This window comes from Epinephelus lanceolatus, chromosome 2 (genome assembly GCF_041903045.1).
Source record: "Epinephelus lanceolatus isolate andai-2023 chromosome 2, ASM4190304v1, whole genome shotgun sequence".
Taxonomy (NCBI): Eukaryota; Metazoa; Chordata; class Actinopteri; order Perciformes; family Serranidae; genus Epinephelus; species Epinephelus lanceolatus.
The window spans coordinates 51,514,984-51,758,776 of NC_135735.1; the positions used below are offsets into that span (position 1 = coordinate 51,514,984).

The 243,793-nt window shown below is 42.3% G+C and overlaps 3 protein-coding genes and 1 long non-coding RNA gene across 5 annotated transcripts; 3 read left to right on the plus strand and 1 right to left on the minus strand.

The window, feature by feature from the left end:
* Positions 1-26,300: 26,300 nt before the first annotated feature.
* Positions 26,301-28,980, plus strand: LOC117263461 (uncharacterized). Its single transcript, XM_078163095.1, has 5 exons — positions 26,301-26,470; positions 27,130-27,339; positions 27,599-27,805; positions 27,921-27,986; positions 28,118-28,980. The coding sequence occupies exons 1-5, from the start codon at positions 26,306-26,308 to the stop codon at positions 28,544-28,546; spliced, it is 1,077 nt and encodes a 358-aa protein (XP_078019221.1). The 5' UTR covers positions 26,301-26,305; the 3' UTR covers positions 28,547-28,980.
* Positions 28,981-29,066: 86 nt separating this feature from the next.
* LOC144465065 (uncharacterized) lies at positions 29,067-31,372 on the plus strand. The gene is made up of 6 exons (XM_078172900.1): positions 29,067-29,192; positions 29,306-29,492; positions 29,596-29,717; positions 29,967-30,192; positions 30,499-30,645; positions 31,101-31,372. The coding sequence occupies exons 1-6, from the start codon at positions 29,160-29,162 to the stop codon at positions 31,370-31,372; spliced, it is 987 nt and encodes a 328-aa protein (XP_078029026.1). The 5' UTR covers positions 29,067-29,159.
* A 28,428-nt stretch (positions 31,373-59,800) lies between these two features.
* On the minus strand, positions 59,801-238,623 carry tmc3 (transmembrane channel like 3). Of its 2 annotated transcripts, none has more exons than XM_078162494.1 (22): positions 238,374-238,623; positions 234,738-234,884; positions 201,231-201,306; positions 180,380-180,461; positions 178,941-179,047; positions 159,366-159,464; positions 157,838-157,980; positions 156,697-156,844; positions 156,446-156,489; positions 154,207-154,354; positions 150,077-150,186; positions 149,902-149,980; positions 134,911-135,174; positions 131,966-132,094; positions 123,838-123,905; positions 123,333-123,461; positions 116,350-116,460; positions 112,777-112,902; positions 112,600-112,678; positions 105,144-105,186; positions 104,773-105,046; positions 59,801-60,923 (listed from the first exon to the last, which is right to left on the minus strand). In XM_078162494.1, exons 1-22 carry the CDS (start codon positions 238,493-238,495, stop codon positions 60,047-60,049), a joined length of 3,405 nt encoding a protein of 1,134 aa, XP_078018620.1. In that variant the 5' UTR covers positions 238,496-238,623; the 3' UTR covers positions 59,801-60,046. The 2 variants fall into 2 exon arrangements, with proteins under 2 accessions (XP_078018620.1, XP_078018610.1); XM_078162484.1 differs by having other exon boundaries at positions 59,801-61,040.
* LOC144458846 (uncharacterized) lies at positions 89,407-97,169 on the plus strand. The gene is made up of 3 exons (XR_013488219.1): positions 89,407-89,526; positions 91,174-91,240; positions 97,043-97,169. It is a non-coding gene; the product is annotated as an uncharacterized LOC144458846 (long non-coding RNA).
* Positions 238,624-243,793: the final 5,170 nt, after the last annotated feature.

Genomic DNA, 243,793 nt, shown 5'->3' on the forward strand with positions numbered 1-243,793 from the left:
ATTCAAAATTGAAGGCACACTGAACCAGCATGGCTACCACAGCATCCTGCAGCGACATGCCATCCCATCCGGTTTGCGTTTAGTTGGACGATCATTTATTTTTCAACAGGACAATGACCCCAAACACACCTCCAGGCTGTGTAAGGGCTATTTGACCAAGAAGGAGAGTGATGGAGTGCTGCGGCAGATGACCTGGCCTCCACAGTCACCGGACCTGAACCCAATCGAGATGGTTTGGGGTGAGCTGGACCGCAGAGTGAAGGCAAAGCGGCCAACAAGTGCTAAACACCTCTGGGAACTCCTTCAAGACTGTTGGAAAACCATTTCAGGTGACTACCTCTTGAAGCTCATGGAGAGAATGCCAAGAGTGTGCAAAGCAGTAATCAGAGCAAAGGGTGGCTATTTTGAAGAAACTAGAATATAAAACATGTTTTCAGTTATTTCACCTTTTTTTGTTAAGTACATAACTCCACATGTGTTCATTCATAGTTTTGATGCCCTCAGTGAGAATCTACAATGTAAATAGTCATGAAAATAAAGAAAACGCATTGAATGAGAAGGTGTGTCCAAACTTTTGGCCTGTACTGTATATATATATATATATGTGTCTAACAACACATACATACATATATACATATATATATACATACATATATATATATATATATATGTATATATATATATATATATATATGAGAATGAGAGGGGAAGCTTTGAAAATCAATAACGACACAGAAATGCATCACACAGTCATGCTTACTTCAGGAAAAAGAACACCACATAAGAAGTACTACTTCACAGGTAAAGCTCAGTGTCATTGGTGTTTTCTCCAACATGCCCTTAAGACGGCAAACAGGGTGTCCTGCTGCTCTTCACTGTCGAGGTACACAGGCACCTTGTATGAGGGTTTCTGAGAAAACCACTTAGATGGCTTTCCATTAAACACATCCTGTAAATAAACCAAAGGACAGAAATAATTATGTTATTATGTTATGTATAATATCCTAATAATGGCAGAGGGTGAATCAATTGAGTTATTCAGTATGTAAAATGTAATAGTTGTCAAAAGTACCACCAAATGCTGCGTTGCTCCCTGTGACTGTATGATGAAGTCCACAAGTGTTTTTTTTCATTTTGGGTATGGTCACTGACTGCCTGCATGTGAGCGGGAACATCCTCAGTTGGGGCTATCCGTTTTAGCACTCTGTACACAGCCATAGTTTTCATAGTTTTATACAAACGGTGTCTGTCCCCCGACCACCTAAATTATTTAAATCTAAAATTAAACAAAGAGGAGTTGTGCATAACAACCTCATAAAAATTAAAACCTCTTCTGTGACAGAAAGACAAAACAGGAGAATTAAATGCGGACTGTTAAATATCAGGTCTCTATCGTCTAAAGCAGTGTTAGTAAACGAATTAATATCAGATAATCATATTGATTTACTCAGTCTCACTGAAACCTGGCTATGTCAAGATGAATATGTTAGTCTTAATGAGTCCACTCCTCCCAGTCATAATAATACCCACATTCCTCGAGGCAGCGGCCGAGGAGGGGGAGTTGCAGCCATTTTTAACTCTAGTCTGTTAATCAGCCCTAAACCTAAACTAGATTATAATTCATTTGAAAGCCTCGTTCTTAGTCTTTTACATCCGACTTGGAAAACCTCGCAGCCACTTTTATTTGGTATAGTGTACCGTGCTCCTGGCCCGTATTCTGAATTTGTATCTTAATTCTCAGAGTTTTTATCCAGTTTAGTTCTTAAATCAGATAAAGTTATTATTGTAGGCGATTTTAACATTCATGTCGATGTTGATAATGACTCCCTGGCTACCGCATTTATCTCATTATTAGACTCCATTGGCTTCAGTCAGGGTGTACATGAACCCACTCATTGTTTTAACCATACCCTCGATCTAGTTCTGACGTATGGAATTGAAATTGATAACCTAAAAGTCTTTCCACAGAATCCCTCGCTATCGGATCATTATCTGATTACTTTTGATTTCTTTTTACTCGATTACACACCACTCAGCAACAGTTACTATACTAGATGTTTATCAGATAGTGCTGTCGCAAAATTTAAGGAAAAGATTACTCCGTCGTTAAATTCAATACCAAGTCCCTCAGTAACAGAGGCTTCCTGTACCGACTTTGATCATTTTGTCGATAGCGCCATAGGCTCGCTGCGAACAACACTTGACTCTGTAGCTCCTCTTAAAAAGAAGTTAAAAAAGCAAAGAAATTTCGCTCCTTGGTATAACTCTCAAACCCGTAAGTTAAAACAAATATCGCGAAAATTTGAAAGGAATTGGCGATTGACCAAACTGGAAGAATCTCGTTTAATCTGGACAGACAGTCTCAAAACTTATAAGAGGGGCCTCCGCAATGCCAGAGCAAACTATTACTCAGCATTAATAGAAGACAATAAGAACAACCCCAAGTTTCTTTTCAGCACTGTAGCCAGGCTGACTGAGAGTCAAAGCTCTATTGAGCCTTGTATTCCTTTAGCCCTTAGCAGTAATGATTTTATGAGCTTTTTTAATGACAAAATTCTAACTATTAGAGGCAAAATTCATGACCTCCTGTCCTCAGATAGTACCTATCTAACCTCAAACACAGCTGTAAAACCTAATATATATTTAGATTGCTTCTCCCCAATTTCTCTTCAAGAATTGACCACAGTGATTTCTTCATCTAAATTATCAACGTGTCTCTTAGACCCCATCCCAACTAGGCTACTTAAAGAGGTCTTTCCTTTAGTTAACACTCATATATTAGATATGATCAATATATCCTTATTAACAGGCTATGTACCACAGTCTTTTAAGGTAGCTGTAATTAAACCTCTCCTAAAAAAGCCCACCCTGGATCCAGAGGTGTCAGGCAACTATAGACCAATATCTAATCTTCCCTTTATGTCAAAGATCCTTGAGAAAGTAGTCGCAGACCAGCTGTGTGATTTTCTCCATGATAATAATTTATTTGAGGGATTTCAGTCAGGATTTAGAGTGCATCATAGCACTGAGACAGCACTAGTTAAAATTACAAATGACCTTCTGATTGCTTCAGATAAAGGACTTGTCTCTGTACTTGTTTTATTAGATCTTAGTGCGGCGTTTGACACAATTGACCATCAAATTCTACTGCAGAGACTGGATCACTTAATTGGCCTAAAAGGTTCTGCACTAAGCTGGTTTAAATCTTATTTATCTGATCATTTTCAGTTTGTTGACGTTCATAATGAATCATCCTTACGTACCAAAGTTTGTTTTGGAGTTCCGCAAGGTTCTGTGCTCGGACCAATCCTATTTACTCTATATATGCTTCCTTTAGGTAACATCATTAGAAATCACTCTATAAATTTCCATTGTTATGCAGATGATACTCAGTTGTATTTATCGATGAAGCCAGAAGAAAGTAATCAATCAACTAAACTCCATAACTGCCTTAAAGACATAAAAACTTGGATGAGCACCAATTTCCTGATGTTAAATTCAGACAAAACTGAAGTTATTGTTCTTGGCCCCAAACAACTCAGAGACTCTTTATCTGATGACATAGTTTCTCTAGATGGCATTGCTCTGGCCTCTAGCACTACCGTAAGAAACCTCGGAGTAATATTTGATCAAGATTTGTCTTTTAATTCTCATTTAAAACAAACCTCACGGACTGCATTTTTTCATCTGCGTAATATTGCGAAAATTAGGCCTATCCTGACCCGAAAAGATGCAGAAAAAGTGGTCCACGCTTTTGTTACCTCTAGGCTGGATTACTGTAACTCTCTATTATCAGGTAGCTCTAGTAAGTCCTTAAAAACTCTCCAGCTAATTCAGAATGCAGCAGCACGTGTACTAACAGGAACTAAGAAACAACATCATATTTCTCCTGTTTTAGCTTCGCTGCACTGGCTCCCTGTAAAATCCAGAATTGAATTTAGATCCTACTGTTAACTTATAAAGCTCTAAATGGTCAAGCTCCATCATATCTTAGAGAGCTCATAGTGCCATATTATCCCACCAGAACACTGCGCTCTGAGAACGCAGGGTTACTCGTGGTCCCTAAAGTCTCCAAAAGTAGATCAGGAGCAAGAGCCTTCAGCTATCAGGCTCCTCTCCTGTGGAATCATCTTCCTGTTACGGTCCGGGAGGCAGACACCGTCTCCACATTTAAGACTAGACTTAAGACTTTCCTCTTTGATAAAGCTTATAGTTAGGGCTGGCTCAGGCTTGCCCTGTACCAGCCCCTAGTTAGGCTGACTTAGGCCTAGTCTGCCGGAGGACCCCCCTATAATACACCGGGCACCTTCTCTCCTTGTCTCTCTCTCTCTCATATTCTATTACTGCATCTTGCTAACTTGGCCATTCTGGATGTCACTAACTCGGCTTCTTCTCCGGAGCCTTTGTGCTCCACTGTCTCTCAGATTAACTCATATCGCAGCGGTGCCTGGACAGCGTGACGTGTGTGGTTGTGCTGCTGCCGTGGTCCTGCCAAATGCCTCCTGCTGCTGCTGCCATCATTAGTCATTAGTCATACTTCTACTGTTATTATACACATATGACTATTGTCACACATGTATACTGCCAGATATTAATACATACTTTCAACATATTGTACCACAGTAGCCAGAACTATAACTATAATATTATTACTTTCAATAATGTTGTTGTAAGCTACTGTCATTACCTCTCTCTCTCTCTCTCTCTCTCTCTCTCTCTCTCTGTCTCATTGTGTCATGTGGATTACTGTTAATTTATTATGCTGATCTGTTCTGTACGACATCTATTGCACGTCTGTCCGTCCTGGAAGAGGGATCCCTCCTCAGTTGCTCTTCCTGAGGTTTCCACCGTTTTTTTTCCCCGTTAAAGGGTTTTTTTGGGGGAGTTTTTCCTTATCCGCTGCGAGGGTCATAAGGACAGAGGGATGTCGTATGCTGTAAAGCCCTGTGAGGCAAATTGTGATTTGTGATATTGGGCTTTATAAATAAAATTGAATTGAATTGAATTGAATCTGGGCTAGGAACGAGTTGACGTCTGAGCGGCGGCTGCTGGTGTTCCCACGTGCAAGTGACTCTGGGGCAAAGGGTTATTGCATGGACTTTAATGGACTTGTTTTAGGCATCATCTATTTTAATTTGCTTTTATTGTAATAAACTCGCCAATTTACCCTTGGCTTGTTTTTTTAACTCTGCTCACCCCTGGTTACAAAGAACCTGTAAGCCTTTTAAGAGCTCCAGAGCTCTATAAATCTCTGGTGGCGTTGTCGGTTTTTATACTATTTCTTTAAATACTTAAATTATTTTTAAAATTAATTTAAGTCATTTTTGAAATTGTTCTTAATTGGCAGTTGTTTTAATAGTCTTTTTTTAAAAAAAAGTCTAAATTAACTTTAGGCCACGCAACAAATCTTTTTGGTGTTGTCGGCAGGATCAGGTGCCTGAGCAGAGTTAATACAAGGGTTTTCTTTTTATTGTGTAAACATGATGATGCCTGTATTTCCTGGTGCACTGTGGGTGCCAAAGTTTGGGGGTTCTGAGTCTGAACTGAAATATGGGGAATGGAAAGAACAGTTACAGGGAATTGTGCAATATGTTGGGCTTACAGAACCAACCAAAGTGGGTATTTTAATGGGGGCTTTAACGGGAGCAGCCAAGAGACAAATTAATGTTTTGTCTGAGGAAGAACGTAATACTGCAGCCAAAATCTTTGCTGAGCTTGATAAGCTGTACAAGGAGCGGGCACCAGTGTCAGTGATTAGAACACAGTTTTATCGGTGCCGACAGAAACCTGATGAATCTGTACAGTCGTTTGTCCTCAGATTAAGAGAGCTACATAGCAGGCTGCAGCAGCATGGCCCAGAGGAAGCCCCCACCAATACCCACCTGAAAGAGCAGTTCCTCCTCGGCCTGGAGGAGGGACCCCTAACCCAAGCACTGAGGAGACACGCCCGCCAACACCCAGAAGGAACTTTTGACGACCTGTGGCAAGAGGCGCTACTCCTAGAGGAGGACCGATGTGGACACCGATGGTCCAAGGTAACATGCACAGCTGTAGGGGGGTCAACTAATTTGCGCTCTCACCCACAGAAGGCTGATTGGAAAGCTGAGTTGAAACAGGAAATCATGTCTGAATTGAAAGACCAGCTAAAGGATTGGACGAAGGGACTCCTCCAGGAGCTCAAGCCAGGGGGTCCACACCACCAGGGAAACAGGGTACAGACGAGAATTGCCAGCCACTTCCAACATGCGGTCAGCGGACGGTAAGCCGATTTTCAGACGCTGCCAACAAGTAGGACACATTGCTCGATTCTGTAGAGAACGTAATCAGACTGCACAGCCTTTAAACTAGTGTCCCCTGCTGCTGTGGCCCAGGCGGCGGGGTCAAACCAAGGAGATGTGTCACAAGGGCCAACTTCCGCTTTGATTGGACAATGCCCACATGTTGAAGTAAAAATGGATGGTATTGAAATGACAGGGCTGTTAGACACCGGCTCACAAACCACCTTAATCCAACATAGTGTGTTTGCTGAACATTTCCCTGAGTATACTGTTAAAGAGATCCCCTCAGTGAATAAGCTCAAAGCTGCCAATGGTCTCTGTATCCCCTGCCTGGGCTATGTTACAATGGACTTTGAGATTGAGGGACACAAAATTGATCAACAAGGGGCGTTCATTGTGGAGGATGAGTTCTCGTCTACCCCCCTCATTATCGGCATGAATGTCATAAAAGCTTGTTGGGATGCTGTTTTTCAAAACACAGATGGACCAGTACCTTTCTCCTGCTGCAACCCTAAGTTTCAGAATGCCTGGAGGGAAGCTTTTGCAGTGTGCCGCAGGACCGTGGTGACCACTGAAGGTGGGTTCCTGGGTTACGTCTGGCCTGCCCGCCGCCAGGGCATCACCATACCAGCCCGAAGTGAAGTGGTCATCTGGGGACGTGCCAAGGCTGGAGTAAGGGGGCGTGACTATTGTGGACTAGTTGAGGCCCTCAAAGAGCCTGGTGCTGTCTCAGCAGCACGAACCGTCTCGGTAAGACGAGGACGAGTCCCCATCTGTATCCGTAACCTGCATTATTTCCCTGTCTCCATAGGCCTGCATTCTGCTCCCCGCCCCCCTCATCAAGACAACTCCACTCACCTGTGCATACAGCTGCTTCTCATCAGCATGCCCTGCATATAAGCAGCTGCTGCCTTTCCCTCAGTGCCAGATTGTTTTTCAACCTCATGCAAGACTTTCCAGCACTCCTTACCTGCCTGATCTCCTGTTATCGACCCTGCCTGCCTCTGACCTGTCTACGTCATCTGCTTCCTGGTAAATTCACAAGCCTTCTGTCCTTGATGAGTTCTGCCTCAGCATCTCTGGTTTGTGTCTGCCTGTGGCTTTGTGGTGTTTTCCTGCCACAACATTTCAGCGCGAGTGTTCCCACCTGCTTGTGAGATGCCTGCTGCAGCTCAGAGATGATATGTGAGACACCACACACTGCCTTGTGCGTGTGTCCTCCTTTCACCTACCTGTCGGCACCTGTACCCAGAAACAGTGTGTGGGCTCTGAGCCCAAAGAATGAACTATTATCTGAATATCTTTGTCAGCTTAAGTTTCTGTTTATTCTGTGTTTAAATAAAGGTCATTACCAACTGTCACTGAGAGCTGCATTTGGGTTCAGTCACACCCGTTACAGTATTGTATTGAGAAATTGTCCCCTCTTACTCTTTTAGTCTAATATTATATATTATTAGTTTATTTTACTGTTCTCATATGTATGAAACAGCTAGCTTAACTCATTCCTCCAAAAAGTTCCTCCAATGAACAGGCCATGTGTTGTACTTGGCAGGAATTTTAAAAAAGGTAAAACTGAAATACAAAATTACACAGGCAAATATTACAAACAAGTAATAACTTATTCCAACTAAATATCACAAGCATTTTGCTAAAAAGCATCAAAATATCACTGTTTCCCTAACAGGTAAATTAAGCTAGCCATAGGTAAGTATCTACATGAATGAATCAAATAAATATAAAATTAAATGATGTAATCTTGTCTAATAATAACATATATTCACTTCTCAGGTTCTTAAATTACAATGTACTTACTGGCAATGCCGTCAGAAAGGAACAGAAGAAGGATGGATAGCGATTTCACCAGCATGTGCCACCATGTGCCTCCAGCAACAAAATGGCTGTCCTACAGGAAGTCCCCATTTTACAGGAATATACAAAATAAAACTCTCAACTTCAAAATAGAACTTTCTTACTTTTGTCACTTTCTATTCCATTACGCCACACTCCCTGCCTGGCATCCGTAGGACGCCACATACCCCTTTACCTAAATGACCTCTGAATTCAAGAGTAGAACCAATTCAGAGATGGGTCTCAGATAGGTTTTGGAGGGCAGGTGGGGTGTCACCTTTACATCCACTTTCCTGACTAGTCCATCATTGCTTTGGTAGACCTTTACTATTCTTCCCATTGACCACTCATTTGTTCTGGCTTGTTTGTCTTTTAACAGCACCACATCTCCTTCTTTGAGATTTGATTTCTTTGTGTGCGACTTCTGCTTTGAAGCATGCTCAAATATTCCCGTCTCCATCTTGCCCAGAACATCTCAGCCAAAGCCTGAACTCTCTTTCACTGATTCTGCAAAGGGTTTGCATCTGAGAAGTTTCCTGGAGGAGTGGGTGAAGTTCCAATCTTCTGCATAAGCAGCATTGATGGGGTGAGTATCAGTGGTGCTTCTGGGTCAGAGGAGACTGGTATCAGCAGCCTGGAGTTAATTATTGCCGTAACCTCAGCCATTAACATGCACAGGACCTTGTGAGTAACCTTTGTCCTTACCAAGGACAAAGCTGATGTCAAGGAGACCATCCTCAGATTTCATCTTAAGGTAGGCAACAGCCGCGATTTCCTTTACTGAGGCGTTAGGAAAGACGCATAGCTCTGTGCTCTTGGCCCTCGTCAGTGAAAAGGAAGCATAGGCATGTGGGATGTTCAGCTCATTAAGCTCTCGTAGTGAGTCTTGCCACCTTTGACACTTAACAAACTTCTTATCAGGCAGGGGTGTGTCCCAGTCTGTACCTTGAGAGACTAGTTCTCGTAGCAGGAGCCTGCCTTGGACTGTCACTGGTGCCAGAAAGCCCAATGGATCCAACAAACTGTTGATGGTGGAAAGCACCCCTTTCCGTGTGAAGGGTTTCTGGGACTCAGGAATGCTGAAGGTGAGTGTATCTCTTGTCATATTCCAGGCTACCCCCAGACTGCACTGAATAGGTAAGTTATCACAGCCGGGTCCAGACGCTCCATGCCCTTGGCTCGATCCTCTTTGGGGGAGGCCCTCCTGACCTCGGCCTTGTTCGAGGTGATCTTGTGGAGCTTGATGTTGTAACATTCCAGCAGGTTCTGGGCTCTCTTTAAAACATCAACTGCTTTAGCCTCTGTTGGGAAGAGCATCATCCACATAAAAACCTGTCTTGATGAAATGACAAACATCACTACCGAAGTCCTTTTCTCCCTCTTGTGCTGCTCTCCTTAACCCATAGGTGGCCACCGCTGGTGATGGGCTGTTCCCAAACACATGGACCCTCATGCAGTACTCCACCACTTCACCTTCAGGGTTGTTGTCTCTGAACCACAAAAAGCGCAAGACATCTCTGTCTTCTTCCTGGACAAGAAAGCAGTAGAACATTTGCTTAATGTCAGCAATTATGGCAACAGGTTCCTTCTGGAACCTCAGAAGGACCCCGATCAGGCTATTGGTGAGGTTGGGCCCTGGCAGCAAGACCTCATTCAGCGACACCCCTCGAAGCGAGCACTAGAGTCAAACACAACCCGGATTTTGCCGGGCTTCTGCGGGTGGTACACCCCGAAAATGGGAAGGTACCATCTTTCCTTTCCCTCTTTTAGCGGTGATGCCAGTTCAGCATGATGATTGTCCAGGATCCCTTGCATGAACTCCATGAAATCCTCTTTCATGCTGGGTTTCCTCTGGAAGTTAGATAGTAGTGACATAAGACGTTGGTATGCATAGTGTCTGTTGTTAGGGAGCTGCTTCCTTGGGTTCCGAAATGGCAAGGGTGCCACCCAGCTGCCGCTTTCATCCCTAACAAACAGTCTTTCCATCAGCTGCAAGAAGGACAGATCGTCAATGGAATGTGCAAGCTGATTGTCCCTTTCAGACCTTTGGAAAACTGTTCCAAAAAGGTGGTCGTCTTGCTGCACTGGAGTACATGACTTCTTCTTGAAACTCTGTCCTCCTTAACCTTGACAAGGTTGTCACAAGGATGCAGATAGCTGGGACGGCCATTTTCCATAAAGCATGTTTTAAAGGTGTTCACTTCCTTTGGGGCATGTGCTCCACTCAGGCAGATGTCGCCAACAATGTCACCCAAGGTCATGCTTCTGGGCGAAAGGAGCATAAGATAAGATAAAATAAGATACCCCTTTATTGATCCCATGCAAAATAAGTACAAAAATACAAGAAACGGCAATAAATAACAACTATAATAATAATAATAATAATATTAATAATAATAATAATAATGAGCAGCAGTGAATGAAAATGAGCAGTGGATAAAGGGAACACATCTAGTGCATGTGATTGTATGTGCAAGCAGACAGCTGTGTCCATAAAGTGTCCATAGTGTCAGTAAAGTGTCCATGGTGCAGTTTACTGTGAGCAGTGCTGGTTATGTAGTCTGACAGCAGCAGGCAGGAAGGACCTGCGATAGCGTTCCTTCAGTTTATTGTTAAGATGAACACCCAGGTACTTATGAGATGTCACCATCTCAATGTCCTTTCCCTGGATGTTCATCAGTGTTGGGGGGAGGAGTCTGCGCCTGCGGAAATCCACTATCAGCTCTTTGGTTTTACCTGCGTTGAGCTGAAGGTGGTTCCTCAGACACCAGTCCGCAAAGTCCTGGTTCAGTTCTCTGTACTCCCTGTCATCCCCATCTGTGATGAGGCCGACGATGGCAGAGTCATCAGAGAACTTCTGCAGATGACAGATGGGGGTGTTGTATGAAAAGTCTGCAGTGTAGAGGGTGAAGAGGAACGGTACCAGCACCGTCCCCTGAGGGGCCCCCGTAGTGCAGACAACCAAGTCCGGTACACAATCCTGGGTCCTCACATACTGCGGCCAGGATCCAGGATGTGAGGTGATTAGCCACCCCTACGTGCTCCAGTTTGTCCCTCAGAAGTGCAGGCTGTATGGTGTTGAAAGCACTGGAGAAATCAAAGAACATGATTCTCACAGTGCTTCCGGGCTTCTCCAGGTGAGAAAGAGCTCTATGCAGGAGGAAGATGACGGCGGCGTCCACCCCAATGCCAGGCTGGTAGGCAAACTGCAGCGGGTCCATTGAAGGGCCTACTGCAGGGCAGAGACGAGACAGGACCAGGTGCTCCAGAGTCTTCATGAGGTGTGATGTTATTGCCACCGGTCTGAAGCTGCTGAAGTCCTTGGGGTGCGGAGTCTTGGGCACCGGTACCACGCAGGATGTCTTCCACAGCTGTGGTACTCTCCCCAGCCTCAGGCTCAGGTTGAAGATGGTTTCAACTTTCAACACAGTTGGTCTGCGCAGAACTTCAGGAGCCTGGAGCTGATGCCGTCTGGACCCGCAGCCTTCCTCATCTTTATCTTCCTCAGCTGATCTCTCACCTGAAAGGTAGTGAAGGACAAGCTGGAGCAGGGGGGCTGTGTGCTGGGGGGTGGAGGTGATGAGGTGGGTGGAGGGGTGGGGGGTGGTGAGATGTCCGGGGGAGCAGGGGAGGTGTCGAAGCAGTGTGCCAGGAGTGTAGGTGAGGGGGAAGGTGAAGGTGAGGATGAGGGGGGTTGCAGCCGTGATGTCTGGGTCAGGGGAGGGGCAGACTGATCAAATTTATTGAAGAACAGATTCAGATCATTCACCCACTTCTGGTCGCCTCTGGCCTGGGAGTCTGGTTGTTTGTGTCCTGAGATGGTTTTCAGACCTCTCCGGACTCCGCTGACGTCGCTCTGCTGCAGCTGTTCCTCCATCTTCTTTTTATATCCTTCCTTGCCCCGCCTGATGTTTCTCCGTAGCTCCTTCTGCACGGCCTTCAGCTCCTCCTTATTTCCAGAGATAAAAGCTCTCCGCTTCTCCTTCAGGAGAACTTTTATATCTGGAGTAATCCAGGGTTTGGTGTTGGGGAAGCAGCGTACAGTCCTGGTGGGTACGGTGCTTTCCACACAGAAGTTTATGTAGTCCATAATACATGATGTCAGACTGTCAATGTCCTCCCCATGGGAACAACTGAGTACCTCCCACACAGTGGCCTTGAAGCAGTCTTTCAGGGCCTCCTCGGCCTCATCAGACCACCTCTTCACAGTGCGGGTGGTCGCTGGTTCCCTCTGCACCAGAGGTCTGTAGACAGGCAGAAGATGAACCAGGTTGTGATCAGCTCTTCCCAGGGGGGACAGGGGGGATGAGTGGAATGCCTCCTTGGTGTTGGCATAAAATAAATCCAGTGTTTTATTGTCTCTGGTGTGGCAGGAAACATACTGGGTGAAGGTGGGCAGCGTGGTGGATGGACAGGCGTGGTTGAAGTCCCCAGAGATCAGAAGGAGGGCCTGAGGGTGTTGTGTTTGCAGCCTACTTGTAACAGAGTGGAGAATGTCACAAGCAGACTCAGCCTTCGCAGACAGGGGGACGTACAGTGCTGCCATAATGACATGAGAAAACTCCCTGGGTAGATAGTATGGTCTCATTCCAACAGCCAGCAGCTCAATGTCCCTGCAGCAATGCTGTTCCTTGATAGTGATGTGCCCAGAGTTACACCATCTATCATTCACAAACACAGCCAGCCTTCCTCCTTTCCTCTTACTGCTGTCCGCTGTCCTGTCGTATCTGATGAGCTGGAATCCATCCAGCACGGCGATCGTGTCCGGTACGTCCGCGTTCAGCCATGTCTCTGTAAACACCAGCACGCTGCTCTGCTGGTACTCCCTCTGATGGCGAGTCAGCGCCGTCAGCTTGTCCATGTTGTTGGGGAGCGATCTTACGTTCCCCATAATGACGGACGGGAGGATGGGTTTGTACCATCTCCTCTGTTGTCGGCGCTGCACTCCGGCGCGACATCTCCGTCTCCTTCTCTGCAGCTCGCTGGGAATATCGTGCCTCTCCTCAGGCCACACCGCAGTGTGTTGTAGCGCTAACAGCTGGTCCCGGGTGTAAACAATGGAGCCACGGCTGGGCGCCGGGTCCTCGCACACGATCATGTCTGTGGAAAAATAGGAGAAAGACCGCTATAAAGAGAGCAGTCTTCGTCTCCATAACAAAACAGAACATAAGTGCTAGCTAGCTAACTGAAAAAAAAACTCCAAATACTAAAGTTAAATGAAAAAGAAATTGAAAGAAGCTCAGCGGTGAGCAGGAGCTGCTGTAACAGGCGTCCGCACTGGGGGCACCATCTTGTTGAATACATTACTTGGGCCATTACGCTGCTGACGCACCTTGTGGACCTGGAGAATGTCCTTTCCTAATAGGAGTAAAATGTCTGCAGAAACATCCAGGGGAGGCATTTGGTCAGCTATAGCTCGCATATGGCTGTGGTGGTATGCTGCCTCTGGAGTTGGAATTTCCTCTCGGCAGTTAGGCACATTATTGCACTCTATCAGAGTTGGAAGAGGAATGCTTATTTCTCCTGTGAGAGGCTCAATAATGTAACCATAAGCTCTTCTTCCAGTCACATTGACAACTCCTGCACATGTGGTAAGAATGTATGGTACTGATGGTCCTTGTATGTTGAAAGCCTTAAAGAACTCTGTCTTGCATAATGAGACATTGCTTCGATCATCTAAGATCACGTACATTCTTTTGCTCTCTTCACGACAACCTCGCGGATATACATTAACCAAGCATATCTTTGAACATGACTTACCACTGAAGCACCTGCCACAGACCTGTGTACACATTGTAGTTCCAGCTGAGATTGATTCATCTTCAGGCACACTCTCTAGCTCCCCGCCATGGTCTTTAGGAGGGCTCGGTACCTTTGACTCCTTTGAAGCAGGACCCGGATGAAGTGCAGTTATATGTCTCTCACTGTCGCACTCTGTACATTTGATCAAAATGTCCCAATTTTTTTGCCTGATGGGAGACTGAAGCACATCAATGGAAACATATGCCCTTGGCCTTAAGGAATTTCTTCCTGTCATCAAGCAGCATTGCTCGGAAGCTCTTGCATTTCTTAAGTGCGTGAGGTTTCTTGTGTATCGGACAGAGCGTGTTCAGGTCTTCCGTTTGTTTGCTCACATTACTTGTAGTCTCCTTATGCACATAGTTTTATGTACTGAAACTGACTTCTGTAGCTCACGTTTCCCATCCTTTCCCTTTTCAGAGCGGGCACTGTGGACCTGGACACATTGAAACTCGGATCATTCCTCGCCTTGGCCTCCCTGCTTATAAACTGAGAGAAGACTGAGAATGGTGGGAAAGGTACATTGTGGTCTTCCTTATATGTTGACCCAAATGTCATCCATCTCTCCTGCAAGTGGAAAGGCAACTTTTCCACAATGGGACTGATTCCTCTTGCCGTATCCAAGTATGATAATCCCTGCAGATAACCATCTTCCTTTGCAGCTTCATGTTCAAACACCAAATCAGCCAGCTCTCGAAGCCTGTGGTTATCTCGTTTGACAACTTTAGGAAAGTTGTCTATTTTTGCGAAAAGAGCTCTTTCTATGGCTTCTGGAGCACCGAAGCATTCCTCCAGTCTGGTCCAAATCAGATTGAGGCCCAACGATGGGTGCTTGATATTAGCAGATTTCATCCTGCGAGCTAGCTGACTTGAATCTGGACCTAACCACTTTATGAGCAGGTCAGTCTCTTCATGAGCAGAGAGATCTAAACCCTTCACAGCACTTGTAAATGTTGATTTCCAGCTGAGGTAATTTTCTGGCTGATCATCAAATCTGGTCAATCCACCTGATACCAACTGACTTCTAATCAGAAACTTAGCCAGATCGGATGTGTTGTCATTAGCACCTTGGGTTGGAGAATCTGGCGCATAATGGCTGGTCACGTGTTGTCTTTATTGGTGTGACGTGTCAACTTGTTGTGTATCTCCACATTTGTTTTTGTGATGTCGCTCTAGATAGTGCTGGCTGCGGCCCTCCTGGTCGCTTGACTGTGAGGCATGTTGCTGGCTGTCTAGCCGATATGACTCAGAGTGGCGAGAATGTGCCTGACATGGGCTGAAGTGTTGCTGGGCATCATGGTCTGGGTAGGACTGCTGTTGTCCTAAATTGAGTGAGTCAAACTCTTGGTCCAATGTAAGCAGGTTAGATGGCCGTTGTTGGCTCCTGTCAAGCTGCTCATCTGGGTGTCTATCCTACCCCTGTGTGCTTTGCCAAATATTCACTTACTTTCTCATGTGAACCTTCTAATTTAGGCAAAGACTCAAAGTCTGCTAAGCTTCCTCGAGAGCTTAGCTCAACCACAGCAGCTTCCATAACAACGACCTTGGCAATAGCTGCCTCTGCTTCTCGCTCCTGCTTAAGAACATCTAATTCTGCTTCCAGACGAGCTTTTTCTACTTTAATTTCCAATTCCTTTCTGCTGAATGTTACTCTAGCTTTTGCTGCCTCCGCCTCTGCGCGTGCTTTAGCGGCTGCCATACTGACAGTTGATCGTTGAGAGCGTGTAGAATGGCAAGAACTGGACGTATGTGACTTAACATCAAGAGTGTCCGTATAATTAATCACCTTTGATGCTCCCTCCATTGTATCGTCTGACTGGGGATCTTTCTCTTGCTCCATCTTCTGACGAGGGTCGCCATTTTACTATACTGTTCTCATATGTATGAGAAGCTAGCACAGCTAGCTTAACTCATTCCTCCAAAAAGTTCCTCCAATGAACAGGCCATGTGTTGTACTTGGCAGGATTTTTAATGAAGAAAAGGTAAAACTGAAATACAAAATTACACAGGCAAATATTACAAACAAGTACTAACTTACTCCAGCTAAATATCACAAGCATTTGGCTACAAACCATCAAAATATCACTGTTTCCCTAACTGGTAAATTAAGCTAGCCACAGATAAGTATCTACATGAATGAATCAAATAAATATAAAATTAAATGATGTAATCTTGTTTCATAATAACATATATTCACTTCTCAGGTTCTTAAATTACAATGTACTTACTGACAATGCCGTCAGAAAGGAACAGAAGAAGGATGGATAGCGATTTCACCGGCATGTGTATGGAGTTAGATTTGTCTCATTAATACCTGTAAATGCACAGAGGATGATCTACAAATATTTCTTGATTCATAATTCTTGTTTCATAATTATGTGTGTTAACAGATGGACAATCTGTCTGTAAATGTGTAATATAAATATAAAACACATTCCACAAATACAAAAAATATCTGTGAATACATTAAATTAATTTGCAAATAAATGAAAAGCATTTGTGAATATTTTCCTAACATTTACAACTTTCGAACAGGCATTTGTGAACTCAGTTTTTATTTGTGAATCAAAAAACATTTGTGGATCTCAGTTCTACGCGCGTAGATTTGCTTTTTACACACATGGATTTTTGAGACAAACTTTCCGCCGGTCCGAATGAAAATGCACTCGTCGTGTTTTATATTTACAGATTACACATTTACACACAGATTGTCGATCTGTTCACACACATAATTATGAAATGTGTGCAGATCAAGAAATATTTGTAGATCATCCTCTGTGCATTTACAGGTATTAATGAGACAAATCTAACTCCATACATGTGCCACCATGTGCCTCCAGCAACAAAATGGCTGTCCTACAGGAAGTCCCCATTTTACAGGAATATACAAAATAAAACTCTCAACGTCAAAATAAAACTTTCCTACTTTTTTCACTTTCTATTCCGTTACGCCACAGTTATTATTACTCATGCACTGATGTAAAAGCAGGATTTACTGTTGAAGTTGGTTTAGGTGGAGCTCATTTTGAACCATTAACTAATGATTCATGAAGGATTAATCTACTGATTATTTTCTCCATTAGTTAACTGATTGTTACGTTTGTCAAAAAAACAAAAGTGAAAATAGTGACAAATGGTGACACATCTAGAATGCCAAAGTGTTTGTTTTTGTCCAACCAACAGTCCAAACCTCAACAGTATTAAAAAATACAGTAAAATTGTTAACATTATTAAGTGCAACAGCAGCAGCAAAACACTTGTGAAGCTGGAACCATGAAATGTTTTTGCTTCAAAAATGACTTAAATGTTGCCAAAGACTCAGATTTGTACTTTTGCTTGAGTTTTTGTTTACCCTACCCACCACTGCATATTATACACATAAAATAAATGACCCATATCAGTTTCTCCTAATCATCATTGTCATATTCAGTTGCCTCCTCACAGTGGACACACAGCCTTTCCATGCTCCTTACTTAGCTTAGCTTTACAATAGTGTGCACTTTGTGGGAAAAAAGTGCAAAAAAGTTTTTGAATATGATTACCTTACACATGTTTTTGTTGTTGCAATCTGGAGTGAGTTAAAATTGCTCCTTCTGACTTGAGACACCCTTTTTTCTCCTCCTTGTGTAAGTAGGGGAATCATACATCAGGGTTCCCGCAGATCTTAAATGGCACTGAATTAAATGATCTAGAAATAAGGCCATAATTGGTATTTAAATGTCTTAAATTGCTCTTTGAAAAATATTAAAAATGCTAAGAAATGGGACGTAGGATTTTTATTAATTGTTTTTTGTTTTGACATTGTATTCAGGGCTGAAACTGAAAATTACGGATACCAAGTAACTGTGTTTCGCAGGATTGATTATTACTGTGGCATGACATGCTTACGCTGTAAACAGGTGATGTCAAGACGAATCCTCATACATGAATGCTCAAAAATGAGGATGTGATTTGATAGCCCAGATTGTAAAATGATGGAAGAGAGAGAACACAGTGAGGGGTGAAGAGAAGAGACAGGCCAGAGAAAATGATACAATGTCTGAAATTTGGGAGTGAAGCTGAAACAAAAAACTGTACAGTGTGTCTAATGTAAAACCCAGCTAGCTCACCACAACAGCATAGCATCAATACTTTAGCATCTCAGCAGAAAGCACCCGGACCACAGAGCAGACCCGACAGAGGGTAACAGTTACAGAGCTTTGGACAGCACACAGGGAAGCCAAACAGCAGTCATCTGCACAAACTGCCCACACTGTGGTGACACAAAGCTATTTGAAATTCGGTAATGTTTCCCATTAAAATCAATATGATGGCTGGTTAGACTTCCACAAATTTAGCGCATCATTTTATTTTCTGTTAGTTGTGTTAATTACCACAGAGAAATAAATAAAATAGCCCAAAAAGCAATACATCAGGTGGTGTAAGTAGCAGTTGGAGCCTAATTATTGTTGCAATGTAAGCAATAAGATTTTTTTTTTTAATCTTTTTTTTTTACAAAAGGAAACTTTTCACTTGTTTATTTAAGAGATCTATTTTTGCTTTCTATTTTATATAATGTAGTTTTATAACTAGGTTTGGGAACAAAGACCACGCCTCGAACACATCCCTTTTCTGCCCAAAAGTAAGCACACCTGATGCATTCTCTTGCTCTTCAATGCATTTCTCACACTGACAGACCGTGCACTTCACATGTAACCACAGGCTTACCTCTATCTAAAAGTAAGACAAACGCTAGCTTTGATTGTATCAAATAATCAACTCACCATGGATCCAGAGCTGCAGATCAATCCTTCTGATCCAGACAAAATCCACCCGACAGTGATTATCCTCGAGTCATTATATTCCCACAGCAGTCAGACTATTTACACACATACTTCCAGACAGAGCCGCAAGCATTTCGTGGCTTCCATACCTCAGCCTCGCCTGCTCTTCCATTTCATCTACCCTACAAAATCTCTGGGGATCGGTCCTCTCCTCCATCCACGAAGGCCAAGAATTGTGGTCACCATAAGTTTTGAGTTACTCATTGTCAGGTCAGCTTCCGGTATGGCGATGAATGGGTAGGACGCGTGTTAGAGGAGCTCCCGTCTTACTGCTTATCTTCACCTGTTGAGCATCGTACTTAAACTTCAAATCACGTTTTATCTGGTTGAAAAAGTCGTGAGAAGTTACTTGACCATAGGATGAGTAACTCGAAACCAAAACCACCGACTTCTCAAGCTCTGACAACACGAGTTGCTGCGAACATTGCTAGCAAGATAGCTAACTTAGCTGCTTTCACTAGCACCAGCGGTGAACCTGAACATGAGAGTGGAGCTAGCACAATCACAATGGAGCAACTGATCGCGGAACTCGCCAAACAACGTGTAAGTCTCAGAGAAGAAATGTCCACTTTGATCAAATCATCAATCCAGCTGATCCAGTCCTCCGTGGACTCGCTTCGTGAGCAAATACATGACTTCCAGAGCCGCCTAGATCATACCGAAACAGTGGTTGGTGGAAAAGTCACAGCGGCGGAGACTGCCATAAAATCGCTGCAGGCGCAGAACAGCTCTCTTCTGGACTGTTTGGGCGACCTGGAGAACAGATCCTGCAGGGCCATCCTGCAGATCGTTAACATTCCAGAAGGCAGCGAGAGTGGCCAGGACCTGGTGGAGTTTATATCCGAGCTGCTGAAGGAGAGCATGGTCGCTGAGGTTTTCCAGAAGCCTGGAGAGGCCACACCGCACACCTGGATACAGACATGGTGGATCAGCGAGACCTCGCACTTTCGTGGTGTGTTTTCATCACTTTCAGGAGAAAGAACGAGCCCTACACTGGACAAGGATAAACAAACTAAAATACAAGGGGACCGTCCTGAGAATCTACCCGGACCTGAGCACCGCGCTGACCAAGAAAAGGACGTCGTTTAACAGTATTAAACAAGCCTTGTACCAGAGAAAGATATCCTTTCACCTGCTCTACCCCACCCAATTTCAGGTTACACTAGATGAAGAAACACACGTCTTTGAGACACCTGAAGAGGCGAAACTGTGGTTTGATGCACATGCCGCACCGACTACTTTCTGAAGACTGTTTATTTACACAGCCCGACTAAGCATCAGCTGCATTCACTCCAGATGTAGCAGCATCAGGTAATCAGCCATCTACAAGAGGAGAGAAACCTGTGAGAAGCCTACTTTATGTTCAAAGGGATGAATTAGTGTACTTAAAACACTAAATCTTAAGGTATGGACTAACAATGCCCCCCCCCATCTCTCTCTCTGTCCCTCTCTCTCAGTGGGGACCTCTCCCTCTGCCCTTTTTTTTTTTCTCTCGGTTTTCTTCCCCACCTAAGTGTGGTGTGCGTGATATCTTGTTTCCACACGTTATGAACATGGGCTTTTAGTTATTAAAAGCTATCTAGAATTGATCTTACGCCTTATATTTTACATATGAAAGAGGCTAAGTACAATGTTCATACAATCAGCCCATTGATACAATGAAAACTGCATTATAGAAGGTATGGGAGAATTACGATTATGGGATAATGACTAAATGGCTGTTAAAATAATGTTAACTACTTATTTAGTTCTGGTATTGGATGCTTAGATATTAGATATGTCTGGATGGTGCCTTAAAATACGATGTGAACAGACTTGACTTGGCTGATTTGCTTTTTTGTTTACTTACTTTTATTTTGTTACAACTTTAAAGCTTAAATTAGTTTATTATTTTTTATTACTGTTAAAAATCTGGATTAAAATTTAGTTAATTATTACTCATTTTTTTCCTTTTTAAAAAGTAAATGAACACTGTTCTTACTACATTTATATATTATAAGAAGGACCTGGTAAATTCATTTTTCTTTTCTTTACTCTATTACTCGGGAATTCAGAATAAAGCTCATGACCTTGATGGATCCAGGTTTTATATATCCAGAATTTATTTATTTATTTCTAACTTATTTTATTTTTATTATATTTTTCTCTGACTTGCTTCTGAAAGAATTCATAATTGAATTATGATAATGTAAAATATAGCAGGAGTCCTCTTTGATTTGCGAGGACAGGGCGAGGACGGGCCACCGGAAGGTTATAAATAGTGGGGGTTGTTAGTTTGCCTCAGTTTGGAGGGCTAATTCTGGGATAATTTTGATTATTTTTTTTTTTTATGTTTTGGTTTGTACGATGTTTATCATTTTAGTGTAGTTAATATATCTTACCTTCCTTTTTTATTTAGGGTTATTGTACACTTTGATAGTAAGCTGAACAACATAACCATTTTACCATTGTATTTCTTACAACTATGTGACAGTACTGTATGGGCTGCTTTAAACAATGCCTACAAACAAAGAATATGGAGTTCATAAAAGTGATTTCATGGAACATTTCTGGTTGTAATCATCCCATCAAACGAAAAAAAAATCCTAAACTACCTTAAACAAAATAGATCAGACATTGCTATGCTGCAGGAGACCCACTTGAATAAGGAAGAGTCTGAAAAGCTTAAGAGAGGATGGATTGGACAGGTATATCCAAGCGTATATAATAGCAGAAGCAGAGCCCTATGGGCCTGAATGACGCATAGTGCTTCCAAATTCACACCTGTTCTCTATAGTTCTTCTCCGCAACCGTGCGTCATAGCGAGAAGCCACTTTGTTTGTTCTGAATTGTAGCTTTCCGACAAGACCAAGCACTTGTCGGTAGTTAAATGTTTTCACAGCGAAAAAAAATGATAAAGTTACACTAAAATTATGTATAACAGAGCTTTCATACAGCTCTGCACACACATTACTCTTGGATGGATTACTCGCGAATGCAGGGTCGCACAGACATGCCACGCATATCACATGAAAGCGCAGGACTAGAGCTTTCCAGTGATACCACACAGATTATTGTGCTGTCATCCCATCATGCTATAAATCCAGATTAATTGTCTACAAAATAAAAACCTGACGAATTTCTTTACAATCCATTATACAGATCTTGTTATCAGTCACTTCATATGGTGAGGAATATCTATCTTACCATGTCTTAGTCTTGCGTGTGTTTCTCCCCCTGAGGGGGACAAGTGTCTCCCCCAGTGCCCAAAATCTCCCCCAATATATAACTGAAACTGAAAAACAACAACAAACTTTGTTTACTGCAAACAAAGTGGCAAATATTATCATGGAGGACATCATTGCACTTGGTTGACTATTTTTCTATTATCTTAGATGTAAATATTGCATGTTTCTTTCAGATAAAACACATTTTTGACTTGTGAATGAGTCAATGGAATTTCTTGCAATAATGAAAAAATACTGGCAATCATGTCCGCCTGGCACAAACTACGTTTTGGACAGCTGTGAAGTGACAGAATGTCCCACCATCATGGTTCTTATATTGCCAGATTCCAGAGAGTCTCCCCTCTTCATATATGGCAGAATATGTCATTTTCCAACTTGCTATGCTGAGATACATGTAAAAATGTAAGAATTTAGTAACACAGATTTGCTTTTTTCATTGATATAAAAATTAATATAAAATACAGGCACATAGAAGGACATGAAATCTGGTTAGCCCAGATTGTCCTGAAAAAAACAAAACAAGATATAGCATGTGTATGTAGCCTTTATAATGACTGTGATATAAGCTTAAAAGTAAAGGCAGTAAAAATACCCCAAAAACGCCTAGGGCCCATAGGGTTAATAAGAAAAAATTTAAATTTAGTAGTTGTGAGTAGCCATACCAATAAAGAGGGTAGATGGGTGGCTCTTAATGCACAAATGAATAATCAGAATGTCACCATTATGAACATATGCTCCCAGTGTGTTCTCTCCTTTCTTCCATGAAATTTGCAGTTTCATAAGAACTATAAGGAACAACAATATTATATTAGGAGGAGACTTCAACCAGGTTAGAAACCCTCAATTGGACAAATCTGGGGATAGACAGAGTACATCTCGGACTCACACAGCTATAGATATAATTATGGATGAACTGAATCTAGTTGACATTTGGCGGCTACTTCACCCTTTAGATAAAGATTTCACTTTTTTTTCAAACCCTCACCAATCTCACTCTAGAACTGATTATATACTTATTTATAAGAATCTTGTTAATCAGATTCAGAATGCTTCAATTGGGAATATTGTTATCTCTGATCACGCACCAGTTGACATAATTATAAATAGCTTAGATAAAGAGAAGAAAACACTGTGGTGGTGATTTAACAATTCACTATTGCAAAATGATACATCTTATATACTTTTATAAAGTCTGTTATACAAGAGTACTGGACATTTAATGAGGGTTCTATCTCTGACCCTGGCACTACTTGGGACGTGTTTAAGGCAGTATTAAGGGGCCGATTAATTCAATACTACTCTTATCAAAAGAGAAAGGAGCGTGAAAAATTATCTAACTTGGAGCAACAACTGAAATATTTAAAACAGCAATCTGTCATAAAACAGGATAAAACAACCTGGAACAATATGAACTCACTGATATTCGAAATTAATAGCATTTTTCAAAAGAAAGCAGAATTTGCCTTATTTTGCACTAAACAATGCTACTATGAGCAAGGTGACAGAGCGCGAAAATTGCTTGCACATAGAATAAAACAACTAACGACCCAAAACATCATTCCATCAATACTTAATACACAAAATGAACTAATTACTGAGAGAAAGGAAATCAACAAATTGTTTTGTGACTTTTATCAAAAACTATATACACTGAACAAAAATATAAACGCAACACTTTTGTTTTTGCTCCCATTTTTCATGAGCTGAACTCAAAGATCTAAAATATTTTCTATACACACAAAAGACCATTTCCCTCAAATATTGTTCACAAATCTGTCTAAATCTGTGTTAGTGAGCACTTCTCCTTTGCTGAGATAATCCATCCCACCTCACAGGTGTGGCATCACACAGCACAATGCCACAGATGTCGCAAGTTTTGAGGGAGCATGCAATTGGCATGCTCATTGCAGGAATGTCCACCAGAGCTGTTGCCCGCGAATTGAATGTTCATTTCTCTACCATAAGCCGCCTCCAAAGCCGTTTCAGACAATTTGGCAGTACATCCAACCGGCCTCACAACCGCAGACCACGTGTAACCACGCCAGCCCAGGACCTCCACAACCAGTATGTTCACCTCCAAGATCGTCTGAGACCAGCCACCCGGACAGCTGCTGCAACAATTGGTTTGCATAAACAAAGAATTTCTTCACAAACTGTCAGAAACCGTTTCAGGGAAGCTCATCTGCATGCTCGTCGTCCTCATCAGGGTCTCGACCTGACTGCAGTTCGTCGTCGTAACCGACTTGAGTGGGCAAATGCTCACGTTCGATGGCATCTGGCACGTTGGAGAGGTGTTCTCTTCACGGATGAATCCCGGTTTTCACTGTTCAGGGCAGATGGCAGACAGCGTGTGTGACGTCGTGTGGGTGAGCGGTTTGCTGATGTCAGCGTCATGGATCGAGTGGCCCATGGTGGCGGTGGGGTTATGCTATGGGCAGGCCTATGTTATGGACAGTGAACACAGGTGCATTTTATTGATGGCATTTTGAATGCACAGAGATACCGTGACGAGATCCTGAGGCCCATTGTTGTGCCATTCATCCACGACCATCACCTCATGTTGCAGCATGATAATGCACGGCCCCATGTTGCAAGGATCTGTACACAATTCCTGGAAGCCGAAAACATCCCAGTTCTTGCATGGCCAGCATACTCACCGGACATGTCACCCATTGAGCATGTTTGGGATGCTCTGGATCAGCGTATACGACAGCGGGTTCCAGTTCCTGCCAATATCCAGCAACTTTACACAGCCATTGAAGAGGAGTGGACCAACATTCCACAGGCCACAATCAACAACATGATCAACTCTATGCGAAGGAGATGTGTTGCACTGCATGAGGCAAATGGTGGTCACACCAGATACTGACTGGTTTTCTGACCCCAATACAATCCCCCCCAGACCCCCCCAATAAAGCAAAACTGCACATTTCAGAGGGGCATTTTATTGTGGCCAGCCTAAGGCACACCTGTGCAATAATCATGCTGTCTAATCAGCATCTTGATATGCCACACCTGTGAGGTGGGATGGATTATCTCGGCAAAGGAGAAGTGCTCACTAACACAGATTTAGACAGATTTGTGAACACTATTTGTGAGAAATGGTCTTTTGTGTATATAGAAAATGTTTTAGATCTTTGAGTTCAGCTCATGAAAAATGGGAGCAAAAACAAAAGTGTTGCATTTATATTTTTGTTCACTGTACATCACAGGGGGATGTGTGTTCTGTCTCATGTGCCCGAGGTTGTCACTAGAAAGCGAATTGGCCAGGTTCGATGGCGAGCTACAAGACGCGCTAACCTGCCCGGAACTACAGCCAAGCTACCTCAGCCAAGCTACCTCACTGCCGGTCCTGGTAGGAGGCTCCTTGCACCCTTAATAGACACTTAAGAACATTGCCCCATACTGCCCCTACACCCACCAACGCTCATATGGACTCCGTTGATACACTCATTTTGAACTACTGATTCTCATAACCTGGAAGGGGAACATATTAATTTGGGTTGTTTTATGCTGCTTATGGTTTATGGCTTGGGGTTGAATTTGAAGTGAATTTGAATACTGTGAACATGTAGTGAATATTGAACTGAATTTCAACTGCAAGTATTCATTTCTGAACATTTTTGAATGGTCATTCAAGGAAAACATTTTTGCTAAATATTGTTTATTTATTTGTTTTTGTCTATTTATTATTTCAATACATGGTACCATGCCAAATAGCATTCCTGCCTCTGTGTGTGTGTGATTCAAGACTGTCCACTTACTCCCTGAGCCGAACCAGCCTCTTCTGTTAACTAGCCTAATTAACCAATCAAAGTTAGCATATCAATTGAGCTAGCATTCAAGCTAGCATAGTCATCAATCATTCATCATCTTTTATTCATATATGCTACACTTGCACCTTGACTATTGACTGTATTTCAGTCTGCCCTAGGAAAAGGTTTACTCCCTGCAAGTATGAGGAAAAACCTGATTACCATAATCCATAAGAAAGGGAAAGATCCCCAACAATGCGGTAGCTATCGACCTATATCATTAGGAAATGTAGATGGTAAAATACTTGCTAAGATACTAGCGAACAGACTGGACAATATACTTCACACAATTATACACCCAGATCAAGAAGGTTTTGTTAAAGGTCGATCATCAGCAGATAACCTTAGGAGACTGCTGCATATAATGTGGAAGAGTAGAGGCGCATCGGACCCTGTCGTGGCCTTCTCACTGGATGCTATATTGAGGGGGGGGGGGGGGGGGAATTACAGATTCATCGACTGCCATACAAGTATCCGGATATAATGAAGTTATGGCTAGTTGTAGCCTACTGAAAATGGATGAAAACACACCAGTTGATAGCCTGCGCCTCGCCAATCATCGTGTTTGCAGTGATCATTTCAATCAAGAGGATTACCTACCGACCAAGGAGGGACTATCTAAATTTTTCCTGAAGAGAAATGCTATTCCCAAGGGGATACCTGATGCAGACCGAGTGGAGGTAATTAGTTCAAATTTCTTTATTGATGTGACAAAAGTAGCCTAGGCTAATCAGTATTTAGCTCTACCTGTATCAACTCTATTTCAATAAATAGACGTAGCCCAAACGGATTCGCTCTTTGTTTATGTCTGGCAGGATAACTTCAAAGCAGTCACACAATGAAGTAATTTGTAGTTTAAAAAAAGTGAAGTAAAACATCCGACAAAAGTTATGCACACTGTAGGAGTTCGTCAGAGTAATTGTACTAATTTGTAATATAACAGATAGATACAACACAGATGACCAACAGGCTTGTAATGCCTGTTGAAGATGTGTGTTAGATCTAAGTCTTTCTAAATTTGTTACAACCTAAACCTAAATTTTCTAAAATTCAACTGATTTCACATTGACTCTAATATGTATTTAGATTCATTTGCCCTTTGCAGCATTTGACAATCAGGGTATTCATATCAACAAACTTACATTATATGTGTAATATTGTTGCCAAAGCTATTGGGTATGTTATAATCATTATACTTATCTGTTATATGACTTTTAAAATATGTGTGTACCTATGTTGCATGTGCTGCATTGTCAGTGACTTAAATTTCAGCTGAATAGTAATGATCACATATTTCTTTGGGGGTTGGGGAAAAAACTACTTCTGTTATATTTTTTAGGGAGCTGAAGGTGGTGACTCGCCCAAGGAATCAGACTTTGCTGCAGTCCCACATTCCACCCCTACAAAGATGGATGAAAGAGGAGATGATGAGCCCCCAACAACCGGATGTAGGCTCCTTCTTACAAGTCCACAACAGACGATGCCTCGTATGAAGCCATCTACATCTGGCCCATATCTTGCACTGCCTCCAATTCGGGCAGAACCAGTGGTAAATTTTGCAATGCTCACACCTTTCTGAAAAAATGGGTAATTATATCATAATAAACTTGTAGCACTACTAGTATGGGGGTTATCTTTACGCCACACATCCATAGTATATGCCTATTCAGACTTTGAAATGATGGAATAAGTTTCAGTCTTACCTTTATCCCACCAAAATTGAATAATTATTAAATTTCAGCTGAATAGTAATGATCACATATTTCTTTGGGGGTTGGGGAAAAAACTACTTCTGTTATATTTTTTAGGGAGCTGATGGTGGTGACACGACCAAGGAATCAGACTTTGCTACAGTCCCACATTCCACCCCTACAAAGATGGATGAAAGAGGAGATGAGCCCACAAAAACCGGACAGAGGCTTCTTCTTACAAGTCCACAACAGACGATGCCTCATAGGAAGCCATCTTCATCTGGCTCATATTTAGCACTGCCTCCAATTCGGGCACAACCAGTGGTAATTTTTGCATTGCTCACACTTTTTTATTTTTTATTCTAAATACCTGAATAGTAAGCATTGACAACATAAATTACTCAAGTCACACTGAACTTATTGTTTTTGTGTGTTGAAGGACTTGACTGCTCCAACTAAGAATACATGGACTGTCCAAACTACATCCAATGTAGATGTCCCACAGGTAAGTTGAATGGCTCTTTCACAATTAAAAAAAATTGCCCTATTATGAAACCAACAGCTCTGCATATTACATCCATTATCAAAGTATCTTTACTGTTAATTATAAATTCTACAACGGTCCTGTCTCTTCAGACTCAACATGGAGATGCAGCCGAATCAGAAGCAGAAATGAGCGAACTGAGCATGAACTTTGGGGAAATGGACATAGTGGATCCCAAGGACAGCAGTTATGTCGCTCCTAGCACCAGCTCATCCTCCACCACTGGATCAGCCACAAGAAGCTCACAGGGAGATGGGCCAACTGGATGGGCTGAGAAAAAGTGGCTTGTAAATGAATCCAAACTGATGGAACTTTTTCAAAGATGTAACCAATGTGGGTGCGTTATTTCTGAGAAAAAGGTCACATCATCATGTGGCTCAGAGGTAGAGCGGGTCGTCCACCAATTGAAAGATCAGCGGTTCGATTCCAGGCTCCTCCAGGCTGCATGTCGAAGTACCCTTGAGCAAGATACTGAACCCCAAATTGCTCCATCTGTGTGTGAGTGTGTTAAAACTGAGTAGCAGGTGGCACCTTGTATGGTAGCCTCGGCCACCAGTGTATGAATGTGTGTGTGAATGGGTGAACGTGACTCGTAGTGTAAAAAGCGCTTTGAGTGGTCACTAGATGACTAGAAAGGCGCTATACAAATGCAGGTCCATTTACCATCAAGAGGCAGCCAAATAAAAATTGAGTGGTCGTGTCTAAATGGCCACTCGGACAAGTGGGCCTCATGTCCTGATGTCAGAGGGATGGCGGAAAACAACTTGCTCTTCTGCGCAGCAACAATATTTACTGGAGCAACATACATGAGCATAGCTGAGTCGGCGGAACTAATGAACATGGAAATTCCCAAACCAACACAATTTTACTCTATTCAATCCACATACCTCATACCTATTATACAGTATGCATACAAAGATCAACAGGACAAAATCTTAGAGCGCCTCTGTGGAATTGGAAAGAGTGTGGATTTATATGGTGATGCCAGATGTGATAGTCCTGGTAGGCATTTCACTTATTACTCTAAATGTAAATGCTCGATTATTGTTGTTTCACTGTGACAAATTATACACTTTGTGTTTTTCCACAGGTTTCAGTAGCAAGTATTCCACATACTCCTTTCAAGATGACTCAATGAAAGAAATCGTTCATTTTGAATTGGTTGAGGTACTTCAGAATGTATTATTTGTCTATGATTAAAAAAAAATCACATAAACCTTATTTTACAGATAATAACATACTGTTGATAACATATCTGATATGACATTCTTCTGCTGCAGGCTTCAGAAGCATCCAGCTCAGTAGCCATGGAAGCGATGGGTTTCAAGAGGGGGCTCAACTACCTACTTCATATGGGCGTAGATGTTGGCGTTATCACTACAGATAGGTCGCCATCCATCCGTAAGATCATGAGGGAAGATTACAGTGATATCCACCATGAATTCGACCCCTGGCATGTGCACAAGAGTAAGTAATATATCTACAACAACAATTTAAATTACTACATAAACCAACGGGAGTGCACAGCCGCTTCTCAATTTTACTTTTTTTTTTTTTTTTTTCAAATTAGGTGTGATGAAGAAACTTGTGGCAGCATCAAATAAAAAGGACAACCAAGATCTGCGACCCTGGCTGAAATCTGTATCCAACCACCTCTACTGGTCATGCAGCTCAGCAAATGGGGATCCTGAGGTAGTAATTCCTTTTTACTTGTAACTGTCATTTACTTGAGACCATGAAGTCATTTATGAAAGATAAATGATTGAAATGATCATGCATATGAATGGTATTCAGATTATTATCACCCTGGTATTACACAAAAAGACTACATTTTTTTCTAATCTGTTGTCCGAGTCACATTATCTAAACCATGGGATCCTTTACATTATTGAGTTCTCCATGGATAAATGAGTCACTACAAGTCCATTGTGATCTCTTTAGAAATGTCTGCAACGATGGAGGTCACTGCTCCATCACATCTGTGGTGTGCATAGATGGGAGGAGGATGGTGTAGAGCATGTCTGTCATCACCCGGCCATGACAGAGGAGCAACAAAGAAAGAATTGGCTTCAAGTTGAATCCTCTGCTTTCAAGGCTCTCAACTCTGTAGTGATGGACAACAATCTCCTGCGAGACTTGAAACAGATGGCACATTTCAAACACACAGGTATGCATTTTTTAAAGACTCATGATTTACATTCAATAATCTGTTTTCTGTAACTCCTGTGAAGTAAAAAATAATACACTACTGTAAGGACTAAAAACCACTCCTCTACTGTACACCTTACTGAATGATACTAACACTGCACTATTGCTTTACTGTCAAATCACAGAATACTTTGCTATCACTTTTACAATTACCTACTAAATAAATGCTATCGCTATTAGTAGTTCTAATAATAATTGTATTCTCAGTAGTTACTCAGCTGTGTATCTAACTCCAATTGTTCTTTTTGAACTTACACCAACACAGGATCGCTCGAGGTGTATCACTCTTCAATGTTGAAGTACACAGAAAAGAGGCTACACTTCAAGTACGACACCATGAGGGCTCGTACCCAGCTGGCCATCTTGGATCACAATGCCAACGTCAGCAGAGCACAGGGTACTACCAAAGAAGGTAAAGATTTGACACATCACTGTTTATGTCCAATTATAGATACTTTGTAGTCTAGTAAGTTATAATGTTGTTGTCTGGCCAGATAAGTCCTCTGTGCAGAGCAGAGCAACATGTTTCATTAGATATTGAGTGCCATTTGCTTAGTTTAGACATCTTGAAATCCAAGAAAAATTATAGATGAGCAGTGTGGAGTATGTGTTCGTTAATGAACAACAAGCTCATATTCTGATTATTTTGGAAGTTGCAGACTTTCACTTGACCAATTAGGAGTAGCTGGTGTATTTTATACACTGAGATATAGAGATGTATAAAGAATGTAAGGGATGAGCAGTCACTCTGAAACTGAGTGCTTTTGATAATGTATGTTTTTTGTTTTTTTTTCTTCAATTCACCAGTATTGTGTTACACTAAACCGCAGACAGTGGATTACACCTTTTTTTTCCTTTGCCACTCAGGACAACCACGGTACAGATATTGTTATTCCAAACAAAGTGCACAATGGGTTGCGAAGCCCATATATGTACACACCCAGCAGGCATTCCGTGACAACCTTGTGGAGCGTGTCCTGAAGAGGAGGGAGGATCCAGCTGTGATTTATACAGAGCCGTTGCCCCGTCGTCAACCACGCAGAAGAAGACTTCTGCAAAACATTGCACCTGTTCCTAGGCCTCCAAAGGCATTTCTACTTTCTCGCCACAGTTCAAGGTTCAAGCCTTATTTAACATGACAAATATCCTACATAGTATTTTTTTTATTATGCAGGATTTTAAAAACAAAATATATAGACTTGTACAAAAATAATTCCTCTCAATTATCACTAATGAACCACGAGAAAACTGTGGTAGTCTGTTTATCTGCATATACCAAATTCTCTCCCTGTTATTTCTCATCTTCTCATTGTGTTGGTGTGTGGCCGGGCTCCTTTTGGGCAGGGCCGCACACCAAAACAATGACAAGATGAGAAATAACAGGCAGAAGGCTCGGTCTATGCAGATAAATAGACTTCCACAGTTTTTCAGTGGTTCATTATTGATGATTTTGATAAAATATTTCTTTAGAAGTCCATCTATTTTGGGATTAAAATCCTGCATTCTCTACCTTTTAGCATTCACTGTCTTCAATAACTGTTTGTATATATTTTTGAAAATACATTTTTTACTTCTAAAACTTTGATTTTTTTTTTGTAACTGTGAAATTTGACATAAATACAGTAAAACTCAGTTTTGCTATTATTACAACGATTGAAATATAATTAATAATACTGTTCAGCCTCAACATTGAAAAAAAAACCTATAAGAACCATGAATGAATGACCTTTATTGATCCACATGGGAAATGCACATTACAGCAACATTTGGTGAAATCAATATACAAAATAAGACAAGTGAAACACCAAATGGAGACTACAAAATTTAAAAAAAAAAATTATTACATAATATGTGAAAACTGAAATGTATCCTGAAATTTGCAAGAAAAATGGTGGTGTGTATAGTCCAGGAAAAATAAAGCACTGGGAATAATGTAATGGATTGCACAGCCGTTGAAAGACTGTAAATGGGAATTATAGGAAATACAGTCATAACTACAGTTATTGAGTCACTTTGTGGGTTAGGTGTGTAAACCTCATCATCAGATGATTGTATACATGTCCTCAGTGTCCTTGAATCCAGTATAGGTGCTGGTTGGGGAGGGGTACTTCCTTCTGATGGCAGCAATAATACAACTAGGCAATACACTCCTATTGTGACGACCAAGACGCTCTCCTTTGAACACCCACTCCAGCACCACCCGGTAGGCCACAAGTCTGCACTGGCTGGAAAAGAGGAAAGGATCAGGTTTTTGTGAAAATTATAAAGCCAAAATACACCATGCAACATTATCTCTCTCTCTCTCTCTCTCTCTCTCTCATATTCATACATATATCTGAAAGAGAGAGAAATAATAAATATCTAAATCTTGGGTAGCTTTACTTACTCTATCGATAGTTGTCCATTTTCTCCCTCTGGTCTTGGTCGCCTCTTCCAGTTTATTTTTGGAACATGGAAGAAGGTCTCCAAGACAGCCCTGTGGATCAGAGGGGGGAAGTCTTCTGACGCTGTGATGCAGTGTTGTGTATTATCAAGTGTCTCGTCCTCGGTCACATCCAGACCTTGAAAATAAGGCTGCAACCGGTCCCATTCCTTGCAATAGAGGCATTCCTCTTCTGTGGGCATTGGGCCACAGCATCCACAGGTACACCACCAATCTCCAGAGCTACGCAGCCTTGTGGCAGCAGCCATTCCTCCTCTCTCGCCTCTTTCTCTCTCCTCCTCTGTTCTTCAATTTCATGAAGCTCTTCCTCAGTGTATTCTGGCTCAAATAAATAAGGGCGGCCATCAAACTCTCCAAAATCAAATTCCTCCTCCTCAAAGTCTGGCAAAAACTCAGCCATTATTCTATAAATCTTTCAGAAAATAAATGAATGAAGTTTTCAGGCTACTGTCCGGTTCTGCCTTCCAGCTGATGCTGCTTATTCAGGCACACTGTGAGATCACTGCTTGTTCTCGCAATATTTCGGCTGTGATTTGGCAGGCAGAGCTACTAGGTAAACAAACACGGCAGCACACCAGTAAGGTAAGACCACACGTTTACATGTTGTTTTCTATATGTTCTCTGACATTTATCCTAACGATATGAGGCGGTCTTTGTGGAGAAAAAGCTTGTTTAGTGGACTAACTTTGCACTTGAAAGGATGCCCGTTCAATTACGTTTTTACAGGTCTGACACTACGGCTGTATCTAGGCTAACGGCTAACATGCTAACTATTATTTCCATGTCACTAGTCACTTGAAACAAATTTAGGACGATAGGAGACAGGTTGAAATAAACCGAAATTTCCCTTCAAATTCAGTTCTGAATTCTGGGCCTAACCCCATCACTGAAATTCAAAAACTGCTGAAACATGCCATGCAGGTAAAAATTGGTGCATCACATTTTTACAGTCTCATTAGAGATGCCAACGCACCCAAACTTGAAGGTCTTAAACTAGCCTGGGAAAAAGGTATTGGTGAATCTATTAAGCAACAACAATGGAACGAAATTATATCAAACTGGCACACCTCTGCTGGAGAAATCCAAACTCAATTTACTAACTTTAAGATTCTCAACCGAAACTACTGGACCCCAAGCAGAATGGCTAGACTGAAACTCAGAGATAATAATATATGTTGGCGCTGCCATAAAGAAGCTGGTACAATGTGGCACATGCTGTATAACTGTGAAATGGTTAAAGACTTATTGGAAAAAATTGTATTTTTGATAAATGGCTTGTTTAATATTTCTTTGATCAAGAGTCCTGCCTTGTGTATGCTGGGTATCATCCCCAAAGAACTACAGATGCACAGACTTAAAGCCGCTACAAGGAACTTTTAACTGGATACGCAAAAGTCTCTCGTTTCTGCTGATGTCTGTGCATGACCTACAACAGCAAATGAGATTATCGGTGTGAAGATAAGCTATTTCTATATAGTGTATATCCATACCTTTAGGAAAATGTGTCCGGGTCCGCCCCAGGTCGCTTCCAGGATGAAGCGATTTACGGCACTCAGACGGCACACTTCATCTTACCTAGCTGCTTACATTTAGTGACTCTTATAAATTGTCGCTATTCCTCCTTCTTGACCCGACGTCCACGGGGAGTTAAAATAGCAGCGATCATCGGGTAAAAGTTCTGTGAAAGCACTGGACTCACCAACAGTCAGCCACGTCTCAGTCACACAGAGAAAATCCAATCCTCGGGAAGTCAGGAAATCCTTCAGGATAAACGTTTTGTTCGCTAGCGATCTAGCATTTACCAGCCCAATCCTGGCAGGAGCCGGCGGGTCCACGGCGTTAGCTGTCCGAGGAGCTACACACAGAGGCCGCAGGTTGCGCAGATTCACAAGGAGAGCAGAGGCCGTGGGGCTGGAACACCTCATCCGGGCCGACGACTGGTACCAGCCAGGCGTCGACAGGGTCCAGCGAGTGCCGAGAAATAAAGAGGCGAGGCACCGCTCCATATTCAGTCCAAGAAGCCGTGGAAGTGCTCGCCAAACAGGCCTTCAGCCTTACCAGCCGACCGCTGCGTTTGCAGTGGCGCTTACGCTCTTATGCTGGAGAGGTGGAGCTGGGGTGCGGCAGAGGTGAGCTGGGATCCCCGATAGGAGCGGGGGCAAGGTTTTCCTGTCTTGTTGTTTCATTCATCCCCAAGACAAACACATGCGCGAGCCAGGTAAGCGTCTTTACGACAATACGCGCTGGAGCTCATGGGAAATGTAGGCTTCATTCCGGCAAAACACTACCGCTTTTGTCCACAGGGTTGCCAAAATCAACTCAAAATTAAAGTTCCTTGTAGGGGCTTTAACAGACAATGGTGCAGAATGGCATTGCTAACAGGATGCAGAATTATTGTAAGACAATGGAAATCAATCACACCCTCGTCCTTTGAACAGTGGATAGAATTAATGTCCATCACAGCATCCTATGAACAAATCACCTTTAAAATGTCAGGATGCCTAGATCTGTTCCAGAAAACGTGGGGCCCATTCCTGGACTACTATTTGTATTTTTTTTTTTTTGTCTTTTGTTGTTTGTTTTCTTGCTTGTTTGTTTGGTGATGATAGGGACAGAGGGATCGGGGTGGGACAAGGGCAGATTAGATATAATATAATTAGATATAATTTGCATCGCCCCTCTTTACAAAACAAAAGAAAACTCAACTAAACTAAATGTTCTCTTATGTTTTAGGTTTTAACACTCATTTGTATTTTGAACAATTAAAAAGAAGCAGACAGGCTCCAGCCAGCAGAGGGAGCCAGAGTCTCACACACTCTCCCTGCTGGCAGAGTCTCAGTTTACATTCCTGCATGTCTTGGCAGTGTCAGAGTGTGTAAGTGTGTGAATAAAGAGGCAGAGATACAGTACTGAGGTTTTTACACTGCACCAGAGACAGACAGAGAGGAAACTGTACAGTTTAAATAAACACATGGGGGTGTCTGATTTTCTGTGTTCTCTGCTCTGTCACTGTAAATCAAACGCACCTCAAAGGGCCTGAAATGTTTGAAACGTCCTCTGGAATAATGTTGGGGTCAGTGATGGTGTTTTTCAGACACAGATATGTTTCTCTCATTCAGTCTGAAGCTTTCAGGTTTCTGTGTGGATCAAAAATCAGCTGTGTACAATGTTTTCTAACGTCACTATGAGGAGGAGGGGAAATCTGTCAATGTTTTTAATGTTTGTATAAAAAACTTGCATTGTAATATCTTTATCTGAAACTCTTGTTAGCCCTGAGCTCAGGTACAAAATCTCTGTTAGCATGAGCAGCGACAAGTCACTTATTACAACTGTTCTTTGGTCCGGGGAAAAATGGATAACCTACTACACATTGTTGTCTTGTGTGTCTTGTCTTATTCATGGTCACTGTTTTTTGTTTGTTTTTTCCAAATGGACAAACAAGAATAAACGTGGAAGTTACATTAAAAAAGAGTTACTCATTGTCATATGCAAATTTTGTTGTTTGGCAATCAGTAATTCCCTCTACCAGTGCTCATTCAATACATATTAAAGGAAATCTCTCAAGTAGCCATTGCTCATTTAATTCATACAAAAGGAAACCACACAAGTTAAAACAAACTAACAAACACAGAATAACCCTATGTGTTTGTCCTTTCTCAGGTCATTTCATCATTCATGTCATCTGTGCATTCAAGGCTTCATCACATCATCACAGCTGTCTGATCAGTTCCACAGCCGGAAAACCTTCGATCAGCTTCACAGAAAGCTATCCGTAATGATCTAATCCAAAGCACACCCTCAGCCCATCTTGCTAGCCAGTATCAGCTTCCCTTTTCCTCTCTAGACGTCACATTCATTCACAGTTTCACCACCCATTGTATCCATAAAACAATAACACTAATAATAACAATAATAATGAAGAAAAAATCATTTTCTACCCATAACTACTTATTTGGAGCCAGCTTTCCATTAATTAAGCCACTGGCAGTTGTGAACTGCTACATACATTTTCACATTAACCAATATTTACTTCACTAGCAAGAACCACGCCACAACAATATGTCGTTTAAAGGTTTAATGGAATACGGGAGTTATTGAATGTTGAGAATAAATGAATGGATGTGGGTGAGGTAGAGGGAAGATGTCATCTGTTAGGCTGGTCTGGGAGGATGTATTGGAGACCGGGAGGATGGAGACTCAGTGTGGGGGTTCCGTCTCAGGCATATATATCCACCCGAGCTGATCACTGGCCCCCAGACAGTGCCTAGAATGAGACATGGGAGAGGTATGCACCGGATTGAATAGGAAGGAAGGGGTGAAGGGATGAGGGGATGAAGGAATGAGGGTAGGGATGAGGTAGGAGGATGATGGGATGAGGGGATGAAGGGATGAGGGTATGGATGATGTAGGAGGATGATGGGATGAGGGGGTGAAGGGATGAGGGAAGGGATGAGGTAGGAGGATGAAGGGATGAGGGGATGAAGGGATGAGGTTGGAAGTTGGAAGGATGAAGGGAAGGGAAAGGGAGGGTGGGTCAAGAAATCTTGAGACAAAGAGGGTAGGATGGGTTGACCCAACATAAGTAGGCTTGGCAGGTGATTAGCGGTGTGGTTGAAGCATGGTTCTGCTCCCGAACCTAAGTTAACAGGTTAACTACATTTCACTAGCAAGAACCACACCACAACAATATGTCGTTTAAAGGTTTAATGGAATACAGGAGTTATTGAATGTTAAGAATAGATGAATGGATGTGGGTGAGCTAGAGGGAAGATGTTGTCTGTTAGGCTGGTCTGGGAGGATGTATTGGAGACCGGGCGGATAGAGACTCAGTGTGGGGGTTCCGTCTCAGGCATATATATCCACCCGAGCTGATCACTGGCCCCCAAAAGAGTCAGATTTCAATTGAACTGATTCAAACATGAGCTTGACGGAGATTGTTAAGATTGTTGCGGATGTAGGAGCGATATGCTTGGGATGACCAGCGGCCTAGGACCTGAATGGTTTGGTCTGAGTTGCCTACTCTGGCTGCTGTGGATGCTGCGCCGATGCGGAAGGAGTGGCTAGAATAAAGTTCTGGAGATACGCCTGAAATGCGTAGGACTTGGTGTAAGTGTTTCTGGAACCAGAATCGATTGGCCATTTTTCCTGTTTCAGTGAGAAAGAGTGGGTGTTGAAGTGATGCCTTGGCAGCATACCTGGAGCTGTTGTATTTGGTCAGTGGCTCGTATGGGCTGAGGTAGGATTCGAGGCAGAATAAGTACTGTAGATAGGGAAAGAAACTCCCAACTGATCTGTTTTGCTCCTTCGGAGCGTGAATATGAGTGAGTCAGCAGCGTGGATGGTTATGTCAGATAGACTGGGGTGATTAGAAGGATTATAGACGGATGAAGTTGGGGCAAATTCAGAGCACCTCAGGAATCCAAAAAAAAGCCAGCAGAAACAAGGATTCTAGGGTTAGGTCAACCATAGGAGATATGTAGCCTGAACGAAGGGAGCGAATGCAGAGGCTGAGAAGGTCTGAAGTGAGTGGCAAGCGCTTAGCTGGGAGAGCCGGTTTGCGCAGGCCTTTTATTAACATAGTAACGTGAGAATGGGAGGTTGAAGGACAATGGAAGCCAGTGACTAGTTTGATGAAGAAGTTGATTCCTGCTAAGTAGGTCTGGATGGTGGAGGACCGTATTTTTTGGATGGAATGAGCATGGGTGATGAAATTGCAGATGGACATGACATCCAGAGAGGGAAAAGGCAGCTGGTAGGTGGAGTGATATGCCTTGAAGCAATTCCAGCCAATTAGGTAGGCTGAGAGTGTGTTTGGAGCGAGACTGTTAAGGATGGCTTCTTGTGAAGTGTGAGAGAGGTTTGATAGCTGTAGAGCTAGTTGAATATTGTGGCTGAAAACGGTGGGATAGGTATTGGGTGAAGATCCGATTCTGGGGCCCAGTGTCTGAATTTCTGGAACAAGAAGGGAGACAATGACTCAGCAATGCTGTTGTGATGACCAGGAACATGGGCTGCCCGGAGGATGAACTGGTGTTGAGCTGAGAATAAGGTGAGTCTGCGCGGAACTGCATGATGGCTAAAGAACGAGTTTGACCTTTGTTCAGGATCTCTACGACTGCAGTGTAATCGGAGTGGATAAGTATGGACTTCCTAGACCATTCGTGCCCCCAAAGAATGGCAGCTATTATGATGGGATACAGCTTGTGAAGCGCAGAGGAAGGAGAGCAGGACTCTGAGTTGAGGGATTCGAACTCTGGGGGCCAAGCAGAGGCAAACCATCTCCCTCCATAGTAGCCGCCAAAACCTGTGGAGGGAGCCGCGTCTGTGAAAAGTTGAATGTCCTCAGGCTGGGTGATGAAGTCGTCGTAGAAGAAGGAAATGCCACTCCAAGAAGATAGGAAATGTAGCCACATACGCATTTCCATTTTGCAGGCATCGTCTAGAATGACCCTATTGTGGAGAGAGGGAATGGCAGCAGCCTTAGACAAAAGGATGGACAAGAAGGATTTAGCTTGAGGGATTACGTGGATGGCATAATTGAGATGGCCAAGGAGGGCTAACAGCTGGCGTTAGGGGCATCTGTCTGCTAGGAGGTAGTTTGACAGAAGCAGAGAGATGCGCTGTATTTTCTCCAAGGGCAGAGATGCTTGGAAGGAAATTGAGTCCAGGATGATGCATAGGAACTCAGTGGAAGTGCCAGGTCCTGATGTTTTCTCCTCGGAAAGAGGGACGCTGAGTTCAGAGAAAGCGTTACTGAGCGTATTGAGCCCGTGGCGAGGAGGTGAGGATGGTGGAGTGACGACGAGAAAATTGTCGAGAAGATGGAGAATGTAAGGGAGCCTGTGGTTGTTAGTAAGGATCCAACATAGGTCTTAGGACTGCTTTTGTAGCCAAAGGTAAGACGCACAGAAAAATAATATGCCCCCTTCCAGCAAACGCCGAAAAAATGCCAGAAGTCAGGATGAATGGGCAAAACTTTGAATGCGCTGGTGATGTCTGCTTTAGAAAGCCAAGCTCCACGTCCTGCTAGCCGAATGAGGGTGATGGCATAGTCAATGGTTGCGTATTGCATGGAGAAATCCAGACAGGGAATGACACTGTTGATGCTTGGAATGTGTGAGCCGTGTGGGGAAGACAGGTCCATAATTAGCCTCTTTTTTCCAGAGTATTTGCGAGTGGCAACACCTATTGGGCTGAACAGTGGAATATTGAAAGGAGGAATATTGAACGGGCCTATCATGAATCCTTCTTTGACTTCTTTAGCCAACAGGGTGTCGACAGTGTGAGGTTCTGCAAGAGCAGACTGGAGGTTGTGACAGACGTGGGAAACATCAGGGAGAATTGCCATACCAGGATGAAAACCATGTGTGAATCCATCTATGAGAACATGAACAAGCTCTCTATCATGATGGTTTTGTAGAGCAGTGGCAAGGACATTTACCTGAACGGGGGTGCTGACGTGCTGTACAAGTTGGTCTGCAGCTGTGGTTGGATTGTGGGGGCAGGTGCTCCTGGCATGCGCACTGCCGCAGAAGGAACAGACATGCAGGAGGCGGCAGCTGGGAAGAGCGCAGCCCAGGTGGTTGAAATTGTTGCACACCATCCTGCCACCCTGGTCGAGGATCGGCCTTCCCTGTCTGTTGACCCCCTTTGGCATGGGGACATTGACCGAAGGACGTATGTTAGCGGGCCTAGGAATGATGGGAGGTGGGGGTGCGGCAGGTGACAGGCGGTTAAAGACTGTGGTGTTGCGTGAGGAAGATGGATGTGAGCGAGGTAGTGGAGCAGTGACAGTGCATCCTGTGGCAGGGTGAGAAGGGGGTCCACATAGCTCGCAGGAGAGGGACATGCGCTCTGGCCTTTCCTGTAGAGAGTGTCAGTGTTCTTCGCCCAGTCCAGTTTATTGTCAATGTGTACCCCCAGGTACTTATAGTCCTCTACAATGTCCACACTGACCCCCTGGAAGGAAACAGGGGTCACCGGTGTCTCGGTCCTCCACAGACCCACAACCAGTTCCTTTGTCTTTGCCACATTGAGCTGCAGTGGTTCTGCTCACACTATGTGACAAAGTTATCCACAGCAGCCGTGTACTCATCCTCATCACCCTTGCTGATACATCCAACTATAGCAGAGTCATCAGAAAGTCCTTGGTGCAGAGGGTGAAGAGGAAGGGAGAGAGGACAGTCCCCTGCAGGGCCCCCATATTGCTGACCACTCTGTCTGACACACAGTGTTGCAAGCGCACATACTGTGGTCTGCCGGTCAAGTAGTCTACAATCCAGGACACCAGGGGGCATCCACCTGCATTGCTGTCAGCTTGTCACCCAGTAGAGCTGGACGGATGGTGTTGAACGCATTGGAGAAGTCAAAAAACATGACCCTCACAGTGCTGCACCTGCTTGTCCAGGTGGGCGTAGACGCGGCTGAGCAGATGTAATAATGAATAATGATAAATAATGGCGTCCTCCACTCCAAGTCGGGGTTGATAGGCAAACTGGAGGGGGTCCAAGAGTGGCTTGACCATGGGCTGGAGCTACTCCAGGACAAGTCTCTCCAGGGTCTTCATGATGTGGAAAATCAGTGCCATGGGTCTGTAGTCCTTGGAGCCACTGGGACGCGGTGTCTTTGGCACAGGAACGAGGCCTTAGCCTCCTTGATCTTCACCTTCAGTTTCCCCTGTATTGTTCTCATCTCCTCCCTGTTACAAGCTCTGTAGGCCCTCTTCTTCGCAGAAAACAAGCAAGAGCGACTGCAACAGGCTGCACGCACGGTTGGTGCATGCGCACTTGAATACCTCCGACTCTCTCTCATTCTCGCTCCCGAGAAGTAAATCAACGCAGCCTCCACGGCGGGTCACCTCCTGCAGTGCTCTGAATTCACACCAATACACCTATGACCCTTCACTTCGTCGTAACTTCATACTTCCAACTCTCTCTTGTTCTCAGAGGTAAATCAATGCAGTCTCCACCACTGGTCACTTCCTGCAGTACTCAGGATCCACCCGTTTTTCTACCACCCTCCACTTTGTACCAGTTTTTCAAATGCAACTTCATACCTCCAACTCTCTCTAGTTTTCACTCTTGAGAAATAAGTCAATGCAGCCTCCACGGCTGGACACTTCCTGCAGCGCTCGGAATGCGCCCCAATACACCTACCACGCTTCACTTCGTCCCAGTTTTTCTACCGCAATTTCATACGTCCAACTCTCTCCTTTTCACTCTTGAGAAGTAAATCAACACAGCCTCCTTGGCTGGTCACTTACTGCATTGCTCCAAATCAGCCCCACTACACCTACGACCCGTCACTTCGTCCCAGTCTTTCTAACGCAACTTCATACTTGCGACTCTCTCTCATTCTCACTCTCAAGAAATAAATCAGTGCAGCCTCCATGACTGGTCACTTCCTGCAGTACTTATACACACTACGGTCCAAACGAGATCTGAAACACCCATGTGCTCTTGATGCTATCCAAAGCCGAGCTCATGAAGATACAACTCAGAAAAAATGGTAGAAACCTCAGGAAGAGCAACTGAGGAGGAATTCCTCTTCCAGGACAGACAGACGACCAATAGATGTTGTACAGAACAGATCAACATGATAAATTAACAGTAATCCGTATAATACAATGAGACAGAAAGAGAGACAGAGACGGAGAGATGCAGGACATACGGTAATGATAATAGCTTACAACAACATTAATTAAAGTAATAATATTATAATAATATCAATCAATTTCAATCAGTTTTATTTATAAAGCCCAATATCACAAATCACAATTTGCCACAGGGCTTTACAGCATACAATTACGGCTACTGTGGTACAATATGTTGAAAGTATATATTAATATCTGATAGTATACATATGTGACAATAATCATATGTGTATAATAACAGTAGAAGTATGACTAATGATAACAGCAGCAGGAGGCATCAGGCAGGACCACAGCAGCAGCACAACCACACACGTCACACTATCCAGGCACCGCTGCGATATAAGTTAACCTGCGAGGCAGTGGAGCACAAAGGCTCCGGAGAAGATGCCGAGTTAGTGACATTCAGTACAGCCAAGTTAGCGAGATGCAGTAACAGGACATGAGTGTTAGCAAAGGAGAGAGAGAGATAGAGAGAGAGAGAGAGAAGGAGAGAAGGTGCGCGGTGTACTATAGGAGGTCCCCCGGCAGACTAGGCCTATGTCAGCCTAACTAGGGGCTGGTACAAGGCAAGCCTGAGCCAGCCCCAACTATAAGCTTTATCAGAAAGGAAAGTCTTAAGTCTAGTCTTAAATGTGGAGACGGTGTCTGCCTCCCAGACCGCAACAGGAAGATGATTCCACAGGAGAGGAGTCTGATAGCTGAAGGCTCTGGCTCCTGATCTACTTTTGGAGACTTCAGGGACCACGAGTAACCCTGCATTCTCAGAGTGCAGTGTTATGGTGGGACAATAGGGCACTATGAGCTCTCTAAGATATGATGGAGCCTGACCATTTAAAGAGAGCAATGCCATCCAGGGAAACTATATCATCAGATAAAGAGTCTCTGAGTTGTCTGGGGCCAAGAACAATAACTTCAGTTTTGTCTGAATTTAACATAAGGAAATTGGTGCTAATCCAGGTTTTTATGTCTTTAAGGCATTTCTGAAGTTTAGTTATTTGATCAGTTTCTTTTGGCTTTATCGATAAATACAATTGTGTATCATCCGACAATGGAACAATGGAAATTTACAGAGTGATTTCGGTAACACTTTAGATTACAGCCCGCAATTTAATCTGTCGTACTAACGGTGTACCAGTGTAGTACGTACCAATACATATATGTAGGTACAGGGGAACAAGATGTTAAGTTATGGAGAAAGGGGCTAACAATTCGTGAATTTACAGAGAATTTATATTATAGGTTTTTTTAACTACTGAGTACCTATTCTATTATAACAGGGTATGTGCGACCTACTGATCAATAATGTGGATGTTTGGGGGGAATTTAGAGAGAACTTATACAGTAGGTATTTTTAACTACTGGGCACCTATTCTATTATAACAGGGTATGTGCGACCTACTGATCAATAATATGGATGTTTGGGGGGAATTTAGAGAGAACTTATACAGTAAGTATTTTTAACTACCGGGTATGTATTCTATTATAACAGGGTATGTGCGACCTACTGATCAATAATATGGATGTTTGGGGGGAGTTTAGAGAGAACTTATACAGTAGGTATTTTTAACTACTGGGTATCTATTCTATTATAACAGGGTATGTGCAACCTGCTGATCAATAATATGGACGTTTGGGGGGAATTTAGAGAGAACTTATACAGTAGGTATTTTTAACTACTGGGTACCTATTCTATTATAACAGGGTATGTGCGACCTACTGATCAATAATATGTAAGTTTGGGGGGAATTTACAGAGAATTTATACAGTAGGTATCTTTAATTACAGGGTAGGTACTTATTGTATTATTACAGGGTACAGTATGACAATAAAACTGAAAAATCAGAGGGAAGATGGAGGGAAGACTTCTGTAGCAAGTAATAAATCAGATGTGATTTTATTTCAAAATGACCTAATTACAAACAAACAGTCAATCTACATTGTTCCTTTATATTTTCAGCGGGTAGCCTATACAACTACAGGGTACATCTGTGCGTTTACTTCGGAACAAACAGTATGTTGTCATGGATGCTGTTGGCATCTGAAGACCGTCTCATCTGTCACTCACCTCACCAGCTTTACATTACTGGATGCTCGTTTACGACTTCATGAGTCCACTTGCCGTCGGCAGACAGAATTCACCCACCCTAGATGTGACTCACTTGTGTTTTGGTGTAAACATGCTGACAATTTTGAAGTCATTAAAATGTTGAAGGTCTTCTCCCTGGCAATTGTGTTCGTCCAGCATTACGGCTCCTCAACATGCAAGCTCACCTTTTTCCAGCTCTGTGCTCGCTCTCCTTTCATCCCAGGAAATAAATACAAATATAGCAAGATAAAACACAATACATATGCTTGATATGCTTTACTGACAGCTTACTGTGCAGTTAATTTACAGTTTGTTCTTCCATGTTTTGAGGCAAGTAAAATGAAAACAAACATCTCACATTGTTCTCTGTATTTACAGAACAAGTGATATATGCAGTGGTAGTTTTCCTATTGTTACATTTAGTTACAGGGTACGTACAGCTATATAAGCGCTAATTGTTCCCCCGTAGTTACATTTAGTTACAGGGTAAGTACAGGATATGCGGGCTGTATTCTAAAGCGCTAATAGTTCCACATAGTTACATTTAGTTACAGGGTAAGTACAGGGTATGCGGGCTGTATTCTAAAGCACTAAAATAGCTCCCCATAGTTACATTTAGTTACAGGGTAAGTACAGGGTATGCGGGCTGTATTCTAAAGCACTAAAATAGTTCCCCATAGTTACATTTAGTTACAGGGTAAGTACAGGGTATGTGGGCTGTATTCTAAAGCACTAAAATAGCTCCCCATAGTTACATTTAGTTACAGGGTAAGTACAGGGTATGCGGGCTGTATTCTAAAGCACTAAAATAGCTCCCCATAGTTACATTAGTTACAGGGTAAGTACAGGGTATGCAGGCTGTAATATTAAATGTAAATTGTACATTGTATATCATATAAAAAACAAAATATTACATCCTTAACTTAGAGCCTTTACTTAACATACTTCTTATTTTAAAATAAGTAAACTGTTAGTTTCAGTCTCTTAACCATAATATATAGTCTGAGATATCTGGATTTCTGACAGCCGTGATGTCTCCCAGTTGGTGAGAAGCCATCAAACTGTTGGCCACACAGCCACAAAGCCATCATCGCTGGCACTCTAGATGTGAATAAATACAATATTAATGGTCTATGTAAGACTATACAAGAAATACTGTATAGCTAACTAAAATTGGCGCCCAATTTCTAGTTTGTTAACAGACCATTACAAATATGTAGCACAATAATAATGGAAAAGTTGCAGTTAATTTCCAATTACTATGTGGAACAAGCTTGCAACAACAGCAATCATCTAGCAATAAGCCATGAAACCAGAAGCATGAGTAACTTTCCCTTTTATTTTATTTTACTGACAAAACCTAAATGCAGCATAGGACATGTTTGATATGCTGCTAATCAGCAGCAAAGCAATAATAAGTTTATATAAGTTCAAAGGAGGAAAGTTTAGCCAGCGCAGTAACAACACTAAAGTTAGCTTCTGATTTGTAGCTTCTGATTCCCAGTTAAGTGAAAGTTCTGGGAAACATTATTAATGGTTCATTCTCCTGTTTTGCACCACTTACACTTATTAAAGAGTGTTATGCATCATAGCAAAAGCCTTAAAACACAGTTTCAGAATCGTGAAACCTTTATTTTGCTTATGAAAACAGAAAAAGATTTCACTGATATTTCTCCATCAACCACATTAGACCAGGTCCAGATCAAATAACACTATGCTTATTATACTTAGACATATTTTTACCTTTTGAAATACGATCACACAATATCTCTTGAGAATATATTGTCGAATCTGTTTAATGTGGTCTGGGTGGGAAAAAAGCAGTGAAATCGCCTTTTTTCAGTTTTCCCCAAAAGATTACGGGTTTCACAAATTTTAAACTGTGTTTTAGTGAGTCTTAGTAAGTGTCCTTGGTAATTTAGTCTAGATTTGACAAGTCTAAGTATAATGTTAGTGGTTTTTGATTCATAAATATCAGTGAAATCACCCTTTTTTCATAAGCAAAATAAAGGTTTCAAAATTCTTAAAAAGTGTTTAACAGTGTTAAGACCTTTGCTACGATGTCTAACACTAACACTTTAATAAGTATAAGTGGTGCAAAAATGGAGAATCCACCGCTAAATATCATTATTTATGTTCCCCTAAACTTTTCCTTTCATCCTGAATCAGATGCAACGAGTCGCAAGCTAACTTCAGCGCTGTAGTGCACGACGGGACAGTAACATTAGCAGATTAGTTTACTGTAAAGTAGGTTAACAGCAGTGCCATCTACATGTCTGTGGTTAGCAGGAAACAGATTAGGTACGTTGCCTCATCTCACCAGCGTACGCCAAAGTGTGGGCGAGCAGAGAGCTTCTTCTATTTCCTTATACACAACATCTCGTCTTCGTCTGGCCTGGGAACGCCTTGGGGTCCCCCAGGAGGAGCTGGAAAGTGTTGCTGGGGAGAGGGCTGTCTGGGGTGCTTTGCTTGGCCTGCTGCCCCCGCGACCCAGCCTCGGATAAGCGAATGAAGATGGATGGATGGATGGATGGATGGACAACACTGTCGCCCCCTGCTGTCATTTGATATTAATGAAGCGTACCCATTCAAATCGCACTGAACTTTGATGACGCTGATGTGAACGGTTATAAGTCACAAGTTTAATTAAAAAACAACAACATAGTACTACATCCATGAGTATTGTTGCCTTATTATTATTATATATTATGCCTTATTGGCATTGCTTTTATCGTTTTTCCTAACCAAATCTGTCACTTTTTTTTTTCTTTTTTTTTTTGATTTTTTTTTGGGGCATTTTTAGCCTTTTATTTGACAGGACAGACAAGCGTGAAGGGGGGAGAGAGAGAGAGGGAGTGACATGCAGCAAAGGGCCACAGGCTGGAGTCGAACCCGGGCCGCTGCGGCAACGGCCTTGTACATGGGGCGCCTGCTCTACCACTAACCACTAACGCCCTGTCACTTATTTTTTTAATACTTTATTTTATTGTCATCATGGCATTTCATACATTTAACACATGATATATAGCCTGTGTAACAATGACAAAACATTTTTGACATACATAAATAATGTGTGTAGGTGTGTCACCCAGTGATACATTGTACAATAAATAATACAATAAATTAAAATAAATAAATAAATAATGACAATATTTGCAGTACAGATTTAAATTATACAATGTTGTAATAATTCTGAATTAATAGAAAAACGTCCTTCTTCCACCTTCTTCCTTAGAGGAGGAAGAAGGGGGTGAAAAAATCCCAAAACAAAACACTTTGGGCCGGATCTACTAAGATCCCAATTTGCATGTACTAGTTTGCCTGCGCAATCTAGAATTTTGCGTGTGGGGCTGAACCGTGGTTTGCGGGTGATTTACTAAGAGTGCTTGCGCAAATGACAACAGGTGCAAACGTGTTGGAGATACCCTATTTAAATGAGGGTTTTGCATGTTTTATGGTTTGCAGCATGGCGAGTTTGGAGAGAACATACCTTGTTATAATAGAACAGGTACCCAGTAGTTAAAAAAACCTATAATATAAATTCTCTGTAAATTCACAAATTGTTAGCCCCTTATTCCATAACTTAACATCTTGTTCCCCTGTACCTACATATATGTATTGGTACGTAATACACTGGTACACCATTAGTACAACAGATTACGCCGTAACTACCCGATAGTTACGGTGTAAATTGCGGGCTGCAATCTAAAGCGTTACCGTGATTTCTTATGATGTTGCCTAAGGGAAGCATATATAGAGTGAATAGTACTGGTCCGAGCACAGAACCTTGTGGAACTCCAAAACAAACTTAAGTGCGTAGAGATGATTCATTATTAACATGAACAAACTGAAAACTTTCACATAAATAAGATTTAAACCAGCTTAGTGCAGAACCTTTTAGGCCAATTAAATGTTCCAGTCTCTGTAACAGAATTTGATGGTCAATTGTGTCAAATGCTGCACTAAGATCTAATAAAACAAGTACAGACACGAGTCCTTTGTCTGAAGCAGTCAGAAGATCATTTGTAATTTTAACTAGTGCTGTCTCAGTGCTATGATGCACTCTAAATCCTGACTGAAATTCCTCAAATAAATTATTATCATGACGAAAATCACACAGCTGGTCTGCGACTACTTTCTCAAGGATCTTCGAAAGAAAGGGAAGATTAGATATTGGTCTATAGTTGGCTAACACCTCAGGATCCAGGGTGGGCTTTTTTAGAGAGGTTTAATTACAGCTACCTTAAAGGACTGTGGTTCATAGACTGTTAATAAAGATATATTGATCATGCCTAATATATGAGTGTTAACTAAAGGTAAGACTTCCTTAAGTAGCCTAGTTGGGATGGGGTCTAAGAGACATGATGATTTAGATGAAGAAATCATTGCGATCAGTTGCTGAAGAGAAATCGGGGAGAAGCTAGCTAGATATATATTAGGTCTTACAGCTGTGTTTGAGGGCAGATCGGTTCCGTTTGAGGGCAGGAGGTCATGCGAAGGCCCCTCTGATACATTTTGAGACTTTGTTCCCAGACTAAACGAGATTCTTCCAGTTTGGTTAATCGCCAATTCCTTTCAGATTTTTGCGATATTAGTTTTAATTTTCGGATTTGAGAGTTGTACCAAGGAGCGAACTTTCTTTGCTTTGTTAACTAATTTTTAAGAGGTGCTACAGAGTCGAGTGTTGTTCACAGTGAGCCTGCAGCGCTATCGACAAGATGATCAATTCAGGAGAGTTTAAAGTCGGTACAGGAAACCTCTGTTACAGTAGCCTGGCGTTGCCAGACCTAATTCGCAAAACGTGAATGGGTCTGGACACAGAGTGTACATTTCCTCTATTCCCAAGGGGCGGTATCAACGGCAGTCACTCAAAGTGCCCCTTCACGCAATTGGAAAGACGGAAAACCAATAAGAGTAAATGAAACGTTCTGGCAACAATTAAATCGTAGGCAACTGGACTTTGATTTTGTCTAGAAGACGTTTCGCCTCTTATCCAAGCGGCTTCATCAGTTCTCAACGCATCAGTCTGACTAGTCCTCACTAGTCTGACAAACAGTAGAGTAAGACTCAGGTTTTTAACCTCTGTGGAGGTGTACACCCACCACCCTCATTAGACAATACTTCGTTAGTGGAGTTTCACTGGACCATTGTTTGGGTCAGGTGAGTCACACTAGTGAACGACGGTCGTTAGGAGTGGGTGGGGCCACTGGTGAGCAACAGTCGTTAGGCATGATGTGTGGTTACCAGTGAACGACTGTCGTTGTGTTTCTTTGAGCCACTTGAGGTTAGTTTCGGGCAGTCTTTGTTGTTCAATCTCTTAGGTACAGCAGCAAGGGCCGCATTGTAAATGGAGGATAGGTGGTGTCTCAGGCCACCTCCCCGTTTAGAGACGGTTTCTCTATTTTAACGTAGATGGATTCTTTCACCCCTCTTTCGAACCATCTGTCCTCTCTGTCCAAAATTTTCACATTGCTGTCCTCAAAGGAGTGAGCCTTCTCCTTTAGATGTAAATAAACAGCAGAAACTGGACCTGAGGAGTTTGCCCTTCTGTGTTGAGCCATGCGCTTGTTTAATGGTTGTTTGGTTTCACCAATGTATGAGTCCTTGCATTCCTCACTGCATTGGACAGCATATACCAAGTTGCTTTTTTGAGTGTGTGGTACCCTGTCTTTGGGGTGTACCAGTTTTTGCCTGAGTGTGTTACTTGGTTTGAAACACACAGGAATTTGGTGTTGGTTGAAAATTCTCCTGAGTTTCTCAGACACCCCAGACACATAGGGTATAACAATGTTCCTGCGCTTGTTTCCTTCCTCAGCCCTCTCTGAGTTATTGTTCTTGTTGGATCGTTTTGTTCTGTTAAACGTCCAACTAGGATAGCCACAAGTTTTCAACACTCTCCTCAAATGTTTGTGCTCCCGTACCTTTGCCTGAGTGGTGGTTGGTATGTACCAACCACCACTGGGAGTTATCAGAACCTTACAGCACAGGGCTGATAATGTATCAGCCCTGTGCTGTAAGGTTCTGATAACTCCCAGTTTGTGCTCCAGAGGGTGGTGTGAGTCGAAAAGAAGATATTGGTCTGTGTGTGGGTTTCCTATATACCCCAATGTGGAGGCTCCTGTTCTCATCCAAGTGTACATCACAGTCTAAGAAAGGTAGGTGGTTATCATTAACATCTTCTCTAGTGAACTTGATGTTCTTGTCCACTGAGTTGATGTGCTCAGTAAAAGCCTCCAGTTCTTGGGATTTGATCTTCACCCATGTGTCATCCACATATCTGAACCAGTGGCTTGGTGATGTACCCTTGTAAGAGTTCAGTGCCTTTTGCTCTACCCTTTCCATATACAGGTTTGCCACAATGGGGGATACTGGTGACCCCATAGCACAGCCATGCTTCTGTCTGTAAAAAGTACCGTTAAACTGGAAGTATGTGGTGTTAAGGCACAATTCCAGTAACTGGCAAATTTGTTCTGTATTGAGATTTGTTCTGTCCGGTAACGTTCTGTCCTGTGTAAGATGATGCCTCACCGTTTCCACTGCTTCCCCGGTTGGGATGCAAGTGAATAGGGATGTTACATCATATGGAGAACTAACGAAGTATTGTCTTATGAGGGTGGTGGGTGTACACCTCCACAGAGGTTAAAAACCTGAGTCTTACTCCACTGTTTGTCAGACTAGTGAGGACCAGTCAGACTGATGTGTTGAGAACTGATGAAGCCGCTTGGATAAGAGGCGAAACGTCTTCTAGACAAAATCAAAGTCCAGTTGCCTATGATTTAATTGTTGCCAGAATGGAATTGACCTGGATAAATGAGAATATCCACAGACTAAATGAAACGTGTGACGTAGGCTAGCACAATGCCACTGTAATCAGACCAGCAAGCTGCAGCGGAGATGAGCTGTGATGATGTCTGGGAAAGAGTGTTGCCGTCTTTGCGGATTTCTTCCTCACTATGGACTCTGAGTTCTATGGCTGTGATTCCCACCTTGGTCTCTTCCCTGACCTGCTCCTCCATGAGAGCAACTAGTGGAGAAACAACAATAGCCACTGGGTTTTCACTGAGTCCATCTTTTTCCTGATCAACGGAGCCAGTCGGTAAATTAAGATTTTATCAAACCCCGTAGGAAGGACGGCAAACATACTTTTTTTCAATAAAAGCTTTCAGTGCAGCTGTTTGTTCTGCTTTTAAAGAAAATGTACATTCCAGTTTATTCAACACATTTACCATCGCAGTTTCAAAATCAGTAGCCATCACAAACAAAGAAAAACACACGCACATCCAAACCGGAAGAAGGGCAGGTGCTGAGCCAAGCTGTTTTTTCTGTTGTTAAAATCAGTAGCCATGTTGGTTATTTACGAAATGCATTCACTCCGCTCCTTGTAATAAACGGTTGTGATTGGCCCGGTAAGCTTTAACCGATGCCAGAATGCGCCTTTATGATTGCATGGCAATCTGTAGCTCCTCTTAAAAAGAAGTTAACAAAGCAAAGAAAGTTCGTTCCTTAGTATAACTCTCAAACCCGTAAGTTAAAAAAAATATCGCAAAAATTTGAAAGGAATTGGTGATTAACCAAACTGGAAGAATCTTGTTTAATCTGGGCAGACAGTCTCAAAACGTATAAGAGGGGCCTCCACAATGCCAGAGCAAACTATTACTCAGCATTAATAGAAGAAAACAAGAATAACCCCAGGTTTCTTTTCATATGATTATTATCACATATGTATACTATCAGATATTAATATATACTTTCAACATATTGTACCACAGTAACCAGAACTATAATTATTATATTATTACTTTCATTAATGTTGTTGTAAGCTACTGTCATTACCGTCTGTCCTCCATCGCTCTCTGTCTCTGTCTCTCTCTCTGTCTGTCTCATTGTGTCATACAGATTACTCTTAATTTATCATGCTGATCTGTTCCGTACGACATCTATTGCACGTCTGTCCATCCTGGAAGAGGGATCCCTCCTCAGATGCTCTTCCTGAGGTTTCTACCGTTTTTTTCCCCTGTTAAAGGGGTTTTTCCTTATCCGCTGTGAGGGTCCAAAGGACAGAGGGATGTCGTATGCTGTAAAGCCCTGTGAGGCAAATTGTGATTTGTGATGTTGGGCTTTATAAATAAAATAGATTGATTGATTGATTGATGGCCAGACTGATCTGTGGAGCGAAATAGAATATGAGCTCGCGAGATTAGGATGGTTTCACCAGGCTACTGTTACAGAAGACTGTTATCAATTTTAATTCCATATGTCAGAACTAGATCGAGGGTATGGTTAAAACAGTGAGTGGATTTATGTACACCCTGACTGAAGCCAGTGGAGTCTAATAATGAGATAAACGCAATAGCAAGGGAGTCATTATCAACGTCAACATGAATGTTAAAATCACCTAAAATAATAACCTTCTCTGATTTAAGAACTAAACTGGATAAAAACTGAGAATTCAGATACAAATTCAGAAAACGGGCCAGGAGCACAGTACACTATAACAAAAGTGGCTGCGAGGTTTTCCAGGTCGGATGTAAAAGACTAAGAACAAGGCTTTCAAAGGAATTATAATCTAGTTTAGGTTTAGGGCTGATTAATAGACTAGAGTTAAAAATGGCTGCAACTCCCCCTCCTCAGCCGCTGCCTCGAGGAATATGGGTATTATTATGACTGGGAGGAGTGGATTCATTTAGACTGACATAATCATTGTGACACAGCTAGGTTTCAGTGAGGCTGAGTAAATCAATATGATTATCTGATATTATTTTGTTTACTAACACTGCTTTAGATGATAGAGACCAGGTATTTAACAGTCCACATTTAGTTTTGTCTTTCTGTCACAGAAGAGGTTTTAATTTTTATTAGGTTGTTATGCACAACTCCTCTTTGTTCAATTTTAGATTTAGATAATTTAGGTGGTCGGGGGACAGATACCGTTTGTATAAAATTATGGGTGGGTAAGTGCACTAGAAGCTCAGAGAAGCGTGTAAGACTATTACTCTGATTCCTGGTCTCAACTCTGGGTTGTCAGGGTTTTAAATTACTAATAAACATGGCCAGGTTTCTAGATATTAGAGCAGCTCCATCCAAAGTGGGATGAACGCCATCTCTCCAAATCAGACCAGGTTTTCCCCAGAAAGTTTGACAATGATTAACAAAACCTACATCGTTTGCTGGATCCCTCTTCCAGGACGGACAGACGTGCAATAGATGTCGTACAGAACAGATCAACATGATAAATTAACATTAAGCTGTTGCCATGATGGATGTACTTGGTCTGCAGTGGTATTTGGTTTGGTGGAGTGTGTCAGGTGGCTTAACACATTGTAACGAGATGATCAGTGTTATTCACTACAACTGCCGATCGTTTTAATGTTTTGGATGATCAGTGTATATGACCTGACAACATGAAAGAAAGGGCACAGACAAGCTGGATGACGTGCTGTTCATGTTTCTGAGTTTATTAGAGATTTAGTTGATGAATACATTGCAGTTAATAAGTGCATGGTAAAAAGACAAAATATACATAAAATACACAGTTTATATAGAGGTGTAACAATATACATATTCATATTGAACTGAGTGGGGGATAAAAACACACCAAGCCAAAGAACAAGCCACTGCACAGCTTTCATTAGCAGCTCACCCAGCAGCACAGCAACATACACAACACCCAAGACAAAGAACAGGATGCTGCACAGTGACAGACTCTTGTTAGCTGCTAAGCCAGCACCACACACATGGTTACAGAACACATACACCCCAAACCAGGGAACGAGGGCCTCTGCACAAAGCACAAAACCACAACAGAGCATGGGCCTGGTAGCCGATTCATCCATAAAGACTGAAAGGTATGCAATTTAGCTTGTGTTTATATGATTGTGACATTTAACAGAGATGTATGTATGTATACTCATGTATATATTAGACTGAAAGAGCTCAGAGAGCCCTTGGGATGTAGACAACTTGCAATCAACACACAGTGGGTGAAAAAAACAACACTTGAACTATGAGCTCTGGTGAAAAATAGTTGGACAGTCTAACTTCACCATTCAGTACAGCACAGTTACACGTTTTCAACAAGTATTTTCTAACATGTATAATGTGTTTAGAAAGAAGTCACTGATTTGACTTTACCCAGACTTAAGCACATTTCAGCCAGTAATTCCTGCTTTGTACAAAAAAGCCCAAAATATATAGTTATCATACATTTAAATTTTTAAGATTCAAGGACGTTTCTGGCATTTCCTTGAATTTTGGCATTTCTAATTTTTTGCTGTATCATATTGAACCAAACCGTGAAATTTGTGAACCATTACACCAGTAGTTCATATGTGTAGAAACCGTTGCTGCTAGTCTGCTGTTTCATTGTGCTGCTGTCAGTTGACCATCTTTCAAAGTCAACTGTTGGGTTCCTTTTGTTTTATCTGAAAGTCCTAAAGATTACATTAGTCATTAAATCATTACAGTCATTACATTATCAGTAAATATCAGGATGGGATTGCTCTTGACTACCACATAAGTTAAGGACATAATTTAAAAATGAATTTAATGCAATAAACAACAGCAAGACACTCTTTAACTAAGGTAGCATTAGCCTAAAATATGTCAACCAGGCAGATAACCCTTGCTGTTCACTCTAATCCTCAAATATTAGACAATTTTACTTTTTTTAAAAAAACATATTGGTGTAACTACATAAGGTGTCCTACATAAATATAGTAAATCAATGTATTTCTAGACTATTAATTACAAAAAATCTGAGTTATATCTCTCTGTATAGATGGGTTTCTTATATGCAATAATAATTGGGTGCATACACTAGGCTTGTGCCGGTTTGAAAATTTTCCAACCGGTTTGATTTAAAGCCAAATAGCTAACTGAACCGATATATTGAATTATATACCTAATTTTACCACTGGGGGTTGCATTTGAGCTATGTTTCCCAATAAAAGCCCATTATAGGTGTAATGCGCTTCCAATCCACTAGGTGGCAGTAATGCGGTATTAACCGCCAATACACACAAGGTTACACAAGAAGAAGAAGACGCAGAAGGACACCAAGGACTCTTCCTCCGACTCCGCTCTCAGTGGAGACACGGCGGTTGAGAGGGCCGAGCGAGAGGACGTTCCTGTAGTAGATACAGCCCCCCAAATAATACCAGGAACTTCTTCAGTGGAAACGGGTTACTAGGGCAACAAACTGAATGACTGCTGACTCCTTAGCACTTTTCCCTGCCCCCAATGAAATTTGATCTCTCGCAGCAGACAGCTAAGCGGAGTGGAGTTGCGGAGTCCCTCTGAGGCCTCTGAGACAAACTAAACAAAACGTAGGCTCCTCCACTTCATTTATAAACAAACATAAACCTTATTAATTTGTCATAATGCATGTTACAATGCAAGATAAGTTGAATATAGTCCCTTGACACGCCGCCGATGTGAAAAGCTTTTTTATTTTTTTTCCTCCTCCGGTTTATCCGGTTGACGTAAATTAAACCAGGTGGAGCTCTTAAACTGGACCGAACCGGTTAAACCGGAAATCGGCACAAGCCTAGCATGCACATCTAATGGGAAAAACTGCTTTGGTTCCAGATCACATAATTATAGTCAACCATTGTATTCCGTAGATTTTACAATCTTTATAAATTCTTGTTGACTCGATAACAAAGTGCCTTTTCAGAGTTGGATCTGTTGTCTTTAATTTGCATATAAATACATCATTATGGAAATTGTTAGCTAACAATAGCTGAATATTAGTAGCCCATAGTTATCAGGTCTCTCAGTGAAATTTGATATGTTATTCAAATAAATGTTGAGCTAAAAGGAGCTAGCAGAATCACAAAAACTTAACTATGGCTGATATGTGCAGTTAATTTTGCTCAGCTTACCTGGCATTGGTTGTTGAGCCTGTCCATCCTCTCCTTATTTGACAATGGCAACATTTACATTACATGCTCACTACTATTCCACTATTGTTCCAAATATGATAATATTCTGAATCTGATGTTGGTCATGTAAATAACATATTCTGTTTGGATATTCATAATTAGGCTGATTAAGATGTGGGATATGCTGGTATTATTTAGGGCTGTTGTCTCCTGGTCGATTATTTGGTCGATATGCTCTCATCCGACCAAATTCTCATTGGTTGAATAATCGCCGTGTGACTTTCATAAGGAGAAAAGTGCTACATCAATAGCTTTCTAGGATTAATCCATTATTTCCTGCGGCGGGGTTGTTTTCAAAACATCCCTTTGTTTACACAATGATGAACTCACCCCACGCAGACCTCCTGTCTGTTTCTGTATACTGACACCATTTTCCTCAGTGGAAACAAAGCTTGTACTTGTATTTCACAGATAAGAAACAATAAATTGTGAAGACAGTAAAGCCTCCACTAAAATAGCATTTTAAGTCTTGTGTGTGACATATCCTTTAGGGAAAATACTTCATATGAACAGAGGAAATCCCCACTTGTCGCTAGGCTAATTTATACAATATAAAATGCCGTTAGCATGTTGTATTTGTTTGGAAAACGTGTTTAGTGTGACAGCTGTTGGCGTATCTTGTGAGTTGTAATGGAGCTAATTTATGTGCCGTTACCTTTGTTAAATGTTGCTGTTGTCCCTGGTTTTATATGAGAAGAGGGAAAGATCGTAGCTAGGCTAATTTACACAATGTAAAATGCCATAGACTTGTGTTAATAATATTAGCATGTTGTATTGGTGGGGGAAACATGTCCAGATAAAGCGAGTGTTTGTCTGTCAATGCTGCAATTTATAGTGAAGCCAATTTGGGTACTTGTGTTTGAAATTGTCTCTATTAAGCCATATTTAATGTGTGTTTAATGTGTGTTTTGAATCAACTACACTTTACAGCACTTAACAGAGTCCTCCACCGCTGACTAGCGTTTTGGAGGTGTAACTGCTGAGTGACACAGACACACCACTGCAGTAGTAAAAATAACGTTCAGATTTTTTTCCCCCACGACTAATCGATTAGTTGAAGATTCTGTACCACTTCAGTCGACCAAGATTTACTTTGGTTGACTACAGCCCTAGTATTATTCAGCTTTTAGAAGCATTCTTTGGACATGTAGACAGCACATTCAGAATATTTGTTTCAGTTGGGGTTCTACCATAGTGGCCTCTTGCCTGTTTACAGTTTGCTCTGTGCGTGTCATGGATATGCTGTACACAAACCAACCAACCACCACTTTGAAGGCTGTGGGATAGAGATATATGCCCAAAAGAAAAACCCACATTTCTGATCGGGAGGAGAAACACACCTACTTTTAAACATTACAACAGACTTGGATATAAACAGCTTTTTGACCATGTTCACATGTTCCAACAAGTCTGCCAGCAGTAGGAAACTTTTAAAAAAAAATCCTATTTTGATGCAAAGAAGCAAAATGACAAATGGCTCCGGCTGTTCCACTGTTCAATATTTTGACGTGATACATGTGCATGTTAGGGTGCGTTAATCAGAGTATGCATGGCTGCATGTGAAGAGGATCCTCAGTGGAATATTCATTCTTATTAGTCATGCAAACAACTTAGTAGGAATATTGTGTTTTTCAGACGGCGAGCAAAATCCAGAATAATTTATGCATGTAAACGTACTCATTATCAGGAGCATGACTGTAACATTAGTGTCACTAAGCTAACTACATCAAGTAACAATGTTAGTGACAAGGCTACTTGACTTCACTTTTATCAGCTGTTGTAAACATACTGTACAAGACATTAGACATGTGACAGCTAGCTAGCAACGTCTAGGACAATATGGAAATGTCTGGCAGTGATTACAGTGGAAGCATAGGCAGTGCGCCAAGACCATCGTAACCATCGGGACCCCAGTCCACCCTTTGAATGACCTGGATCCATAATCTCCTGCTGTTCTTAGGACAGAGGTGGGATTCCCCTTTGAATATTAAACATTTTCCATCCATTTTTTCTGCGGTCGGTGCAGTATACTGCACAACTCCTTGTCATCTCTGCTTTGGTGCTTCGCTCTGCTAAAAATGGTGTGAAAATGACCAATTTCTGCTCCCTAGTTGCGTGCACATCTCTGTGATGATGTTGCACAGAAACCTGTCTATTATGTATTAAAATGGCCCGCTATTAACTTCCTGGAACTCTCTGTCTACGTGAATTATGTGTCCATCAAGCATTTTAACTTCCCTTGATGTGATTCTTTTTAAACAGCTGTGCCATCACCCAGCTGCAGCTGGAGTCCTTTATTGTTGCAGCAAGCCAGCTGGGAATGTCGTGGTCATTTCACTCCATCTAAAATGCTAAAGTCAGTGTACAGGACAGATCAGTTTGTGATGATGAGCTATTCTATTATTGTTGTATACGAAGCAAGTGTAATTACGTAAGCTGTATTGGATTTCATACTCTGTAGTATGGTTTGTTTCACACATTGCTATAGTAACACATTTAATTAGCTGACATAGCCATTTCAAAATGATACAAGAGCACACACATAGAAGGAAATCACATAATATACTTTATGTGCTTTTAATGCAACGTATGCAACTGCTAGTAATGTAGACCTATATATGTCAATGATATTTTCAGAAACACTGAACAGAATACCTATCTCAAGGCAATTGAATCGAACGCAGCTGGACTTGGTTTTGTCTTAGAAGACGTTTCACCTCTTATCCAAGAGGCTTCATCAGTTCATGCTTGTCTGACTAGGCTGGAACTAGTCTGACAAACTGGTGTGGAAGCACCCAGGTATTTAACCTCTGGGGAGGTCTTCACAAGGCCAATGATGTCACTGGTTCGTTAGTGCTCCAATGGTGTGTCAACGACAGTCGTTGAAACTCCTGCTGCAACGGTTGTCACTGGAGTCGTTAGAGTCACATGAGGCCATTTGTGAACGGCTGTTGTTTTTAGAGGTTAAGTTGTTAAGCCTCCTGGGCAAGGATGAAAGGACAGCATTATAGGTGGGGGATAGGTGGTGTCGCAGACCTCCTCCCCTACTGAGAGATGGCTTTTCCAATTTCACATAGATGGCTTCTTTTACACCTCTTTCAAACCATCGGTCTTCCCTGTCCAATATGTGCACATTGCTGTCTTCGAAGGAGTGTACTTTCTCCTTGAGGTGTAGATAGACAGCTGAGTCTTGCCCTGATGAGTTAGCCCTTCTATGTTGGGCCATGCGTTTGTTTAGTGGTTGTTTTGTTTCACCAATGTACAAGTCTGGGCATTCCTCACTGCATTGGACAGCGTACACTAGGTTGCTCTACAAAACCAAGTCTAGTTGCGTTCAATTCAATTGCCTTGAGATGACTATGACCTGGATGAATGCGAATATCCACAGGCAACAGAATACCTAGTTTTAATTTTTCTTTAAATTTTTTAATTTCATTTTACATACTTTATTAATTCCCGAGGGGAAATTCAATTTTTCACTCTGTTGTCAATTACACACAGGTCCGAACACACACACATGCACAAACAGGACCTATACATGCACTAAGTGGAGAGATGTCAGAATGGGGCTGCCCATGACAGGTGCTCCGAGTGGTGGGGGGTTCGGTGCCTTGCTCAAGGGCACCTCGGCAGTGCCCAGTAGGTGAACTGGCACCTCTCCAGCTACCACCTACTCATTTAACAAATGAGTCAAACATTAGAGCAGACAAGGTCATTTGACTCAGTGGCATTTAGATCAATGTTGGCTTTAGACTTCTTTTTGGCCAGCTTTCCTTGTCTGGCATCAGACTTGAGATAGTGCTCCTTGTTGTGGATGACCTGAATGTACTGGTCAGTGCTGCTGTTCTGCTGGTCACTGCTGGAGGCCAGGGAGGCTGAGTCTGACTCGGTCAGGGGTGTCTCAAGCTTCTGCCTAGCCTTGGGTTTCACATAAGACTCCATGTGCCTGATTCTGACTGGGGACTGACAGTGTCTTCCTGGGGAAGGGATGTGACGCCTGGTTCGCACAAGAAGAGAGTCTGCACCTCTGACATTGGCTAAGGGCTGGGAGTGTGACTCTAAACCTCCCCAATCTGTTTCTCCTTCACCATCATCCTCTTCTTGCGCTCCATATCTTCTTCGAGCAGTGTGGCCGCCTTTAGTCATGGAAATGTGGCTCTCTACATGCTCACCGATATAGAAGTGTGCTGGTTGGTGGAGGTCAGAGAGGGAACGGGGCCGATGAGCCTTTCCCAAAAACATCCTTCCTTGACCTTTTCCATCTTCCTCCTCCTCTTCATCTTCACTCAGATGCTGCGTTGATTGGTGGGACCGGTGAGGATTTGGTTGGTGTTGAGCGTTGCGGGGTGTGTAGCGTTTAATGTTGCGTGGGTACAGCTCCAGGATCTCTGCAGGCTCCTCCATGAGATAATGGCGTGGGATCCGTGTGGCTGAGCGACGCAGCTTCTTCCTGGGCTCATGCTCATTGACAATCACATAACGTGTGGTGTGACCGCGCCGTCCTCCATAACTCTGTGCAGTGATGATCCCAGCAGCCTCCACTGGATGTATGGAACGTATGGTCTTCCTGTACAGGGGGTCAGAGTGGATGCTGTCAGAATAGAGTGCTGGGGGATTATATGGTATGTGGTGGTAGGACTTGGACCTGCAGTTACCACCGGGGCTACCAAGAAAGGATAGGGGCCTGTTATAAGAAAGGACAGTTATTACTATTATTATTTCATATTGTTGTTGGTATGTTATCATAGCATTATGCTATAAAAGGCATGAACTTGAAATACATGCAGTGCGTTGCCACATAACAGTCTCATCATTTTGACAAAACTAAAGGAGTGATGTGATGGATAATTGAGCAGGGTTTAAAGACTTAAATACGGAGAGATTTTTGTCTTTTTGTTGCAATCATATAAAACTGTTTTGAGAGCATATTTCCTGAACTGCAATCAAAAATCAAGTTTGTAAGTAAAAACGTATGATCATTTTACCTATAAATCAGTCCTCTTTGCTTGCAAGTTAAAAACATTTGCTTGCACATCAGTCCTCTTGCAAGTTTTGCTTGCAAGTTCAACTGCACTTAATGGGTGGGGCCTACGCTGATGGATGAGAGAAGAGTTTCTATTGGTGGGTTTGATGTGGCTCCATACAGAGCGGGCTACACCCACGATTCCCTCTCTCCCACTGGAAATGCTTGACAGTCGGTATTACTGCTACACCCCAGAGCACCGACGGTACTGACCATTACACCATCGAATAGTTCTGCCCTGGCTAAACAAAAGCAATCTACATGCACCAGTTCAAATAAAACATTCTTGCTATTATTAGGCCTAGTTCCCACGGACCCGTGTACTTCTGAAACCGTGTTCTATGCGATTTGGCTGTTTGGCCACATGCAACCGCACTTTTGGGCCCCCGAAACCACGTTTCTTTGAAACCGGAGTCCAGGGTGAAGTTTTTGGAAGACTCCGGTGCCAGCGGTTGCGTGTAGATAGGATAACCGCGGTATTTTATTACCCGTCTCCATTGTTTGACGTCAGAGCGACGGTAAATAGCTCTTTTCTAAAAGTTTACTAACTACTAAAGTCCCACATCCTGTGTTAAATACAGTGTATCTTAACTATATTTACAATGAAGCTTGATTCTGCACTCTGCTCGTAGCACGTATGTGAATGTTTACCGTTGCTATGGCAACAAGTGACAGCTTAGTGTTAGTTAACTTAGCTCAATCGTCCGACAAACAACAACCCATAAAATTATAATTCAACATATTTAAACAAAATCAACAACAGCTACCAACAGTTACAGTCCTTACAACCTTAGCTAATGTGTTGTCACAGGTTAAATTGTCAAAATTAAAGTAATAACAGCTTAAATCCCTGAGGAACTACACTAGCATTAGTGACGGTTGCATCCACTCGTATGCAGTTACCTTACGTTACAGTTCCCTCAAACAATATAACAAAGCACAATACAAACTATATAATGTTGGGATTCACAGGACCACAGATGATTTATCATTTGGTAAAATCATCACTGGACAATTTAAAGGCTTTTTCCTCTGCATGCTCTTTGTCTTCAAACAAAGAAAGCTAGGTGACACCCACCTCCACAGGAGGTCTCACCTCACACCTCAGTGAGACACAAGTCTCACAACTCGATTGGACAAGACTTTTACAGGGACATGTGACTCTGTGATGTCACAGGCATCTGTACAAGGTCTGCTCCTTCCAAGCCTTCTTCCTCTTCTTGCCCTGGAACTTCAGCAGCTCCCACCTTTTTCCAGCTGGGTCTGGAACAGCAGAGGCCCAAACCCCTGCTCCAGAGGCCCAAACCACAAAAGGGAGAGCAACTGATCACAGACTCTGGCAAACACAAGGTTTTGCAACTAGCTTTCCAGCAACAAGGAACTAAGTGAGTTAGCACCCAGCGTCTAACTCTGCAAGGACCCCAAGCGACCAGCTTCCTCGGATCAGAACCTTTGGAACAAAGAACTCAACCAAGACTGCACCTGGGACCATCTTCCCAGCCTTCTTCTGCCGGCTAAACAGCAGCACACTGCCAAGTGACTCTTTCTTCCATCCATTCAAGGATCGGTAATGTAACAACTGGGCATAGCTTATCACAGCTTTACAGGATAAGCAAGACTGTTTAACTTGTTGTACGTGATTTGATGCTGTTTACTGAGTTGTTGTTGTGATAGATTGCAGTTAGGTCATTGATTAGTTGGCTTAGTTGGTGTTTAGTTTGCTAATACTGTTCACAAACAGATTCTTGCATGCAACTAAACAATCTCTGCACTAATCCAGACTGTTTGCAACACACGTCACATTGACATAGACTCATTAACAAACAGGCTTTCAACAGCGCTACCCCAACCAGGCATCTCTAAGTTCCCGCTTCTTTTCCTTTGTCTTTGTCCTGACCACACGGTCAGACAAACACCTCCCCCGAAAGTGAAGCAGCCTTGATTCGGCCATTTTGGTAGTTCTCTGTTGTCAGCCATTTTGTTTTGTAGGACAAACAGCTCCTTGATCACCACACCCGCCTTTGTCTTTCTCTTCTTTCTCTCTCTCTCTCTCTCTCACACACACACACACACACACACACACACACATACACACCATGCTTGTATATAGTAAGTTAGAACTGGTGTGCTTTGGTTTGCTTTGCTAGTTTGTGAATAAATATAATTCTTTGGAATCATGCCTGCTGTCTGTTTAATGTTGCACAAGAGTGAATGAATAGTCAACCTCTGCTGCGTCAAGAACTCTGAAATCCTTCAGGCGTTACTGTTAATTTTGATTGTTGTCATTAATTTAATTATTAATCAAACTCCAAATTAATAGTTTAGCGTATTTTATGAGACTGATATCTTTAACTGGCTATCATTTTTCCCTTTGCAGGAATGGTGCCCCACGAGGTGATTTAATGTTAATTAAGTCACATAATTTAACATAATTATTAATTATTAACAATAATTATTAATTATTTCTGATAGCCAATTAAATCCCAACATATTTGGTGCCTCCGTGTGAAGCCTGTTGTGTTGACCCCAACATTTATTGTGCTGCAGAGTGAGGTAAATATATGTTGAGTCCCAACAATAAACAAATTATTTATTAAGGGTACACTACTGATAACATCTGAAGGTGCTTAAGTGACATTTACCCACCTGAAAGAATAAATGAAAACGGTGATTTTGCTGGTCTTCAGTAGCTTTACTCTAGGTGTAACTGCCAACTGCAGAACGCAGCACAAACCAACCGTTTACATACCCAGATTTGCTCTCATGCCTTTACTCAAATCAGTTATGCTTTTAATTGAATGGGGGGTATCTGTATGGTATCTGTAAAGATACAAAATCGATATCATATGCATAAAATAATGTCACAATTGAGTGGCCAGATACACGTAAATACCCTATATGTCACACTAACTTTATTTGTGACCGTGCTATCTGCTGTCTTTGGATGGCATATCCAGCTGTTTGACCTAACGACCAACGAAGGAGGCTGCTCTTGTTGTTAGCTACCCCAACTACACTACCATGAAAGCAGTGATGGGCCTGCCAACGGAGGTTCTGGATCCGGCCGGGTTGGACCTTCATTGGCAGGCCCGTCGCTGCTTTCGTGGTAGTGTAGTTGGTCGTTCAGGCACCTCTGCTGTTGAATTAGGTTGCGCTATTTTTGTGGATCGGGTTGTTTTTATTTTCCGCACTTCCGTATTCCGGTATTGACTGTGACATCTGATTGGTTAAAATGGCTTTCTGTTAGAAGTTACATCGCCACCTACTGCTTTGGCATGTGTATTACATCACTTGGTAGCGGATTTTGCGGTTTTGTGTGGATATCATATGTTTTTATCACACCACTCGTGTGGACGAATTTTTTTGGAAACCAGAGCCTGAAGAACTTCGGTTTCAGAACTGATTTTCGCCACAGCTCCCACACTGAATTCCCTGTGAACTACAAAACTCCCATCAAGCGTACTAGGCTGATGAGTAGAATTTAAGAAACAGGCTAAATGACATGATGTTGCACACGTAAGTGGGGCTGTATGAGGTACTTATCTGTAGTTAGTGTATCACCATCAGTAGATGGCTATCAGTGTGCTCCCTGTTTACAGAAACAGATGGGACTAACACCCTAAAAACTCAGCATTAAATTTATGTGAAAGGAGGTCTACACCAAAACATATTTTAGCCATGTAAATAGAGGCCCACTAAATTGATCAGTATCTATTGTGGCTGACTGACGATCACTATAAAACCGGCACGCCGCAGGAGGCTAAGCACGGGAGATAACTTTGACGTGCCCACAAACTGATTCACATTCTCTCCTTTACTCGGTTGATTTCTCTTTAATGCCATATCACAAAGCCCTGCATCTGATACATACGCTAGTGCAAGGTATCATAAGAATACAAGTAACACGATTAACAATGTGATGTTTTAAGCGTTAGCGGTCAACAGAAAGTTTCCTTCCCGACTCACCCTCCTTCATGGACGAAAACTCAGAACTGACAACAGGTGAGCATAATCATCTGCAATCACAGAGGGCCCCGCACAGTGACACGCCCATCACCCAAGCACCAATGGCATGTACTCACCCACATCACATAGACATCCAGACTTACCAACATGGCAAACACACATATGGCTCCTACAGTATCAGTCTGAGTGGACGCTATGTTGAGTATATTTTCACTGCTTTATCTTACCGTCAGACAGCCCTTTTCTTTGGCACTACATTTTCTCAAGCCTTAAACTTCTGTATTGTACGCACTGTGTTACTCTGCAGCTCAGCACTCTGGGTCAGACTGTCTGTGGTATATGGAAGACAGGACAAATACTAGAAAGTAAAACTAAGTGATTATTACTGTGATGAGGAGGATACCTTTATGAACCAGAGTATAGAGAGGAAGAATTTCTCTATACTCTATAGGGAGACTGAACAGGCTGAAAAAGACAGACAGAGGGGAAAATTCCATGGAAACTGAAGGCCTAGAGTGAGCAGAAGCTTACTGTGAGCTGTAAATGGTCATGGTCATGGTCCCAGAGAGCTATTGCTGCCAGTGGGACTTGGTTGCACATATTTAAGTACATCTGTTGGGACCTCAGCCACATGTTTTAAACAATTGAGAGGCCTTGACAAAACCAGCCGGTCTAAGAACAAAGGAAACGTGCCAAGCTTCCATTGGTCCAGTAGCTATAAAAGTGTAAATCACTTTTGAAATTCAAACTCTTGCTCCCTATTGGGCGACAGCAGCCAGGTTCAGGTGGAGTCAGAAGGAACCCCCTATGACGTCACTGAGACTTTAACCCTATGGGCCCGAACGACGCATAGTGCGTCCAAATTCACACCTGTTCTTCTCTGTGGATTTTCTCCGCGACCGTGCGTCATAGCGAGAAGCCACGCATATCAGGTGTAACAGTGGAATCATAGCAAGCACTTGTCGGTAGTCCAATGTTTTCACAGCGAAAAAAACATGATAAAGTTACACGAAAATTATATATAACAGAGCTTTCATACAGCTCTGCACACACATTACTCTTGGATGGATTACTCGCTAATGCAGGATCGCACAGAAATGCCACGCATATCACATGAAAGCGCAGGAGCAGAGCTTTCCAATGATACCACACACATCATTCTGCTGTCATGCTATCATGCTATAAATCCAGATTAATTGTCTACAAAATAAAAACCTGACGAATTTCTTTACAATCCATTATACAGATCTTGTTATCAGTCACTTCATATGGTGAGGAATATCGTATCTTACCACGTCTTAGGCTTGCGTGTGTTTCTCCCTGTCTATCCACGTTTGTAGTCCGGCTTTCAAGATGCAAATATCTCCATATTGTCCAGCTGACACTCCATCAAACTTTGTATGACAAGACCAGCCACTTCACCTTTGCGCACCCAGACAACTGTAGCCTAATTATGCATGCCTGACAGGGCCGTAGTCACCATATACATTGAGGGGGACACCATCCAATATATAACTGAAACTGAAAAACAACAACAAACTTTGTTTACTGCAAACAAAGTGGCAAATATTATCTTGGAGGACATCATTGCACTGGGTTGACTATTTTTCTATGATCTTAGATGTAAATATTGCATGTTTCTTTCAGATAAAACACATTTTTGACTTGTGAATGAGTCAATGGAATTTCTTGCAATAATGAAAAAATACTGGCAATCATGTCTGCCTGGCACAAACCACATGTTTTGGACAGCTGTGAAGTGACAGAATGTCCCACCATCATGGTTCTTATATTGCCAGATTCCAGAGAGTCTCCCCTCTTCATATATGGCAGAATATGTCTTTTTACAACTTGCTATGGTGAGATACGTGTAAAAATGTAAGAATGTAGTCACACAGATTTGTTTTTTTCATTAATATAAAAATTAATATAAAATACAGGCACATAATAGGACATGAAATGATGGCAAATCTGGTTATCCCAGATTGTCCTGAAAAAAAACAACCGAAAGCATGTGTATGTAGCCTTTATAATGACTGTGATATGAGCTTAAAAGTAAAGGCAGTAAAAATACCCCAAAAACGCCTAGGGCCCATAGGGTTAATTGCCGCTGCACGCTGACGCCCCTCTCAATCCCCGAGTGACGAGTTGCTGGAAGGAAGCCAAAGCTTTCTGTGCGCAAGTTACTGCTAGGGAGCACCTCAAACGTTTGAATTTAACTGACCTAGGCCGCCCTTTTGTTTCTTGACTCGCTGGACGTGGAAAGACACTTTTTCTTTTGTTTTTAACACTCCACGGAGCACCCGAGGAACACCGCGCAACCCCGCTGTTCCTCAGCATCTGCAGATTTTGGAGAAACCCCCTTTTTCTCCCGAGGAAGACGGAGTCACCGAGGCCCAGTTTCTTCAACCGAGTCGACTCAGCTGATCCGTCTTCTGCCACACCGAGGACAGCATCTTTCATTCCGCTGTAGGACGCTACAGTGGCCCCACACACTCCTCCCACAGCAACAGATGGGACACACGTCGTCGCGCCAGCAACTCAAGTAAGAGAGCTTCAGTCTGGGCAGAGACTTAATATATAGAGTGTGACTTAAGAGTGACTTTTAACTGTGATTTTGTGAATTTGAGGACCGCCGTGTCCCTTTCTTTGATAATCTAATCATTGATTTCTGCTTGTTGTTGTGCTTGCCAGAGCAAATTGATTGTGCCATTAGTTGTGCTGGCTGCGCGATCACAATATGCCGCATTCCTATCTGTAACAAGGAACAGTGGACGGTAGGCTGACCCAGTTAGTCTACCGGCCTCTGAGGGATAGGAAAGTGACCATTGTGTTCCTCCACGGCTGCTTTTACCTTGTGCTGATTACGAGCGCCCGCTCGACTTTCTTCTCTCTCTCTCCCCCTCTCTTGTTAACTAACCTACACGCACGCACACACACGCACACGCACACACACACAAACACACACACACACACACACACACACACACACACATACATCAATTTAGTGTAGTGTTTATTAAGTGAACAGCTTGTGATTGTTGAATCATAATTGTTTAATAAACATTTGTGACTTTACTATAGTAGTCCTTTGTGGTGATTTGTGCATTGTTTTTGTGTCAATAGCTGGTTGTGATGATCAGTGATCGGGTTCACGCCTTCTAATTATTTGATTGTTAATATTCACCTATATTAATAAATAACTGAGATGAGGATTTTTCCCTTTTTGTCTAAAAACCGGTTGGTCATTGATCCCTGTATCCAGGGTGGTGCCCCGCAATTATTAATACACATTAATAATTTAATTTCTTAATTAATTACCATTGGTAATTAATAATCAATCAATCAATCAATTTTATTTATAAAGCCCAATATCACAAATCACAATTTGCCTCACAGGGCTTTACAGCATACGACATCCCCCTGTCCTTTGGACCCTCACAGCGGATAAGGAAAAACTCCCCCAAAAAAACCCTTTAACGGAGAAAAAAAAAACGGTAGAAACCTCAGGAAGAGCAACTGAGGAGGGATCCCTCTTCCAGGACGGACAGATGTGCAATAGATGTCGTACAGAACAGATCAGCATAATAAATTAACAGTAATCCGCATGACACAATGAGACAGAGAGAGAGAGAGAGAGAGAGAGAGAGAGAGGGAGAGAGAGAGAGAGAGAGAGAGAGAGATGCAGGTAATGACAGTAGCTTACAACAACATTATTGAAAGTAATAATATTATAGTTATAGTTGTGGCTACTGTGGTACAATATGTTGAAAGTATGTATTAATATCTGGCAGTATACATGTGTGACAATAGTCATATGTGTATAATAACAGTAGAGGTATGACTAATGACTAATGATGGCAGCAGCAGCAGCAGGAGGCATCTGGCAGGACCACGGCAGCAGCACAACCACACATGTCACGCTATCCAGGCACCGATGCGATATGAGTTAATCTGAGAGACAGTGGAGCACAAAGGCTCCGGAGAAGAAGCCAAGTTAGTGACATCCAGAATGGCCGAGTTAGCAAGATGCAGTAATAGAATACGAGAGAGAGAGAGAGAGAGAGCGAGAGAGAGAGAGAGAGAGAAGGAGAGAAGGTGCCCAGTGTATTATAGGGGTCCTCCGGCAGACTAGGCCTAAGTCAGCCTAACTAGGGGCTGGTACAGGGCAAGCCTGAGCCAGCCCTAACTATAAGCTTTATCAAAGAGGAAAGTCTTAAGTCTAGTCTTAAATGTGGAGACGGTGTCTGCCTCCCGGACCGTAACAGGAAGATGATTCCACAGGAGAGGAGCTTGATAGCTGAAGGCTCTAGCTCCTGATCTACTTTTGGAGACTTTAGGGACCACGAGTAACCCTGCGTTCTCAGAGCGCAGTGTTCTGGTGGGATAATATGGCACTATGAGCTCTCTAAGATATGACGGAGCTTGACCATTTAGAGCTTTATAAGTTAACAGTAGGATTTTAAATTCAATTCTGGATTTTACAGGGAGCCAGTGAAGAGAAGCTAAAACAGGAGAAATATAATCTCGTTTGCTGCTGCATTCTGAATTAGCTGGAGAGTTTTTAAGGACTTACTAGAGCTACCTGATAATAGAGAGTAATCCAGACAGTAATCCAGCCTTGAGGTAACAAAAGCAAGGACCAATTTTTCTGCATCTTTTCGGGTCAGGATAGGCCTAATTTTCGCAATATTACGCAGATGAAAAAATGCAGTCCGTGAGGTTTGTTTTAAATGAGAATTAAAAGACAAATCTTGATCAAATGTTACTCCGAGGTTTCTTACGGTAGTGGTAGAGGCCAGAGCAATGCCATCTAGAGAAACTATGTCATCAGATAAAGAGTCTCTGAGTTGTTTGGGGCCAAGAACAATAACTTCAGTTTTGTCTGAATTTAACATCAGGAAATTGGTGCTCATCCAAGTATTTATGTCTTTAAGGCAGTTATGGAGTTTAGTTAATTGATTACTTTCTTCTGGCTTCATCGATAAATACAACTGAGTATCATCCGCATAACAATAGAAATTTATAGAGTGATTTCTAATGATGTTACCTAAAGGAAGCATATATAGAGTAAATAGGATTGGTCCGAGCACAGAACCTTGCGGAACTCCAAAACAAACTTTGGTACGTAAGGATGATTCATTATGAACGTCAACAAACTGAAAATGATCAGATAAATAAGATTTAAACCAGCTTAGTGCAGAACCTTTTAGGCCAATTAAGTGATCCAGTCTCTGCAGTAGAATTTGATGGTCAATTGTGTCAAACGCCACACTAAGATCTAATAAAACAAGTACAGAGACAAGTCCTTTGTCTGAAGCAATCAGAAGGTCATTTGTAATTTTAACTAGTGCTGTCTCAGTGCTATGATGCACTCTAACTCTGACTGAAATTCCTCAAATAAATTATTATCATGGAGAAAATCACACAGCTGGTCTGCGACTACTTTCTCAAGGATCTTTGACATAAAGGGAAGATTAGATATTGGTCTATAGTTGGCTAACACCTCTGGATCCAGGGTGGGCTTTTTTAGTAGAGGTTTAATTACAGCTACCTTAAAAGACTGTGGTACATAGCCTGTTAATAAGGATATATTGATCATATCTAATATATGAGTGTTAACTAAAGGAAAGACCTCCTTAAGTAGCCTAGTTGGGATGGGGTCTAAGAGACACGTTGATGATTTAGATGAAGAAATCACTGTGGTCAATTCTTGAAGAGAAATTGGGGAGAAGCAATCTAAATATATATTAGGTTTTACAGCTATGTTTGAGGTTAGATATGTACTATCTGAGGACAGGAGGTCATGAATTTTGCCTCTAATAGTTAGAATTTTGTCATTAAAAAAGCTCATAAAATCATTACTGCTAAGGGCTAAAGGAATACAAGGCTTAATAGAGCTTTGACTCTCAGTCAGCCTGGCTACAGTGCTGAAAAGAAACCTGGGGTTGTTCTTATTGTCTTCTATTAATGCTGAGTAGTTTGCTCTGGCATTGCGGAGGCCCCTCTTATAAGTTTTGAGACTGTCTGTCCAGATTAAACGAGATTCTTCCAGTTTGGTCAATTGCCAATTCCTTTCAAATTTTCGCGATATTTGTTTTAACTTACGGGTTTGAGAGTTATACCAAGGAGCGAACTTTCTTTGCTTTTTTAACTTCTTTTTAAGAGGAGCTACAGAGTCAAGTGTTGTTCACAGCGAGCCTATGGCGCTATCGACAAAATGATCAAAGTTGGTACAGGAAACCTCTGTTACTGAGGGACTTGGTATTGAATTTAATGACGGAGTAATCTTTTCCTTAAATTTTGCGACAGCACTATCTGATAAACATCTAGTATAGTAACTGTTGCTGAGTGGCGTGTAATCGAGTAAAAAGAAATCAAAAGTAATCAGATAATGATCCGATAGCAAGGGATTCTGTGGAAAGACTTTTAGGTTATCAATTTCAATTCCATACGTCAGAACTAGATCGAGGGTATGGTTAAAACAATGAGTGGGTTCATGTACACCCTGACTGAAGCCAATGGAATCTAATAATGAGATAAACGCGGTAGCCAGGGAGTCATTATCAACGTCGACATGAATGTTAAAATCGCCTACAATAATAACCTTATTTAATTTAAGAACTAAACTGGATAAAAACTCTGAGAATTCAGATACAAATTCAGAATACGGGCCAGGGGCACGGTACACTATACCAAATAAAAGTGGCTGCGAGATTTTCCAGGTTGGATGTAAAAGACTAAAAACGAGGCTTTCAAATGAATTATAATCTAGTTTAGGTTTAGGGCTGATTAACAGACTAGAGTTAAAAATGGCTGCAAATCCCCCTCCTCAGCCGCTGCCTCGAGGAATGTGGGTATTATTATGACTGGGAGGAGTGGACTCATTGAGACTGACATACTCATCTTGACACAGCCAGGTTTCTGTGAGACTGAGTAAATCAATATGATTATCTGATATTAATTCGTTCACTGCTTTAGACGATAGAGACCTGATATTTAACAGTCCGCATTTAATTCTCCTGTTTTGTCTTTCTGTCACAGAAGAGGTTTTAATTTTTATGAGGTTGTTATGCACAACTCCTCTTTGTTTAATTTTAGATTTAAATAATTTAGGTGGTCGGGGGACAGACACCGTTTGTATAAAACTATGAAAACTATGGCTTGGTAACTGAACTAGAAGCTCAGAGAGGCGTATAGGACTGCGTCTCCGAGTCCTGGTCTCAACTCTGGGTTGTCAGGGATTTAAATTACTAATAAAGTTTGCCAGGTTCCTAGAAATGAGAGCAGCTCCATCCAAAGTGGGATGAATGCCGTCTCTCCTAATAAGACCAGGTTTTCCCCAGAAAGTTTGCCAATTATTAACGAAACCCACATCGTTTGCTGGACACCACCTGGACAGCCAGCGATTAAGTGATGACATGCGGCTAAACATGTCATTAGTGTTCAGATTTGGGAGGGGTCCAGAGAAAACTACGGAGTCCGACATTGTTTTTGCATATTCACACACCGAGGCAATATTAATTTTAGTGACCTCCGACTGGCGTAACCGGGTGTCATTGCCGCCGACTTGAATAACAGTCTTACTGAATCTACGTTTAGCTTTAGCCAGCAGTTTTAAATTTGATTCAATGTCGCCCGCTCTGGCCCCAGGGATACATTTGACTATGGCCGCTGGTGTTGCTAACTTCACGTTTCTCAGAATAGAGCTGCCAATAGTTTTATCCTCAGCGGGTGTGTCACTGAGTGGGGAAAAGCGGTTGGAAACGTGAACAGGCTGGTGGTGAGCTGTGGGCTTCGGCTTGGAGCTGTGCTTCTGGCGAACCGTAACCCAGCCTCCCGGCTGAACAGGAGTTGCCGGAGGACAGTTAGCAGAGGCTATGGCTATGCTATGTGGCTCTGCACCGGCTACAGGGGGCTGGCTAACTACCGCAGCTACTGAATGGTTTTCCATGGTGTGGAGCCGCACTTCTAATTCACTAAGCCTCGCCTCCAAAACAGAACATAAGCTACACTTGTTACAATTACAACTGTCGCTAAAGGAGGCAGAGGCATAACTGAACATTTGGCACACCGAGCAAGAGAGAGCAGAGGGAGAAGCCATCGCTAACTGTAAAGCTAATGTAGCTACCAAGGCTAGTAACGTGCAAACAACAGCTAAGAGATTAGCGAGAAAGTCGTAGAAAGGAGGAGAGCTATAAGTGCTTAAACAGAACCAGCGTGGGTTAAGACTTGAAGCAGACGTTAAAGCAACTGAAGTGAGAAAGCAGGCTAGCAGAATTCACCAGAGCAGTACAGAGACGCTGTCACAGAAACACCGGAAATGACACAACTCGCTTACCGCAATACGTCAGCACGTCCAATCAATAACCATCTTGTCTTTAGCAAATCCCTACATTTTTGGAGCGGCTTTGATACAATAATTGTGCACAATAACCCACAATTATCAATATCACATTTTCTTTGGAAATTCAATTTTGTTTCAAAGATTGCATTTCTGTGTAGCTGTCAAGCATAGCCAGTTGTACTTTTTGAACTGCTGCAGTGTGTTTTAGTGGTTAGTGTTTACTACCGTTGTGCTTGTTTCAAGTATTTGGTTGTTTTTTTTGGCTCTGAGGTAACTAGCGCTTTAACATAGCTATTGCTCTTGAGAGGTGCTAAACCCACCTCATTAACATCTGAATAAGATCGGTTGCAGTACAGAGTAATTAGCTTAACTCCTACATCCTGTAGAAGTGTAAGTCACAGGTACAGCTCTCACCTGTGCATTGACAACAAATTTAGCATTATCCTCACAACACAGTAAGCTTATTGAACCCACGGTGTGCAAATCTACTTCATAGAAATGAGTAGCCAGAGCCCCCGTGCGACAGGAGCTGAAGCTCCTCAGGAGTCCCAGCCCTGCAGGATGCGGTCGCCGGACTTATCCATCTGTCTATAGATGACAGAAACAACCTTAATAGCTATAAAATCAAAACCTGTGAAGAGAAACTCAGGGAGCTTATAAGCTATGTGAATGATCCGACTGGAAAGCCTCAGCGCACCATTCCGGACGTTTTGGGCCAGATTTCGCTACTCTACCAGCGTAAAGCTGAGTTGCAGGCTGCAGAGGCTCAAGAACAGCTCGCTCAGCTGCGACATGATAATTCCTGCCTGCGACAGGAGGTCCAGGCCAGGGCAGACGCAGCCTCTGACTCCCAAGAGGAAGGTGCGCAACCACAACAGGATAAAGAGTCTTTGCACTCGCTTATCCAGGCAGCCCGGCAAGAGTCATCAGATGGTGCTTCTGAGTACGAGTCAGAACCTCCTGTTGATGACATGGAGACCAGCCGGCTGCGATCACAACTCGAAGCTTCTCGCAAATGAGAAGCTGAACTTCTTCGCAGACTTGAAGCTGCCCAGTCAGTTGGGCCGTCCTTACTGAGCCCCCCAGTGGCCACAGTCAGGGATCAACACCGTCTTGAAGCTGCCCAGTCAGTTGGGCATGACACAGCTGACCAACCAGCAGCCACATCTAGGAGCAGAACAACTCCTAGAAGTGCATCAGCTGATTTCACCATAGTGTCTTTTTTTTTTTTTCCTACTTGTCTGCATTGGTCTTCATAGCAAAGGGGTCAGTCACCAAGCCCCAGTCAGCGTGAGTAGACCAGGCACCTCCCCCTTCCACAGCCAAAGTTCACTTTGTCGGTTGGGGAAGAGGACCAGGGGAGGTCAAGGGAGTCTTTAAAGTGGACACTCCCTGTTTCACCGACACCCCTTTCTTGGCTTTCTTGGGCGACCTTGTCCGCAAGGGCAACGCCCAACGCATATATACCTCTGTGGTGATAGGGGGGTGCGTCAGCACCCTCGCCCTGCTTGATTCCGGATCTGAGATAAGCTTGATGAGTTCTGACATGTTTAAAGAGGTTGCTAGAGCAATTCTCTCCCTCAGCAAACCCCTCCAGATCGAGACCTGCAATGTTAGCATCACCAGCTACATGCAGGACACGTCACCCATCACAAGACTTGCCTGGGTTGACGTAACCTTCCAAGAGATGACACTCGTTCATCCCATCTATGTCTGCGTCCTAGACACCCAGCTGCCCAGCTAGACACAGTCAACCAAGTCTTGTGGTCTCTTGCAGGCACCGACAGTCAACCTCAGACAACTGACCCAGAGAACATGGCATCAGGCCAGGTAATTCCCCAGGCATGTTAGGTTGCCAGCGAAATAAGCATCACGGTTCCTGCAAGGACAGTGGGGTTCCCCATCCGCCTTACACTCCTGAAGGGACAGAAAATACCTGGCTTACAAGTATTTTTCCAACCCTTGCCTCACTTTCAAGAACTAAACCTGACAGTCTGCGGCACGCCCCTGCTGGAGTTGAACAATCGCTCAACCTACCTGCTGATTCAGAATCTGACCCACATTCCGATTCAAGTAACCGCATGGCAACCGTTAGGGATGCTGGTTGACAGCTCATTTCATGACTTTGAGTTGTCAATACCTGTCATTGGTGAGTTACCCTCATCCCTAGCTAGAGGTGATGACCTTAGCGAAGTCCTTTTCACTTTCCTGACCAAAATGATCACCATCGCCCGCCACGTGACTCTTGAGCACGAGGCGATCTGTGGCGCAACTCTGGGCGCCAAAGGTGACATGGTCGTGTACGCCCTCGTGAAGGAGACCTAGACTCCAACAGTGGTGAAACCCAGCCCTCACCACAGGAAACAAACCCTGGCTTTGAGTCCGAAATTGTCCAACAGCTTGCAAAAGCTGATGCTCTTACAACACAAGAACAGAGAGATGCACTCCGGAACTTGTTCCTTGATTTCCAATTGATCTTTTCAAGGGACTCGCATGACTGTGGGGTCACCAACCTCCACATGGTGCGTATCCCAACAGACCCAAAGGCTCCGCCAACCTTTGTACGCCAATACAAAATTCCTTTGGCTGCTTATGAGTCTATCCAGGAGATCTTGGACGAATTGCTGGAGAAGCAAATCATCCGTGAGTGCAACTCAACATACAACTCCCCAATTTGGCCAGTCATGAAGCCGACTGGTAAGTGGCGTCTCACTATTGACTACCACCCACTGAACAAACAAGTTCCACTTTCCTGTTGGCGCATGATTCACTTGGACCAAGAACTGGCTAAAGTAAAAGGGGCTCATTTCTTCTCAACTGTGGATGTAGCAAATGGTTTCTGGACCATGAAGGTGGACCCTGCTGACCAGTACAAGCTAGCATTTTCCTTTGGCAACCGCCAGTACACCTGGAACTGCTGCCCATTCGGCTACTCAAATTCCCCTGCAGAATTCAACATCTTTCTCCACAAGGCAATGAGTGACGCTGCTGCTCATGGTAACCTCATCTATGTGGACGACATCCTCATGAGGAGTCAAACCTTTGAGGATCACCTGACAGAGATCCGCCACATGCTCAACCAGCTCTCCTCAGCAGGTGCCAAACTGGCTCTCGCTAAGGGCCAGTGGTGCCACACCAAGGTTGAGTACGTCGGCCTGACAGTTGGCGCAGATGGTATTGAGCCACAGGCTGGTAGGACTAGCGCCATCCAGGACATCAAGGCCCCCACCAATGTGTCAGAGCTCAGGAGCTTTCTCAATGTTTGTAACTACTCTCGCCAGTTCATTGAGGACTATGCAGAGATAGCAAGACCTCTCACCGAACTCCTCCAGAAAGACAAGCACTACACATGAGGAGAACCCCAAGAACAGTCCTTCCGCCTCATGAAGGAGAAACTCTGTACGGCACCCTGCCTGGCCTACCCAGACAAGGACAGAGAGTTTCAACTGGAGGCCTGGACCCTCGTGCTGACGTGCTGACGTATTGCGGTAAGCGAGTTGTGTCATTTCCGGTGTTTCTGTGACAGCGTCTCTGTACTGCTCTGGTGAAATCTACTAGCCTGCTTTCTGCTTTCTCACTTCAGTTGCTTTAATGTCTACTCCAAGTCTTAACCCACACTAGTTCTGTTTAAGCACTTTTAGCTCTCCTCCTTTCTACGACTTTCTCGCTAATCTCTTAGCTGTTGTTTGCACGTTACTAGCCTTGGTAGCTACATTAGCTTTACAGCTAGCGATGGCTTCTCCCTCTGTTCTTTCTTGCTTGGTGTGCCAAATGTTCAGTTATGCCTCTGCCTCCTTTAGCGACAGTGGTAATTGTAACAAGTGTAGCTTATTTGCTGTGTTGGAGGCGAGGCTTAGTGAATTAGAAGCGCGGCTCTGCACCATGGAAAACCATTCAGTAGCTGTGGTAGTTAGCCAGCCCCCTGTAGCCGGTGCGGAGCCACATAGCATAGCCATAGCCTCTGCTAGCTGTCCTCCGGTAACTCTCGTTCAGCCGGGAGGCTGGGTTACGGTTCGCCAGAGGCACAGCTCCAAGCCGAAGCCCACGGCTCACCACCAGCCTGTTCACGTTTCCAACTGCTTTTCCCCACTCAGCGACACACCCGCTGAGGATAAAACTCTGGTTACTGGCAGCTCTATTCTGAGAAACGTGAAGTTAGCAACACCAGCGGCCATAGTCAAATGTATCCCTGGGGCCAGAGCGGGCGACATTGAATCAAATTTAAAACTGCTGGCTAAAGCTAAACGTTGATTCAGTAAGATTGTTATTCAAGTCGGCGGCAATGACACCCGGTTACGCCAATCGGAGGTCACTAAAATTAATATTGCCTCGGTTTGTGAATTTGCAAAAACAATGTCGGACTCCGTAGTTTTCTCTGGACCCCTCCCAAATCTGAACACTGATGACATGTTTAGCCGTATGTCATCACTTAATCGCTGGCTGTCCAGGTGGTGTCCAGCAAACGATGTGGGTTTCGTTAATAATTGGCAAACTTTCTGGGGAAAACCTGGTCTTATTAGGAGAGACGGCATTCATCCCACTTTGGATGGAGCTGCTCTCATTTCTAGGAACCTGGAAAATTTTATTAGTAATTTAAATCCCTGACAACCCAGAGTTGAGACCAGGACTCAGAGTCGCAGTCCTATACGCCTCTCTGAGCTTCTAGTTCAGTTACCTAGGCATAGTTTTCATAGGTTTATACAAATGGTGTCTGTCCCCCGACCACCTAAATTATTTAAATCTAAAATTAAACAAAGAGGAGTTGTGCATAACAACCTCATAAAAATTAAAACCTCTTCTGTGACAGAAAGACAAAACAGGAAAATTAAATGCGGATTGTTAAATATCAGGTCTCTATCGTCTAAAGCAGTGTTAGTAAACGAATTAATATCAGAAAATCATATTGATTTACTCAGTCTCACTGAAACCTGGCTGTGTCAAGATGAATATGTTAGCCTAAATGAGTCCACTCCTCCCAGTCATAACAATACCCACATTCCTCGAGGCAGCGGCCGAGGAGGGGGAGTTGCAGCCATTTTTAACTCTAGTCTGTTAATCAGCCCTAAACCTAAACTAGATTATAATTCATTTGAAAGCCTCGTTCTTAGTCTTTTACGACCTGGAAAACCTCGCAGCCACTTTTATTTGTTATAGTGTACCGTGCTCCTGGCCCGTATTCTGAATTTGTATCTGAATTCTCAGAGTTTTTATCCAATCTAGTTCTTAAATCAGATAAAGTTATTATTGTAGGCGATATTAACATTCATGTCGACGTTGATAATGACTCCCTGGCTATCGCGTTTATCTCAGTATTAGACTCCATTGGCTTCAGTCAGGGTGTACATGAACCCACTCATTGTTCTAACCATGACCTCGATCTAGTTCTGACATATGGAATTGAAATTGATAACCTAACAGTCTTTCCACAGAATCCCTTGCTATCAGATCATTATTTGATTACTTTTGATTTCTTTTTACTCGATTACACGCCACTCAGCAACAGTTACTATACTAGATGTTTATCAGATAGTGCTGTCGCAAAATTTATGGAAATGATTACTCCGACGTTAAATTCAATACCAAGTCCTTCAGTAACAGGGGTTTCCCATACCGACTTTAACCTCTCCTGAATTGATCATTTTGTTGATAGCGCCATAGGCTCGCTGCGAACAACACTCGACTCTGTAGCTCCTCTTAAAAAGAAGTTAACAAAGCAAAGAAAGTTCACTCCTTGGTATAACTCTCAAACCCGTAAGTTAAAACAAATATTGCGAAAGTTTGAAAGGAATTGAATGAACCAAACTGAAAGAATCTCGTTTAATCTGGGCAGACAGTCTCAAAACTTATAAGAGGGGCCTCCGCAATGCCAGAGCAAACTACTACTCAGCTTTAATAGAAGAAAACAAGAATAACCCCAGGTTTCTTTTCAGCACTGTAGCCAGGCTGACTGAGAGTCAAAGCTCTATTGAGCCTTGTATTCCTTTAGCCCTTAGCAGTAATGATTTTATGAGCTTTTTTAATGACAAAATTCTAACTATTAGAGGCAAAATTCATGACCTCCTGTCGTCAGATAGTAGGCCTACCTATCTAACCTCAAACACAGCTGTAAGACCTAATATATATTTAGATTGCTTCTCCCCAATTTCTCTTCAAGAATTGACCACAGTGATTTCTTCATCTAAATCATCAACGTGTCTCTAAGACCCCATCCCAACTAGGCTACTTAAGGAGGTCTTTCCTTTAGTTAACACTCATATATTAGATATGATCAATATATCCTTATTAACAGGCTATGTACCACAGTCTTTTAAGGTAGCTGTAATTAAACCTCTACTAAAAAAGCCCACCCTGGATCCAGAGGTGTTAGCCAACTATAGACCAATATCTAATCTTCCCTTTATGTCAAAGATCCTTGAGAAAGTAGTCGCAGACCAGCTGTGTGATTTTCTCCATGATAATAATTTATTTGAGGAATTTCAGTCAGGATTTAGAGTGCATCATAGCACTGAGACAGCACTAGTTAAAATTACAAATGACCTTCTGATTGCTTCAGACAAAGGACTCATCTCTGTACTTGTTTTATTAGATCTTAGTGTGGCGTTTGACACTACTGACCATCAAATTCTGCTACAGAGACTGGAACACTTAATTGGCCTAAAAGGTTCTGCACTAAGGTGGTTTAAATCTTATTTATCTGATCATTTTCAGTTTGTTGATGTTCATAATGAATCATCCTTACGTACCAAAGTTTGTTTTGGAGTTCCGCAAGGTTCTGTCCTCAGACCAATCCTATTTATTCTATATATGCTTCCTTTAGGCAACATCATTAGAAATCACTCTATAAATTTCCATTGTTATGCGGATGATACACAGTTGTATTTATCGATGAAGCCAGAAGAAAGTAATCAATTAACTAAACTCCATAACTGCCTCAAAGACATAAAAACCTGGATGAGCACCAATTTCCTGATGTTAAATTCAGACAAAACTGAAATTATTGTTCTTGGCCCCAAACAACTCAGAGACTCTTTATCTGATGACATAGTTTCTCTAGATGGCATTGCTCTGGCCTCTACCACTACCATAAGAAACCTCGGAGTAATATTTGATCAAGATTTGTCTTTTAATTCTCATTTAAAACAAACCTCACGGACTGCATTTTTTCATCTGCGTAATATTGCGAAAATTAGGCCTATCCTGACCTGAAAAGATGCAGAAAAATTGGTCCACGCTTTTGTTACCTCAAGGCTGGATTACTGTAACTCTGTATTATCTGGTAGCTCTATAAGTCCTTAAAAACTCTCCAGTTAATTCAGAATGCAGCAGCACGTGTACTTAAGACTTTCCTCTTTGATAAAGCTCATAGTTAGGGCCGGCTCAGGCTTGCCCTGTACCAGCCCCTAGTTAGGCTCACTTAGCCCTAGTCTGCCAGAGGACCCCCCTATAATACATTGGGCACCTTTTCTCCTTCTCTCTCTCTCTCTCTCTCTCTCGTATCCTATTACTGCATCTTGCTAACTCGGCCATTCTGGATGTCACTAACTCAGCTTCTTCTCCGGAGCCTTTGTGCTCCACTGTCTCTCAGATCAACTCATATCGCAGCGGTGCCTGGATAGCATGACGTGTGTGGTTGTGCTGCTGCCGTGGTCCTGCCAGATGCCTCCTGCTGCTGCTGCTGCCATCGTTAGTCATTAGTCATACTTCTACTGTTATTGTACACATATGATTATTATTATTATTATCACACATGTATACTGCCAGATACTAATATATACTTTCAACATATTGTACCACAGTAGCCAGAACTATAACGATAATATTATTACTTTCATTAATGTTGTTGTAAGCTACTGTCATTACCATCTGTCCTGCATCTCTCTCTCTCTCTCTCTCTCTCCCTCTCTCTCTCTCTCTTTCTCTCTCTCTCTCTCTGTCTCTCTCTGTCTCTCTTTCTGTCTCATTGTGTCATACGGATTACTGTTAATTTATTATGCTGATCTGTTCTGTACGACATCTATTGCACATCTGTCTGTCCTGGAAGAGGGATCCCTCCTCAGTTGCTCTTCCTGAGGTTTCTACCGTTTTTTTTTCCCTGTTAAAGGGGTTTTTTTGGGGAGTTTTTCCTTATCCGCTGTGAGGGTCCAAAGGACAGAGGGATATTGTATGCTGTAAAGCCCTGTGAGGCAAATTGTGATTTGTGATATTGGGCTTTATAAATAAAATTGATTGATTGAATTGAGGCAAGCTTTTCACCTCACTGTCTTAGTGCCTCCCTGGCACAGAGATATGACACTGACAAGCGAGTGGTTGCATACGCAAGCCGACCACTGAGCAGTGTGGAGGTGAAGTTCTCTGATTGTGAAAAGGTCCTTCTCGCCACAGTCTGTGGAGCACTTCTGCAGCTACATTGGTGGTCAGAAGGTGATCATTGAGACATGCCACCAACCAGTCACATTCCATGTCTCAAACAGCTGCATTGCCTCCTGGATGATGGCGCTACAAGGCTACGACATTGAGGTTAAGTATGCCCAGAACCACAAAATGGCCTTGGGCCAGGGCCTAGCTTAATGCCAGCATTGCGACTGCAAGGGCCAGCCAGGTTCCCCACTTCTCCTCGTCACCACTCCGGCCCTTCCTTCTAATCATCACTATTATGATGAGAATGTCTGCCAAGGCCTGCCAAAGGTCTATGTAGATGGCTACTCATTTCACCATGAGAGTCAACTCAGCACTCCAACATGCTGTCAAAATGACTATGACACAACTAGTGATCTGCTCTGACTCAAATTATGCTCGTCACAGCTTCATCTCCCACTTCCCTATGTGGAAGCAGAATGATATGAAGAATGCCCGAAACAAACAAGTCAAGCATTCGGAACTCTTTTTGGCATGCGATCGGCTCGTGACAGATTGGGGCATGACCGTGTACTGACAAGGATGGCAACGACGAGGCTGACCGCCTAGCTAAACTCGGGGTGGATCAAGGTACGCCCTGGGAGTTCCAGAATGATTGGCTCCCCGCTCTCCAGACGTGTCGTGAATGCCATCACCCATCGACAGACAAAGGAGGGGAGAGACGACTCTCAAACTGGCACGCAAACAGTACACTTAGGACGAAAACCAGGTGATGCAGACCTGGTCACCATGCAAGGGCAGGACCCTGCTCTTCACACCATCAGACAGCTAGTGGCAAATCCTCCAGATGTAGCCCTGCAGACTCCACCGGACGGATCCCCAGAGCTGCAAGCTCTTCACCGTGCTCTGCCACACTTCAAGCTGGAAGAAGGGTTGTTGGTTTACACCCACAATGGCCAGGGATCGACCCGCTGGGTTGTCCCAACTGACCATAGGGGGGTGGTGCTAACCCATGCTCTCGACTCTCCTGTTGGTGGCCATCGGGGTTACAGAGCCACCCTCAAAACCCTCCAGCAAGTGGTGTACTGGCCAACAATGGCCCGTGATACCAAGCTGTACATCCAAGGATGTTTGGTCTGCTGCCAGTTCCAGCCTTCCCAACTACTGAATTGTGCCCTACTTCAGGAAAGGGGGGTTGCATTCCCGTGGTCCCACCTTCAGGTCAACTGGATTGGACCTGTCCCCAAGTCCTCCCAAAGTAACAAATACCTCCTCACAGTGACCTGTTCATTCACCAAGTGGGTGGAGTGCCTCCCAGCACCCAACGACACTGCGGTCACAACGGCAGTCCTGCTTCTGAACCATGTGTTCAGGCGTTGGGGCCTCCCGCTCTCGGTCACCTCAGACCGGGGAACCCATTTCACCTCTAGCGTCATGACCGCCCTGTATGACATCTTGGGTGTGGAAGTCAAATTCCACCTGTCATAGCATCCCCAGTCATCAGGCTAAGTCGAGCGTGCCAACCGTACCATCACCCTCATGCTTAAGAAGTATGTCAGCAGCAGTGGTAAGGATTGGGACGTGAAGCTTCCCTTGGTGCTAATGACCATCAGGTCCACACCGCACCACTCCATGGGGGTCACCCTGTTTGAAATGATGACTGGGAGAGAAATGACGTTACCACTGCACCTCTTGTACCACCCTGAGGATGTCAGTGTTGCTACTGCCTATACGGCACACCAGTATGTAACTGACTTGCAGGAACACCTTCAGGCCACGTTTGCATGAGCCCAGAAGAACCTGGAAGCCAGTGTGAAAGGAGCAAAAGCCTATTATGATAGGTACGCGTCCCATCGTGAATATCAAATAGGCAACAAAGTCTTCTATTTCAGGTTTGCAAAACCAGCAGGAATTTCCAAGAAGTTCCTCCCCAGCTGGTCGGGCCCATTTGAAATCGTGGGTAAACTCTCACCAGTAGCTTACCGGATCAGAATCTCCAAGCCAAAATAGGCACCATCGTATAAATGGGTCCATGCAAACCAGATTAAACTGTACAGGCCTTTTACACTATCAGAGCGAGAGACCGGCCCTGCACCTGAAGAAGGGGGGCAGTCTCCACTCCAAGGGGAAGGAGAAGCATGCCACTAACATGGCTAGAGTAGGTGCATGCTCAACTCACCCTGCCAGCATGCACTAACCTCAACACCATCTCCCTTCCCCATTGTAACCAACTTTTGGTCTGTTCCAGGATGAATCTCCCTTGGCTTTTTGGTATCCTCTTCATCCTACTAGTCGCCTTACCAAGCGAGGTGGTTGAACCTGGTCCTCCAACTGGTATTATCCTGCAAGGGACACCAGGACTTCTTATCACCCACTGCGGCCTCTACACCCAGAGAATCTATGTACGCCTAGATCCCTGGGATGCGTACCGCAACCACATCCGCCTGACCCCAAAGCTGACAGAAGGATGGTTAAGGGGAATCCAAATGCAAGACACCATTGAACATGCCAAGCAGGCAATGGTCCACATTCTAGAACAACTGGAAAAATTGTTGGTCACAGAGAAAGACCTCAGTGACAAGAAGTGACCTAAGAGGTTCCTTGGTGTCCTGCTCGCTGCAGCCGCTGGCGTTGGTTCCTTGTTCTCCATTGGCCTCTCAGCCGCCAACTCTGTCAGCATTGGAGCACTCCAAAGGCACATGGCTGAACTCCATAAAGAGATGCCAGAAATCCAACACTCCTTTAGCAACAAGGACAATTACAGAACTTGGGTAAAACACTTCAGGGTACTGTAGTTACTGTGAACCTTCATTCGGCTTTGCTCAACAACACTGTGCATGCCCTAGAGACATTACCAGATGTTGTTAAGGAGGACATAACTTATGTCCGTGTAGTTAGAGATCTCATGCAGGATCTCATCAGAGAAATCAGCTCCTCAGTAAACAGCCTTAGCCCCGGTAGGATCCCATCCTACCTGGTACCCCTAGCCCTTGTGGAGCAGACTCTCAAATCTGCTACTACCACGGTAGTGCAGCCTTCACAGGTACATCTGGCTTACAATCTTGGCAGTGCCATTCCGATTTCTGTAAACCCACAGACTCTAGAGTTAGGATTTATCCTTAACCTGCCAATTATTGAGATGCCAAATGTCTATCGTTTGAAGTCAGTGTTGAACATTGGGTTTTGGAAGGGTAACACACATGTACACCTGAGAACACCACCAACACTCGCCTACCATGAAGACAACCCCTCACTCTACCTCATCCCCAATCTTAGCATGTGCACTAAGACAAAAGACATCCACTGGGTTTGTCCAAGCACCCCCTTTATCTGAGAGGTGACCGACTACCTTTGCGGCTTGAGGACAGAAGCTCCAGAGCAGAAGTGTCAAGGTAGTCTGTCCCTCAAGGATGAACATGCAGAGACAAGGGTAGAGTGAGGTGGTAGCTGGTGGCTCATTAGCACACCTGCTAATGAAGTCATTATGTCATACGACCGCCATGATACAGCCACTAAGCTGACCCTACCAAACTAGACAGTATTCTTAACAGTTCCGAAAGGAGCCACAGTGCATATTGATGATTTTGTCCTCCATTATCTCAATCCAGACAGGCATGATGTGGAGACTGAGATTATGGACACCTTTGTTGGTCACAATCTCACAATTGATGACACCATTCAAAACGAACTCCTAGCTGAAGGTACTAAATTGGTTAAGTTCAGTCTAAAACCAACTGGGCTTACCACCACATTTTCTGGCCATGTAGCGAAGTCATCCTACGTAGACCACCCAGTTAGCATGGCCGCCCTGGGACTCCTGCTTAGTGGTTGGATCATCACGGCAATAGTTGCACACGCCATGTACAAATACATCCAGAAACTGCAAGCCAGACTGGATTCCCTCCTCCTGGTCTCACCACGTTTACACACCAGCCTGTAGCCGTACACATGGTTAACCCTAATCCTCCAAGAGGAGAAGGGAGAGCCTACTAACCTTGTTCTAACCACCATTTCTTCTCTTCCCTCTTCCCTCTTCCCTCTTTCCTCTTCTTCTTGTGTACTTCCGATGATTATTTGAAGTATTGGTGGTTTGTAATAAGAACAGTGTACCCTTTTTTGTTGTTATCTGTGATGTAACAATGGCTTAGAAATCTATGTCCTGCCCAGACTAGCCTCTATATCCTGCCCAGACTAGCCTCTATGTCCTGCCCAGACTAGCCTCTGAAGATGAACTGTTATGAACCGTTTGGACAATTATGGATTTTCCTTTGCCAGAGACAGGTGGATTACTCGACCCGTGTTCTTGAAGGAACACTTGAACTGTTGACACCTCTCATGCATTTATGGACTCATGGACTGTTTGAGCCTTTAGTTGCTCAAAAGGTTGTGCTCAGCACCCCACCCTTCGGACCAAAGGGGGGATGTTGGGACCTCAGCCACATGTTTTAAACAATAGAGAGGCCTTGACAAAACCAGCCGGTCTAAGAACAAAGAAAACGCGCCAAACTTCCATCCGTCCGGTAGCTATAAAAGTGTAAATCACTTTTGAAATTCAAACTCTTGCTCCCTATTGGGCGACAGCAGCCAGGTTCAGGTGGAGTCAGAAGGAACCCCCTATGACGTCACTGAGACTTTAATTGCCGCTGCGCGCTGACACCCCTCGCAATCCCAGAGTGACGAGTTGCTGGAAGGAAGCCAAAGCTTTCTGTGCGCAAGTTACCGCTAGGGAGCACCTCAAACGTTTGAATTTAACAGACCTAGGCCGCCCTTTTGTTTCTTGACTCGCTGGACGAGGAAAGACACTTTTTCTTTTGTTTTTAACACTCCACGGAGCACCCGAGGAACGCCGTGCAACCCCGCCGTTCCTCAGCATCTGCAGATTTTGGAGAAACCCCCTTTTTCTCCCGAGGAAGACGGAGTCACCGAGGCCCCATTCAACCGAGTCGACTCAGCTGATCCCTCTTCTGCCACACCGAGGGCAGCATCTTTCATTCCGCTGTAGGACGCTACAGCGGCCCCGCGCACTCATCCCACAGCAACAGATGGGACACACGTCGTCACGCTGGCGACTCAAGTAAGAGAGCTTCAGTCTGGGCAGAGACTTTATATATAGCGTGTGACTTAAGAGTGACTTTTAACTGTGAGTTTGTGAATTTGAGGACCGCCGTGTCCCTTTCTTTGATAATCTAATCATTGATTGCTGCTTGTTGTTGTGCTCGCCAGAGCAAATTAATTGTGCCGTTACTTGTGCCGGCCGCGCGCTCACAATACGCCGCATTCCTATCTGTAACAAGGACCAGTGGACGGTAGGCTGACCCAGTTACTCTACCGGCCTCTGAGGGATAGGAAAGTGACCATTGTGTTCCTCCACGGCCGCTTTTACCTTGCGCTGATTACGAGCGCTCGCCTTTCTTCTCTCTCTCTCCCCCTCTCTTGTTAACAAACCTACACGCACACTCGCATGCACACACACACACACACACACACACACACCGTATACCTGTGGTAAAATCACACGTTGCCTTGTGAGCAACTCCTTAAGGGCAGTTCGCCATTATCACACTGTACACACCTACACGTGTTGGCACAGCTATTCTGTTAGAGCATACAGTGTGTTTGATCCCGCTGGACGCCATCTTGTGCCTACTTTAAAGGTGCACATGTGGCCAGTTGTTTTATGACCCATTGTCTTGCTCTAGTATCCCACCTCAGTACTTCTCCCTCAAATTTCACACCTTACTGTGCGTCCACACCAAACGCGATGGACACGATGAATGCCACAAGTTTCCATTCAAAATCAATGTAAATGATGCGATGACAAGCGATGTCGCTTTGGGCGACGTGTTTCAGGCGATAAGAGCGATGCGATGAAGCGATGACGCGTCCATCTCCTCATCGCGTGTGTCGCTTGAAGTTGAAAAATTTGAACTTTTCAAGCTACATCTCGTGACGCTGTGCCGCGACATCCAATCAGCGTTGATATCCAGGGCCAACAGGTCCTCAAACTGGGCCAGTGTCAGCCCGAAGTACCGCTGGAAATGACCGTCATCCAGACGCAGCTCTTGCAGGAGGTGATGATATTCACCCAGCTGTGTGCATTTCTGGAGGATATTGTGAACCCAGACACGGCGGCGTTTGGGTCTCCGATCCAAATCAGATGTCCACAACAGATAAAGAGCAGCTACGGTAGTTAACTCAGCCATGGTTGACGTGAAAATAGCGGGAGGTGAAGAAAATTGCGGGAGGAGGGTTGCGTCATCGCGATTGAAGCAATGATGAAAAAGTGACATTTGTGATCAAGCAACGCGATACTCGCGTTACGAGCGATGACATCTCGTCCATCGCGTTTGGTGTGAACGCACAGTTACTCTTATCAGTACCTGGCGTGACGTGGCGTGTTCCCCAGGAGGCCACGCCCGCTATTCTCTTTCTCTCTTTCTCCCTCCCTTCACACACACACACACACATACACACACACACACACACACACACACACACGCACGCAGAGACCCACTTGCATGCTTTGATTTGTTGCTTCTAGTTAGTCAATTTAGTGTAGTGTTCATTAAGTGAACAGCTTGTGATTGTTGAATCATAATTGTTTAATAAACATTTGTGACTTTACTATAGCAGTCCTTTGTGGTGATTTGTGCATTGTTTTTGTGTCAATAGCTGGTTGTGATGGTCAGTGCTCGGGTTCACGCCTTCTAATTATTTGATTGTTAATATTCACCTATATTAGCAAACTGAGATGAGGATTTTTCCCTTTTTGTCTAAAAACCGGTTGGTCACTGATCCCTGTATCCAGGGTGGTGCCCCAGAATTACTAATACACATTAATAATTTAATTTCTTAACTAATTACCATTGGTAATTAATAATCAATAACCAACTTGCCTTTAGCAAATCCCTACACATCAAACATAAAAGCAGCGGCAGACTTACCATTAGGCAAAACTAGGAGGTTGCCTGGGGCCCCAAGTTTCTGAGGGCCCCATAAAACTCCTCATACATTTATGGTTAATAGAGTTTTTTTCTTATTTGCACACATTATTTATGTTTTTGATTAAAATCCTTTCACTAAAATGCCAGCAGAATACTTATTGTATTATGTGTGTCTCAGGGCCCCCCCTTCAGTCCCCACTATATTGGACTAGTCCATCTTACTGCGCATGTGCCGAAAGGATTCAGGAAGACAGCAGCAAAACAAACGGCTTGGTGCAGAGAATAGAAGAGGAGAAAAGAAGAAGACAACGACAATGAGTAAAGTTGAGAGAAATGAAAAGAAGTTACCCCAGCGGAGCTGAGAAAAGGAGAAAGAAGGAGGAGAGCAGAATTTTTTTTTTTTTTACAAAATTGACAAAAGTCACTAGTTTTTTCACCATCACCACCAGCAACAATCAACCGGCAGCAACGACGTCGACATCCGCTCAGGAGGGTCTGTCATGTGGAGATCGAGATGAACACAGGGTTTCTGCAGGTATCAGCAAATCTAATTTAATGCTTTTTAATGCCCTTTTTAATGCCACTTTAAACAAATTTAATGCCCTTGTCCAACTGCAGATACAGTTTTTTATTTATTTATTTAATATATATATATATATATATATATACATATGTAGATGTTTAAGATTGAACTAATTTTTAAATGAATTTATATACAGTTTAAGCAGTTGTCATATATTAAGCATCACTAGTCGATGCAAAACAGTCTGTTTTCAGCTTTGTCATGATGCATTTTCCTGCTGGTCCAAGAGGGTTTTTTAAGAGTTTTGGCTTAAGTCATGATGTTTTTACATTGTATGATCCTCTCACATATAGACTACTGCTTAACGAGCTGGTCTCTGGCATGTACAACAGCACTTAAACCAATAGAATCTCTCTACAAGAAAGCCCTAAAGACTCTCGATAAAAAACCCTTCTCCTTCCATATCTGCAAGACCCTCAAAAATCAGAATTTTCTAAGTTTCCATAATTTAAAAACTTCAGATTTGCCTGCTTTGTGTATAAAAGTCTCCATGGTCTTGCTCCACTGCCGCTGAACGAATTTATTACGAAAAGGACTGTGGGAGGTATGTGCACCAGGACTTGTGTTAGAGGAGATTGTGAAATTCCCCACAGGCGCACTACGTTTGGGAGAAATGTGTTGTCTGTTATGGGGGGGAACATCTGGAACAGTCTTCCCTCCACAATAAGGGAATGCCCCACATACTCTTCTTTTAAAGGACATCTTAAACAATGGCTCAAATCAAATCAAAAGTGCGACCACTAACTGGACTTGAGTCTACTTTAACATTATTTTCTATTGTTTTGTTTTATCCTGTCTGGGTCTGGTATCCTTCTGTTTATATAATGAATTGTTTTGTGTTTGTTGTCTCCTTTTGTATTTTATATATTTATCTGCTGTCTCCTCCATTTGTATTTTATCTATTTATTTATTTATTAGGGACTACGGATGAAAATTAGCAGCTTTGCTACAATCTGGCATGTTTACAGAGATGTATGATTGATGTTCATTAATGTGAGCTGTCCCCATCCAAATAAAGAGATCTCTCAGTTTATCACAAATATTAGCATTAAATCATCATCATTAGGGGGTACCTGGTTTTCACTGGGCAGGAAGGGTTTGAAAATAAATGTAACCTGCAACGTAAATAATGCATAAAGCTGTCAGACAAATGTAGTGGAGTAGAAAGTGCAGTATTAGAGATACAGTGGAGTAGACATATGAAGTTGCATGAAATCCATGAAAGGACAAAAGAAGAAAGAAAAAAGGGAGAGGAAGACAATGAGTAAAAGGACAGAAGTATGAAAAAAGGCAGAATGACAAAAAGGGACAGGAAGAGAAAAGGGAAAAATGGAGAGGAAGACAATGAGTAAAATGACAGAAGTATGAAGAAAGGGAGAAAGACAATGACAAAAAGGGACAGGAAGAGAAAAAGAAAAAAGGGAGAGGAAGACTACGAGAAAAAGGAAGAGAAGTAAAAAGGGAGAGAAAGTCAACGAGAAAAAGGTACAGGAAAAGAAAGGGACAAAAGGTAAAAAATAATACATGTGTATTCTGTTAAAATGTATGTATCTGTACAATTGACCTGTTGTTGTTTTGTGTGTTATCTTCTCATTTCAGCACCACAATAGAGAGGACAGCATGTACTGGCTGAACCTGCTTGCTGCTGCTGCCCATATTGAGCTGTGTAAAGATAAATCCCTCCTGTCACATATACAGTCATGAAAATACAACTTATCTAGTGAAATCAATTGTTTGTATTTGACCCATCCTAAACAGAGAAAGAGCCTGCAGGTAGAAAATAAGGTAACACTTTAGATTACAGCCTGCATAGTTACGGTGTAATCTGTTGTACTAACGGTGTACCAGTGTAGTATGTACCAATACATATATGTAGGTACAGGGGAACAAGAGGTTAAGTTATGGAATAAGGGGCAAACAATTCGTGAATTTACAGAGAATTTATATTATAGGGGTTTTTTTAACTACTGGGTACCTATTCTATTATAACAGGGTATGTGCGACCTACTGATCAATAATATGGAAGTTTGGGAGGAATTTACAGAGAACTTATACAGTAGGTATTTTTAACTACTGGGTACTTATTCCATTATTACAGGGTACAGTATGACAATAAAACTGGAGGAAAGATGGAGTGATGACTTCTGCAGCAAGTAATAAATCAGATGTGATTTTATTTCAAAATGACCTAATTACAAACAAACAGGCAATCTACATCGCGCCTTTATATTTTTAGGGGGTAGCCTATACAACTACAGGGTACATCTGTGCGTTTACTCAGGAACAAAGGTCCAGGTGACAATATGTTGTCATGGATACTGTTGGCATCTGAAGACCGTCTCAGCTGTCGCTCACCTCACCAGCATTACATTACTTGATGCTCGTTTATGGCTTCATGACTTTGCTTGCCATTGCAGACAGAATTCACCCACCCTAGATGTGACTCACTTGTGTTTTGGTGTAAACACGCTGACAATTTTGAAGTCATTAAAATGCTGAAGGTCTTCTCCCTGGCAATTGTGTTCGTCCAGCATTACGGCTCCTCAAGATGCAAGCTCACCTTTTTCCAGCTCTGTGCATGCTCTCCTTTCATCCCAGGAAATAAATACAAATATAGCAAGATAAAACACAATGCATATATATGGTTAATATGCTTTACTGACAGCTAACTGTGCAGTTAATTTAGTTTGTTCTTCCATGTTTTGAGGCAAGTAAAATCAAAACAAACCACTGACATTGTTCTCTGTAGTTACAGAACAAGTTATATGCAATGGTAGTTGTCCTCATTACATTTAGTAACAGGGTAAATACAGCTATAAAAGCGCTACTAGTACCCCCGTTGTTACATTCAATTACAGGGTAAGTACAGGGTATGCAAGCTGTATTCTAAAGCACTACTAGTTCCCCTGTAGTTACATTTAGTTACAGGGTAAGTACAGGGTATGCGGGCTGTATTCTAAAGCACTACTAGTTCCCCCATTGTTACATTTAGTTACAGGGTAAGTACAGGGTATGCGGGCTGTATTCTAAAGCACTACTAGTTCCCCCATTGTTACATTTAGTTACAAGGTAAGTAGAGGGCGGGCTGTATTCTAAAGCACTACTAGTTCCCCCACTGTTACATTCAGTTACAGGGTAAGTACAGGGTATGTGGGCTGTATTCTAAAGCGCTACTAGTCCCCCCGTTGTTACATTTAGTTACAGGGTAAGTACAGGGTATGCAGGCTGTATTCTAAAGCGCTACTAGTTCCCCCACTGTTACAGTCAGTTACAGGGTAAGTACAGGGTATGAGGGCTGTAATCTAAAGCACTACTAGTTCCCTGTTGTTACATTTAGTTACAGGGTAAGTACAGGGTATGCGGGCTGTAATATTAAATGTAAATTGTACATTGTGTATCATATAAAAAACAAAATATTACATCCTTAACTTAAAACCATTATTTAAAATACTTCTTATTTCAAAATAAGTAAACTGATAGCATTTAATTCTTTATTTCTTAGTTTTTCTTGCATTGCTTTATTTTGTCCTTTGTTATCTTCCTTTCCACTCCCAATGAAGATGACAGGGTTGAGATTGAGACGAGGGGAAAGAAGGTGGTGCACCTTGGCCATATGTTGACCCTATAGAGAAAAACTTTTAGTTTCAATCTCTTGACCATTTATATTCTGAGATATCTGGATTTCTGACAGCCATGATGTCTACCAGTTGGTGAGAAGCCATCAAACTGTTGGCCACACAGCCGCAAAGCCATCGTCGCTGGCACTCTAGATGTGAATAAATACAATATTAATGGTCTATGTAAGGCTATACAAGAAATACTTTATAGCTAACTAAAATCAGCGTCTAGTTTCTAGTTTGTCAACAAACCATTACAAATATGTAGCACAATAATAATGGAAAACTTGCAGTTAATTTCCAATTATCGTGTGGAACAAGCTTGCAACAACAGTAGGCATGAAACCAGCAGCATGAGTGACTTTCCCTTTTATTTTATTTTACTGACAAAACCTAAATGAAGCATAAGACATATTTGATATGCTGCTAATCGGCAGCAAAGCAATTATAAGTTTATATAAGTTCAAAGGAGGATGCGTTGAAAGTTTAGCCAGCGCAATAACGACACTAAAGTTAGCTTCTGATTTGTAGCTTCCGATTCCCAGTTAAGTGAAAGTTATGGGAAACATTATTAATGGTTCATTCTCCATTTTTGCACCACTTACACTTATTAAAGAGTGTTACACATCATAGCAAAAAATGTGAAACCTTTATTTTGCTTATGAAAACAGAAAAAGGTTGATTTCACTGATATTTCTCCACCAACCACATTAGACCAGGTCTTTATCAAATAACACTATACTTAGACTTATTTTTACCTTTTGAAATACGATCACACAATATCTCTTTAGAATACATTTTCAAATCTGTTTAATGTGGTCTGGGTGGGAAAAAAGAAGTGAAATCACCTTTTTTCAGTTTCCCAAAAAAGAAGAAAGGTTTCACAAATGTTAAACTGTGTTTTAATGAGTTTCTGGAGTCTCCTCGTTAGTCTACACCAGATTTGACAAGTGTAAGAATAACGTTAGTGGTTTCTAATCTGGACTTGGTCTAATGTGGTTTAGAAGTAGATTGGTCAGTGAAATTGCCCTTTGTTTGGTTTTCCCAAAACAAAACACTTTGTCACTTATTTGATTTATACTTTTTGATGATTGGTATTTGTTTTCATATTAAGTGCATGTATGTATTTTATCTCCCGCTGGCATTATGTTCCCACATTATAATTTATGAGTAGGCCTACATTATTAAAGTATGGAAGACATGGAAGAACAAACTATTTACTCCTATTTATTCTATATATGCTTCCTTTAGGTAACATCATTAGAAATCACTCTGTAAATTTCCATTGTTATGCGGATGATACACAGTTGTATTTATCTATGAATCCAGAAGAAAGTAATCAGTTAACTAAACTTCATAATTGCCTTAAAGACATAAAAACCTGGATGAGCACCAATTTCCTGATGTTAAATTCAGACAAAACTGAAGTTATTGTTCTTGGCCCCAAACAACTCAGAGACTCTTTATCTGATGACATAGTTTCTCTAGATGGCATTGCTCTGGCCTCTACCACTACCGTAAGAAACCTCGGAGTAACATTTGATCAAGATTTGTCTTTTAATTTTCATTTAAAACAAAACCTCACGGACTGCATTTTTTCATCTGCGTAATATTGCGAAAATTAGGCCTATCCTGACCCGAAAAGATGCAGAAAAATTGGTCCATGCTTTTGTTACCTCAAAGCTGGATTACTGTAACTCTGTATTATCTGGTAGCTCTATAAGTCCTTAAAAACTCTCCAGCTAATTCAGAATGCAGCAGCACGTGTACTAACAGGAACTAAGAAACAAGATCATATTTCTCCTGTTTTAGCTTCTCTGCACGGCTCCCTGTAAAATCCAGAATTGAATTTAAAATCCTACTGTTAACTTATAAAGCTCTAAATGGTCAAGCTCCGTCATATCTTAGAGAGTTCATAGTGCCATATTATCCCACCAGAACACTGCGCTCTGAGAATGCAGGGTTACTTGTGGTCCCTAAAGTCTCCAAAAGGCTTGCCTTGTACCAGCCCCTAGTTAGGCTGACTTAGGCCTAGTCTGCCAGGGGACCCCCTATAATACACCGGGCACCTTCTCTCCTTCTCTCTCTCTCTCGTGTCCTATTACTGCATCCTGCTAACTCGGCCATTCTGGATGTCACTAACTCGGCTTCTTCTCCGGAGCCTTTGTGCTCCACTGTCTCTCAGGTTAACTCATATTGCAGCGGTGCCTGGATAGTGTGACGTGTGTGGTTGTGCTGCTGCCGTGGTCCTGCCAGATGCCTCCTGCTGCTGTTGTTATCATTAGTCATACTTCTACTGTTATTATACACATATGATTATTGTCACGCATGTATACTATCAGATATTAATATATTATTATTAATTATAATATTATTACTTTCATTAATGTTGTTGTAAGCTACTGCCATTACCGTCTACCCTGCATCTCTCTCTGTCTGTCTGTCTGTCTGTCTGTCTCTCTCTCTCTCTGTCTCATTGTGTCATACGGTTTACTGTTAATTTATTATGTTGATCTGTTCTGTACGACATCTATTGCTCGTCTGTCCGTCCTGGAAGAGGGATCCCTCCTCAGTTGCTCTTCCTGAGGTTTCTACCGTTTTTTTTCCCCGTTAAAGGGTTTTTTTTGGGGGGAGTTTTTCCTTATACGCTGTGAGGGTCCAAAGGACAGAGGGATGTCGTATGCTGTAAAGCCCTGTGAGGCAAATTGTGATTTGTGATATTGGGCTTTATAAATAAAATTGATTGATTGATAAATTAACTGCACAGTAAGCTGTCAGTCAAGCATATTAACCATATATATGCATTGTGTTTTATCTTGCTATATTTGTATTTATTTCCTGGGATGAAAGGAGAGCGTGCACAGAGCTGGAAAAAGGTGAGCTTGCATCTTGAGGAGCAGTAATGCCGGATGAACACAATTGCCAGGGAGAAGACCTTCAACATTTCAATGACTTCAAAATTGTCAGCGTGTTTACACCAAAACACAAGTGAGTCACATCTAGGGTGGGTGAATTCTTCCGGGAATGCGGAGTCATGAAGCCATAAATGAGCATCAAGTAATGTAATGCTGGTGAGGTGAGTGACAGCTGAGACGGTCTTCAGGCACCAACAGTATCCATGACAACATACTGTCACCTGGACCTATGTTCTGAAGTAAACGCACAGATGTACCCGGCTACCCCCTAAAAATATAAAGGCGCAATGTAGACCGTTTGTAATTAGGTCATTTTAAAATAAAATCACATCTGATTTATTACTTGCTACAGAAGTCATCACTCCATCTTCCCTCTGATTTTTCTGTTTTATTGTCATATTGTACCCTGAAATAATAGAATAAGTACCCTGTAGTAAAAAATACCTACTGTATAAGTTCTCTGTAAATTCCCCCCAAACTTCCATATTATTGATCAGTAGGTCGCACATACCCTGTTATAATAGAATAGGTACCCAGTAGTTAAAAAAAGCTATAATATAAATTCTCTGTAAATTCTTCCCAAACTTCCATATTATTGATCAGTAGGTCGCACATACCCTGTTATAATAGAATAAGTACCCAGTAGTTAAAAACACCCTATAATATAAATTCTCTGTAAATTCACAAATTGTTAGCCCCTTATTCCATAACTTAACATCTTGTTCCCCTGTACCTACATATATATATTGGTACGTACTACACTGTTACACCGTTAGTACAACAGATTACACCCTAACTACCCAATAGTTATAGGTGTAAATTGCGGGCTGTAATCTAAAGCCTTGCCAAAAAGAATATGTGTATATTCTGTTAAAATGTATGTATCTGTACAATTAACCTGTTGTTGTTGTTTTGTGTGTTATCTTTTCATTTCAGCACCACAACAATAAAAGGTTCAATAAAAGGATGTGGAGGGCCCCATTCCTGTCTTCGCCTTGGGCCCCAAAATGACTAAATCCGCCCCTGCATAAAAGAAATAAGAGCTAGAATAAAGAATCTAGAATCACATGATTTTCACACGCTTTCCCTCATGCTTTCCTTTACCGGAGCTAACGGTGCAAGCTAAATTTTTTCAATTTTCAGTTGTTTATGTTAGTCAATCAGTTAGTTAGTTAGTTAGTCTGTGTATTTTATATAGATAACTGTGCCCACGTTTCCGTTATAACGGAAATTTATTCCCTCTAAACGCGAATAAATCGCACATCAATCACCAACTATGAACCAAAAAAGCACAATCTATCCCGAGTGAGACAAGCTGCTTGATCCCTGTCTCCAGTGTACCAGCAGAGAACCTGCAGAACCGAAACAGCGAAAAAACACACCGGGCTACACAGCCTCTCTACCTGAGCAGCTGAAGCTGCGGCTTGCACCCTCGACACACAAACACACAGACTGTGCTTCTGCATGCCAGCCAAACGTGTGCGCAACTGTGAGAAATAAATATGTGAGGTGTACGTTGCTTTTCTATCTTTTTTGTCCTTTTCTTTCTGTCAGCGACATACACTCCTAACACAGGACAGGTTGTTTTAATTGACTGAGTTGATCATTAAGCCATAGTGATGCGCGGATCGGCTCTGATAGCACCCGCGACAGCATGTACGCATCAACCATCCAGCCGTTACAGCATGATTGAGCTAGCAAAGCGGTTTTGTGTTGCTGTGTGTGGTATTTATTCAGTGGGAAATCACAATGTCTAGAAAGCATCAGTGGCTGCAGCTGGCAGGGACAGCTAACACTAGCAGCAAAGCTAACATTAGGATGTCATCCGTTAAAAGCCTCCCGTTGTCGGATACGACATGAAACTACTCCAGTTAGCTCAATCATGTTGTAACTAAGACATCCGCTGGAAAAAATATTTGTTTTCACGGACCGTTTATTGAGTTATTACAGACAACGCTAACGGCTAACGGCTAACAGCTAACGATTAGCCCAGCTAATCTACGATAACCATGTTAATTACTAAACGTGCACGCAGAAATAGTAATGTTTGTTCAGTCATTGTGCTTATAGACTTTACAAACATCAGATTAGTCTAAACGGTGATACAGTGATGTGAAAAATGTGATATATACATATTTATAGCTAAACTCAGCAAGGTAAACAACAAGGCGATTCCCATTTACACAGTGGTGAGAGTGCTGGACCGGAAGTGTCACACAAAAAAACGGAAGCTGGCTGCGTTCTGTTTTCCCTCCATGTTTCCGTGAAAAATAAGGTGGATTAGGCAGGTGAATGAAATTACATTGGCTTGTTTCACCAGAACATGGTTATTTTTTTTCCAGAAATACCAAAAATAGCGATCATTGGAGATGGCTTGATTGTCATCTCTAATATCTCTGTTATGACCTTGAAGTAGCTATTCCAATATTCAGCCAGTTTTGGGCATGACCAGAACATGTGTGTGAGATTACAGGGTGATAAGAGCACCTTTCACAAGTAATACCAGGGTGTATCCTTGACAATCTGGATTTACTGTAATGCACCCTGTCCAAGATCTTGAACTGAATAAGCTGGAGCTTTGCACAGGATGGTGCAAATGGTTTATTACTTTCAGTGCCTTTTCCCACATCATTTCTGTAAGGGACACCCCTAACTCTGTTTCCCATTCTGTCTTTATTTTAGTGAGGGCTGATGGTGTGTCTGGGGCTATAAGATTGTAAATAGAGGAGATATGATACTTTGTCATACTCGTCAGTGGTGTAAGGTGATCAATTCCAGTGTCAGGCGAGGTTTTTGGGAATGACTGTTGGAGAAAACCTTAAACTTAGGGGACAGAAAGGCAAAACTGGCAAATTTGCCTTTGTGGTAGAAGTCACCTAATGTGCTCAGACCTTGTTTGTTCATTTTTGTTCTTCATTTTTACAAATTGGAGTAGCCAGGGGGAGTGTGTCCCAGTTGAGGTGGTTCTTAATTTGCTGCCAAATTCATAGTGTGGATATGACTACTAGATTGGAACTGTACTGTTTCGGTTTAAATAGTGTGCCACAACACACCAGAGCCTTCATGGAGTTGGAGTGGCAGAAATGTGATTCAAGCTGACACCAATGAGTGTCCGGATTGAAGGCCGAAAATGCAACCTTTTGCATATTGGCTGCCCAGTAATATCTCTGTAGATTTGGTAATCCCATTCCACCTTCTGATTTAGGTAATTGTAGCAGGGATTTGTTTAGTCACGGAGGTCAATCTTGTGGAGGAAGGATTTAGGAAGGAACAGAGGAAGACATTGGAAGAGGTAAAGGTACCTTGGAAAAATGTTAATTTTGATGCATTATATCCTTTCTGCTAAAGTAAGAGGTAAGCTACTCCACCCTTTAAGGTTGTCTTTTACTTTGGATGTTAACGCTGAAAAGTTTTTTTTAAATTTTTTTTTTTAATGCAGCTCACTGACAGTATGGGCAATATTGATACCCAAATATAATATCTCCTGTATGGGAGAAACTGAATGGAAAGGTATATTACAGCTTGTTCTCAGCTAAATGGTTGATGGAAAAGTATACACTTTAATTGATGTTTAGTTTATACCCAGAAAATGTTCCAAAAATGTTCAAGGTCTTAAGGATATGTGGTAGTGATCTCACCTGGTCCGAAACATAAACAAGCAGGTCATCTGTATATAGGGAGACCTTGTGTTCGACCTGTTATCACAGTACACCAGTGGCTGGAGTGGCTGGTGTTGAAGCAGATACACAGCAGAAGACCACACCGGGTGCCACTCCTGTCGGCCAAAAACAGGAAACTGAGGCTACAACTCACACAGGCTTACCAAAAATGGACAACAGAAGATTGGACAAATGTTGCCTGGTCTGATGAGTCTCAGTCCCTACTGCAACATTCACATAGTAGGGTCAGACTTTGGCATAAACAACATGAAAGCATAAATCCATCCTGCCTTGTATCTATGGTTTAGGCTGGTGGTGGTGTAGTGGTGTGGGGGATATTTTTTGGCACACTTTCGGCCCCTTAGTACCAACTGAGCATTGTTTTAACACCACAGTCTACCTGAATGTTGTTGCATCCCTTTATAACCACAGTTTACTTTTGGTGGCTACTTCCAACAGGATAGCATGCCATATCACAAAGCTCAAATCATCTCAAACTGGTTTCTTGCACATGACAATGAGTTCACTGTACTCCAATGGCCTCCATAGTCACTAGATCTCAATTCAATAGAGCACCTTTACGATGTTCTGGAACAAAGATTTGTATCATGGATGTGCAGCCAACAAATCAGGAGCAACTGTGTGACACTATCATGTCAATATGCCCAAAATCTCTGAGGACTGTTTCCACCACCTTGTTGAATCTATGCCACAAAGAATTAAAGGGATAGTGCATCCAAAAATGAAAATTCAGCCATTATCTACTCACCCATATGCCGACGGAGGCCCTGGTGAAGTTTTAGAGTCCTCACATCCCTTGCAGAGATCGGCGGGGGGAGCGGCTAGCACACCTAATGGCTGACGGTGCCCCAGACTAACGTCCAAGAACACAAAATTGAAACCACAAAATATCTCCAACATGCTCATCCGTAGTCACGTCTGCGCTCATCTAGAGCATCATACCTCGATGAAGTGAAAGGAATAAAGATTAAGATAAAATGATAACCCTTTTACTTTTATTATTATTATCTTATTATGCCAACTGAAGAATTAAATTTGTTTATTTGGGTGTTTTAGCTCTTTTCTCTGGAGCGGAAACTGACGCAAATGAGCTCATTAATCAATGAGGGGGAAAACAACATCTGTCAAATCAGATTCGACTATGAAAATTCTTAGTTGGGGACACCCCTAATATACAGTACAGGCCAAAAGTTTGGACACACCTTCTCATTCAATGCGTTTTCTTTATTTTCATGACTATTTACATTGTAGATTCTCACTGAAGGCATCAAAACTATGAATGAACACATGTGGAGTTATGTACTGGGGACAATGACCCCAAACACACCTCCAGGCTGTGTAAGGGCTATCTGACCAAGAAGGAGAGTGATGGAGTGCTGCGGCAGATGACCTGGCCTCCACAGTCACCGGACCTGAACCCAATCGAGATGGTTTGGGGTGAGCTGGACCGCAGAGTGAAGGCAAAGTGGCCAACAAGTGCTAAACACCTCTGGGAACTCCTTCAAGACTGTTGGAAAACCATTTCAGGTGACTACCTCTTGAAGCTCATCGAGAGAATGCCAAGAGTGTGCAAAGCAGTAATCAGAGCAAAGGGTGGCTATTTTGAAGAAACTAGAATATAAAACATGTTTTCAGTTATTTCACCTTTTTTTGTTAAGTACATAACTCCACATGTGTTCATTCATAGTTTTGATGCCTTCAGTGAGAATCTACAATGTAAATAGTCATGAAAATAAAGAAAACGCATTGAATGAGAAGGTGTGTCCAAACTTTTGGCCTGTACTGTATATATATATATATATATATATGTGTGTGTGTGTGTGTGTGTGTGTGTATATATATATATATATATATATATATATATATTGTCACAAACTGGCTCAGAGTATGTGACAAGGGAGTCCACACAAAAGATTTACTTAAAACAAGCCAAATTTATTAAACTAAAATTAACTTAAATAATAATCAATGGAGTGTGGAGATCAGCAAAGTCAGTCATGAAAGCCTGCATGGGTGAGTGTCAGGCGTGCTGCAGAGGTGATCAAGGTGCAAACCAAAACTAATGATGCTCAGTGGATGTCAGCTGAAAGGAAGGGAGAGCTAACCAGCAGACAAAGAACCAAAACACGATCACCAGTACTAAACTCACGAACCTCAGCCCAATGATCATACTTCTTTTTCATTTTAACTTGTGAAGCAGCTAACATTTGTTTTGCCAACTCCCCTGCAGAATACAGCCGGTGCTTAAAGCCATTTACATAATCAATAAGGTTGGTGGGTGGGTCTGACCCCTTCCACCCATCCTTAAACAGAGACAAACACTGTGGCCAAACACTAAATCATTTGGGCTAAACCCTGTACTTTCTTGCACTACCTCCCGTGCAGCCAAAAGCAACCAGGGTAGCCCCTCCTCCCAGTTCCCAACCAGCTCAACACAATATGCCCGCAAAAGAGACTTGAGAGTTTGATGGAAACGCTCCAGAGCCCCTTGACTCTGAGCGTGATAAGCTGTGGACCTGTGGATTTGCAGGCTGTGGGGGTTAAGTTGTGACAGTTAGGTTATGGTGTACTTTTTTCATTAGCTTTCTAATATGTAAACATTATTTTGTTGTTGGAACGGAGATCCTGTGGGTTTAGTTTTGTCACTCATGCCCTCACCTACACCACTGACTTTACTGATTGCAAACGCCATGTTTAGTTAGGTTCTTTTTCTTATGTTTATTCTTTAGTAAATAAAATCCTTTAATTGGCTTTCCTTGTGTATGTGTCTCCCTCTTTGTCATGGCCGTGCGGCCCGGTTCATGACAATATATATACATACATATTTATATATGGAAATACACATACACATGCTATACCTGCCTACCTCAGGCATGAGCGAATACAATCCTGGTAGAGTCATACTAGCTCGGACATCACTGGGTCAACAAGGTCTGCATCAGTTGCTAGGAAACCAGGGAAATCTGATGAGACATGGGCTACTGGAACAAGACATACATGGACAAGGGCGGAGAACACTGAAGTGATGGAATGCTACTATACAAGCAATCCCAAAGAGAGGGATATATGTAGACAATGTGGGACCTATGGATACATCAAATCCCACAATCAAAAACTGCTGACCAAAGACTGGCCATCCGGCTGAAGAGATACACCAAAGAAGTAGAAGCCAGGATAATAAACAGAATGTTCTCCACCAAGGTGTTCTCTCAGTGGCAGGGAAATAACAGCAGGTCAGACCGACCAAGACCTGAGATGGAAACATACTGAAAGGGCATACGGGAAAGAGAAGCATCACACAACACTGATGCCCAATGGCTAGTGGACTTTAAAGCTGGCCACAGCAACCTCCCTGAACAAGAACCAGTAACCATCTCAATGGCAGACATCCAGGAAACAGTGTCAAAGATGAAGAGCTGGACAACACCGGGCCCTGATATGATCCATACATACTGGCTAAAGAAGCTAACTGCACTCCATGAACGCCGAGCAGAACACATGGCCCACCCAGAATGGTTGACACAGGGCAGGACAGTCCTGATCATGAAAGACCCCCAGAAGGGAACCATCCCATCCAACTATGGACTGATAACCTGTCTCTGCACAACATGGAAGCTCCTGTCAGGCATCATAGCGGCTAAGATAACTAGGCATATGGTCCAATACATGAGCAAGGCACAGAAAGGAATTGGCTGTAACATCAGAGGATACAAGCACCAGCTACTTGTCGACAGAGCAATCACCCGAGACTGCAAGAGCAGGGAGACCAACCTGTGTACTGCCTGGATTGACAAGAAAGCCTACGACTCAATGCCACACATCTGGATACTGGAATGTCTGGAACTATACAAGATCAACAGGACTCTAACGGACTTCATAAAGAACTCCAGGGGAATGTGGAGGATGACCCTAAAGGCCAACTCAAAGCCAATTGCCCAAGTCAACTGCGGCATATACTAAGGGGATGCACTGTCATCACAGTTGTTCTGTATAGGCCTGAATCCCCTCTGTCACATCATCAAGAAGACTGGCTAAGGGTAACAACTCTGAAGTGGGGTAACAATCAGCCATCTGCTCTACATGGATGACATCAAGCTGTGTGCCAAGAATGAGCGAGAAATTGACTCACTGATACACAGCACCAGGATCTACAGTAAGAACATAAGGATGTCATTCGGAATAGACAAGTGTGGTCGGTTATGTGTCAGTAGGAGCACTCGGAGCACTGGCCCCCAAAGTGGGAGAGTGGCTTTGGCAGATTCCAGGAACAACATCTGAAGCCTCAGCCCAGAAGTGTGCAGTCCTAGGCACAGCTAAGATACTGTGCAGAACCCTCAAACTCCCTGGCCAGAGGACCCGAGCTTGAGGATGATACAGATACCACATATATATTTGTATATATACACACCTCACCCATGGGGCTAGCTGCTAGCATCATGGTTCAATTGCCAGAAAAATGTTTCTTTATCTTTTCAAATATCAAATATATATATATATATGTATATATATGTATATATGTATATACATATATGATATTAATATATATATGTATGTTAATATAATATGCTCAAAGTTTATTATCACATTTTTGCACAATGAGGCCAAAATTGAACTGTCTACCCCAGCTTTGAATTTTCTTTTAATGCAGAGCAATTCCATATAAAATGTCTTTGTGTAATTTTCAACACTATTCAGCATCATCTCCAGCATCACGGATAACCAGTATTAAGAATCTTATACAGTACGCATGTGCACCTGCTTTTTTTGTTGCATCGGAAACTTACCGTCTAAGATCAGTCATTTTCAGTAAACAGGGCTCTAGTCTAAAAGTGTAGTTTAGGACATCTTCATTGGCTTTATTTTCCACTACTGATCAATTCTACAATTATTTCCCATTAAAAAAAATGTATATGCGTCACGTAAGAGGTCACCTTTTGTCTTAAGTCAACCTGATTAGCTGAACCAATATATCAATGTGTGTCAGACCTGTTAGGTATGTGTTCCAGCCTGTGTTTGGGCAGTATGGTCACTGCTGGACTTCTGACAGATCCAGCCGCACTTCCTCTGTTCAGGTCCGCTCTAGACGCTGATTGGGTGATGGTGCGGATGCTGTTTCCACGAGGAACAGGAGAATTGAAGTTTGTGACGCTGCTGTTCCGCTGGGGAGATGGAGTGCGAGCCGAGGCATCCTGGCTTGTGATGTCACTCTCTTGCTGATCTGGTTTTTTGTCTGCTGCAGCCTCTGGAGCCTGAAGTCTCGCTAAGGTTGGGTTAAATGTTACAGGGTGATGGGTCACGAAACTACAAGAAATAATGGAACACACACAGGAGAGCTGAAAAAAAAACAGCAGGGATACCTGCAGCCATGTGGAAGACTTTCTTCTTGTCCTCGGTCCGCTCCTAAATAGATTAAAGAAAAATTCCACGTAAATTATAATCTCCATTTTTGCTGGAAAAAAAAAATGAATACATAAATGATTATTTTGTTAACAAAATTGTTGTAAATTAATGCTCTGTCAAAAATTTTTTTTTATCAATTTTGTAGCCATTAGATAGTGTGTCTATCAAAGGAGGGCACTGGATTTTTTAATATCTGCTCAGTCCAAATTTGGCATATTTTCAGGACCAAACTCAAGGTATCTATCACAAAAATATTTGTTGTAAAAAATAATTAAAAATGAAACAAACAAACAAAGAACAACAACAAAATAAGCTGTGATTCTAAAATATTAATATCTGTTAAGTCTTTCCTACAGAATAAGATTGTATGTGTTCCCTCTCTAAATTCAAAGGTTTTTGCGAGTCTGTGAACACAACACAGGCAGAGTACTCCGTGAGTTCTTTATTATTTCCTCAGCAGTAGTTTGTGACTCACAGGGTGGAAAGTTGATCTCTTGATCTGTTCACAGCTGATCAGATCGATGGATGAAAGGAGCAGCAGCTGCAACTGAATGCAAACTTTTTGACCCAGCTGAATGAATGGTTAAATTTCACTGTCAGTGCTGCTACATCTCTGCCCGAGTGCGCTCTCTGTCCCATATTGTAAATAACCAAATGGTATATATAGTATATTCCAACAACACCCCTGATGAATTGTACAGCTCCAAATATTATTGTTTGTGACGGCAGTTGTTATAATCAAGGCTGGCCACCACAAATAAATGAATGTGTGGGAAACCCTTCTGTTTTGGCATTCAAAGTACAGTATTGTTCTGCCCTAGTGTATTGTATCCACAAAGACCTTTTTATGCTCAAAATAATTTGCAAAGCTCCAGTGAATAAATATATTTAACTAGTCAAACTTTCCATACCGTATTCATCTTTATTCATCATTTTTTTTGTAGTTTACTAGAAGTTAGTGTCACCCTGGCTCAACAAACAAAAAAACAAAAAAGTCAATGGGATTTTTCCACTGGATTTTGCATTATTGCAGAAACTGTATATGATACCTGTTCTTTTTTTTTCAGATAAGTTCAGAAAGTTTATTCTAGGGTGCTGGAAAGGAGGCTCCAACTGATTGTTGAGTCTTGGATTCAGAAGGAGCAATGCATATTCCGTCCTGGTTGTGGGACAGTGGACCAGCTCTTTACCCTTGCAGGGCTGCTGGAGGGGTTGTGGGAGTTTGCACATCCAGTCTACTTATGCTTTGTGGACTTAGAGAAGGCTTACGACCACATTCTAAGGGGAGTCTTGTGGGGGGTTGTGAAGGGTGGGGGGTGTGTGGTTAGCAGTCGGCTGCAGGAGAGAGAGATGTGGGGGGATGGCTCAGGAGAGTAGTGGCAGGTGCGTTGATTGGGACTGCTGCTGATTAATCTGACTGCTCTTTCTCCCCTTTTTATGCAGTAGTGTGCTGGTCCTGGAGAGACGTCTGTTTCCACAGGAAGGAAACCTCTGTCTGTGTGTTGGTTCAGTTTAAAACGTAACCTTCTGAAGAGCATGTGCCGCAGGAGCTGGGCAGCTGCGGGCACATGTTATTTATTATTTAATTTAATGATTGTTGTTCGGAGCAGACAGCCTGAATAAAGACTGTAAAACCTATAGGGGGATCTGCGTGTCTATGCTGGGGAGCTCACAAACATAGCAAGAGGAATACACTGCCGCCCAACATGTCCCAGCACATACGATGACAGATCCACAGCAGCTTCAGCCGGTGACAACTGGCACAAATGCTGGGGGAAATTGCTGCAATGCACCAAGAACAAGCAGCAGTGAATGTACGGCATTTGGAGGCACTCCATGCCCAGACAGAGAGGCAGACACAACTGCTGGAGGGGCTGCTTTCCCGGTCAGCTGTGTCACCTTCCCCTCCTTCTCCCTCACTCTCTGGTGTCACTCTGCACAAGATGGCGATGGCGGACGACCTCCAGGACTTCTTGGACTTGTTTGAGGCGACGGCGGTGGCGTGTGGCTGGCCAGCCATGGGCCGTACGCTTGCTCCCCTTGCTGTCAGGGAAGGCACAGACTGTGGTGCTCGGCCTGCCTGCCTCCTTGCAAGGAACGTTCCAGGATGTGAAGAAAACAATCCTTGACTGGATGGGCGACACGTGCGAGGATCACCAGCGTTGCTTCAGGTCCGCTAAGCTGGGACCTGCAGGCTGCCCCTTGGTTTACGCTCAGCAGCTGAGGATGTGGCGACCAGGTGGCTGCAGTCAGGGGGGTCTCTTGCAGGGGCAGATGCTGGAGCAGGTCATGCTGGAGCAGTTCAGGGAGGGGTTTCCGATGGGGACCTCAGAGTGGGTGCGGTGTCACCCTCCCCTCCTCCTCCTCGCACTTATTCTCCCTTTGTTCTCTCCCCTCCTCAGGTTCCAGCCACTACAGCCGGTACTCTCAACTCACAGAGGGTTCCTCAGGCATCATGGTAGGTGTGTTGGCGGTGTGGGCAGCCTGGTCACTTCTGCAGTGAGTGCCCACTCATGGAGGTCAGCCAAGTGATGTGGGTTGCAGGCCCACCAACACCCTCCCCTGGTCCAGGAGGGACATGCAGCGTTCCAGTGAGGATTCAAGGGGGTGTACACCAGGCGATGGTGGATTCGGGCTGTATGCAGTCTATAATCCATCAGAACCTGGTTCGTCCAGGGACTTTGGTGGAGGCATCATGGGTGGACATTAGGTGTGTACATGGGGATATCCACAGATACCCTGTAGTGGAAATTTGACATTCGGGCAAAAAGCATAGTGTTAAGGCTGCGGTTAGCTCCTGCCTGACACACCCCTTGATGCTGGGCACTGATTGGCCTGGGTTCAATAGATTAGTGGGGCAATGTGTGGGGGTGTGTTCACGATTGATAGGGACATGGGATATGTGTGTGGTGCTCAGTGGTGATGTGAGGTTGTCTGACACTGCAGACAGGGAGGGGGAACCGGCGGTGCCTTTGCAGGAGGCTCTGCAGGTCCCTGTTCTACACTCCATGGAAGATTTTCCATTCGAACACTCTCGTGATGATACTCTGCGTTTTGCTTTGGACCAGGGCCGCCGCCAGGGATTTTGGGCCCCATGAAAAGAACTTTTACTGGGTTTTTTACACAGCTGGCCGGGAGGCCGGCGAAAATTTTTGATGCTATTTTACAATAAAACTATGCATTTTGATGGTGTTTTTGACTATCATTCCCATATTTGTGAAAAAAGAACAATCTCTTCCTCCACCTCCCTGACAAACTTGAAGAGGATCCTGGACCTGGCTCTGTAGAGTGTACGTGACATACAGTACAGGCCAAAAGTTTGGACACACCTTCTCATTCAATGCGTTTTCTTTATTTTCATGACTATTTACATTGTAGATTCTCACTGAAGGCATCAAAACTATGAATGAACACATGTGGAGTTATGTACTTAACAAAAAAAGGTGAAATAACTGAAAACATGTTTTATATTCTAGTTTCTTCAAAATAGCCACCCTTTGCTCTGATTACTGCTTTGCACACTCTTGGCATTCTCTCGATGAGCTTCAAGAGGTAGTCACCTGAAATGGTTTTCCAACAGTCTTGAAGGAGTTCCCAGAGGTGCTTAGCACTTGTTGGCCCCTTTGCCTTCACTCTGCGGTCCAGCTCACCCCAAACCATCTCGATTGGGTTCAGGTCCGGTGACTGTGGAGGCCAGGTCATCTGCCGCAGCACTCCATCACTCTCCTTCTTGATCAAATAGCCCTTACACAGCCTGGAGGTGTGTTTGGGGTCATTGTCCTGTTGAAAAATAAATGATGGTCCAACTAAACGCAAACCGGATGGGATGGCATGTCGCTGCAGGATGCTGTGGTAGCCATGCTGGTTCAGTGTGCCTTCAATTTTGAATAAATCCCCAACAGTGTCACCAGCAAAACACCCCCACACCATCACACCTCCTCCTCCATGCTTCACAGTGGGAACCAGGCATGTGGAATCCATCCGTTCACCTTTTCTGCGTCTCACAAAGACACGGCGGTTGGAACCAAAGATCTCAAATTTGGACTCATCAGACCAAAGCACAGATTTCCACTGGTCTAATGTCCATTCCTTGTGTTTCTTGGCCCAAACAAATCTCTTCTGCTTGTTGCCTCTCCTTAGCAGTGGTTTCCTAGCAGCTATTTGACCATGAAGGCCTGATTCGCACAGTCTCCTCTTAACAGTTGTTCTAGAGATGGGTCTGCTGCTAGAACTCTGTGTGGCATTCATCTGGTCTCTGATCTGAGCTGCTGTTAACTTGCCATTTCTGAGGCTGGTGACTCGGATGAACTTATCCTCAGAAGCAGAGGTGACTCTTGGTCTTCCTTTCCTGGGTCGGTCCTCATGTGTGCCAGTTTCGTTTTGGCACACATGTTTCGTTTGGTTTTTGCGACTCCACTTGGGGACACATTTAAAGTTTTTGCAATTTTCCGGACTGACTGACCTTCATTTCTTAAAGTAATGATGGCCACTCGTTTTTCTTTAGTTAGCTGATTGGTTCTTGCCATAATATGAATTTTAACAGTTGTCCAATAGGGCTGTTGGCTGTGTATTAACCTGACTTCTGCACAACACAACTGATGGTCCCAACCCCATTGATAAAGCAAGAAATTCCACTAATTAACCCTGATAAGGCACACCTGTGAAGTGGAAACCATTTCAGGTGACTACCTCTTGAAGCTCATCGAGAGAATGCCAAGAGTGTGCAAAGCAGTAATCAGAGCAAAGGGTGGCTATTTTGAAGAAACTAGAATATAAAACATGTTTTCAGTTATTTCACCTTTTTTTGTTAAGTACATAACTCCACACGTGTTCATTCATAGTTTTGATGCCTTCAGTGAGAATCTACAATGTAAATAGTCATGAAAATAAAGAAAACGCATTGAATGAGAAGGTGTGTCCAAACTTTTGGCCTGTACTGTACGTAAATTATATAGTATTTCCTATAATGTAGCCTAACTATTGTAATAGCATCATAGTCACCGTTTCAGGTGCCCTCCCACCATTTTGTTTTACTTAAAGGTGCTTTCAGTGATTTGACCAAAAATAACAAAAGAAAATGCAATTTTCACTAACAATCCCCCACTGCTTATTGTCTCCCTCTTGTAGGTCTAATTTATCTCCAAAACTCACAGGTGGTGGCATTGGATTTGGGGTGAAAAAATACATATATGAGGCTATATGGTCGTGTGGGGGGATGGCTCAGGAGACTAGTGGTAGGTGAGCTGATTGGGACAACGACCATTTCTTTCCCCGTTAAAGGTTTTTTTTGTCATACGGATTTACTGTTAATTTATCATGTTGATCTGTTCTGTACAACATCTATTGCTCATCTGTCCGTCCTGGAAGAGGGATCCCTCCTCAGTTGCTCTTCCTGGGGTTTCTACCATTTTTTTTTCCTTATCCGCTGTGAGGGTCCAAAGGACAGAGGGATGTGGTATGCTGTAAAGCCCTGTGAGGCAAATTGTTATTTGTGATATTGGGCTTTATAAATTAAATTGATTGATTGATTGGTTGATTGATTGATTGATTGATTGACAGCTGCTGCTGATTAATCTGACTGCTCTTTCTCCCCTTTTTATGCAGTAGTGTGCTGGTCCTGGAGAGACGTCTGTTTCCACAGGAAGGAAACCTCTGCCTGTGTGTTGGTTCATTTTAAAACGTAGCCTTCTGAAGAGCATGTGCCGCAGGAGCCGGGCAGCTGCAAGCAAATGCGATTTATTATTTAATTTAATGATTGTTGTTCGGAGCAGACAGCCTGAATAAAACACTGCAAACCTATCGGGGGATCTGTGTGTCTATGCTGGGGAGCTCACGATTGAGCAAGACGGCTATAGGGGTATTGTGGGAATACCAGGTACCAGGGTCACTGCTATGAGCCATCCAGTCCTTGTGCAACCAAAGTAAGAGCTACGTCCGCATACTTAGTACAAAGTCAAACATGTTCTCAGTGGGTGTTGGCCTCTGCCAAGGCTGTCCCTTGTCTCAGATTCTGTTCATAATATTCAAGGACAGGATCTCAAGGTGCTGCTGGGGGGAGGAAGGGGTCCAGTTTGGTGACCTCAGAATCTCTGCTTTTTGCAGATGATGTGGTTCTGTTGGCTTTATCACACCATGACTTACAGCATGCACTGAGGCGGTTTGCAGCCGAGTGTGAAGTAGTTGGGATGAGAGTCAGCAGCTCCAAGTCTGAGTCCATGGTTCTTTGCCGAAAAATGATGATTTGCCCCCTTCGGGTTGGGAGTGAGTTGCTGCCCCAGGCGAGGGAGTTCAAGTATCTCGGAGGCTTGTTCACAAGTGAGGGTAGAAGTATGAGATGGATTGGCAGTTTGCCCACATCACTGTAGACTGTGGCCCAGACCGTCGTGGTGAAGAGAGAGCTGAGATGAAAGGCAAAGCTTTCGATTTACTGGTCCGTCTACATCCCAGCCCTCACCTATGGTCATGAGCTATGGGCAATGAATGAAAGAATGAGATCACAGATACAAGCGGCCAAAACGAGTTTTGTCAAAAGGGTGGCTGGACTCAACCTTAGAGATTGGGTAGAGAGCGCGGACATCCAGAGGAATCTTGGGGTAGAGCCACTGCTCCTTTGCGTTGAAAGGGGTCAGTTAAGGTGACAGGGGCATCTGATCAGGATGTCTCCTGGGCGCCTCTCGTTGGAGGTGTTCCGGGCATGTCCCACTAGTAGGAGGCCCCGGGGCAGACCCAGAATACACTGGAGGGATTACATATCTTGTCTGGCCTGGGTACGCCTCGGAGTCCCCCAGGAGGAGCTGTAAAGCATTGCCGGGGAGAGGGACATCTGGAATGCTTTGCTTGGCCTGCTGCCCCTGCGACCTGGCTTCGGTTAAGCGGTTGAAAATGGATGGATGGATGGATGGAAATGTAATCACCAGAAATAAAAAGCTAATGTTTGATATAAACAAACTACACCACAGTCGCATGACGTCAATGTCACCACCAAAACACGGTTGTAGAGACATCTTTTGTTTGATGGTGCTAGTCTCATTTAGCAACTTGTTAGCAAGCACCATTTAAAGACATGTAAAAGCTTAAAAATTCAGGAGTTGGGGATTTACTGATTTCTTTTTTATTTTGAAGAACAGTACATGAAAACCTCTTAAACTTGTTTCAACCACGGACTTATTTTTTTTTAGCATTTTACCAAGGACCCATTAAAAACATAGATATATAAAACTTCAAGAAAGGGGACCGGAAGGGCAAAATTACTAATTTTGGGTTTTAGGGACTAATTTCTGCAACACTATTGGCTACTAGGCACTCTGTGTGCTGAGAGGGATGTAGACATATTTTAGTTCAGTGCTACAAAGTATACATGTTGAAAATGATCATTGCCTGATCTGCTCTGAGAACGATTCATCAGAAACTCACAGTCTGGAGCTGCATCCTCAGCTGATTGTTGGTGAATTTGAGGGATCTGGCAATGGCCTGGAGATAGTATATCAGCATGCTAAAAAACAGGGACAAAAGTCAAGATGGCTTCTTGATATGGAAGTGTATGTAAGTGTGTGTGTGTGAGAGAGAGAGAGAGAGTGTGTGCAGTCTTACAACAGAAGCAGCAATGCTGGCAGCACTACAACAGGGCTAGTGACATAACTCATCACTTTACTGAACCACAGGGGGAAGTCACTGGCCACGGTCTCGGAAATAATGTCATATATTTTCTCTTGACCACTGAAAAACACATTTTAAGCAACATTTAAACTCAATATTAACACACACAGTGAAGGGGGCTGCCAGTTATTGCTTGCCTGTGTCCAGACCTTTGAGTCCACCCACTCCACTAAGTTCAAGTTGACTGATTCTGATCTGGCATGGCAACATGAAACAGGGGTTTCTTGGTTGAAATATAAAACAACCAAAATTCAAATGCTGTCGCTGAACTTTGCGTTCTTTTATAGTTTCCTTAATAGCCACAAAGGAATCTACAAAAGAGGGAGGGGTTTATTACATCAGTGACAGCATTCCAGTTTTGCATTGGTGCAAGACTTTGGTGCCACTTCTTTTTATATTAATGGGGCAATGGGGCAGTTCCACAATAACTATGATGTAGGCACATACACATCCAGTCACCTATCTGTAGGCTTCGCTAAATTTGTGCTAAATTTATGCTATTATGTCTATTTTGCAAGTGTTGGTGGGGCTTTTTGTGGATGGCTTTAGATGGTTGTGGCATGTGGCTGTGAGTCACTCATTGGCATGAGAAAATAAACTCACCAATCTGTAAATTCTCCTCCTGCCAACTTCTAGATAGCTAGCTGCTAGCTTGCCAGGTTGAGGTTTCCAAATGTAAGCATCAGTAAACATTTAGAATAGATGTAGAGGATGGGCACCAGCTGAACTAGCATTGTGCTAGCCATTGTACAGGCTTTGGATAATAAACTGAACAACCTCCATACTGCATCAGTTTCCAAAGGGATATAAGATAAGTTATAAGTGTTATCCTATTTTTCCATATGCCGATCTGACTGTTGATCATGTCTATGGCTGCTTTGACCGCTACTGCTATGGCTGTTGACGTCCGGATAGGTGGACAGTGAATTATTTTACAACCAAAAACTATGGATTACCAGAACCATCAAAAAACATGGACAATTATAGAACAGCAGCCAAAAATGTAAGAAGGGACAAAAAAGTAGTAAATTACAGTGCACAAGTTAAAGGAGCTGTGTTGTTTCACCTTTGGCTTTTTTAAAAATCTAAATATGCATATTGGTTTTCCTTGTTACTAGTCTCCAAAAAGTTCATGGCTCTGTCTCATGCTTGTTTGGTCCAAGATAGCTAACGTTACATCATGATACATGACCAAAAAGGGCAGGTCCGACATAGGTCTGACCTGTTATCTCTGATATTATATTATAATTGTAATCACATCAGTTTATTACTGGCTCTGATTATTATTCTGGCTGGACTTAAGAGTTAGGTAAAAATCCATCAAACATGGACTTATATGCCAAAATGCCTTGCCGTTTGCCTCAGTGATTTACATTTGTACCAACATTAAATCAAATGTTAGCCTACAATATTAGTTAGCACTGCAGCATCTTGCTCCACGAAAGAATAATAAAAAAAAAAAAGAAAAGAAAAAAAGTCAGTTCTTAGCTTTTTATTACAAAAAGAACAAAAGAAAAGAAAAGAAACATCTCTTACTATACCAATATACTATTTATTTTATTACATGATGTGATAAAATATTGTTTTAATGAGAAAGTAATGTGTATTTGTATATTTAATATTATTTTATTTAATATTTAATGTTCAAACTCATAAGCTTCTACACTTATACGCTCATTCTGAATTTGATGTCTGCAATATGTTCCAAAAAATTGGGGACAGGACCTTTTCTTTTAAAAACAAGCAGTAAGCAATTTGGAACTGAGGACACTCATTGTTTAAGTTTTCAAAGGGAAATTCTTTCACATTCTTTCTTGATATATGACTTCAGTGTCTCACCAGTCAAGGGTCTCGGTTTTCCTTTTTTGCAATTCATAACGTCCCACACATTATTAATGGGAGACAGGTCTGGATTGCAGACAGGTCTGTCTAGTACCTGCAATCTTTTACTATGAAACCACGCTTTTGTAACATGTGCAGAATGTGTCTCATTGTCTTGGAATCAGCAAAGACTTCCCTGAAAAAGATGGATTCTCGATCGCAGCATATGTTGTTCAAAAAACAATGTAAAACGTGGGTTCGTCAGACTACAGCACACTTTTCCACTTTGTGTAAATCCATCTCAGATGAGCTTGGGTTCAGAGAAGTGGGCGCTGTCTCTGGGTGTTTTTGATGGCTTTCACCTTGCATGCTAGAGTCTGAACTTGCATATACAGATGCAGAGATGAACCGTGTTTACCAAAGTGTTTCTGAGCCCATGTGGTAATATCCTCTATACAGTCATGTTGGTTTTTAATGCAGTCTGAGGGATCAAGGACCACAATTTAGTGCTGTTATTCAGCCTTACCCCTTACGTGCAGAGATTTCTACGGGTTCTCTGAATCTTTTGATAATGTAATGGATTATAGATGGTAAAATCCCTAAAATTCTTCAAACTGTGCGTTGAGAAATGTTGTTCTCAAACCTTTGGCCTGTTTGCCCACAATTTTTCACAACGTAAACCTTGCTTTTGAACAACTAAGCCTTTCAAGGATGCCCCTTTCATACCTATTAATGATACTATCATTTGTTACCCATTAACCTGTTTATCTGTAGAATGTTCCAAACAGATGTTTTTGAGCATTCACCAACTTGCTGTCCCTGTCCCAACTTTTTGTATTAACATTAAGCATTTCACAAGATAAATAGTATATTGTTCTGACGAGAAAAGTTCCTTTTTTTTTTCTTTTTTTTTTCCTTACAGGAAAAGTTTCTTATAAGTTTATATGATGTAATATTTTCGAAATATCTTGTTACATCGTGAAAATATCCTGATTCTGATACTGATCTTTTTATTTATTTATTTTTTCTGGCATGGCAGCAATACAATTCTGTACTAGCTAAACGTTGGCTAATCAAAGTGCAAATGCTAACTTACTAACTTCATGAACAAAGTAACAAGTACCGGTAAGTGATGAAGGTCCAGCTGTATAATAATTTGGCGATCAGTGCCACCTCCTTAAAATAATAGTAAACATTATCTAATGTCATTCTCCTGAATATTATTAAATATCATTAACAGTATGAAGTTTGGTTAGTTATTGATAATGTTATACATTTAGCCTGCAATACTATCTGCAAATAGTGGGTAGTGTTAGCTTTCTTGGACCCAATATGGGCTTTAATTGAGTTGATCAGCCGCTGGACCGAGCCATGATTTCTTTGGAGACCAATAACAAGGAAAACCCATGTGCACATTTATATAAAAACAACAGTCAACATCATGTCATGTCATGTTTCAGTCACAGGTGAAACAACACAGATATGATGGATTATAGTGGGACTTGTCATGCCCACCCTATTCACTTTTATAGAAGTTGCAAAATTCAGATGCTGTTATTGACATAATTACTCTTTCTTTTGTAGGTTCCTTGACAACTATGAAATCAGCAAACATTTTAATAGGAAATACAAAGGGACCTATTTAGAATGTTTATGTTGTCAAATTTTGAACTGTTCTGCTTTTACCTGAATGGTCCACAGTGCTGTGATGGTCTGTATCTGACTATGGCAAAGATGGTGGGCAGCATACACAGAAACAGCATGAAAAGCAGCATTGCCAGGTAGAAATTGTTTGATCTAAAAAAAAAAGGCAAAACAAAAAGAACATGGATGTTTTAAAATTAACATTGACATGTTCACATTCATGTAGTTTCAAACATTTGCTCTACTGGTGCTTTTAGCGCAAACAGTTGATCAATTCAGCAAAACGCAGCAGATATTTAAGTGAATGTGGGTAAACTAGCCTCGGTTACTGCAATCCATTCATTGGGTCGAAACCCAATTACTCCTCTAGTGCTTCTTTTGACAGTGAGTGAGTGTGATGACAACATCTCCTGACTACACTGGGTATGTTTACATGCACACAAATATTTGCCCATGATTCTAAATAAGACAATATTCTGAATTTAATATGTGTCATGTAAACAACATATTCCATTTGGATTTTCTCATTTAGCCATTTTTCCGCATTTAGCAGTTTCCAATTAAGCCACGTGGGATATGCCGGTATAATTTGGGTTTTAATAGCATACTTTGGAAATGTATACTGCCAATTCAAAATACGCATCTTAACTGGGGTTTTTATCTTGTCTGATGGACACATTGTACACAAACCCACTTGCCAACAGTTTGCACGGCTGGTGTAGATATGCATGCCCAAAAGAAAAGCCCACATTTCTGGTCCTAAAGGGAAACAAGTCTACTATTAAACATTATGAAAGATGTGGATATCAACAGCCTTGTAGATATGTACAAATATCACAAGAAGGCTGTCCTTTTCAAGAAGGTGGTTGAAGGAATGAAAGAGGAAGGCTTTGTTCACACACACCCAATCCACCAACGGTATGAAAACTTAAAGAAAATTGGGCAAAGAAACAAAATGACAAGCTGCTCCAGCCATTCCACTCCTCTATATTTTGGCATTATAATCAACATGTTAGGGCACATCGAGGAGAGTGTAAACAAAGAAATAATCATTTTCATTAGCCAAGGAAGAAGTTCAGTAGGAATATTGTCTTCTCTGTACTAAGGGCAAAAACTGGAATATTTTGTGCATGTAAACGTAGTGACTGCCATGAGTACAGCAACTGAAGCAAGAAAGGGGACTCCACAGTGCACTGGCATTTCATCACTGAACTTAGATTGAAATACTCTTTAAAAAAAATTCTGATATCAAAATCAAGATTTTATATCATGGCATGATATCTTAGTAAAACTCAGGGACAGTCTCATGGATAAGACATAAGATTGCACTGATACATATTTGATCTAAATGAATCAAACAATGAGTCCAACAATGAATCAAATGCCTGTTTTGTGCAATGTGAAAGAGATGACTGGTGGTGGTGGTGGTGGTGAACCCACACAGAATTATCACTTATTTTTTTTAAACTTTGGTCAGGCTAGCTTTTTCCCTCTACCTCCAATCTTTATGCTAAGCTAGGGTAACTATGTTGTGATTCCAGCTCTGTGTTTAACACACACATTTTTTAGGAAACACATGTTTGCCAGGAACACTAGACTACTTCAGTGGTAAATGGACTAGACTTTTATAGCCCCTTTCTAGTATTCCGACCACTCAAAGCACCTTTTCACTGTGAGTCACATTCACTCATTCACACACACATTCACACACTGGTGGCCAAGACTACTATACATGGTGCCCCCTACTACTCAGTTAACCATTCACACTTACTCACACATCGATGGAACAGCCATCAGGAGCAATTTGGGGTTCAGTGTCTTGCCCAAGGATACTGGAGGAGGGCTGGAGGAGCCAGGGATCAAACTGCCAATCTTACGATTAGTGGACGACCTGCTCTACCTCCTGAGCCACAGGAGCCATAGCAATGCTGAATTGAAATATACATCATGCCATCACCATAGGACACTGTGTGACTTGCTGTTGCCTGATCCCTGCAGTTTTTAATGCTCCCTTTAATTGCTTTTACTTTTGAGTTTTTAATGCCCTCTTTATAAATCCGATGGTCTGAAGTCTAGTTCTAAACTTATCTTTACCTGGGGCGTTGGTGGCTTACTGGTCGAGCAGGCGCCCATGTACAAGGCTGTTGCCGCAGCAGCCCGGGTTCGAATCCAGCCTGAGGCCCTTTGCTGCATGTCATCCCCCCTCTCTCTCCCCCCCTTTCACGCTTACCTGTCCTGTCCAATAAAGGTAAAATGCCCTAAAAAATACAGTACAGGCCAAAAGTTTGGACACACCTTCTCATTCAATGCGTTTTCTTTATTTTCATGACTATTTACATTGTAGATTCTCACTGAAGGCATCACAACTATGAATGAACACATGTGGAGTTATGTACTTAACAAAAAAAGGTGAAATAACTGAAAACATGTTTTATATTCTAGTTTCTTCAAAATAGCCACCCTTTGCTCTGATTACTGCTTTGCACACTCTTGGCATTCTCTCGATGAGTTTCAAGAGGTAGTCACCTGAAATGGTTTCCACTTCACAGGTGTGCCTTATCAGGGTTAATTAGTGGAATTTCTTGCTTTATCAATGGGGTTGGGACCATCAGTTGTGTTGTGCAGAAGTCAGGTTAATACACAGCCGACAGCCCTATTGGACAACTGTTAAAATTCATATTATGGCAAGAACCAATCAGCTAACTAAAGAAAAACGAGTGGCCATCATTACTTTAAGAAATGAAGGTCAGTCAGTCCGGAAAATTGCAAAAACTTGAAATGTGTCCCCAAGTGGAGTCGCAAAAACCATCAAGCGCTACAACGAAACTGGCACACATGAGGACCGACCCAGGAAAGGAAGACCAAGAGTCACCTCTGCTTCTGAGGATAAGTTCATCCGAGTCACCAGCCTCAGAAATGGCAAGTTAACAGCAGCTCAGATCAGAGACCAGATGAATGCCACACAGAGTTCTAGCAGCAGACCCATCTCTAGAACAACTGTTAAGAGGAGACTGCGCCAATCAGGCCTTCATGGTCAAATAGCTGCTAGGAAACCACTGCTAAGGAGAGGCAACAAGCAGAAGAGATTTGTTTGGGCCAAGAAACACAAGGAATGGACTTTAGACCAGTGGAAATCTGTGCTTTGGTCTGATGAGTCCAAATTTGAGATCTTTGGTTCCAACCGCCGTGTCTTTGTGAGACGCAGAAAAGGTGAACGGATGGATTCCACATGCCTGGTTCCCACTGTGAAGCATGGAGGAGGAGGTGTGATGGTGTGGGGGTGTTTTGCTGGTGACACTGTTGGGGATTTATTCAAAATTGAAGGCACACTGAACCAGCATGGCTACCACAGCATCCTGCAGCGACATGCCATCCCATCCGGTTTGCGTTTAGTTGGACGATCATTTATTTTTCAACAGGACAATGACCCTAAACACACCTCCAGGCTGTGTAAGGGCTATTTGACCAAGAAGGAGAGTGATGGAGTGCTGCGGCAGATGACCTGGCCTCCACAGTCACCGGACCTGAACCCAATCGAGATGGTTTGGGGTGAGCTGGACCGCAGAGTGAAGGCAAAGGGGCCAACAAGTGCTAAACACCTCTGGGAACTCCTTCAAGACTGTTGGAAAACCATTTCAGGTGACTATCTCTTGAAGCTCATCGAGAGAATGCCAAGAGTGTGCAAAGCAGTAATCAGAGCAAAGGGTGGCTATTTTGAAGAAACTAGAATATAAAACATGTTTTCAGTTATTTCACCTTTTTTTGTTAAGTACATAACTCCACATGTGTTCATTCATAGTTTTGATGCCTTCAGTGAGAATCTACAATGTAAATAGTCATGAAAATAAAGAAAATGCATTGAATGAGAAGGTGTGTCCAAACTTTTGGCCTGTACTGTATCTTTAAACAAACAAAAAAACAAACAATCATTACCTGACTTTTAAATGGAGTTGACTTTTACTTCAGGAGAGATTAATGTGGCTGTGAGGTAACCAACCGGCACATAAGTACAACCTGGGATTCCTGGATCTGTGCTGCTCTATAATATTCCCAGGAGTTAACCCTGGAGGAAGCCATCTCAGGCAAGAGTCGATACATCGGCATTACCTCGCTGAATATCTACCTTTCACGATTCATTGAACGGCCTGTGGAGGATGCTTTGAGCAGTAGACGAAACTGTGTTCCTGGCTAATGTGTCTTAAACCTGCGGGCAGCCGGTGGCTCTTGGTTCTGGATGGAGTGACTTCTGCTGTAGTGGCTACCCCTGCTGATGTCCCTGTCTTTAATTTCACCCTGTCCTCCCAGTCCATCCTGGGCGTAGTCCAGGCTCTTTGCTGCTGTCTATAACCTCTTCAGTATCAATGGTAATGAAATCCCCCAATCCAAACTCCCCTCAGAGCCTGTCCTCTCCTGAATTGACCCTTCTCTAAGTCCTGCCCCCAGATGCAGGCTGGCCAATTATAATGTAGCATCAGACCAGCTCAGACCAGGGTCCGACAACAGCAAAGCTGTGCTTGACTTTGACCCTAATGCAGTCGTTTTACATTTCCTTCATTCTCAGGCTGGTTTGGTTTTGAGCTAAATGTTGTGTCTGGGGCACGTTTATTAATGATAGCTCATTACCTGGAGAGGTTGGAAAAAGACATATGTTTCTTCCCTGTTCCAAAACCAAAATCAAACCCTGAAAAGTGTAGGGTTAGCGAGCTAGCTACTTAAGATATAGTCTACCGAATGTATACACATGCTGCTTTTGCTTTTTAATAATTATAACAATAAAATACCTACCCTGCTGTACAGGAACCTGTGAAGGGTAGCAAGGAAACTTTGCTGGTATTCAACCGGCTGTATGTCATCGCATTGTGTGCAGATGAATGTTGTTTGACTTCCCCAGGAGATCCTTGCCCATCCATCTGCAGAGGTCTGGGTGCTGGCAGTGGCCACACAACTGGTTCCATATCAGAGAAGTTTCCCTTTATATTCATTGTCTTCTGTTGTGATCACCAGTGGTGTGGGGGTTTACTTTTACACTGTGATCTGTAGTCTAGTCAGGCTTAAGCTTCTAACTATCTTTGTCTATTTAAACTGCTTTTGCTGCTGAGTGAGTACAACACCATGGATATACCCTTCAAGCGCATTGTGTAGACCCCTCTCTCTGCTTCTCTCTGAATCACTATTTTGTTTTTCCAAAAATATGATAATATTTCATCAGGGAGGGCAGTTAGATATAATGTGGTCTCCATGCTTACTCTGACAGCTTGTTGGACCATCACCAAGGGGCGTAGCTTTCCGAAAATGTCAATTCTGCCTCCTGCATGTGGTCTGCGGTCATCTGCGGTCTGCCTCCAGCACCTTCACCTCATCCACTGGTTCACTATCCCCTTGGTCGGACCCTCCAAAGTGCAAACATCCCTGTTTGTCACTTCCGCAGTTGGAGTCTTAAATTTCTATTAATTTTGATTGCTTTTAGCCTTAACTGATGGTTTCCCCAGCAAGGCCCTGTCCAGCATCCTGGTTCTGTACTGCATAGCCCTGTCTTAAACAGTGCAGGTGGTGCTGGTGCTGGTGTTTGTTTTGGTTTTGTTTCCTTCCCCTGCTTATACATACCTGTACGGGTTACTGAAAAGCATGCAAGACCAAAATATTCCTACAGGCAACACAGAAACAATCTCATCACAGTAAAAAACACCTCTTCAGTCCCCACTGTCAACTTAGCTCTTACTGTTTGCCAAATGTAAAATCCCGTGAAAACAAATCTTTTTATCTGCCAGGATTTTATCATCACAGATTAATCTTTTTATAATCACAAAGTATTGGATAAATCCTGATGAACATGCCCTTCTCATTCAGTTTTCACCCCCAGAATATGCATTTCTCCAGCAGCCAAGGCTAACATTGTGAGGGGGCAGCCTTGCAGTGATACACAACAAAGCTATTGGCTGTACTCCAGCCCCCCCCCCCCGCTCAAGGCCCTACTCCTCTCTCCTGACCCTGAACCCTCCCACACTGACTCTCTCCTTGCCCCCTAAATTCACTCTCTGTTCCTCATTTCTGTCGAGGCTTTACTTCCTCACACATATTTTTTAATTCCAATAATTATCAGAGCCTCGATGCGGAGGAGCTTGTCAGTGTTTTTAATATTTCTTGAACAGTATCTCCCCTGCATCTCTCAAACATCTGATGCTCACTTGTCAGTGTTATGTTAAAGAATCAAAGTGTATATTGTGATCTTTATCTTTGAAGCTATTATAATTATGTACAACAGAGAATTACAGCTACAGTAAAAGAGTTCGAGAATAAACTGGTGATATAAAGTATTTTTAAAAAAAACCTCAAAGAACACTGCTGCCCAAGGAATGGGTTTACTTTTTGAATTAATACCATAAACTCATCAAAAAATAATGCCATTAAGGATGCAGAACACAGCCATGTTAAAGATAGCCATAATTGCAATAATAATACACCAAAGCATAAAGTGTGAAGTGTGTCCTAAAAAAAATAAAATAAAAAGATAGCCTAGTATGTAATATCACTATTCATCAGATAAAATTTGGTTGAAATTTTAGCTAATTAAATGCATGTAGCAAACTTAATAAAGCATCCAATAACAAATATCAGAGCTAGATAATTATAGGCTGTTCTCAAAAAAGGTTCATACATTTTCCTATGAAAAGCAATGCACCCAAACTCAGACATATCCCACATATTTTGAAAGGCTGCGATCACATGACTAATGCACAAATGGTAGTAAACAAGGAAGCGGTCCCAAGCAATATTGTAAGGAGGTGGGTTGAGATAGTGGATGGGTCACAAAAACCTGGACTTTTCCCTAAAGACAACCAATTTTGTAAAATAATGGTGTCTTGTAATCCCATGAGAGATGGGCTAAATGATTTGGCATGACACAAAAAGGTAATGAATGAATAAATGCATATATACAGCAGTGTATACCACTAATAAGACTATACACAAATATATTAATAACACACATTCAGCCACAAATGTGTCTGTGTCCTTGCATGTCAGACCTGGAGGCTCGGAACACCTGCTGATGGGGAACATTACAGGTGAGGACAGCCCAGCTCCTCAGATACATCAGACCAATCAGCTTCAACACATTGAAGGCAGGAAGACAGGGAGAGAAAAATGCTCCCATCCTGGAGAAAATAAAGAGAAAAGTCAGAACACATATACATACAGCCACTGGGGCCTAGCCCCATATAAAAGACATTACATCCAGTGGCTCACGGTTTCAATTCATTATGTTCATTGCTGCAAGGCGACATTTCTGAAATGAGTTGAGGAAATACAGTGGAGCCAGCCACTGATGTGTGATGGAGAGATTATAGAGGGTCACAGTACTTTAAACAGGGTCATGGAGACTGGTCAGCACTGGCCCCACTATTAACTCTGAGTTACACTTTCTATTACACACACAGTGCCAAGGCCAAGGTGATACAGTAGGAACAAAAAGATCGATACCCTTCATATTAAATCTTATGTCAAATATTTTAGACAAATTTTCTTACTTACCAGATCATTCCTTGGTTATATATCAGATGCAAAACATTCTCTGCTATTTTGAATTCTCCATATTCAGGCTGAGAAAAGACCAAAATAAAGCATGCATTAATGTGGTGTTGTGGATTTTTTTTTCCTCTTTAAGTTTTAAATCATAGGTTCTCCAAATGATGCATTCTATCAAATAATGGTTCAGCAGGCTGCTTTTTGTTTATAAGGTTTTTTGTATACTGTAACCATATTTGGTGTCAGTAATTTGTGCCACATATTATTGCATTGAAACTCCCCTTCCACTCAAAACCTTTTTTCTTCTATATGCGTTTAACACAAGAAAGCTGTTTTTACAATTATCTGCTTTGTACTCACCTGAAATCTCAGTTGAATGTACCAGCAGAATTTGATTTTGTGACATCTCAATGTATTTGGAAGCCAATTGCAATGCAATATGCAACTTGGAGATCAAAGTATCAAAGAGGAGCTACTCTGAAAAATTACTCTGCATCAGTGTGGAGGAGACTGCCGACAACACCACATAAAGGAGGTCATCGCCTCACACTGTGGAGACCCATCAACTGACTGATGACCCAAATGTGTTTTACTCGCACCCCCTCCCCGGCCCCTACTAATCTATGAAGGTATTATTGGTGAAAAAGGTTTAAGCACCTGTAACAGTAGAATTTGTAGTTGTGTACAGTGATTTGTATGTGTAATAATAATTTCCCCTCAGGGATCAATAAAGTATTTCTGATCTGTAAGTATGAGTTGTGTACTTGTACAGTGATTTGTATGTGTGTCAGTATGAGTTGTGTACTTGTAGATTTTTTTTCTCTCCACAAATACAACACAGCACTTACACATTCACAAAGTCTTAATTACAGGTGCACAAATCTTATTTTACAAGTCACAGATTAAAAAACTGACACGCTCACATTTTTGCTCCTATTGTTGCAGTATATTTGGTGCAAAACATATTTGTGCACCTGTATCAAACAATGTGAAGTTGTGGACAAAATTTGAGTATGTGCAAATGTGAATGTGAACTTGTGCAAAAAATGTTAAATGTATGTAAAATACTCTCTCAGGAAATTATTTGTATTCCTTTAAAACACAAATACAAATCAATAACTACAACTGCTCGAATCTTCCCCACGAGTCACAGATTCTGTTTCCTTCAACTACAAATCACACATCGCGCCTCCACTGAGATATTTGGTGAAAAACTGTCTGTGCATTCAGTCTATGGAGAAAAAGGTGGGTGCTGATCTGAAATCGACTGATTCCACAGCCAATCAGAGGAGAGGGGCTTTTGTCCCACAGCCAATCAAATTAGGGGGGGTTTTGTCTACATTGCGGAGTGAGAAGGAGAAGAGTTCCCGCCGGTGGTGAATTGGATTTAAACAAACAGCAGCAGAAAGAGCAATTTTCAATTCATTCATTCATTCAAGGTAGGTTGTGTTTTTAACCACATTAATAAATAAACTGACGCGAAGCTGAGAAATTTAGCGTCCTGTCACTCTTGCTCTAGCACCCCTAAAATTGATCTAAGCACCCCTAAAAATAAATGAATTATCAATGTTTCCCATTACTCATATAGACTGTGGTGGCCCACATTCTATGTAATCCTCCTGGGTCTCTGTCTCTGATGAACACGGAGACTCAGTTCCGCCCTCTGAGACAGAGGCTAACATTATATCATTATTATTAGCCTCTGTTGCAGTTTACTGTCATTTCTCTCCGGTTGCTACTTTATTTATTTATATAAAAGGTCCGGACACTGAACAGGGGACAGAGTTGCTCCGTCAGTAAGCGGCTACACAGGCAGACACAGAGCCGGTGTTTCGGTTTAAGTGGTGACCGTGTTATATGGTCACATAGGTGTTCTCATAAGCCTTTAGTAGTTTAATAATTTTTAAATACATACACGTCTGTGTTTAATATCAAAGTTACGCTGAAGTTGAATTGTGTTCAGAAGACTCATTCACCTCTTGTAACGTATCTTGTAATGTGAGAAAGTCACTAGTTAACACAGTCACCACTTACACCGAAACACCGAATCCACTGACGCTGGTAGAGAGTAGAGAGTGAATAAAGAGAGGGAGCGATGACAGTAAGAAAGCTGCTGAATCAGATCAATAACACGTTATTAGGGCCTGAGCGACGACGAAGTCATCCGAGGACCCTATTGAAATCGCGCTGTTTATTAGGGCCCGAGCGACGACGAAGTCGTCCGAGGACCCTATTGAAATCACGCTGTTTATTATTATTATTATTATTATTATTATTATTATTCTTGCGACATTTCATGCCCCAATTTCAGCCCTTTCCCAAATTTCAAAATGCTTCTAACTTTCCACATTCGTCTGGCCGCATCTGAAATTCGATATTTATGGGCGGTTGCACAGGGTCAACGCGAAATGCCGAAAAAGCGCCCCTACAAATTTTCAAAAAACCCTCCCCATTGGGGTTAGTTTGTTGTAGGCAAACGAAATTTGGTACGCACATGTATCATACCCAGACGCACAAAAAAGTCTCTTAATGTCATGGTAAAATCCCAACAGGAAGTCAGCCATTTTGTTTTGAATTTTCTCATTACGGCGATTTCCACAACTTAAATTTTAACAAACTCCTCCTAGGGATTTCGTCCAATCGACTTCAAAGTTGGTACAGATCATCCTGAGAACATGCTGATCAAAAGTTATTAAAAGCTTTTCTCTATGTGAAGGAGTGTGGCCGCTAGGGCGTGACAAATTTTGGCGACTTTTCGTTTTCTTACCATCGAATTTCAAACGGACCTCACGCCGACATACTTGATCTCAGCAGCTTCAAACTTGCTGGACATGATGATGGCTCCGCCCCGAACGCCCCCATATGTTAATATCCCATCTTACTCATTGTGCCCCCCGGTGGTAACAGGAAGTGACCAGTTTTTACTTTAACATGTGCTAATGCCACAAACTTGACCCCATCAACTTCATTCCACTTCTAATGCATGCAGAACAAGTTGGTAAAGCTACCTTATGAACGCTGTGAAGCTACGTCTAATGGTGTCAATGTGGTGGCGTGGTGACTATCGATCCCTCGCCACCAAATAAGTTTGGCTTTTTGATGGCTTCAATGACCTCATCTCCCCATGAAAATGGATACACAGGTCAAGAATGGCAAACTCTTACATCTGATAGGGGCATTGCCCATGGGGGGGACAAAATGCCTCTATAGCGCCCTCTTGAAATTTTCAAAAACCCCCCCCCTAGGGTTTCTTTTTGAGTTTGAACATGAAAATTGGTACACATGTGTATATTGTCCAGACGCACATAAAAGTCTCTGGCAGCAATGGTCTACTCCAAACAGGAAGTCAGCCATTTTGATTTTGACTTGTCATTTTGGCGTGATTTCCACATGTTGTATTTTAAAGAACTAGTCCTAGGGATTTCATCCAATCGACTTCAAATTTTTTACAGATCATCCAGAGACCATGCTGATGAAAAGTTATTAAAAGCTTTTCTCTATGTCAAAGGGCGTGGCCGCTATGGCGCCTCCCTCGCCACCAAATACGTTTGGCTTTTTGATGGCTTTAGCATCCTCATATCCTCATGAAAATTGACACACAGGTCAAGAATGGCAAGCTCTTGCATCTGATAGGGGCATCACCTGTGGGGGGGGGGGGGGGGGGGGGGGGGAATGCCTCTATAGCGCCCCCTTGAAATTTTCAACAACCCCTCCCCATAGTTTTTTTTTTGGAGTTGGAACATGTAAATTGGTACACATGTGTATGTTGTCCAGACACATATAAAAGTCTCTGGCACCAATGATCTACTCCAAACAGGAAGTCGGCCATTTTGATTTTGACTTGTCATTTTGGCATGATTTCCACGTGTTGTATTTTCACGAACTACTCCTAGGGATTTCATCCAATCGACTTCAAATTTTTTACAGATCATCCATATGCTCGTAGGCAATTTTGCTCATGGCACCCCCTTGTGGAAACAGGCAATGCCATCTTTTACACTGACAAACACCAACCTCAAGCTCCTGACCTGATCAACTACATTTTGTGGCCACATGACGATCAAGTTGATGAATGTCCACAGTGACATACGTGTCCTGTCATGTTGCAGGCTGTGGCGGCGGCAGTGGCGACTTTTCATCCATCGCCACGAAACATCAACTTGGTATAGATCCTTCATGCGTTGTCCGATTTGCTTGAAATTTCATGTGTGATGAGGGTTGACCCCTGAAAGCACCTGGCCACATCTGGTTACGCTCGTAGCGCCACCTGGTGGATGAACAAAACATTGCGTTTTTTCGCTCCTGCCAGGTTTTTTCTCCCTTCTCGCTTCGCACCACAGCCCCCGTGTGCCTCAGGCCCCCACGGTTGCATAGGGGAGCGAGGGCCCGATCACAGCTGCTTGCAGCTTTAATTAGGGCCCGAACAGGAGACCTGCGAGGACCCTATTGAAATGCAAGGATTTTTTATTCTTCTTCTTCTTCCTCCAAATGAATTGCCTTTTTGGGAGGCTTAACATACCCGAAAACTCATGAAACTTTGCACACATCTCAGAACTGGTGAAAAAATTTGATATTTTAAGGGTCTCGTGCACAGGTTCCAAAAAATGGCTCAGTAGCGCCCCCTACAAAAGTTTGAGGAAACAGCCCCTGAAGCCAGTTTAACCTACATGTATGAAACTCGGCAGGCTTATGTAACGCTCAGAGACGTACAAAAAAGCCTCTTGGAGGCATGCTCTAAACCAAACAGGAAGTCGGCCATTTTGAATTTACTGTGCAATTTTGGTGCATTTTTGGCCATTTCCAGGGGTCATAAATGAACGAACTAGTCCTAGAGATTTCATCCGATCGACTTCAAACCTTGGTCTGTCCCATCCCAAGACCTTGAAGATGAAAAGTTATCAAAAGCTTGAGTTTTCGTCAATGCGTGTGACCGTGGGATGGCATCACAGATAGGGGTCTCGCCACTAAACAGGAAGTAGTTTATAACTCCAGCATACATGGTCCAATCTTGCCCAAACTTCACAGGATTGATGACAGTCTCGCCCTGAACACGTCTACATGTCAATAATTAGAGATAAACATAGCGCCCCCTACTGGCAATGGGAAATGTCATGTTTTAGACTTTAATGTACATCTCCTACAGACTTGACCAGATCCACTTCAAACTTGGTCAAAAAAGTCATAAGACGTTGATGATGCTTTATTGTGGAAACTGTGAGTTTTCGTCGAAGGTCATGGCCACAGCCTGGCGGCGAACTTTGATGTTTCGCCATGATGATAAACGTTGCTGTAACTCCACGTGGGAATATCTTGCCAAAACTTCACACATATGATGACAGTCCAGCCCTGAACACATCTACAGAGGAATTTTGAATCACTGCCATAGCGCCACCTACTGGCAACAGAAAGCTACTTTATACATTCTTTGATGTCCCTCTTCTAGCAGGTTAATCAGACCCACTTCAAACTTGCTGGTCTAAGTCCTTAGACCTTGATGATACTTAAAAATGAAGCTTTTGAGTTTTCATCAAACGCTGTCACCGTGGCGCCGCCTTGTTCGCCATTAAACACGATGTTGTTTTGAAGGGACAAGGGATGCTTGAAAACTCACCAAACGTGGCATACACATCACAGGTTGCAAGTCCTGTTGTCTGATGTGATTTTTGTGCTTTGATGCACCAAGATGGCTCAACAGCGCCCCCTAGAATATTTCAATTAAGCAGCCCCCAAAGCTGCTTTGACCTGCATGTATGAAACTTGGTAGGCACCTGTAACACTCAATCACGTTAAAAAAAGCCTCTTGGAGCCATGCTCCAAACCCAACAGGAAGTCTGCCATTTTGAATTTACTTGTGCCTCTTTTGTGCATTTTTGCCCATTTCCAGGGCTTGTAAATTAATGAACTTGTCCTACAGATTTAATCAGATTGGCTCCAAACTTGGTGTATGTAAGCGTGACTACGTTGTGACCAAAAGTTATCACAGGATTTGCCCAATGTTGAATGGCGCACCCGCTGCCGAGCATTGAATCTTGAGGTCTCGCCATGAAAAACGAAATTGCTGTAGCTCTGGCATAAATAGTCCTGTCTCCACCAAACTTCACATGATTCATATTAGTCCCGCCCTGAACACATTTTCATTACCATATTTCCTGATACTCATAGACCCACCTAGTGGCGACAGGAAGTAGGTCTCATCAAACGCTTATTTTTCGATTTATCTGAAAGTTACATGCTGTGGTGTATATTTGATGTACAAAAACATGATGTATAATTAGTGCGCTCTCCAACTCCCTCTAGTGGAAAGAGGAAGTGATACAAAATGTGCAATATGTCATTCCAGCACTGTATCAAGGATATGCAGAGTCACTCCTGCATGCGATATCTAACTTTGACAGAAATGAACTGACGCGTCAGAAGGCGTCCTGCCAGCTGAAAACTAACCCTGCATGAGCCGATCTCACCCGGGGTCACAGCTCTCCTCTCAGTGGCACCACGACCGTGCCACACGCGCCCTGTAATCTCTTGTTACAGTTTATGGCAGATAAGACTACAACAATACACACATCGTAACATGTGTATGATAATCAACCGCTCCACGGATTGATTTCTCAACGACTTCATTGAAAACAAATGCACACGGCAGGGAGGAGGGTTAGTAAAACAGAGGAAAAGTGACAGGACGCTAAATTTCTCAGCTTCGCGTCGCAGTTTATTTATTAATGTGGTTAAAAATACAACCTACCTTGAATGTTGGCAAAATCGCTATCTCTGCTGCTGTTAGTTTGAAAACAATCCAGCACTGGCAGGCCTTCTCTCATTCTCACTCCGCCATGCAGACAAAAGTCCCTCTCCTCTGATTGGTTGTGGAATCAGTCGATCTCAGATCAGCACCCGCCTTTTTCTCCATAGACTGAATGCACAGATAGTTTTTCACCAAATATCTCAGTGGAGGCACGATTTGTGATTTGTAGTTGAGGGAAACAGAATCTGTGACTCGTGGGGAAGGAAACAGAATCTATGACTTGTGGGGAAGGAAACAGAATCTGTGACTCGTGGGGAAGGAAACAGAATCTGTGACTCGTGGGGAAGATTCGAGCAGTTGTAATTATCGATTTGTATTTGTGTTTTAAAGGAACACAAATAATTTCCTGAGAAATTATTTTACATACATTGAACATTTTTTGCACAAGTTCACATTCAGGTTTGCACATATTCAAATTGTGTGTGTTTGTGTTTGTGTTGTATTTGTGGAGAGAAAAAAAAAATCTACAAGTACACAACTCATACTGACACACATACAAATCACTGTACAAGTACACAACTCATACTTAAACACATACAAATCACTGTACACAACTACAAATTCTACTGTTACAGGTGCTCAAACCTTTTTACTATATCTTACTACTATACCTTCATACTAATCCCCCACCTGCACTCAGGATCTGTGAAGGGGATGTGTGTCAGTTCTTTTACAAAGAGAAGACAAGGAAGGAACCTGACCCTGACACTGGCCCTCATTTAATAAAACAAACTTATGACAGAAAACTGGGTGTATAGTCATTTCCAAGCACAGCTCTGTATTTATCAATGAGGACGTGAGTGGAAGCTACGATCAAATCTCATGTCAGGTCTCGACTCCTGTACGTAAGTTTGAGTCAGCGTGAACCTACAGTGCAGCATAGTAAATCTGGCTGAGGTGGAGAATTGCTATTGACCCAATTCTGACTGACATCTAAGTATTTGCAGCCATAGATTAACACTTTAAAATGTATAGAGTGCATGGAAACCCCGCCTTCTTACCCGACCAATACATTCTGATCACATCACAGATTTTTTTATTGCTCATCTTGACTCAAGGAAAGTTTTACATATATGCAACCTCAATGGATCAAAAATTCATAATGAAAAGATTTCAAATTAACCTTGGTGGCAGTTGGAGGTGTCCGGTCAACGGTTATTTTACTGGTCTGTGGGGAAAATGCTTTGTGGGCCTCTAGATCTCACTAATATATATCTTGTTAACTTAATCCATACAAAAACAATTAAAAATGGATATTCACTGTTTTACAGCAGTTATACTTTTTTTTTTTTAAGTTTTAAAACACAAAAACTCAACGCGTGTACAACTTACAAACTTGCTCTCTAAATCCCAGCAACAGCAGTCACTTAGGTAGCGAACGACCAAACCTCTGATGAAGTCAATGAGCAGGATGCTGGCCACTGTGAAGATCATGTCAATGATGGACAGCTTCAACATCTCCTGGAGACACACCATACACATTGTCGTGAGAACATCATGTAAATATACAAACATATGCAGTTTCTTTAATTATTCACCACTCAAAGCAGGCTACTCAAAACCTGCTCATTACATTAGTAGTGTCTGCAGTTGTGTGTTTCAGCACTCAACTGCTGTCTACTGTCGGTGGCCGACAAGGACAAACGCGATGCAAATAGAGAAACGCACTGCATATAAGAAAACAAATGCAAAGGGAAAATGCTGCAAATACAGAAATGTGCTGCAAATACAGAAACACACTGCAAATAGAGAAACGCGCTGCATATGAGAAAACAAATGCAACTGGAAAACGCTGCATATACAGAAAGGTGCTGCATATACTGAAACGTGCTGTAAATAAGAAAACAAATGCAAAAAGAAAATGCTACATATACACTCATACAATGAAAGTGCTTCAGACCTCTAGGGGCAGTGCTGAGCTTCCACCCGAGAGACAGACGAGTGAGCGAGAAGAAGAAAGTTATGTTTGGAGGAAAGTTGGAGCCGGGACAGGCAACACAGAAAGGTACGTATTCTTTTTTCTTTTTCTTTCTTTCTTGTTTTTCACATGTGGCCCTCATCTTTTACTGTATAATTAAAGTGAAGCTCGTGCTGGTGTTTATTTGACATTAGCGTGCTGCAGACTTTGAGTTCTACACAAGTAGTGTATCTGTAGTAGTAATGTTAGCTAACGTTACTTTCCTGGACACCGCAGGTTTCAGTTCGGAGGCCTATTTTTCTGAACATTTTTTAATGTATAATACAGAGGTCATGATTACATTATAGACTTATTCATTATAGACTTTTAACAGCTCATATCATAAATAATTTGATATTAGTTTTTGGGTTATAAAATTAAATATTATCTATTTGTGTTTAGACCTGAACCGCTGTGAAACAATCATAAAATAATGTTGTCTCTGATTTGCCTGCTGTCTATCAGCACTGAGTGCCGCCTCCTCCCATTGAGTCTGTACCGCGGACACAATGCTGCACTGCCCGAGTCCGAGGAGGAGGACAGAAAAGACTCTTTTGCTACTCATAATGAAAACTCCATGGGCTGCAATAATCCAAGATCAGCGGCTCACCGCAATTATAGGAAATATGCACGAGTGGGATAAAAACATGAAGGTGAAAGTGATTACATCCAGCAAGGACTTTCACCCAACTTTGATTATGATGATAATAATAAATAATAGCAATGATAATGATAAATAATCTAACCCAATACATTCATAAAAATGAAACAAAAGAGCCTAACATAGGAAACAGATTATCATGACATTTATATTAAAATCCTAAAAACAAGGAAAATCAAATCAAATAAATCCACCATAAAAACTTCCAAGACTTCTATTAAAGTTTTTAAAGTTTTTTAAAGGTTGCTCATATTATACATGGCCAAAGTTTCAAATAATGGGGTAGAATACGTAGAAGTAATCCCTGTGAGTAGAAAGCACAAGCCTCAGACTGCTCTGAATGCCAGCTGATGTCATCTTGCAAGTCGATATATTCCATATTTCATATGCTCACAAGCACATGGTTTCTATAGTTTGTTTCCGTTGCTCCAGAAGCAAAGGAGCAGGACAGAGTGGGCTCATTGGGATCTAAATAGCTTTTGTGGCTTAAACAGTTGTCATCTCTTCACGGCTTAACTTCTTTTTGCCCTCTGCACCTCTGCCCGTTGCATTTCTTTTTACACACCTTCTCTGCTCTCCCTTTTGCCTCTCTCCACCTTCCTCTTATTCAAAAGCCTGTCACTGATCAATAAAGTATCCAATCATATGTGGAGACAAGGTCGAAAATAAACTGCAATCATTAACTGCAATCAAATCCCTGGGGTGTCCCGGAAAGTAACGTTAGTTACAGTAACGTTAGCTAACATTACTACTATGGATACACTACTCATGTAGAACTCAAAGTCTCTAGCACAGTAACGTCAGCTGTGTAAATCAGCTTCACTTTCATTATACAGTAAAAGATGAGGGCCACGTGAAAAACAAGAAAAAAAGAAAAATAAAAAAGAATAGTACCTTTCTGTGTTGCCTGTCCCAGCTCCAACTTCCCTCCAAACATAACTTTCTTCTTCTCGCTCACTCGTCTGTCTCTCGGGTGGAAGCTCAGCACTGCCCCTAGAGGCCTGGAGCACTTCCATTGTATGAGTGTATATGCAGCATTTTCTTATTTGCAGCATGTTTCAGTATATGCAGCACGTTTCTGTATATGCAGCGTTTTCACGTTTCATTTGTTTTCTCATATGCAGCACGTTTCTCGATTTGCAGCGCATTTCTGTATTTGCAGCATGTTTCTGTATTTGCAGCATTTTCCCTTTGCATTTGTTTTCTTATATGCAGTGCGTTTCTGTATTTGCATCGCGTTTGTCCTTGTCGGCCACAGTAATGCCCCCTCTAGAGCAACGGGAAAAAACTGAAATGCCAAAGCAAGTTTCATGTCGGTGACTTAAAAAATTACGTGGCCATTTATACTAGAAATTTGCAATAGTCATATTGTACATTGCACAAAGAACAAGCCGTGATACATTACAGTATATTCGGTATATCAATCACCCCTAATTCTTAAAAATTTTATCCTAAATCTTTTATATTCAATATTTCAAAGCCACTGAAACAGCATTTTAATCATAAGGGAACGCATTCAGTAAAAGTGACCCCAGTCTGGCTTTAGACACTCATTAGAATTTGTGTGACTTTATTTTCAGTGGACCAACTTCCTGTTGAAGAAAGGCACAAAACATGCCATGTGAAGAAGTATATTATATAGCAATCAAAAGAGAGAACCTGTCCAACATAGGTCTCCCAGCATTGGTCCTGCTGAGAGCGGGTGTTCTTCTCAAACAGAGCTGTCTGGTTGGAGATGATCCCTGACCTGCTCGTGCTGGTGTTTGTAACATCGAGAACCATGGCAATGGTCGCTATGGTGCTGTTGCGTGGCTCAAAGACAGAGATCTCAGAAACCAGAGTGGATGGGCTGTCTACCTCAGGCTGAGAGATGGTGGCCAGGAAGGACCTGGGGTCAGACCAGTTACCTGGATTCAATGGGACCTGGAAGACAAATACAGTAGGGTCCATCACCAGCTACATGCTATGATACTCTTATGGGCAACTAATAATGTCACAGCTGTGAAAGGAATAGTTCAACATATTGGGAAATGGCTTGAGTTGAGAAGATACACATATCAGTATCATGTCTGTGTGTTCAGTGCAGAGCCTCAAACAGGCCGACGTTAAGCATGAAGACTGGACACGGGAAACAGCTGGCCTGGCTGGCTCACTCCAATCTCATTTAACCTCAACACAAACAGAAATGTGTAAACATTGTGTTTTTAGTAACATGCTCAAATTATGTCATGGCAAACAACATCAGGGCACAGATACAACAGATGTAGCATGCCTAATTTGCACTTTTAATGATGGCTAAGAGCAAAACCTTGCAATTTACATGTAATTTCACCGCGTTTGATAGTTGTAAAGTGTGCATATTTGTGTTATTGTCATATTTTTTATATTATTTTATATTATGTATTTAACGCTATGTTACACAGTATCCAAGTCAGACTGGGTTTGTACCCTCCTGGTAAGTGTGAGACTGGGAAATGAAAACCTGTAAATATTAACCCTCTACCTCAGGATGAGTGGAACCGCAAAAACAGGAGTCATACCGGCTTGAACGTCACCCAGTCAATAAGGTTCGCTTCAGGTGTTGGGGAACCAGGGAACCCTGATGAGAAATTGGGAACTGGAACAAAGCATAGATGGACTAGAGCAGAAGATAGAGGACTGTTGGAATGCTACTATACAAGTAACCCCAGCGAGAGTGGTTACATGCAGAAGATGTGGGACATATGAATGCTTCGAAACCCAACATCAACACTGACAAAGAAATAACTCCTGGCACAACGTCCACAAATGACAACAGCTATCACAACTAGAGATTGATGAGGTTCAACAAACATGCTACGGCAAGGAGGAGCCAGCATGACAGGTCAAAGTGGGGATCCCCACACTCCGAGATTGGGTACCAAGCCCCAAGAATAGATCCACCCAGGGTTGAAACTGAAAAAATACTGGAAGAGCATAGGAAGAAGGAGGCATCACACAACACCGATGCTAAGTGGCTAGTGGCTAAGAGCAGACCGCAGCAATCTCCCAGAACAAGAGCCAGTTACCGTTACATTGGCAGACATCCAAGACAGAGTATCAGGTATGAAGAGCTGGACAACACCGCGCCCTGACATGATCCACACCTACTGGCTTAAGAAATTAAGTGCATTCCATGAACACCTGGTAGCACAAATGAGCCAGCTGCTGATGGATGAGACCCATCCAGAGTGGATGACTGACGGACAGTCCTGATCATGAAGGATCCCCAGAAGGGCACGGTTCCATCCAACTACCAGCCAATAACCTACCTCTGTACAACAGTGAAGCTCCTGTCAGGCGTCATAGCGGCTAAGATGAATAGGCACATGGCCATGAGCAAGGCCCAGAAAGGAAGTAGTAGTAATACCAAGGGAGCCAAGCACCAGCTACTGGTCGATAGAGCAGTCCCCCAAGACTGCAAGACCAGGCAGACCAACCTATGCACCATCTGGATTGACTACAAGAAAGCCCATGACTCAGTGCCACCACATAACCACAATGCTTGGAAATGTACACCACAACAGGACACTGAGAGCCTTCATCAAGAACTCAATGGAGGTGTGGAAAATGACTCTGGAGGCCAACTCAAAGACAACTGCACAAGTTACCATCAAGTGCAGCATATACAAAGGAGATGCACTGTCAACTCATCATAAAGAGTGGCTACGGATCTGAGGTGGGGTCAAGGACTGGTGAGCATCAGAGCCACTGTCCAGAACAAAACAACCAAGATCCAGGAATACATCAGGAAGATGGCCCCCGAAGATGACCTGCTAAGTCAATACTTCGGGCAGCAGAAACCCAAGAATGCAGAAGAGGAGGATGAACCATCATGGAAGGATAAGCCCCTGCACAGCATGTACCGCCGACAGACTGAAGAAGTGGCCCACATCAGAAAATCTTACCAGTGACTAGAAAAGGCTGGACTGAAAGACAGCATGGAAGCACTAATCTTGGCAGATCAATAGATCTGATCTACAAGATCAATAGCAACAGGGGTCAACCACACCAGACAGGACCCTAGGTGCAGGCTATGCAAAGATGCTCCGAAGACAGTTCAGCATATAATAGCAGGGAGTAAGATGCAGGCAGGAAGATCCACATGGAACACCATAACCAGGTAGCTGGCATAGTGTACACGAACATCTGCACTGAGTATGGGCTGGAAGTGCCAAGGTCACAATGGAAGACATATCCTACGAGCTAAGATTGTGTGGGACTTCCAGATCCAGACTGACAAACTGGTGATGGCTAACCACGCAGACATCATGTTGATACACAAACAACAGAAGAAAGCAGTGGTGATAGATGTAGCAATTCAAGTGACAGCAACATCAGGAAGAAGGAACATGAGAAGCTTGAAAAATATCAAGGGCTGAAAGAGGAGCTAGAAAAGATGTGGGGAGTAAAGGCAACAGTGGTGCCAGTGGTAATCAGATTTAATCAATATCTGTGATTGCTGGCCAATCTATTTAAGTGGCAGGTTTGGCATAAATCTACCATAAACCAGTGACCAAATGACAATGGAAGCAAACAAATGAACCCGAAAACCCAACTGGACAGAGGAGCAATGTCTTCTGTTGGCCCAATTAGTTGACAAGCGGAAAACTATTTTAAGAGGTTCAATTTGGCCCAGGTGTCACAGCGCACGCCAAGAGGCAGGCATGGGAGGACATAGCGCAACAGATAAACACTGCATTCCCTCTAGTTGTGCGTGTGAAAAGAGGTGGTATGTGTTGCAGTCCAAAGCAAGAGTGGAGATTGCAGCACACAAACGGGAATCCTCACTCACAGGTGAGTGCTATACATCTTACAACTCCTGGCAAAGTTAAGTTACATACAGAAATATATGTGCTCATATTATGTTTTGTTTATAGGGGGCAGGCCATCCACTAAACATTTGTCTCAAGTGGCAGAGACAGTGTTTAATGTCCTTTGGCACAGACAGGAAGGCACGGACAGTTCAATGATTCAGCTGATGGAAATGCAGCAAAGGTAGAACAAGTTGTTTTTTATGTACCAATAGGCAAGTAAACAGAATGTCAAACAAATTTAATTTAAAGTATAGGTCATGACGCATATACATTTTATATTTTTTATGATATTAATAAAAAACAAAAACTAAACTGTCTTGAATTAACAGTGTTTGTGATCTGAGGAACCGGGGCCTTCAACTTCGCAGGTGTTCAGCCTGTTCAAAGCCTGTCTGATGCTGCTGCTGCTGCTGCTGCCTCAACACCACCCCTGCAGGACAGAAAATTGGAAACTGAAATGGATGTCCTCCAACAGCACACTAGAGTCCTTTGTTTACAGGAGGAGTACTACAAACTAAAAATCGAGCTTCTAGAAAATAAATTACATGACAAGTAAATAATGCATTCATTTGTGTCTTTATTACAACATGCTTTATAATGTATGCCTAGTAAAACTACGATTTCTTGGTTCAATACAGCTACAAGTTTTTATATTACATCGACTGTAACTTGCCTAAAATGCAAATGTGTAAACTGCGCTCTGTAAGTTAAGTTTAGTTTAGTTTATTGTTGTCATATACATTAAAAGGACAGTGTACAGTCAATGCAATGAAATGCATTTTGCCAGGCCCCTTCTCAACCCTCACATCACAATAAAAAAAACAATAAAAAATAAATAATAAGTCAATAAAAAGTCCATAAAATAGTATAAACAACATTCAATAAACATCCAGAGGAATAACCACGTGCACACCACACATAGCACTAAGTGCTACTGTTTAGCAGTCTGATGGCCTGTGGATAAAAACTGTCCTTGAGGTGACTGGTGCGTGCCTTAATGCTCTGCAGACGTTTGCCTGAAGAGAGGTAGGAGAACAGGCTTTGTGCTGGGTGGTAAGAGTCCTTTGTTCTTGCAGCAGGTGGTATAGATGTGGTGTAGATGTCCATTACCTCTGGCAGTGGTGATCCAATGATTTTTGAAGGGGTTTTTACTGTTTTTTTAATGAGCTTATGATCCTGAGCTGTAATACTGACAAACCAAACTAGGATGCCTCCTGTGAGAATGCTTTCAATAGTTGATCTGTAGAAATTGATGAGAGAACTTGTGGACAAACCATTTTTCTTGAGACACCTCAGAAAGAATAGTCTCTGTTATGCCTTTTTGACCAACATGCTGGTGTTCAAAGACCAGCAGAGGGAGTCAGTGATTCGAATGCCCAAAAACTTAAAGGAGTTCACAATCTCAACAACAGCATTATTAACACAAACAGGAAGGTGTGTGGAATTGGATTTCCTGAAATCAATGATTAGTTCTTTTGTTTTTGCAACATTCAGAGAAAGGTTATTGTTGTTGCACCAAACAGACAGATTTGCTACCTCGTCCCTATAAGCAGCCTCATCATTGTTACTAATAAGTCTAATAACTGTGGTATCGTCTGCGAATTTCACAGTTATGTTGTTGAGGTGTTTCTGGTGACTAAGGCAACAGCCTTGAGGCGCACTGGTGTTAAGAACAACTGTGGATGAGTAGTTGGCATTAACTCGTACTGTCTGAGGTCTGCCTGTCAGAAAGTCGTAAATCCACCTGCAGATGGAATCGATAAACAGCAATCTGACATATTAGCATTTTTGCACTCCAGATGTTCAAGCACAGTATGAATGGACAGTGATACAGCATCCTCAACAGATATGTTAGGTCGATAAGCAAACTCTAGAGGGTCGAGATTAACAGGAATATTGTTGTTTATGTATGTCTTCACCAGGGGCCCGTTGCACAAAAGTAGGATTTAGACATCCAGGATAAATGACTGAGCTGGGTTCAACAAATCCAGAACAAGAGCGTCCAGGCTTAATTGGTTGCACAAAGACCAAGCCAGGATGAGCAGACACAGATTCATCAAGCCAGGTGAAACCAATCCTGGATCAGTGCGCGCACGTGGCTTCCTCAAATAGACCCCGCCGTGCACAAATACACACCCACTGCTCCGCTGAAACCATCACAATTACAATCCAAATAGTTAATTAACATCTCCGAAAACATAGGCCTACTCTGATTAGGAATCAGTTGAAATTGTAAGTGAAATTGACTCCATATGTGAGTGAAATTGTGTAAATGTAACTCCATCAGACTGTATAACTCATTGATAAATAGAAGAGCTCACTGACTTAATTGCATTTCCCTTTGAGATAAATAAAGTTCCTCTTATCTTATCTTATGTTTGCTCTTCATGCTCCATGCTCCTCTGCTGTTTCATATGTATGCAAGTGTGTGTGTGTGTTTATGTGTGTGCGTGCGTGTGTATGCTGATTGATCATGTGAATATATATATATACACACACATATATATATATATATATATGTATATATGTATGTATGTATGTATATATATGTATATGTATATGTATATATATATATATATATATATATATATATATATATATATATATATGTTTATATATATGTATACATGACTTTTTGATATTGTCGATTAATGAACACTGTGCATTGCATGTGATGTGCACTGATTGGTTTATTAGTCTTCATCTTATAATTTCAGATGGTCTGCAATGCTGACTATCTGATCAGCAATGTTGTGGCAAAGTGGCCTGGCTCAGTCCATGACTCCCAAGTCTTTCGGACCTCTGGAATCTATCAGCACCTATCACAAGGTGAGCCGCACAACCTCTATTAATAACCACTTTTTACATCATGGCTGTGTCAAGAATGTCACTCTTATGAGGTTGTGATGATGAGATTTTGTATTGACAGGTGAATTCTCTGGGGTGTTGCTGGGGGACAGGGGGTATGCCTGCCAGCCTTTTCTCCTCACACCATACACAGACCCTCAGGAAGCACAGCAGGCCTATAATCAATAATGCCCATGCCAGGACAAGGGCCAGGAACGAAATGACCTTTGGCATCCTGAAGGCACGCTTTCACTGTCTTAACCACTTAAGGGTCAGCCCTTTGAGGGTATGTGACATCACTGTGGCCTGTGATGTCCTCCACAATGTGGCCTGCCTGAGGAAGGAGAGGCCCCCCAGAGTGCCATCACACATGGACTGGGACAATCCTGCCATCTTCCCTGATGACAACAGTGGTCAGCTGGTCAGGGACCAATATGTGTTAAATTATTTTAGTTAACACGCATGCTTTAAATTTCAGTTAAATATGGCCTGCATTAGCAGAGGAATTTGTGTTTTTTTTATTCAGTTTAAACTGATTTGGCCTCTTATGTTGTTTGTGCTATATACTGTGTGTATACAAGCTTGCAGGGAGGCTACTGCATCCATTCATTTGTCTGTTCATTTGTTGTGTATGGATTTGTCCTGCATTTATTTCAGTGTGCAGGCATGCAGGGTGTATCATATGCAGACCTTTGAATGTGTATTTATTCTTGTGTTGTATAATATGCTTTGATTCCGTGCTTTCTATCTTGTAGAGTCACTGTGTGACTTCAGTTTTGAAAGGAGCTGATGTTTACTTGCTTTGATTTGTCCTTATTCAATAAAGGAACTTCATGTTACTCTTTGATGTGTATTTATATTTATATGGGATGTGTATTTTATATATAGTCTATGTAAAACTATAAATTATCTAATGATTGCAAAATCATCTAAAATCATCATTTATCTAAAATGATTGCAATTAATGATCACAAATGTTTAAATAATGACAGTGGGTCTGGTTGAATGTGATAACAGTGTGCAGTGGGCAGTGGAATAACTATTGGTTTCCGTTTGTGGTGACTGCTGACTGAGATAAGGGATGAGATTAAATAGATCCTGGAACTTAGCCTGATCTGGAGCAGGCTCGCTCCACAGAATAAATCTCCATGGTAACTTATGTCATAACATATCCCGCTTTCCACTATTCCGCTTCTGTGCAACCAGATCACGGATAAGTTGAGCCAGGATAACCAAGGTATCCCGGCTTAATCCCTTATCCTAGTTTTGTGCAATAGGCCCCAGCTTCTCAAAACATTTCATAATCACAGGTGTTAAGGCAACAGGTCTGTAATCACCAAGACAAGATGCAGGGGTTTTCTTAGGAACAGGCACAAATAGCCGCTTTTCCACCAACATTTCCAGAAACTTTTATTACCAGGAATTTAATTAATAATTACCTGGGTAAAATAATTCCTGGTAATCTGTGTGGTTTGCGTTTCCACTGCACCTCAAAGTTGCGGTAAAGTTATTCAAATTAGCGTGATGAAGTAGATGATTCGGCGTGTGTCCTGTATTTAGTGCCGCCAGCTTGGCCGGTTACGTGCTGGTAGAGTTGGGGCTGTTTGTCTCATCCAGCAGCGAGGTTGAAAAGTATTTTAAGATAAGTGTCAAACTAAGATAGTCTACATACAGACAGCTGTCATTTCAGCTTACGTCGATGTATGTGTGAGTGGGGAGGAGTTCAGCGCCGGCACAAAAGAACCAATACCATTAGCGCTTATCAATACTACAGTCTTTGATAATTTAGCCCCAGGGCTAATTCAGTACCGGGTTTCAGTACCCATCCTTAATCAAAACAGAAACGAAGTGGAGCCTGTAGAAATTAAATAAAGTTTGCAGCGGCTGCCCATACCAGTGCGGAATGCTGCGTGTGTGCTCCACCGATAAGCGTTCTACAGCACACCGCCCCTCAGAAATTCTGGGTAATCTGAAAAGTCCTACCCCCCTACTAGGTACTTTCACTAAGATCATCTGATCAGAAACTCCTGATGGTCCCCCGCACCCATTTCAAAACATGAGGAGATTGTTCTTTCCAGGCCAGTGCTCCACGCTTTTGGAATGCACTACCTCTGACTCTGCGTAGCATAGAGTCCACTGAAGGTTTTAAGAGAGAACTAAAAACTTATCTTTTTAGACAGGCTTTTTACTGAAGTTGATGTTTTTGGGCCTCTGTGACTTTATCTGTTTTCTGTGCCGTTGTGTGTTTTCTGTGTTGTCTTTGTATTTTATTGCTTTTTATTCTTGCTGTAAAGCACTGTGATTTTATCTGTGAAAAGTGCTATAGAAATAAAATTTACTTACTTACTTACTTACTTACGTTTTCCAGGGCAAATTTGGGGTTGAGGGAAAGTTTTTTACGCAGGTGATTTTGGTGGTAACGCACAGAGGTTTTTCAAAATCCTGGGTAAATGAGAAAAGTTCCTGCAGTGGAAAAGGGGCTAATGACGATGATACGCATGTTGGTACTTAACATTGTGACAGTGACAGGTTAAAAATGTCTGTAAAAACACGATAGCTGACTAGAGCAAGACTTTAGGACTCGAGGTAAGATACCATCTGACCCAGCGGCCTTGCCTGTTTTAACAGATTTAAACACTCTACTCACGTCAGCCTCTATCACCTGATAAGAGGTCTCGCTGTGCTGATTACTTGTGAGGATGTGATCCAACTCAGGCTCCGTATTCTGCTCAAAGCGAGCATAAAACCCGCTAAGCTCTTCCAGGAAGGAAGCGGTGGAGTTTGTCAGTCTGCTCGGCTTGTTTTTGTAGCCCGTGAAGTCCTGAAAGCGCCTTGCATCTCTGTTACTGTAATGCTGCTCCAATTTATGCCGGTGTTGGTCTTTGACTGACTTGATGGCGCTTCTCAGCGCATACCTGGCCTCCTTGTAATGCTCAGTGTCCCCCGCTTTAAAAGCTGCAGATCTTTCTTTCAGCCTCTGGCGAACAGTGCCATTCATCCACGGTTTCTGATTCGGATTTGAGCAGATTGTCCAGGTGGGTATACAGGTATCCACACAGAATTTCACATAGCTAGTAACAACATCAGTATCGTCGTCCAGATTCAGGGGGTCTCTGAAAACCGCCCAGTCAGTTGCTTCAAAACAGCCCTGGAGTCTGAGTTCGTTATCCTCCGACCAGTGCTGAACCGTCCTCATGATGGGTTTTGTACGCTTAACCTCCTGCTTATAAACAGGTAGCATAAGCACAGATGAGTGGTCTGATTTCCCAAAGTGAGGCCGTGGAATAGATCTGTACACTCCCTTGATGGTGGGACAGTGGCTAGGAAGCCCACTCTGGGGCATGTTCCTTCCCTGTGGAGGGTGTAGCTTTTCATCCTCATCTTCATCACGGTCATCAACATGACAGCCCTTGTGAGGTTCTGGGATTTATCTGGTTTGCAGATATTATGAAGCACTGCACAGGCTGTTATGACCTTGCAGACTTTTTCTGGTGACAGCCGCACCTCTCCATGTAAAACATTGAAATGCCTCTCCAGTTGTTCAATACACCGTTCAACCACTGTGCTTGTTTTCTTTTGGGCCCTAACAGTTGATACAAATAAATGGTCAGAATTTAATTTAAAGCAACTTAAAATAATGCAGATAATGTTCAATACATGACAGTGTAGGCTTTTTGTAGGAAATATTTAAACTACCATGATACTCTATATGTGTTTACTCCTTACATGTTGTTTTCACATATACTCATTAAAGGCCATTGTTCAGTTACCTGTTGTAATTTAGTTGCGGTCCCGGGTCAGGACGGAGGTAGGGTGTAAGGAGCCATGGCCTGCATGGATAGCCACTGTCCCCTAACAAGTGGCAACAGGCTGGCATATAATGTCCCTCGAACAGCTGTCTCAGGCCACTCTCGGACAGTATTCTGGCATCGTGGGTGGAGCCTGGCCATTTTGCTACAATGTCCAAAATCATGTAGTCAGCACCAAAGAAAATTTGAACATTGACTCTGTGGTAGCACTTTATGTTTACAAAAACATATTCATTTTGAGCTAGTGCGTTGATGCGGATGTGCGTCCCATCAATGACACCTACACCTACACCTACTTTTGTGAGTCTGCAAGGTGTGGACATTCAGTGGAAAAGAAATGAACTGTGTCACAATATGAGGCTGCAAGTGCTGTAATTGTTTCTGTGATCACTCTGCTGATAGAAGGCTGGGACAGACCCAAGTCATCACTGCTGCACTGTTGCATTTTTCCTGTTGCTAAATATCTTAGCGTTGTGGTCACTTTCATTTCTGCCGTTATAGTGTTAGTATGCTCTGTGGGGGATGTGAGCGCATCTCTAACAAGATTGACCACAAACATTATACCTGCACGATCTAATCTGTAGCGTTTCATTAACTCACTGTCATCCAGCGTTTTGAGTGGATGTCTTCGTCTTCTTTGTATTTCCGCAATTTTCTCCTCTGCTTAAGAAACTCTTAGTGCTAGGAAGCTTTGTGAATACAGCCCCTGGTCTTCTGTCTATGGTTTATTGACTTACATAACCTTTTAGTTTTTAAGCTGTACAAATATAAAGGATATGAAATACTGAAAAATACCAATGTAGGCACTGGGGAAATATTGCTAGTGCAAAAAAAAACAAAAAACTAACACACCTTGGGACTCTGCTTATAAATATAAGTGTATCTCTTAGGTTCTGGAACACTTTTGAAACATGTTGTGGCATGTATGCTGGAATAACAAGAATTGTCTAGGGTGGATGCAATCAGCCCAAGCGGCTGTGCAACTTTCTGGCAGAGATTTCACACCATTCCAAACCACCCCCAACACCCTCTCCCGAGCCAGTTTCAATCTGTTTGTGTTCATGTGGAGGGTTCGTCACATTTAGTACCGTCCAAAACCAACTAGTGAGGAGTGTAAGTGAGTTATAATACCCTCTGAAAGCAAGCCTGCATCGATGCTGACTTGCTGACCATGTGCAATGCCATATGGTTTTTGTCATGGAAGACACTCCGTACAAATACAGTTCTGCAACTATCCTCGCAAAAATAACCTGCTAAAACTAAGATTTATAGCATTTATTGGCCTATTGTCATACAGACAATAACATGTTATAAAGAATAAAATATATGCTTCTCTAGTCTCGAGAAAACAGTAGCGTTCCTTTGATTGTAGTGCCATTTATTTACAACAATTGTTACAAAAACCAAGCAGCTTCTAAACGTAAGAGTGAAAACCCAAAAGATGTTTACAAAACAAAAATAAAAAGAAAAGAAATGCTACCAAAGAAGTTGAGGAGTACGCTTTATTTCAATTTAGTTTATTTATTTTTCATATATATCAGTTAATCAACGTATTCCTTTCTATTAATGATAAAAACATAAAATATATATTAAAAAAAAACTAAGGTAAACAATAGCAGCATGTACAGATTAAATTTAAGGCGCTGTATGTAAGAATGTGGCCAAAATGGTTACTGCACTCAAATTCAAAATACTGCCATGAGTCGTGTCCGCCCCCCCTCCCCTACAGATTCGAGGTTGCTGGACAGCGGCACGCTAGAGACCACGGGCGGCTGCCGTGGCAGGGCCGCGTTGCCGTGTCCTTGATCTTCGGTTTTCCAGCGGACCGTTCCAACAAGTCCGGCCTCTCTGCTGCTTACGCTGCTGCCGGGATACAGCTGAGGAGAAGCCGGCTGCTAATGCTATGTACCAGGACACTGCTAACGCTGCTGCCAGGATACAGCTGAGGAGAAGCCGGCTGCTATTGCTATGTACCGGGACACTGCTAATGCTGCTTGCCGTGCTGCTGTAGCTCAGTCATAACTGTAATTGATGCTGAGCTGCGTGACTGGTAGACAGCGGTGGGTGGTGCAACAGGCCAAAACACAAATTCAAAACATAAACATGATTTGCGGACTGTAAAAATGTTTTTTATATGCAAATATTCTGGCTGTACTATTGTTGTCGGTGAGATCAGTATGTTATATGAACATTATTCCATAGTCTCTGTGACATATTAGAATGATTTTACGACTATTTGCTTTAGATTTCTTACATATAGCTCCTTTAAGTGCAACAAATGCATATGAAAAACATAAAATTGGATAAAGTTTACTTTTCACCATTATGTAGACCATAAAACTGGGTTACGCGTTATTTTTCTCCATGGTTACAGAAAGTTACGACAGTTCCTCCTTCCACACAGAGAGGAAAGTTTGTCCCAAAGCTTGCCGTTGTGTGTATCCCTGAGTAACATCCCATGACAGAGGGGGAGTGGGTAGGGTCCAGTTTTGGAAAGGCCCTTGCACTCTACTGAGTGCAATTTTCTAGTTCACACAAAACTGTGTAAATGACAGAAGTTTTACTGTGTTTCTAGCCTTTATGCTAAGCTAACACAACCTGATTTGACGACCTGATTTTTTCTTGAACGATGCAATTCATTTAATGACAAATAATAAAATGTAATAAAATATACAGTACAGGCCAAAAGTTTGGACACACCTTCTCATTCAATGCGTTTTCTTTATTTTCATGACTATTTACATTGTAGATTCTCACTGAAGGCATCAAAACTATGAATGAACACATGTGGAGTTATGTACTTAACAAAAAAAGGTGAAATAACTGAAAACATGTTTTATATTCTAGTTTCTTCAAAATAGCCACCCTTTGCTCTGATTACTGCTTTGCACACTCTTGGCATTCTCTCGATGAGCTTCAAGAGATAGTCACCTGAAATGGTTTTCCAACAGTCTTGAAGGAGTTCCCAGAGGTGTTTAGCACTTGTTGGCCCCTTTGCCTTCACTCTGCGGTCCAGCTCACCCCAAACCATCTCGATTGGGTTCAGGTCCGGTGACTGTGGAGGCCAGGTCATCTGCCGCAGCACTCCATCACTCTCCTTCTTGGTCAAATAGCCCTTACACAGCCTGGAGGTGTGTTTGGGGTCATTGTCCTGTTGAAAAATAAATGATGGTCCAACTAAACGCAAACCGGATGGGATGGCATGTCGCTGCAGGATGCTGTGGTAGCCATGCTGGTTCAGTGTGCCTTCAATTTTGAATAAATCCCCAACAGTGTCACCAGCAAAACACCCCCACACCATCACACCTCCTCCTCCATGCTTCACAGTGGGAACCAGGCATGTGGAATCCATCCATTCACCTTTTCTGCGTCTCACAAAGACACAGCGGTTGGAACCAAAGATCTCAAATTTGGACTCATCAGACCAAAGCACAGATTTCCACTGGTCTAATGTCCATTCCTTGTGTTTCTTGGCCCAAACAAATTTCTTCTGCTTGTTGCCTCTCCTTAGCAGTGGTTTCCTAGCAGCTATTTGACCATGAAGGCCTGATTGGTGCAGTCTCCTCTTAACAGTTGTTCTAGAGATGGGTCTGCTGCTAGAACTCTGTGTGGCATTCATCTGGTCTCTGATCTGAGCTGCTGTTAACTTGCAATTTCTGAGGCTGGTGACTCGGATGAACTTATCCTCAGAAGCAGAGGTGACTCTTGGTCTTCCTTTCCTGGGTCGGTCCTCATGTGTGCCAGTTTCGTTGTAGCGCTTGATGGTTTTTGCGACTCCACTTGGGGACACATTTAAAGTTTTTGCAATTTTCCGGACTGACTGACCTTCATTTCTTAAAGTAATGATGGCCACTCGTTTTTCTTTAGTTAGCTGATTGGTTCTTGCCATAATATGAATTTTAACAGTTGTCCAATAGGGCTGTCGGCTGTGTATTAACCTGACTTCTGCACAACACAACTGATGGTCCCAACCCCATTGATAAAGCAAGAAATTCCACTAATTAACCCTGATAAGGCACACCTGTGAAGTGGAAACCATTTCAGGTGACTACCTCTTGAAGCTCATCGAGAGAATGCCAAGAGTGTGCAAAGCAGTAATCAGAGCAAAGGGTGGCTATTTTGAAGAAACTAGAATATAAAACATGTTTTCAGTTATTTCACCTTTTTTTGTTAAGTACATAACTCCACATGTGTTCATTCATAGTTGTGATGCCTTCAGTGAGAATCTACAATGTAAATAGTCATGAAAATAAAGAAAACGCATTGAATGAGAAGGTGTGTCCAAACTTTTGGCCTGTACTGTATTTTCAACACATGAAACCATACAGTGTAACATGGTGATCCTGTTTATAAAGATAGCTCTTACTATCACTGATTACATAGTAGCTGTGGTTTGGGTGAAATATATTCACTTATCTGTAAATACAAGAAAGATTATGTAGTCAGTGTACATTAATTTAAACAAATGGACTAAATGTTAACATATTAATGTGAAAGTATTGGCAACATCAGCCTACCTCTATATTCACTAAACAACTGGAAAAATGTTATTGGGGTCTCTTTTATGTTTCTTTTGGGAACTGTTTATTCTCGTTACACACATATTTCCACTTGAAACTGCTGATGATGTTTGATGCAGAAAGTTTTTGTACTTACTACCAAAGCAACAGTCCCTCTAAAAACTTTTACAGAATGTCAAACACAGTGAGGTCTGAAGATTACAGTGAGGTCTGATGATTATCCAAAGTAATGGAGCCATTATATCTGAAGGCATGTGTTGCTGAGTGAGGCTTTTCCAGTGTATGTTTTTGAAGAGCAGAAATGTTTTTGTGGCGCTGGCTCAAGTTAAAAATCTCAAAACCTTGGTACATAAAACTAAAATGGTTTGAGTGGCCAAACACCATTTGAGGTTAAGTGAGGAGAAAATGTGGGGTTTTGATTGTAATTAGTTGAACCAACTCATACAACTGAGATTGTTCTAACCTGTGATCACTCATGTTGCTGCCCTGCTGTACCTGACTCTATGATGCAGCCACATCTCCAGATATCAGGAATTCAGTTGATTTTATCTGAACTTAAAGGAATGATGACCATGAAAATAAGACCCATGTTGTTAACAAAAAGCCAGATAATGATTTTTCTTTAGTTTCTATACTCACAGCAGAGCTCATACTGTTGACCTTATCAAGGAGGGCAATGATGAGGCTGTAGAGATTCCCCAGGTATAAAACAAGCACTCTGTACACATCAACATACGATCAATGTTAGTGTGCAGTAAGGCCTGTGATGTTTTATATAAGGTGTTCTGCAGCAGATGTTGGAGTGATGGAGTACCTGGCCAGCTGGAATCTCAGCGAGGTTCGTGGGTGGTACATCTCGAGCTGAGCCACCAGCTCAAAGGCAGAAGGAGCAATCATGGTAATGAGAGAAACCACCACACTCACCTGGAGAAAGGAAATGCGTTTATCAGTCTTAGTCCTCACTAGGGCTGTCAAAATTGCTCAAAAATGACGTTCGAATATTCATTCTAAAAATAACTCATAGGTTCGAACCATTCAAATTTTTTTTTTCGCATTATGTCCACAAGAGGGCAAACTAATACAAGGAAATATACTTCTGTATGTATTAATACAAGGAAACATAATTACTTGTAGGTATTTTTATTTCAACATAAACGTCTTTGAAAACATTTACATACCTACACATTAAAACACATAAAACAATTATCTATAACATTATGTTATAAACGACCGCGGACCTCTCGCTCACCCCCCCTCTCCGAAACCTTGAGGAAGAAGGGAGAAGAGCAAAATCCATCGAGCTCACAACTCAAGGCGCCTGGATGAGGTGGAACCTCCCCAAGAAAACCATCATATGGAGTGAACTGTGGCGGAGCCCTTCCGTATATCCTTTCTACTTCGAGCAGTGTACGACACCTTACCAACCCCAGTCAATTTGCACAGGTGGGGGATGAGGGAGGACCCAATGTGCAGGTTGTGTGGCGGGAAAGGAACAATGGCGCACATTCTGTCAGGGTGCAAGACCGCATTGACACAGGGGAGATACAGGTGGCGCCATGACAAGGCGTTGGCAGTGCTCGCAGACATCCTGGAGCAGGAGAGGAGGAAGAAACAACCAGCCAAAGCAAGGCCACTGCTGAGCACCATCGCCTTTGTGAAAGATGGTCAAAGACCTGTCGCCCACAGCCAAGCCAGGCAGAATCTCCTGCAGTCAGCCCAGGGATGGGAAATGGAGGTTGACCTCGGGAGTAAACTCCACTTCCCAGAGGCAGTGCTGTCCACCACTCAAAGACCCGACATCATCATGTGGTCTCCAGAGGGAAAGAAGATCATCCTGGTGGAGTTGACGGTGCCATGGGAGGAGGGCTGTGAGGAAGCTGCAGAGAGGAAAAACGCCAAATACCAGCAACTTGTCCAAGACTGCCGGGATAAGGGGTGGACAACATGGCTGATAACAGTGGAAGTTGGATGTCGAGGATTCCCAGCTCAATCTGTGTGGAATCTAGTGACCAAAGTTGGACTGAGAGGCCACTTGAAGAAAGCAGCTGTTTGTAGGCTGGGAGAAGTGTCAGAGAGAGCCTCCTGTTGGCTCTGGCACAAGAGAGAGGACACAAGCTGGAAGCCGGGAGGAGAGGGGCAGTGACCTGGCCAATCACTGCTGACCCGCCAACTGGAGGGTGTTGTGGTTAAGGGTCGAAACACCCAGAGAAGGTTGGGGACCACCTGATGACCTCTCCTCCAGGCCAAGGCTTCACCCATTAGAAATGGGTGTATGTTAGCATCGTAGATGTATTATACAACTATCAGTTCAACATGTCATCCTATTAGACATTTGTCATAATTAGTGTATGAATTTTTGAGTTATGGTCAAAAACATATTTTGTGGGGTCACAGTGACCTTTGACCATAGAATTCTAATCAGTTCATCCTTGAATCTACGTGGACATTTGTGCCAAATTTGAGGGATTGAGATAATGCATTCACAATAATGAGATGGACACAAGGTCGTAGTGATCTTGACTTTCGACCACCAAAATTTAATCAGCTCATTGTTATCCAAGCGCGAGGAAATGTGAGGAAATTCCTGAAAGGCCTTCTTGAGATAGCTCGTTTATAAGACTAAGATAGACATAAGGCCAAAGTGACCTTGACCTCTGACCACCAAATTCTAATCAGTTCATTGCTGAGTCCAACCAAATGCATGTTTGTGGCAAATTTGAGGAAATTCCCTCAAGTGCTTGTTGAGATATCCCATTCACAAGAATGAGATGGGCGAAATGCTATAGTGACTTTAACCTTGACCTTTGACCATCACAATCAAATAATTTTATCCTTAAGTCAAAGTGGGTGTTTGTGCCAAATTTAAAGCAACTTTATCAAATAGTTTTTGAGATATTGCGTTAATGAGAATTAGATAGACAACCCAAAAGCATAATGCCTCTTGCCACGAGTCTCGCCGGAGCAAGGGCAGAAAAATACTTTCGTGCTAATACTGTACAATACAAACCTGTATTTCACATACATGCCTGTTAGCAGGAGAAATGCTCCGTGACACGCCGCAGCTCTGTTAAAAATAGACAAGCCGCATATTTTAATTGGCTTTAGGGATATTTCTGGAGCACGCTGCAGCGTATGCTGGAATCATAGTGGCTGGGATCAGTTTGGGTGGCTGCACAGTCACCTGGCAGTGATCTGTGTTTTACTGCCGCCCTCAGACAGTAATACCCCGCCTCCCTTCCTTCTGTTCTCTTCTCACGGAGGCAGCTATCGATGGACATCGCCCAGCTAAGTTACGCCCAGTTAAGTGAACACTGATCTTTGTTTCCCATTTAATTTGAGCTCCAACCGGCCGCATCATTTCCATACGGTATCGTTTATTCTAGAATCGGGACTGTTTACATGTGCATATTGGTATAATTCCACTGTGTCTACTGTTGTTTGAACTGATACTGTACATATTGGTATAATTTACTGTGAGCTGTTTGTACTGGTACTGTGCATTCTGGTATGATTATTTGCATTACTATTTGTTTTTTCTTCAGATAAATCTGATAATTGTTGCTCGGTCTCTTTATTCATTTATTTAGTAGAGTGTCCACACACCTTCTCATTCTACATATACATAGAGGTATACCGGTGGGTTTACAGCATACATTTTATTTAACTTAGAGTCTAATAGAGTCATATTATTGATTATCTCTGATCCCCACGGTCAATTTGGTCGTTGCAACAGTGCGACGCAACACCATTGCTGCTAGGTGGCGCCAAGCTAAAAAAAAAAAAGAATCCTATCTGTTGCCTCTTTAATAAGCAAATGTAGTGTAATGTACTCATGCAATTTAGTGTTTTTGCTCTGCCTTCAAGTTGACTTTATACCTGTTAAAGCAATGTACTCTGTACACTTACAGTCACACACTGGTTTATTATTTCATGTATTTTCATGACACACACCCTCATTGAGCATTTAAGAACTATGGTGGAAAGTACCTAGGATTCAATGTGCATCATTTTTTTTTTAAATAGCATGAGGATGAGCTCAAATATATTGGTGGAAAGTTAGGGGGACTCCAGCTTGGCCTAATATGGCCTGGAAATGTGAGTTGGGCCCAGATTGCCCGGAAAAGCATTACACAGTTAAAACTGGCTTCGGCGAAAAAGGGAAAAACCGTGACACTATTATGTTCGGGCTCAAGTGGGTAAGATTAAAAGAAAAAAGGTGGAGACTCAACAGAATCTTCACCAGCATAAAAGGGGATGCACAGAAAGAGAAACGTCAGTCCTGCTCCGGAGCTCGACTCATTGAGTTGTATGTGTTGTTGCCTGCGAGCACATTAAACTCAGTTGCACCTGATTCTATGTGTCTCCAGTGATTTTTTTGACCTCTGAGTATTTGAGTTTGAGTTGCGTAATAGACAACAAAGTTAGTTTAAATCGGGAAGTTGAGGGCGAGGTCGGGAGCCATCAGGCCCAGCTCCAGGCCCCGAATTCTGCTTCATCACAAACTTAAGACTAAATGATTAATAACTCGCATATAAATAATGGATAATTCAGAAATTACAATATTCATTAGTTGCAGCTCCTTTTCAAATATTAATTCATATTACCATATAAAGTATATTAAATTTAAAACAACACATTTTAACTTTTAAGATTAAATTAGACCTATCAAAAGTAGATTATTTTCATCACCATCATCATGGGTACAATACATGACTTACAAACTGTATTTTCATCAGGAGCTGAACGCTTATCAGATTATGGGATCCTGATAGAACAGCAGCCTCTTTTAAGTGAATGAAATGATGAGCTGTCACTGACACTAGTCATCTTCCACTGGAGCAGTCTTAGGTCTCCGTTTTCATTGATTCCTTGGAACTGTATTGTATGTTGGATAATCTAATCAAACTAATGATGATGAGGATGATGTCCAATCTGTTCTGCTACCTCATTCTTTTCCCACAGTGTCAGCTCTGGCTTCTCCTGCTCTAGTTTCTGAGAGCGGTCCACCACAAAGTAGATGATGTAGATGCTGCCAGCCAGAGATAGTAGCACCAGAATGTTAGCTAAGATTCGTAGACTAATCAGAACTGCCCTGAAGAAACACACAAATACACAGAAATAAATCAGTGAGGGAGCACAGATTTCATCTTAAAAATCTGAAAGTTTACAGAAGTTCTTCGAAATGTTTTATGTATGTATTTATAGCTTAGAGGTTATATAAGGGCATCTGTAGTCTTTACTGGGAACCAGAGAAATCTGCAAGCTAATCTCAAGGCAAATGAATCAAATGCAACTGGACTTTGTTTTGTCTTAGAAGACGTTTCACCTCTTATCCAAGAGGCTTCATCAGTTCATGCTTGTCAGACTAGGCTGGAACTAGTCTGACAAACTGGTGTGGAAACACCCAGGTATTTAACCTCTGGGGAGGTCTTCACAGGCCAATGATGTCACTGATTCGTTCGTGCTCCAATGGTGTGTCAACGACAGCTGTTGAAACTCCTGCTGCAGTCATTGGAGTCATTAGAGTCACGTGAGGCCATTTGTGAACGACCATTGTTTTTAAAGGTTAGTGTGTTACTGGGTTTGAAATACACAGGGATGCGGTGTTTGTTGAAGATCCTCCTGAGTTTTTCAGATACCCCAGACACATAGGGGATGACAATGTTACAATGTTGAACAATGTAACATTGTCATCCCTTATGTGTCTGGGGTATCTGAAAAACTCGGGAGGATCTTCAACACACTCAGACAAAGACTGGTACATCCAAAAGACCGCACACCACACACTCGGAAGAGCAACCTGGTATACGCTGTTCAGTGCAGTGAGGGATGTCCAGACTTGTACATTGGTGAAACAAAACAACCACTAAATAAACGCATGGCCCAACACAGAAGGGCTCGTCAGGGCAAGACTCAGTTGTCTATTTACACCTCAAGGAGAAAGTACGCTCCTTTGAAGACAGCAATGTGCACATCTTGGACAGGGAAGACAGATGGTTTGAAAGAGGTGTAAAAGAAGCCATCTATGTGAAATTGGAAAAACCATCTCTCAATAGAGGAGGAGGTCTGCAACGCCACCTATCCCCCACCTATAATGCTGTCCATTCATCCTTGCCCAGGAGTCTTAACAGCTTAACCTCTAAAAACAATGGTCGTTCACAAATGGCCTCACGTGACTCTAATGACTCCAACGACCACCGGTGCAGCAGGAGTTTCAACGACCGTCGTTGACACACCATTGGAGCACTAACGAATCAGTGACATCATTGGCCTGTGAAGACCTCCCCAGAGGTTAAATACCTGGGTGTTTCCACACCAGTTTGTCAGACTAGTTCCAGCCTAGTCAGACAAGCATGAACTGATGAAGCCTCTTGGATAAAAGGTAAAATGTCTTCTAAGACAAAATGAAGTCCAGTTGCATTCGATTCATTTGCCTTGAGATAACTATGACCTGGATAAATGAGAATATCCACAGGCCTGCAAGCTAATGTTTTGTTTGCTCTGGTAGAGCCCTCTGGTACCCTTCCACATTTCTAGAAGCCTGAGACATGCAAGGCCAATCACAACCATTTATCTAATATAGGAACTTTGTGTTGAAGCAACTATTGCATCAATATTGAAGGAATTGGGCAGTATATTTTGCTAAAAGAATAATCAACTGCACTTAAAGCTTATCTTGAGAAGAAAGATGTGTTTGATGAACTTCTGACAGGATTTAACATTAGTTTAATATATCAAATCATAATATACAAGCTTATCTCTGAAAGGCGTAGTCTGTTTACAATTTACTGTGACTCAGGGAGTTTTTTTTTCCCACCACAATATGACTAGCTGGTACCACTGTGCTGTGATTGTCAGTTTCCACTGTCAGGACCTAAAAATAGAGAGTTTCCAAAGTAATTTGCATTTGCGATGTGGTCTGGCAATGTGAGGCTAGCTGTTGTCGGCCACTACAATCATATGGCATACTCTTCTCACTGCAAAACACAATCCAATACACCCTTTACAAAAGTCTTTCTCTCCTTTTCTAAAGCCTGCACAGCATACACCAGCTCTGAGTCTAACTATAGAGATTTCACATGCTGGATGCTATATATCAGCTGAGTTTGAAAATGATTAAGGGGGGGGGGGGCATATACAGACAGTATGCAAAAACAAATTAACAAGTAGCAAAGACACCTACAGACTGGTATCCTTCTTCTTTTCCTGCTCCTCAACAATGGCTTCCTGTGCAGAAAAACATTTAGCATTATGTTGTTATGATACCGTACTGTCATTAGCATTGGTTAGAATTGCTGTTAGTAGCTTGAGAGTAAATGCAGTCAGTCCCAATTTTTGATTCATAGTGTTCTATGCATAGAATGGGAAATGGGGAAAAGGGATGTCTGTGCTTGGACCATCAATAAAGCTTATCTGGATATGTGTGTCTCTGACCCTGATGTTGTTGATGATGGCAGCTCCTTTGCTCTCTGCAGCCTCTGGGTTTCCTATCAGGTAATCCCAAGCACAGAAAACTCTCCAGCAGAACGTGAAGTTCTCATCAGAGGCACTGGCCAGGCTCAGACGAGAGTTCTTAGCCATTCTGCAGGAGTATTATTATTCAGAGCATAAACCACACGATATATTATCACAGCATTGTTGTTAGGATAGTGATGCTAGTCATGTGAAAACTGGCCAGGTTTTCATGGAATTAGTGGAAATTTCTATTTTTTAGAGAAAAGATGGTTTTGTGACCTCTTAACCCTTCCTCTGCCTGACAGCCTCCTTCACTGCTGGTGTCTTAGGGTGCTACCACGACAGGCAATGATGAGCTACCAACCACAACTTTAAGCAGCCACCTCCACAATGGATGCTTTGAACATTGCCCACTTGGATTTCATTTCCCCAACCTCCCCTGTCATGCATGAAATGTTTGTGGAGGGTTAAAGGAGTTAAAGACTTTGTGGACAGGGGCCTCAGACAGCCATTCCCAGTTCTCCCTCACTACATGTTTGGGTTTACCAGTTCTCCCCCAACGTCACTCTGCTCCTCTTTTCACCTAAGTGACCAAGACATATTACTGACCAGGGACTGTATAATCCTGCTGGGGGACTTTGACATTTATGTGGACAATGACGAAGAAACTTGGAGATGGGTGATTGGGAGGTATGGCCTGCCTGATCTAAACCTGCATGGTGTCATGTTATTGAACTTCTGTGCTAGCCATGAACTGGCCATAACAAACACCATGTTTGAGCATAGGGTGGTTGTTACGGCCTGTGCTAGTCATGGACTGGCCATAACAAACACCATGTTTGAGCATAGGATGGTTCATAAGTGTACTTAGAACCGAGTTATTCAGCCAGTGTTAATTCAGTTAGGGCACTAAAACCAACAAAACCAAACTTTTCATTCCAGGCTTTATACTTTTCACTTTTTGTGCTTTTGGTGACTTGACACATGACACAATCTAATCATTATCTTCTACAGACCTGATTTGAAAACCTGATTAAGTCATCCTCAGGCATTACATCACATTATTATATCATCAAGTCATTATCAAATTAGTATGAGTTGTAAAGAGTGTAATAATTACTTTCTTAACAGAATGATGAAACTGTAGGCAAAGACAGCCATCCCAACCAGGAAGTAGGCGAGAGGCAACCGGTAACCTGCACTGCCAATTTTCCTCACCCTGCCATAGTAACCATAGAATAACACAGAGTATTGCAGGTAGCCCTGTGGAGATCAAACACACACATACAACAGGTTCACAACAAATACAAGGGGGTACAGTACATAATTACATGACAAGGAAATCAACTACAACTAAAGAGTATAAAGAGGATACAGTCTAATGTATCTTAAACATAAACAGGTAAAGACAGAATCATTAGAGATCAGCATGAAGGCTAAGACTGTTTATTGGATCTTATCAGATACATACTTGGTCCAGAGCAAGGTTGTGTAAAAAACTACAAGCTCAAATGCCATTAACTGATATTCATGGTGTGCAGAGGATGAATTCAAATGATTCTGGTGACTCCCTGTACTTTACTCCAGCATCACTGTCATGTAAAATATGAATATAAAAGTGGCAGATTGCCATTAAAACCTATGAAAATCACTGATTAAATGCTGTAAGCTTGATCTTATATTTTGTGGAAAAACATTGACATGACAGGAGATTTAAAGGCTTTTTCCTCTGCATGCTCTTTGTTTTCCAAACAAAGACAGCTATCTGACACCCATCTCCAGGAGGTCTCACTTCACACCTCAGTGAGACACAAGTCTCACAGCTTGATTGGACAGTACTGTTACAGTGACATGCCCCTCTGTGATGTCACCAAACTCTAAGCAAAGATCTGCTCCCTCCAAGCCTTTTCTCTCTCTTGCTCCAACTGCTGTAGCAGCTCACACCTCTCTCCGGACAGTTACTGAAAAAGGTACAGTGCTAATATGATATTTGGTGAGTGAGAGTACTCGGTGTCACTGCTGAAGAACAGCAGAGTTAAAAAGTTTAACGGAAGAAAAGTAATGTCTGGTCTCTCACAGGCTACATCAGTGATTGCTGTTGAAGAATTTCTGCTGATACTTGATTGGGCCTGACCTCATAACAGTGCTGCCTTGACGTTAACATAAAAGTGTATAGGTGGTTATTCGGACATGAGACCACCATGGAGAATTGCCAGCAAATTTTTGCATGTCTGGAAGGGGCTTTTTTTTTTTTTTACTGTATTGTGTAATGTTATGTATATTATATAACAATTGAATTGCAACCAATTGTGTATTCTGAGAAGACCATTTACAAACAGGATTATAAGACAAAACTCTGGAATCCAAAGCAAGACATTTTTTTAAGGTTGGTAACACTTAAAATGAAATAGATTTTTTTTTAAAATCACAACTGCCCCCTACACAGGAAACTTTGGGTCATTATGCCCTTAAAAGAAATCTATATGAAAATATTTAATAAATTATAATGTGCCTTTAGCCAAGTATACTATTGGGGGTGGCATTGGAATAGAGCACAGGGAGGCCGTAAAGTGTTGTTTGAAAAATGGTCCATTGTATTTTAAGGTAATGTAATATTGACAGAACAGTAAAAGGAAAGAGAGACTTACCCCAAGTGACCAGATGGTGTCCAGGTCTTGGGCTGAAGCCAGATGCTCCTTGGGGATAGTTTTACTCCTTGTTGTTCCAAATGGAGCTCCAGCCAGCAGCTAGTACAAACAAACACTGACCAAGTCAATGAATGAGGATAATATTCCTTTAGACACCTTTTATATCAGAATTATAAACATAAAAACTACGAGCACATGTCGGGAGTCTCTCAAGCAGTGGAGCGCCCCCCCCCCCCTCATTAAGGTCAGGAGGTCAGGTTTATATGCTGTATACATCAAGGCTGTTATTACCTATGCAACAGTGGGGGGTGAGGGTTGGGGGGCTTTTTCAAATGACACCCTCTGTTGCACGTCTGTCTGTCCTGGAAGAGGGATCCCTCCTTAGTTGCTCTTTCTGAGGTTTCTGCCATTTTTTTCCCTGTTAAAAGGTATTTTTTGGGGGGCGGTTTCCTTATCCACTGTGAGGGTCCAAAGGACAGAGGAATGCCTTATGCAGTAAAGTCTGCTGAGGCAAATTGTGATTTGTGATATTGGGCTTTATAAATAAAATTGAATTGAAATTGAATTGGTTGACATTGACTGCTCCACAGCAGTCTAGCAGTTCACTAGTTCACTTTTACTAAGTTCAATATACAGAAACCATGAGCACCAAATATACTTAAGTTCATTCAGATTTAGCGAATGGTAAACAGTGTTGGGATCAACATATATTTACCTCACATGGCGGCACCGAGAATGTTGGGAACATAAATTCGGGCTTCACACGGAGGTACCAAAATGTTGGGATTTAATTGGCTATCGGAAATATTTAATAATTATTATCAATAATTAATAATCATGTTAAATAATGTGACTTAATTAACATTAAATCACCTTGTGGGGCACCATTCCCGTAAAGGGAAAAATGATGTTGAAGATATCATCTCATAAAATAGGCTAAACTATTAATTTGGAGTTTTGATTAATAATTAAATTAATGACAACAACCAAAATTAACAGTAACACCTGAAGGATTTCGGAGTTCTTGACGCAGCAGAGGTCTATTCAGCAGAGACTATTCATTTGCTCTTATGCAACATTAAACAGACAGCAGGCATGATTCCAAAGAATTATGTTTATTCACAAACTAGCAAAGCAAACCAAAACACACAAATTCTAATTAACTATATACAAGCTTGGTGTGTATATATGTGTGTGTGTGTGTGTGTGTGTGTGTGTGTGTGTGTGTGCGAGCGAAAAGAAAAAGACAAAGGCGGGTGTGGTGATCAAGGAGCCTTTGGCCTACAAAACAAAATGGCTGACAACAGAGAACTACCAAAATGGCCGAATCAAGGCTTGCTTCAGGTTGGGGGAGGTGTGTGTCTGACCGTGTGGTCAGGACAAAGACAAAGGAAAAGAAGCGGGAACTTTGAGATGCCTGTTTGGGTGTAGCTCTGTTGAAAGCCTATTTGTTAATGAGTTTATGTGAATGTGATATGGGTTGCAAATGGTCTGGATTAGTGCAGAGATTGTTTAGTTGGGTGCAAGAATCTGTTTGTGAACAGTATTAGCAAACTAAACATTTAGCTTTGGCGAAGCCAACTAATCAATGACCTAACTGCAAACTCTCACAACAATAACTCAATGACAGCATTAAATCACATACAACAAGTTAAACAGTCTTGCTTAGCCTGTAAAGCTGTGATAAGCTATGCCCAGTTGTTACGTTACCGATCCTTGAATGGATGGGAGAAAGAGTCACTTGGTGGTGTGCTGCTTTGTTAGCCGGCAGAAGAAGGCTGGGAAGATGGTTCCAGGTGCAGTCTTTGTTGGGTCCTTTGTTCCAAAGGTGAAACTCAGAGGAAGCTGGTCGCTCAGGGTTTAGCAGAGTTAGACGCTGGGTGCTAACTCACTTAATTCCTTGTTGCTGGAAAGCTAGTTGCAAACCTTGTGTTTGCAAGAGAGTCTGTGATCAATTGCCCTCTCTTTAGTGATTTGGTGCTATGGAGCCAGGGTCTGGGCCTCTGAGCTGTTCCAGGCCCAGCCGGAAAGAGGTGCGAGCTGCTACAGCAGCTGGAGCAAGAGAGAGAAAAGGCTTGGAGGGAGCAGATCTTTGCTTAGAGTTTGGTGACATCACAGAGGGGCATGTCACTGTAACAGTACTGTCCAATCAAGTTGTGAGACTTGTGTCTCACTGAGGTGTGAGGTGAGACCTCCTGGAGATGGGTGTCAAATAGCTGTCTTTGTTTGGAAAACAAAGAGCATGCAGAGGAAAAAGCCTTTAAATCTCCAGTTTAAATTTTAACAAATGAGAAAACATCTGTGGTCTTGTGAATCCCAACAACAGCATGCATTCCCAGTTGAGAAGATGAATGGCCTCTGTGTCTTTTCGACCACCCTACTACATACTTTGAAGGCCATTCTCTAAATCACGGCACAGTGACAGTTAGAAGTTAATGTGACATTTTTTTAACATTATTTTTTGGCTATTTTGCCTTTAATGGACAGGACAGTATAGCGTGAAGGGGGAGAGTGAGTGGGGATGACATGCAGCAAAGGAATCGAACCCGCAGCAAGGACTATGCCTTTGTACATGGGGCGCCTGCTCTATCCACCAAGCCACGTAATGTGATATATTTTGCCTAATATTTGGAGTACAAAAAAAAGTACTGATGATATGGAAGCTAAGAATGTCCTCTTTCCAACAGTGTATAAAACATATTATTTCTTTTTTATTTTATTTTATGTAATATAATATACATATATGTATAAATGGATGAATTGGAAGGGACATTTTGAGCATATCTTAATGTAATGACATTGTAATGACAGCGTGTAATGGTTGCAGTAATATGGCTCTTGATCTTGACATCAGTGGTTACAGTACCATTATAGAGTCCCCTTTCTGTTGGGGGAGTCTCTTTCCAGCAAGCCTTCTTACTTTGTTCACTTGGAATAATCTGTGGGCTTTAAGAGACACTTGTTTTTTATCTATGAGTTGTGTGGTGATTGTATATGGGCCATGATTCTTAAATAGCCTATACTGTTCCACATCAATGTGCCTTTAGTTTCCTTTTTCCTCTTTTTTCCCCTTTTTTATTATTTATTCAACTAAACCCCCTGGCTTGTTTGTTGCACTATGGTTATTGATTCTGTCAAAATGAATGATACATGCAATTTGTTCAATAAAATGTATTTTTTTAAAAATGTATTTCTTTGTAACTTGTTAGAAAACAACAAAATAAATAAGCAATGGGTAGAAATAATATTTATTTTTAATAGAATATGCAGCTCTGAAGCATACAATAAGGACAAATAAAAATACATGAAATAGGCTATAACTCAAAATCATAAGTGCTATACACAAGGTGGGAAGGTTGCATATACAAATATCAAAATTAGTAATAATTTCAGTGTTGTTGTAATAGTCAAGGTGCGAGAGGGTTGATGTAGCTACAATAGTAAAGTGGCCAAAAAATGCCTTCCAACATTGGCCCTCACAGCATCTGGGCTCCAGTTGCACTGTTGATGTTATTTTGGTATAAAATTTAAAGGGCCAGTGTGTAATATTTGGCCTAGTTTATGATCAAATCTGAATCTGAATCTGAATATTCTACTCATTAATATGTTTATATAAGTGTATAATTGCTATAAAATAAAATTCGATTGGTTTTCGTAGCCTTATAATTATGCTTTTATATATATATATATATATATATATATATATATATAGCAAGGGCCTTGCTTTAGAGAGGTCGCCATCTTGCGCCGCTATGTATGTACGGCAGACCGAGCGGACAATCCAGCCAGCCAGAGAACGCGTTTCGCGTGTATAAATAAACCAACGAAGACAGCGGAAGGAAGGAAGAAGGAGGAGGAAACAGCAGAGAGTGTTAGTAGTTCGTCGATGGAGAGTAGTGAAAAGTTTTTTTAGTTATAAAGTTTGTGAATGGACCACACTTACCATGCAACAGGAGAGAATGAACCCGAACCGTCATCTGCAAGGAAAAGAAGACGCAACTTCACTCCTTGTGATGCACTCTCTGCGGCGCTTTTCCTCCTGATGATATATCTCCCCAACGATAGTAGCACCGAATCCCCTTCTGTGCAGCAAAATGGGAGCGGAGGATTCAGCCTCTCTTCTCGCCCGCTCAGCATCTAAGTTCCTCATCTGTATGCTCCGGCTCAAACAGGTATGGCTCTGGGTCTGTGTCCGCTACAAGAAACTCTTCAAAATCGCGTTCAAAGTCGTCCATTGCAGCTACTATAGTCCGGAGATATTGCTAGGCTAAATAAACAGCTGAGCTCTGTTTACAGGCTGCGCTGTCAGTCAGTGTGCGGGCTGGAGATTGGTGGAGCAGAGAGGGGAGGGGGTGCCCGCTAGGTATTGTAAACGAGTATGTGTGTATGGAGTGTGTGTGTTGCGCTAGAAGAGTCAGAGTTTGGGACGGAGTCTTTTACCCCCTGGAGTGTTACCGGAGTTTTTGGAGTGCTCAAATAAACGTGCCTTTTCCCCAAACGCTACTCTGGTCTCCTGCTCGTGAGGGATTCATTACAATATCGTAACATGGTTTAGATTTCTAAATAAACATTCACCTCGTAGCTAGATAGACCTACTCCTGAAAAACTCTTGTCTGCGCAAGGCTTTTTGTCCCTACGAGGCCACCGTCATTTACCCGACGGGAGGGGTGAGCAAGTGAGCCGTGCAATCTAGAATTTGACCACTGATGTTACTGTTTTCAACGGTTTTCAAACCATTTTACACAGTGGCCCTTTAAAGGTATCAAGTACTGGGACCCAGCCCTTGGTCAATGGTATGAATTCATTTATCAAAGTTACTGCAAAATGAACCTCAAAAATAACTAATTATAGTAATTCCGAATGGGACCCCCTCGAAAACAAGATCGCACATTTCAAGGGGCTTTATCCTAATAAACAAATTTGAACTAAATCAACTACTTTTTCAGTGCAAAAGCTGTTAATGCAGGTTAAGATAAAACAGTGCTCAATAGCTTATGCCTCACACACACATATATAAGGAGCATAGTGTAGTTATAGAGTTACACTAAAAGGGAAGCAAACCCAAGAAATAAAAAAAGTGAGTAATAACTGAGGTGACCCTCCGTTCCATCCTTGTTCACATAATTTACAGCACGAAACAAGCACAGACATCAAACCTGACAGAACATCCATGATATTTATTGTTGGATGGTCTGTCTCACCAAACAGAGGTCAGATAAAAGCGGGATATGTGAAGGGAGACAGTGGTAGGTTAGACCAAACAAGGAGATGGAGAAGAAATAAATGAGGGAATAAGATTAAGCATTGTGAATGATAGGTTGAGTAATGTATAGGGACATTACTTGTGTCTGCATGTTAGTGACAAACATAGATCCAGCCCCTTTTCTTCCCTATCGTTTGTTCTCTTATACAGTACAGTATTGTTGAGCTGAAGCTGCTGAAGAATCACCAGGCTACAAACACTACCATAAAGAATCCTCTGATGTGTACCTATGAATATATAAACAAAACATTTACAGAGGTGGAGAAGTCCATAAAAATTCTAACAATTTCATATACAATACAACATGAATAATGACGTGTTTAGTATAAAATCCTACAAATAGGACAAATCGATGTGATCAACCTGGAGTGTGTTTTTTCAGTAAATCCTGAAGTGACCAAAAACTAGAGGAATGACTTCAAGCAATTTTTATTGGACATATGTAGAGGGTTTTTTTTTGTTAAATACAATAAATTTGAATTAAAGATAGTATCAGTAGGGCATGTTAATGGACATTTTTTAGAGAGCACTGAAGGGTAAGGCTGTCTGGAGGAATCATCAACGCACCTGGCCATGCAATATTCTAGATTGCAGTAATGTTGCTATGTTTTCAATGTAGTGAGTCCCTGGTACCCACAGGTGGTTATTTGAGTGGGTCCAAAATAAAACTTGTGTTTTGTGTTAAAATCATGTTTGATGTTATATGGTTATAATTATGGTTATATTCAAATATGTTGAAAAATTCATCTGGACATTAAAGGACAACTTCGGTATTTTTCAACCTGGGCTCTATTTCCCCATGTGTATGTGTGCGTATGATTCATGGGTACCACTCGTTCTAAAATTGGTCCAGTATTGAGGCGCGAAACGAGCTAAAACGGTAATGGGTGCAAATGTGTCCTGTATAAAAGTGCTTTTTTTCACCACTGAACAGTTCAGATCGCCAGTGCTATCTCTGTAGATAGGTTATTGTAGTGGCCCTGGGGCAGTGGTGAGTGTGAATGAGTGGAGTCAGCTGTCAGTCAGTGTTGGAGCAGAGAGGGGGAGGGCGGCCCCGCTTGGTACTGTAAGTGAGTATGTGTGTATAAAATGTGTGTTACGCTAGAAGAGTCAGAGGACGGAGTCTTTTACGTGCTACCCCCTGGAGTGTTACCGGAGCTTTTGGAGTGCTCAAATAAATGGGCCTTTTTCCCGAACGCAAGAACAGGATGTCGCGCAACACCCCGTACAGCTTTCACAGGCTGCCTTTGTTGGACGGCGAGATGCTGAAGTTGTGGCTAGTTGTGCTACAAATGGATGCTAACACTCCTCTCCAGACACTGCGCCTTGCAGACCATCGGGTCTGCAGTGCTCACTTCTCCCAAGATGACTACTGCCAGCCGAAGAAGAGAAGACATCCAATCCCGAAACACCTCTTCCTCAAGAAAACGGCTGTCCCACGAGTAGAGAGAGCTACAGACACAGTGGAGCAAAGCTTGTGACATCACACAGCCCAGAGGTAAGGGAAAGGCTAGTATGCTATTTACAGAGATAGTACTGGCGATCTGAACCGGTCAGTGGCGAAAAAACACACACTTTATACACACATACTCACTTACAGTACCAAGCGGGGCAGCCCTCCCCCTCTCTGTTCCAACACTGACTGACAGCTGACTCCACTCATTCACACTCACCACTGCCCCAGGGCCGCTACAATATGCTATCTACAGATATAGCACTGGCGATCTGAACCGGTCAGTGGCAAAAAAAAGCACTTTTATATGGGACGCATTTGCCCCCATTACCATTTTAGCTCGTTTTGCGCCTCAATACTGAACCAATTTTAGAACGAGTGGTACCCATGAATCATACACACACATACACATGGGGAAATAGAGCCCAGGTTGAAATATACTGAAGTTGTCCTTTAAACAAATAAAATCCTAAATCTAAAAATAAATATTTACAAAACCACAGTGTAGGCTACATGTATCTTTAGATTCAGTCTATGTACAACACATGCAAAGGTCACATTTTGTTTTGATTATAGAGAGCTCCAAACTCTTCCAGTATCAAGTAAAGCAGAGTCAGAATCAGCTTTACTGGCCAAGTATGGGTGCACACGGAAAGAATTTGATTCTGAATCAAATATGATAAGATTGTGATATTATGTGATAATCCATTACATTTAAATAAAACTACTATATAAATTTAATAGTTTAACATTTTGACAAATAAATGATCTTACTTTCTGAGAGGAGTTTTGCTATTTTCTTTTCACTCATTGAGACGATAACAAAATGGGATCTTGTTATCTTGTACGAGACATGCGCATATTGTTTAAGTGGACACCAATAATCGGCAATGAATAATTGCCAGAAAAAAATGTTGGTATCTAACATTTCTGCAAACCACAGATATGTTACATTTACAGTTATTATGTATACATTGAAACTTAATGGTTCAAAAACACTGTGGTTGACGTTTGGCTAGGTTTAGGCACAGAAACCACTTGGTTATGCTTAGGAAAAGAGTCCAAGTGTCAGATCTATGCAGAGCATCAGCACAAAAACACAGACAGTTTGGGAATAACAGTCAACACATAAATTTTACTCTCAATAGTTTCTGTAGCAATAGCAATACTTAACACATGGAAAGTCATGTGATGCCACTGCTCAAAGCATCATCTGTTGTTCATAATGTAGCATTATCAAAGAAATTAATGATAGTGTGGTGACCCATATAGAGAAACTTGGAGAGACATTCACCAAAGGACTGTACCTTCAAAAGAAAAGGTGATGTAGAGAACGGTGTGCCTGGAATTTCCGGTTCCGGCAGTTAGCATGTTGTTGCCTCACTGTACAGTGTACATTATTTTATGTGGAGAGTAAAGCAGACTTGACTCATCTCCGTCTCCTGTTCTGTTATTCACCACACCTCCACATTGGTGACCCCGTGAGAAGAATACGTCAAACAACGAAGGCAACGGTGACAACATTGCAGCGCCCGCACCGGATGGTGCTAATGCTAACGCTAATGCCGGTGCTAACATCTACGCCGCTACCATCAAGTTGCCCGATTTTTGGCAGCACAACCCACAGCCGTGGTTTCAGCACATCGAGGCCCAGCTCCAGCTGAGAGGAATAATGCAGGACGTTACAAAGTACTTCCATGTAGTGGCGGCGTTGGATGCCGCAACAACGGCCAGGGCGATGGTACTGCTGGAGACTCCTCTGGCTGATGGCAAGTACATCGCACTCAAAACTTTCCTGTTGAAACTCTTTGAACTGTCAGACCTGGAAAAGGCGGACCACCTGCTGTCCCTGAACGGCCTCAGCGACAGCAAACCGTCCGAGTTAATGGAGTGGATGCTGGCGGTGCTGGGCTCTGTTCCTCTGCACTGTTTCCCTCCCAGACCGCCTCGACCCTGCCCCCGCCGCCAACGTGAGGAGGGAATGTGTTATTATCATGCCAGGTTTGGGGCCAAGGCCAAACAGTGTCGCGGACCATGCAGTTTTGAGACCCAGGGATATGCCAGGGTCATTGCTCGTTAGCAGCTATGGGCGCTGGACGAGACTGCAAGCTGTTGTTTATCACCTACACTTTGTCCGGCCGACGTCTCCTGGCTGATTTGGGGGCTGAGAGCAGCATCCTGCCGGCACAGACTGTGGACACTATGGCTGGCGGACAAGGCCCCCAGATGGACACCGCTAACGGCACGCCCATACTTACCTATGGCACTAGGTATGTGGAGGTGTGTTTTGGTGGGCTGCGTTTCGGCTGGAATTTTGTCATTGCCACCGTGTCTACACCGCTCTTGGGCGCGGATTTCCTCTGTGCTTTGAGGCTGCTGGTGGACGTAATGAACTGCCGCCTGATCGATGCCCTCTCTTTTGCTTCATACCCCTGCACGCTTGGAGGGGTTGAGTCGCTCTGTCTGTCGAACATGCTTGCCATCACAACGCCACAACCCCTGACCGGTACCCGGTCCCGCACATGCAGGACTTTTCCCACCCACCTGGCGGGCACCACCGTCTTTTCCAAGGTGGACCTGGTGCGCAGCTGCCACCAGGTGCCAGTCCACCCACAGGATGTGCCCAAGACAGCGGTCATCACACTTTTTGGCCTCTTTGAATTCCTGAGAATGCCTTTCGGCCTCAAGGGGGCGGCACAGACATTTCAGCACCTGATGACTCTGTGCTGCGAGGCATGCCGTTCTTGTTTGTTTACTTGGATGACATTCTCGTGGCCAGTGTGTCCACAGGGGAGCACCTGGCACACCTACAACAGCTGTTTGAGCAGCTTAGAGAGCACGGCCTCATCATCAACCCAGCCAAGAGTGAGTTTGGCCGGTCGTCCTTCACGTTCCTTGGGTACCATGTCACCCCGCAGGGTACCGTCCTCCTTTCGGCCAAGGTGGACACTGTTGCCAGTTTCCCACGCCCCTGCACCGTGAAGTTGCTGCAAGAGTTCTTAGGCATGGTGAACTTTTACAACCTTCCTGCCTCATGCAGCCCACCTCATGCGGCCCTTGTACGAAACCCTGCGGGGCAAGGGGCCCAAGGACGAGGTTGACTGGTCCCCGGGGATGAATGACGCCTTCGAAGCCGCCAAGGCTGCGCTGGCCAACGCCACTCTGCTTGCACACCCGTCTCCCACTGCCCCAGCCGCACTCACAACAGACGCCTTGGACTATGCTGTGGGGGTGGTATGCGAGCAGTGGGTGGGCGGCACCTGGCAGCTGCTGTCCTTTTTCAGTTGGAAGCTCTGTGACAAAGAGAGGAAATACAGCACCTTCGACAGAGAACTTCTTGGTCTTTTCCTCGCCACCCGTCACTTCAGGTTCCTGCTGGAGGGCCGCCGGTTCACGGTCACGGCGACCACAAGTCGCTGACGTTTGCCATGGCCAAAACCTCAGAGCCGTGGTCTGGTCGGCAGCAATGGCAGCTCTCCACCATCTTCAAATACACCACTGACATCCAGCACGTAGCGGGCAAGAACAACTTCATCGCCGACTGCCTCTCCCGGGCAGTTGCAGGGTCTGTCCACCTGGGCTGTGATTATGCTGCCATGGCAGTGGACCAAGCCGCGGACCTGGACGTTCAGGCCTACCGGACGGCCCCCACAGCCCTGCGGCTGGAGGATGTGGTGTTTGACGCTGCTAACACTACACTTTTCTGCAACATCTCCACTGGACAACCACGACCCATGGTGCCTGCTGGCTGGAGGCGCTGGGTTTTCGACACCACCCATAGCCTAGCTCATCGGCCTCAACCAAGCTAGTGGGGGCCAAGTTCATCTGGCCCAGCCTCAGGAGGGACGTCAGGGCTTGGGTTGGCTCCTGCGTTGCGTGCCAGCGTGCCAAGGTGACGCGCCATACCAAAGCCCCCTTGGCACTGTTTGTGGTGCCGGAGAAGCGTTTCGATCATGTAAATGTGGACCTGGTGGGCCCCCTTCCCCCCCCCCCGTGGGTTCACCTACATCCTCACCATGGTGGACAGGACCACCAGGTGGCCGGAGGTTTTCCCCCTGTCCTCTACTAGGTCAGCTGAGGCAGCCCGGGCGTTCATCGCATCTTGGGTGGCCCGTTATTCACCGCACCTCCACAATAGTGAGTTTACTTCATCCTTTCAGATTTTAATGTGTCAGGGACGCAAGACGCGTACCTAGCAACATCACTTGGATTGTAACCTACGTTATAGAGCATCCTCCAAATGAATTAATATTTATTCACTATTAGTCAGAATCGAGGATGGAGTAACTAATTTGATTGCTAGATGCAGACCTCTCCAGATGCCTCTCTGTCAGCTTCACAAAATCCATGCTAACCTATACTATTTCAGTTATTTACAAATATCAGCTATACTTTTTGTGATTATTATTGGACAATGATGAGATACAACTTCGAGACACTCATCAGGATAAGGAAATCAGCTTACTGCTTTATGAACTCTCTCCCTGCTGACTCTGCTAACTGGCCAGTGGAGGTTTTCAAATGCAAACATCAGAGGAAACATCAAGGGAAAAGTGGAAAGATGAGCTCCAGCTACAATCCTGGCTACATTTTTTGTGTCCATCTTAGCATCTAAAAAGGCACCGAGGCAAACATGGAGTGATCAAACATCAGCTTAGTTCCCGGCCATATAATGTTCTCTGTCGAGCATCCTGCTAGCTGAGGTACAGATGCTGGATAATAAAATGGATGATCTCGGCACCTGTATCAGTTTCCAACAAGATATGAGAAACTGTAATGTGCTTTTTTTAACACTAAGACTTGACTAAATCCTGATATAGCAGACAGTGCCATTCAGCCAGGTAACTCTTATTCCATATAGTTGCATGAAAAAGTTTGGGCACCTCTGTACAATTTTAGAGTGAAAAAAGAAAGGAGCACCATGCAAAAGTATGGGCATCCCAAGACATTTGAGCTCTCACACAACTTTAGCCAGGGTCTCAGACCTCAATTAGCTTGTTAGGGATAGGATATACAATCTGAAGATTGTCCATATAAGCACCGACTTTCGGTACCCAACTCTACTCAAGACTGCTCTTAACAGCTGTCGAGCACTCTGAAACTAAAATAATTGATGCCAAAAATAGTCAACCAAGTGCAATGATGTCGTCCAAGATAATATTTGCCACTTTGTTTGCAGTAAACAAAGTTTGTTGTTGTTTTTCAGTTTCAGTTATATACTGGGGGGGCATTTTGGGCATTGGGGGGGGGACACATGTCCCCCTCAATGTATATGGTGACTAGGCCCTGTCATGTATGCATAATTAGGCTGCAGTTGTCTGGGTGCGCAAAGGTGAAGTGGCTGGTTTTGTCATACAAAGTTTGATGGAGTGTCAATTGGACAATATGGAGATATTTGCATCTTGAAAGCCGGACTACAAATGTGGATAGACAGGGAGAAACGCAGGCAAGGCTAAGACGTGGTAAGATACGATATTCCTCACTATATGAAGTGACTGATAACAAGATCTGTATAATGGGTTGTAAAAAAATTCGTCAGGTTTTTATTTTGTAGACAATTAATCTGTATTTATAGCATGATGGGATGACAACACAATGATGTGTGGTATCACTGGAAAGCTCTGCTCCTGCGCTTTCATGTGATATGCGTGGTATTTCTGTGTGATGCTGCATTCGCGAGTAATCCATCCAAGAGTAATGTGTGTGCAGAGCTGTATGAAAGCTCTGTTATACATAATTTTAGTGTAAATTTCTCATTTTTTTCGCTGTGAAAACATTGGACTACCGACAAGTGCTTGGTCTTGTTTGAAAGCTATGATTCCACTGTTTCACGTGATATGTGTGGCTTCTCTCTTCTCGCTATGACGCACGGTCGCGGAGAAAATCCACAGAGAAGAACAGGTGTGAATTTGGATGGACTATGCGTCGTTCGGGCCCATAGGGTTAAAGAGCCTGTAACCGTAACAACTGTGTGGCACAAACTCAGTGCTTTGGTTATAAATAATGTCGGGCTCGGTTCGGGTTCGAACAAAAATATGCGGCCATGCCGCACTCTAACACATACACACAAGCACTCGGAAAAACATTATCAGTTTATAAAAAAAACCCGGACGCCCCGGACGCCCCGGACAGGACGTGAAAAGTGGACATGTCCGGGCAAAAGAGGACGTTTGGTCAGCCTAATTTAACGTTACCTAACACAAAGTGAAATGTTAACGGCTCGTTTCTCCTCTGACACGCCACATACCTGTGTGCCGCCACGGCTCGGTTGTCCAGGTACTACTGGGCAGTCATGACACCAACGAAAGAGGAAATTACTGGACCTGGAGACGGTAAGCCATTATCTTGCGTTTGTCAGCTGCTCTCATGTTCCCTCCTTTTGTGAAGGTCTTGTTGCCGTCCTCTGCATACCAGGCGTCATATGCCCCGCGGCGTATTCCCCCGACATTTGTTCGGAATATTTCAAAACTTCTAGCTTTAAATGAACACTGAAGTTGCGTCTTGTCGCCATCTTATCTGTTTACAATCAGCTGAGAGTGCGCAACTGCGCATGTGCGTGGATGAGGGTGAATGTGTGTGTTTTGAAGAGGATTTGAAGATTTTCCAATTTACTTCCGTTCACACTAATTAGACTGCCACCAGAGCGCCACTTATTGGCTGATTTGCACCGAATTTTGCACAAACTAGGGATGCACTGAATATTCGGTAACCGAATATATTCGTCCGAATATTGCAAAAAAAAAACACACATTCGGTATTCAGTGGAATAAGTTAAAAGCAAGGCCGAATAATAGCGCCATTTTGATAACGCAATCAAACGGCGTGCTGTGACGAGCGGAATAAAATGTCGGTAGTGTGGCGAACCGTCTGTCACAGCACTCGCATTTGCGACTAAAAATAGTTTTGACTGCAGGAAGCTGCTATTTAATAACTTCAGTATTCTTTGGAATATCAAAATTCTTTTAATAATTTTTTGTCAGAAAAGTCCTGCCTAGGAGGAGTTCGAAAAAGTAGGTTTGGGACATTATGCGAATTTGCGGGGGAAAAAACGGTAGGCAGAAATGGGCGTGGCTTATATCACGAGATTCAGCACAATTCACTGAACGCGTGGATAATAGGTTTTTGAATGTGCCACAAAGTATATGGGAGTTATGACCCAAAACACAATTTCCTTGATTATAGCGCCACCTAGTGGTGGAAATTCAGGACGGCAATAGACTATAAAATTTTTCGCCAGACCAAACGTGTGTGCCAAATCTGGTGAGTTTTTGAATTTGGGAAAGGGGCCAAATTGGGTATTATATTCTCAGAATAATAATAATAATAATAATTAAAGCTGCAAGCAGCTGTGATCGGGCCCTCACTCCCCCATGTAACCGCGGGGGCCTGAGGCACGTGGGGGCTGTGGCACGAAGTGAGAAAAAACCTGGCAGGAGCGAAAAAACGCAATGTTTCATTCATCCACCAGGTGGCGCTACAAACGTAACCAGATGTGGCCAGGTGCGTTCACGGGTGGACCGTCATCACACATGTGAAGTTTCGAGCAAATCCGACAATGTCAGTGTATAATAGGGCATTTCCTGTTTCCACAAGGGGGCGGCATGAGCGTAACCAGATGTGGGCAGGTGCGTTCACGGGTGGACCGTCATCACGCATGTGAAGTTTCGAGCAAATCTGACAATGTCAATGTATAATAGGGCATTTCCTGTTTCCACAAGGGGGTGGCATGAGCGTAACCAGATGTGGGCAGGTGCGTTCAGGGGTGGACCGTTATCACACATGGGAAGTTTCAAGCAAATCTGACAATATCAATGTATAATAAGGCATTTCCTGTTTCCACAAGGGGGCGGCATGAGCGAAACCAGATATGGGCAGGTGCGTTCAGGGGTGGACCCTCATCACACATGCGAAATTTCGAGCAAATCGGACAATACATGAAGGATTTATATCAAGTTGATGTTCCGTGGCGAAGGATGAAAAGTCGCCACTGCTGCGGCCTGCAACATGACAGGACACGTGTGTCACTGTGGAGATGGAGTTGATCAGGTCAGGAGCTTGAGGTTGGCGTTTGTCAGTGTAAAAGATGGCATTTCCTGTTTCTACAAGGGGGCGCCATGAGCAAGATTGCCTTTGAGCATATGGAGGCGTTGAGGGCGGGGCTCTAATAATGTACAGAAATTTTGAAGCAGTTTGGATGACTTATGTGGGAGAGAGAGCTGCTTGAATATGCATGGCAATGGATCAAAAATGGCAGCACCATAGCAGCCACGCCCTTTGACCTACAGACATGCAGAGCACAACTTTTGATCAGCATGGTGTCTGGATGATCTGTAAAAAATTTGAAGTCAATTGGATGAAATCCCTAGGACGAAATCATTAAAATACATATTAAAATGTGGAAATCATGTCAAAATGACAAGTCAAAATCAAAATGGCCAACTTCCTGTTTGGAGTAGACCATTGGTGCCAGAGACTTTTATGTGCGTCTGGACAACATACACATGTGTACCAATTTTCATGTTCCAACTCCAAAAAAATCCTATGGGGAGGGTTTTTCAAAAAATTTCAAGGGGGCGCTATAGAGGCATTTTGTCCCCCTCATGGGTGACGCCCCTATCAGAAGCAAGAGCTTGCCATTCTTGACCTGTGTGTCAATTTTCATGAGGATATGGGGACGGTGAAGCCATCAAAAAGCCAAACGTATTTGGTGGCGAGGGATCGATAGTCACCACGCCGCCACATGGACACCATTAAACGTAGCTTCACAGCGTTCGTAAAGTAGTTTCACCAACTTGTTCTGCATGCATTAGAAGTGGAATGAAGTTGATACGCTCAACTTTGTGGCATTAGCACATGTTAAAGTAAAAACTGGTCACTTCCTGTTACCACCGGGGGGCGCTATGAGTAAGGTGGGATATTAACATATCGATGCGTTCGGGGCGGAGCCATCATCATGTCCAGCAAGTTTGAAGCTGCTGAGATCAAGTATGTGGGCAGGAGAGCCGTTTGAAATTCGATGGCAAGAAAATGAAAAGTCGCCAAAATTTGTCACGTCCTAGCGGTCACGTCGCTTTACATAGAGAAAAGCTTTTAATAAGTTTTGATTAGCATGTTCTCAGGATGATCTGTCCCAATTTTGAAGTCGATAGGATGAAATCCCTAGGAGGAGTTCATTCAAATGTAAGTTGTGGAAATCGCTGTAACGAAAAAATTCAAAACAAAATGGCCGACTTCCTGTTGGGATTTCACCATGACGTTAAGAGACTTTTTTGTGCGTCTCAGTATGATACATGTGTGTACCAAATTTCGTTTGCCTACAACAAACTAACCCCAATGGGGAGGGTATTTTGAAAATTTGTAGGGGCGCTATTTCGGCATTTCGCGCCGACCATGTGCAACCGCCCAAAAATATCGAATTTCGGATGTGGCCGGACGAATGTGGAGAGTTAGAAGCATTTTCAAATTTGGGAAAGGGCCAAAATTGTGACACGAAATGTCGCAAGAATAATAATAATAATAAACAGCACAATTTCAATAGGGTCCTCGGACGACTTCGTTGTCGCTCGGGCCCTAATTAAAGCTGCAAGCAGCAATGAACGGGCCCTCGCACCTTCACACAACTCTGTCAAAGTTAGATATCGCATGCAGGAATGAATCCTTGATACAGTGCTCGAATGACATATTTCACATTTTGTATCACTTCCTCTTTCCACTAGAGGCAGTTGGAGAGCGCACTAATTATACATCATGTTTTTCTACATCAAATATACACCACAGCATGTAACTTTCAAATAAATCGAAAGATAAGTGTTTGCTAAGACCTACTTCCTGTCGCCACTATTTGGGTCTATGAGTATCAGGAAATATGGTAATGAAAATGTGTTCAGGGCGGGACTAATATGAATCATGTGAAGTTTGGTGGAGACAAGATCATTTATGCCAAAGCTACAGCAATTTCGTTTTTCATGGCGAGACCTCAAGATTCAACGCTCGGCAGCGGGCGCGCCATTCAACATTGGGCAAATCCTGTGATAACTTTTGGTCACAACGTAGTCACACTTACATACACCAAGTCTGGAGCCAATCTGATTAAATCTGTAGGACAAGTTCATTAATTTACAAGCCCTGGAAATGGGCAAAAATGCACAAAAGTGGCACAAGTCAATTCAAAATGGTGGACTGGTTGGGTTTGGAGCATGGCTTTTTTGTATGTGACAGACTGTTACAGGTGCCTACCAAGTTTCATACATGCAGGTCAAAGCAGCTTTGGGGGCTGCTTAATTGAAATATTCTAGGGGGCGCTGTTGAGCCATCTTGGTGCATCAAAGCACAAAAATCACATCAGACAACAGGACTTGTGACCTGTGATGTGTATGCCACGTTTGGTGAGTTTTCAAGCATCCCTTGCCCCTTCAAAACAACATCGTGTTTGATGACAAACAAGGTGGCGCCACGGTGACAGCATTTGATTAAACTCAAAAGCTTCATTTTTAAGCATCATCAAGGTCTAAGGACTTAGACCAGCAAGTTTGAGGTGGGTCTGATTAACCTGCTAGAAGAGGGACATCAAAGAATGTATAAAGTAGCTTTCTGTTGCCAGAAGGTGGTGCTACGGCGGTGATTCAAAATTCCTCTGTAGATGTGTTCAGGGCTGGACTGTCATCATATGTGTGAAGTTTTGGCAAGATATTCCCATGTGGAGTCAAGTTACAGCAACGTTTATCATCACGGCAAAACATCAAAGTTCGCCGCCAGGCCGCGGCCACGCCCTTCAATGAAAACTCACAGTTTCCACAATAAAGCATCATCAACGTCTTATGACTTTTTTCATCAAGTTTGAAGTGGATCTGGTCAAGTCTGTAGGAGATGTACATTAAAGTCTAAAACATGACATTTCCCATTGCCAGTAGGGGGCGCTATGTTTATCTCTAATTATTGACATGTAGATGTGTTCAGGGCGGCACTGTCATCAATCCTGTGAAGTTTGGCCAAAATTGGGCCATGTATGCTGGAGTTATAAACTACTTCCTGTTTAGTGGCGAGACCCCTAACTTTGACGCCATCCCACGGTCACACGCATTGACGAAAACTCAAGCTTTTGATAACTTCTTCAAGGTCTTGGGATGGGACAGACCAAAGTTTGAAGTCTATCGGATGAAATCTCTAGGACTAGATCGTTCATTTATGACCCCTGGAAATGGCCAAAAATGCACCAAAATTGCACAGTAAATTCAAAATGGCTAACTTCCTGTTGGGTTTAGAGCATGCCTCCAAGAGGCTTTTTTCTACGTCTCCGGGCGTTACATAAGCCTGCCGAGTTTCATACATGTAGGTTAAACTAGCTTCAGGGGCTGTTTCCTCAAACTTTTGTAGGGGGCGCTACTGAGCCATTTTTTGGAACCCACACACGAGAGTGCATGTTTCATGAGTTTTCGTGTATGTTAAGCCTCCCAAAAAGGCATTTCATTTGGAGGAATAATAATAATAATAATAATAAAAAATCCTTGCATTTCAATAGGGTCCTCGCACCGCTAGGTGCTCGGGCCCTAAAAATCCTTGCATTTCAATAGGGTCCTCGCACCACTAGGTGCTTGGGCCCTAATAATAAAAAATCCTTGCATTTCAATAGGGTCCTCGCACCGCTAGGTGCTCGGGCCCTAAAAATCCTTGCATTTCAATAGGGTCCTTGCACCGCTACCTGCTGGGGACCTAATAAACAGCACGATTACAACAGGGTCCTCACAGACGACTTTGTCGTCGCTCGGGCCCTAACAATAATAAACAGCGCGATTACAATAGGGTCCTCACAGACGACTTCGTCGTCGCTCGGGCCCTCATAAACAGCGCGATTACAATAGGGTCCTCACGGACGATTTTGTTGTCGCTCGGGCCCTAATAAACAGTGCGATTACAATAGGGTCCTACGGACGACTTCGTCGTCGCTCGGGGCCTAATAAACAGCGCGATTACAATAGGGTCCTACGGACGACTTCGACGTCGCTCAGGCTCTAATAAACAGCATGATTTCAATAGGGTCCTCGGACGACTTCGTCGTCGCTTGGGCCCTAATAATAAATCCTTAAAATTCAATAGGGTCCTTGCACCGCTAGGTGCTCGGGCCCTAATAATAAACAGCGCGATTTCAATAGGGTCGTCGCTCGGGCCCTAATAATAATAATAAACAGAGTGATTTTAATAGGGTCCTCAGACGACTTTGTTGTCACTCGGGCCCTAATAAAAAGCGCGATTTCAATAGGGTCCTCGGACGACTTCGTTGTCGCTCGGGCCCTAATAAACAGCGCGATTACAATAGGGTCCTCACGGACGACTTTGTCGTCGCTGAGGCCCTAAATATCTAATAATAATAATAATTATCTCCATCTTTTCTCGATGTTAACAAATGTTACATTTGAAAACATCAACCTGGCTAGCTGGTAGATGTCGGCAGGATGAGAGTTTACAGACTGTTGAGCTGATTTCCTCATAACAAAAAGTGACTCACAGCCACATGCCACCAAGTTTCAAGCCAACCTTAAAGCACCACCAACACATGCAAAATAAACACAAGAGCAGAAAACTGACAGAAACTTTAGCAAAACTGACTGAAAAATGTCCACACTTCCGTCACTTGTGTTATTAATTGTAAATGAAGTTGTACCAACTCAATAATGACAAACTGGTGTTGGGTGGAGGGCGATGGAGTCAAGTAGAGGATCCGAAGGAAAACTCAGGGGCCACCTTTTTCAAAAAGTGAGTTTTTTTGCACTACATCATAAATCACTGTTAAGCCTACAATTCATATATGATATGTAGTATTCTATATGATCACTTGTATATACATTGTCAGAGACCTGCTGACCTCAGGCAGAACGATGAAGGCTCCAGTCATGACGGTGAGGACGATGTTGATCCCAAACAACCAGCGGAGAAAGATAAAGTATGAAGCCACGCCCGATCCAAAGTGACCTCAGCAAGAAAGAGGAAACAATTTAGACTGCTTCACATGTTGCATACACTTAAAGGACAACTTCGGTATTTTTCAACCTGGGCTCTATTTCCCCATGTGTATGTGTGCATATGATTCATGGGTACCACTTGTTCTAAAATTGGTTCAGTACTGAGGCGCGCAACGAGCTACAACGGTAATGGGGGCAAATGTGTCCTGTATAAAAGTGCTTTTTTTCGCCACTGACCGGTTCAGATCGCCAGTGCTATCTCTGTAAATAGCATACTAACTTAGCCTTTCTCTTACTTCTGATGTCACAAGCTTTGCTCCACTGTGTCTGTAGCTCTCTCTACTCGTGGGACAGCCGTTTTCTTGAGGAAGAGGTGTTTCGGGATTGGATGTCTTCTCTTCTTCGGCTGGCAGTAGTCATCTTGGGAGAAGTGAGCACTGCAGACCCAATGGTCTGCAAGGCGCAGTGTCTGGAGAGGAGTGTTAGCATCCATTTGTAGCACAACTAGCCACAACTTCAGTATCTCGCCGTCCGACAAAGGCAGCCTAAGAAAGCTGTACGGGGTGTTGCGCGACATCCTGTTCTTGTGTTCGGGAAAAAGGCCCGTTTATTTGAGCACTCCAAAAACTCCGGTAACACTCCAGGGGGTAGCACATAAAAGACGCCGTTCTCTGACTTTTCTAGCATAACACACACTTCACACACACATATTCATTTACTGTACCAAGCGGGGCAGCCCTCCCCCTCTCTGCTCCAACACTGACTGACAGCTGACTCCACTCATTCACACTCACCACTGCCCCAGGGCCACTACAATATGCTATCTACAGAGATAGCACTGGCGATCTGAACCGGTCAGTGGCGAAAAAAAGCACTTTTATACGGGACGCATTTGCCCCCATTACCATTTTAGCTCGTTTCGCGGCTCAACACTGAACCAATTTTAGAACGAGTGGTACCCATGAATCATAAGCACACATACACATGGGGAAATAGAGCCCAGGTTGAAAAATACTGAAGTTGTCCTTTAACACACAAACAGTGATGTCATGGTACAAAACCAATAGTATCATATCAGTTGTACTTTCAAAAAAGCACTTATTCATCTTTCTTTGCCCTGTCTATTCTTATATGACTTACACCATATAGTACGACCATACTGATGGATAGCTGTTCTGAACAAACCGAATTTGGGTTTAGATCCAGTTCTAAAATGGTGTGTCAACTGCCACTAAATCCATGGATATGACAGTACCTTACGGATATTGACGTAAAGAAATTATAGCATTTTGGACATTATACAGTAACAGAATTACTTCTATAACGCAAACATATGACTCACTTTCAATTTTTTTGATCCTCACTTCCCAGGGAATGAACAGAACCACAATGTTGTAAAGCACACGGGACAACTTCTTCAGCAGCTGCAGGAGGAGAAACCAGACTTTAAAGAGCACTGAAAAACATGTGTAACCTTTGACTGAAAGACACCCCACAGTGGGCGGTAACCATAATGTGTTGACTGTGAATATATCTGACTGTCTAGCACTCATTCAAGATAAACTCCACCTCTGAGAATTTGTCTAATATCTACAGAAATCTGTGATGTCACATCCATTCAGAACTCAATCATGTTCCAAACACAAAAAACATATTGTAATGTTGAATTTATATTCAAAATAAACATGAGAAACCACATGTGAAAATGACAATATTTTCTCTTAAGAGGCCTTTTTAAAAAAACAACAATTCTTTATTTTTTCAAAAAAGGCTGACTCATATCATTAAATAAAGTCATGCTTTAAAACACACTGCATTCGCATTTTGTATTGTATATGTCATCATTATGAAGTGTATCCTGAATGTCTATCAACAGAAAGCAGTATGTTCAAAACCTCCTGGGTTGAATTTTCTGTGTGCATGACAATCATTAATCAAGATATGGTCAGCTGGACCAATAAGTCTGACTTTCAATTAACTGGGAACCAAACTGTAGAATTAATAACTCATCATCAGACTGCTCACTAAATGTCAATTTATTCTAATGGGGCCTGAGCATCCTGAACATTTTAATTAAACTGAGCTATAACAACAGGCTATAAATTCACTCATGCTGCTGTGCTACAGCTGCATAGCTTTCTCTCTGTCTGTCTTCCTCTCTGTGGTGGATGAAATACAAAGAGACTGATGAAAGTAGATAAGGTTAGCATGTGCATATTCTGCCCATCGGAGGAGAAAAGCTTTGTTAAAATCAGAAGTCAGCTGTTTGCACAAAGGAGATCCAAAGTGTTTTATTACTCTGGCTCTGACCATCAAGTTACTGCAGTGCAGTGTAATAACACAAAGAAGCTCCTCTCAGCTTACAGTCAGGCAGAATAAATGGAGCTGTGGCTGTACAGTGTTGAGCACTTATTTCACTGAAGCTGCGCAAAGTGACAAACTGGAGGAAAGCCATATCTGAGCAAACCTTGCAGCACCTTGTCTGACTATGATTGCATTTTGCATGTGTTGTGGACTACATCTAAGTTCTCATTATTAAAGCAGTATGCAGGATCCACACTAAAAGTGTACATACGGACAAAAGCCGAAATTTTCATGCACCAAAAAATATTCAGATTTACGAATACTAATAAAAAAAACCAAACAAACAAAAAAAACATTATTGTCCATGATGTGGAAATCTTCCTTTGGTTTCACCATAACATATGCCAAAGACACACATAAAAATGTGCATTCACCATAGCACATCCCATAAACAACATACATAACACAACATATAGGCTACATAAAAGTGGAAATACAAAATGCTCTTGGCTATACACAGTCATAAAAAATACAACTCACAACCTATCAGTCAGCAATATAAACAATATTCAAGTATCCATGAAAAGGAGATATTGTGCAAAGAGCCCTAGCAAAGTATCAGGAGCATCATCCTGTGTCATAGTTATTCATATAGATCCTACTTTAATTTATGACCTCATGACAGCACTTGGCACAAAGGACTTTTTGTAGATATTTCTACTAGCCATCAGTAATCCATAATACCTCCCTGAGGGTTCAAATCCACTGTGCAGCATTGAGAAGGGTCATTATTAATAATTATGTTTGATTTTGGCCCCGATCACACAGAAAGCATTTTACAGGTTGCAAAACACAAGGTGCACTGCCTTTTGTTTTTGATTAAATGCCACTAGTGAAAAAAAAAGCTTGCTGCACCTTTTATTGTTGCCAGGCAACCACCCTCTCACCTCCTAACCTTCCTGTGTATTAATCTACTTGTTGTTTATCTTATTTATTTGATAGTAATCAGTATCTAGTTCTGAAAATGTTCAGGCAGAGTCCTTGCTCTAGCACTGGTTGAGGATGAGAGGCTGTCGGTTAATAGTTTGTTGGGCAAAGGAAAACAGCGATCTGTGTGGCTGCACGAGACTCTAAAAAAGAGGGTGGATCACAGTAAGTACCACCAAATGGTCCAGGAGCTTCGCCTGGATCACGGCTGTTTCCAGGCATATTTTAGGATGACTCCGGGGCAGTTTGACAACCTGCTATTTATCGTCGGTCCGTATTGCTCTGGGTATCCAGCAACCGCTACCACCAGTTTCTCCTCCATTGTTTACTGACTGTAAACTTATTGTTGTGACTACCACAGAAGGCCCGCCACCTCTTAAATCATCTGATTGACAATGGAAAAAAAGATGATGAAAAAGGAGATGACGTGGGGCGTTTTTCCACTTTAAGTTGAAGTTTTTTCAACGTGAGGAGTTCAGAGTGCTTCAGAGGCAAAAATTGCCAAGCATCGAGAGCGCAGAAATGCGTCACACATTGCAACACAAAAACCTCAGGCAAAAAAGCTTCATTCTCATTAAAAACAATTACAAAAAGGCGCCTCCAGCTGCTGTCAAAACTGTCTTTGTGATCACGACCTTACTCCTCACAAGTTCTTCACACATACCACTGCAACCCAGTCTCTCTCCGAAGTTGTCAAATACTGGTGCTTGGTCAGTGACTTCCGGCATCAGACAGACAAAAAAAAAAAAAAAAAGCGTCCTTTCACGTAGGCATGATATGAGGCCATTCACCATAATTCAGTAATAGCACCTGGCAGCGTCAGGGGGAAAGCAGCTGTGCAACAATGTAGGTTAAGGGGCAAACGTTTGAGTAGGGTGGATGGGAGGGGTGGTGGATGAGTCCAACAACCACCGACTTTCATCTGGGATGTTGGTGTTCACTTCCCCTAAGTTTGTGAAGCCAAACCCTGTTCTTTTTCCCTAAACCCAACCACATGCATTTATTGGCTAGACGCAGTTTATTTTGAAAGAAACTGTGAACTCTAAACTGTACATTTCCTGTTAAAAAGGGAAGTGTATTTTGAAAACAGACGATGCATGTACAGGCTGAAGTTGACACAGTGTCCCAGGACATCAACACACCCAGGCTACCTTAAAGTCCATGACTAAATGATGTATGTGACGACGTTGAAGTGAGAACTTGTTTGCCACTGAGCTGCCTTTGTGGCTTCCCTATGATTTTGGAAGTCATGTTGACCATTCTCTGCAGCTTGTTTCTCCTCTTAATATTCACACCAGAAAGAAAGACACCAGATTTAGGCTTGCCATACACCCTAGAGAACGTCTGTCCTTGACCCTGCACTATCTGGCTACAGGTGGGTTATTTAAATTGCGTGGAAGTAAAAATAAATGAATTAGATCTGCCTCCAGAGCCTGGGTCCGAACACAATGCGCACTACATGCTCCTGTGGACGCCGCTATTGTTGTTGTGGCTTGCCAGCTTGTCCTCCTTACATTTATTCCGTCCTCCTGCGTGCTGACATGGGACGTATCCCGCCTCTCATTGGCTGATGCTCTTTGTCAGTTGTGTCACACCGCTCCAGTTTTCTAGCATGCCAGATATCCAGTCCCAGTCTCAGACGAGGGGGCGACTGGCTCAGAGGGTTGTTCACGCATGAGGGCAGTCTATCTGCCGACTCACCTCCGACCCAAGGTGGCTCTTTCAACGGTAATAGGAGTAATAAAAAATAAAAATAATGGCCATTTTACATGAACTACATGTGAGATTCTTTACTAACACAACAATGGCGTAAACAAACGGCATTAAAAATGATGATGGAAATTGTTTTTATGATCAAGACTGAGGTTGGAAAAAAGGAAAAAGAAAAAAGAAATGATATATTCATATTATATTTATATTCATATGTGATACACAAATATGTGCATAAAGTAACACAAAGGGATTCACTTTAAAATCTGACAATGCACAAAAAAAAAAAAAAATGCACCTGGATCAAAGTTGTTGTTAATTACTGACATATACCAGACTGTGATAAACCCTCCAAAAAAAAAATCCACTTTGCGTTTAGTATTTTATTTCTAATTCACTTATTGTGTTTTTTTCTTACAAAAATGACACTGGCATTTTGAAAAAACTGGCATTTAATGGGTTAAAATCCTGACAATGATATTGGAATTGGTTTTTATGATCAAGATTAAAGTTGGAAAAAAGAAAGAAAAAAAAATTGGAACAATATATTCTAATAATATTTATATTTGTATTCATATGCGATACACAAAAATGTGTATAATGGTATCACAAAGGGATTAATTCGAAAATCTGACACTGCACAAAAAAATAAAAATGCATCTGGATCAAAGTTGTTGTTAATTATTGACATATACCAGACTGTGAAAAACCCTCCCAAAAAAATCCACTTTGCATTTAGAATTTTATTTCTAATTCACTCATTGTTTTTTTTTTTTCTTATAAAAATGATACTGGCATTTTGAAAAAAAATGGCATTTAATGGATTAAATCCTGAAAATGATGATGGGATTAGTTTTTATGATCAAGATTAAAGTTGGAGAAAAGAAAAAAAAATGGAACAATATATTCTAATAATATTTATATTTGCATTCATATGTGATACACAAAAATGTGTATAATGATATGGAATTGTGCTATTATTTGCAGATGCAGTAAGTGTTAATTGGTCCTGGATAGTATTATTGTGACATATTGATAATGAATACAGTACATCTGATGCTCGTTTTGTGCGGTTTCATCACTACTACACATGCAACATGGAGGACGACGTACTGATGTACTGTGGTAGGCGTGTTGTGTCATTTCGGATACTTCAATGATAGCGTCTTTGTACTGCTCTAGCAAGCTCTTACCAGCTCATTATGTGATATTCCTCATTTCAGCTGCTAAATATCTACTAGACATTAAAACCCACACTAGTTCCATTTAAGAACTCAGCTCTCTCTCCCTTTCAAAGACTTTCTTGCTAATCCCAGCTGTTGTTTACATGCTATTAGCCTTTTTAGCTACATTAGCTTAGCACTTAGTGATGGCTTCTCTTTCTCGTGCTCTCTTTTGCCCGGTGTGTTTAGTTATTCCTCTGCCTCACTTAGCGTCAGTGATACATGTAATAAATGTAGTTTATTTGCTGCATTGGAGGCGAGGCTCCACACCATGGAAAATGACTCGGTAGCTGCGGTAGTAAGCCAGCCCCCTGTAGCTGGTGCAGAGCCACATAGCATAGCCTCTGCTAGCTGACCTCCGGCAACCTCTGTGCAACCAGGAGGCTGGGTGACAATCCGAGAGAAGCGTAATACTGAGCCAAAGCCTGCGATTCACCACCAGCCTCTTCACATTTCTAACCGTTTTCTACACTCAGTGACCCACCCGATGAGGAGAAAACTCTGGTCATTGGCAGCTCTATTCTGAGAAACTTCAAGTTAGCAGCACCGGTGAACATAGTCAAATGTATCCCTGGGGCCAGGTGACAATGAGTCAAATTTAAAAAATGCTGGCTATGACTAAACGTAGATTTGATAAGATTGTTATTCACGTCGGCGGTAAAAACATGTCATCATTCAATCACTGGCCGTCCAGGTGGTGTCCAGCAAACGATGTGGACTTCGTAGATAATTGGCAAACTTTCTGGGGAAAACCTGGTCTGATTAGGAGAGACGGCATTCATTCCACTTTGGATGGAGTTCATGATTCAAAACCCTGAAAACCCAGAGTTGAGACCAGGAATCACAGTCGCAGTCTTGAATGCTCCTCTAAACTTCTAGTGCAGTTACCCAACCATAGTGCAATACAAACGATGTCTGTCCCCTGACCTCCTAAATTATTTAAATCTTAGATTAAAGAAAGAGGAGTTGTACATACAAACCCAATAAAAATTAAAAATCCTTTGTGACAAAAAGACTAAACAGGAGCAATATCAGGTCTCTATCATCTAAAGTAGTTTTAGTGAACAAATTAATATCAGATAATCATATTGATTTACTCTGTCTCACTGAAACCTGGCTGTGTCACAATGAATATGTTAGTCTAAATGAATCCACTCCTCCAAATCATAATAATACCCACATTCTGCAAGGTAGCGGCCAAGGAGGGGGAGTTGCAGCCATTTTTGACTTTATTAATCAGCCCTAAACCAGAACTAAATTATAATTCCTTTGAAAGCCTTGTCCTTAGTCTTGTACATCCGACCTGGAAAACCTCACAGCCACTTCTATTTGTTATAGTGTACTGTGCTCCTGTTTTTATCCAGTTTAGTTTTTAAATCATATAAAGTTATCATTGTGGGTTATTTTAATGTTCATATTGATAATGAAATGTATGCATTCATTCATTCATTCATTCATTCATTATATTTTATTTCCATGTCATGCCATGTATTTGGCCCATCCCACATGGGATTACAGGACACATTATTTACAAAATATACATCTTCCGGTCTTACATATACAAAACGTGGAAAAAGAAAAAAAAAAAAACACAAACAATATAAATAAATATAAAAGAACTGTTATATATCTATGAATTATAAAGAGCTTTCTTCCTCCTCTCCCAAGCTTTCTCCAGATACCTGGCTAATTTATGTTTCATGTGTAAACAGCCAACTCAGTCTTTGTGCGTCATCCATATTTACAAAATCAACATCCATTCTTGTCTTACTAAACAAAACTTCATGCAGTTCACAATATAAAGGACAATAGAAAACAAAATGAAACTCATTTTCTATACAATTTAAAGAACATATTGGACAAATCCGTCTTTCTTCTTCTAAATTAACATACCATCCAGTTTCCACAGCCAGAGGTAAAATGCCAAATCTCAGCTGAGCACATAAAGATCTCTGCTTTTCTGACAAATTATATACAACATAATTCTCTGTACCACATTCAGTTTTTATCCTTGTAAAAGTACGCAGTTTTGGTTTAGTCCATATATCCTCTGCCCGTTGTACTTTTTCCTCAGTGAACACAGATTCTCTAAACAAATTAATATTAAGTTTTTCATTATTAAAAAAGGCATTACCAAACCCAGAACTACAAAATAATGTACGTACATCTTTGGACCAGGAACCATTCATTTGTTTATCCCAATTGAATATTTGCCTTGTCAGCCTACTTTCTTCCATATTAAGTAACCGATTCCATAACTGAACAATACATATCTTACAACGAACCTCACGATTCCCATCCCATGTCCCCCACTATAGCCAACTTTGGTATATATTTGTGCACACCCAGGAAATATCTTATAGCACTGTTTTGTACTGATTCACACATAGAAATACTTCTAAGGCCCCTAACCCCAGCAGTATAGTCGAGCACTGGACATACACAAGCTTGAAACAGCTTGGAATATGTTTGGAAACTCATATCTTTCAAATTTTTACTCTTACCAATAATTCCTCCCAGAGCTCGACCTGCTGATTCGGACAGAACTTTAACACCTTTCATAAAATTCATATGTTCATCAATACAAAGACCAAGGTATTTATATGAGTCTGCATAATTCAGTTTATATGATCCAACTTTAAACTGGTAAACACTACGAATAAATGAAGGTTTTCTAAAATGAATTATTTCAGTTTTCTTTTGGTTGATGAGCAGTCTCCATTTTTTACATCACTCATTAGTGTAGGAGAGCATCTGCTGCAATTTGTCTTCAGATGGTGATAGTAAAACTATATCGTCCGCATACAAAAGAATGCTTATCATTTCCCCTCCACACATTACGCCACAATTTAAAGCTTTAATTTCATTAGCCAAGTCATTTATATAAATTGCAAACAGTGTGGGGGACAGAGCATCGCCCTGTTTCACCCCTGATAAGGTTGGGACCCAGTTTGTGTGATACTCATTCAATCTTACACATGCTATGGGCTCACTGTAAAGAGCTTTTAAAGCCCTGTAGAATTTTCCATTCACCCCATACTCAATAAGTTTATAAGCTAAAAGGTCCCTATTGATCATATCAAAGGCCTTCTGAAAATCAATAAAGCAGGCGTATGTTGACTTATTTTCACTAATTATATTCCTTATAATTGTAGACAGTACAAAGATATGATCAAGACATGACCTTGTCTTACGAAACCCATTTTGCTCTTCAACAAGGAGGCGTTCTTTCTCTAAATACAGTGTGAGCCTTAGAATACAACTTGCAAACTGTGCTCATTAAGCTGATCCCTCTGTAATTTAATGGCACCCTCGGATCCTCATGTTGGGATTTTGGTATTGGGTTTATAATAGATTTAAGCCACATAGATGGTATTTTGTCAAATTCAAAACATATTCTAAATAATTTGCATAAAATATGAAATAATTTAGGTGATTTTAATATCTCAATTGGTATATTTTCAGCTCCAGTTGCTTTCCCCAGTTTGGCAACTCATTATTCCAATATGGTTTCCTGCTACGTAACGTTCTTTTAGAACAATGGTTGTCTCCAGCTTTATTATCAACCTCTATTTCTTTATTGATCAGTTTACAAAAACTACCATACCAATTATCTAGACTGTGTTGTTCTCTAAAACAAAATTGTAAATCATTCTTCAATTTCAAAAGAGTTAATTGTTGTAAACCAGAAGACAAAAAGTTGGTTGATAAAACCCTGCTGACTTTCTTTTTTGTAGAGGAACGTAGGTGACTCTCTTGAAGAACTGTATGTTCATAAGCCTCAGTCTCAGAATTTTAACAACAATACAGAATGATCTGGGACTGTACATCTTTCTCCAATTAAATCCATGCAATTTGCAAGTTTAAAACCTGTTGAGCCTCTAGACCTCTAGAGCTGCTAATAAAGGCCTGGTGTGTATCAATACACTGATCAGAAGAATATAGTGATGTTGCCCATCAAATTTAACAGCAGAACCTCAGCTACAAGGCTGTAAAAAACTTTTTACATGCCCCAAACTCAGTTTTAACATCAACTAAATAAACAACAACAACTAACTCCAACAAAAAAAGGTTCCGGGGGAACAAAAACAATGACCACTCACAGCAGCTGACATCTCCCCACAGCGCGTTCTGCTGACTCTGATTGGCTTACAGTGCTGTCAATCTCGTTTTGGTGGGTATAGCGTCATTCTATTGGCTCTAATGAATCAAACGAGGTGTCAATCACTCAAATCGGCCAAGCCGTTGCGGAGATACGGGCCTCCAAATCTCAGAATAGAAACAGGTTCAAATGTAGTAGGTGCATATTGGTCAGTTTGGAGTGGGAAATAGAGTTAAAAAACAAAACAGACAGTTCTGTGTGTATACCCTAAATATCAGTAGGGACTTACAGAAACAAAAATTAAATATACAGGATTGTACATGACAAAAATCACATGCAAACATGATGCAATTTTGGAGAGCTTGCCTGAACTTTTTGTACTAAAACCTCTCTAATATTGTTCTGCTTCACTTTATCAGAATCAACCTTTGCAGATTTAATGTTCACATATTGTACTATGATGTGATAGAGATTTAGAGCTGCTGCTGCATCATTCCAAAGGGATACTCATCCTAAAAATGCTTTTTTTTTTTTTAGGCGAACCTCAAAATATTTCATTTGTGCTGTGTGCCATCTTCATTTACTCTTCACATATAACACATATACTGATATTTACACATCTTAACAAATCTGTGTTTAAAGTGTTCCCTTTACCATGACACCAAAAGTATTCAAATAGACCTTGTGGTTGCAGAGATATATTCATTTCATCATGGATATGTAATTTTCGAGCAGAGGCCTATAAAATAGGGTCAGGTACCAACAGGTTTTAATTAGTTGATTTGGAGCTAATACTTCAAATGAGTCACAAATTTGTAAGCAATCATATGGTACAAATATATAGTCAACTACAGCTTTACCCTTAACAGATACAGATGTATAATTATCATTCAGGGGGCATATCCTTCCATTAACAATGCATAATTTTGATTCTTTTAAAAATTCAATCATTGATTCCCCATGCCTATTTACAAAATCATCCAAAGAGGATCTAGGGGGCATGTCATCCACTTCCTTTACATAATCATCAAATGCACCAATCCTACTGTTGAAATCTCCACAGCCAAAAATTGCCTCAACTTCCTAACACAAATAAATTTGACTCAAAAGATGATTAAACAAAAGCGAGGCGTCCCTTCCCCATACTGAAGTTTCAGGTGACAAATAACAGGTGAAAACTACAAACGTACATCCTGATTTCAAATGTAGGAATTTCAAAACTGTTTGTCTATGACATCTATTCTATAAAGTTCCAACAGATCATTCTTAACAAAAAAACCAATGCCCCCTGAACCCTTGGGAGCATTAACATGTTTCACTTTATTATAACCAAACCACTTATAATCGTCCAGGTCAATTACTTTATCATCATACAGATGCCTCTCATTCAACGAAATTATGTCCGGTTTCAAAGTATGCAAAATAACAGATCTTAACTTACAGTTTCCTACAGTCCATCCATTCACATTCCAGTGTGCTAGAGTGACAGAGTGATCATGATGGGCCAAAGAAACACTTCATCTTCTGTGATCTGAAACACGGCGTGGGTGATCTTCATCTCGTTTCACAATGTGTCCATTCCCCGTCACCACAAAGTCTTTCCCCGCCGGGATCTCCTTTAATATGGTGCGAAAATTCAAATCCAATAGTCTCTCCACATGTAATTTTGCCGAGCAAATAAACACCTTGTTGTATCGCTCATCATCTCTTAGTTTCTGCTTCCTTCTCAATATCGCAATTTTATCCTGGACTGAGGCCAGCTGGATCTTAACTGGGCCGGGTCCGCGACCTCTTGGCTTCAGCCTCTCCACTGCAACCAGGCTGGGCACAGCGTCGCACCTCAGCCCTTCAATAGCAGTTTGGACACCGACCTCTCCACCTGTTCACCTTCCTCAAAAGGCAAGCCAAAAATCATTATGCCGGTTTCTGGTTTGAAGTCTGCCGTAGCAGTCTTCTTAATATTTCGTTCCACCTGGTCAATACGGGCCATCAATATTCCGATTTCAATATCCAGACTGTTCTGCATCACCTTGGTACTTTTCTCAATTTCCATTTTAAGAGCATCTTGGTTTTCTTTTGTTAATTTTAACATCTTTTCACGGAAATTGTCAATTTTACTATTAAAGTTCTTGTCCAAGGATGCGTGTAAACTTCTTATCTTTTCGTCAAGCATCCTCTCCAGGCTGTCATTCAATCCAGCGATGCACTCGTTTAGTTTTCTTAATTCTTGAGTGATCGCCTGATTCTCATTTGGCTCCACATTTTTGTCGGCATTGCTCCGCAGAGTCTTCCCACTACTCTATCATTGTTGCGTTTTAGTTGCAACTTCTTCGACAGATGAGTCGTGCTAAATAAACAGTCCTTCTGAGAACTAATAAATGTCGATGTAAGTTCTCTATCAGGTGTTTTTTATCAAAAAAAAAGAAAAATTCTAGACACACAGCTCCACATGTAACACGTGTCTTGAACTGGAACCGGAAACATGATCAATGTTGCATTTATCTCATTATTGGACTCCACTGGCTGCAGTCAGAGTCTACATAAACCCACTCACTGTTTTAACCACACCCTCGATCTTGCTCTGACATATAGAATTGAGACTGAAAACATAATAATCTTTCCACAGAATCCCTCTTCAGACCATTACTTAGTAACTTTTGATTTCTTACTACTTGATTGCACGCCACTCTGCAAAAGTTACTATACTAGGTTTTTATGTTGCACGGCGGAAGTATAGGTTTTATTTTTTGTGCGTTCATATTGTGTTGTATTTATTGTGCATGACTTTACTTTAGTGTTGTGTTTTTATTTGCATGTTTTATTGTGTTTGATGGGTTTTATTGCCTGATTTTAATGTCTTTTATTGTTTGGTTTTAGGTTGAAATGGTTTGAGTTTTAATTGTATTATTTTACTTCCTGCCGGGGCATTTGTCATTAAAGCCCTTTTTAAATAGGAATTGTGCAAATTTGCAGAAAAGCCCAATCAGTCTTCTTTCAGTATTGGCAGTATAAAAACAAAATCGGGGAGTGCAGCAAAATGCCGCCTGCCTACTTTTGCTCATACAGAATGTGCCTTTTTCAGGGCAATGGGGGGCGGTAGCAAGTAACAAAATGTGGTGCTCAGCATGTCAGCGTCATCAACAGCTCCTCCCACAAGTCATCAACAGCCCCTCCCATGGTGGAAGGGCGCCTCGTTCTTTTTAAACCAAAAAGGTTATGCCAATATAACAAGGCGGAAAATTGGGCACCTCGGATCAACTCGCCAATCTGTGTCTCTAAATGCTCGCAGCTTGTCAGCAAAACAGCCCAACATTCGCCACATTCTGGCAGTGTAAAAGGGGCTTATGTCTATAACCTGCATCTGTGAAGCGCTTTTACCTTCTGATAGACTGACCAATGGCGCTGGAGAACGGAGTGGCCAGCGACCAATCGGCTAGCAGGAGGAGGGACTTAGGACTCCACACAGGAAACATGAGAGCAGCAGAGAGACCAGAGAGGAGCAGTGGACAGGTGAGGAGCACAAGGACAGCAGACGAGCCAACAAGCAGCGCCAAGAGTACTACTGTCCAGACGCCAGCAGAGTACGGGGAGCCGAAAGCAGAGTCAAGAAAGCCCAGAGCGTTATGATGTGACAGTGTGGCAGTGGCAGAGTGAGGAACTCTGCCTCACCGCGAGTCCATTCTCTTACAGAGGAGGCCAGAAGAGACAGAAAAGCTGTGTGGCAACGGACATATGTAGAAGAAAATAAAAAAAACCCAGGTTTCTTTTTAGCATTGTAGCCAGGCTGACAGAGAGTCACAGCTCTATTGAGCCTTGTATTCCTTTAGTCCTCAGCAGTAATGGTTTTATGAGCTTTTTTAATGACAAAATTCTAACTATTAGAGACCTCTTGTCCTCACACAGTACAAATCTGCCTTCAATCACAGGGAACTTAAACACAGCTGTAAGACCTGATATATATTTAGATTGCTTCTCCCCGATTACCCTTCAACAACTGACTTCAGTGATTTCTTCATCTAAATCATCAATATGTATCTTAGACCCCATCCCAACTAGGCTACTTAACAAAGTCTTACCTTTAGTTAACACTTCTGTAACAGACATGATCAAATTATCTTTATTAACAGGCTATGTACCACAGTCATTTAAGGTAACTGTAATTAAACCTCTTCTAAAAAAGCCCACCCTGGATCCAGAGGTGTTAGCCAACTATAGGCCTACATCTAATCTTCCCTTTCTTTCAAAGATCCTTGAGAAAGTAGTCGCATACCAGCTGTGTGACTTTCTCCATGATCATTTATTTGAGGAATTTCAGTCAGGATTTAGAGTGCATCATAGCACAGAGACAGCACTAGTAAAATTACAAAGGATCTTCTGATTGCTTCTGACAAAGGACTCGTCTCTGTACTTGTTTTAGTAGATCTTAGTGCCACATTTGACACAACTGACGATCAAATTCTGCTACAGAGACTGCAACATTTAATTGGCCTAAAAGGTTTTGCACTAAGCTGGTTTAAATCCTATTTATCCTATCAATTTCAGTTTGTTCACATTCATTGAAGGAACTGTAGGGGTGATGTGGTTTGGGGAGAGTGAGTGTTCGGTGAACAAAGTCTCGGTCAGAAGACGTCAATGGCAAGGAGTGGAGTGATGGAATTAGGCAAGGGAGAAGGCAGGTTTCGATGCATCACCAGTAGCTTTTATTTATCTTTGATTTGATCTTTATCTGTCTTTGTCACGGCTTATTTTCGTGTGCTGCATCAGAAAAGAGATAAACAAAGAGACAATATAATTACAATCAAACAACAGAGTGGTCAATCAAACAATAAACAACAAATAAGTATGTGTGAATAAACAATCCACAACTAAACAGTAAAATGGTCAAGCAACAAACAATCTTACATGGCTCCTGGCACATGTCTGGGATTAGGGTAGCAGAGCACATGTCAGCAAAGCCACCACGAAAGGCATACAAATGAAACAATCAAAATGATGAATTGACCACTCACGTTAACTTGAAGACGCACACAAATCAGGATACATGGATATACTGGAATGCTGGCAGGGAGTGCAAAGGATGAACTGAGGGGTGAACAAACAATTTATAGTCTCCGCCCCTTACCCGGCATGTAAGGTGGGCGTGGTCAGGTGGCAGGTATCTGTTGGGTTCACTTTGGCAGATTCACCATATTTATTTGTATTTATTTGGAAAGAAACTGAACTGAGAAAGCACCTGGTCCAGGGAGTCTTTTCATTCATGATGAATCATCTTTACATACTAAAGTTTGTTTCGGAGTTCCACAAGGTCCTGTGCTCAGACCAATTCTATTCAGTTTATATATATGCTTCCCTTAGGTATCATCATTAGAAATCACTCTGTAAACTTCCATTGTTATGCATATGATACGCAATTATATCTATGGATACAGCCAGAAGAAACGGATCAATTAGACTTCAAACATGCCGTAAAGGCATAAAAATCTGGATGAGGTCCAATTTCCTTATGTTAAATTCAGACAAAACTGAAGTTATTGTTCTTGGCCCCAAACACCTCAGAACCTCTCTAGCTGAAGATAGTTTCTCTGGATGACGTTGCTCTGGCCTCTAGCACTACCGTAAGACACCTCGGAGTAATATTTGATCAAGATTTGTCTTTTAACATATAAAACAAACTTCACAGACTGCTTTCTTTCATCTGCGCAATATTGCAAAAATTAGGCCTATCCTGTCCCAAAAAGATGCAGAAAAATTGGTCCATGCATGTGTTACCTCTAGACTGGATTACTGTAATTGCCTATTATCAGGTAGCTCTAATAAGTCTTTAAAAACTCTCCAGCTGATCCAGAACGCAGCGGCACATGTACTGACAGGAACTAAGAAAAGGGATCATATTTCTCCTGTTTTAGCTTCTCTGCACTGGCTCCCTGTAAAATCCAGAATTGAATTCAAAATCCTTCTCCTAACTTACAAAGCTTTAAATGGTCAGGCTCCGTCATATCTTAGAGAGCTCATAGTGCCCTATTATCCCAGCAGAACACTGCGATCTGAGAATGCAGGGTTACTCGTGGTTCCTAAAGTCTCCAAAAGTAGAAAAGAAGCCAGAGCCTTCAGCTATCAGGCTCCCCTTCTGTGGAATCTTCTTCCTGTTTTGGTCTGGGAGGCAGACACAATCTCCACATTTAAGACTAGACTTAACACTTTCCTTTGTGATAAAGCCTATAGTCAGGGCTGGCTCAGGCTTGTTTTGGGCTGGCTCAGGCTTGTTTTGTACCAGCCCAGCAAGCAATAGTCGTGATTTAAATGTATTGGCTATATTTAGCTCCGATTTAGTCTAGCTACAAGTAACCCAAATCTAGCCAATTTAATTTTGAAATTGATTAAATGTAATTTTCACCATTGCAGATGGCGTGCGGTATGATATTCAATCACGTATGGAGAGTCAACAGTAATTAAAATATGTTTATCTCCATTTTTTGGACATGGTCTCTACATAGCCATGTAATTGATGACGTCTACACTTTGGCTATGGTTAGACGCCAAATTTTCACTGACAGCCCAAATTCAGCCGTGATTTAGCCTAGACGTCAGGTCTTCATGTAGACGGCTATTAGACGTTTTTTAAACCAAAAAATGCTTGCTGGGAACCTATTCTGTCAGTCTCTCTCTCTCTCTCTTCTATTGCTAACATTCACGTCCTATAGCTGCAAATCGCTAACTCAGCTTTTCTGCATTTCACTAACTCGGCTTCTTTTCCAGAGCCTTTGTGCTCCACTGTCTCACATGTTACCTTGTATCGCAGCTATGCCTGGTTCATGTGTCATGGTTACACTTCTGCTGTGGTCCTGCCTGATGCCTCCTACTACTGCTGTTACTATTTGTCATACTTCTACTGTTATTATACACATATGATCATTATTGTCACATACATATACTATCATATATTCATTTATACTTATTACATATGCTACCACCATTACTGCAAATTTATTAGGTTGATCTGTTCTGTACGACATCTATTGCACGTCTGTCCGTCCTGGAAGAGGGATCCCTCCTCAGTTGCGCTTCCTGAGGTTTCTACCATTTATTTTCCCCATTAAAGGGTTTTTTTGGGGGGAGTTTTTCCTTATCTGCTGTGAGGTTTCAAAGGACAAATGACAAATGACAGAGGGATGTCGTATGCTGTAAAGCCCTCTGAGGCAAATTCTGATTTGTGATATTGGACTTTATAAATAAAACTGAATTGAAAATTGAAATTGAATTGAACTGTAGCCATTATCTTACTTTCAATCAATCAATCAATCAATCAATCAATCAATTTTATTTATAAAGCCCAATATTACAAATCACAATTTGCCTCACAGGGCTTTACAGCATACGACATTCCTCTGTCCTTAGGACCCCCACAGCGAATAAGGAAAAACTCCCCCCAAAAAAAACCTTTAACGGGGGAAAAAAACAGTAGAAACCTCAGGAAGAGCAACCGAGGAGGGATAAAGAGTCTCTCAGATGTTAGGGGCCAAGAACAATAACTTCAGTTTTGTCTGAATTTAACATAAGGAAATTGGTGCTCATTCAGGTATTTATGTCTTTTAGACAATTATGAAGTTTAGTTAAAGGGGCTGTATGTAAGAATGTGGCCAAAACTGTTACTACACTCAAATTCAAAATACTGCGGCGAGTTGTGTCCGCCCCCCCTCCCCTACAGATTCGAGGTTGCGGCACGCTGGAGACTGATTTGTTTGCCCACGGGCGGCTGCTGTGGCAGGGCCGCGTCGCCGCATCCTTAATCTTCGGTTTTCCAGCGGACCATTCAAGCAAGTCTGGCTTCTCTGCTGCTAATGCTGCTGCCCGGATACAGCAGAGGAGGAGCTGGCTGCTAATGCTATGTACCAAGACACTGCTAATGCCGCTTGCCGTGCTGCTCGTTTGTTTCTCAAAAAAATCAGTCGGGTCAATGCACTACCTGCACATGGGCTACAATGTATGATTGAAAATAAATAACAGTTGAAAGTATTCGAAATGCCCATCCCCATCTAGCTATGATGCTAGTTAGCCAACTTTGGCTAAAGCTTACCTGTCGAGGAGAAGAGTAGCCACTTTTTTGGGAATCATAACAATGTCGTTTGGGTTCAGTCGCACGGAACTCCAAAACAAACTTTAGATTGTGTGTAGATTTGCGCATAAAAGCCTACGCTACTAAAAACCTATTCTGGATTCAGGAACGCCACGGGAAACTCAGATTTGATCGTAAACACGTGTGTATGATCATGAATGCCAATCCATCGCTCCCGGTAATCAGCAATTAGCATAAACCCCCGCCCATGATTAGCCAATGACCACCATATAAGGAGGTGTAGGTGCATCCAGTCGACCTGTCAGTCATGGCGCAAAGAAAGAAAGAGAGAGAAAGAAAAAATAATTTTTCCGAAGCGGAGATCGAAATAATTTTGGGTGAAGTGGACTTAAGAAAAAACATTTTATTTTCTTCAGTTAGTAGCGGTGTGACAGGGACAGGCAAAGCGAAGGCCTGGAGGGAGGTAACAGATGCTGTTAATGTTGTCTCTGTGGTACAAAGAACCATTGTTTGATATGAAACTGGAGGCAAAGAAACGCATAAGCACACACAAAAAAATACAGCGGTCACCAAACAAACAGAAGATTCATTTGTGGGAATGGGAAACCAGAGATGTTTTGTGCGTAATGGATAAACTCTAAATCAGTGATGGCTGTCGAAATGTAGAGCTATTTAACATTTATTTTAACAAATGATACGGATAACATATAGCCTACAGCAGTTTTGTATGCATCGTCTTCAAATGATTTGAATCTTAATAGCCTAAAGCTCTGTTTTATACAACGTAAATTAAACATTTTTCAAATCAGATTTATTCATTCAAATGATCAAAAAGCCACAAAACAACAACAACAACAAAAAAAAACGTGTTGTCTCAAATAATTCTTTCAGCTGGCGCATGCTCCTTCGTGGCTCCACCACCTGCTGCTCCTGCTGCTCCTGCTGAACCCAGGCACCGAGGCCAAAGAGGCTGTGATCTGGCTGTCCTTACGGATATTTTTGTTATCATCATTCAACATGTAGAAAGAATGTCTAATCTATTGAGTCGATTTACATAGATAATTCACAATCATGAACCTAATCTGGATCTTAAACCTGCTAATTGCCAACTAATTTAACTAAATGTGTTATATTTTTAATATTTTGTCATGTTTAGATTACGTGTTTCAAAGGCATCTGTGTATTGTGTACATAACAACGGGAGGCAGACACCGTCTCCACATTTAAGACTAGACTTAAGACTTTCCTCTTTGATAAAGCTTATAGTTAGGGCTGGCTCAGGCTTGCCCTGTACCAGCCCCTAGTTAGGCTGAATTAGGCCTAGTCTGCCGGAGGACCCCCTTATAATACACCGGGCACCTTCTCTCCTTCTCTCTCTCTCTCTCGTATTCTACTACTGCATCTTGCTAACTCGGCCATTCTGGATGTCACTAACTCGGCTTCTTCTCCGGAGCCTTTGTGCTCCACTGTCTCTCAGATTAACTCATATCGCAGCGGTGCCTGGACAGCGTGACGTGTGTGGTTGTGCTGCTGCCGTGGTCCTGCCAGATGCCTCCTGCTGCTGCTGCCATCATTAGTCATTAGTCATACTTCTACTGTTATTATACACATGACTATTGTCACACATGTATACTGCCAGATATTAATACATACTTTCAACATATTGTACCACAGTAGCCAGAACTATAACTATAATATTATTACTTTCAATAATGTTGTTGTAAGCTACTGTTATTACCTGCATCTCTCTCTCTATCTCTCTCTCTGTCTCTCTCTCTGTCTCATTGTGTCATGCGGATTACTGTTAATTTATTATGCTAATCTGTTCTGTACGACATCTATTGCACGTCTGTCCGTCCTGGAAGAGGGATCCCTCCTCAGTTGTTCTTCCTGAGATTTCTACCGTTTTTTTCCCCCCATTAAAGGGTTTTTTTGGGGGAGTTTTTCCTTATCCGCTGCGAGGGTCATAAGGACAGAGGGATGTTGTATGCTGTAAAGCCCTGTGAGGCAAATTGTGATTTGTGATATTGGGCTTTATAAATAAAATTGAATTGAATTGAATTGAATAACAGAGCGCAATACGAATTAAAATTGTAATTTCCAACAAGCAATATTTATGTGCTTTACTAAATTTACACAAGCACTACGAGTGGTCAGGAGCAGGAGTAGATTTTGTTAGTAGCTACGAAAAGATCGGAGCTACTAAAATATTGATGAATGCGGACATGCAAGTAAATTTCCATCTGCGGACAGTTTACACACAAATTCCTTCTGCTCACATTTCATGAATGAGACCCAGTGTGTCTCTGACCCTGAGATATTACTTGAAAATGTTTGACAGGTAAACACAGTTTATTTATTTATGTTTGTTGTGGTGATCTTGGCCTGCATTATGGTGAGGATATGGAGTTTAATAAATGTGCCAGCACTGTGGCTGGCTTATTTCCAGACTTAATTATTTTACACAATCCATATGTGCAGGTGGTGAAGACGTACATAAACTGACTGGAGATGGTGGTGTGTTTGTGTGTGTGTGTGTGTGTGTGTGTGTGTGTTTGTGTGTGTCAGTACCGCAGTGTCTACAGTGCACTCTGTGCACCTCACAGCACAGTCATGTTCACTGCAGCAATTTTACACACAAAAACTTTATGAATGCTTAAATCATACTTGGTGATAAATGCACAGTATTGGAAGATATTATATAAAATACTGGCGCTCTGTTCCGCAGTTTTTAAATGCTGTTCGATGTGTGCATTTGAACAGCTGTAGTGCGCGCCACAACTGAGCATGAGTGTAAGTGTCATACAGTCCAGCTCTCTGCTCTGCTCTCCAGGAGGATGTCACACTGCTGCACTGAACGTTTATGATAAAGGGGATCTATCAGTAATTTGTGATATGAAGTGGAATTTTAATGTGTGAGAGGCACTCTTACATGTATAATGATGCCTCTTACATTTAATTTCTACAGTCTGGCTTCAAATCACAACCTCACCATCTGCATCGCCAATTTCCCCTGTCTCCATAAATGTTTGTATACAGTGTTCAGAGTTCTCCTATAGGTGTGAACATTCTGCCATCAAGTTTGTCTTTATAAATCCCAATTTTTGTGTAGCAAGTAGCATACTCCTGTTTTGGGCCTTGTTCTGCCAAGTTCTTTCCTGATCAACCTGATCTCACAGAAATACGTGAAATGACCACGACCTCTTAACACCGCATTCCATGGTGGCAGCACATAATGGGTTGAAATTACGTGCCGGTACCACGGAAACAATGCCAATGTAAAGTCAATTAAGATCCTTTTTCATGGTGTACACACGAATTCCCTGATTCAACAACGTCACGTCAACCTCGTTGTCCTCAATGATATCTTTAACATTCCTGTATACACACAAAAACACGGAAGTGTCCTTGATAACTCAACAATATGACAGGTTAATGTCAAGGCCATAAAATAAAATAAATGTATTTTGCCAGCTTTTGACAGCGTAGGCTTTAAGAGCATTGTGCTGTGGGCGGATGGGGCACGTTCCACTACTATTTTGTAGCTACTGTCTGCCGTGTGTTGGCTTCATTCCATTTTTTTCCATTTCCATTTTAACCAATCAGTGTACTTAAAGTCATTTTGGTTGTTTAGTTTCTATGTAAATAAGGAACTCTTGAAGGTAAATATAGGCAGCATTACAGTGAAAGTTCTAATAATAGATTACACACTGTTTGTCTATAAAGTTGCATTTAAATCTGGGATCAGTGTTACTACATGTTGGGTGTAAGTGACTGGTGAGTGCATACATACATCAGCTCCCGCAGTCTGGTAACCTCTGGTTCTGGTCAGTTGGCCCTCGTACTTCAGAACAATCTCTCTGGCCTGCCTGGGAAACAAAGACATGCAGGTGGAAATTCACTTAGTACATTTACTCACACACCGGATTTGTTCTTTCCTCATATATTTAGATTTTGTGTACCTGTACACTTCTGATAGTACTCCACTACATGTTTGAGGCAAGAATTTAATTTTTTGCTTCACTTCATTCATCTGTGATTATTGATTGTTATAAACAATTTTAAAAAATGAATAATGAGTGGTAGCCAGAGTATGACTGCACATTCTGAGGTGTATGGAGAGGTATAGATGATTATAACTGAGCCAGAGGTCAACTCCAATGTGAAGTGAATGCTTGCTTTAGCAACTCTCTCGTTCTTGTTATTCAGTCATTATTTGGACTGTCGTACTATTGAAGGCAATGAACAGTATTATATGGTACATGTGTGGCTACATGTGTAAATGTTATTATATATATTTTTACACTATACAATGTATCTTTCTACTCTTGTAAGGAGCATCTGTAATGCCAACAATTTCCCCCCAGGGATCAATAAAGTATCTCTGATTCTGATTCTGTTATATTGTTCAGCATTTGTAGATAAAAATGGTAGATGTTATATTTGAGGATATAAAGAAATGAGGACACTCATTCCAGTTACAGTATTTCTATGAGGCTTTTTAATGTTAGAATCAGTGTGTTTGTTCTGTGGTTAAAAGCAAATTGGTGACTAGAATCAGAATCAAAAAAGTATTCACTGTCAAGTAGGTTTTCACTTACGGAAGGAATTTGCTTTGGTTTTTTGGTGCATACATATTAACATACAGTGAACCTGTAAAAAGAATTAAAGTAAGGCAAGGCACTGCAACACTCAAGAACATACATGTGAATAGAAAAAAACACAATGAAGTATGGCAAAGAAACTTTTAGAAAGCACTATACCATACAAATATGTACAATATAGATGTTTCAGAAAAAAACTGTACAGTTCTGTGCAGGAGGTGCAAAAATATTAAGCAGGTGATGTGCAAAAATTCCAAATGGTGCAAATGTGTGCAACGTGCATAAGTAATATTCCCAGATGTGCATTAATGTAATGCATATAGACGGTGTTTAAGGGGAGGGCAGAGGGTATGAGAGTCCATGTCAGTGGGGTTCCAGATGAGGCTCACAGTTGAGAAGAAACTGTTTTTGTGGCATGAGGTTTTGGTCCAGTGGTGATTGCTCTCAGACTGCAAGGGAAGCTCAGCTTCCCCTAAAATGTCAAAAAATAAGTGGTCAAATATGTACTGTTGTGTTTACATTTCATTTCATTGACTAAATATGCGCTGGAACGCAACTTTTGTTCAGAAGCAGCTACTTATCACAGGTCACTGACGCAACTTTCTTCTCATTCATTCCTGTAGCGTCACAGTGCATTAAACAGTGTCGAAGCTCAGCATCCAAAGACTTCAATGGGGAAGCATAGAGTGGGTTGTTCCACTGCAGCGAAACTAGACAGTCATTGGATAAATGCTCGGTTTTGTCCTGCCCATCGGAGGCTCAGCGTCCCTGGTGGGTCTATGGGGCAGTGGGCTGGCCTCGGCTGGCCTGGACGCTGGGCTTCTGCATGATGATTGGATGATCTGTCTGAGGCTGAATCCCTTTTTGATTAACAGCGAAATGAGCGAATCAGTGATCTTGAAATATAAACCACCACCGGAGCATTTTTCAAGTTTCATTCCATTGTTCCGAGTTGATCTGGAGACTTTTCCAATCCTCTTAGTGACTTTTTCTTTGTTAAAAACGACTAGCGACAAATCTAGCATCTTTTTCTGGTGTTATTGGAGACTGTAATCATGTTTGGAGACTCTGACTTCTGTTGCTCTGCAGTTACTGTCCCCAACGAGCAGCGGGTGCTGCTGTGAGCCCCTCCACTGTCCCAGAGCACTCACAGGCGGTCACACTAGCCTCGCACAGCAGCCCCAGAGGGTAGAATTTGCGTATAAATAAACGGACACATTTTATGATGTAGGCCGACAATGAGCTTCCCCTCCTTGAAAGACCAGCAGCCGCCACTGTTTTGGTCCTAATGGACCGCAGCCTCCCACCAGTGGGGAGAGTCACAAAGAGTTTGTGTTCAGGGTCGGCCATAATCTTTCCTGCCCACTTCAGGGTCCTGGAGTCGTACAGATCCTGGAGGGATGGCAGAATGCAGCCACTGACCTTCTCAACAGAGTGAATGATACACTGCAGTCTGCCCTTGTCCCTGGCAGTGGCTGCAGCATACCAGATGGGGATGGAGGAGGTGAGGATGGACTTAATGATGGCAGTGTAGAAATGAACCAACATTGTCTTTGGCACGTTGAAATTCTTCAGCTGCCACAGGAAGAACATCCTCTGCTGTGATCATAAGTGCTATATCGTAGGCAACTGGATTTGCTTGCGTTTCTTGAAGACGTTTTGCCTCTCATCCAAGAAGCTTCTTCAGTTCTAAATGATTGGTACGGAGTTGCAGGCTTTAAACTCTGTGTGGGTGTTGTTGGGGTCACATGTGAGCTCTTAGCTTCAGAGTCGTTAAGGTCACAATGTGAGTCATTGACCTCCCATTTTAATTTCAAATTGTGAATTATTTTGCAATGTAGTCTATTTATTTATAGATCATTTACAAACAAATGTAATTATGCTTATTTAAATAATTAACAATTATTTAACAATTTATGGGGGGTGCTGCTGCACAGGAGAGATGTAGAAACGGCTAGAGGAACACAGATGGAGATTGCTGCGGTCAGGGATGAGTTGACTTCATCAGTGGCCACCATACAGCAGTCCCTTGAGAAGCAAGACGGACGCCTGAAGGAGGTACAATCATCAGCTACAGCAACAAGTGACTCCGTAACTACTCTGGAAACCGTGGTCTCTAAACTCCAATCTGATGTCAAGGACCTCCAAGTCAAGTGTGAAGATCTTGAAAGCAGATTGAGGAGAAACAACAAGTCTGCTGGGCATACCAGAGGACCAGGAAGGCGCTTCACCCACGGAATTTGTAGCCCCTCTCTTGCAGACAATTCTTAAGCTCGAGGATGGAACTGCTTGACAGAGCCCATAGGACTTTACAAGCTAAACTGAAACCTAAACAACTACCGCGGGCTTTTGTCGTCAGGGTCCACTATTTCCACATTTGTGAACTCATCCTTCGTCAGGCACACCAGATTGGCTCTCTGTCTTACAATGGACGGGCCATATACATCTTCCCCGACTTGTCTACCAGTGTGGCCAAAAAGCAAGCCGCCTTTGGAGATGTGAGGAAACTGCTCCGTGATAATAACAGTAGAAGTATGACTAATGATAACAGCAGCAGCAGGAGGCATCAGGTAGGACCACAGCAGCAGCACAACCACACACATCACACTATTCAGGCACTGCTTTTTCACAATTGTTTGCTGCTTTTCTATTATATTCTTCAGCTATGGCAGGCTAGTTAATTTTAAATTGATGAGTTTTTCTTTCCTCTTAATTTCTCCGTGCATGTCTGTTTACTGCACATTTTCTATGTCTATCATGATAATTACCTCATCTTGTGTCAGAGTTGATAGTTTTGTATAGATAACTGGGACAGTGATAGGTTAATCTACGGACCAGTTAAATGGGGAATATGATTACACCAAGTTCAGGGAGGTGTACAGGTGAGAGGGAATTGTATATGTGTATTTTTATTATGTTTTGTGTCTCTACTTTGATTTTTATGTGCAGGCTTAAAGCTTTATATGGCAGTGCTGTTCTCTATTGTATCGAGACTATCTCTCCACACAGTTACATATTCCATATGTATCAAATGGTGGGAGACCCTGGCCAACATCTCCAGGGGGAGTTTGCTGGGTCCAGTGCTGCGCCGACAGGTGATGTCTACGGACGCATCCCTGGCAGGATGGGGCGCGGTCCACGAGGGCAAGGGCGCCAGCGGGAGCTGGAGTGGTGCCTGGATGGACCAACACATCAATGTCCTGGAGCTGAGGGCCATTTACTTGGCATTTCGGCAATTTGCACCGAGCCTGCAGGGCCATCACGTGCTTGTGAGAATGGACAGCACGGCGGCGGCTTATGTCAACAGGCAGGGGGGCTTGGGCTCCCCACGCCTTTGCAGGGGGGCACACAGGCTGTGGACATGGGCAGGCACATGATTCCTGTCGCTCAGAGCCATGCATGTGCCTGGGCAGGTGAACATGGGGGCGGACCTGCTCTCCAGAGGTGGCCCGACCCCAGGGTAATGGCGACTGCACCCGGAGGTGGTCGAGGAAATCTGGTGTTGTTTCGGCAGGGCAGTTGCCGATCTGTTTGCATCCAGGAACAACGCGCACTGCCCGCTGTTCTTTTCCATGGGGAGAGACGCCCCCACGCTGGGCGTCGATGCCATGGCGCACCAATGGCCTCCGGGGCTGCTGTATGCCTTTCCCCCATTCAGTCTCCTTCCAACCCTGCTGCTGAGGGTCCAGGTGGAGGAGGTGAGGCTGATCTTGGTGGCTCCGAACTGGCCTCACATGATGTGGTTCTCAGGGGTGGCACCTCTCCTGGACGGGAGGCCATGGGAACTCCCAGTTCGCTGGGACCTTCTGAGTCAGGCACAGGGGGCCCTGTTCCACCCCTTTCCACAGGGGCTCAAGCTCTGGGCCTGGCCCCTGAGAGGGCCAGTCTGTTGGGCATGGGGCTAGCACAGTCGGTGGTTCAGACCATTCAGGGTGCTCGAGCGCCATCAACAAGGGCGGCGTATTCGTATCGCTGGGACGTCTTTGCGTCATGGTGCAGGGTGAACCATGTGGACGCACTGACCTGTCCAGCTCCTAAGGTGCTCCGATATCTGCAGGAGTTGCTTGAGGCAGGGAAATCACCATCTACCCTTAGGGATATGGTGGCAGCAATCAAGGCCGCTCGTGTTGGGGGTAACAGGTTGGCCGATGGTGATTGCAGCCTCATCTCGCAGTTTCTGAAAGGTGCTGTGAGGCTTGCTCCATGCAGCAGAAGGTTGGCTGTCCCAACATGGGACCTAGACCTGGTGCTGGCTGCCTTGCGACGGGAACCCTTCAAGCCCCTGGAGTCAGCGGACATAAGGTGGTTGTCACTCAAGGCTGTGTTCCTCATAGCGGTGGCATCAGCTAGGAGAGTGGGGGAGCTACGGCCCTGTCGATGCACAAGAACTGCTGTAGATTCTTGCCCGATGACGCAGGTGTTCTCTTGTGCCCGAACCCTGCATTCCTGCCAAAAGTGCTTTCAGACTTTCACCTGAATCAACCAGTGCAGTTGAAGTCCCTTCGCCCCTCCAAGGAAAGGGATGGGGGGGCTCGAGACGGGCCTTGGCTATGCCCAGTCAGAGCCCTGAAGATATACATTGAGCGAACAGGCGCATTCAGAAAGACGGACCAGCTGTTCGTTTGCTTTCAGCCCCGGTCCCTGGGTCAGCCGGTATCTAAATCCAGGCTGTCTCATTGGATTGTGGAAATGATCCAACGGGCTTACACAGACTCTGGTGCTCCGGCTCCTGGGGGAGTGAGGGCGCACTCCACACGGGGCGTGGCAACCTCCTGGGCCTTGTGGTGGGGAGCCACCCCCTCTGAAGTTTGTGCAGCTGCTACGTGGGCGAGTCCATCTACCTTTGCGAGATTCTATAACTTGAATGTGGCTGCTGGCACTTCCTTTGGGGAACTGTTGCTGGGTGCTGGTTCACACTGAACTGACCTTTTTCATTATGCCCCTGTGCCGGTGAGCCAGGGAGATGTCTTATTATTACCTTGTCAGTTGGCCTAGCAGAGGGCAGGCCATCTGAGCGGCCTGTATACATGTACACCTGATCCTTGCATCTGGCGGGGTTGGTCATGCTTGTGGCTGCGTCTGGCGCCTCAGCAGGGGGCAGGGACACGCAGCGTCTGGCGGAGCCTGTGTATGTGTATTGTGTATATTTGTATATAGCATTTACTGGGTGTTTTGTATTCAAACGCACTGTTTTGGAGCACTCTGGTGGCAATGACGTCTCATTCGATTACCAGGGTCAGGGATCCTGGGGTGAACTTGAGGGGGTGCATCTGCTCTGTCTCCTCAGTCTCCTCGCGGTGTGTCTTACAGGGTCCCCATACATATGGAATATGTAACTGTGTGGAGAGATAGTCTCCATACGATAGAGAACGTTCGGTTACGTTGTAACCTTGGTTCTCTGAGTGAAGAGACTATCTCTCCAGGGCAAGGCCGCTCGGAAACCGTTCCAATCAAGGTTAATCAGTGATTACATGCGCACCTGGGGCTTTTAAGCCCGCGCATGGGCCACGTAGTGGTGTGTCTTAAAGAAATATCCACGTCAACTGTCCCAGTGGGATCAGTCCCCATACATATGGGATATGTAACTGTGTGGAGAGATAGTCTCTTCACTCAGAGAACCAAGGTTACAACGTAACCGAATGTTCTACATCTGGTGCTGATGTTGTCCATGCTACTTATACTCTCTTATGTCTATGGCTTCAGCTAATCACAGCCTGACTCCTAGAACAGTGGGCATGTCAGTTAGATTAGTTAGCTGGAATGTTAGGCATCTTGGTAAGCTCACAAAGCTCAACAAAGTACTTCACCTCAATAGCTTAGGTGTGCAGATCGTGTTCCTCCAAGAAACACATATGAATGTGGCTGGCCACACTAGAATCCGTAGGCAATGAGTCTCTCAATCCTACCACTCGCTTTTTAACAGTAAGGCACGAGGAGCTGCTATTCTCATTCATCGCTCCATTCCATTTATCTCCTCAAATGTAATAGCAGACCGCAATGGGCGCTATGTTATCGTGACAGGGACACTATATAACACTCCACTAATTCTAGTAAGTGTATATGCCCTTAGCTATGACGATGAGCAGTTTTTTGTACAGCTCCTCTCCTTGTTACCAAATATTGACTCACACCGCCTCATTATTGGGAGAGACCTGAACTGTTGCCTTCAAAATTTGGACACATCCTTTAACAGAGCAACTGCTAATTCTAGATCTGCAAAAGTGATTAATACATTTCTCAGAGCCTATGCTGTTACAGATGTGTGGCGCTGTTTGAACCCCAATACACATGGATATTCTTTTTTCTCCCCTGTTCACCGCACATTCTCCCGTATAGATTACTTTCTTGCCGACAATGAGTTACTACCATTCATTTTAAGCTACAGCTATCAGGCGAGCATAATTTCTGACCAATCACCCCTTGTATTGGACATGAAGTTTACAAGCAAGTCTACCTCCCACCCACCCTGGAGATTGAACACGTTTACTATCTGATGTCACTTTTGTGGAATTTGTTTCCAAACAAATAGATTTTTTCATTGAGACAAACACAACAGAGACAACCCAATCACAGTGTTGGGAAAACACAATTGGGAAACATTTAAAGTGTACATGCGAGGTTGGTTAATTTCCTATGTATCACATGAAAAACGTCAGCGTTCTTCTACTCTTTCTAATCTTACCAATCGCATTCTACAGTTGGAGAATGAATACACAACATCTCCTTCTGCAGATCTATATAAAGAAATATTTCTCCTTAAAACCGAATTTGACAATCTATCCACTTACAAGGCTGAAGAAATGATTATCAAGTCCAGACATACATACTGCAAATATGGTGACAAACCAAGTAAACTTTTGGCGCACCAACTCAGACAGTCTTCTGCATCTCGGTTTATTTCAGAGATCAATACTAGCAATGGCCTTACTCGTGACCCACAGAAGATTAATGATGCATTTCAAAATTTCTATGCTTCTCTCTATACCTCAGAACAAAAGCCCAGTGTAGACAATCTGCACAGTTTTTTGAGAGCCTCTCTATGCCTAAAGTGGCCACGGATATAGCTCAAATTCTTGATAGCCCTATAACTCCAGAGGAGGTGACTGAGGCAATTGCAGCCTTACAAAGTGGCAAGAGTCCAGGCCCCGATGGTTACCCAGTGGAGTTTTATAAAAGATTCTCTGGGAAGCTCGCACCACTCCTTCTAAACATGTATACTGAATCATTTGAATTAGGAGTTCTCCCAAAAACTTCATGTCAGGCCCAAATTTCTCTTCTCCTAAAGAAAGATAAAGACCCTCATTGTTGTGGCTCCTACCACCAAATTTCACTAATAAATGTTGATGCTAAAATTATTGCGAAGGCTCTTGCTCGCCACCTAGAGAAAGTTTTACCGGGTATTATATCATCCGATCAGAATGGCTTCATTAAAAATAGGTTTTCATTCTTCAATGTGAGACGACTGTTTAATGTTATATATCATCCATCGGAATTACCTGTTCCTGAAGTAGTAGTCTCTCTAGATGCCGAAAAGAATTTTGATAGGGTTGAGTGGAGATATCTGTTCCATACCCTGGAAACCTTTGGCTTTGGTGAGAAGTTTATATCTGGTTTATATCTGGTCAAACTACTATACACATCTCCAGTCTCCTCAATATTCACTAATCATACCTCTTCTAGGCACTTCCAGATAGGTCGCCGTACGAGACAAGGCTGTCCTCTCTCAACTCTACTTTTTAACATTGCTATTGAACCCGTCTCGTCTCGTCTCTTCTCGTCTCGTCATCCTCCGCTTATCCTGGTCCGGGTCGCGGGGACAGCAGCCTCAGCAAAGAAGCCCAGATAGTCCTCTCCCCAGCCACCTCCGTCAGCTCTTCCGAGGGAACCCCGAGGCGTTCCCAGGCCAGCCGGGCGATGTAATCCCTCCAGCGTGTCCTGGGGCGACCCCGAGGTCTCCTCCCGGTTGGACATGCCCGAAATACCTCCCAAGGGAGGCGTCCAGGAGGCATCCTTACCAGATGCCCGAACCACCTCAACTGGCTCCTCTCGATGTGGAGGAGCAGGGGCTCTACTCCGAGTCCCTCCCGAATGTCCGAGCTCCTCACCCTATCTCTAAGGCTGAGCTCAGCCACCCTGCGGAGGAAACTCATTTCGGCCGCTTGGACTCGCGATCTCGTTCTTTCGGTCACTACCCAAAGCTCGTGACCATAGGTGAGGGTTGGAATGTAGATCGACCAGTAAATCGAGAGCTTCGCTTTCTGGCTAAGCTCCCTTTTCACCACAATGGATCGGTTAAGCATCCGCATCACTGCTGAGGTTCAACTATCGACCGGAGCCTCTTCTCCAGCACCCTGGCGTAGACCTTACCGGGTAGGCTGAGGAGTGTGATCCCCCTGTAGTTGGAACACACCCTCTGGTCCCCTTTCTTGAAGATGGGGACCACCACCCCGGACTGCCACTCCAGAGGCACTGCCCCCGATGTCCAAGCAATGTTGCAGAGGCGTGTCAGCCAAGACAGCCCTACAACATCCAGAGCTTTGAGATATCCAGGGTGAAGCTCGTCCACCCCCGGGGCCCCGCCGCCGCGTAGTTCCTTCACTACCTCGGCGACTTCTGCCCCCGAAATTGGACGACCCGCCCCCGAGACCCCCAGCTCTGTTTCCTCACTGGAATACGTGTTGGTGGGATTGAGGAGCTCCTCAAAGTATTCCTTCCACCGCCCGACAATGTCCCCAGTTGACGTCAGCAGCTCCCCGCCCCCACTGTAAACAGTGTGAGCAAGTTGCCGCCTCACCCCCTGAGGCGCCGGACGGTTTGCCAGAACCTCTTTGGAGCCGATCGACAGTCTTTCTCCATGGCCTCACCGAACTCCTCCCATGCCCGAGTTTTTGCCTCCGCAACTGCTGCCGCTGCGCTCCGCTTGGCCCGCCGGTACCTGTCAGCTGCTTCTGGAGACCCACAGACCAACCATGCCCTGTAGGCCTCCTTCTTCAGCCTGACGGCTCCCCTCACCTCTGGTGTCCACCAGCGGGTTCGGGGGTTACCGCCGCGACTGGCCCCCGCGGCCTTGCAGCCACAGCTCGCAACAGCCGCCTCGACAATGGCAGAGCGGAACACGGCCCATTCGGACTCAATGTCCCCCTCCGCCCTCGGGATGCGGTCAAAGCTCTCCCGGAGGTGGGAGTTGAAGATCATCCTGACAGGTTCTTCCGCCAGGCGTTCCCAGCAGACCCTCACTGCTCGTTTGGGCCGTTCCTCCCAATCACGCCCCTCCAGGTCCTGCTGTCATTGCCCACGTGAGCGTTGAAGTCCCCCAGCAGAACAATGGAGTCCCCGGTCGGGGCACTGTCCAGCACCCGTCCCAGGGACTCCAAAAAGGGCGGGTACTCTGAACTGCTGTTCGGCGCATAAGCGCAGACAACAGTCAGGACCCGTTCCCCGACCCGAAGGCGCAGGGACGCAACCCTTTCGTCCACTGGGGTGAACCCCAACGTACAGGCAGAGAGTCTGGGGGCTATCAGAAAGCCCTCCCCGGCCCTCCGCCTCTCACCCGGACCAACTCCAGCAAAGGAGAGAGTCCAACCCCTCTCAAGGACTTGAATTCCAGAGCCGGAACTATGTGTCGAGGTGAGGCCGACTATATCTAGGCGGTAGCGTTCAACCTCTTCCACAAGCTCTGGCTCCTTCCCCACCAGAGAGGTGACATTCCATGTCCCAAGAGCCAACTTCCGTAGCCGAGGATCGGACCGCCAAGGCCCCCGCCTTGGTCTGCTGCCCGATCCACACTGCACCGAACCCTTCTGGATCCCTCTGCGGGTGGTGGGCCTGCAGGGGGACGAGCCCATGTAGCCGGTTTGGGCTGGGCCCAGCTGGACCCCATGGGCAAAGGCCCGGCCACCAGGCGCTCGCCCACGGGCCCCAGCCCCAGGCCTGGCTCCAGGGCAGGGCCCAGGTAACCCTCCAGGCTGGGTACACCAACTCTTGTTATCTTTCATCATGAAGGGTCTTCTGCTATTGAACCCCTTGCACTTAAACTCAGACAAAATACACAAATAGCAGGTATTATTAGAGAAGACCATGAACAAAAACTTTCTTTGTATACAGATGATTTGTTGCTATACATCTCTGATCCTGCAAATTCCCTCCCGCATGTTTTTCATATTTTAGACCAATTCTATAACCTCTCAGGCTACAAGCTAAATTTACAGAAAAGTGAATCGTTCCCCATAAATGATGCTGCTAATCAGTATTCATTCTCATCCCTTCCATTTAAGATAACAAACAAGTTTACATATTTTGGTGTTTGTATTACAGACAAATTTTCTTAACTTTCTTCCTCTTATAGGTTAGACAGAGCTCACTCTCAGCTCACACAGCGCCAGACTTCTTAGCATACTACCGGGCAGCTAACATTTGTCCCATTGTGCACTGGCTTTATGAAGACCCTGGTGCAGACACACCATCATGGTATACCCTTGAATCCTCATCATGCCTACCCTCTTCTCCGCCAGCCCTGGTGTATGGCCCAGTTGTCACCCCTGCAGCAGATTGCACCAAAAATAAACTTGTGAAGTCAACCATTAAAATTCGGACATAGATGCGACACCATTTTGGATGGTAGTCCTTGTCTTTGAAATCCCCCATTCACTCAAATCACTTTTTCAAACCTTCCTTACTAGATAAGACATTCACAGACTGGCAGAAAACAGGCATTAAATCCTTCCTCAAGGAACCTCAGACACATCAGTCACATCTCTCCCATATTAAGGCAGACTGGGAACTGGATTTGGGTGAAGATATTACAGAGGAACTATGGCAGTCTATCCTGGAACGAGTTCATACATCCTCTGTATGTGCCAGGCATGGGGTAATACAGTGCAAAATCCTGAATCGTGCTCCTTGGACAAAACAGAAATTGTCTAAATACTTCCCAGATGTTAATCCCTCATGTAACCGTTGCAACTTATCTCCCACTACTCATGCCCATATGTTCTGGTCATGTACTAAGCTTCAAGAATTTTGGTCTCTCATCTTTAAAACTATCACAGAATCCCTGAACAAAACTATTGACTCTTGTCCATTCATAGCCATTTTTGGCATCCCTACAGACCCCCATAGACTGTCCAAATCTGAGACCGACTGGGTCGCTTTTGCTACCCTACTTGCCAGACGCCTAATTTTACTTAAATGGAATGATGCATATCCACCTTCCTTTACTCACTGGACAAGAGATTTATTGCACTTTCTGAAATTAGAGGGAAAAAAAAATACTCACTGAGGGGCTCAACAAAGAATTTCTATAAAGTATGAATTTCCATTTTTAACTATATCAAAGAGAGAGTCCAACTGCCCACTGTTCCATAAACAAGGAGGAAAAAATAGCCAGCCATGCTCACGTCACATAGCTTTATGCACTGTTGTTTTCTCTCTCTTTACAAGTATATACCTAATAACCTGCCATATGTATCTTTGTAGCTATGAACCCAATTGTGTCTTTCTGATTTATCAATGAATTAATAATCTTGTTTATTTATTTATTATTTTCATCTGGGGAGGGAGCTTGCTTGCTTAAGCTAAGCGTGATCTGGGAAACACGGCCATTATCATATCAACATACAGGGAAAATGTGTCCAGAGTTTATGACATTTACCGGGAGAGCTAGAGCCATTTGACTAAAGCTGACGTTATTACTGCTGTAGCATGATGCTATTAGGCTAAATACTACATTTCTAACAGTGTCTGAGCTGATTTATTGACACAGCATGCTTGTAGGCTGCTGTAACAGGGCACGGCACAAGCGCAGCAAACCAGTAGTATCAGCAGGGGGCAGCAATGCGCCGTAGTCTAGTCTGCCATCGCAAACAAAGAAGGAGAAGAATAAGAATAATGGTTTCCGGGTTAAGGCAAAGCAAGTTTGATTAATAGAATTAAGGTCGTATTTTATTTCCTGACTTGTGGTTAATAAACGCATAATAGAAAATCAGATAAAGACTCGTTTTTCAATTTCCAATTTCCAAACGAGAAACGGGAGACAACTCGTTTCCCGTTTTTGTTTACCTACTTCAAAACGAAATAGGAAAATAGGATCATTTACCGTTTTTTTGTTTACCTACTTCAAAACGAATAATGAATGGCCACAAAGTACACGGACTACGGACCCTTCAGGCAGTTCAAAAAATCGTTTTTTCTTGTTAAACCAAAAACAGAAATACCATGGTTTTCCCGTTTTTTCCTTTTTGGTTTAAAACGAAAAAACAATTTTTTACTTTTTTGTTATCAGAATCAAAAAACGAAAAACAACAAAACCAAATTCAAATAACGGCCCGATTTTATTTTTTTGCAGATTCATTTTTTCATGTTTTGGACAAAAAGTAGAACGGCGGTGACATCAGAGGCGGAAGTAACTTCAAAATAAAAGACAAGAAGATAAGATTGCCTGTAAAACTTATAAATATCCTATGAAACTTTTCCACGTATCTTTTATTTCCACTTACACCTGATGTTTTGTGCATTTTGAAAAGCAGCCTGCCATTGCTGTGAGGAACTTTTTATTCATAAAAATAGAAATAAAATGTTATGATAGCAAATTTTATGGCTACAGTAAAACTTGTTGTTGTTCAACCATAACGTTGCTGTTCAGAGACTAATAAGGGAAATCGTCATGCATATTGTTCCCATGAAGGATGTATAGGGATTCCCTCAAAGGTTGTGTTTTAATATTCATTCGCCGAATTGTTTGCAATAAAGTAATCGAGGATATAATAAATTATTGTGCGTGCTGCATTGTTAACACTGGTTTTCTCCATAACGCATCGTTGCGTCAGTGAAGTGTCAAGCTGATGTTTGTCCTTTTTACCAGCAGATGGCAGTAGGCCTATGGATTTATTTGCTGTCATTGAATGCCTGGTTTTCTCTTAGTTTCTGTTGGATTATACAGACCTGCAATTCTTCAGGTTATTGATACGGACAATTCAACTTATATGCAGCATATATTTATTATAGGCCTATGCATTGTTGGCAGAGATGGGCAGCATTTTAATTACCTGTATTTAAAATGTTTTATCACCTACTATGACAGTAGAAATGTCATACAAAAATACATTCTGTGCCTTTTTTCAAAATCTGATTAATCGAATAAAATAATCAATGATTAATCGATTATTTAAAAAAAATATATATATATATAAGTTAGTGGCAGCCCTAACTGTATGCAACACATCTGATTCATGTTATTTTAACCTGTTAGTGCTTCTTGCAAATAAACTAATAAATACATGAATACAAACACCTTAGCTACTATTGAACATTTGAATGTGATGACGAACCTTTAATGTTCATATGAAGGCAAGCGAAGGAGCTGCTATGTTACGTTCTAATAACCTTTCCTATTTTAATTTAAACTTTTTCATGTCAACCTCCCAATGAGGTGCAGTTTCCTCATCGCTGCCCTGTGCATTGAGGCCCTCCAGACTGGACCGCCATGGATGGAGTGCAGGGTGGTCCTCCTTACTGCTGTCCCTGGCCTTGCGCATTTTGAGGGCCTTGCGGCTCCGGTGCCATAATGTTTATGTTTTGTCATGTACAATGTACCTTTGTTTCTGTTTTAAGCACATTGAGTCTGTGCTTGTCGCATGAAATGTGCTATATAAATAAACTTGACTTGGATCACTGGAGATTAAATTACACCTTGACATTAAGAGGGGCCACGTCAAGGGCCTGTAAAGAATCCTTACATTCCTGCCAATTTGAAAAGAGCGAAAGGGTTGCAGGTATATGGACAAAGTGGACCCGTACTGGGATAACATAGTCTTGCAACAGTGAGCCTCGACAAATATCCACTTCATGAAAATTGGGATTAAAAAGTACAACTGTGTTATCATTTATGACCTGGATGTGATTGCAAGTCCATAAAACCAAGCAACTGTATTGATGTCTGTGTTGTATTTGTTTAAATAGTCCTATAGAATGATGCTAGCAACATTGTCACCCTTACATTCCAAAGTTTATTTATACTTTGAATATAACTAATCTAATGATCCAAACTGAATAATATTGAAGTGGCACAGTTCTTTTCTTCGACGATTCCGGGGGGGGGGTCGATCATCTGTTCCAGAACCACGGTCGGACGGTCAGATGAATTTCTGACATGTCAGAAATTTTGGTCGGACGGCACAGACATTCGCACAGTTGAAGCAGAGCCACAAGCTGATTCGCCAACACCTGCGCAAAGACATAGATCACCATGGCGACGCGTTGGTGGACTGTAAATATGGAGGCCAGGTTGGTTGAGCTGTTGCAAAAGTATGAGTGCCTGTTCAACGTTTCTTCTTCCACCTACCACGACCGCTATCAACGAGAGAAACGCTGGCAGGAGCCAATATTCTTCAGCTGCCTGGTAAGTTTTTTCTGCTCTCATTTTCAAGCAAGCGCAACAACCATACAAGCTAGCGCGCTAGACGAGGTACAACACACACACACACACACACACACACACACACACACACACACACACACACACAGAGGGTGCACCCGGCTGTAGCCGGCTTACCTCCAACTCTCGTTGTAAAATGGACAAACCATACTGTCCACGTCTCTCAAGCCATCTGCGAGTCCATATGCGCCGACGCCTCTTCTTTTTGGACGTTTCGGCACACGGTATAGTGCAAATCATCAAAGCAAACCACTTGTCCTACTTCGTTGACAACAACGGCACTTCCGGAACAAATCGGAGCTTTCAAATGTATCTTTATTGACAGCTGTCAACAGGCAGGACAGTCAGCAGGGGCCGACGAGCCGTTTTCACCCGTACAGTGTGAGCTCTCTGATCGTGCTTGATGATCGGAACGTACAGTGTGAGCACATAAATCGTGAGCTTTGGCCGCACATCGCAGACGATTCACTCGTACAGTGTGAGCTGGTATTAACAACAAGATTTTAAAAATCGTACTTTTTAATTCCAGCCCGGACAAAACAGGAGTTTTTTTTTTTTCTTGTGCTCATTGAAAAGTAAAGATTTGTTAAAGATTTGTTATCAAACTGCTTGTGGTCCCCACTTTACGCATGTTGTGGTCAACACAAGCCTGGCCTTAATGCTAGTAACTTTAACTGGTACACACTACATTTTGAATCTGTCATCACTGTGCCACTTCAATATTATTCAGTTTGGATCATTAGATTAGTTATATTCAAAGTATAAACAAACTTTGGAACGTAAGGGTGACAATACTGCTAGCATCATTCTATAGGACTATTTAAACAAATACAACACAGACATCAATACAGTTGCTTGGTTTTATGGACTTGCAATCACATCCAGGTCATAAATGATAACATAGTTGGACTTTTTAATCCCAATTTTCATGAAGTGGATATTTGTTGAGGCTCACTGTTGCAAGACTATGTTATCCCAGTACAGGTCCACTTTGTCCATATACCCGCAACCCTTTCGCTCTTTTCAAATTGGCAGGAATGGCCCTGTGTCCACATAGCACCTTTTTCTGGCAGAAAGGTACTAGAATGGCGCTGCAGAGCGCTGGGATGAAGCATCTGTGCGCCCAAAAAAAAAAAAAAACGCTCATGAGGGTTTTTGTTTCTATGACAACAATATCTTGACAATTCCTGTAGCCGCGCAGTTTTGCAGCATCACTTCTTTGTTTTTTATCTATAGTTTGACATTTCTTTCACGATGAGCACCAACCGGAAGATGCTTGTGCTCATATTATGTTTGGATGAGCTTAATAGTGATGTCCCTGCTGTCACTGCTCAATCTGACAGACGTACATGTAGAGCAAGGAGGATGTGGGTGCATGACACTAACCGTCGGAGGCATCAATACGGTGAATACCATCGCCTCTTCCAAGAGCTGCGGTAAGATGGAGACCGGTTCCAGGCCTATTTTAGGTTAACCAAGGAGCAATTTGAGCTACTCCTCCAGAAGATTGGAAGCACCATCTCCAGAGCGCACACAACTTTCAGGGAGAGCATCAGTCCTGCAGAGAGTCTGTGCATCTGCCTATGGTGAGTCCACCTCCTACTCAGCTGTGGGGTAGGAACTTTGAACTCTGACCAATACCACCACCTACAGGTAGTAATACCAAAGTTTAAAACACTCTGTTCCAAGTAAATGCCATGTAGTAAGTAAAAGTGCAAAAGTATTAGCATTAAAATATACATTACCAAAAGTAAAAGTATTATTGCAGAATGGCCAGTATCAGAATCATGTTCAGACTCATGTTTTATGTATTACATAACTGGTTTATAGTGATACATATACTGTGTTAATCTTTTAATGCTACAGCTGGTGAAGTCATCATCATGTTTTATTAGTAGGATTTGTGTTAGTAACTTTGCCACCACTGTATGGGTTAGAATTGATTACATGTGTGTTGCTGTAAAATCTCTCAATTTATATATTGCTGGAAAAATAATTTAACTAAGCTACTTGCTTTAGCAGCTGAATCTCTTGTGTTGAGCAGGGTTCTAATCAGCTGCCATCAATCCTGAAAATATTTTGGCATGCAATGGTTGCATTATCCAGATTAAATGAAAATGATTTTTCCCATATGATAAAAGAAAATATAATTTCTGTTAGAATTGTGCATTCATTGAATTGAGTCAAATCCTGGCAGTGAGAATTAATTCTGATTAGAGTTCTTAAAAAAAAGATGCTATGTGCTTAAACTGACAAAATAATTACAACAACATTTGTCTCACATTACAGGTTCCTTGCAACAGGGGACTCTTATAGAACGATAGCATTCAGCTATCGCGTGGGGCACTGCACAGTGGCACAGATAGTGAAAGATGTGTGTGAGGTGATATGGAGCTGCCTTCTGGAGACCTACATGCCTGGCAGAGAATTGCGGCAGATTTCAGTACCCTGTGGGCATTTCCAAATTGCTTAGGTGCTATTGATGGGAAACATGTCATTATCCAAGCCCCACCTTGCAGTGGTTCCCTTTTTTTCAACTATAAGGTGACTTTCTCAATTGTTCTCCTTGGCCGTGGTAGATGCCCACTACCGTTTCAGAGTGGTTGATGTTGGAGCATATGGGAGAAACAGTGATGGAGGAACGCTGCATGCCTCTGCATTTGGCAGGGCCCTACGCCAAGGTACATTAGACCTGCCTGAGGACACCCCTCTCCCTGGCGCAGAGGAACTGGGCCCTGTCCCCCATGTCTTTGTGGCAGATGAGGCCTTCCCTCTGAGAAGAGACATGATGAGGCCCTATGCTGGGCGAACAGAGGGAGAGAAGCGTGTATTCAACTTCCGGCTTTCCCATGCCAGGAGAATGGTAGAGTGCTCCTTTGGCATCATGGCTGCTCAGTGGAGGCTATATCGGAGGGCTCTTTGTGTGTCTCCAGAGGTTGCTGAGAGCGTTGTGAAAGCAACATGTATGCTGCACAATTTCATGAGGTGGGAAAATGGCGGATCTGTGTCAGTGACTACACCATCAGAAGAGCCTCTCCATGGTGCCCAGGACATCCGAAGGGTTGGAAGCAACAATGCCACCGAGAGGCCATTGCTGTCAGGGAAACGTTTTCAAGATATTTCACATCGACATTATTGTAGTGGTAGAAGCGGTAGTCGTAGTAGTGGTAGTAGTAGTAGTAGTAGTAGTAGTAGTTGTAGTAGCAGCAGCAGCGGTGGTAGTAGTAGTAGTAGTAGTTGTAGTAGTAGTATGCAAATCAAATTTTTGTTTTTAAATGATGAATAAATGTTTTTAATACCTTCAGCTTATTTTTCATTTCAAATAACAACTCAGAGCTTAAGGAGCCATGAACAGAAAAAGTTTCAACAAATGACTTGACCAGGCTGACAGTGCAGTCACTTATTTAATGAATATTCATGTCTTAAACAGTTGAGTTGATTATTAATTTGAAAATAAAATAAAACTGATTATCAAAACTGTAAGAATTACATATTTACAGATTATGATATATTGAGCTGATTGTTAAAACTGTAAGAACTACATATTTACAGATTATGATATATTGAGCTGATTGTTAAAACTGTAAGAATTACATAATTACAGATTATGATATATTGAGCTGATTGTTAAAACTGTAAGAATTACATATTTACAGACAAGTGAAATGTTGATTAAATGTGTGTGTGTGTGTGTGTGTCATCAGAAAATTCAATGTCATATAAAAATTGCTGAAACTTCATTCTAACAAGGGCTTTTTGTCTGTTGTCCAGCCTTTTCATTGCTGGTGCAAGGCTTAAAGGGAAATTTCGGTTTATTTCAACCCTTCTCCTATCATCCTAAATTTGTTTCAAGTGACTAGTGACATAGAAATAATAGTTAGAATGTTAGCCGTTAGCCTAGATACAGCCATAGCGTCAGACCTGTTAAAACTTAAAGGTGATAGCTACAAGTTTAATTCCTCCCGGCCAGTAGGCGTCGCACTCACACTCGTCCGCTCTCGTTCCAACCTTCAATTGTACTGGTTGCCAGGTTGGCCAAATACCCGGACAGAGAACAAGAGAGATGTCAAGCGAGGAGTCTTCCGTGGTACCGTATATTAATGATTAAATCATAAATCCTTTCTTGTGTGCCCTATAACGCCTTTACACACTGTAACAGTCTCCTTGTAAAACATGTTTAGATCACTAACTAAACAGCTGACTGACGTTATATGATGGCGAATGCGAACTTTATTTTTTTTTTACTTCATCAGTGACTGAACCTGTTATTTCTATAATTATGATCGTTTATTTATTTTCAGACGTTTTAGTTAGCCTAAGAAAGATCATGTTAGCTAACTATTTATTGTCCAGCCTGAAGGAAATCCATCCAGCTCCAGTGAGGGCAGCCCAGGTGTAGGAAGAGGCAGGAGAGGCCAGGGGGCTGTTGCCGGTGGAAGAGTAAGGCAGACACTGGTTCCTACTATATCAACATCAACACCAGTCACACTAATCTGGCTGGTTCTATAACAGCACCACACCCACCTGATTGTTTCCTGACAGATACACCTTTGTTGGTAGTGTAATAAATCCATGTGGCAATTTGTAACTACTATTATATAGCTCTGTGCTGTGCTGTTAGGATTTGTATTAGATTCTACTTGTACTCCAGAGACAGAGAAGAGGCAGAGGTCAAGGTGGCAGAGGAGGTGGAAGAAGAGGAGGAAGAGGGCAAGGCAGAGGTTCACATCGAAGTGAGGATGCTGTTGACTGTTAGTTATGATTTGACACTAAAATATATATATTTTGTAAAATGGTGGCAGTGTGATCATTTGTGCACATTCGATTTTCACTTAAGATGAGACAATGATTCACTGTTAACAAATGTTAAGCATTGCATAAGGACTTAGGACTTTTGCCTTAGGACTTCACACATATCAGAATTGTGCACATTTTCAAATAATAAACACATCAATACCCTTATGGTGTATATAAAATGAAAAACGGCCAAATGTCAGGTCAAGTAAGTCCATTTTTATTTTGAATAGAAATTGGAATAATACAAATATCACGTCATCATAATAAAAATCTTGATGGTCACCTTTGGACATTGTAATACTTTTGATGAATGGTTCTCATTTCTACTGTTAGTTTCCACCTTGCCTACATGACAAACGATCAGTAACAAACTGTAGGTAGCACAAGGGTACAGGCAATGCTTAGAAATTAAAATACAAAACACAAAAAAGGGAATGATACAGTCCATGAAATAATTTCAACTGGTTTCATTAAAAAAAAAAAAAAAAAGTCACCATGCCTCGTGAAATACCCCTTAGGGAGCAGTGGAGGATGGATAGAGAAGAGAGGTGGAGGTCCTTTTTTTGTACATATGTATCCAGTGGTCACTTACTAAAGGGAGAGAGCTTCATCCGTTTCCTCCACCTGTTTTTTGACAAGCGGTTTGGGGAGAGTTTCATCAACACTCGGAAGCTCTGTTAAACTGTAGTCTTCTCTGCCGCAGTCTGGGAACAGACCTATTGCTGAAGTCCTGGATCGACACAGGGCCAGCTGCTGTTTTACCTCTTATACTGAAACTGTATATAACAGTGAAAGCCTACTACACAGGCAAAAATACACTGACTGGTCAAAGAATAACCAAGTCTCTGCTTTTACAAAGCTCGACAATGCCACCTTTTAGTTTCATGAGGTTCAACAACTATGGAAGACAGAGACATGCTTACAAATAAAACATACAATTCAAACATTTTGTTTGAACGCTTATAAAGCACATGGTGTTAGTTTTTTAGTATGAAATGTGCTATATAAATAAAATTAGGCTGTTTTTGTAACTATGACTATTAAGCACATTGTGCTGCCCTTGTGCATAAAATGTGCAACATAAATAAAATTGCATGGTATTGGATTATGAAACAATGGTGTTAGATAATAGCAAGCATAACATAGCAACAGAGCAATAACAAAAGAGCAAACACTGTAGCAGGTGATGTGAGGGCCACAGGAGTCAGAGACAGGAGACAGGGCTGGTGCAGGTGTCAAGGTGCCTTTCCTTTTCTTCAAGGGCGTTGATGCCAGAAGGTTCATCAGAATCATGTCTATAATGGTAAAATGTTGGAAAAGGGGGGGGGGGTCAGAAGAGGAGGTTGTGGTTATTAGATGAAGTTACTATTTCGGCAAGAAAACATTACCATTGAAAGCTAGATAAAAAGTTCAGACAGGATCTATGAGAATCAAGATAAAATAGTAGGCTATGGACACGCATCAGGCCTATCTCAAACAATGTGGTTGTTGCAAATTGTGTGGATAAAGTGTTTAATTACTAGCCTAACAATACATAAAAGACCAAAAACTACTGTTTTGCTAAGGATTCTGGAGCAAGTAATAGTAATAATATCCCATCGCAATACATTCCTTGATATTGTCAATAACAACATTATGAGCCTGTCAGCGCGAGGTAGCATCTAAGATGACAGGGGAGATTTGGCAAAGATTTCAGTAGACATCCCGACTATCAGTGCAGTGGTGAATTGATCCCATTCAGTTTGGACCAGCCCAACAATTAAAATGGTTATTATAGAGAGAGGAGAATTCATGTGCTGATACGTTGTGGTTGAGAGCTGAGTTGAGAGGAGTAAATGTAGCCAAGTGACAGTGCGTCCGCTCAGTAGCTAACGCATAGAGCAGGTAAATCCAGCTCAAGAGGCATCATGCTACCAGTTCCATCAAAGGAGATATCAGTAGCTATCTAATGTCAACTGCTAACGTAAGTTTATAGTAACGTTAGTGCCGCTATGGAACCCATTCAAGGGGCATTTTGACCCGAAAACGAAAATACACTCAATCTTTAAAAAGGCTTTTCAGTCGTAGTTATGCTTTTAAAAGAAAGTTTTACTCGGTGTACATTCACAAAAACACCCAAGGTTGCATTTTGGCAAGAGTTTTGCTTTAACGTTAGCTAGCAACGTTAGTTAGCATTAGCAAACATTTAGCTTACCTGTCCAGAAGGAAAGCGGCGACCTCCGCGTGGCTTTTGAGCCTCCTCCTTTGTTTGTCATGCTTCCTTCAGCTGGCACCAACACTCAAAAGCTTGACCAGTGTTCACTCTAGTCCTGCTTCGTTGTTGGTCTGCTCAAATTTGCGACATATAACGCTGAGACGATGCCATTTCTCCACAGAGCTATCACGATCTGGCGACCCCTGAGCTCCGCCTCACGTGACATCAACGTACTAATGCTATTGGCTCAGGGATCATTTCATGTCGACGTAGCCAACGTAACCAGATGTAAATATTTATATATTTCGATCCGTCAAAATTTATAAAACAATTATTTCTATACTATAATTGTTTTTTTTTTCAGTAAAATTAATACTTTTATTCTACACCCCTCTAGACGTTCTGTGGATGTATTATTTTTGAAAAATTATTCGTTTTGATGAAAAAGTTGTAGCTATCACCTTTAATTGAACGGGCATCCTTTCAAGTGCAAAGTTAGTCCACTAAACAAGCTTTTTCTCCACAAAGACCGCCTCATATCGTTAGGATAAATGTCAGAGAACATATAGAAAATGACATGTAAACGTGTTGTCTTACCTTACCCATGTGGTGCCATGTTTGTTGTTTACCATTTAGCTAAGGCTGCAACCGGTCCCATTCCTTGCAACAGAGGCATTCCTCTTCTGTGGGCATTGGGGTACAGCATTCACAGGTAACGTTACACCACCAATCTCCAGAGCTAAAGCCTTCCAGCAGCCATTCCTCCTCTGTCGTCCTCTACCTGTTGCGCCTCTCTCTCTCTCTCCTCCTCCATTCTTCAATTTCACGAAGCTCTTCGTCAGTGTATTCTGGCTCAAAGAAATAAGGGCGGCCATCAAACTCTGCAAAATCAAATTCCTCCTCCACAAAGTCGAAGTCTGGCAAAAAGTCAGCCATTATTCTATAAATCTTTCATAAAATAAATGAATGAACCTTTCAGGCTACTGTCCGGTTCTGCCTTGCAGCTGCTGCAGCTTGTTCTCGCGAGATTTCAGGCACGATATGAGATTGCTGCTTGTTCTCGCGATATTTCGACCGCACTTTGGGAAGCAGAGGTAAACGGTAAACACACCGTAAGGTAAGACAACAACTCTGAAGACCACCTAAATGTGGAATGTTAGTATATAGGCTTTCCACATCGAGAGGCGATGGCTACCCTTATTTATTTGAGCCAGAATACACTGACGAAGAGCTTCGTGAAATTGAAGAATGGAGGAGGACAGAGAGAGAGGCACAACAGGTAATGTTAGAGGACGACAGAGGAGGAATGGCTGCTGGAAGGATTTAGTTCTGGAGATCGGTGGTGTAACGTTACCTGTGAATGCTGTACCCCAATGCCCACAGAAAAGGAATACCTCTGTTGCCAGGAATGGGATGGGTTGCAGCCTTAGCTAAATGGTAAACAACAAACATGGCACCACACCGGTGTTTCGGATTTACTCGCGACCCTGTTAACTGGCGACCTTCAGCCGAATGCGTCTGTGGTTGTCGTAGTGACAACAGCTGTTTTCAACCAGGAAGAGAACACGTAGCTGTCCTCGCGAAGGCCTCTTTATTCAGTTTTTCATAACAATATCAAAACATAGCTGACCTGATCCATTTTTGGACTCTTGTTGGAGGAACCCAGTCACGGACCGACACTCAGTCGCGGTTTGAATCACACTTGTTATGACGGAATATTGAAAACAGGAAGAGGCCAAGTTGCTTTTCCTGTAAATCTAACTCCTATCTCGAATAAATTTTCTAAATAGGCCTACACAGTTTCGTCTCTGGTGCCTGCCTAAATAAACATGTGCCATATTAAAGAACCGTTCAGCCCTGTGAAACGTAAAAGAGAATATTTTCACTGTATTCGAACCCGCTTCATTATGGTAAAATAAATTAAAAGCGCACAATTAACGTGGTGGGCCACTATGACAACACCACTTCACTGACAGATCCATTAAAAATACGACATCATACAGCCAGCTATGTCTTCGAATTGGGAGGTAGCCAGATCAACTTGTGACCACACTGTCCATGCACTGAGGAACATTTTACAATCTCACTGCTTTCCAATACAAAAACCAACGGTTTTAAATCCACTTAATTCATAAACCTAACGTTTATTGTTGTGCTACAGGCCGATAAAGCCAATATTCATATTCTCACGTGGAAATACTTTATTTTAAATTAAGCAATAAAGCAGCAGCTGTATAACAGATTTATCTCTAAGATAAATTATCTATTTATGTTGTAGCATTAAGGCAATTAAAAGCGTACAAATATGACAAACACTAGGCTGTAGGCTATGTGGTATTTAAGTCCATTAACCCCTGCAAAGCATTTTAGAGTACCGAGGTGAAGTTAGTTTGACGTTGGATATTCGGATATTCATTTTGGGTTCAACAGTTCAACAGTGATTTCCTCTCATAGGCAGAAAGTGAGCAACAAAGAGAATGGCTAATACCCCCATACCCCCATTACTGGACCCAGACACCCCACACCAATGTAGAATGGTTTTGCCAAGTGGGCCTAATAAGGCACACCTCTTAATAAATGGGTTTCATGCTCTATTTTATCTATTATCTAACGGCAAACTAACTTCACCCGGAGTCACATGCAGTGCACCCTTGGAATCACTTGGTCTTGCCATGATCTGAGAAAGTCCCTATTTGCATAGAATATTAACTTGACTTTTGACACTTTCACTTAGTTCCGATGTCATGTTTCCTACCAGCACAATGCTACCGAGTAAACAATGATATGCTGGAAACTACAAGCACAGCCACATTAATAAAAGGTGAACATTGAATGCGAGTTTAGTTACATGAATGGCCAGATGAGTACATCAAATCTACTTGTGCGTCATCTCAAGGAAATATGACCTTTTGGCCAAAGGAGTTGTGGTTATGTTGCAGGATCTTACTTGTTTCTTCACTGTACATGTTTGGTATACCATATAGCCTACCATGTGTGTTTTTTCTGAACCACCCTCAAATGTATTTATTGTTATTTCTAGGTTTACATAAAAGATGGGATTTTCAGTGTTGCTACAACATGATGTTATCTTGCGTTACGTTTATGAAGTAGGCCTAAGTGGATTTATACAGCTACTGCTTTATTGCTTAATTTAAAATAAAGTATTGCCACGTGAGAATATGAATATTGGCTTTATCGGCCTGTAGCACAACAATAAACGTTAGGTTTATGAATTAAGTGGATTTGAAACCGCTGGTTTTTGTATTGGAAAGCAGTGAGATTGTAAAATGTTCCTCAGTGCATGGACAGTGTGGTCACAAGTTGATCTGGCTACCTCCCAATTCGAAGACATAGCTGGCTGTATGATGTCGTATTTTTAATGGATCTGTCAGTGAAGTGGGGTTGTCATAGTGGCGCACCACGTTAATTGTGCGCTTTTAATTTATTTTACCATAATGAAGCGGGTTCGAATACAGTGAAAATATTCTCTTTTACGTTTCACCGGGCTGAACGGTTCTTTAATATGGCACATGTTTATTTAGGCAGGCACCAGAGACGAAACTGTGTAGGCCTATTTAGAAAATTTTTTTGAGATAGGAGTTAGATTTACAGGAAAAGCAACTTGGCCTCTTCCTGTTTTCAATATTCCGTCATAACAAGTGTGATTCAAACCGCGACTGAGTGTCGGTCCGTGACTGGGTTCCTCCAACAAGAGTCCAAAGACGGATCAGGTCGGCTATGTTTTGATATTGTTATGAAAAACTGAATAAAGAGGCCTTCACGAGGACAGCTACGTGTTCTCTTCCTGGTTGAAAACAGCTGTTGTCACTACGACAACCACAGATGCATTCGGCTGAAGGTCGCCAGTTAACAGGGTCGCGAGTAAATCCGAAACACCGGTAAGGTAAGACCACACGTTTACATGTCGTTTTCTATATGAGGCAGTCTTTGTGGAGAAAAAGCTTGTTTAGTGGACTAACTTTGCACTTGAAAGGATGACCGTTCAATTACGTTTTAACAGGTCTGATGCTATGGCTGTATCTAGGCTAATGGCTAACATGTTAACTATTATTTCTATGTCACTAGTGACTTGAAACAAATTTAGGACGATAGGAGATGGGTTGAAATAAACCGAAATTTCCCTTTAAAAGAAAATGTTCCTCCTCTCCCATGTCTCTATTCAAAGCATCTAGCACGCTCTCCTGGAACACAGAGAGGGCTGCTGGTTGTGGTGGAGGTGGTGGTAGGGCTTTTCCCTGCTTTGCGCTCCTGTTGACCTCCCAGGAGGGGCCAGACCGGGCACTGTTCTCCCTCTGTGTTCCAGCAGGTGCAGCAGCAATCTCTGGGGGTGGTGGAGGTGGTCCTGAGATAGAGCACAGTGAGGTTTGGGCAGTACCTGGGGCAAAGCGGCTGACCTCAGTGATTTGTGATTGTCCGTATCAATAACCTGAAGAATTGCAGGTCTGTATAATCCAACAGAAACTAAGAGAAAACCAGGCATTCAATGACAGCAAATAAATCCATAGGCCTACTGCCATCTGCTGGTAAAAAGGACAAACATCAGCTTGACACTTCACTGACGCAACGATGCGTTATGGAGAAAACCAGTGTTAACAATGCAGCACGCACAATAATTTATTATATCCTCGATTACTTTATTGCAAACAATTCGGCGAATGAATATTAAAACACAACCTTTGAGGGAATCCCTATACGTCCTTCATGGGAACAATATGCATGATGACGATTTCCCTTAATAGTCTCTGAACAGCAATGTTATGGTTGAACAACAAGTTTTACTGTAGCCATAAAATTTGCTATCATAACACTTTATTTCTATTTTTATGAATAAAAAGTTCCTCACAGCAATGGCAGGCAGCTTTTCAAAATGTGCGAAACAACACGTTTCATAGGATATTTATAAGTTTTATAGGCAATCTTATGCCTGTCTTTTATTTTGAAGTTACTTCCGCCTCTGATGTCACTGCCGTTTTACTTTTTGTCCAAAACAATAAATGAAAAAATGAATCTGCAAAAAAAAACAAAATCAGGCAGTTATTAGGGGCCGGGCAGCCTAAGCTGCCAGGACCCTATTGTTATCCTGTATGTTCTTCTTCTTTCTTCTTCTTCTTCTGAGGAAATCCTACTTTCCATGCGCGAAAAATCACCAAACTTTGCACAAAGGTCCAGTCCCATGCCAGATTACCTCAGCTGCAAAAACAGGCCAATAATCCTGATGGTGGCGCTACAGCAAGCCTCTAAAGTTCAAAATTTTGAAAATTCACAACAAATCAACCATATGTGCTACAGCTTTGGAACTTTCACCAAAATGTAGCCCCAATACTGAAGAAGCTTTTGTATACTTAAACCTATTGGAAATTATGAAGTCCATCACTCTGTTTTGTTTCAAATACTGTAAAACTTATTAAACCTATCTCCTCCCACAATTTTTGCTCAATTGACACCAAACTTGCTATCTTCAGACTGTCCTACACAAACGATCCACACAGATTTTTGATTTATTGAAAATTGAGCCCACAGTGCATCAAAATGTTTGACTGTAAACGGTATTGTAAACATATAATTGCAAATTCTTGCTAAATACATTTTCAATGTTCATTAAAAAAATGACAAAATTTTGGAGACACGGTAGATGATGTTTGGAAAATATCAGAATATTATCTCAAAAACTGAATCCTTTACAGCATTTTGAATTTCGCTCTCATGCGAACAATTAGAGTAAATGTAAAAATGGCATTTTTAAACATCAGTTTTTCACTTATGGAGCCAATAAATCATTGTTAAAAACAAATTACCAAAATCTCCATGCTGTCTAGATGCAATTTGTGTATTTTTGGATTTTTGTCTTAACTGAATTTTTGACAGCTGTTTGAAATCTGCCTTTACACATTAACAGCTGCTGTCTTACACAGGTGACTGGCTTAGTTCATTTGTGAAGCTACATGTGACATTTCCGTTTGCCAGTTAGCTCAGTGAGATAGAGGATGATTCTTGGTGTTGAAGATTGTGATTTCAAGCCTCAGCTCGTGCAACATTTCCATATGAGAAATCTACCCAAACTTTTCATAAAGGTCCAGTCCCATGCCAGATATCCTCAACTGGAAACACAAGACATAGTCCTGATGGTGGTGTTACAGCAAGCCTCTAAATTTCAAAACTTTGAAAATTCATAACAAATCAACCGTATGTGCTACAGCTTTGGAACTTTCACTTTCGAAATGTGCTTTTCCATGGCATGGATGGCTACTGTCTGGCACCCTGATGCTTGGCTTAGGCAATTTCTGAAAAATAACATGAACCGTCACTTGCCAATTAGCTCAGTGAGATAGAAGACGGACCTCAGTCTCAGAAGTTGTGAGTTCAAGCCTCAGCTAAGGCAGAACGGACATTCTAATGTGAAAGTCCTATGTTCAGGCATCATGCTATGTGGATTAGAGACTAGTAAGGTTAAAATAATTATGATCCAGGCAGTTTTGCGGAGAGACAAATACTCTTTATCAACACTTTTCCCTGTTATCCCTTGTCTCTTTTCCCTGTTTATTTGGCTTAGCTATCAGTCAGTATGCAGAGTCTATCCAATAGCTACTTTTACATTTTAAAAAATGTTTTCATCTTTGTCACCATGGATAATGTTTAGCTTTAAGCTAGATCAGGCCAGTTTGTTCATAATTGCTAGCAGTTAATGTTATTCTTACTTTCTTGTTCTTGAGTTTTTTCTTTCCTTTGTATATTATGAGTCTGATCACTTCAGCCACTCATCCACAATTTGAAGGGCATGCCATAATTATATGATGTAACTTCTATGTTGTGATATGCTTTGTTGTAGTGTGTGTGTGTATTACATTTTTCACATGGGCTTTTACATATACCACACATTAAGTGTTTTATGATGAAATTAATTATGACTTCTTATCAGTATAATGAGCTAGAAGAAGTTTTAAACATATATACCGCAGAGTTGTCTCTTGCTAATTAGCTCAGTGAGATAGTCTCTTATGCTTAGAATGCCACCTTTTTTTCATCTTTCTACACTCTGCTTGTTGCTCAGAATTGCCTAATTTTGCCTAAAAACCATTGCTGAGCAGCATCTATAATTTGAATTTGGTTTTGTCGTTTTCCGTTTTTTGATTCTGATAACAAAAACGGAAAAACGGCTCCGTTTTTTCATTTTTTAGTTTTAAACCAAAAAGGAAAAAACGGAAAAACCATGGTATTTCCGTTTTTCTGTTTTTGGTGTAACAAGAAAAAACGAACTGCCTGAAGGTACCCTGACCCACATTCACCTATTCACATACAAACCCATTCATACACTGGTGGTCGAGATTACTGTACAAAGTGCCACCTACTCAACAGTTCAACACACACACACACACACACACACACACACACACACAGTCACACACCAGTGTGACAATGTGAGGTTCAGTATCTAGCCTAAGGATACATCAACATGCAGACTTTACTCTTGAATGCATTATACTGTATACTGAATACTATGGCTTTAACATAGTTACATCATAGTGCAATCCAGTACTAAAACTCATGCTCTTTTAAAACCAGTCATAGCAGACTGGCCTCATGAAAGAAATGGTCTAATGTGATATTGTAGTTCTACAGTCCATAGTCTAACCAGTTTATCCTGTCACAGCACTGGGAACAATATTAGAGGGCTATAACCCATGAATAAATCAATGGGCACTCAACATGCACTTTACACACTCACCAATAGACAGCAACAGTCATTTTTACAATTGTGTAATATCTATGGCTTTATTTTACTTTATAATGATTTGTTGGGGTGATGCAAGCTATCAGAGTCATAATTCGGAGTAACTCTAGGGGAAAATTTGTCAGATAATCCAGGTAAAAATTGCTGATTTGTGATGTGAAATATGAGCTGTTATTGCAGTGGGAGTAATCACAAACATTCAGCCTGAGATTAAAGAGGGTGTTAAAATGCTGACTTGCATCCCATCCCTGATGATGGTAATAAAACCTCTGCAGTAATAACACAGTGCCCATATAAAACCTGTTATCATGGCACACACTCAGCACATCTTTGAAGCTCTCTATCTACTGACTCAGTCTAGGTGTATATCTGCTGGTCTGATTACATTAAGTCCCGTGTTAGAGCACAGACCTCATGGGTTTTGTGTTTGATCACAACAGGGGATGAGCTTCTTTACAAATGGGGACCCCCACAGGGTACATGAGGCATTTGGACACGGGGCATAATGTTAGTAGCTTTAAGTTTACATTTCACATGAACCACTACACAGAGGTGTCTGTAAAAATGGTCATGTCGTACCGAAAAAGTATATTTAAAAAAAAAAAAAAGAAAACAGTTCAAATCCTGCTGTGTAACATTCACAAAAACATTCCAGACAAATGTTTCATACAAATGACCACAGACTTATAGTATATGTCTACGTTTTCTGCCCTAATCTCTGATCAAGCCCTGTGACTGCACGTAGGTGTAAGAAGTTAAATAGGAGGAACAAATCAATGAATAAGCCAATATGGACACAAATAATTCTTGGGTGGACCTCCTAGTTTCTAACAGAGTTGGGATGCAGCTGCAGAGGCTCTACAACCAACCTCAAAATTACATTAATGTACTACTAATCTGCAAAAGCAAATACATTTTGAGAGAAACATAATACAGCTCAGATTATGTTTTATATTAACATGATGAGGACATTTTTCTTAAGGAATGTATCTGTGAAACATTAACCGACAGCGTAATTTGCTTTTCCACAATATCCACATGTGGAGACTAAAGCATGATGAACATTCATATAGTTATGCTTAGGCCCAAAGCACCTGTTACGTTGGGAGGAGATATGTATTGAAAAAGTCAACAGTGACTTTTGTCAGGGGAGGCAAGAGGCAGGATGTTTTGAACCAAAATGACCATGTTTCCATAACCAAAGTGCATTTGTAGCCTAAACTGAACCTAATGCAGGACTCATGTGGATGCAAACCCTGGTCTTAGAGTCCAGTTTTTGTTCACCAACAGCACTTTTGTTTACTGGAAAAAAAACTGCTGTTGGTGAACATATTAAAGACAGCTATTGCTTTTTTTTTTCCAAGATACAGTACAGGCCAAAAGTTTGGACACACCTTCTCATTCAATGCGTTTTCTTTATTTTCATGACTATTCACATTGTAGATTCTCACTGAAGGCATCAAAACTATGAATGAACACATGTGGAGTTATGTACTTAACAAAAAAAGGTGAAATAACTGAAAACATGTTTTATATTCTAGTTTCTTCAAAATAGCCACCCTTTGCTCTGATTACTGCTTTGCACACTCTTGGCATTCTCTCCATGAGCTTCAAGAGGTAGTCACCTGAAATGGTTTCCACTTCACAGGTGTGCCTTATCAGGGTTAATTAGTGGAATTTCTTGCTTTATCAATGGGGTTGGGACCATCAGTTGTGTTGTGCAGAAGTCAGGTTAATACACAGCCGACAGCCCTATTGGACAACTGTTAAAATTCATATTATGGCAAGAACCAATCAGCTAACTAAAGAAAAACCAGTGGCCATCATTACTTTAAGAAATGAAGGTCAGTCAGTCCGGAAAATTGCAAAAACTTTAAATGTGTCCCCAAGTGGAGTCGCAAAAACCATCAAGCGCTACAACGAAACTGGCACACATGAGGACCGACCCAGGAAAGGAAGACCAAGAGTCACCTCTGCTTCTGAGGATAAGTTCATCCGAGTCACCAGCCTCAGAAACTGCAAGTTAACAGCAGCTCAGATCAGAGACCAGATGAATGCCACACAGAGTTCTAGCAGCAGACCCATCTCTAGAACAACTGTTAAGAGGAGACTGGTCAAAAAGCTGCTAGGAAACCACTGCTAAGGAGAGGCAACAAGCAGAAGAGATTTGTTTGGGCCAAGAAACACAAGGAATGGACATTAGACCAGTGGAAATCTGTGCTTTGGTCTGATGAGTCCAAATTTGAGATCTTTGGTTCCAACCGCCGTGTCTTTGTGAGACGCAGAAAAGGTGAACGGATGGATTCCACATGCCTGGTTCCCACTGTGAAGCATGGAGGAGGAGGTGTGATGGTGTGGGGGTGTTTTGCTGGTGACACTGTTGGGGATTTATTCAAAATTGAAGGCACACTGAACCAGCATGGCTACCACAGCATCCTGCAGCGACATGCCATCCCATCCGGTTTGCGTTTAGTTGGACCATCATTTATTTTTCAACAGGACAATGACCCCAAACACACCTCCAGGCTGTGTAAGGGCTATTTGACCAAGAAGGAGAGTGATGGAGTGCTGCGGCAGATGACCTGGCCTCCACAGTCACCGGACCTGAACCCAATCCAGATGGTTTGGGGTGAGCTGGACCGCAGAGTGAAGGCAAAGGGGCCAACAAGTGCTAAACACCTCTGGGAACTCCAAGACTGTTGGAAAACCATTTCAGGTGACTACCTCTTGAAGCTCATCGAGAGAATGCCAAGAGTGTGCAAAGCAGTAATCAGAGCAAAGGGTGGCTATTTTGAAGAAACGAGAATATAAAACATGTTTTCAGTTATTTCACCTTTTTTTTTTAAGTACATAACTCCACGTGTTCATTCATAGTTTTGATGCCTTCAGTGAGAATCTACAATGTAAATAGTCATGAAAATAAAGAAAACGCATTGAATGAGAAGGTGTGTCCAAACTTTTGGCCTGTACATTTGGCAAAATATGGAGGTAGGAGGTACAATAAGAACAGAGATTAGTTAGATCAGTAGCAGTTTGTTTCTTTGAATCTTAGTCCAATATGTTTTCATTCCATGTTGTCACATATTGCCACTTTGGCTACGTTACAAAATGACGCCACCCGGTGGCAGATCATACCGCTGTGAAAGTGGCTATTGGCATTAGTATCTGACACCAAAATCACTGACAAAGCAGTGTTATTTGATGACTTTGTAATGAGAACAGGCTGCTTATTCAAGTGTTCAGAGTGCTTTGTTGATCAATGGATCTAATCTTATCTTATCATGGATCAATGCATTAATAAATATTTTAGTAACACAGCAGGACACCCAGTCATCATGTATACCTCTTGAGGTTTTGGCACACTCATTTTCAATTCAATGACATATTTGTTTTCAAGCTCTTAAGAAAAGTAGCAAGTATAGAGAGTGTGTGTTTATGGGTGTGTATAAGAGCAGATGATGGACTAAGAGTAAACTATCACTCCACATATCCAGAGAGACTAATCACTCTTTGGGGTACTTTACTTTAGGACTTTGAGCTTGCGTCTCATTGGCCAGGGTCTGGTCCGAATATTGGCTATGATCTCCTTCTGGTACTGAATGTTCTGGAACATCTCCTCTGGGTCATTGCTGTCCACCCGCTCATCCTCTTTATCTTCATCATCTGAGGAGCTGCAGGAGTAGACACAGGGGCACAATGAAAAAGGTCTCGGTCTCTTAGCATCATAACAAAAATAAAAGTTAAGAATGTCATTTTTGGAATGGTATGAAAATGTTTTGGGCTTGGAGGGGGGGCTGACCCTTATGGTTCACTAAATTAGACTAAATAAAAGTTCAAATAGACAACATTATATTAAAGGAATACTTTACCTGCAAAATGTCTGTAAATCAATTAGTCATGTCATATTACCTCAGAGGAAAACTTTGTTGTTTGAGTTATTTTATCTGCGTAACTTGATGTATTCAACCTACGTCAGGTGAAATATATGACGTTACTTTATATTAGTAACACACACCTGTTTTGACTCAAACTGTGATTTTTTTTTCTAAATCTAACCAAATACTTTTGTTGCCTAAATTCAAAAACAAAGTAAACCTACTTTGGTTTAGGTTTATTTTGAAAGGAGACTGTATGCATGTAATGAGCGGACACTGTAAAAAAAGACACTATGTATCCTACTATCAGAAATTTACATGCCATCCTCAGTGTCCAAACTGATACTTAAGGGCTAGCTAGAGTGTCATAGTTTGACATGCAGGGGCACTGACCAAGCCTTGGTATTTGACTAGTTGGTAATGTGAATGTCTTGTAAAAGTACGTCTGAATTAGATCAGATGTTGTGGCGTGGAATATATGAGATCAGTTGTCTATGGGTTTGCTGACGATCAAACCCATAATATGATACCTGAGTGAAAATATCAGCTGTGTAAGATACTCAGAGGAAACTGTTTCCCTGGGACAGCTGCCCCAAGCAGTGCAATAATAAATAGTGATAATTCAAAAAAAACACATAATTCCTGTCTGTAAAATGTTGAATTCAGTGTGCACTGACTGGGCCTTATTTATAAGACAAAAATATGAAAGATAAGTGGGTGTACAGTCATCTCCACACATTTATCAATGTGGACATGAGCAGAGGCGACAATCAAATATGATGTCAGGACTATTCATGTACAGAAGTTGTAGTCAGGGTGGACTGGTAGTACAGCATAGTAAATCTGGCTGAGTCAGAGAATTGTTTTTAGTATTTGGAGGCACATATTAATTACTTAAAATGGACTAGCTCTGTGGGGCTGGCTCTGTGGGCTAACTCTATGGGACTGGCTGTGGGACTGGCTCTGTGGGGCTGGCTCAGTGGGGATGGCTTTGTGGGGCTGGCTCTGTGAGGCTGGCTCTATGGGACTGGCTCTGTGGACAACAATGGCACCCAACTGTAATTCATCTGAAACTTTAAAAAAAATAAAATAAAAAAAAACACTGACACGCCAAGTAATGTTTATATCATTTATCATTAAAACATTCTGAAAAAGAAATGATTAAACCATTTAACAGTGTCATTATTTAAACACTAGTGGCCCAGGCGATTCCATTTTTACTGATGTCCAGCTCAGAAGCAGGTGGTGCGTCTCCTCCACCACCTGTTATGCCAGAAATGGAAGCAGAGCGGAGCGGAGCCTAACGCTCCTCGGTCTGGGTTCATTATAAGCTTTAAATGAATACAATAATAACAATCATATTGCATGATATATTGATGAATATTATTAATATACGTAGGCTTAAGGTCAGTACATATCTACATGTAAAAATTTTCAACCTCAGCTTGAGTTTGACTGTTCACTGCAACACTGTGGACTGCAGCGGTGATTTCTTTCCATTTCCTTTGATGCCACTTTTCAGGTTGCCAAATAGAACCATTGGGTTAAAATGGACCTGGGACATCAGCATTTCCATTTCCAGCTGAGAGAAGTTTCTCTTCTCCATGTTGTAAACTCTAGGGACAACTCCCTTAAACCAAGAATGTATTTTTGTGGGATATTCAAATGATGATTGTTTTAAGTGGCTGCATTTATCAATGCCCAATCATTCCTATGCTGTGACTGGTGAGATAAGAATGTTTCATGAATCACACGTAAACCCTGTCCTTAGATGTCTGTGCTTGGATCTGTACTGGTTTGTATATTAGATAATAAATGAGGGACATTATTTGTATGTCTTACAACATGCCAGAAGGAATCTTTACAACAGCTAATGGATTTTGATGCTAATGTATTTTGACGAGAAAAGTAAAGATTGGTTATCATTTGCATCATAGCAAAATGCACCTCCATAGCTTGTATGCACACAAAAGCAATTTTAATGATGATTTTCAAGGCTGAAATAAATTATAACCTTCTCCTTTGTCTGATGGCTCAGACCTCAACATTTAAACATTTAAATAAAGCTGCATGCTTTATATGCAAGAGAAAAAAGGTGAGTCATAAATGGAGAATAAATTCATATGTTCAAATGTGGACAGCATTTCAATTAAAAGGAAGATTCGGATCACTGTGAAAGGAACAGTCAGAATCTCCCACCCCCACTTTTTGCACAGTTTTGCATTTTGTCTCCTCACTATTACATTTATCAAATTTGGTTTCATTTATTTGTTAGTCATTACAGTCTCTCACAGTGGTTGATTTTTAATAGGTCAAAAAAAATCAGAGAAATAGATGATTAACGATGGTAAGGGCATGCTCCAACTGCTGGCAAACTCATTGAGCTTTGGTAAAAGGTAATGCCTTTCCTAACTGCTAGTAGCGCTGATCAATATACAATATGCATGCAGGTGTATACATTTCATAATGGGAATTCCAACTGTCCTATCTAGTAATGCCTAACGAACAAATTTGAGGAATAATATATACCCTTGTGCATGCACAATAATGAATGATAGCAAATGAGCTCCTTTATCACAAAACTATTTAAAAAATTTAAGCAAATGGCTATGTTATATGTGGAGTGATGATTGTGCTCAGTTTTGAACTATATTCATGCAAATACAGTACATTCCTAGATGTACATCTTTATAGCAAACACTGAATTCCAAACTGATCAATATATCACATTAAAAAGCACATGCCCCGGGCACAGCAGTGTCAGTCCATAACTGCAATAGGTAGTTGTAAATAACCACTCATCTTTAAAATGACAATTACCATAACAGATAACTGATCAATATATCTACCATGTTTATTCAGAGAGTCTAATTTTTCAATTCATGAGCTCAGACTAAATTTACAAAGCACACCAACAGGCCACTATGTTGTCCCTTTGTTATAGTGTTATTTACCTGCCTTTTGTTTGAGTGTTTTGTTTGAGTGTCCTTTGTTTGAGTATTTTGTTTAAGTGCCTGTTTCTGTGCATATTCTTTTGTAAAGCGTCTTTGAGTACCTAGGAAAGCGCTATATAAAACCGATTATTGTGGCAGTCAGTGGTAACACAGCATACAGGAAACTCTGTAGTTTTCCCTGATGATTAGATTTAGTAAATGACTAATTGTATAACCTAAAGGATGTCACTTAGGCTAAGAGAGGTGAAAGACAGAGAGAAAAGCAGAAAGGCTTCCAGCAAATCCTGATAAAAGTAAGAGTGATGAGATGAAATAAAGTGAGCAGACTCACCCCTGCTGGTGGTTTTGGTAGGCTGAATAAATCCTTCTAGAGTTCTTCCTGATACTTCTGTGTCTTTTGGCTGCAGATGGAGTCCTGCTACTGCCAACCAAAGGTTCAGACACTGCACTCATGCTGTCTCTGCTCACAGTGTGTACGCAAAAATTAGTGTGTGCAGATCAGTGTGTGAGCACACACTACATGCCACTCCTGACTGGACTGGTTTATTTGTAGTGAAGCTACCTGCTGCTCTGGACCCTCAGTGGAGCATCACACACACATTACAGCAGGACAGACTGAATCGCACCCACTCATCTGTCCAATCACAGCCATACGGACTGCTTAAAGGGACAGCACCACACAGGCCAGACAACTTGTTTAACTGCTACTTATTTACTCAAACTCACCAAGTGTACTGTTGTGTATTACAGGGAGAAAAAAATATTAAAGTATGATTTCATGAGAAACAAAAATAGATAAAAGTCTAATGTGAAAATCAACAAATAATAATAATAATAGGGGAAAGCGAGGTAATATGAGCCAGGTTTTACTCATGTTGTCCTCTCGGAAAGTAAGTATAAGACAGAAGAACAATGAAAACATTTACCCTTATTTAAAGATGAAGTTGAAATTATAAAGATGCATCTATGACGAAGGGCCATGAAAATATGACTTCAGAAAAAAAAGTGTTACTGTGGCCCCACGTTAGCGGTAAGTGGATCTGAGTCAGTGGGTAAGATGAGCCATCTGCCTTTTTAAGCATAACTCAAAAAAATATATTACCTTTTTAAAAATGTTATTTCATAATACATTTTCCTTTTACAAATAATCTAATTTTTTTCCTCAATGCTAACTGAAACAACATAAAACCAACCAAACAGTTTAATGTTCCACATATTTTAATGTTTGCTTTTGGTCAAACAATTGTAAATAAAAAAAAAAAAAAAAAATCTGTTAAATGAGGGTTGCCTGGGCTAAATAAAGGATAAATAAAAATAAAATAAATAAATAAGTGTAAATTTAAAGGACAGCCAGCATAGTTTTGAGAAGCAAAATAATAATCCTCACAAAACTGTTCATGGCATCATGTTCCATATAATAAAACAAATAAGTGTTAAGCCTGTTTCACACAGAGCGGGCAAAGCGCTCTGCCGCCAAGCTGAGTGGCATGCGAGAGGGCGCCTGCCGCGGCGTCTGCGCGCCGCCAGCCTGCGCACCGCCAGCCTGCGCACCGCCAGCCTGTGCTTGAATTGAACATTTTTTAATTTGACCGCAACGCGCTGTGACGACACCTCAGCACGTCCAATAGCAGAGAATGTGGTGGAGTGTGAAAAAAAAAACTGGCGGAAAAATTCAGATCAACAGCAAGATGGAGGAGAAAATAATTATGGAACAGCAAGATGGAGGAGAAAATAATTATGGCTGTGTCCCTCTGTGCCTGAAGTAGACCTGGAAGCAGTCATCATGGAGCTGTAACTCCTGAACGAGCCTGTACTCCCCCAAATCCTGTCTTGCCATGAGGATTTCATGGACCCATACCCTTCTTGCTGCTGCTGCTGCTGCTCACCTCCTCCTCCTCCTCCTCCTCCTCCTCAGAAGAAGAAGAAGAAGAAGAAGAAGAAGAAGAAAAACTAAAGCAACTTGAAGCAGGGACAGATACATGATGAAATCTGGGGCGTCAGACCGGAAAAGGGTTCTCAGATAGCTTCAGACACCACACACACACTGCACAGCCATTACAAACCCCTCCCCTCAGGTCTAAGGTACAGATCTCTTGCTTTCAAAACAAAGAGAGCCATGTCCAGCTTTGTACCCTCATCCATCAGACTAATGAATAACAGCTGATTTGATCTGATATGAATGCTTGTGGGTGTGTGTGTTTGTTCTTCTCTCCTTTTAACATTTGTATTTGTATTTTTAAATTTTTAACATTTGTATTTATCTATTTGTATTTATTTTGTTTAATATGCACTGTCGCTCTTCACAGACGAAGTTCCTAACAGAAAAATAAAGTTCTTGGTATTGAATTGAATTGAATTGAAAAGGGCGCTAGACCGGAACCGGAATACTTTTTGGTCGCTTAGCAACTTGCGCCAAATACACTGAACAAAAATATAAACGCACCACTTTTGTTTTTGCTCCCATTTTTCATGAGCTGAACTCAAAGATTTAAAAACATTTTCTATACACACAAAAGACCATTTCCCTCAAATATTGTTCACAAATCTGTCTAAATCTGTGTTAGTGAGCACTTCTCCTTTGCCGAGATGATCCATCCCACCTCACAGGTGTGGCATATCAAGATGCTGATTAGACAGCATGATTATTGCACAGGTGTGCCTTAGGCTGGCCACAATAAAAGGCCACTCTTAAATGTTCAGTTTTATCACACAGCACAATGCCACAGATGTCACAAGTTTTGAGGGAGCGTGCAATTGGCATGCTGACTGCAGGAATGTCCATCAAAACTGTTGCCTGTGAATTGAATGTTCATTTCTCTACCATAAGCCGTCTCCAAAGGCGTTTCAGACAGTTTGGCAGTACATCCAACCAGCCTCACAACCGCAGACCACGTGTAACCACACCAGCCCAGGACCTCCACATCCAGCATATTCACCTCCAAGATCGTCTGAGACCAGCCACCCGGACAGCTGCTGCAACAATCGGTTTGCATAACCAAAGAATTTCTGCACAAACTGTCAGAAACCGTCTCAGGGAAGCTCATCTGCATGTTCGTCGTCCTCATCAGGGTCTCGACCTGACTGCAGTTCGACGTCGTAACTGACTTAAATGGGCAAATGCTCACATTCGATGGCGTCTGGCACATTGGAGAGGTGTTCTCTTCACGGATGAATCCCGGTTTTCACTGTTCAGGGCAGATAGCAGACAGCGTGTGTGGCGTCGTGTGGGTGAGCGGTTTGCTGATGTCAACGTTATGGATCGAGTGGCCCATGGTGGTGGTGGGGTTATGGTATGGGCAGGCATATGTTATGGACAACGAACACAGGTGCATTTTATTGATGGCATTTTGAATGCACAGAGATACCGTGACGAGATCCTGAGGCCCATTGTTGTGCCATTCATCCACGACCATCACCTCATGTTGCAGCATGATAATGCACGGCCCCATGTTGCAAGGATCTGTACACAATTCCTGGAAGCTGAAAACATCCCAGTTCTTGCATGGCCAGCATACTCACCAGACATGTCACCCATGGAGCATGTTTGGGATGCTCTGGATCGGCGTATACGACAGCGTGTTCCAGTTCCTGCCAATATCCAGCAACTTGGCACAGCCATTGAAGAGGAGTGGACCAACATTCCACAGGCAACAATCAACAACCTGATCAACTCTATGCGAAGGAGATGTGTTGCACTGCGTGAGGCAAATGGTGGTCACTCCAGATACTGACTGGTTTTCTGACGCCCCCAGACCCCCCAATAAAGCAAAACTGCACATTTCAGAGTGGCCTTTTATTGTGGCCAGCCTAAGGCACACCTGTGCAATAATCATGCTGTCTAATCAGCATCTTGATATGCCACACCTGTGAGGTGGGATGGATTATCTCGGCAAAGGAGAAGTGCTCACTAACACGGATTTAGACAGATTTGTGAACAATATTTGTGAGAAATGGTCTTTTGTGTGTATAGAAAATGTTTTAGATCTTTGAGTTCAGCTCATGAAAAATGGGAGCAAAAACAAAAGTGTTGCGTTTATATTTTTGTTCAGTGTATGTGTGTGATGTGCGCTTGCACGCCTTGCTCTCCGCTTGCTCTGCGCCCTACCTCGCAGTTTCTGTGTGAAAGCCGCTTTAAGCAGAAAAAAATAAGGAGAGCTGGTGGTGTGCAATAACATTCCGTAAAATTCCAGAACCAGTCTCAACCTAAAAGAATACAATTCATTCTATGGTGTTTAACTACATGAGATAAGTTAGCCCTTGCGAAACTACTAACTTCTATAATATCCTGCACACCCTACCTGATAAAATCTCTCTTACTAGTTGATAGGAGCAGCAATGTTGTTTCTTTTTGACATTTCTAATGACAGTTAATAGCATTTCTTTGAAATAACAGGCAGAAAAACAAGCCAGCCTTTTCGATGTGGACTGCAAGCTCCTTCTCTACAGTGCCTCCGCTGTGTAGATCCTCTTCCACTGTTCCACTGTTCCACTGTTCCTGACTGTTTTACTTCCTTTACCGTCCTTTATTCAAATATACCTCCGCAGGGTGACCTGTCAATATTTTTGTCTTTTCTCACTGATATGATTTTCCACCCTTGACATCAATGGCTGCTCTCAGTCTTTACAGGGGCTGTTGAGCCCCACTTGGTTCCTCTCTGGTTGGTTCTTGGCATGACAGCTTTTCTACAGTGTTAACATGTGATAACCCATGTAATATAACATTGAAACACCATTTATATTTCAGAGACTGTATTTAATTTCATTGCCTTATGGTAGGGTGAATTGGAGCACTGGCTCAATTTACCCCATAATGCTTGGATTAGCAATTCAAGCTAATCTTTGGTTAAATTATTCACATGGCAAACCATCAACATGTATAATTTACATTTTTAGACCTGATCATTTTACCTGATATGCTGAAAAATAACTTTGACAAGCAAAACAATTTTTATGTGTAAATATGAGCTTATACTATACTGATGTGGTTTTCTCCATCACAATGATGGGTGCTTCCTGAATTTAAGGTTACATGACAATACATGTGCACAGTTGCCGCGAAACAATTCCCAGCTGCATGTTGCATAATTAACCTTATGAGATTTTGAGGGTGGTGCTGGAGTAACACCCATAACACTCTAATAATAATAATAATTAAAGCTGCAAGCAGCGATGAATGGGCCCTCGCAGTCCACGCGCATCAGGGCATGCTACCGTCAGGGGGGCGTGCACCTAGAAGTCTTGTCAGCTGTAATAAATAAAAAAAATAAACGTTATCTCTTACTTACATTTCCAGTATACAGGTAGGCACCCAAGCCACGTATGTATTTTTCCAAAAAGTAGAAGCTGAATACATGTCCAATAGTTTAAGGTCTTCTGACTCTTTAAAAGTTGACATGGTGTCTCTAGCTCAAAGTATGAGGGACAAGAAGAGGTTGAAAGTCGATGAGTTTTGAAGAGGATTTGAAGATTTTCCAATTTACTTCCATTCACACTAATTAGACTGCCACCAGAGCACCACCTATTGGCCAATTTGCACTGAATTTTGCACAAACCCTCATCGGGCCATGGAACACAATTAGCAAAAGTTTTGTGGTAATCGGACTGTATTTGGTCAAGATATGAAAGACTGTCTGTTTTGAAAACAATGTGCAGGAATTTGTTGTTTTATATTTTGGCCGTTTTTTATCATCGATCAAAATTCTTTTAACCCTTTAAAACCGGCAGGAGCACTCGCGATCCTATTTGCATATT

Coding starts and splice junctions, on each gene's coding strand:
- LOC117263461 (XM_078163095.1), top strand. CDS start 26,306: ATGGATGAAAACACACCAGTTGATAGCCTGCGCCTCGCCAATCATCGT. Junction 26,471..27,129: donor CTGATGCAGACCGAGTGGAG/GTAATTAGTTCA, acceptor TATATTTTTTAG/GGAGCTGAAGGTGGTGACTC. Junction 27,340..27,598: donor CAATTCGGGCAGAACCAGTG/GTAAATTTTGCA, acceptor TATATTTTTTAG/GGAGCTGATGGTGGTGACAC.
- LOC144465065 (XM_078172900.1), top strand. CDS start 29,160: ATGAAAGAAATCGTTCATTTTGAATTGGTTGAG. Junction 29,193..29,305: donor TTCATTTTGAATTGGTTGAG/GTACTTCAGAAT, acceptor CTTCTGCTGCAG/GCTTCAGAAGCATCCAGCTC. Junction 29,718..29,966: donor CAGCAAATGGGGATCCTGAG/GTAGTAATTCCT, acceptor TGATCTCTTTAG/AAATGTCTGCAACGATGGAG.
- tmc3 (XM_078162484.1), bottom strand. CDS start 238,495: ATGAGTGCAGTGTCTGAACCTTTGGTTGGCAGTAGCAGGACTCCATCT. Junction 105,187..112,599: donor TGAGGATGCAGCTCCAGACT/GTGAGTTTCTGA, acceptor TAATCTATTTAG/GAGCGGACCGAGGACAAGAA. Junction 105,047..105,143: donor AGTCTTCCACATGGCTGCAG/GTATCCCTGCTG, acceptor ACCCAACCTTAG/CGAGACTTCAGGCTCCAGAG.